At 42.0% G+C, this 288,358-nt stretch overlaps 5 protein-coding genes and 1 long non-coding RNA gene across 9 annotated transcripts; 2 read left to right on the top strand and 4 right to left on the bottom strand.

The window, feature by feature from the left end:
- Positions 1 to 26,357: 26,357 nt before the first annotated feature.
- On the top strand, positions 26,358 to 57,601 carry GNE (glucosamine (UDP-N-acetyl)-2-epimerase/N-acetylmannosamine kinase; the record flags this gene model as incomplete). The annotated part of the gene is made up of 12 exons (XM_082498063.1): positions 26,358 to 26,408; positions 39,523 to 39,731; positions 42,336 to 42,787; positions 43,915 to 44,067; positions 44,544 to 44,756; positions 45,441 to 45,528; positions 46,611 to 46,821; positions 50,320 to 50,449; positions 53,817 to 54,038; positions 55,019 to 55,201; positions 55,870 to 55,986; positions 56,662 to 57,601. The coding sequence occupies 12 exons, from the start codon at positions 26,358 to 26,360 to the stop codon at positions 56,895 to 56,897; spliced, it is 2,265 nt and encodes a 754-aa protein (XP_082354189.1). The 3' UTR covers positions 56,898 to 57,601.
- LOC309683046 lies at positions 36,121 to 52,140 on the bottom strand. The gene is made up of 3 exons (XR_014270184.1): positions 52,117 to 52,140; positions 42,007 to 42,139; positions 36,121 to 36,168 (listed from the first exon to the last, which is right to left on the bottom strand). It is a non-coding gene; the product is annotated as an uncharacterized lncRNA (long non-coding RNA).
- Positions 57,602 to 57,660: 59 nt separating the features above from the next.
- On the bottom strand, positions 57,661 to 82,278 carry CLTA (clathrin light chain A). 4 transcript variants are annotated; one of them, XM_082498066.1, is made up of 7 exons: positions 82,040 to 82,278; positions 74,819 to 74,856; positions 70,257 to 70,374; positions 69,166 to 69,277; positions 67,663 to 67,716; positions 66,363 to 66,398; positions 64,864 to 65,294 (listed from the first exon to the last, which is right to left on the bottom strand). In XM_082498066.1, exons 1-7 carry the CDS (start codon positions 82,230 to 82,232, stop codon positions 65,123 to 65,125), a joined length of 723 nt encoding a protein of 240 aa, XP_082354192.1. In that variant the 5' UTR covers positions 82,233 to 82,278; the 3' UTR covers positions 64,864 to 65,122. The 4 variants fall into 4 exon arrangements, with proteins under 4 accessions (XP_082354191.1, XP_082354192.1, XP_082354193.1 ...); XM_082498067.1 differs by lacking the exon at positions 67,663 to 67,716; XM_082498065.1 differs by lacking the exons at positions 64,864 to 65,294; positions 66,363 to 66,398; positions 67,663 to 67,716 and adding an exon at positions 57,661 to 57,893.
- Positions 82,279 to 93,544: 11,266 nt separating this feature from the next.
- Positions 93,545 to 103,183, top strand: NANS (N-acetylneuraminate synthase). Its single transcript, XM_082497502.1, has 6 exons — positions 93,545 to 93,715; positions 94,899 to 95,114; positions 98,437 to 98,536; positions 98,799 to 98,953; positions 100,012 to 100,278; positions 101,487 to 103,183. Exons 1-6 carry the CDS (start codon positions 93,584 to 93,586, stop codon positions 101,694 to 101,696), a joined length of 1,080 nt encoding a protein of 359 aa, XP_082353628.1. The 5' UTR covers positions 93,545 to 93,583; the 3' UTR covers positions 101,697 to 103,183.
- A 323-nt stretch (positions 103,184 to 103,506) lies between these two features.
- Positions 103,507 to 116,980, bottom strand: TRIM14 (tripartite motif containing 14; the record flags this gene model as incomplete). Its single annotated transcript, XM_082497219.1, has 6 exons — positions 103,507 to 104,747; positions 108,950 to 109,042; positions 110,278 to 110,440; positions 111,529 to 111,762; positions 112,667 to 112,762; positions 116,792 to 116,980. 6 exons carry the CDS (start codon positions 116,978 to 116,980, stop codon positions 104,212 to 104,214), a joined length of 1,311 nt encoding a protein of 436 aa, XP_082353345.1. The 3' UTR covers positions 103,507 to 104,211.
- A 15,260-nt stretch (positions 116,981 to 132,240) lies between these two features.
- On the bottom strand, positions 132,241 to 255,548 carry RNF38 (ring finger protein 38; the record flags this gene model as incomplete). The annotated part of the gene is made up of 12 exons (XM_082497622.1): positions 132,241 to 133,529; positions 143,345 to 143,444; positions 144,358 to 144,479; positions 145,922 to 146,006; positions 147,582 to 147,688; positions 150,673 to 150,834; positions 152,575 to 152,745; positions 156,600 to 156,767; positions 159,074 to 159,287; positions 163,068 to 163,261; positions 191,139 to 191,209; positions 255,059 to 255,548. 12 exons carry the CDS (start codon positions 255,546 to 255,548, stop codon positions 133,467 to 133,469), a joined length of 1,947 nt encoding a protein of 648 aa, XP_082353748.1. The 3' UTR covers positions 132,241 to 133,466.
- Between the last annotated feature and the right edge of the window lie 32,810 nt (positions 255,549 to 288,358).

Here is a 288,358-nt window from a genome sequence, read left to right as displayed (position 1 = left end):
CGAAGGTGGCTCACACTGGCATGCACAGTGGAAGGTTTTTTCCTGACACCAGTTTAGCTCCACATCTGTATTTATTTTATTTTTTTATATTATTATTTTTTATATTATTTATTTATTTATTATATTATTATCTTTATTTTTTGGAGGACAAAGGGCATGGGAGGTCTTCGCATCAGAGGTCACAACTGTACTAAATAAAAAAGCATAAGGAGGCAGAAGTACCCGAAATGTAAGACTGAAATTCACACATAGAGCCGAATTGTCACTCAACAAGAGCCAGCATAGCTTCACTTTCACTAGCTTGGGTCAGCTCAGCCTTTTACTCCAGCAGAGTTTTATTTATGTACAGCCTCTGACACTATCTGTTTGACTTCTCTGACTGGAGCAGCTAGCTAAAACCTAAGGCCTTGCCAAGTATTTCCGTTAGGAAAAGAAGGGACATGGGAAGGACAGTAACTTTGTGATTCCATTTCCAAGGGAGGTACAAAGTATACCTATCCTAGACCACAACAGGGAGTGGGACCATTAACCTAAATCCCTCACCTCAGCCAGCATTTGAACCATAATCTCTCAGTTTCTTCTTGCCTTTCCCCTCAAGCCCTCCCCTCTATGCACAGCTCTGCCTTTCCAGAAATTGCTTCCGGAGCTACAGGTGGGAATGTGTCCCTGTCTGGGGTGGATGTTGCTTTTGTTCCAGTTTTCTGACTGCATCAGCGAGTGTAAGGCTGACAGACAAAGGTGGTGATCAGAACTGTCCTGAGGCCCAGCCTAGCCATTACATGGTTTGCTAAGAGCCATATTCCAAGTAACATCCAAGCCGGGGCCCCTCCAGGATGATTGGTAGATGAAGATTTACTGTCCAGACTCTCTCTTTCCTCCACCTCTTCAACCACATCAGGCAGCCCAGAGAAGGAAGGGGCTCTCCACTGCACTGAGCTGTCTGGTTTCTGTACCTACTTTGGCTTGGTGCACTGTCTCATTGCACTTCCTCAGACTTAGCTCAACCTTCCTGCTCCTCTTGGCTACAGAAATGAGGATTACTTGTTTGCTCCTTGCTGCAAGCCAAATGAGCCATCCCCAGGCTCAGTGTGCCAAGGGAGGCTTCCAGCTGGCAGGAATACAGTGACTCTTATTTTTCCTTGGCTGTCATAAATGAACAACACCTATTACAGTGTCCCATTTACTGCTCTGTCCCATCCAGGAGTCTATTCTCTATGATTTACAAGCTCATCTCCAGACATTTCCCCTGGCTCCCTACCCTGTCTCTGTAATCCCCATGTTGTTCAATGTACTCAGACGGCTAACACTTGAAGGGACTAGAAACACCTTTCCCAAAAGCAGAACTAAGACACACAGGATTGCTTGGGCTGACCTGTGCTTTCTCATCTCTCTTGACAGGTCGTAGCTGTGATAGGAAGTTTTGAGCGCACTTGGCTCTTCTTCTGTTTTTCTGCTAAGGGAGGACTTCTCTATGCTGTAAAAAGGACTGCCGCTTTATCTCCCATAGGAACACTCCCTCCCAAAACAGGACATAACACTTTTTCTTTCTGTTTTCTCTCCTTTTTGCACTATGGCAGGTGCCTCCCGGAGACACACCGAGTAAACAAGACCCTGTTCTAGGCAGTGCTGAGTGGTGGGGCTCGGTAAGAGCTACAGGGAACATTTGGTTCCTGCAAGGCAAATGCCAAGCTATTGCATGTGCTCCATCCTCCCCTTGGCTCCGTGGTAACAGGAGGTGTATGCATCAGCCTGGCTGCACACAAACCAGACTAGCCACCTGCCCCTGGCGCGCAGGGTCCAGAAGTAGAAAAGGGTGCTGGGCTGTGGATCTGCAGAAATAAGAGGAGGTGGGTTGTGAAAGTCTTGTACTTATTGCATTTGCCAGACATGGCAGTTTCTAAGCAAAAATGTGATCCCATGGGGCTGGCAGCAAGGAAAGTCAACCAGAAAAGCAAAGTTCAGTCCTGAACTTAGCCTCTGCAAAAACGGCTTAAGTTCCCTCCTCTTTCTAGTAAAAAAAAAAAAGCCCTAGAAAAGCCTTTCAGTGCAAGTAAGTAGAGAGATTAGTCTGTGAGACTGTGGGACACACACTCATATCCTGCCTGGTCCTCTAACACAACAACCTTCAGCTCTCTGCAACTGGTATCACAAATAGGGAGAACTTTTAAGAAAATTCACGGTCCACCATAAGAAAACCAGAGCAGCATTCAGAAGCTTGTGTAGTTTCCCCATGCTTGCCAAACTGAAGTCTGTGAGATCCTGTCCTACCACCACACCACCATTGCCCTGCGCGTGTAGAGAAACATTTGTGCTGCTATGTGGGCAGTAATGGACATCCCTAGTGGTACCTCCAAGGCTAAAAAAGACTGACACTGGATTCATAGACTCTCACAGTAAGAAACTGTTTTGTGGGAAACACTGTTGTTTCCTCTCTGCTTGTGTTCGGACATTCAAATGGGATGCAGGCTTCCACATGTGGAATGGTTATTGTCTTATTTTGGCTGGATTAGGAGAGGGTTTATGGTACTAATAACATCTAAAACTTACATCAGGCTATCATAGACCAGCTGAGCCAGTTTAATTACAACGACAGCACAGTGCATGTTATTCGGCCATATGCTCTGCATACACCTGATGCTTTTATCTGTGTTGAGGCATGCATGAATTATTTGAGCCATTTTCTGCAATATTGAGCACAACTGCATGCCATCTCTGGCCTAAAAAAAACCCCCAGGTTTGAGTTACATTTATCACACAAGCCCATCATAGCAAACACAGTTGTCTGCTGACATAGTAAGAGAAATAAATTGCAGGAAGATATGAAGAAGGAAGAAAGTATCACTGAAAACAAGACAAATAAAGATAAAATAATTACCTAACTTTTAAAACATTATTCTTTTTAAAATGTGGGTTTTTTCATTACAGAATCCAGTTTGCAACAAACAGGTTTAGCACAACAACGAGATCAGATGTTTAGAAAGAATCCCACTACTCCACGTAGAAAGAGAAATGGGAGAAAAGCCAATGAAAATATAGATATCTAGCTCTCTTAAGACCCCTTGAAAGACCAAAGATAGTATACACTGAGTAGGCTGAAACTGATGAGTGACAAGATGTCAGGTGTCCATCAAAAGGCGAAACCAGTCTTGTTTGTTTTTCTCACATGTCCATCTCTATAAACACTGGTATCCTGCCTACAAAGGTTAGGTTTTCCTTGGCCCTGTTCCAGGTAACTAAACATTTCCCCTTGCAACTTCTGGTTTGATTAGACTTATGAGAAATATGGTGCTTTCCTTGGAAAAAGAGGAGAATAAACACTTTTTGCCCATGGAGGACCTGTTCAGTTTCTGTCTCAGAAAACTATTTACACATAAGAAGGTGTGGATTATCTGTGGCAATTCACTACTGTGCACCAGAGAATACTTAGAACAGGTTACTAATTATTCCCCCTTGCACAGCAGGATGTGTCCTTCCCATGCTGTGATGTTATTTCTGCTGAGTTGAATTTAATATTCCATCTTTGGACTCGCAGTCACTTGAAGAAGCCTGCAAGCTCTAGCTTCAAAGTACAGATGCCAAACACCAGAAACAGCTCTGCTAGGGTCCCATGTGAAACCAACACTCCAGGACTCGTGGTTGTCAAGATTGCCCTAGACAGATGACCCCAGTGTCACTTGAGAAATACTACCCAGGTTCTACCAGCGTGGCAGACCCAACATGTTTGCACCATTGCCATAACTGTCTAGTCTGTCTGCTTTCAGCAGAGCAAGGTAACCTACGATAGCTTCATTTTCTACCCGAGTAGTTAGCTGGAAATTTCACGCTGCATGCTATTGCACAATATTGTGAATGGATTTTGGCAAGGAAGGAAATATTCAATGCTATGGACACAGCATAGAAGGATGTGAAGAAAGGAACAGCAAGCCTTGCTTGAGTGTTTCTCTCCTTATTGAAAGGACTTTAGCCTTTCAGGGCTCAAAACTGAAATTTGCATTAAGTATTTCTTGCAACACACAACTTTTGTTGCAAACATGCTGTTGCTCTACTTCTAAGTGCTGTATGATGAAGTGTTTCACTGGACATTCATTCTTAAGAAGATAGGTGGATTTTCAGGGTACCCTGCTATACTGACTCAGACCAACAATGGGAAGAAAAGCTATGGGAAACACTTGACACTTCATATTCCATATATTCATCCCAACTTGATATGGAAAACATCATTTTGGAACACAATCTTTTATTTCATTTCTATGGATTCTAAACACTATCATACAAATGGACCTAGTCAAATAAAACTGATTCATATGGAAGGTCAAGGGGTTTAGGTTTTTATTTAAAAATCTAAATTTTTATTTAGATTTGGTTTTCTTAAACTAAATGTTGCTGAAACTATAGCATTTTAGTGGATCACTTTGACTCCTTCAAAATTTTATTTCTCAGAGTGTATTACTCTGATGGAAAATTTCTATCCAGCTCTGCTCAGCGGCCTATCAGTAGAAACAAAGCCACAAGCAAAGGTAGACTCTTCCTGCCTAGTCAATACACAGTGACATTCAGCTGGAAACCTAAGCAACCAAACATACTGATTTGATCCAGCAACATAACTGATTTCTTAAGGTGGAAGTGATTATAGTGGCTTCAAACACAGCCTTAACACAAATTCATGGTGTAGCCCTAGTTCAACAGAGAGGGTGATAGCTGAAGTCAAGAAATGCAGGACATGCTCCTGGTTCGACAACTAACTTTTTGGGTTAACTGTTTAATCTCTCTATGGCTTTACATCCCTCCTGCTTGTCCTCTTTTTTTTTTTTTTCTCTCTTTTGAAGCAAAGCATTTCATAAAAGGACTTGTTATGCATATTTAGAGCATCTAGTGCAACAATGACAGACTTCTGTTGTAGGCTTTCAGAAAAATATATTGTAGGACTGGAGATGTTCATAAGATCTCATAAATGATTTGCTGAACTTTTCAGACATCTCCCATTACCATAGAATCATAGAATGGTTTAGGTTGGAAGGCACCTTAAAGATCATCTAGTTCCAACCAACCTGCCATGGCCAGGGACACCTCCCACTAGACCAGGTTGCTGAAAGTCCCGTCCAGCCTTGAACACTTCCAGGGATGGGGCATCCACAGCTTCCCTGCGCAACCTGTAACAAGGGCATTGCCTGTTGTCTGACTGCAGAAAGACAGGAAGACAGGCAGTCTTTCAGCTGGATTGTGTTGCTTGTCAGGGAGGCCTTTGCTACACTTTTCCCTTACCAAAGAGAGCTGTCTAAGACAAGAGTCACCAAAAGATAGTCTGCCCACTCCAGCAGGGAGGTTCAACTCTGGCAGTACAGGTTCTTCCATCCACATTCCAGGTTCTGTGATAACCAGAGTCTTGGTCTTAAACTACACCAGAGAGATCGAAAATTTCCCACACACACAGTGGGGAACATTTTGGAGGGAATCTCTCATATCTTCCTGGGAAAAACCCTTTCCCACTCCTTCTAGACTGAAACATCAATGGGATTGTCAGTGAAGAATGTAGGAGAAATGGAGGACAAGAGCAAAAAGTCAATGAGTCTAGTCCTTCTTCAACACCCCCACTAGCCTCTGGCCACCATGCCTAGGCTATGTCTGAAACAATGTAGTACCAAGGGGATGACAACAGTGCAATTATAAGAATGAGGCTCAACTTAGAGGAGTGGATTCCTGTCTCAGCTGATGTGAAAATGCACAAGGGAATGCAGGCACTATTCTCCAGCTCCCCTACAGACTAACAGCAGGGTCACCTCAGCTTTCTGTTCAGTAAATGCTTGGAATGTGGCTGGGTTTGGTTGTTTTTTACCACAGTCAAACAGGGATTTCTGCCCTATACATAGAAAGGAATGCTTTGTGCAGAGTCACTTGATTTGTGGTTTACACAACCAACCTCTGAGGCACATTGCCCACTGAGCAGATAACTCAGGCCATTCCAGGAGCCTAATGTGAAGCCTCAGACACACAGTTGGTAGTTTGAAGACAGAAGATTCAACTAACTGTATTGGCAAGCACTGTGTTTTTGCCTAAAGTCCTAGCTCCTGAAGTCACATGATCTGACTTGCTCCTTATTAACCAAAAATTAAGGTTCTGACTTTCACAGTTGCAAAGAAAACCCTGATAAAAAAGGGCACCCAAAAAACTCAAAGACCCAAAGATGACAGTAAGAAGGCAAAATATATTGCTTTATGATTTTAAGTAAATATCAGTATTGTTTGACTGCAAAGGACTGAAAAAACTTTTCAAAGCAAAGCTCTTAAAATCACTTTGCAAAATAACTGAAGTTTTCTGAACTCTTGGGGATTAGAGGTGTCCAGTTTTGTCTAATTTCTTCGTAGTAGGAACTGAATACTAAGTTCCACCAGCAAACTATAAATTGACTTTCAATGTATAGATAATGGTTTCTAAGCCAAATTTAGTGATAACCTTTGAACATAACATGAGAATGAAGCATAGTTTACATGCCCTTTTCAGAGTGCTTGAAAAGTCTTTCCTTTCCTGAATGACAGACTAAACCCATTCACAAGCTTTGAGCAATACAATATTTTGTGGCACATGCTCTCCGGCTTAATTATTGGTAGTGAATATTCTTGGAGCGTCTGACATGCAAACCAATCCTAACACTAAAGAAGCATAAATTACACCAAAATTCCTGAGTTAAATTATTCCTTGTCCTGTCAGAAGGTAAAAAACTCTAAGATGGGCTTCCTACTGGACTTGGAGAAATGAGATCTTGGAGAACGGTGTTACTGACATAGTGCTTCAGATTACGACAGTGTGCTTCTTTGCCAGCACTTGCAGAACATTTGGTTTCTGAGACAGCAGCAAGTCTGCAAACCTCCTGCAAGATTTCCACTGCAGGAGCATGGAGCACTTCTTGAAGAATACCAGGGTGATTGCTGTACCTTTTCCCAGATCCAGCAATGACAGTGGAGCTTGTTACAGCTCCTACATGACCTTTGGCATTACCTCCCTTGCCATGTTACCTGCTCCTTTGATCCACCAGCAGAGCTACTACCCCAGGACCACTCCCTCACTGGAGCAATCACAAAGAGCCAAGTTAACCTGTTTCACTATTAAAGCTTTCCAGTACTTGGTGCAAAAAAGCACAATGTTTCACAACTCTTTTTTCCCTCAACAATCCCTGGTTGCTAGATGTGAAAGTGTAACCAGTGTTTAGCTACTATTTGACTATAGGAGGAGGAAGGAAAGACCCGTGGGGGTACCCTGGCAGTGTGCTACCAAGCCTCTATCATCAGGATTTATCAGTCTCTGTCCTCCCACCGCCTCATTCTGTAGCTTCATCTCCTGGACAGCAAAACCTATGAGATAACTGCATAGGTTTTGTTAATTACGCATGGTTCTTTCCACTGCTGAAAGGGAGTTTTTTACATGACATCACCTTCCCTGAACTTACAGAGACGAGAATACAGCTCAACAAGCCAGATTTGCCATGCAAGGCAGAATTTTAGCAGCTGTTCCCAGGAGGAGCTCATGAATGTTTTCTTAAGCACCAACTGAGAAGTGGAGTGCAACTTTTCCTGAGAAAGGAAAAGATTTCAGTGAAACAATTCATTCTTTTCCTGAGAAAGGAAAATATTTCAGTGAAACAATTCATTTGCTCAAATGCAAATCTATCTGGTAAGCAAGAAAGAAATGTTTTGGTTTTCTCCCCAAATGTCAGATATGTATGGTTCAAAAAAAAAAAAAAAAGTTTCCACTTTCAATCTGCAACAAGAATTCAACACTTTAGTTCAGCTAAACCTTAGACAAACAAAACTGAGATACGTGTTTTGCTTTTGACTGAAACTCCTTGTCCCCAAACTAAACTTGGAGTGGTCAGCAGGACAGAAATTTTTGTTTGCATGGCGATCTTTCAGTAAACCTAAAAGGAAAAAATTTTCAGCTTGGCTGGCATATCAAAATAAAATTCTCTGTTAATTTGCAAGGATGAGTAGTCATTTTGTTATGAAATACTCAGTTTCTAGTAACGTTCACCAATCCCAGCTCCACTATGGTTGGTCGATGCAAGTCTGCAAGCTAAAAACAAATTATTTGCTCAGGAATTAGGACTCCATTCTGCTAACTCCCAGAAATATTATGGGGATCTCAAAGGGGCTGGGGTGACTACAGTGAGGATGCAAGTGTGAACTGAAGACAGTCCAAATAAAAAAATCTCACCAAATGTCAAACCAGCCATATAGCAATAGATGAAAAAGATGAAAAGGTAAAATACCTGCCTTGGAAGTTTAATGACATAGCCTCAGCCACCCCTGAATACCCCGTCAAGATGTGATCCAGCCAACATGGGAAACAAGCATCATGCAACATTTCTGTCTTTAGTTGGGTCATGCCAACCTGGGTGTTTCCTACTGTGCAGTACTTGCAGTTGGAGTTATAATAAAACCTTGGACTGGCAGATAAAAGGAGCAACATTAGAAAAATGCATGAGTTAGTTGAGTCAGTATGCAAGCTCCATAGCAAGCTGCACCTCTCAGCATACTAGGCTCTGAGCCTCACCATTCTGCTAATGAACAGAGCTGCTGTCCATCTGGACTGCATGATGTTTCTCCAATATCAGAAGAATATATGACAGAGGTCCAAAGGTCCAGCGTGTGCATTCTTATTTTATCTTGAAGGTTAACATTTGCTTCATTCAGGCCTGGAACTTACGGGTAGGAAATGAGGATCAGTCACCCAGGGACACAAACGGGATAGGATCACAGAAATGCCAATCCCCATCAGATTTTTTAATTTTTTTTTTAATTATTATTGAGTCCTTTTAGGTCTCACCTTTCCCCATACCTTCAGAGATCATTTCTCATACCCCAGTCCCAAGAGCTACAAATTCATTTTGGTGCTTCTTTAAAGTCCAGATTAAGACATCAAGTACCATGAGACTGGCAGTTAGACTGCTAAGACTTGCAACACTTCTTGGTGCTTGTTCTTCTTGGTGACTATCCTTGGAAGCAGCCCCTCATCAAACCTAACACAAACTTCCCCAATGTGAAAGACACAGCTTGATTTAAGTGAACCTGCCTACACCTTCCCTTGATACCCGGCCTTCCTGTCCATAAACTGTTCTTTGATCTTCTGGCGAGGCAATGTTTACCTTGATGTGTCATGATACCCACGTTGGCTTCAAATGCTGTACCCATAGCAGTGAGACAAAGAGCTGTGCTGAACTCTCCCATGAAGACCCTATTAGCCTACACTGAGCTGTGTTCAGCCACATCAAGAAAGAGGTAACAGTGCCAGAGCCAGCCAACTTAAAGGGGACTTAGCTTCCTCTACTTAAAATCACTTCTTCCTGGTCCCTTAATTGCTGCTGAAGATGAATTCTGGACACTTGTCTACAGTTGTTCTTGGTCCTTGCACACCTCAGCTCCGCTTTGACTTCTTACATGCTAGCACAGTCTATTTGGTAAGACCTGAATAAAACACACCATGAAGCTTCACAGAGACAACCCAGCTGACCCATGTGAGTACCTCCCGTGCTCCTTTGCACCAGTTTTACTCCATTAAACCAGTAGTAGTTACTACTTATAGAGCATTTTGTATTCATAGGGAAGTCCCCACCTTATCCTATCACACAGCATTTCTCAGAAGCAATCTTTCCCTGCAAAAGGCCATGGTAAGATGTTCATGGCTTTCCTAAATGTCCCTAAGCTTAGTCATAGAACACCTTCAGGGAGGAGTCCATTACGGCATCACTGAATGACTCCCTTGTTCTTGCAACTGTAGGTATGCAGACTTTCATGATACAGCACAGGTTTTCTCTGATAGTCTCCTTAGATCATAGGGTCCTTGCAGTCTCAGAAAATGTATTTGGTTTTCCTCCCAAAAAGAAACTGGGCTCAAATAAACTGAAAGAGTGCAAGGGAAAGTGGTTAGAATCCCAGATACTTTATTTTTATTCGTTTATTCCCCCAAAAGGTAATGGAGGATTTTGACACTATGTATTTTAGATTTACTTAATTTCTAGAGAGAAAATCCCTCCTGATCTCTGTTAGAGCATGTAATACTCTCCTGACCCCTTCTGAAAGATGTACTGAAAGAGACACAGGTTAAAGAACAAACACAACACACCTTGATTAAGGCAATGGTTGACTAACAACAAACATTCAGATACAGATCAGCTTGGTCTCTGCTGAAAAGGAAAAGTGAGTCATTTTCTGTTGACATCTGTCGGGCAAATAAAAATTAAGTCCCTGGAGACTAGGTAAATAAGATATAAATATGAATTTCTAGTGTCAGTGGATCTAGGAGGTGGAAGGGAATAAAATCACTCCTTTTCACCTGTCTTGAAGAAGCAGCATTCATTTCTCTCCAACAAAAAGCTAGTATACCTTGCTCATATGGTCATGATTAATTACCTAACCAAATTTGTTTTCAGGACTGAATTATTTTTGCATTTGAAATGGAAAGGGACTATCAGGACTTGGGGGGGGTGGGGGGGGTGGGGGGCGCCAGGGAGGAGCACACCATCTCCTGTAGAAGTACGGGAAACAGTTCCTTGTGTTGAGTCCTCTGGGATCTTTATTCAACAGATCTTCCATTGCTTTCAACAACTGAGAATCTTGGACTTGGGTATTAAATGTTCTATGTTTATAAAAGTGTCTATAGGTATAAAATACTGCTATTAATTCTGACATGAATTATATCATCTGCCAATACCTTCTTCCCTGTGAACACCCTGATAAAATTACATGAATAAGGGAATGTTATGCGCATACCTTCTTGTCTGTAGGTTTCGAAAGCCACATCTTACAGTCATCAAATTGCCTTAGGAGTAGAACCCCTAAGGACAGAGAAAGACATGCAGAATTAAAGTTGTAAGGTGTTCCCACACTGTAGCTTTACAGAGCTCTCTCAAAGAGAAGCCCAACAGTACAACTGGACTGAAGATGAGTGGGCAACAACAGTCAACAACAAAGCAAGGTGTGGGTTTACTTAATACTGATTTCTATAGGGAATAAGCATATGCTCAAATTCAAGTAGTGAAATTCAAAAGACTTTTACTCATTCAGTCTGACGAGCACAACTTGCACGTGCAAATGCATACAGATGGGTGTCACAGTGATCTAGGGTTAGCTTAATATGTGTTTAAACTGTGTTTGCCAAGGAATAGTAACATATATAGGGGTGGTGGACTTCCCAAGTCTGACGGAGAAGTGGCTGGAAGTTACCTGATCACCAGCAGCCAGACCGTACAGATGTACTATCTGACCATAGCCCTGCCCTTTGACCTGATCACTCCTGAATGTTTGAGGCAGGTTCTGTGAGCTATTTTTGACTTGTTCTCATCTGTATTTTTCAAGGAGGGAAAAACTTGTCTGTATCAGGTATTATATGCTACATATATATACTGGCAATCTTGAGTTGTTTAGGGTTAGGCATGCCATTCTCACACAAATATTACAGCTGTCTGTCCCTGACTGCAGATATTTGCCATACAGCTTTGCTGCTCCTTCATTGAGACAACTGTGTGCCCTTGAGTTTTGCAGCTTAAACAGAGCCCTAAAAAAAGCCAGTCATATGCAAGGACTAAAAGTACACCCACCACCTTTTTTCTCTACTTCATTAGACTGGCTGCAGAACATATAGCAGCAGTTTGCTAAGCAGTTTACAGTGCTGCTGCAGGACTACATAAATAAGAGGGTGGAGTTGAGATTTGGTGTGAGAATTGTACCTATTTGTTAAAGCAACTACGTGACCTAAAGGGAAGAAGGAAGAAAAAAGTGCTGCTTACTATGCTCTGCCTCCTGCTGCAGCATCACATGCCAGCCCTGAAGGTCCTCTGACACACAGGAAGAGGCAACAGCCCACACAGGTGGTGCCAAGTCTCAGAGACCTGCTAGCCCTCCTGCAGGACTGCACTCTCAGTTTCTTAACAGCCTCAGATCTCTCTGCTACAGGACAAAGCTGGGCTTCTCAATATACACTGCAGTCCCTACGGATGGAGGATAGTCTTGGCTTAGTTAGATCCCAACTGGCTAGGTACTAGAGGGGAGGGAAGTTCTGAATCTCAATAGTTTCCAATGCATATTCAAAAATCCTAGTGGTGTCTTTCTACATTGTAAGTGCTAAAGTAGATTTAAAAAGTTGCCCTCCCTCAACTAAAATTCAGCAAGACCTACCCGTTAAAAATGCCGTTCAAAACTAGGCTAAGAAGAATTCAGCTAGGCCTACTATGTGTTTCAGCACCTCTGATTTTCTTCATTGTGCATAACTTGGTCAAACAAAATCTTTTTTAGTCTGAAATGTTCTAGACTTCTCTCTCAAAGGTCATTTATTTTCCTCTTTTATGAAGTATTTCTGTTCAGCTACTTTGGGCTAATTGAAAAACAAAGAATAAAACATTTTCAAAAACCAGAAAGTCCATACATGAGTAATTGCAAAATATATGAAGCACTAAAAATTTTCAATAGGCTTAATGCTAGGAATGCGTGAAACTTGTGCACTCTACGTATGCTTTCTTACCCTTTCGAGAAGTATGCATGACATTTATGAAGATGGACACCCTGAGGCACTAGGAAGAGAATCTCTTTTGAAGGCTTAGAGTGGAATTTATCTCAGGACTCTCTGTGCTTGGGTCTGTACAGTAGTGAATGTCAGAGAAGCTTGGTGAAATCAATGAGGTAGGCTTTCACTACAGAATTTGTGAAGAGGTCACTTATACCCTACATCTCTGCTTCCTATACCCTCCCTCTACACTAGGCTGCTAGCCTCACCTAAAGAAAGGAGTCTCCTAAGGTCCTCACTTGGACTGAAAACCCAGTGAGGACAGAACATGAAACAGAATGTCCTCCAGAGCTTTCCCATCTCTCTGTGGCACAGACATCTGTCTGTGATCTCCCTCAGCTGAGCAGCACATAGCCACGGAGCAGCTCAGCTGCAGAGCTAGGGTTTCTTTAATTCTGCCTCAGGAACAGCTTCAGAAGAGGGGAATGAAAATGCCAGAGTGAACTGTTGCAATCAGGAGCCGTACTGTCATTTCCTGACTTAGGCCTGCACAGGAAGGACCCAGAAGGAAGCTTCAGACCAGCAGCTCTGTCAACACAGCTCTCAGGGGCAGGAGTGTGCCCTTTATGTAATATTAACAAAGCAGTGCTCACAAATGCCACAGAAGAGTTCAACTGTCTCACAGGCCTGAGATTTATTGGGATACCACATCTTGATCTTGGAGCAAAAGTCATACAAGTGTATAACATGTTTATTCACAGAAATGCACTGTTGCCAAAGCACTTTGCTAGTACAGCATCCTGCAATTTTGGATGAGCACAGTGCTAAAGTAATTAGGGACCTCACTTGTTCTTGAGGTGAACTCCAAAAAACTAGCCTCAATACGTATGTAGGCTTTGTCTTTTCTTTGTAGAAGAGTATCAGCCACACAGCTCATTGCAAATACCTTTGCCCAAAATAGAAAGACCTGCTCTGTCCCCTGTTCAGCTCAAAGATTCAGTATGATCTGACCTGCAGGGCTGCTCTCACACAGTATAACGAGTGTTGCTCTCCTTGCATTTAATGCAAAAACAGTGACTTGCAAGAAGATGGCTCCGTCTTTCTGCCTTTAAAAGAAAACTTGCTTGATAAATAGTCCTTTGAGTTTGGCTCTATTATAGGCACGATGCCCACACATATATGCCTACACTATCCATTATATACAGGAAATTTGCACCATCTAGGGCTTGTTTTCCCACCTGTGGATTTTCAAAGATCTGTTGGAGGTGTAGATTCAGTACATTTCAGACACAACACATTTCAGAACCTCAGTTAAATTCCTATGACAGAATTAGGCCTTCTGTTTTGGGGACTTATCCAACAGTAGAAAATGGTCATGAAAATAAGGGTCACAGAATCACAGAATGGTCAGGGTTGGAAGGGACCTCTGGAGATCATCTAGTCCAACCCACCTGCTAGAGCAGGGTCACCTACAGCAGGTTGCACAGGACGGCATCCAAGCAGGTTTTGAATGTCTCCAGAGTGGGAGACTCCACGACCTCTCAGGGCAGCCTGTTCGAGTGCTCTGCCACCCTCAAAGTAAAGAAGTTCCTCCACACGTTAAGATGGAACTTCCTATGCTCAAGTTTGTGCCCATTACCTCTTGTCCTATCACTGGGCATCACTGAAAAAAGACTGTTCCCATCCACCTGGCACTCTCCCTTTAAGTATTTATGAGTATTGATAAGATCCCCCCTCAATCTTCTTTTCTCTAGACTAAAAAGACTCAAGTCCCTCAGTCTTTCCTCATAGGAGAAATGTTCTAATCCCCTAATCATCTTTGTAGCCCTTTGCTGGACTCTCTCCAGCAGATCCCTGTCTTTCTTGAACTGGCGAGACCAGAACTGGACACAATACTCCAGATGTGGACTCATCAGGGCAGAGTAGAGGGGAAGGATGACCTCCCTCCACCTGCTGGCCACGCTCTTCTTGATGCACTCCAGGATGCTATTGGCCTTCTTGGCCACCAGGGTACATTGCTAGCTCATGGTCATCCTGTTGTCCTCCTAGGTCCCTTTCCGAAGAGCTGGTCTCAAGGAGTTCAGCCCCCAACCTGTACTGACGCATGGGGTTATTCCTCCCCAGGTGCAGTACCCTACACTTGCCCTTGTTAAATTTCATTAGATTCTTCTCTGCCCAACTCTCTAGCCTGTCCAGGTCACACTGGAAGGCAGCACAGCCTTCAGGCGTGTCAGCCACTCCTCTCAGTTTCATGTCATCAGCAAAGTTGCTGATGGTACACTCTACTCCTTCATCCAGATCATTGATGAATGTATTGAACAGGACTGGACCCAGTACTGACCCCTGAGGGACACCACTCATTACTGACCTCCAACCGGACTCTGCACCACTAACCACAACCCTCTGAGCTCTATCTGTCAGCCAGGTCTCAATCCACCCCACTGTCCATTTATCTAACCCACACTTCCTAAGCTTGCCTATGAGGATGATGTGGGAGACAGTGTCGAAAGCCTTGCTGAAGTCAAGGCAGACAACATCCACTGCCCTCCCCTCATGCACCCATCCAGTCACCCCATCATAGAAGGCTATCAGATTAATCAGACATGACTTCCCCTTGGTGAATCCGTGTTGACTGCTTCTAATAACCTTCTCTTCTTCCAGGTGCTTTGAACACCCAGAACAAGCTGTTCCATCATCTTTCCAGGGATGAAGGTGAGGCTGACTGGCCTGTAGTTACCCAGGTCATCCTTCTTGCCCTTTTTGAGGACTGGAGTGACATTGGCTTTCCTCTAGTCCTCAGGCACCTCACCTGTTCTCCAGGACCTTTCAAAGATGACGGAGAGCAGCCCAGCAATGACTTCCCCAAGCTCCCTCAGCACTCGAGGGTGCATCCCATCGGGCCCCATGGACTTGTGGATATCCAGTTTATCTAACTGATCTCTAACTTGTTCCTCATCAACAAAGGGAAAGTCTTGCTTCCTCCAGACTTTCTCTGTTACCCGCAAACTCTGGGTCTCCCGATGACTGGCCCGAGGAGTGAAGACAGAAGCAAAGAAGGCATTCAGCAACTCTGCCTTCTCTGCATCATCTGTCACCAAGCATCTGTCTCGTTCAACAGCGGGCCCACATTTTCCCTAGTTTTCCTTTTGTGTCCTATATACTTAAAGAAACCCTTCCTATTGGCCTCGACATCCCTCACCAGGTTCAATTCCAAGGCTGCCTTGGCTTTCCTTGTTTCCTCCCTGAATACCCTGACAGCATTCTTACACTGTCAAGGATAGTTTGCAACAGGAAAAAGCCCAAATCAAACAATGAGCTATATTTCTCCACAGACAATAATGCAGAACAATGGTATCTGATCCAGTAGCTTTCTGTTTTAGCCTAGCTTATAGTCAGAAAAAGGCAAAAACAGGCTGTGTGGATGAACAAGGAGCTCCTGGACAATCTCAAACAGCAAAAGGAAGCCTACAGAGGGTGGAAGCAAGGACAGGTAGCCTGGGAGGAATACAGAAAATGAATACAGAAATTGTCCAAGAAGCCAGGGATCAGACTGGGAAAGTTAAAGCCCAGATAGAGTTAAGTCTGTCCAAAGGCGTCAGGGGCAACAAGGAAGCCTTCTATAGGTGTATCGGTGACAAAAGGAAGACTAGGGAAAACACGGGCCCACTCAGAAAGAAAACAGGAGACCTGGTCACCCGGGTCATGGAGAAGGCTGAGGAACTTTTTTTTGACTTTTTTACTCAGTGACTTTTTTGCCTCAGTCTTCACTGGTAAGGGCTCATGGCCCAAGCCACAGAAGGCAAAGGCAGAGACGGGGCGAATGAGGTACCACCCACTGTAGAACACCAGGTTCGAGACCAGCTGAGGAACCCAAAAGTGCACAACTCATGGGACCTGATGAGATTCATCCATGGATCCTAAGGGAACTGGCAGGTGAAGTTGCCTAGCCACTGTCCACCATATTTGAGAAGTCATGGCAGTCTGGTGAAGTTCCCACTGACTGGAAAAGGGAAAACGTAATGCTCATTTTGAAAAAGGGGAAAAAAAAAGACCCAGAGAACTACAGGCTGGTCACTCTTACCTCTGTGCCCAGCGAGATGATGGAGCAGATCCTCCTGGAAACTCTGCTAAGACATGTGGAAAATTAGAAGGTGATTGGTGACAGCCAACACGGCTTCACTAAGGACAAATCATGCCTGACAAATTTGGTGGCCTTATATGATGGCAATACAGCATTGGTGGACAAGGGGAGAGCAACACATATCATCTACCTGGACTCATGACACTGACCTGCATGACATTCTTACCTCCAAATTGGAGATACAGGGTTTTGACCGATGGACCGCCTGGTGGATAAGTAATTGGCTGGAGGTCACATTTGAAGAGTTGCAGTCAACAGCTCCATGTCCAAGTGGTGATCAGTGACAAGTGCTGTGCCTCAGGGGTTGGTACTAGGACTGTTTAACATCTTTGCCAGTGACATCGCCAGGGGGATTGAGTGCTGCTTCAGCAAGTTTGCAAAAGACACCAAGCTGTTTGGGGCAGTTGACACACTGGAGAAAAGGGATGTCATGCAGAGGGACCTGGACAGGCTTGAGAGGTAGGCCCATGCCAACCTCATGAAGTTCAACGAGGCCAAGTGTAACATGGGCTGGGGCAATCCCATGCACAAATACAGGCTGGGTGGAAAATGGTTTGAGAGCTGCCCTGAAGAGAAGGACTTGGGAGTGTTGGTTGACAAGGAGCTCGACATGACCCAGCAGTGCGCACTTGCAGCCCAGAAAGCCAACTGTATCCTGGGCTGCACCAAAAGAAGCGTGCTCCGCAGTCCACGGGAAGTGACTCTCCCCCTCTACTCCGCTCTTGTGAGACCCCACCTGGCGTACTGCATCCAGCTCTGGAGCCCCCACCATAAGAAGGACATGGACCTGTCAGATTGAGTCCAGATGAGGGCCACAAAGATGATCTGAGGGCTGGAGCACCTCTCCTATGAGGACAGACTGAGACAGCTGGGGTTGTTCAGCCTGGAGAAGAAAAGGCTCCAGGGAGACCTTATGGCAGCTTTCCAGTATCTGAAGGGGGCCTACAAGAAAGCTGAAGAGGGACTTTTTACAAGGACATGTAGTGATAAGACGAGGGGTAATGGTTTTAAACTCAAAGAGGGTAGATTTAGAATAGATATTAGGAAGAACTTTTTCACTATGAGGGTGGTGAGGCACTGGAACAGATTGCCCAGGGACGGTGTGGATGCCCCATCCCTGGAGGTGTTTAAGCCCTGGTTGGATGGGGCTTTGAGTAACCTGGTCTATCAGAAAGTGTCCCTGCCCTTGGCAGGGGGTTGGAACTAGATGATCTTTAATGTCCCTTCTAACCCAAACCATTCTATGATTCTTTGATAGGAAGTGACGGCAGGTGATCTAGGATGGAAAGATTGTGTGCCTGTAGGCAAATGAAGTGCAATGTTGAAAATTTTCTCTCATCAATAAAGCGTTTTTTTTCTCTGCTATTCAGCACACCCAAATTCCAAATGTACCCCAAGCCTAGCCCCTCAGCTTAAAGACACCAGTGCTTAACCCTGATTTCAACTCTTCTATCAAGGTCTTCTGGCTCAGACCTACTCTTCAAAAACACCAAGTCCTGGGCACTTGGCTCAGAGCCACCTTGAATATAATCTCCACCTTTGAAGTATCAAGCAGCGAGGCCCAGATTTATCAAGGTATTTAGGCTCCCAGACCTTTTCTACCTTGATACTTGAGGCCACGTGTTTTTGAAATTGTCCCTTCCCACCATAAAACCTAAACACATACCTGGTCCTACAAGGATCCAAAGCACCAAACAACAAAATCAAAACCTGACCATGAGGAAAAAAAAAAAAAAGAAAGAAAGAAAAAAACACTGTAAAAAGTTCATGCTTGGGAAAAAATTGCAGGAATTTCTGTAATGTGCCATTTGACACACCAAATAAGCCAACACCTGTAAGTCAAATATCTTCTTCCTTTTCAACAGGATCCACATCCTACCCTGCCCTTCCACAGATACAACACTGAATGAACAGGTTTGCTCTGCGGAGAGGTTACTGCCAAGACATACTCAAGGAATAACTCGGGCTTTTAAACATACATGTCTGACATCATTTTAGAGACATTTAAGCATCCCTCATGGCTTTCACCTGCCAGTACATGACCTGTCTTCAATACTTTACAATGTCTATCACAGAATCATAGAATGGGTGAGGCTGGAAGCAATCTCAGGAGGTCATCTGGTCCAAACCCCCTGCTCAAGCAGGGCCACCTAAAGCTGGTTGCCAGGACTATGTCCAGGCAGCTTTCGAAAACCTCCAAGGAGGGAGACTCCATCACCTTTCTGGACAACCTGTGCTCAGTCACTCTTACAGTAAAAAAGTGTTTCGTGATGTTCAGAGGGATCCTCCCATGTTTCAGTTTCTGCCCATTGCTTGTCACTGTGCACCACTGAAAAGAACCTGGCTTCCTCTTCAGATACTGGTACACATTGATGAGGTTATCCCCTGAGCCTTTTCTGAGTACCAGCTGTCTCACCTTTTCTTCATATGAAAGATGCTCCATGCCCTTAATCACCTTTGGGGCCCTTCACTGGACTCTCTACAGTAGCTCCATATCTCTCTTGTACTGGGGAGCCCAGAACTCGACACAGTACTCCAGGTGTGATCTTACCAGTGCTGAATAGAGGGGAAAGATCACTCTCTCAGTTTGCTGGCAATATTCGTCCTGATGTAGCTCAGGATACCATTTGCCTGCTTTGCCACAAGGGCACATTGTTAGTTCATGTTCAACTTGGTGTCCACCAGGACTCCGGGTCCTTTTCTGCAAAGTTGCTTTCCAGTCAGTTAGTCTCCAGCATATACTGGCGCATGGGGTTATTCTTCCCCTGGCCCAGGGCTTTGCACTTCCCTTTGTTGAACTGTATGACGTCAAGGTCTCACTAACCAGCAGCACAACCCTCTGGTGTATCAACAATTCCTCCCAGTTTGGTGTCATCAGCAAACTTGCTGATGTTGCACTCTGTCCCATCATACAGATCATTAAAGAAGATGTTGAAACAGTATTGGACCCAGTACTGACCCCTGGAGTGCATCACTACTTGCTGGCCTCAAACGTCAAGCCACTGGCCACTACCATCTGGGCCCTGCTGTTCAGTCAGTTTTTAATCCACCTTACTGTCTGCTCATCAATCCCATACATCATCAGCTTCTCTGAGGATCTTATGGGACACAGCATCAAAAGCCTTACTGAAGTCAAGGTAGGCAATACCTACTGCTCTCCTCTCATCTACCAAGCCAGTCATTTCACCATAGAAGGCTATCGGCTTCATTAAGCAGGACTTCCTCTTTGTAAATCTACGCTGAATAATCCAAATCACCTTCTTTCCAGGAACTAATAGTTTCCAGGATCTGTTGTTTCACCACCTTCTCAGGAAACAAGACGAGGCTGACTGGCCTGTAGTTCCCTGGTTACTCCTTCTTGCCCTCTTTGAATAGGGGAGTGACATTTGCTTTCCTCCAGTCCTCAAGAACCTCTCTTAATCACCACAACCATTCAAAGACAATCAAGTGGCCTCACAATGACATCTGCCAGCTCTCTCAGCACTCATGGATGCATCTCATCAGGGCCCATGGCCTTAGGTATGTGCAATTTACTTGAGTATCCCCTAACCTGAACCTCTTCCAACAAGAAGAGAATCAAGTCCTCCTTGCTTCAGACTTTCCCCCAGTCTCCCAGATTTTAAAAAAATTCATTCTTATTGTGCTTGATAAGCAAACAGCCAAACTGAGGCCTAATCGTTCCTTGCAGTCATGAGGCATGAGGCAGTCATTGTTTACTGACCACAGATCAGGAAAGTGAAGCTGTAGGCCTGCTTTCTGAGCGTTGGTAATGCATGAAAGGCATTTTCAATTGCCTGTGTCCAACTTTGGGCTCCTTAGTCTGTTATCTGGGACCAAAGTAAAAGTGTTTTTATTGTTCCCAAGGGCTGGGAACTGCACAAATCCACTGGCATCAATAACTCAGACCTTTCTGTGAATGCACATAGAAGTAAGGACTTCATCTTAAAAAGCAAGATTAGGATAATAGGGAGGGCTGTTTCCTGTCTGCGCCTCTTTACTCAGGATGACTCTTTTCAGACAGGGCTGGGAGGAAGGTCATTGCGAACTGTGGAGTGACCATCATTCCTCAGAGAAAAGACCAACGTAAATCTGGACCACTCTTGTTTTCTGACAGGAGCATGTTGTTTCTCTTGTCTATCTTCTATTAACCAAAGAACTGCACACCTCTATCCTTAGCTGTCTTCTGCTGATCAGGTATTTTCAGCTATGGAAGAAAACCTCACGTTTTCCCTGCTCTGACGAAGGACAGGGAGTAAGCAGTTGTCAGAGTCATACCAGAGCAGCTGGCTAAATCTTCCCAGGGCAACTTTCAAGCCTAGATATAATGTTGCCACAGCAGTGAGCCACCTTCAGAGCAGGCACCTCTTTGAGACTTAGGACAGGAGCACTCAGTGCCTCTCACTGTTCTGTCAGGGAAGGCATGACACGGAGCTCTGAGACCACCAGCCAGAGCTCTCTCATGGTCAGATACCTGGCCATGGTACTCCCTTCATAAGCGGCCAACCTTGTGAAGGTTTACTGCAAAGTGCTTGATCTTGTCTGGTCTCTCTGCTATAGCCCATCACAACAGCGAGGTAGGAGGCAAGTTTGGTTAAGGGCAGAGGTTGTCTGAGGACCATCCTCTAACAGTGGCATTCCCTCCATAACAAACTAGTGGTCTTTTCTGCATGCTTTTTCTCACTAAAAATCATGTGTGAGCTGGCCTAACAGCCACATGGATCAGTTTCCTGAAAGAGTATTAGACCACATGACTCCTGCATATGGTCAGAGGCCTCCTCAGAGAGCTATGAAATCCACATGTCTTTCCTTGAGCTAATCACTCAACTCCCACAAAATATTTGTTGTTGTCATTTGCCTTTTCTAGCACCAAGGCAAGTGTCAACCTGAGTCACCAAGGTATGTGGGGATCTACAAACTTCCTAGGTAAAACCCTCTAAGCAAAATGTGATCATTTTTTTAATACAGGACACCAGATGGGCCCTTCTTGTTTTCTAGGTAAACATCCCATGCCATCTCAAATGAATTCTACCTCCAGCCTGCTTCCACACCTATTTAGCTATATAAACGTAGTGTTCCCAGACTCCTGCTTCACGAGAATGTAGCAGGGATTGTAGTTCAATGCTGCCTGAATAGTCAGAAGATAACCACCATTACAAATACTTCCTTGAACTCCATCTGTGCAGGATCCTGCAGGTCTGTCAGAGCTTGAAGCTTCTGAAATTAGAGAAGTGGGAGTAAACATGCTTTCCTCTAGCACAGCATAGCTTGTGTACTAACCCATTACTCTGAGAACCTTATTACATACAGCCACATTATTGGGATTACAACAGAGGATGTTGTAACTGACTCAGGAGTAACATCTGATTTCACTGAGTGTTGGAACAGGCTGTGTACATGTAAATAAATGTGCTGGTTTGCTCCTGGTAGCTGAGAGATGCTATTATATTTCAGATGCTATTGATTTTTCTTTCAATGAGTTGTGGCTAACTAAATGTATTAGCCATTCACCACATTGTATGCCACTAGCTAGAGAATCTCAACTGCCTTCAGTAAAGGCAATTAACACTCTTGGACATTTGGATGGAGCTTTGACCTTTTTTGGAATATGAGTGAGCTAATATTCATCATCCATTTGAATCTAAACAAGCTACTGGGTCTTATTAAGCCTGCAAGCCTAGGGATTTTCCACACAGGGCTTTCCCACTCACCTCCTCCCAAACTAGAGTCCTCACTGTTGTGGGCCCAGGATCTCCCTTCCACTCCTGTCAGATAGTCTGGCCAGACTCGTACGTAGGGTATGAAAAGGACCAGAGGAAGGCCCCAGCTGGCCTGAGGAGTCCACAGCCCCTCACTGCAGTGGTTGGTAGAAACCACCTCTTTTTCTGTCATTCTGGAATTTCAGACCCTTCCTTTCTCCTTCGGTAACTTTACTGTCCTAATTGTTATACTGAATTCCTGCAGTGTTTGTAGCGACATTTTTGTAACTGAGCGCGCATGAACCACATAAGAGTGTCTGCTCTTTTCTGAGCATATTTTATTCACATGCCATTTTCACAGGAACAGCCCAGACACAAATAAAAGGATAAAGAGGAGCATAGAACAAGAAAAGCTAGTATAGCAAAATTAATTGTTTAATCAGAGATTGCTTGGAAAGTGCCTTCTGTCCCTCCTTGCCCCAAAGCACAGAGACATAAGTATATCCTAGAAAAGGCCAGAGGAGTTAACATTTACTCTCAACTTCCTGCAACACCAGCTCACGGTTGTAAAGTCCCACACAGGAGCAGACAAAATGTTCTGCAAAACTTCCAGGTCCACATTTCAGTTTTTTCCATCTCCAATGCTGCCTTATGCGGGCAGGGCAGAGGACTCCAGACTGTATAAACTGAAAAATGGAGATCAAGTGAACTTGTAACATGTTGTTGAAAGTCCAGGCAAAATTAGCAGGGAAATGGTGGTGCTACCTGCCTTCCACTAGGAAAGGCCAGTGGAAAGGCACAGAGAACAGGCACGGATGTTTGAGGAAATCATTGTATATCCTATATATCGCTATACTATCCTTCACTTTAATATCCCATACAACTGTACAAAGGCAAAGCCTTTTCTTCTCCCCTCTCATTACCAAACAGCCAGGCTGCCGTCAGCTGTGTGCCAACTGCCCAATCTGGCCAGCAATGAAAGCAACACAGTCACCATGCAGCTTGTTCCTCAGAAGAACACCCCTGTCCCCAAGCCACTGGTCTGATCAAATGGAGGGAAGAGTGGACAGTGAGCAACAAAACTTTACCAAGACTTGTTCCCTAAAGGAGAGGCCAAAAGACAAGGCAAGATATGGAATCTGAAGATCAGGTTTTGTGTGAGAAGGTAGGCACTCAGTTAGGCCCAAATAACTTGTATATTCTCAGGTGACTCACAAGCCCAGTCAAGATTAGGGAGAATACAACCCTCTCCTATGTTTGTTATTTGCGTGGAGGAGTGGTGGACACATTACAGAAATTACCTATTGCTACTCTAAGCCAAGGGACAGTGAAGGAAAACATTTTCAAAGGTTCACTTTACGCATTCCCCAGCCATCCCTCCCACATAAAGCCTTACACTTATGTGTTACCATGCCTATACAGGTACGTCTGTAGAGCCTGCCTGAGAGTAACAGTGACCTTTCAGCTAGGGAAGCCAAGACAAAGGCACACAACACTGAGCTGTTCAAACTACTTTGGTGCAGAACCTCAGCCACCTTGGGACTACTTTACTGCACCTCCAAACCCTGTGGTCATGTTTTCCTGCACACCAGCGGAAGCACCAGTACAATTCATATGGCACAAGGAACTAGGACATGAACACTTGTCTGTCCCTACAAGCACTCAAGTGAGCTCATTTGTCTGAAGGCATTTGGTTAGTTTTCAGAGTGGACTCAAGAATGTCTCAGGCCAATATCCCGTGCCCTGGGGCTCCCGCTTTTGCCAAGTTTCAGGAAAAGCAAAAGGCAGAGACCTTATGCTGGGAGGTAAAGTTAACATCAAGTGGTCCAGCAGACACAGCTCCTGGCAGACTTAAATTTTCCATAGTGCTACATAATACAGTACCAAAGGAACAATTGAGTTTGATTGATACTTACATTAGTATCAATCCAAAACAAAGGCCAATTGTTCTGGAAGTATATTAATCATCAGGAGAGTAAGAAGTAAAGGTCCCATGCCAAACAAATGATCAGTGAGATTTGGAGAAGCAGGATGACAAATGTCTGCTAAAGTTCAAAAGTACAGTAAGAAGGGAATTGGACTTGGGGAAGCCCAAGGGAATTTGGGCTTTTCTTTCTATGTAGTGTTGTCCCAGGGGAAAAAAACGAGCCTCAAGCTCCAAATCTAACATCCTTTTTTGTCAACAATGGAGATATTTTAGAAGCCAAGTATCTGATACAGGGAAATTTGAATACAGATTTTTTTCTGAAATCTCCCACACCGAGAAAGCATGTTTAAAAAACACACCTGCATATATATTTATGTGTATGCATACACATACACACATGCATAATGCAGCCCTGGGAGAATAAAATCTGTTAAGTGAATGTTTCAATGCTGGGAAGCAGTAAGAACTGCAAACACGTGTGTGGAGGATGTGACTTCAGTAGAACAGAGTGTAACACTGGTGGGTTTCAGATTAGATTGCAGACAGAAAAATAAGGTATTTTTCCAAGACAAAGAAAGCAGAGAACTTAACAGCAAAAGAACTCACAGTTTTTTCACTCTCAGTTAAAATGCATTGTGAAAGGAGAATCACGCAGATACAGAAGTGTGTGGAAAAGGGGAAAGAATTGCAACATACAGTTCATAGTAAACTAACAACGTACCTCCTTGTTGTCTGATTCTACAACTGCCCACTCTTTTGAAGTCTTTTGTTGCTGCTTTATTGTTCTTCCTTTTCTTCCGATGCTTTATTTAGCAGCCTGCCTTGAAGATATATAACAGGATAAAATGAGCAGCTAGAAATCCAACAGAATGCAAAAAATTATAAACTGCCATGGCTATACAGGGATGAACTGAAACAGATACAAGCATAACACATTGATCCCAAGTTAAAAAAATCTCACCAATAGTCCACTACTGTCAAATTGTTTGTGAATGGGCATAAATCTGGCCACAGAGGAAGAGTCAATCAGTAAAATTTACAGGTGCTGTACACTGACCTGCTTAGTGAAGTGCTTCTTCTATAAAATTACGTGTTAGGTTGAACATGTGTGTTAAACGAAAAATAAGCAGGAAAGAATGGCTGGAGACAAGTAATTTCTCTGCAAACACTAAGGCACACATATTGGAAACCAGAAGACAGTTAGGAAAGAACTGCAAGTGCCCCAAGATGACCCTGAAAGTCAGGGGTCACATGAGTGCCCACAGCAGCTCGGGCCCCTGTGTGAGAAGGGCAACTGCAGGGCTCCTTTGGGACAGGGCAAATATGTCTTTCCCAGGACTCCCCAGGACTTGAAAGGGATCAGTGGTACAGCTGCAAAGAAGCCACAGCAAGACGCAGCCTTGAAATGGTGGGTGTGTGAAGGCAAGAAGCTGGAATCAGACTTCTAAATCTCCTGCTGTCTTCCAGACCTGTACTTGGAAGACTTGCTTGTTTGATGCAGGTGTGACACATGCTTCCCAAGCTCCTTGCCTTGAGACAGCTGCAGGTTCCTGTTGTTCTGAACAATCTGGGTAGTCTTGGCAATGTTAAAAACACAAGGTGTCATTGATTCTAGCTGGTAATATATACAGAGTAGTCTTAGCAGCAGTAAGGCTGCCCTAATCTCCTAACTGCTCTGCAGGTGGTATTCAGCAGGGAAATGGCTTCCCAAGACACGGGGGCACACTAGGAGGCCATACCTCGAAACAGGCAGGGCACCGTGAACACGACCCCCGTTTCCCACGTTGCCCTGCAAGGATACCGGCACGGCCTTTGCAAATGCAGTGCTAAAGCCCCAGCACGCCTGGCGACCCCCGCCGCGGCTCGGCGGGGGCTCATCCCAGAACAGCGGGGAAGTCTCTGCAGATGCCTGGCATCCCTCGTCCCTCCGCCGACTTCCACCGCCGAGCGCGGCCCCCGCCCGGCGGCGGGCAGAGGCGGTGCCTGCGGCGCGGGGCGGTCCCGGTGCGGCCCTGGCCCCGGGTGCCGCTCCCGCGGCGGCCCGGGCCTGGCAGAGGCAGAGCAGCCCGGGAAGCGGCTCGGCGTCGGGGACCCACTGGCCGCCATGGGAACCAACGCGCCGCCGGGCCGGGAACCGCTCGCCCGCGGCCCCCACGTAAGTCAGCGGTTTCGCTCGCCACCGGCGGGAGTCCCGAGGGGTAAGGGCCCGGCGGAGCGGGCGGGGGACCGCCTGCGGGCCTGCCCGCCGAGCAGGGGCTGCCGGAGCCGCCTTTTGTCAGCGTCTGTCCCCTAGGTGAGGAGCGAGCCGGGGGCGGCGGGCAGCGGCCAGGTCTCCTGCTCCCTCCCCGGGGGAGGCAGGGTTCCGCCGAGCCCATGCCTGCAGGCGGCCCGGACGAAGGCAGCCCTGCCGGGGGAGGGCGAGCCTGCACCCGGCGTGTGGCGAACCGCGGGAGGGACCTCCCCTGCCCGCTCGGCGGGGATGTCACGGCAGGTGCCGTCTTCCAGGGCAAACACAGGACTGGTCTCTGTACCGCCGTTTCTCCACCTGCCATGTGGGATTTGCTAACGTGCTGGGTTCTCCGGAGAACGGTGCTAAATGGTTGCCCATTGGTGCCCATTCTCTCAGGATTTTCTTTCCATTATTCAGTCTGTAGCAAGCTGTGGGGAGCTGGCGACCTTCGCAAAGCTTCGACTCTATTCTTTGTCACCATGACTTCTCTGTCTATTATTTGGGAGATTAGAGATTAGGTTTGAACTCACCGATGTTGGGGTACTACCTGGAGGGTGGTCTTGGCAGGGTTTTAGGATTATTAATCAGTTTTATTTTGCTGATGTACTGCTGGCAATGAGAAATGGCCCCACCATGCCAGGTGCTGTACAGGCACAGTGGGAAGAAAAGCATGGACTCACATCCAAGAATTCATATCCAAGCAGGATATGGACAGGCGTTGGGAGAACAGACATGAATGCGGGCAGGGGAGCTTGAGGTCTGTGGGGTAATTTTTTGGGTAGGTTTTCTCTGAAGGCATTCAGCTAAGAAGTGAAGCGAATGCAATATTGAGGGAAAGGCAGGGGAGAGGCATACAGCAGGGATACGGACAGCAACTCAAGAAAGGTTGGGAAGGTGGCACTGGAGAGAGGACCAAAGGGCCAGCCAAGCACCCCAGGGGTGGTCCTGATTCCTTGCCCCTTGGCCAGCACTCCCACTGCAGGAAGTAGTTCCTGTTGCCCCAAGCTGTTCACTTTGCCACCTATAGAGCAGGTTTTGCAGCTGCCTGTCAACTGTTTTAAGCTACCAGGGGATATGGCTCTCTGCATGCAGGAAGGGTGTCGAAAAGGCATGGGAGGTCATGTGTGTCAAAATAAAAAACAAAAGGTGTGTACCTGTTATACAAAGAAGGCCTGTTCCATTTGAATCTGAATGTCTTACCATGTCAGCTGGAAATGCCTCTTTCTCTGAAGTGTTTCTTTATGTATCCTCCCTTTCCTCTTGTCTCCCAGCCAGCTTTGACTTCAGATTTGGCTCCAGGTCTCCCTGAGATCTGGAGGTGTTGAGAAATATTATCACCTTGGATATTGTCCAATGAAGGCATCCATCTAGGACTCAGATTTCTTTAAAGCAATGGATTTCTAACAAGCACTGAAAATATGTCTGTTGTCCTTATTATTTTTAAGTACGGAATTAACTGACAACATTTTTTGCCCTCTTGTAGCAGTGTTTCCCTATGGTGCTCTAAGTCCAAATGTGACACCATTGTGTAAGTACATCAGATGCTAAAGAATAAATCAACTTAGGGACAGAAGTGAAAATCAGCAAAGTTCTCTGTTCATATTAAGGAAATCAAGGATGCTGATGGAAATTATAGAATGTTTGCATGTCCTCCAAGGCTTTAAATTAGAATGTTAGACCACAAAAACTAAATGGGCTTTTTGATTTGGGAGCACCCTTCTACCAGAAGATTTCTCACGTCTGCTCTATTGCTCTTTTAGCATATTATACTTAACTGGAGAACTTTAGCTAGTAACTTTAGCTGCCCACACTAGGGGGAAGAATTAAGGAGATTCCCATCAACATTGTGCTGCTTAGGGAAAGGAGATTTTAATGGGTTATGTAAAATTGAGACTAGAGCAGAGTCAAGGATCCCGGTAATCTTTTCCATAAACCAGCATGATTTTATGTGGTAGAAGTCAATCATAGCTATTTTCCCACTAAATACTTATCTTTGAAAATACAAAATGTCCTTTTGAAAATCTGGTTCAAATAGGATGCTTTGTCTTACAATTTCATTGTAAAAGATTGAGATGGATCATAGAACTTTGTATGAGAAAATACAGGCATGACATCATGCTACATAATGTTAGTATTTCATAACTGCCTTTCAGAGGCACACAAGGAAGTTTCAGGAAGCACAGGAACAGCAAGAGAGAGAGCCTCTTGCAACATGGAGTCTCACCAGCCAAATGGCAGGGACATTTGAGTTTCTAATAAATACTGCTTCAGCAGCCAGGCCAGTCAGAAAATTATCTGTAACCACATGATTTTGAGTAACCTCCTACATCCTGGCACATTGAGGCTCTTGGGAAAATAGACTGCTAGTGTCTCAATGGTGTATGGTCTTTCCTGGAGGGACTCGGCATAGCCTATGGACATGTGTGTTGAAGTTAGAACATCTATTAGGAGAGTTGTGCTATCTGCAAAATCAGGGAATATTTCAGCAGTTGCTTTTATTTCTTTGTAATTCCAGACCATTTAATTCCATTAAAACATCCAGTCCTAAATCAAAGCTTTAATAAAAGAACATAGATAGCAAATCTAGCAGAGAAAATTAGGCTATCTTGAAAGTTAAGTAGAAATAACAGCTGACTGACACACTCTTCACATGACTTTTTTTTCCAGATAAGTATCAAAAAGAAAGAAGGAAATAAGTAAATGGCCACTTAACATATGAGGGTTTTTTTCTTTCCTAAATGTCATCCTGAACTCCAAAGATTTGTTCTTCATCGTTTACAAGGCTTCCTGTCTAAGTAAAGCATATTTACAGAAGGTTTGTTGGTTGAAGGCTTTCTATGAACTTTTTAGAGATAGTACCTCTTTTAAAATTGTGTGCTTATTTTTACTTTTCCTTGACTTTTGTTTCTTGTTCGGAAAAACAAAACTCTTTCTGGAGATTACTGGTAATGAAAATAAGGGCTATAGATACTCCAAGCAGAAAATGAGGATTATATTTTTGACCTAATATTAAAAACAAAGATATACTTTTGTGTAATGCCTGATAACAGAAAACACTGTGCTCTTGAAAGGCATTTGAGACTTCCATACCTGTCTGCAAGCTTCTTCAAATGAAAAATCTGAAATGGTTTCAGGAAATTGTAATAGCCATGTAATAGTTTAGGATTTAAGATGGATCTAAAAGTCACATGATTAAAGAAGATATTTGAATAACTCAGCTAATGATATCTAGTGTGTTACAAGCTTCCAAAACAGGAGGATTTTCCCATTGCTTAGTGAACAGCTACAGCTACACTTCTTTGCCTATTTTATATTATTTGTCACTCAAAATTTCCTCATCTGTCTTTGAAACTGTAAACTGACTATATGCTTTGTACTGCAGCCATCTTTACAATCACATTTTCTTCTTTTGTTACATTTTTTGTCTTAGTGCATTTAATAGCCAAAGTAAAAGTCCACAAACTACATACAAAACAAATTCTTTGAATATGGAAAAAAGGTGGAAATACATGTTTACTATTATTTATTCTTTAGTCCTGACATTAGATCTCTGCTTAACAGATTTTTTTATGTAGTAGCATTATTACCCCTTAAAATTAGAAATTAGGAATTAACAGTGAAGACATAATATTTCAACAGCCAACAGCCACATTGAAAACACAGCTGCATGCAAGTAGGATGCTGTAGAGCCTCAGAAGGGATAAGAAAGATGTAAAAATGAGATACTAGTTGGACAAGAATAGCAATTAGGAACCTCTAGACCTGTTTGCAACACAGGAGGTATTTATTAATAGTGACAAGTGTCTAGACTTTGATGCAGTATTCTTCCTTACTGCCAGCCATTTAACTGTCTTTTCAACATGGTATGTCAATTTTAATTGGAAAAATTAGGCAGTCATCATTAGATGATCATTTTTGGCTCCTCCCCTCCTTTTCTTGACCAGAACTGAGAAAGCTTAACAGAACCTGCTTTCTGGTCTTTCACATATTAGAGCCATTTGCATCCAGATAACTTGGCTGTTCTGCATGGTTTCCTTGACCAAGTATGTATAACAAATAACCTTCCTACCTGTACCTGAAGAGGAAACTGGGATCTGGTATTTGCTAAACACCCACTTTTCTTACCTAGTGATAACAACTTCCAATCAAGTTGATTCCTTGCTGGCTTTTGTCCAAATACTCTTGAGTATGTATGACAGCTCTATTCATTCCTGTTTGAACGTACCGTAAGTTGTTTTAAGTAAACCATGTTGTCTACTGATCATGGGGTTTAGATGCATAGCACAGGCATCAGCACAGTAAGAGGAAGAATTCCACCACAAGAATCACCTCAACGTAAGCTGCCATCATTGTTCAAGACCAACTGATTTGAAGACAGCTTGGCTATGTTGAACTGTGTCATATTCCCCAGCGGATGGTTGATGTGTGTCAACAATCAGCAATAGCAATCATATTTATTCCAGCAGGATTGAACAGGAGTGAAGCTTCAGAAGAAACAAACAAACCATAACCTTAAGAGCTTTTAATCCAAGTAAAGAAAACAGAACCTTTTGAAGGATTAAACAGAACACACAAGCAAAGTGAATCACATGATGACAGCAAAAAGTGGGTCAGTTCCACTATTTTATTTTTAGAGAGAGGAAGCAGGAAAGAAAAGTTTTGTGTTTTTTTTTTCAGCTGAAATTAAGATAAAGGCTCAAGTTGGCAGAGATTGAACAAACTAAAAAAAATCCTATTGAGGTTGCCAGCACTCTTTCCAGTGGTTTGCATGGGATTCAGGTGGATACAATTTCACTCTCATCCCTGACCAAGAAGTCCCCTAGAACGGAGGTTGCTTTTCATACTGTGCCTCTATCATATCTCACAACTCTAGCTAGTTACGGGAAACTTGACTCAAATTTTATAGGATATAGGCAAATGCAATTATATCATAATACACCAGACATGAGCATATGCCATCTTTCCAATAAGAAGAGGCTGTTAATCTGTTATAGAACACTGGCAGCTCTAAAGAAAATCCTGTGATATTTTTTAGCTAATTCCTAGTTATTTCAATGAGATTCACAACTCTGCTTATTACCTGGGGGGCTGGTGCTCCTGATTTTAACACAGAATCGTAGAATCATTTAGGTTGGAAAAGACCCTTAAGATCATTGAGTCCAATTGTTAACCTAACACTGCCAAGTAAGTAGCGTGACCGCTCTAGAAAGAAATAAGATCTTCATCTCCAGCATTTCCCAACACCTTGCGTATTAATGTCCATGCAGGGCTGTTACCATTTCTGATTATTTTTTATGAAGAGAGGGCCAATGAATTAATGTGAACACTGAGACCCTACTCCTCTAACAAACCCCAGTACTTGCCTCAGGCCTTGGCAAGAACAGGAGGCCATCTTCACAGTGTCATCAGAGGTTTTGAGTAGCAAAGGGTATGGCTGACTGGAGCAGTGAGATTATGGGGTGAGGCTTCTCCTCCCATCTCATCTTTCTGGATAGCATTTTGTCTCTCTGCTGGAGAGCCTTGGGGCAGGGCTCACTCAGTAACACAAGACAAATTTCATCCTATTTATGTAATATGTGAGGTCTGTGGGGGAAAAATAACCAAAAGGAACATAAACTTTCCCCCTTCTACAGTTTGTGCTGCAAGATGCCGAAACACCATTAGAACATTTATGGAAAAAACACATCAAGAGAGGCACTGATGCTGTTGTAAGAATAATTAACTACGCAGTTGCTTCTAGCTGCATAAGACTAGTATGATTCAGAATTTGTAAATGTATACATACTTTCATACACTCATGCTCAAATATGGTTCAGATTCTTCCCCAGCATTTTGTTTCTGTGAAACCAGCTGCAGATATACTCTTGAGCTTATCATAACCCAAAAGCATTTACAGGAGACAATTCAAACGTACATATAATGACACTTCCAGAATGCACATAGGTTTTTAGGCAATGTGCAATATGCATAAAGAAAACCTACTGATGCAGAGAACAATGTAAACAACTTAAGTGGGATATGAATTGAACCTGAGGTGCCTTCCAATTGCTATTACTACCTATGGTCAGTATTTCAAGTTAAGATTCCCAGTAATTTGAGAAGCGGGTGTGCTGCAACATTCTCAAAACACTGAAGCTTTGAGGAGCTATGACTCATTGGACCACAGCTGCTTGAGGACCTTCTGAACTTCACCATAAGATGTTCTTTCTCTCTCGCTTTGGAAACAGTCAGTTCATAATTTTAAATTCCCAAAGGCAAGTCTTAAAAGCTTTTTACTTTTTAAATTACATTGCCGTAATTCCTATTTAAGATCTCTTTTTTTTTGTTTGTTTTTAGTGGAAGACTTCAGTATTTGTTCCTCAAAGCCGTTCTAAACAAGTATTTGTGACTGCTAGAAAAGTCAGCTTTTTCTCCCTTCAAAGGACAGGAATACAACCATTCCCATTCCTTGCATCTATTTTCTTTTAGGCGTGTCAGACACAGGAATCACTATTAAGGTTAATTGTTCTGAGAAGTAGGGGGCAAAAGCAGAAGGATTTGAGACACCTCAGATATTATATGGATGAACAAAGATACAGTTTGGACTGAAAAAGTACGTGACATGGGCACAGGTTAGAACACAGGAAGTTCTGTTCAAATACACGGAAAAACTTCTTTACGGTGAGGGTGACAGAGCACTGGAACAGGCTGCCCAGGGAGGTTGTGGAGTCCCCTTCTCTGGAGATTTTCAAGACCCACCTGGATGCAGTCCTGAGTAATGTGCTCTAGGCAATCCTGCTTTAGCAGGGGAGTTGGACTAGATGATCTCTACAGGTCCCTTCCAACTCTGAAAATTCTGTGATTCTGTGACAATGCAGGTACCAAACAGCTGATCTGATGGATGGCCTTACCACATTAGACTGTCAGGTTTCAGCCACACAAATATGAGATCTACCAGAGGGAGAAAAATGGGTGAAGAATTCTCATTTTACTAGGTTTGTGTGACACCAGCTACCAAAATGTTTTATTTAGGTGCTTCTATACCAAAATATAGTGGGTAAAGGTTGCTGTTGTTACACGATGCTGAGATTACTGAACCAGGATCCACGTTGCAGTACTCTCACTAATGAGAGACCACTTTGAATCCAAAACACATCCAGTGTGAGAAAAAAAGACATATCTCTTTTACAATCAATTGAAACACACAGATGATCAGCCATACTTGACAGCTGGTTTAACAGCTTTCTTGATTGTTATCACATACCAATGAAGTCAACAGGATTTAAGGAAATGCAGGCATTCTTGGCTGAATTAACACCAAAGTCATAGAATTCTGTAGCACACCCAGAAACTCTTCATGAGCCACACAGGTCAGGCAACCTCCTTACTCTTCCATGCATTGCTATGGGCTGTGTCTGTCCTCGCTTTGCATCTCCTACAGGCAACCACAGTTCGTGGTTCAGACAGCCCTCATTTTGAAAGCTCTTAACATGATGGTAACCCCCACTGAAGCTGTAAGATCACTCAGTAGTTTTAACTGGATTGTTCTGATGCACATTGTATCAGGTTATTCCATACATAAACCAACAGCAAGAGGGTGTTCTGATACAAGGGTACAGTTCCTGGCTGTGAAGGCAAACCAGCATAAGACCCTACCAACACGGACAGCCTGCATGCTCAGCCCTTCGTCTGGGAGATGTCCAGCTCAACGCTTCTCACTGCTCCTGCCCCGTCGCTCCGCAGACGCCCGCGGCAAGAGGTGCGCGGTGCCAGGGTAGGAAAGAAGAAAGGCCCCGGCCCCGGCCCCGCGGGTGGCCCCTCGCTGCAGAGCGCGGAGACGGTGCGGCGGTTGGCAGCCCGGTGGAAGCCCTCTCCTCGGCCGCGCCCGGCCTCCCTCCCCTAGCCCCCTTCTTCCAGCCCTCCGCGGAGGCGGGCGGGGCAGGACCGCCCTGCTGGGGGCGGGGCCATCCTGCCGGCTCGGCCTTTGATGCGCTCGGCTCCAGCGCTGCCGCTGCGGCTTCGGCGTGGGGCGAGGTAACCGGGGAGCGAGGTGACCGCGGAGCGGGGCTGCGCCGCGCCGGCTTGGTCCAGCCTACGCGGGGGGTCTGGGCGCCCAGAGGGACTGGTGCCGCTCAGGCCGGGCGGCGCTCGTGGCGGGGGGGGAGGGGAGGAGCTCTGCAGAGCCGCCGGTGGCCGCGCCGGTGCGTCATCGGGCGGGAAGAGCTGCGTCGGCTGCGCGGCCAGCGTAGGGCTGGAGGTGGGCGCGCATGCGTCTATGGCGCAGCTGGGAGGGTGGGTGCTGGGCGAGGAAGGCCGGGCCTTGTGAGACCGGCGGGCCTGGGCGGGGGGTGGGTGCGCAGGTCTGCCGTGGGGTCAGCGGGACGGGCCTCACCAAGGCGTGTGTGCACGAATGTGTCTCGGGGAGGTACAGGGAGGGTTCTGACTCCCTGCGAGGGGAAAGGTGGGCGTGAGTCGTTTCCCAGGGGATAGAGAGAATGGCCGTAGGCGTCGGTGTTTACAGGTGTGCACGTCGGGAGAATGGAAGGGTTGTCCACAGGAGGGCACGTGTGCATTTTTGCATATAGGAGGTGTGTTGCGGGACTTGCCTTGCACACATGGCTATAACAGGCTTATAGAGGCAGCGACGCTGCACACGGATATGTGCACACGTGTATGTTGCATGGCAGAATGGTTTTCCATGCAGAGGAAATGTGTAGATACACAGCTAGTAGATATTGGGGGTGTACAGCAGGAATGGTACTTTGCACGTGTGTAAGAGAGGAGCTACAGAAGGAAAGACCCTGCACTTGGGTTATAAATATATCTATATGCTTGAGAGGTGCAGAGGGGATGATCCCACCTACACACAAGGAAGTGGGGCAGTGAAGGCAGTGAAAAGGTTGATCCCGTTCTGGGGGACATGGTGGGCAGGGTTTCTCACCTCATCACAGGGCAACAGGTGCACAGGGTGATAGGAGAAATAAATATGCAGGGTGACACTGAGAGCGCCTTCTCCACTCGCACAGACATGTTCAAGGAGATTGTTGAAAGACTCGGTTTTGTATATGGTCATCTGCATAGGGCTGCAGGAACAGCACGTGTATGTGTACAGATGATACAGAAGCAATGGCTCCATGGATAAAGAAGGGCGGCATGAATACACATGCTAGTACATGGTGTGGGAAGAGTTTTGGGCAGAATAACCTATAGGCGTACCAGACAGTGAAGCAAGTGGGAAGACTGAATGACTCCACAAGCACACAGGCATATGCAGTTTGTAGAGACTGTAAAGAGGAGTACTCCAGGCTTTTTGATTTTGAAAGTCATCGCTTTAGAAATGTGAATGTAGAATATATAGGTGGTATCATTTTTTTGTGAAACACTATTAAAGGCATGTCCCATGCACTTGAGACTGCTAACAGAAATAGTAGCTACTTGGTTGCTGTAAAATCTATCCCAGAATTCCCCAATCTTTAAATGTCCTTGAACCTCTAATAGTCTAAAAGCCTTAAGATGGGATATGGAAGCGCAATAGACCAAAACAAGTAGAGATATATAGTCCTTCATGGAGCACTGTTTTATTTCTTCTTTCTGCTGAAGATTACTAGTCCCACCAATGTGCTAGAAGTAGAACTTGGAAAAGGAAGATCCCAGACTAGAGAAGGCTGTGTAGATCCAACTCAGTAGATCATCAAACACCTAGAAACTTAAAGGCAACTGTTAGTGATGAATTACTTAAAAGAATTTCAGTGGACAGTTCTGAAAATAGATGATTAACCTGCAAAACCTGTTTAAAAAAATCTAAAATCACAGTGGTAACAAACAAAATTAAGTAGCAACAACATTACAGCTCTGCTTGAAGGAATATACTGTTAGTGGCTGAAGGGACTTTGCCATTATTTGTTGACATTAAATGCTATCTGACAATACAGAATTATTTTTGCATTTACAGGCTCAGAATAAGTCAGAGTCAAGATAGAATTCTGTTTTTAAACTGTGATGTAGCAATACATCACATGTTTCTGCAGAAGTCATCATCCAGCTTAACTGACAGCAATATAAAAACTGCATCAGCACCAAGGCCTGTGTGTGGCTTACTTGCAGCTTTTTGAAGCTATTGTGTTACAGAGGTTTAAGGCAGTACTAAAAATAATTCTGCTTTGGGTCTTACTGAAACCTAGTGTTAACAATGAAATGTACAAATAGCATTAATTCCTTTTGATTCTGGTCAGTTTACATGCCTTTGAAGTATCTCCACATGTACCTCTGAAATTATTTCAAGGTGCCGTTACGGCAGCCAATAGGAACTATAATTAAATGTGGTCTGCGTGGCCAGACAGGTGTGTGATCTAGCGATTCAATTCTGGTAGATCTGTAGTTTCAGTGAACCATGAGATTTTTTTTTTTTTTACAACTTAAAGACTTAATATTTTAGGAGATGGTATTTTCTGGATTTGGATTGAAGGGTTCTAGAATTTTGGACACTGCTTGAAGATCAAGGAAGACAGAAAACTATTCTGCTTCTTAAAAGCCTACTTTGCGTAAATGAAAAGATAACTGCTTTGTCAGAGGGGAAGTGATGGTTCTAGCTCAGGCAGGTAACTTGGAGTAAGCAGACTTTGGGTAACCTCACTTTGTCACTTCTTTATTCTGTGCCCTTTTAACTTCGCTTCTCAGTTTATATAGTACAGAAGATTTATGCAGCAGTGGCTGACTTGAAGAGTCTTGTGAGAGGTTTGCTTCTAATTATACTAACATTATTCATGCAGTTTAAAAGACAAGCGTATAGGGATGTCAGAAATAGCCTTCATATCTTGAGCATGGTTTTATTTGAATTAGTGGCTGTTTTTACATACGCAGTGACAGGATGTCCTGCTCAGAACCACCTCCAAAAAGAGGTTGTTTTTGAAATAAGAAAGCAGTAGTTCTGTTATATGTGAGTCTAGCTAACATGGTTTCAGGTTTCACTCAGTGATACAGGATAACTCTGCTCTCTGACCTACCTTTGTGCATTATCTAAAATCCTGCAAAATACTCACTTTTTCTACATTTTCAACATGAGGTACTGAATTTCTTACATACATTTAAAATATTTCAAAATGTTGTTGGACAAAAAGAAAGACAAGATTAAATTAAAACAGCCATCATATACACACATAACTGCAGATGTTTTCAGCATGAGGAAATAATCAATTTACCTGAAGGATTATCATCTGACCTTTTGAATGTGTAAAACAGTAATTAATTAACATTCTACTTTTGAAGTAAGGTTCAAATGTAAATTCAAATGAAGGGGCTCAATGTAAACCAAATAATATCTACTACTTTACAGCTGAATCCATAGAACTTTGCTTAATTTGTCATGATAGTAATCAAATGCTGAAATTCCAGGCTGTATCTATTCTACTGAAGTTGGTTAGCATAGCCATAGCTGCTTTGCTGGCCTAAATGAGAAATGCCATTTCTTATGACCTTTGTCATGGCAGCCGTCCTTGCTTTTTGCAAGGGTTGTTGGAGTTAAACTAGAAGAAACATCACTGCCAGTCATAGTTTTGCAGAACCATAATGGATTGCAAGTGGAGACTGGAAATGTCTCTTACCTTTGACAACCTGGGATAGATTCGTGATCACCATAACATACTATTATACCAAAACATTGTTTTGTTATGTGTGATGAAATCTAAACTAATTTGTGTTAAAAATAAGGAAATAATTGAAAAGTTGTTGAATTTTGTACATTTTATGAGTGGGATGTCACAATAGCCTTTTTTTTTTTAATTTACTGGAAAAAATTAATATAAAAGGAGCATGAAATTGGATGTCAGTATTGTCATGCCTGCATAGCAGCTGCTGAGAAAGAGCTTCCCTAGCTGTCAAAATGAGTAGAGATTGATACTGCTCTATCTGAGTCAGAGATGAGCAATCCTTGTGCGTTAATCTGGAAAAAGTTTACTTGCCATTAAACTGGAGTAGAAATCTGACTTAATGTTAGATTTCATACCAAAAGGATGGTACTTACTTAAAATACAGTTATTTTTGGACTGAGAACAACAAAAAACTCATAAATAGGTGGTGTGATACCCTTTGCTACCAACTTTGTAGTTTCTGTTTGGGGGGAGAGGAAATTTGGATTATTTGGGGGGAGTTACTGCTATATCCTTCTTTTAATAGGCTTTTCCTTTTCTCTAAAATGTTTTTTTTTTTCCAATTGCTAAATGAAAAAAACCCAAACAACCAAACCCCACAATAAAAACAGCAAAGCAAAATGATAAACAGAGGATAGGTAAACATTAAAAATTATTACATAGTTTAATCAGCTACTAAACAAGCTGGATTGGATTAAAGAAAAGGTCCTGTTGCAGTAACTGTTTATGTTACTTGTAAAAATACTGAGTTTCTGTGGCATTTCAATTGTCAACCCCCTTTTTTTTTAATAGCCTCCAAATTGCCTGATGAGAATCATCATCCTTTGTCTACTTGTCTTCAAAAGTCCTTCTCTTATTCTAACCTGATATTGTATTGTTGAATATCTTGATGTAGTCAATGTTTAACTCACTTTACCTCACCACAGTGTGTTTAGCAGATAATGTAAACTGACTCAGGCAAAAACTTTCTCTTTTTGTTCACATAGTCTGTCAGTGGATATATTTTTTAGCAGTTTGTTCCATTCTGTGGTTTTGGAATATGAGATTTTTCTTCTTTCATTTACTAAGGCATTAATAATTTTTCCACTTTCCATCTGAACAGGAGAAAGTAATTTTACTGTTTAATTACAGTTGAACTTCATAATACTTAAATATTGTTTGTATAGAATTTTTAGATATTATTTTTAGAAATAGAGGTATTAAAATTAAGTGAGTTTTAATTAAAAAAGAAAAATCTGACCTTTTCTAAAATCTTCTAATGATAGGTACTGTAAGGTATGTTGTCAGTTATGAATGGATGAGTTGTATGTGTCCACAATTCTGGGCTGCACTTGTGTTTGCTGTTCATTAAGTGTACCATTTACTTGCTATAAAGATTATTATTAATTCTGCTTCCCTCCCCTCCGTTATTTCAGGAAGTGTATTTCAAGAATCTTTCAAAACGGAAACAAAAGGAAATCATGGAGAAGAATGGAAACAACCACAAACTTCGTGTTTGTGTTGCTACTTGCAACCGTGCTGATTATTCAAAATTAGCTCCCATTATGTTTGGTATTAAGGCAGAACCACAGTTCTTTGAGCTTGATGTCGTAGTGCTTGGTTCCCACCTGATTGATGATTATGGGTAAGGTGAATTTTTGTATCTCTGCCAATGTGTTTCTGGGGTGTTAGTGATAACACCATGAATGTTAAGTAACAAAATCCTTGTCATCATGAATGTGCACAACAAAATTTTGAATGTATTTTTTCAGATTTCATTTCATTTTGCAGCTCCTTCTGAGATTGCATATTTCTGTGTTTTTTTTCCAACCAATCTTGGAATTTTAGCAAGTTTTGTGTAAATGCTGTAATTGAGATCTTCAACAGGATCACAGACTTCATGAAGTGAGAAATTCAATTCATTCAGATTTCCCTAAGAATCTGGTGATTATTGAATGAAAATGTGCTAAAAGTTTTTAGTTTTCACAGAGGAAAAGGTAATCTTCAGTAATTTTAAGTTGCAGCTCTTCTGCTTTGCATAGTTATTGGAGAAAGTGCTTATATATTCCATATCCCTGGGGAATACTGTTCTTACTTCCAGGATTGTGGGGGAAGGAAGGGATGGTTTTCTCTTTCTGACAAAATGAATAATTGATAGATATATTAGGTATGGTTTGGCAGGAGAGATTAGGGTCCCCTATATCCTTACCCTATAAGTAAGCAGGCACATCACTTGCCTGGGAGGATGTAACATCTTGGTCCAAATCCCTTCCTTTGGAAGGACTTCCCACATCCCAGATGAATATTCTCCTATTTGCCAGGGAAAGGCAGAAACAGCAGCATGCATATTCTTGCTGGGGTTGTGGTGGTGGTTTGGTTGGCTTTGCTCAGGCTGTGTTTGCCAGATTGGGCCCAGTAAGTGAAATAGATAGGAAAACACTGACTTGCAAGTCAAAATCAGACTTTAGCATAAGGCTTGCAGCATTCACCTCAAACACTGTGTTCAGTTTTGGGCTCCTCACTACGAGAAAGACATTGAGGTGCTGGAGCGAGTCCAGAGGAGGGCAATTAAGCTGGTGAGGGGTCTACAGCACAAGTCTTATGAGGAGTGGCTGAGGGAACTGGGGTTGTTTAGCCTGGAGAAAAGCACGCTCAGGCGAGAACTTACCACTCTCTACAACTACCTGAAAGGAAGTTGTAGCAGGGTGGGGGTAATCTGTTCTCCCAAGCAAAAAGCAATAGGACAATAGGAAATGGCCTCAAGTTGTTAGTAGTAAGCATTCTTAAACTCTGGTACTGCTTGGGGTTTTATTTGGACCTAGCCCTGCAGCCCTTAATCTGGAAGACCCTAGAAAATTAGTGGGTCCTCAAAACGCATGTGTTCTAATGATTTGAGTAGGGTAATCAACAGTAGCAGAATATAAATTGTAGTGATCAGGGATCAGTTTCTTACTGAAACATTAGGAGGATAGTAAAAGAAACATAACACCAAAAATGCAGTCTTGTTTGTTCCCTAGGTTTTGAACTTTCAGAAGGGAAAGAATACAGAAGAGAGTAAATTTTTTTTTTTTTACATAAATGCACATAGTAGGGAAAAAGGCGGGTCTATGAAGGGTAATTGTAAATGGAGTTGGAAATGTAATGCAGTTTATGCTATAAAAATCTGAGCTGCTTCACTCGGTCACATAAAAAGGATTTGCCTTTAAAAAAAAAAAAAAAATTGCCTAGTAAGTTACTGGTAGGAATACATCTTGTGTGTTACAGTAGTGAGTAGAATTTAATAGATAGAGTTTGCTTTAGTTACACAGAATGGAGACTGCTTCTTTACTTGAGCTGGAGCACTTCATAGTTGTTGCTATCTTTGCTCAGCTTGCAGATAGTGAGATTTCCATTTGCAGAATGTGAGTAGCAGGGTGAATTTAATGAAAATTAAATCTCATTTAAATCAGTTTAAAAGTGTAATCCTTTGAATAAGACCGTGAACATGTCAGATGGGTTGAAGACAAAATTGGAAAACTTGTGGGTTTTTTTTGCTCTCATTCCAGCCAGAGTGTGCGGACTACTTGTGTCAGGTTTAGTGAATGTGAAAGACAGGTAATCTTATACAGATGTGTCATATTTCAAATACATAACTGTAAACAGTAACAATTATCAGCATTCAAGGAATGTTTTAACTTTCTCATGGAATGAAGCTGGTAGTATATGTGGAAAACTTTTTTTTCTTTAGTGTCCTTTGAACTTAAGGCCTCTTTGTGCACTGGTTTCTTAAGTCTGTAAGTCTTGATCAATCTCAAATACAGAATCTGAAAAATGGATTCTAGCAGCAGGATGTTTTCATTGAACAGACAGGTCTCAGCTTTGCCTGTTGTATTTATACATTTGTCTAGCAAAGTCAATATATTGGTGAGGAGTCAACATACCTTTTCTGAAACGAAATCATGCCATATCTGTTCTCTGAAAGGCTCCGCAACCACATGAAGAGTTTGATCTTTGAGGACTTCCAGAACACGTTCAGCAAAGCTCCTCATTAGAGGTGTCTAGAAAAACTTCATGCTTGGAATATGAGGGAAGATCTTCATATGGATGAGAACATTCTGTAAAAATCTTAAAAACTAGTTTCTTCAATGAAGGACATGATAAGCAGGCCTTTGTTCAAACCCAGTACAGCTATTCTAATATGCAGTTACTTTGTTAAGCTATGTTGCTGTAAAACCAAGTTGTATTTACTCTCTTTTCCTCTTACCTTCAGTAATACCTATCGTATGATTGAACAAGATGACTTCGATATTCATACAAGATTGCACACCATTGTGAGAGGGGAGGATGAGGCAGCTATGGTGGAGTCAGTGGGGCTTGCATTAGTCAAGTTACCAGATGTCCTGAACCGCCTGAAACCTGACATAATGATAGTTCATGGGGACAGATTTGATGCTTTGGCCCTGGCCACCTCTGCAGCCCTGATGAATATTCGCATTCTTCACATTGAAGGTGGGGAAGTCAGTGGGACCATTGATGACTCTATTAGACATGCTATAACCAAACTGGCCCATTACCACGTGTGCTGCACAAGGAGTGCAGAGCAGCATTTGATAGCCATGTGTGAAGATCATGACCGCATCCTTTTAGCGGGCTGTCCCTCATATGACAAGCTTCTCTCTGCCAAAAATAAGGACTACATGAGTATTATACGCATGTGGCTAGGTAAGCAGTCCACTTTTTATGTTTTTCATGTGATTTTAAACACTGGACAAACTTGGTAACTAGGTAATCAGTCTGTGGGGTCTGTTGAGTCCGAGAAAAGTACAGGAAAGAAAGACATGGACTTCTCACTAGTAAGTATAAATTTACTTAATGGGAGATGATTATCAAGCATCAACCTGCTTCTTTTAAAAAAATGAGTATATTTGGAAATGGTATCTAGTATTTCTCTCTTTCTACATTTTCTTTTTCTTTTGTTTTGTGTTCTGCCATGTATAGCTGGAAAGCTACAAATCTGTCCTAGTAAACACATCTGGTCCTTTTGCCAAATCAAAAATATAACTCTTTAAATGGGCAATTTCTCAGAGCTGAACAGTTTAAAAACAGAACAGTCTTATCTGAACAGTTATTTTTATGTAAATGATGTACTTAAACAGAATCAAAGCTGTTCAAGACTAATTAAATAAAAGCGAATTTATATTATGAACATTCTTTTGAGGAATGCACTGCAGCAGGGCAGCATGTGCCAAAAGATTTTGGTGTTTCATATTAAACTACTTACAAATAATTTCTGTAAACAATGGGGGTTTGTGTTTGGTTTTTCTGTTTGACAAAGCAATCTCCTATATGGCACATTAACCTGTGTAGCTGGAATTTTCTTAGATCGGTAGGTGAATATTTTGCAAATGAAGTTTTTTATCAAATGTACTAAAACAAGTATTATGGACTTTTTTAAAGCAACGGGAATGAAATCTTTGCTTGAGGATGGACAACTGACAAAAAACCTGAGTAGCTTGAAGGGTTTCACGTCACTCCAGATCTGCACTGGTGTGATGGCTCTTGATCCTGGTATAGTCTTGCAAAGCTTTAGATGTAGGCCTGTTAACAGTTTGTTGGGGTTTAGGTAGTGGTCTCTAAAGTTATAAGACTTGCTTAGAGAGGCAAATAACAAAATAGATCCTTCTGTTACTCCCTTCAGTTTTATTTGTAGCATTGAAGTTTATATTAGATATCCCATTCAGTGCCTTGACTGTTCAAGTTTTCACATCAGTAGTTTCAAAAGTATGTCCTCTCTTCCTTTTACTATTCTATGCCAATAAAAAAACTTTTCTTGGGCTCCATTTGGACAGGTGAAGATGTCATAACCAGAGATTATATAGTTGCTCTGCAACATCCTGTAACCACAGATATTAAACATTCCATAAAGATGTTTGAGCTGACACTAGATGCACTCATCTCCTTCAACAAGAGAACACTTGTTCTATTCCCTAATGTGGATGCAGGTGAGTAAAATACCTTCATGACAGAGGGACATATAACAGCTTGTCTTTAAAGCATACGTTGGTTCTTATGGAGTGCTTTTATCCCAGAACATCCAGCCAGATGGAAATAGCTGGATGGTCTGGATGATATCAGTATCAGGTGTGCATCCGCTGCAGCTCCATGTTCATACTGCTGGAGAACATTCTGGCTTTTAAGTGTGGGTAGGAAGATGAAGGGAAACCATATGACATGTAGAAGCAACATTAGTGCCTCTTAAATTAACTAAAAACTACAAAAAGATTTTTGCAGTGGATTTTGGGATCAAACTTGGGCTTACATGCCCAGCTTTGCAAAATATACTGTGAGGATAAAAAGAGAACAAAACCAGCTCAGAGCTAGCAACTGAATGAGCAGCTATTAGCTCCTTTGCTTGCTTGGACTTTCAGTGTTAACAATAGAACTTGAATCATTTAGTCTACCTCTTGTTTTTCTGTAGGAAGCAAAGAGATGGTTCGGGTGATGAGGAAGAAGGGCATTGAACATCATCCCAATTTTCGGGCAGTAAAGCATGTCCCATTTGAACAGTTCATTCAGCTAGTTGCTCATGCTGGTTGTATGATTGGTAACAGCAGCTGTGGTGTCAGAGAGGTGGGAGCATTTGGTACACCTGTCATCAACCTGGGGACACGTCAGACAGGAAGAGAAACAGGTACAAGTTTGCCTAACTGCTTTCATTTCCTCATAGTTCTGAGGTTTTTTTCTTCAACTGGATAAAGTCAAATGACTGTTTGACAGAGGCCATCTTGCAGCATTGGTGCAACGTAATTTTTGACCCGTTTTAAAGCTTTGCTGGCTATTCCTGTATCATGTTAGTGCTGCTGGTGTGTTTTAAGTAAGATAATGAGGCTTTTATCTATAGACAAGTTAAAACGCATCTCCATTTGCAGTGGATTCCATTTAGCAGAATAGGCAACTAATCATTTTCCTTTATAGCTAGTTTGATGTTTTACATGTATTAAAATTTCACTTTAAAAAATATGATCTTTTCACCACTTCAGGAAGTGTATTATGGTATTTCACAGATATGCAGATATGACACAAATAGCCATTTACCCCCTGTTTTCATTCGTGCATTTTTAATTTAATAATAGAATTCTGTTGAAGGCTAATATTCTACTCTGTTGCATTTCGCAATGGATGACAGCACATCATAGGAGTCACCACTGCTTTACTGAGAGCAAGGAGAGGCAAGAAGAGTGATGTTGATCTGGCAGGAGTCTTTCCTGCTCAGAGGAAACAAAAATAATTATTTCTTCATTTCTAAAGCAGTTCTTATCCTCTAATGTAATTTGAGGAGCTGACCTGTCCTATTATCTTAATTTTTGTCATCTAGGTGAAAATGTCCTTCATGTTCGTGATGCGGATACACAGGATAAGATTCTGCATGCTCTACAGTTGCAGTTTGGTAAACAGTATCCCTGGTAAGTATATTCACCTTGCTTCATTGGAGAGGATGTTAAAGCGGAAGAGTAAAAGACATTTATTCCTGAGGTAGTTAATGATATTTGATTGGAGTGCTTTTAATGCACTAATCTGAGCTTACAAATTATTTTTCATTTCACATACCTCATTCAGAATCATAATGCAGATTAGTATTTGTAGAGCAAAATGTTACTTGTAATGTTTTGTTATAACTAGTAATTTAACATCCAACAGAAAGTCAAGAGGGCATTCGTATGTTAGCTTAGTCTCACATGATTTAAGAGAGCTTGTTCCATAGGACCAGCACGGAGGAGAACATACTGTCTGCCTACCTCTGACTCATGCCTGAAGGACACATTACTTTATAGCTGGATTGACCTCAGGCATGATACATAGAGAGTCCTGAGTGCAAGCTTCCAGGGAAGCTGCAGGATTATAGCAAGACTGTTTTCATTATTCTTCAGCCATATAGTGTTGACCCTCAGTTCTTTAATGTATAAGTTTTTATAAACTTCAAGAGATAATAGTTGTCTAATTAAGGACAATAATCAAAAGTATATTTGTTAAGAAGCTAAGTAGAGTAATAAAACTGAATTCTGTAATACCAAATGTCTGACACTGTGTATGATGATATTTTAAAGCCCGACTTATATGTTGAAAACTGACACGAAAGTACAGTTTGTTATTACGTAGTCGTCATCTGTGTGATAAGTACATTTTGTCTGGACTTGTAGCACATACAAAAACTTTCCATAATTTTAGAGCTTTATTATGTCAGACTTTTCATTAAACTCTGATTATTTTTTTTTGCATCATTAGCTTTCCAGTTTTCTACATTCCACATTTCATATTCCAAAATGGAGCTAATGCCAAACTTGCACAATCTGTTGTGTGATCTTCAAACTACTGACACTATCTCCCATATCCCATTACAGACTTGAGTAGTGTGAGCTGCAGTATTGTTAGAGTAGCCATATCATAATTTTGTAATGACACAGTGTTACAGCTTTCTGTCATATAAAGAACTTTATAGATTGCTATGTTATTTCCAATTAATTTGATTTTTTTTTTCATATTATAGCTCAAAAATATATGGAGATGGTAATGCTGTTCCAAGGATTTTGAAGTTCCTTAAATCTATTGACCTTAAAGAGCCATTGCAAAAGAAATTCTGTTTTCCTCCTGTCAAAGATAATATCTCTCAAGATATTGACCATATTCTAGAGACACAGAGTGCTCTGGCTGTAGATCTAGGTGGAACAAATCTCCGAGTAGCAATTGTCAGTATGAAGGTAAATATTTTAGATATTCTTCAAACTCCATTGGGCTTTGTGGTTCTGTTTCTACAATGGGGATATGCGGTTATGATGCAAAAGAGCTCCAAAACAAAGCAGTCATCCTGGCTTTTGCTGTTGAGAGGTAAAGTAGGTTTTTCCTTATTTGTTGTATTTCTCATATAGTCTTGATACAACTTGTCTACGGGTTTGCTTTTCTAAGACTGCTGTTAAACTAGCAAAGCCCATTTGCTGGTGCATGGTACTAGCTGCTTTCTCTCTATGTGAGAAAGCATACAGACCTAGAAAAACAGGACAACTTTCAGGTGTGTTGGTTCCCCAGAAAAGGTGACTGCAACTTTTTATATGTCAAGAAAAAAGGGAAAGCCTCCAAGAGCAGTCTTTTTACTTCCCCACTGCCTTACCCAGCCATGTGATGGACACACAGAACCATTTTGAGCAACAGTCACCATCTAGCAAAGCAATTTACTGAGGGAGAGTGGTGGGTTCATGGTGGGTGGGTTCAGGATACAGAATTTTGCATCTCTTCTACCAAGAGAAGAGCAGCCAGTAATGAAAAATTCTCAGTATCTTCCTGCATAGAAGCATAATCAGTAAGACAGTACTGAGCCTCAGCTGGAACAGTTCCCTGTAATGCATCACGTCACAGAGATGTAGACCAATTGGAGAGACAATAAGGAGGAAAACCAACAATAACTGTTACAAACATGGAAAAGGGGGAAAAGTTGAAGAAACTAGAATTGTTTAGTCTAGAAAAGAGGAAACTGACTGGAAAAAAAGAAGTCTTCAGATACCTAGCAGTCTCTTCCATGAAGAGAAAAATCAGAGCCACTTGTGCATAAACAATTAGTAAAGTCTTAAAAGAGCAGAAGGGAAAATTACTTTAAAGTTTTTGTTATCCAGCTTAGCTATCAATGCAAGAGACATCTGGAATAGATAGTCTGGAAGAGTATGGTGTCTTCATTGCTGAAATAGTAGGAACCAGTTTAAAACAGTCTCTTAAAACCAGCTGAATTACAGTTTGTTGATTTTACATTGGAAAATGGTGGTGGATTTGAGTTGCATTATGATCTTCTAAAATTCCTATTAGGATTTTTAATTTTTTTTTATTGACTGTGTCCTCTGCTATATGAAAAGAGGTGCTTGATGGTTTAATACCATCATCAGAATATGTAGAATTTGAGATATACACTAGAATTCATAGACACTTTAAAGATTCAGTGAGTTTTGAGTCTGAAGTGCCTCTCTTCTTGTAAAAGGCTTGGAGTTACAGCTCTGTAAAGGCTGTATGGAGAGATGTTCAGGTTTAGGGATACTGTGTGATTTAATGGTCTCCACGCTTAGATTTTCCTCAACCCATTTCTCTGGCTCAGTAGAAAGCTTTCCTTTGCCTGTGTCATAGCTTATACTAGTAAGTAAGCATTACTTGCATAGCTCTGCCAGTCATAGGCAACATATTACAAATATTTGATAGCTAACTTAAAGAAAGTTCATGCTTGGCAAAAATAACAAAAACTGAATTCTTAAACAGCAAGTGAGGCTACCAAAATGTATCAGTCTGGTGCCAGATCACTTGCAAAGGCATCTTATAGTGAAGCAAGTGGACGAACAGCTGATTTTCCAGATAATGACAAAAACACAATATTTCTATTTAAACTTATGAGCTTCAAGCTTATGGTATAAAAATTACTTGGGGATGGTGTAAAAATATCTGAAATAATTCTTTTCCAGATTGTTAAATGAAGGGATAATTAGGACTGAAGAATTTTAACTCATTTAAATACCTGTCTTCCTGTTTGGGGGGGGTGAGGGGAACCATAAAAATCCTGAACTCTGCAGCACTTTAAAGATGTGAATAAAACTCATGTAGAGAAGCCTTTGGCTTTTATTCTCAACAGTATTGGACAATTACTCCTACTGTTACACTGCATACTTCCAGATAACTAAATCAGTTAGACACTTACCCAGAAAGAAAAGGAAGTTGCTTGCAGAAAGATGAAGGGCTATGTGAATTGGCCTGATATGGTCCAGAATTATTATTCATTTAAAAGAAGATATCTGGCAGATCTTTAAGATCTTAAATACAGCTTTTGATATTTTTTTTTAAGAAGTAAAATCAACACCACATTTTCTGCTAACTCAGCCTGGGAAAAAAACAAATTAAAAAAAAAATCCTGTCCATTTTGCAGATGGCATTTGTGAAAGTTTAAATGTTAGCAAATCTGAGTGAAAAGGATCAGACTTTCATCACAAAATTTACACAACAGATGTAAGCACTTAACATAAAATGGCAGAGTTGAGGGTGTAGTTTTATTTTCATTAAGAAAATAACTAAGTTTTCAAAAGCTTAAAAGATGTTGTGTCTTCTAATGTTTGCTGCAGCCTTGTTTTCCAAACTAATTTCCTCTCATTCCCCTCCCTCTCTAAATCAAAAGTGAAGAGGAAACTAAATGTAAAAATCCCCAAACCCTATTGCTTATGTGATGCTGAGATGGTGGGATCTAATACTGAAAACCATTGAGGTCTTGGAATTTTCTTTGTTATTGTGGCAACAATGATTCAGCCATGTTGCATATAGACTGTCTTTGTTACTCCTTTTTCCTTAGTCGTATTAATACAATGCTGTTTACTTACATATATTGTAGAGTATGGGGGATATAATAGGGAGAATAACATTGCTAAGCAGCATATCTTTTGCAGTTTCCTTGCCTAATCCTGCAATATTAACATTACATTAAGATTAATTCCTAAGTACCCACAGATTCAGACATGCATAATAAACATTTTCATTACCACTGCATGACTCCAAGGGTTGAAAATAATCCCTTCTGCCTGGACCCTCCCTCCCCTGTACATCACACTAGATGGTACTCCAGAAATATTTCAAGTGAATCAGAAGTGTAATTGCTTGGAAGAAAAGGTATTTCTGAAAGGATAGTAAATTTTGCTTTGAAATGTGTAGCATTTCTCTCTGGCTAACTCTTGCTGCTAAAATAGCAGTGCCTGTGACACCATGCAAAACTTTAATGTAGTCAAATTGGAAACATTTTTTGCTTAAAGCACTATGGGCTTTCTGTCCTTTTTAGCAATTGCTATTCTCTTACTACTTTTCTTTTTTTTTTAACACTTTAGTATCGAGCTTAAAAGCATTGCTATATCATGGTTTACTCCTAACAACAGTTCTATTAGCTCCTGGGATATTTTCTTACACAATTCATGTGTTCCTTAAAATACATATTTTATTTCAGACAGGGGAGGTTGATTACAGAAGCAAAATGTCATGCCTAATCTTGCAAACTTGTCCCCCGGAGTTGTCAAGAATCTTGCACAGAACAGCACATAGGACCAAGATCTAAGGCATGCATCTGTATTTTTTCTTTAAAAGATAGAAGTTATGACTCTCCATTTTCAGGATGACCTGTAGTTTAAACTGAAAAGAAATTTCATCATGAAGTATGTTTCTGTGGGGCATGTTTTGTTGTTTTTAATTTCTAGGGTGAAATAGTTAAGAAGTACACCCAACTCAACCCTAAAACTTATGAAGACAGACTAGAATTAATTCTGAAGATGTGTGTAGAGGCAGCATCAGAGGCAGTAAATGTGAACTGCAGAATCTTGGGAGTAGGTAAGTTAACAAATATTAACTTTGTCTTTTCACTTAAGTTTTTCAACATGAAATCTCTACTGATTAAAACACCTTATAAAATGGATCTTGTGTAATCTAAGTTCTTACATTACATTCTTAACACAAAAACTTTTTTAAACGTCTGTGAAAATGAGAAGCTGACTATAAAAACTGAAGTTGCCCCAGTTTGTAACAGCCATGAAAGCAATCTACTAAATTATATCAGATCTATATACTATGCATTTTAGATGTAGATTTTGTGGATTTTTGAAGCTCCCAGCAATCTCAGAATTGTGAGTCAGAGATGCTTAGTGTATATTGAAACAGCTCTTGAAACAACTGCAGCTGAGACAAATTTCCTCAACTGTCTGTAAGCTTTTCTTTATGGCCAGGATCAACTGTGCAGCAGAATTCTCGGTTATACTAGGGCAGACTAAAAAGGCTAAAACATTAGATTGAATTTGTGGCTAACAGAGACAAAAGCAGTGTTTTTGTTGATTTTCCATTTACTTACTTACACTGTAGTAACAGTTCCAAGTTAAACTGTGTTTTTATACCAGATAGGACTTCTTCAGTTTAGTAATGACTGGGAGCTTTGGTCTAACTACTAGTTAGTTATGAAGGTGTTAATTAGTATCATAGAATCATCTAGGTTGGAAGGGACCTTTAAGATCATCAGGTACAACAATCAACCTAACACTGTCAAAGACACCACTAAACCATGTCCCTAAGCACCACATCTACAAGTCTTTTGAATACCTCCAGGGATGGTGACTCAAGCACTTCCCCTGGGCAGCCTGTTCCAATGTTTGATAACCCTTTTGGTGAACAAATTTTTCCTAATATCCAGTCTAAACCTCCCCTGGCATAACTCAAGGCCATTTCTTCTTGTCCTATTGCTTGTTACTTGGGAGAAGAGACCAACCCCCACCTCACTACAAACTCCTTTCAGGTAGTTGTGGAGAGCAATAAGGTCTCCCCTCAGCTTTCTTTTCTCCAGACTAAACCCCATCTCCCTCAGCTGCTCCTCATAAGACTTGTTTTCTACACCCCACACCAGTTTCATTGCCCTTCTCTGGACTCACTCCAGAATCATAATGTCTGGCTTTTTAAAGAGGACATGAAAGCCTCATTTTAAGTGAAAAATGCTCCTAAATAAAAGTAGTTTGCTCCAGACCAAAACTTACTTGAATCACACAGCATGAAGAAAAGTTAATTGGAACTTCTTTTCAAAGTATTTTTTCAAAACAATGTTAAGTACACAAAGTCATAAGAAGAAATATGTCAGACCTTCAATTCAAATATTTCAGACTATCTGTTGGGTAATACACAATTTAACCACACACGTTATTGTGTTCAAATGCTAAATCTTGAAAGCCTTATGGTTCCTGTTTAAAAAAAAAAAAAAAAAAGTAAACTTTTCAGTAGTTGCTATTGCAAGTATCTAAGAACAACTTACAGTCAGCTATGTTTATTAGGATAATGAAACCATAAACTAGTTTACAGAGGTTTATATATAGGGAAAAAACTTCCCTTTGGTTTGTCAGTTTACAAGAATTACATTCTGATTTATTCTTCAGCCCACTTACTTCTATGACTGATTGCGTACTGTTCAATTACTCAGTAATGAGGGGAAAAGTTGTGCTACAGAATAAGAAATTTCTTACCTGGCTGTTTTTGTTAGCTGCTCTTTGCCTCATTCAGACTCATAGATTGAATCAGAATACTAGCTGAAATTGAAAGTTCTCTTTAGAGAATGACATATAATTCCTATGGGAATAATTGATGTGTTAGATTCTAGTAATTTCCTTAAGGCTAATAATGATAAGATGGAGAGTTCTTAAAACTTTGGAGAAATGTTTGCAAGACTGAGCAGAAAGGCTGGACTTAATCCTAGACTTTTTATCAGTAACTCTGGCCTTCTTCCAGTTATCGTAGATAAAAGTAAAAGTAACAACCAAGTGTTGTCCTCCTTTTAGACCTATATACTGCTGTCAGCACTCAAAATACTAGCTACATGAGCGTAACTTTGATTGAAGAACTCCCACTAATACAAAACAGGTTTTCGGAGTGATTAAAAAGTATGACTGGAAAAAAAAAATCATTTTCAACTTCTTCTTTTCTTGATGATCAAATAAGTCTAGATTGCAACAGCTCTGCAGTTAGTTTCAATTTTGTTGTTGTTGTTGTTTTTTTTTCACTCAAAACAAAGCATTTATATTAAAAATAGCTTTATGAAGGTGGGGGAAAAGTAAAGACTGTCAGGCCTAACGAATGCTAGCAGCTGTTATTGAATTTTCTTTTAGTTTTACAGAACACAAATTTTAAACCAAAGGAGACACAGATCTATACACAAATGTTGCATAAAGGTACTTGTGAGACCTATCTATTTATTGCTATTAAGCAGTATTTATCTTTCTGGAGCTGACAGTACAGAAAAGAGGATGAAGAGATATCTTCTGCTAATTCCCACAGTCATTTACATCAATTACAGAATTATGGCATTTAGAAAAAGTAGCCACGTTTTACTAAGCTATTGCTGAGTGAGCAACTAAGTATCAAGTAAGGTTTTGTTGTAATAAACATTTGGTTCTTAAAATGCCAGGAACACCTTCACAGATTGACATGGGGAATGCTGTTTCTATTACGTACTTGCTGACAGGTTCTCAGATGATTTTTTCTTTACAAAGTGAGATTTTTGGGGGTCTTACAGCTTTAATGTTCAATTCAGCTGCTTGTCTTACAGTTTTTGTGGCTGCTTTCTATTATAATGTTAACCCTGGGACTCTTTTTTCTGAACATCGTGAGATAAGTGACACAACTATATAATCTCTGTACAAGAATAATAGATAAAATGTTCAAATTTTGTTATCTAGAGCTAAATACCTCTGTAACTGAGTAGCCTACCTTTTAAAGGCCCTGACAGAGTCCATCAACTTTGGAAGCCTCTTCGGTTAGAGAAAAATGGTTTGGCTAATAGTGCCTATTATTAGCCATTATTCTGTTCAGTAGACAAATCTCTGAACACAGTCTTGATTTTTCTGGAAAACAGTGTTTTTTCAAGTAGAAATCACTACTCAAAGTCCCGTGATTATTTTAGTCATTCTAAATCTTGAGAGTTATGGCAAATTTCAGGACACTTCTACTGTGCATTGTTATTACAGCAATGGAGTTCTATGAATTATGTTTACATGTCAGAAATTGCACTGCCAGTAATACTTAGAAATTTTTACTTTCATGCTCTGCTTCAAAGCCTAGCATTAGAAATAAAAATACTTGTCATTGCAAAGAGAAAAATAAATCCTTTACTTAAAAGTATTACACAGGCTTTGTTTTGATTTTTCTTTCCTATATTTCTGGGATTTAGGTATTTCGACAGGTGGACGGGTAAATCCCCGAGAAGGAATTGTGCTTCACTCTACAAAACTCATTCAGGAGTGGAGCTCTGTGGATCTCAGAACTCCAATATCTGATGCCTTGCACCTGCCAGTGTGGGTGGACAATGATGGAAACTGTGCTGCTCTAGCAGAGAGGAAATTTGGCCATGGAAAAGGAATAGAAAATTTTGTAACACTCATTACTGGTACAGGTGGGTAGGTTATAGTTCAATGAAACCCAAAGTCAAAATACCAGCACCATCACTCAGAGGCTCAGCTGATCATAAAAGCATAAATAACACCAATATGCCTGGAAAGCCCTAATATATTAAGTTCTTAAACCAAAATTTCTTTGCCACTATATCTATTTGTTTCTTTCAGTGTACTTTTTTATTTATTCAGGCAAATTAAACCTTTTTCGTAGTCTAAGCTTCTTGATAAAAGAAGTTCTGCTGATACAGCTATGCAGGCAAACCATTTTTTCAAAATAAGGAAAATCTGAGCAATTTCAGCTGGAATAATTTTGCTTTTTTCAGCCTTATAGCTTAATTCTCTTCCAGCTGCAGAAATACAAGTCAGATAAGGATATGTATCTAGAAGATAAACAACTGAGTATGAGAGATGATGCTTATTATATCTCAAATGCAAATGTGGGGTAACTTTTCTCATTTATCAAGTATATAATCCTTTAGAATGGTGTCAGTAATAAATAGCTGATGAATCCCCACCCAGGATTTGGGAAGAGACGGCAGAGGATTGAATATTTAAGTGTCCTTGACTTTTTAGCACAAAGGTTTAGCTGTCTAAATACTGCATTAAAACACCTCCTCTGAAATGCAAAATTTTAAGGTCATTTGAAAGGTTAGTTTTGCCTATAAAGAGCGTGACTCAAGCTTAAAAGATCTGTCATAGTAGTTCAATATCGTTCATAAGCTTTTTAAGATAGAAGTGTTATATACCATTTTGATACATATATGAATAGGAGGGAGCTAGAAGCTTTATTAGGTGTGTCGAATGAGTTCGTCAGTAACCAGTAATTTTTGGTTTCCAGTATAGAAGACCACTGATGCACATATTTTCTCATCTGTATCAGAATAAGCAAATGTCCACGTCCTGCAGAATTTGGACCTTTAAAAACTGTCTTATCTTTTTTTCTTAATTTTTTTTAATTGTAGTTTTCTTATCTTTGCAGGAATTGGAGGTGGAATCGTTCATCAACATGAATTGATCCATGGCAGTTCTTTCTGTGCTGCTGAGCTTGGGCATATTGTTGTATCTTTAGATGGACCAGAGTGCCTGTGTGGTAGCCAAGGATGTATAGAAGCATATGCCTCTGGAATAGCATTACAGAGAGAAGCTAAGAAACTACATGATGGTATTTATGTACTTTATTTTTGAAAACATAATTACTAAATTGTAGTATAGGAAGACGTTTGCAAAGTTGATATTAAAAAAAATAGACCTGCCATCTTTTTCTAGGAGACAAGAATAGGTGTACAGGCAGACAGATAGGATTCCTGGGTAAGGCCAACCCAGGAGCTACCCCAACTCTGTAGTACAATACAATTCTATTTCAGTGATGGCAATACCCAGACAAGCCACATTTGGAACCACTGGCCTCAAAATTACCAGAAGCGTGTAGTAGAGTTTAGTCTCTCCTTTTTAAGCATGCTGTAAGGGAATCTGACAATCATTGTGTGAGGTTTGGTTTCAGTGTGGTTATCTTTCAGCAATAGCTTCTCAGTCTTAGATAAGTTTGAGAACACTTTTATTTTATTAACTTTTGAGGCTGACAAGACTCGTGAATTACCATACTCTTACCTGTTCGAGTTTGATGTCCTGCTTCTACAGGTAGTTCCCTGAATAATACGGATGTGATCATTTTGGAAAACCTCAGGGTTGGACAGATTGCTCAGTATTCAGGCTTCAGTATGCAAGTAAAAGAGATGTAAAGATCTTAACTGCCTGTTTGTCACTCTCCATTTCTTGACTTACTATATCACTATGCTTTTCTTACGGTTTTCTCTCCTCCTTTTCAAACAGAGGATCTGCTTTTAGTAGAAGGAATGTCAATGAAGAAGGAAGATATTGTTAGCGCTGCACATCTCATTCAAGCAGCTAAACTTGGGAACGCAAAAGCAGACAGCATTCTCAGAACAGGTGAGCACACAGCCGAAAGGGTGGAACCCTCCCATGATTATATTTTTGGGGATACAGGAATAGTAATGCACTGTAACACTACAAACACAACTCCACATTAAGGACCTCTATATATAAAAATTACTACTGGTAATGAAATGTTAAATATAAATGTTGGAGGAAATGTGAGCAGAAGTGTGTATTAAAAGTGTCTGTTTCAATAAATGAGAAGACGAAAAGTTTCTTCAAAGATTGGCTTAAAGAAAGTGAGGTCTCAACATTCTCATATTGGAAAATTTGGGGACATTTCACTGTAGGCAAGTGAATGGCTAGTCTGAGCAAGCAAAAACAATTTACATTACTTTACATGGGATATTTTACTCTCTTACTAACTTTAAACACACTCCTCTTCCTCTTACATAGCTGATAGCACTAAGATGGCAGAGCAATGCTTTCCTATTTTCTCTTAGCTTACAAGTGTGGTAATGCATTGCTTTGTCTTTCACATTGCCTTTCTTTTACTTTTGAAGAAGAATTAATGGCAAACTCATATTGTCTGATAACATATACTCAAAACAGTCTGCCATATGGATTAGAACACTTTCCTGACAGTGTCATTTACTGCTAACAGACCTATTAGAACTACTGCACTTCTTTGAGTATTCTACTTAATTTGTTTTTATTTTATCTTTTCAGCTGGGACAGCATTAGGCCTTGGAGTTGTGAACATTCTGCACACCGTGAACCCCTCTCTTGTGATCCTTTCTGGAGTTCTAGCTAGCCACTATGTTAATGCTGTCAAAGATGTGATAAATCGACAGGCTCTGTCCTCTGTTAAAACTGTGGATGTGGTGGTCTCAAATCTAGCAGATCCTGCTCTTCTTGGAGCTGCTAGCCTGGTACTGGATTATACTACACGTAGAATATACTAGGTACCTGGAAGAATTATAGAAATAGACTATTCAGATTCCTAATGGGTGGAGGGAATACTTTGCCCAAAATTTTTCTTTGATGAGAGCAGCTACTGAATCAGAGTAGTGTTCTGAATAATTAGTGACTACTTGAGCATTTCCTAATTGAAGTATTACCTTTTTGTATTTTTCCTAAATTTCATCTGACTTCCTAGGAACTAATGTGCAATTCTGTTGTTTTTAATCACCTCTGTTGGTAAGCCCCTATGTTGCTTTAAGTGTAGCTGAATTATTTATGAGCATATCTTGATGTACAGTGGGTAATATGTGTATGGTGTGTTCAATTATAGCTAACACTTGGGGATCCATATCTCATTTCCCACCTATGTGAAATTAGAAGTCTACAGCATGACCAGCTTTTCAGTTCCCAGGCTTCTACCCACAAACTAAATATGATAGCAGGTAGTGGGTGAAAACAAGGGAAATTGCCTCTACAATCAAAAGGGCTGCATCTAGAAATTGTGGTTCATGAAGAATTTGGTGGAGGCAGTTATTTATTACATCATCATTAGGGGGCAGAGTCCCATCTTAGAAGCTTTGCATATGAAGAAAAAATACCATCTTCTAGTGAATTTACAGCCTGCAGAACATGAACAGTCCAAAGAAACTGACAAGTGTAGCAGTGAACATCTTTGTCTTCTGACTATGGCCAACAGTAAATTATTTGAATTCTATTGTTTGGGGTTTTCTCAAGGGACTTAGTCTACTACTTTTTCTGCCGCATTAGTAGAGAGTTTATTCTTTGGTAGCCTGTTAGCCAAAATTCAGTTATGTGGTGCATCTGATCATAAAAAGTCTACCTTTCAAGAAACATCTTGTACTGCAGAGTGACATAGTGTATCTCCTCAGCAATTCTGGTGGCTGCAGGTACACTGTTCTTGTCCTGCATTCACCATCAGCTTGCAGGATGGAAAGTCAAATCTGATCCTTATCCTCATCTTCAACACATTCAGAAGCCTGGGAGCAAAGTATACAAATACCAATGAAAGCTTGCCTAGGTAAACCATGGTTTACGTTTCTTTAACTAGTCCTTCTTGATATATAGCTCTGTCTCTATCCAGCTGCTTTTAAGCATGCTTTCAAGATATTGTACAAACTGAAAAAAGGACCCTTCTAAGTGATCAGCTATCCCAGAAAGAAGATACCTGTGGAGGAACAGTCTCAAAGACCATCCTGTCCTGCATTTACAGAATCACAGAATCTCCTAGATTGGAAAAGACCTGTAAGATCATCTAGTCCAATCATTAACCTAACACTGACAAGCCCACCACTAAACCATGTCCCTGAGCACTGTATCTACACAACCCCTAAATGCTTCCAGGGATGGGGACTCCACCACTGCCCTGGGTAACACATTCCAATGCCTGATGATCCTTTCAGTAAAGAAATTCTTCCTAATATCCAATCAATCTAATGGCCTATTTTGATGTCTGACTGAGCCACTGATTATATTCTCAGAAGTCCAGTAATGTACTAGTACAGGGGAATAAAGGGGGCTATTTCAGCACTCAGGTATCTTCTCTGATGAAACTACCACAACTGCTGCCCGCTGCTGTACAATAATCTTGGACTGAATAGCTGTTAGTATAGTGAACCACTCTACTGGCTAATTCTGGGATATAATCTACACAAGTTGCCTTCACTTCATCCTCTGCTCCACAAGGAATGCTTACTGAGAACTCGCATCTTCATAGCAGATTTTAGAAACACCACCTGATCTCATTCTTGATGTCTCCAGGAATAATTGTGCAGCCTCTATACCATAGTTTTTCTCAGACTCAGCAAATATGGGCTCTTAGCCATTTGCAAAGTTGTAGTAGGCTTTATGCCATCAGGGATTCTTAGTTCCTTTTCCTGTGTGTCTTGGTTTACTTGGTGGTTCCCACTAACTTCAACACCAGAGCAAAAGCTCCATGAGTGGGCCAAGGAGAAATTTGGTTTGCTCTACAGTGATAGTAGTGTAGGTCAGGAGTAACAGTACTGAGGTTCTAGCAGAGGAGCCCTGTCATTTGATCTTTCTATCCTCTAGCATCACAAGGAATGCCTGACTAAAAGCGGGACCAGGCTTCTGCTTTCCAGACCTCCTGAACCTGTATATTTTTGATACCTCACACTCCAGATATGTTTTTTCACTAGCAGTTGAAGGGAGGGTGCAGGCACAGAGAAAACATTAATGACTAAAACACATCTGAGGAGTTCTACCCTAAACACCTTTAACATCTAGTCCTGTTAAGAAAATGGTTCTTCAAATGCTTTTGAAAATATTTTTTATTTCAACTCTACAAGAACCTGCTGCATATGTGCAAGTAGTGCAGAAATTATTGCAGTTTTCCTTGAGAAGGCTGTGGGTTCATAAAATCAGACAGAGTAAAAAACCATATTTTATAGCGTTATACTGATTTTATTTGTTTGTTTCTCCTTCTTCACCTGTTCAGAAACCTCACTCATACTTCAGGCACATTATGGTGGACCATAGGTTTTACAGACACTAGCTCCCACTTGTGTTCAGTCTCAGGGGGGGCAAACATCAGATGTTCACAGAACATCTGCAGTACTCTACTCTCTGATTACCTGATGCTGGCCCTATGTATTTTAAAGCAGCCCATACCGTGAAAGTCATAGGCTCCAGTGAGAGCAAACTAGTCTTTATATCTGTTACTGGAAAGGGAGCAAATGTACAAGACAACAGCTGAACTCTCCTTCCCAAGCTATTATCAGCATTTTAGAGCCTAAAGAAGCAGTGCATTCTGATTACCTGCAATGGCAGCATCTGCTAATACTGCCTGTTGGAGGAGGAGGAGGATTGGTTTTGCAGCATCCCTGTTAAGTGTATGTGGTATCCTAGCTGCGGAAGCCTTAGCAAGAATGCCACTGTCCAGACATCTTAAGCAGAATTGCATATGACACTCAAGAGCTTGGGCAGGAAGAGACCCTTCATGGATGTGCACATTTATAATCAGCATTGCATGAGCAACCACCAGCAGTACTTAAACAGCAGAGTGGCAAAAGGTTGGAAAGTGACTTAAAACTGCAGTTCTTAGTGCTGTAGTGTATAATTCCTGTAACCAAAGTAAGCCCTCTACCACATTGCTCCTCATCCTTGCATCTTGTGGAAGAAATCTGCTTCGTCCATGACTGCTCTGCCTAAACATAGATACCCAACCGCTGGGATTTGGGACCGTGAGGAGGCAAGCTGAGTTTTGCTAACTATCTTCTTACAGATCATTGCCAATGCTTTGCAAGCCACATAGCTAATCAGTACAGCATTAAGGTTTCATAGAATCATAGGGTTGGAAGGGACCTCTGGAGATCATCTAGTCCAACCGCCCTGCCAGAGCAGGGCCACCTTAGAGCAGGTTGCACACGAACGTGTCCAGGTGGGTTTTGAATGTCTCCAGAGATAGAGACTCCACCACCTCCCTGGGCAGCCTGTTCCAGTGCTTTGCCACCCTCAAGGTAAAGAAGTTCCTCCTCATGTTTAGGTGGAATTTCCTATATGCAAGTTTGTGTTTGTTACCTCTTGTCTAGTCACTGAGCACCACCGAAAAGAGCCTGGCCCCAACCTCCTGGCACCCACCCTTCAAGTATTTATAAGCATGGATCAGGTCCCCCCTCAACCGTCTTTTTTCCAGACTAAAGAGACCCAATTCCCTCAGTCTTTCTTCATAAGAGAGGTGTTCCCTAATCATCTTGGTAGCCCTGTAGTAGGTAGCTTGGAATTTCTTTTTTTTTTTTGCACAGCAAGTTTAGTTATTCAGTATTTTGACTACACAGAATTAACAAATGCCTCAGCCTTCTGGTGGTCTTGAAGCACAGCTTTTTCTCCATTTAAGTGTATCAAAATTGTCAGAAACTCAGGCATACTACACCTGGAGGCAATATCGCTTTTGTATCACAAAAACACATCACAGACAGTTTTTACTCTGATTTAATCTGCATCAGTGAAATCTGAGTACTCTGTTCCTGTCAAATGCTGTGGAGAGTTCACAAGCATTAGTAAGGGTAAAACACCTGGCCTGTACATTCCAGATAACTGTGTTTGGAAAATGCTTTAACAAAGGCACATTAGAAATAGTGCTTTGGCAGCTGAAGCGTTGGTGCTAAAGCCATGTATTTAGCACAGTTGTTTTACTCTGACACCAAGCTATGTTTGCTTCATAATCTGAAAGCAGATGCTTTGCACTGTGAGCACATGGTATGTTTTAGTAACAACTAAAAATGCTCATGAGACACAAAGTCAAGTTTTTCTTAGGTCTTGCTTAAGTTTGCACATACAGTTGTCATGCTTCTGGGTTGGTTCATTTGGCACATTCACACCAACCAAGATCAAACCATATTCCTTTCTGTGGTGCCCAAACCACTCACTGCTTGTACATTGCAGTTTGGTATAAAATCAGACAGATGACTGCGTTTTCAGATTGAGCAAGGCAATGGGAAGGCAGGTAATACATCAAGTTCTTTCTGCCGCTGTCATAGTTGAGGGAAAGTTTTGAGTTCACAACCCTCCTTCTGACCTCACACAGATACCAGTTTTATCCTTAACAAATCACAAACTACTGTTAAGCTGTTACTGCCAGCTGAAGAAAGTTTTGCATGCTTGAAAGCACACGTTTTTCTCCATTAGTCTAAAAAGAGATGAGACACCTTCACACCACTTTTGTCTTGCTTGTATTATTAGACCACCATTGCTGTAACTCTGTATCTGTAGGTGTTCTGAATACTAGGTCTTCCAGCTTATTTTGCATGAAGCATACTACACAGAAATTTTAAATGCAAATAAAGAGCCAAATTTGTACTTAATTAGAAAGTGTATGAAGACAATATTTAAGGTAATTTTTTTTAAGAAATATAATTTTTTTCCAAAGGTTCCTTTATTTTTAATTTCAATTTTACAACCCCATAATAAGTGTGGATATAGCATATTTTAAAAATGCTAGGAAGATGTTACCTCATGCATATCTCATACCTTGAGCTGGGTAAAATTTCTGCACATGGTAACCAACTGTGACCTGTGAACACCCACATGAAGCAAGAGATTAAATGTGTGCTTATAACTGTAGCCAAAAGCACTGGAACACTAATTGTATGTAATTGTCAGTGAAACTTGCATGACTGATGCAAGATCTAATGAAACCTTAGCCTATTGAACAGTGTTGTGTAGCCCACCTTCTCCTGGACTAGAACATACTAGAAGACTTAAATGGACCATCCCCTACAACGTCAGACCACAAAGGCCTGGGCTGTAAGTAACCTTGAAACGTCTCAGGATCCTGCAGATCTGGTGCAGCCCCAGGCACACTACCACCCAGTGCCACAGTGTGCTGCTGCAGCACAGCGGTTCTGCAGAGTAACAAGCTTGCCCATAGGACAGGTAGAATTCCTACTGGACAAATCCTCTTTCAGCAAAGACAACAGACACCCACCTCTTGTCTAGTCTAAAATACAAGCTAGTAAACTACACATTTCCCTCTTTACCAGCTGCACAGAAAAAAACATCAGCAAGAAACAGGAAAGCCATAGCATGTTAGTTTGTGGCTACTTAAAACTGTTAGGCATTTCACAAGCTCTAAATATCTAAAATAATTCTCAGACACAAAACGTCTGAGTATAGCGCTGGTGAGGCCAGATCTGGAGTGCTCGGTTCAGTTCTGGGCTTGCCAGTACAAGACATATGGACATACTGGATGGAGAGAGTCCAGCCACAAAGACTAAGCAACTAACACATCTCTCCTATGAGGAAAGACTGAGCAAGTTGGGACCATTCAGCCTGGAGAAGAAAAGGCTCAGGAGGGATCTCAAATATGTACAAACACCTGAAGGAAGAGTGCAAAGAGGACAGAACCAGATTCTTTTCAGCGGTGCCAGGACAAGAGGCAATGGGCACAAACAAGTGTGCACAAACACAGCAAGTTCCTCCTGAACATCAGGAAACACTTTTTCACTGTGAGGCTGACCGAGCATTGGCATGGGTTACCCAGAAACATTGTACAGTCTCCCTCCCTGGAGATACTCAAAAGCCATCTGGACAGGGCCCTGGGCTCTAGGTGGCCCTGCTTGAGCTGGGAAGTTGGACCAGATGACCTCCAGAGGTCCCTCCCAACCTCAGCCAGACTGTGATTCTGTGACAGCACTGATACAGGAGGTAGGACGGAGACTGAGCTAGTATACTTGAATATAAAATTAAGGCAAAAGAGAGCATCTACAAAATCTCAGTGCAAAAGCTAGAGGAGGTAACAAAAACCCACAGAGCTGCTTGTTAAGTGTTCCATCTAGATGTGTACACAAGAAAACTGCAGTCACATTTTTAGCCCCTGCAAACCCATCTTATAAAACACTTTTAACTTCTGTAATATTGCTCTGGCCTTGAATTTGAGCCTTTGCCCATTTTCTTGGATTGCAGCTCAATATGCAATGATTGCGTTAATGCTATGAGATAGGACAATGTGGTGATCAATCAGTTCCATAACTCAGTGTACAGGAACCCCTCTAATCTGCTGAACGTTCAAATTACAGTAAATTCAAATTAACATTTTAAACATTGTATATTTAATGCAATGGAGTTTGTTTTATTGAATTACCAATTCATTTTAGAAGACTTTGTTTGTAGAGGTTTGTGGTGAGTAGAAGAAAGGAAGTTTTCTGTCAAGGTGAATGCATAATTGGTCAGGGCTAACATTGAATATCAGTATTCTATGGACTTGCTCTGTGCTTCAGTCCTATTAAACTCACCTGTGCTTTCCCTGTGCAGTTCAGAAAATATTTTCTTGCTTTTATCTTCCATGGAATTAAGCTTCCAGACCTGTAGTCTATTGTCATTTTTGTCACCACTCATCAGTAGTGTGTGAATACACTTGCAAACATGAGAATAACTCCAGTCACTATAGGCAACAGTAATGTACAGCTTAACTATTGAAGCCCAACTGGCAACCATTTATTCAATATCTTCTTATCCACCGAAGGGACACAGCCACTAGTAAGATAGTTGCTGTGCAGCAACTCCCTGAACCTTACTAAGTTTTCATCTGCATCTGCAGCCCTCTTCAAACTGCCTAGACTAATCTTCCATCTTGTACACAAAAGGTATTACAGCAATTCTGCTACATACCAGTTAAGCTACTGTATCTTTGATAAAAATGGTAAAATAATGTGAGACTGAACAGACTATTCTTACAAGACAGACAGCTACGGTAAGTCTTACTGGAGCAAGGCTACAATACAGCCTCTGTGAATGCTAGATGAGATTAGAGAGCCAAGGAAGCAGCAGAACAGAAGCTTTCTGGATCAGTTTGTTTCAAATTCAACCACATTGGCAGACAGAGCTCCAACGGAGTAGCTGAGCAGCAGTAAGAGCATGTCTTCCCTTCTCTTGCTCTCCAAATCTCCAGGAGAAAAGTGTCTGCAAGAGTCAGTAAGGATGAGGACACAGTTCAACAACACCTGAACAGCCTCTGCACAGCAGAACTTTGCATATGAAGCCAGTAGTGAATACATGGCAGAATGGAATATGCAGCAGAACATCAAGGGCTTTAACTACTCAGTGCCCTTGTACTATATTTCTAGTCTAAGATCTGCATATGGAGCGACAGCCAAAAACTACACAGAACTGATTACTTGCAGAAGGCAGTGTCCTCAGTTCCACTAGCAGTAAGATAAGCTCCTTAACAAACCTGCTACTCCAGTTTCCTAGAGCTTCTGTCTTGTGTTATAAATTGTATAGGGAAGCAGTTTTTAAATTAAAGCTCTCAAGAGCTTTAAGATTAGATAAGGAGGACAGCCTCTTAGAGACTAGAAGCATTGCTGGCTGGTCAGTCACCAGCAAGGTGATATCACTAGCAATTAAGAGAAACATTTTCCTCAAACTCAATTCACTCCCTGTCAAAAGGGAACAGGAGAGCTTCTTAATTCATCCAAAGTCAACACGTTTTGCTGTTTAACAGACCTTTAATATCAGTAATGTGGGAAGTGACATCTCAGTGCACAACAGCACAGAGACTACAGTTTTGGAGGTTCTCCCATTTCAGACACAGAAGGAAACATGAGGAAGAACATGCAATCAAACAATGATCAGCTCTATCATGAGGTTTGGTCCAAAAAAACATTGAAACAATTAATCCAATTACTGCAAACACAGCTTCTCTGAGTAAGGTTAAGATATTGCATTTGTAGTGTTTCCATTGTGCTTTCCTTCAGCGAACCAGCGGAGCCTGCTTGAGTGAGATGAGGACTGAACGCATGCGGGACACATCTTTTGCCTGCTTACTAGACTTGGGATTAAAGTCACAGAGCTGAGCCACACGTTCCCACTCAGTGCCCGGAAAAATGTCTTCTGCATCATTCACAAAGGCTTCTTCAGCTGCCCTAAAAGCAATGCAATGCACGTTGTGTTAATGCCCAACATGGAAGGCACTCCTTCCCTCTTACAGGATGCAGTTTCTTTCAGCATGTTTCATAAAAAATGTGACCCGACAGCTGCTTGTGGACATCATGGCTACTTAAGCTCCCACTGCCCCAACCCTGGAGATGAAAGTAGGTTGCAGTAGTATGCTATGCACAAGCAGTGCAGAGGATTGCTGTGTAAAATGTTGGAATACAGGTGTTTGGTTTTAAGAATAGTTATCGAGTCTTTGCCTAAGGAGTCACCACACAAACTGCCAATAAGTAAGGTACTCCTATGTAGGCATTTGATTTATGGACAAATGCCCAAGCCTTAACTAGTTTAGTCTCTGCCACTTGATGGCTTATATTGAACACTTGCCAACCAGAAATTTACAATTCCCTGCAAGCATGTCTTAAAACAGATTCCATTTGAGGATTTAAATCAGCCCCAAGGCTTATAGGCCATCATAAAACTATCTGCTGATGATTCTTAATGCTGTAATGAAACAGCATGAATCAAAAGTAATTTAAGTCATGAATCTCATGCTTGTAGGTGGTATAGACTAAAGCATATCTTGGCAGAGGTCAGCTCACAGGACCTTGTTTGAGGTCAGCTCACAGGACAAGCACATTTCCCCTGCTCTCATCCTAAGGTGGCTTTGTACATTATGTAAAGGAGGCTTTGTACATTATGTACAGCTCAAGGCCAGTGGCTTCCCAGCAGCATCCTTTTGGCATTGCTATGCTGCCAACAACATTGCTTCAAAGCCACAATAACACATCTAGTTTACATGAACTAGTTTACATGAACTGTAAGGCCCCGGTAGCTGTCTGAGTGCAAGAGCAGTAAGCACCAAGAGATCAAACCAAATCCATCTACTCCAACAAACAGTACAGAAAAAGCAGTGAAGATGACTCTCCCATGAGGGTTCAGCACTGTTCACAGGGATGATAAGGTTACAGACACCACCGAAGACAAGGGTCACTACAACACTGCTACTTTACGTGACATGACACTTTTAAGGGGCAGTGAAGATTTTTTTACTTAACTGTTCTAGGCTGTAGCAAGGATGATTTATGTTTGTGCTTAAAGGTGAAGAGAAGAAAAGAAACAAGGAGAGAAAGTTTAAGTCAGATATAGAAAATGAGAATGAGTTTAATGTAGATGATCAGCTGGCTGAACATGCACTAGTAGCTTAGCCTACATTCAGCAAACAGGCTGTCAATTTTATTCTGCAGCACTTATACTGCATATTTGCATTGGATATACAAAAATAAGGGTTTTACTGGAAAAAAAAAAAAAAAAAAAAAAAAAAAAATCGATCAAAATAAACTCTAGGAGACTTCGGAAAAGTCAAACACCACCTGTAAATCCATCATTTCACAAGTCTTGGTTTACATCCACCTACAGTTAGGTAATGAATTCCACACTGGACCTTCAATATTAATGCACTGAAAGCCACACCATGGCTCACCAATACACCTTGTAAGGGTGTCACCTTAGAATCTGTGACATGGCCATCTTTCAATTCAAGTCTATAAATTAAGGGAAGAAATTAAAATACATAAACAAGCCAATGAACATTGCAATCCTTCCACCCCACAAAAACTAGCAAACTCATTGGGGCTTGAGAGTCACAGCTGTAGTTTCATTGATCTATTAGACTGGCAAAATGTCTACACAGAGCTCTCCTAAATGTTCTTCCATCAGCTAATGCTGATTTTCCAATATCACCTTCTTGTACTTTTTACCTGTTCTCTAATAGCATCCTATTTCTATATGCATGCATCTCTTCTACCCTAGTTTATGGCAGGTGATTTCCTTCTACCTTCCTTAGCTTGCACTTTTATGTGCAAGCATTTTTCTGATTATGTAGAGAAATGAGCACAGATCAGGAGCTCAATGCCTATTACAGAGAATGCACAACTAAACATTGTGCTTCTCTCTGGAAGTGACTAGGACTAAATACAGCACCCACGTGAGACTGGAGATGCATACCCAGCGTACCCATACCACATACCCAGCAAAGCATCTTGCTAAGCAGTGTTCATTGGCCTGGGAACAACTGTAAACCCCTACATCTAAAGACTACTGAAGTCATTACCAAAGTTCCAGTGGTATGTATACTACATGCCTTAACCTGAAAGTGCTGGATGTTGTGCAGTGTACAGGATCCTTACAGGAAAACTACACTTAATACTGCAGATCAAAGTCAGTCCAAAGAGTAAAGGCTGTTTACTTATACTGCACTGAAATATTCAGAAGTCATCTTCAGATTTTCAATGCTATTTCTGACCCTCCTTATTACCTAGTTGACTAGCAAACCAAATTAGTAGTTAAGCAACATACACATAACCAATCACGTCAGCGAAGGGTTGTTTGTAGAAAGCTTCATCTGCCACCCTAGGTAGCAAGTAGTCCAACAGGCAGGCAAGCAGGCAGGAGAAAAGAGATAAGGATGAGAAGTACAGAACACAGCTGAAGGTAGTTTTAACAAGCACATTAACATTGTATCACCTAGACTTACTGTAACAGGAAAGCAGCTACCACATGGAATGTATCGATTAAGCCATTGACTCAGAGGGCCACACAAAAGCTCTGCTACATCCTAGAAGTTGGGACCAGCTAGTTTAGAACTAGAGCCCAATGTTAGTATTAGGCTACTTCCAGTGGACAGAAACTACCATTTGGAGAGAAATCTCACCAGGCTGATGACAGAATGCCAAACACTCCTTTTGTGCAACACTTGCTAAATGGACTCTACTCCAGAATGCATACCCTGCATTCAAACACTGGCCACAATAAAGCTGTGGGAGTATCATGAGGTCTGGCCACCAACTAGAAGTGTGCCAATCACATTTCCCTTTCTTGACCCAAACAAAAGACTGTACCTCACTGAATGGAATTGTCAAATCCATAATTCCGGAGGAAGTGTAGGCCTCCCTTCTTCCTTTAGTAAGAAGTAGAGTCTACCTAGGACTTTACTTACTCAAGACAAACCTACTGGCCATTTAGATAAGAAAAAAGGTGTTTAAAAAAAAAAAACAAAAACAAAACAACAACAAAACCCACAACAGTTCATCTTGAAGTCTGTAGGTTCCCAAAGTATAAAGCAGCCCTGATTACCTGGACAGAATGACGCTGGCAACCCTGGGTCAGAAGTAGAGATCTAAGTGGTATTAAATCAGTACTATCACATTTACCTTTACATAGCTTGAAGCCAAAATTTCACAGGGAACCTCTAAGAAAGTGTAAGATCTTACTAGACTGGCAGTCAAGTCATTAGTTGCTGCCCTAGGGCCCATAATCAGACAATTCAAACACAACACAGACACAGTCAGCATTTAGTTCTTCACTAGCAGAACTGAGTCAGGTTATTCCTCAAACGCTTCCAAAAGCGGCAGTCAAAGCATTTAAGATATCTAATGAAATAACCTGTAGCAAAGACTAACTAGAAGACCACTCCCATGTGTTCTAAAGATAGAGACTAGCAATCTTACTTGCTAAGTATGTAATTACAGTCACTGAAGACCTGTGCAGCTGAGAGCATGCAACAAGTGGGTAGACTAAAGCTTTTTCTGGCCATGTTCAAACTTTGTGTCTTACAGAATCATCAGTAATTCCAGTTCATTATCTTAATGCTTTCTCTTGCTATTCTTGGACATTTAATCTAGATTCTAAGAAAATTTAAAATGACAGTCTACCACTGGAGACCCATTTCTTAGTAGGACAGGTTACTTTAAAGATCTGAAGGACTAGTGCCTTGGGACATACTAGAAGTATTCTAACCTCCCTGTCCCATTACTTTCATATCCAGTACCATAAGTCTTCAGATTGCTGGAGAAACCTTACCTGTTGCTGGCTTTTGTTTTCTGGAGCTTTTCGTCTTGCCTTGCATACCACTCCTCCAACTCCTTTATTGCTTTCTCTTTCCATTCTGCTTCCTGCTTTCGTGAATTTGCATCTGAAGATTTAAGAATTGGTTTGTCGGTCATGTTTGTTCCAGCTGAATATGGCTATCATTTCAGCTGATGGCTTAGGCTGCACTCTAGTGCAGACAGTTGCTTATCTACTCAGATAAAGGTTAGGAGATTTCCTGATTTAGGCCACAAGAACTCTAAATACCATGAACATTCAGAGGATTAGCTAAATAGAATGCCTGCACGGCATAACTGGGACAGTCCACTTCAGTTTAGGATAGGCATTTGTAGACTAATTCAGATTCAGTAAATCTGTTGGCCTGCAAACTGTTCAAAAACAGAAACAGCCACCTTGCTATGCTAGTGCTAGAACAAAGCTCAGTAAAGCCTCTGTGTTTAAACAAAGCGAGGGAGCCTGGCACTCAGCATGCTTTTACACATAGCCTACAGTTCAGGACAAGCTCATCTGCTGTAACTAGCTCATAAAATGAGCAACAGGCTCAGCTCTACCTAGAATCACACTGTACAGAAGGTTCTGTCGTAACAATTTCAAGCTAATGTAAATGGAAATCATACAAGTTTGTAGGTTCTTAGAAGCTATCCACAGGTAGGCATTACTGCATTTGATAGCTGTACTTAGTTTAGTTACTAGTTCATTACTTAAGAGACAATGGATGGCCTCAGCAACTACAGAATGAGCCATCTTTATCCTTTGAAAAAAATGCTGATAACTGCAGTATTTATTAACTCTTTTCTGCTAATAAAAGCTGTTCAGTTGATAAAACCTGTCATCTTATTTATAAGTAAAGGGCAGGACACATGAATACTCATAAGGTTCAAAGAGGCACTTGCTTGCTGACTCCAAAAGCAATCTGATTACTGGAAGACTCTTCCAGACTTGCTGCTCAAACTCAAGAAGCATGTTAGATTCCCAGAAGCCATGGTTGAGAATTCTGCTGCTTAAGAAGCTGCCACTAAGTTATTCACAACCAAGAACACCACTGCAACAAACACCCTCCTTACCAAGTTGCTCCAGGCGCTCCTTTTGCTCCTCTCTCCACTTACGAATACTTTCTGGTTCTGATTGCAGTCGATCTACTTGGGATATGGCAGCATAGGAGTTTGTTGGACCATTACTCTCCTTAAAGGGAAGGAATAGTAATGTCATTTATACATGACAACTGAACATTTCACATAACTGCCTGTAAGCTACATAGAATTAGACTCTATTTAAACTGAGCACATAACACATTCACCTGATGTTATACCCCATTCACACCACTAACATGAAAAACTTCTTGCCACAAATTACAGCAGGATTGAAGCAAATTAATACAGGACTGCCTCTTGCAATCAGGGATCAAACACAAATTCAAGTTGACTGCCAACTCAAACTGTGTCAGAGCTCTACACCTCTGAATGTCTTGAACTAAATGATGATGATAATGGGATTGAGTGTTTATGGGTAAGGATCAGGGGGAGGGCTAACAAGGCAGATATTGTAGTAGGAGTCTGTTATAGACCGCCCAACCAGGATGAGGAGGCAGATGAAATATTCTATAAACGGCTGGGAGAAGTCTCAAGATCGCGAGCTCTAGTCCTTGTGGGAGAATTCAATTTGCCAGACATCTGCTGGGAATACAATACAGCAGGGAGGGAACAGTCTAGAAAGTTCCTGGAAGGTACTGGGGATAACTTCTTAACACAACTAGTGAAAGAGCCAACTTGGGAAGGTGCCCTGCTGGATCTGTTGTTTGTAAACAGGGAAGGTCTTGTGGGGGATGTGATGGTCGGAGGCCGTCTTGGCAACAGTGACCACGAAATGATAGAGTTCTCAATTCTGGGAGAAGCAAGGAAGGGGGTCAGCAGAACTGCCACCTTGGACTTCCGGAAAGCGGACTTTGGGGTCTTCAGGAGCCTGGTTGACAAAGTCCCCTGGGAGGCAGTCCTCCAGGGCAAAGGAGCCCAGGAAGCCTGGATGTCTTTCAAGACGGAAGTCCTAAAGGCGCAGGAGCAGGCTGTCCCCCTGTGCCGGAAGACAAGCCATCGGGGAAAAAGACCGGCCTGGCTAAGCAGGGAGCTAGTGTTGCAGCTTAGGGAAAAAAAGAGGATATACAGCCTTTGGAAGGAAGGGCAGGCCGCTCAGGAGGACTACAAAGAGGTAGTGAAGCAATGTAGGGAAAAAATCAGGAGGGCCAAAGCTCAGCTAGAACTAAACCTGGCTTCTGTTGTCAAGGACAACAAAAAAAGTTTCTATAAATATATTAGCAATAAAAAGAGGACCAAGGATAATATCTGTCCTCTAGTAGATGGGGCCGGTAACGTAGTAACCAAGGATGAGGAAAAGGCTGAGGTACTTAATGCCGTCTTTGCCTCAGTCTTCAGCAGTAGGACCAGTTGTTCCTTGAGTTCCCCAACCCCTGAGCTAGAATACAGGGATGGGGAGCAGAGTGAAGCCCCTGTAATCCAAAGGGAAATGGTGAGGGACCTGCTTCAGTACCTGGAGGTGCACAAATCTATGGGGCCGGATGGGATCCATCCAAGGGTACTGAAGGAGCTGGCGGAAGTGCTCACCAGGCCACTCTGCATCATTTATGAACAGTCCTGGATAACCGGGGAGGTCCCAGCTGACTGGAGGTTGGCAAATGTGACACCCATCCACAAGAAGGGCCGGAAGGAGGATCCAGGGAACTACAGGCCGGTCAGTCTGACATCGGTGCCTGGGAAGGTCATGGAGCAGATCATCCTCAGTGCCATCACACGGCACATGCAAGAGAACAGGGTGATCAGGCCCAGTCAGCATGGGTTTGTGAAAGGCAGGTCATGCCTGTCAAACCTGATCTCCTTCTATGACAAGGTGACCCACTTAGTGGACGAGGGAAAAGCTGTGGATGTTATCTACCTGGATTTTTGCAAGGCTTTTGACACCGTTTCCCATAGCATTCTCCTGGAGAAACTGGCTGCTCATGGCCTGGACAGGTGTACTCTTCACTGGGTAAAAAACTGGCTGGATGGCCGTACCCAGAGAGGTGGTAAATGGAGTTAAATCCAGTTGGTGTCCAGTCACAAGTGGTGTCCCCCAGGGATCGGTGCTGGGGCCCATTCTCTTTAATATCTTTATCAATGATCTGGATGAGGGGATCGAATGCACCCTCAGTAAGTTCGCAGACGACACTAAACTAGGGGGGCGTGTTGATCTGCTTGAGGGTAGATTGGCTCTGCAGAGGGATCTGGACAGGCTGGACAGATGGGCTGAGGCCAATGGTATGAGGTTCAACAAGGCCAAGTGTCGGGTCCTGCACTTGGGTCACAACAACCCCATGCAGCGCTACAGACTGGGGGCGGAGTGGCTTGAAAGCTGCCTGGCAGAAAAGGACCTGGGGGTGTTGGTGGACAGCCGGCTGAGTATGAGCCAGCAGTGTGCCCAGGCAGCCAAGAAGGCCAACACCATCCTGGCCTGCATCAGGAATAATGTGGTGAGCCAGGGAAGTAATCATCCCCCTGTACTCGGCACTGGTGAGGCCTCACCTCGAGTACTGTGTTCAGTTTTGGGCCCTTCACTACAAGAAGGACATTGAGGTGTTGGAGCGTGTCCAGAGAAGGGCTACAAGCTGGTGAAGGGTCTGGAGGACAAACCTTATGAGGAACGACTGAGGGATCTGGGGTTGTTTAGCCTGGAGAAGAGGAGGCTGAGGGGAGACCTTATCACCCTCTACAACTACCTGAAAGGAGGTTTTAGAGAGATGGGAGCTGACCTCTTCTCCCTGGTGACAAGTGATAGGACAAGAGGAAACGGGTTCAAGTTATGTCAGGGCAGGTTTAGATTGGATGTTAGGAAGCATTTTTTCACTGAAAGGGTTATTAAACATTGGAATAGGCTGCCCAGAGAGGTGGTGGATTCACCATCCCTGGAGGTGTTTAAGAAAAGGGTAGATGAGGTGCTTAGGGACATGGTTTAGAAGTGGTGGTGTTTTTATCAGGGTAGGTTAATGGTTGGACTTGATGATCTTAAAGGTCCCTTCCAACCTCACTAATTCTATGATTCTATGATTCTACCTGAAGAAAGCAGAAGACAATGGCTAGCATCTCACTATGCAGCTGCAGGCCTAGAGATCCTCCAGTTCATTTCACCTTCAATAATTGCTGTGCAAGTAATTTTTAACAGTTTAGTGCATAGGAGTTTAAAACCTTCTCTGTAACTTATTTGTCTACTTCAGAGACATTTGCAAACTTAACTGATATTAAAAACCAATGTCCTTTAAAGACATTACAGAATTTGGGATTCCTGTATGCAGCTTAGAACACAAGAGGCATTTCAACATTTAAGCATCAAAACAGTGTGAGTACTAGCATACATTTTAGTATACAATAGCTCAAAAACTTGCAATGAATAGGGCTATCATTAATACAACAGATTTGCAAAGCTAATGAATATTGTGCTATTTGCCACAGAAGATACACCAAGTGCAACAACTTTCATAGGTCCACTCTACTCTTAAGAATCTTAAGAAATGCCACTCCTGCAGCTAATGACAGATTTGGCTGCATCTTGCCCCTCTTTGGACCTCCTGTAGCCCTCAATGAAGGAATAATGCAAAGAGAAGGAGCTAGAACAGCACCAGGCTTCACATATAATCCAAAACAAAATATATTGGCCAGTTACAGGGCCAAACTAAAAAGTTACATACAGCCCATTCAATTTGTTCTTCCTCATTAAAAGTAAGCTCTATCAACCAAAGCAGTTAGTCATTAGAACTGCAAACACAAAATCAAGATCTTATCTACTTGCTATTGTATAAGTAAGCACAAAGGGCCAGTAAGATACAGTTTTCCCATCAATCTCACAGCAATGGTGAGGATATAAAAACAGTTAATTTAAAACTCTATGGAGAAACAGTTCATACACTGTCCCCTTCCTAAGCATTCATTTAATCAGGGCTATCCAACCAGGTAGTGACGACGCCTTAGCCAAATTGGTGTGAAATTCAGTTACGAGACAGTGATTGCCTTAGCATGCTTCATTCCTCCCTGATGCTAATAAGGAAAGCAAGTATCTCCTTTTGTTATTACCATGGCTGACTAACATGCTTTCATACTATGATTGAGCTATTTAGCCAGCAGCTTAATTTCATGCAACTTTATGTCACTAAGAAGTGTATAATGGTCTTACAAGGAGCTGACTGAAAACAATCTTGATAAGACAATCAGGATGCCTTAATTATCCTTAAAGAACAAGCAATTCAGAAAATTCTGCTTTAAACTAAGTAATCAGAGCATGCTTTGAGCTTATTAGCCAGTGGCAAGTCAACATTCAGGCATACCACAGAGCCTGTCATTCTGCTTACAGTGGCCATGTCCTATTACGCCATAACTCAAAATGGACTACTGCCTTGTCTCTAAGTTCAGAGGAGGTGCATATTAAGACCATTCACAGCTTTATGAGATGACCTGTCATAACAGAAGTTCCTCTTCAGAGATGAGATAGAAGTACATTAGAGACAAAAAATGGGAAGTATTAGTCTAGATGAAGGCTAAGTTCTCAGAGTAGAACAGCACATTTTAAGTACACAATACTTCTATCTTACCTGATAGACATCTCCATTAACCACTCCATCAACAGCATCTGTAAAGAAGTGACTGTAGTTTAGTCATTTGATTACTGATTTCAGTAACTTTTACGGAAAACTTTACTAGAGTATCTAATATGGAAGTTCGGCAAATGAGCATTACTTTGTACTGTGCAGGGTCACTTCCTTATCTCTGCAATTTTCCCCGATAGGCACAAGAAACCAAGTAAGCAATTATTCTGCAGAAGGTCATTTGTTCATCATGAGATCATGCTTCAGACTACCTAAACAACAGAGCTGATACTGCTGAGAAGCTGCAACAGATAGTGTTCTAAGGTTACTCCCACTTTCTACTCCCTGTCTTAGAAGCTGACTATCAGACAACTGTTCAGAAGTTAAGAACCATGACTCTCACTGTTTTAGTCTCTACCTGGAAGATGAACAATCCTGCACCCAACAGTTCGTAATTCTTATCCTAGTTTGGTTACCTCCCATTTCCTAATCAGTCCAAAAGCTACAGCTAACATTCCTAGCAAAGTCAACTTTCTGCTACCTTCTGCAGTAACATGTTTGATAGTTTCCTATTTCAGCTGCACATTACTCCCTCTGAGTGACACTGGCAGTGAAGCCTCAGGAACAGGATCAGCTAGGAACCTTTGCCACAGGACCCTGAAATTTCACCTTACTAAAACATAGCCATAGGGAACATGTGTCAGTTGTGAGACAAGCATTTGAGTTTGTGAAACTATTTAAATCTCCAGACTATGCAAAACACACCAAGACTTTCAACAACTGCTAAATCTCAGCAAGGCATCTCTCTGGAACAATGCTATGTAACATCTGCCCACATGACATAACAAGTCATGTTACTACCTTTGTCTCACCCATAACTCTACCATGGATAAAGTTATCACACAGAAGTGTTTCCACTGTGTTAATACGCTCTTCAATGAAAGAAGAGGCTGTTCCAAAAATCATCCAACAGTACACAGAGAATCAAGTTATTTTGCACCACTTATGGCTAATTCACCTACAACTAAGAGCATTATCCTCAATTTCTTTGCGGCTATGTATGTCCCAGTTCCATGCTACTAGTGTTAACGGCACACAGGAAGTTCTTCATACTCCTTTATCAGGAAACTAGGCAATTATTAATAAGTCCTGAGCCCTGAATAGCAATCATTTACAGTCTCTACCTAATACAGTTAAGTCATCTGTTCAAATATGGCAGTTAAGTTGGAAGATACTATTCTCCAAGAACGTACTTACTAGCTCCAACAGGGGAAGGCTCAAGTTAACAAAAACTAGCTTTTCAGTTATGAGAACCTAGTATTTTATAACTAGACTCCTATATCTGAAAGACGGTAGCTATTTTGTTTGATGGCTACTCCTCTCCAAGTTACAGGAGCCAAAAAGAACTGGTTTGAGAGGCACATAAAGCTAACAGCATTTACCTGTTTCACAGCAGCTACCCTGCACATCATTTAACATCAATCTGGAAGCTCCCTCAAAGCAGATTTGTAGAGATCACTGCATGTCCACTGACTTGGGCAGTTACAGCTCCAATTAACAGTTCTCCTAAATAGGTTTATGAAGGCTAAAGACACAAAGCAAACATGCTTACACTTCACAGTCCTTCAATTTAAGCCCATCTGCACTACAGAGGCATGCTGCAGCTGTTCACCTTGTTTTGACAGGGCTGGAATTAAAGGTAAGCCAAGGTCTATAACTCGTCTTGATATTAGCACCTTGAATAAGCCAGCTGCCCACTCTGCCTACCTTGGAAGAGCAGAGAGCAATTCACACAATCAGACAATCAAACCGGAGACACAAGTTTATTGCTACAACACTCAAGAGAGACTAGCCCTTAAATATACGTAGTTCTCGTCTCCAGAAGGAAGGCACTCAACTCACCCACCCACTAGGTGAGATGGCCAATAAGTCTTGAAGAGTCTTTCAAGAACTGTGATAATATGATTAAGTTTTCTTGTTACTTCAAGAAATATTCATTAAGGTCTTCAGTACTCAGGCTGGTAGTCTGCTGAGGTAAAATGAACAACATCGTTGCTGAGCGCTGCAGCTGAGATAAAACAGAGGCATTTCTCTCAGGGCCACTTTTCTTCTGCACAGAAACAGCCACTAACTGGCACAGGGCTAAGTGTTTCCAGAGGGCACCCGGTCAGAAGCATTAAAAACATTAAAACAAACTTCCCATCTGTTTTGAGCTCCCTAACACTTGTGATTAAGATGCAGAGTCAGCATGCTGACTGAGCAAACTGCAAGCAGCAGAGGAAATGGCACTTTACTAGCATGCTCTCAATATGCCAATACAAGTATTCTAACTGGACTAAGACCAATAGTCAAACATTCTCTCATTGCAGCTCTCCAGTCCCTATGTTTGTATAATTCACTATGAAGTCTAGAAAAACTACCTGCTTGCCAGTCTTCACATCAGTAATCAATGCTAGTTGTGTATCAAATATTTGTCCACAGAAACACGTTGTTTCATACCCGAGTTCCCACAGAAAAAGCCTAAACACTTTTACTACTATCATCATGTCTTCATCAGCCATGAACAATGCAATCTCTCTCTTGGCTTCAGAGTCCATACAATTCTACCACAGTATTGCACCTGGAAGCTCCTGAAATTAACATTGCACATTTAGAACTATTTTAGTTAGTAATGATCCGTATTTCTTGGTGTTTGCTTCTGAAATTAAGATAAATAAAGTATCCTTTATTTCTAAGGATACTGTTGCAAAGAACACCTCCAAACATCTACAGTTCTGTAACACATGCTGACAATAGGGTAATAATGAACTTCCACACAGCAACACAGATACTTTTTAGAGCCTGGAAGGGTTTGGAGAGCATACGCCGTATCAGCTACCGTGCACTCACATGAGAAAAACAACAGCCAAGCTTGCCAGAAACAGACAGCTAGAATTGGTGCCCTCCACGTATACTACTGCTTACAAAAGAAAGTGCTGGGTAGCTTAGCTTGAAAATAAATACAAAAGTTTTGTCACTTCAGTCCTACAAATGAATGTATGGCTTCAGAGGCTTATGGCAATGATGACCAACTACTCCGAAGGCAACTACTTGCATCAATGCCAGAATCAGTACTACCTGGCATAAAAGGAAGTTTGCTTAGCCTTGTTCACTAGCCTCACTGAGTCTTACTCTAAATGCAAAAGACAACAGCTATAAGAAGAGTCAGAGGAGACACTTTGAAGGGGTAGATCTTCTAAGACAAGTCCAACCATTTCCTAACGCATGGATTAGCTCCTCCTGAGGTCTTCCTATCTAGCTAGGCTTTAGACAATATCCTCATGGAGGAGAAATGAACCATACACTACCATACACAAAAGTACTTTTTATGAGCTACTTTCAGCATCTCTTTTAAACATTAAGTACTTTACTTCTTCATTGCTACTTTGAGTGAAATAGTAGCTATAGATAAAGCAACAGAAGAACATAACCAAGTTTAATATATTCTGGCATAAGGTTAAGTAACTTCACCACTCAAGGCCTAGTTTCCCACTGTTTTTTTTTTTTTTTGGGGGGGGGGGGGGGCATAGCATCATGCCTCCCCTTTGCCTACCTCTCATCCATAAGAGGATGAAGAATCTTCTCCAAAGTTTTTGTTTAGATAGTTATGCAAGAAACTGAGGAAGAAATAGTTTTTCTAGCCATAACTCATTCTCATTCCTGTGTGCAAAATAAAGGCAAGCAAGTCAGGAAGACTGCTTCTTTCCTGTGTTTTAGTTTTAACCTGCTGTCACACCAAAATCCATTAGAGTTCCCTCATTTTCAATATAATCAATAGCCTAGTACTAGACCACACCTTCCTGCCTGCAATAATGCTTCTGTAATTTCCCAATATAGTATTCTCTTGTAAAAAGAAAAATAGGTTCTTCTGCCATAAGCTTCATAATAATGCAGTACCACCACAAGACAGCAAATGCAAGTTAAACAAATACCATCCCTTTACTATACATTTCTCAATACTACCTTATACAGCTCTGAAGCCTCAAGATACTGATTGCATAGCAAACCCCAGAACAATGGCTGTTGAAACAATTAAGAAAAAATACCAATAGTCACAAACAAAAAACTCTGTTTAAAATGTGTGTGGTGCTAACTAGAGAAGACAGGAGGAAACAATTATTCCCTAAATAATTTAAGCAAATTCATATTCAGTCCCTGAAAGGCTATTAAATGTGGTTTATGGACAAACCACCAAATGCAAATAAGTTTCTTAATTGCTAAAGAGACCCTCTTCAGAAGATGGAAAACATCATTCGTTCAAGTTCACTTAAAAATGACAGAGCTTGAAACTGTGAAGGCAATGTTTGAGACTAGACAGCCTACATTAACTTGTGTGTATTTCCATGACTGTTAACATGTAAAACTGCTTTTCTTTGAATGTAATTCTCCATAAGAAGCTACTTGACAAGCTGTCACAAGGTTTTTATATTGACATACAAGTTCTAGAAGCCAAACACTACGACCTGAACTCACTCTCTCCTGTTTAGAGGACATAGCAAGTTCTGCTATAACCTGAAAACCTAGTATTGTCAGACTGGAGAGAATTGAAGAATTTGACTGTAAATACAGGCATTGATTTATCGCCGAAAAGGAAATCTCATAAAAGACCCAAGTTACTAACAACTAGGCAACAGCACTGTATTACTTGATTTATACAGTACTTCCTGTTTTCTGAAGCAGTAATTATGCTTCATCTTTCAAGGGAAATAAGATTAGTTTTCACATGCCCAGGAAGCTTGAACAGGATAGCTATTTACATAATAAAAAGCCAACTGGTTCAAGCCAGTATTCCAACCCTGACCTTGTCAATATGAAGTGATTCTGAGTGAAACACATGAGCTTGGCATCATTCTGCTATCCCCCTCATACTCACTCAGAATCCACCATTAATACAATTAAGAGCAATATACACTAATATCAGTTTCCTGATATCGGTATTAACAGTCCATGGAATTCACTACTGCCCATGTATTTATGTAATCTTTTTTTAAGAGGCAGCAATTTAAAACTCTTTGTTGTATGAGACACCGTGTTTCTTACAAGTGTACTTCAAGAAGTTGGTGACTGTTTCTCACAATATTAGAAGTTAACGTCTTCAAACTTCAGTTGAGAGCTGCCCGAGTTATGACTTTTGGCCCAGCATTTAGAAAGAAAACTTATCCAACAGACCTGTAAATAACAAGTTCAAAAAGGTACAGTTAAAAAAAGTAAATCCACAAATCCCTGATCACGATGCTTAAGGATTTACATAAGAATCATTCATCACCATGCCTGAACCAGTACATTTCGCACTGCTGCAGTCCGTGCTTTTTAACAAGGAGGGAGTGAGCACAGGCTCCAACAGTTAACAAATAGTGTTCTGTTAAAAAATGGGACCACCACAAGTCCACAAGCATAAATGCAAACCCAATTCCTACAAGAAAGCAAGGTAACATACAGCTCACACCTAGACTTCCCAGATCTTTAGATCATATTATCATATTCATTATTTTATATCTTTATATCATATAGAGAAAGGTATCCAATAACAATTTTGCATTCCATGACAAGTGAATTTATGTGACTTGAGAAAATCTCTTGAAAAGCAGTTTAAGAACTACTTTTATACATCAAGCCAATCTAGAAGTATTTAACAAGTTGACTTTTTAACAAGGAATCACTCTGCAATAGCCACATTGCATGCATGTAGAGAAGGTATGGATCCAGTTGGTTCTTAGTACTTCGTAAGAAAGGCCAGTTATTCTCCAAATAAATTAGTCCTCAAACAGCTCTTTTAATGTTCCAGAGTCTGTTGAGAATGTAAAGACCATATAAGGCATAATGCATGTCTGAGGCTTCTGAAAGTAAGAGGGGAAGTGTCCACTGTGTTTCTGCACTATACAGAAGAATACAGAAGTTATGTCTGATATCAAAACAGGATAGTGTTCTGATAATGATTATGCTCATGTTCTAGTGCTTGAACAAGTTACTCCCTTGTAAATACCCTTTTTACAGGAAGTATGTAGTCCATCTGTTTTGAATTTAATGAATGAGCTAATTCTAAGGGCTGCACTACCACTAAATAAGCACTGGAAGCAGCAGGTCTCCATTACTCAGTTATCTAGTTGGGCTTTATTATAAGAGATACTATGCACCTGCACTCTCATACAAAAGATACACCAATAATCTCAGAAATCAGGTTGCATAATGAAGATTTAATTCTAAAGATGTTCCAACAGTGAGCTGGGGAGCAAAGTTACTCAACTTAGTCTGAAGAGTAGCATCTTCCTGAAGTGACAAAGGAATGTCACATGAGACAAATATGTTCCCATAGACCCAGTGACAAGTATAAGGTAAGTCCTCCAAGAGCATTGAAACATCAGTTAAGCACAGCATCATCCTACATTCACAACTCCTTTCCACTTAGGCTTCAGTTAAAAACCCTAAACCTTTTGTAATCAGAAGTGTTGATTCAGGGCTCCTTTAGCTAACTTCATTACTCTAACTGAAAACACGCTAACCTCTAGTTCCCAACACACATAGCCACCCCCCTTTGAATTAACAGTGTGTTCTGCAGGGTCAGTTTTCTCACATTCAGTACAAAGGTTACCAAGGAACAAAGGCTAGAGGCTTAGTAAAATTAAACATTAGCTCAGCTGCTAGCATATTGTAAGACTAAGATAATTGCCTTTGAAGACAGAAACACAAGTGGCAGAACACAACATATTGGCTTATCCTGCTTTCAGTGGATCTTCATTTCAGGCAGGCTCCTGGATTAGAGAGGATCGGAGTTACTCAGCAGTGTTCCCAGGAGGCTACACCTCGGCAAGCCTGGGCACCAAGGCGTCTTCAGGGGATATGAACACCGCCCCGTCTGAGGCAGTAGGGAGACAACTTAGACAAGGCATAGCACACCCAGGACGACAAACACGGCTTGCCTGCACGGCCCAGACCTAATCCCAGGACCATCCCCAGACAGCCCGGTCGCGCTCACCGGCAGCCACGTGCTTTCTTCCCACCGGGGAAGAAAGCCAAGGCGATGGCCCCGCCGGTATCGCCCCCTCCCCGACACGGGAACTCTGAGGGAGAAGAGAAGCTGCGAAGCCCCGCCAAGCCAGGACCCTTCCCCTCTCCTCCACGCCCCACCCGCCAGGCCCCCCGCCAGGGAGAGGGCCAGTGGAGCAGGCCCCGCCGTCCCTCCGCGCGTACCCAAGTCGAGGTCTTTCGGGACCTCGCCGTCCTCCAGGATGCCGTAGCCCTCGTCGTTCTCGATGCCTGCGATCTCGTTCTCTTGTTGCGCCAGGAAAGCGGCGGCAGGATCCTCGTCGGTGTCATCCAGCGCCCCATTATCGGCGGCGACCGCCGGCTGCTGCTGAGCACCGAAAAGCTCCAGGTCGGCCATGGGCGCGAGAAGCGGCAGAGGCACCGGAGAGTGACTACAGCTTCCACGCCTGCGCCAGAAATGAGCGCGGAAGGGGCGGGCGCCCCGCCTACGCCAATGAGAGTCGAGTACCGCCCAGCGGTAAAGCTAATCAACGAGCGGCGGCGGTGGGGCTAACGGAACTCTCCGCTTGACGCCTCGGGTTCGAGCCAATCAGACCCAATAGCGTCACTGGGAGGGGAGGGGGGCGGGGGGCGGGGCGGGGCGGGGCGTTGTGGCGCTGCGCGGCGAGCGGGAGGCAGGCAGGAACTGGAGGGTCTTACAGTGGCCCGCCCGACCTGGAGGCGGGCGGAGGAGGTGGGCGGTGCCGGGTGGTGCCGGGTCTCGCGCGCACGCGCGCGGGAAAGCGGCGCTGAGGGGCGCGGCCTGGGGCCTGGCCTCCTTCGCAGGAAGCGCCCACCGCGGCAGGCCCGGTGGGTCCTGACAGGCCTCTGCGCCCGCGTCAGGCAGCGACCAGCATTTGGTGTGTGCCAGGGACTGATTCTGTTGCGTTTGAGTCAGACCACCCCGTTAAGTGAGGCTGTGGTTATTTCCTGTGAAAGAACCATGACTCTCACTGTTTTAGTCTCTACCTGGAAGATGAACAATCCTGCACCCAACAGTTCGTAATTCTTATCCTAGTTTGGTTACCTCCCATTTCCTAATCAGTCCAAAAGCTACAGCTAACATTCCTAGCAAAGTCAACTTTCTGCTACCTTCTGCAGTAACATGTTTGATAGTTTCCTATTTCAGCTGCACATTACTCCCTCTGAGTGACACTGGCAGTGAAGCCTCAGGAACAGGATCAGCTAGGAACCTTTGCCACAGGACCCTGAAATTTCACCTTACTAAAACATAGCCATAGGGAACATGTGTCAGTTGTGAGACAAGCATTTGAGTTTGTGAAACTATTTAAATCTCCAGACTATGCAAAACACACCAAGACTTTCAACAACTGCTAAATCTCAGCAAGGCATCTCTCTGGAACAATGCTATGTAACATCTGCCCACATGACATAACAAGTCATGTTACTACCTTTGTCTCACCCATAACTCTACCACTTTACTAGCGTGCTCTCAATATGCTCTCAAGTATTGTATTGAGACAGTTGTGCTGAAGAAGGGAGAAAACATGCAGATGGCAAGCCTCTGGTTAAGTTCAATTTACCATTTTGGTAAATTTACCAAATTTGGATTTTATTCTTATGAATTACAGCCCGTCACCTGTGACTTTTTAGGAAAAAAGTTATGTTTAACATAATATGTTCTGTATCCTTCACTCTCTGACTCCTACTTTTTTCTCATGCAGACTCCTAATTCCTAGTCCCATTTGTCTCATATTACTCATCAGACTAGGAAAAGGCTCTTTTAGTTTCATTTCTTAGTCCCCTCAGCTGCTGTTTCCAGCAGCATTTCTCATTAAACCAGTCTCCTTCAAGTTCTCCAGTCCCACACCTTTCAGTCCAGCTTCTTGGGCTCCTCAGCTCTTGGGCTTCACCCCATTGTCCCCAGTTCACTGACCCAGTATCAACCAGTGCCACTCTTTATTCACTCACTATTCCATGTTTTTTCCTTATATCTTTCCCCGTCTGAATCCCTTCCAGCCTCTGTAACCCTTAATGGCTGCTTGTCAGTCACAGTTGTCTTGCTCACATCATCCCAGCCACCCTCTCGGAACACATTATCCAGACTCAGTCTCCCATTTCTTCCCCATGGAATTCATTTAAACAATTATACTCCACGAGGTCTGGTGACAGGATAAGTTCATCCATTACTGCAATTTACTGAATTGCTAGCACATTTAGACTCATTCAAAATACACAGGCTTGCTTTCAAACTTGCAAGAGAAAGTTGCACAGAGCAAAAGGGAAACATGCTGGTGATCTTGGCTAGTCAGAACTCAGCTGATATCTTATAAGTTCAGGTGCTGGGCTGAAAGAGAGAAAATCTACAGAAAACAAATTCTTGCTGTCAACACAATTCTTGCCTGGTACTGTTGTCTGGGTGTCCCACTAAAAATGATACTGTCATTGCTGATAAGAAATTTAATGCTAGCCTTGCAAGGCCACAGAACTTGTGGACTGTTAGGCTTGTTACCAGCTTGTGCAAATTTTCAGTGCAAAATGAAACTTGGTACCAGGTGGCTTTTGTTATGATATGGAGTTTAAGCGTGGGTTAATACAACAGACCTTGAAAATATATGCACAAGCTGAAAATGGAGGCCACTATACTGTAAACATCTCATTGGTGGGAAGCTTCTGGTTGTTGAAGAATTATAACCTTAAGAGCTGGGAACACTGCTTTAGACATAACACAGAGGACAAAAAAGCAGTCGAACAACAGGATAAGGCAAATATTGTTGCCAGGAGAAATTAACGCCCATAAGCATTGCACAGCATATAGTCCAAGGAAAGGAGACCAAAGTGTTCAAGTCCACAGAGTATAAATGGACTAGATCTTGATATTTGAAAGAAATTGCTGCTGGCAAATGGTCATCAGCACTGGACCACCATGGAATTCTCTTCCTACAAATTATGTCCAAAACTACAAGCACTTTACCTGCTTTAAGGACCATGAATTATCATGCCAGCCAAGCTCCAGGACAGTATGCAAGTCTGTGTCTGAGTGCGTAAACTACATGCATTTGTTGTCTCAAGCCCTGTAATTCCTGAATAAAGCATTACTGCATGTAAATTCAGTTTGGCTAGTATGATAACGGTGTGACAACAGTGTGACAACTATCATACTCTGATCAGCCCTGAAGTGGTCAGGCAATTGGACTAGGTTGTAGGTGCCTTCCAACTGGAACTGTTATTTTCTGTTGTATTGTATTGTATTGTATTGTACTGTATTCTATTCTATTCTATTCTATTCTATTCTATTCTATTCTATTTAGTTCTCTTGAACTAAATGATGGTGATAATGGGATTGAGTGTTTATGGGTAAGGATCAGAGGGAGGGCTAACAAGGCAGATATTGTAGTAGGAGTCTGTTATAGACCGCCCAACCAGGATGAGGAGGCAGATGAAATATTCTATAAACGGCTGGGAGAAGTCTCAAGATCGCGAGCTCTAGTCCTCGTGGGAGACTTCAATTTGCCGGACATCTGCTGGGAATACAATACAGCAGGAAGGGAACAGTCTAGAAGGTTCCTGGAAGGTACTGGGGATAACTTCTTGACACAACTAGTGAAAGAACCAACTAGGGAAGGTGCCCTGCTGGATCTGTTGTTTGTAAACAGGGAAGGTCTTGTGGGGGATGTGATGGTCGGAGGCCGTCTTGGCAACAGTGACCATGAAATGATAGAGTTCTCAATTCTGGGAGAAGCAAGGAAGGGGGTCAGCAGAACTGCCACCTTGGACTTCCGGAAAGCGGACTTTGGGCTCTTCAGGAGCCTGGTTGACAAAGTCCCCTGGGAGGCAGTCCTCCAGGGCAAAGGAGCCCAGGAAGCCTGGATGTCTTTCAAGACGGAAGTCCTAAAGGCGCAGGAGCAGGCTGTCCCCGTGTGCCGTAAGACAAGCCGTCGGGGAAAAAGACCGGCCTGGCTAAGCAGGGAGCTAGTGTTGCAGCTTAGGGAAAAAAAAAGGATATACGGCCTTTGGAAGGAAGGGCAGGCCACCCAGGAGGATTACAAAGAGGTAGTAAAGCGATGTAGGGAAAAAATCAGAAGGGCCAAAGCTCAGCTAGAGCTAAACCTGGCTTCTGTTGTCAAGGACAACAAAAAAAGTTTCTATAAATATATTAGCGATAAAAAGAGGACCAAGGATAATATCTGTCCTCTAGTAGATGGGGCTGGTAACATAGTAACCAAGGATGAGGAAAAGGCTGAGGTACTTAATGCCGTCTTTGCCTCAGTCTTCAGCAGTAGGACCAGTTGTTCCTTGAATTCTCCGACCCCTGAGCTAGAATACAGGGATGGGGAGCAGAGTGAAGCCCCTGTAGTCCAAAGGGAAATGGTGAGGGACCTGCTTCAGCACCTGGAGGTGCACAAATCTATGGGGCCGGATGGGATCCATCCAAGGGTGCTGAGAGAGCTGGCGGAAGTGCTCACCGGCCCACTGTGCATCATTTATGAACAGTCCTGGATAACTGGGGAGGTCCCAGCTGACTGGAGGTTGGCAAATGTGACGCCCATCCATAAGAAGGGCCGGAAGGAGGATCCAGGGAACTACAGGCCAGTCAGTCTGACATCGGTGCCTGGGAAGGTCATGGAGCAGATCATCCTCAGTGCCATCACACGGCACATGCAAGAGAACAGGGTGATCAGGCCCAGTCAGCATGGCTTTGTGAAAGGCAGGTCGTGCCTGTCAAACCTGATCTCCTTCTATGACAAGGTGACCCACTTGCTGGACAAGGGAAAAGCTGTGGATGTTGTCTACCTGGATTTTTGCAAGGCTTTTGACACCGTTTCCCATAGCATTCTCCTGGAGAAACTGGCTGCTCATGGCCTGGACAGGTATACTCTTCGTTGGGTAAAAAACTGGCTGGATGGCCGTGTCCAGAGAGTGGTGGTAAATGGAGTTAAATCCAGTTGGTGTCCAGTGACGAGTGGTGTCCCCCAGGGATCGGTGCTGGGGCCCGTTCTCTTTAATATCTTTATCAACGATCTGGATGAGGGGATCGAGTGCTCCCTCAGTAAGTTCGCAGACGACACTAAACTGGGGGGGCGTGTTGATCTGCTTGAGGGTAGATTGGCTCTGCAGAGGGATCTGGACAGGCTGGACAGATGGGCTGAGGCCAATGGTATGAGGTTCAACAAGGCCAAGTGTCGGGTCCTGCACTTGGGTCACAACAACCCCATGCAGCGCTACAGACTGGGGGCGGAGTGGCTCGAAAGCTGCCTGGCAGAAAAGGACCTGGGGGTGTTGGTAGACAACCGGCTGAGCATGAGCCAGCAGTGTGCCCAGGCAGCCAAGAAGGCCAACACCATCCTGGCCTGCATCAGGAATAGTGTGGTGAGCCGGACTAGGGAAGTAATCATCCCCCTGTACTCGGCACTGGTGAGGCCTCACCTCGAGTACTGTGTTCAGTTTTGGGCCCCTCACTACAAGAAGGACATTGAGGTGTTGGAGCGTGTCCAGAGAAGGGCTACAAAGCTGGTGAAGGGTCTGGAGGACAAACCTTATGAGGAACGACTGAGGGATCTGGGGTTGTTTAGCCTGGAGAAGAGGAGGCTGAGGGGAGACCTTATCACCCTCTACAACTACCTGAAAGGAGGTTTTAGAGAGATGGGAGCTGACCTCTTCTCCCTGGCGACAAGTGATAGGACAAGAGGAAATGGGTTCAAGTTATGTCAGGGCAGGTTTAGATTAGATGTTAGGAAGCATTTTTTCACTGAAAGGGTTATTAAACATTGGAATAAGCTGCCCAGAGAGGTGGTGGATTCACCATCCCTGGAGGTGTTTAAGAAAAGGGTAGATGAGGTGCTTAGGGACATGGTTTAGGAGTGGTGGTGTTTTTATCAGGGTAGGTTAATGGTTGGACTTGATGATCTTAAAGGTCCCTTCCAACCTCACTGATTCTATGATTCTATGATTCTATGATTCTATTCTATTCTATTCTATTCTATTCTATTCTATTCTATTCTATTCTATTCTATTCTATTCTATTCTATTCTATTCTAATTCTATTCCATAAGTAGACTTCTCATTATTGTGCACAAATATATCCATAAAATCCTCAGTGAGAGTTGGCCTTCCCACTGAAATAAAAGAAAAACACCCAACAGAACCAGGGGTTTAGACATCATAGAGTTTCACAGAATACAGTTTTGGAATAGGTGTGGCCACACCCTCGTCAGGAAGTAAGTGATAGGTAGTATGAAACTACCTGAGTTGGGATAGTTCTCTCACTGTTACACAGTTTCTGTACTTTTATTACTTGTTTCTTGCTTTCCTGCTTTGCATTAGAATTATGTACGTATAGTTGCGTATCCTCTTACCCCCAATTCTACTGCTTTAATGCAGGATAAAGAAAAGCACAGAAGCTCAACCATCTGTCATTTTAGACTATGACAGGCAAAATGGTATTCTGTCATTGTAAAATTATTCCAGAAGTTAATTATTTGTGTTCTGGAGGCATCTTTTTCCTGCTTCTTTACTGATGGTTGAACAAGGAATTTGCCCCAATAAAGAATGGTGTGTATGTTCTGTGGAGATGGTGAGAAGCATTTGTGTAGGAAGAACCTAGAGCACCTAATGAACTTTGAGGAACAAGATGGGGCTTTGGCCTGCAAGCCATATTTTTTAGTTGGAGAAATGTCTCATAGGTAAGTATAATATACTACAGCGTAAACTAAAATTCAGCGAGACATACCACATTAGACACTTGCTTCAAATATTACAATTAAGAAATACTTTCTTACTGAACTGCTTTTTCAATCAGCTAACTTTCAGGGGCAACTTCATTATAATTATTGACAGCATTTATATGCATTCTGTATTAAGGTTACACTCACAAATTGTTTTGCACAGCCAATAATGAGTGTGAGGTGTTTAAATAAATGGTTAGTTAATTTTTAGTCTTAAAAGTCAACAGACTATGGTATGGCTTTCAACCCTATATAATTCCTGAGATTATATTACTATGGCCCATTATGAGGTATATTACCTGCAACATACTTTTAACTTTTTATTCTCTCCCTAGAAACTGTTCATAAACATACAAAGTATGTATTACCCATTGCACAAAATGTAACCATTTTTGTAGGAACTGTATTTTACTCAGATCTCTTTCTCTAACTGTGGTTTGGCACCCCTAAATAAGCTATGCCTGCATTTGTATTCTCCTGTGACTGTGGTCAATGTAGTTGACCAGTAGAAGTGGCTAATATAGGTTCAGTTATCATGAAACTTTCCTGGCTATGAAATAGCCTCCAAATTGTCCTTTTTCTAGAGAACTAGTTGGGTTTGTATGGATACACACATTCCTGCTTTTTATATTGTCTCCAGTTACTTAAGCAGACAAAGCAAAAAATGTTTTTTATACAGTATCCTTTTCCCTCCATCACTTGCAGGTTTCAGTGTTTTATAAAAGAGTATCCATTCTGTATGTCACTTCAGCACTGAGGTATCGTGGTATACTGCATCTCAAGGTCATTTCTGATTTGAAATTGAGGCAATTCCTTAGGTAGTCTCTCACATAGTACTATACAGCTGAGAGTGTGGTGGTTGGGTTCAAGCAGTCACTGTTAACTGCAGTCTGTCAGAAGGATGCTGTTCTCGGTGAACAGCCAATACCAGCAAAAAGACTTAGAACTGCAGTTGTGCAAAGGACAGTATGTAATGCTAATATTGTGTGTAGATGAGGCCTTAAGACCAAATTCAGCTTCACCCCACAAAAAAGACGTGTACCACAAAATCATAATAAAAGCAATTACCGATTTTCAGTTCCATTAAAACCTCACAGACAGGCCCAGAATGTCAGAAGTATGTCTGCATGTCTGTCAGAGGATGATTTTGGAGTAAGATACTCTCAGAAGCAGCCTTTGTCAGAACACAGGCGTATGTGTAAACTATTTTTATTTCTCCAGCTGCTCCACATTGCCTAGTTGAGGCATTGATTCAGGAGTGCTGAGAAAAATGGGCTAAATCCCTGAGCATGCTGGTCTTTAAAGAGTACCAAAACACAAGGCGTTTTACACATAGTCAGGTCCCTGGAGATAGCAAACCTTATCCTTGCTTATTTGACCAACAGACTTAACTCTGCTAAATTAATATTCCTCTTCTTGCCCATAAAGGTATTTTTAAGGAGACAATTTTGTTCCTTTTTTTCCACCTCAATAACTTTTTTAACCCATTTGCTTACCATAGTGCTGAAGGCCCTCTCTTCCCTTGAATGTCTTGTGAGATTTCTGATATATTTTTGCATTTGTGTAGGATGGGTGCAAACAAATGTGTTAAATACTTCTCTAGTCTTATATATAATTTATATATAAAGGGAAATCTAGATTTTAAAAACCAAGGTATATGGCCCAGCAAAATGTTGCTGTTTAATTTCCTCTGGGATAGAAAGTTGTCTTACAAAATTAATACATTGCCATCACTTGGAATACAAGAGGAAGGCAAGCATGACCACCCTGAATGTAAAAATGCAGAGCACCATCAGGTCAGAAATATTCAGTTTTCAAAAATATGTAGCAAAAAAGATGCAAATTTCTCACCTTTCCCACTTTCTGAGAGTAGGTGTGGGGTTGGTGGGTTTTGTTTGTTATCTTTTTTTTCCCCACAATACTGGGACATTGCAGCAGCAGAAATGTCGAGAGAGGTGCAGTCCTATGTTTTATATCACCAGTATGTGGAGACCCTCCTGGCATACCCAGTGCCTCATTTCCCAGTTTAACCTTACTCTGATCACCAGAAATCCACTGGCGTGGTCTCCTTTCCATTCTAGGAGCCCAATACTTTCGATTTCTGTCTTTGATCACATCAGGGATTAATGGCTAGGGTCAACAGAAAGGACTGTAAGGACTCTCCTATCTTTCAGTGATTTTGCCTGCTTAAGTGAACTGGCATAACCAGTAGTTTGAGCTCCATATCTAACACAGGCAGCAGCTTCCAGTGGTGACAAATCCCTATCAAGTACACATCTCCATCACATCTGAAACATTAGTTCTTAACTTCTGGAGTTTTTTGATCAAGTCTATTCCACAAACACCTAGCTAGCCAGCTCTCCAGCAGCCCTGTGTCAGGTCGCCACTACCCACTTTCCCTGTCCTTTATTCACCTTTTAGTTATCAACAATGGGAACACCTCAGTGATCTCAACAGGGACTATTAATAACCTTTCAAATGGTCACTGGAAGGAGAGCTCCATGGTAAATGATGTTATGTAGCTGGTTCCATGAGATGTGGCTGTTTGATTATCTCCCATGGGTGCCAGTAATGCTAGTCTTGAGTCTTTACATATTATGTTTGGAGTTCAAGAGATTTTTCCAGTTTGTTTTTTTACAGTCGTGTGAATTTTTTAATCTTTTGAAGTATGGAAGAAATACTGGAGGAAGACAGAAAGTAAGGCATATGTGCCCTGGAGGGATGACAGGAATGACTAACCATATGAATACCTCTGAACACAGAACATTTCTTTCTTCAGAGCTGTTAACTCATCATTTTTCTCCAAAGATACACATTTTTATTACAGAAAAAACCCTGTGATTAAACAAGCAATTCAATGTTTTCCAGCCTTATCAGGTTCAGCCAAGAGAAAATAAGAGGAAGGGGAGAAATGGGGACAATTTATCACGTTTTTTGAGATCACACTGATCTCTCAGTGGACTCTGTCCAAGCAGCATAGCTTGGTTTGGTTTAATTCCTAACTGATAATATTATCTCAAAATACATAATTACTTTTTTTTTTCCGTTAAAATGTAGTTAATCAATGGTTACGCTCAATAAACCACTACATGCAACAAATGCGAACAGTCTGCTTATTAAGCTATTCTGTTAGTATAACCAACCTGCAGAACCTGCTTTCATTTACACAGAAACTTGCTCCTCAAGCTTAACAACCAACTTTTTATTACACACCTACAAATTTTCATTACAATGTTCTTTATCCTTAAAGCTCTGGAAGAAGTTAACTGCAATCTTGGGCAAAATGTCACAGCGAAGTTGCAGATGGTTCATGAGGCAAGCAAATGATTGAATGGAAAGAAAGGATATGTGTGTAGCGTTACTTAACATTGTTGTTACAATCTTTTTCTGTTATACAGTGGTGTTTAGGTGAAACCACAGCAACACATCCTATTTTGAGTCAATTTTGCTTCAAGGGAAAAGGAATTAAGAAATTTTTACCCACATACTCCATTTGATTGTTGTTAGAATTGCACATTTGTGTTTTACACTTTTTATTTTCGTCTTACAAATAGTTTTACTTTGCTTATTGATATATTTTAAGGTGAAATCAAAATGCAGTCAGCTAGAACATTCTGATCCATTCAAATAATTTGGTTTGAAAATTCTAAATATTTTTTCTGTGTATCTCCTTGAAAATGTGTAAAGCCTTGAAATTTTTCACTGAACAGAAATTCTGGTTTCCACAAGGTGCACTTCTGTGTGAGTAAAGAAACCAGTAAGTAGGTTAGATGAAGAACCTGTAATTAGTTTGGGGGTAAATATACTGAGAAGCCTCTGCTAGGGGCACTTCCATTCAATTATATCCAGCCCAGTAACCTACACAATTCCAGACCATGTTACATACCTCCTGTCAGGAAAATAACCTATTTTTTTTCGGCATATCCTAAAACAAGAAACTCACCTTGTTATAAAAAGCATGCAGCTGAAAGGGTATACTGAATAATTATCAGGAATTTTTGCAAACATGTGGCCAGGTGTAACGTCTAACTTGTTTCCACCAATCTCTTTGAAGCCATTAAATGAATGAAGCATCAGGAGTTTGGCACACAGTTTTATGTCAATGCTGAGCCGAGTGCCGCTTTGTCAAGACCAGGTAGATGCAATGTGTAAGCAGGCCATAAGGTATGCCACCCATGTCTTGGAAAATGCACTGCTGCACACTTTACAATTTCTTTGGGTGTATCATTAAAAGTTTTGTCTAAATCAAGTCCTTCTTGTAAATTCCCTCTGTATCAACGATTATTAAGGGTGTCTTAGGTACGGCAGCCAGAGTTGGTTTGTGTTTCCTGGGAAACTGTGTTCTGCCACCACAGAAAACGCTTCTTTGGCGAGGCTGCAGAAGTTCCTGCGGGCGCTTCGGGACCGACGAATCTCTCGCAGGCCCGGGTCAGCTATGCGGCCGAGCGCCTCCTAGGCTCCGGGACACGCTGCTGCGGTTCTCACTCCGCTGCCGCCACCGTGCGACGGCGAGGGGCGAAGCGCCGGCAGGGCCGGGGCGGCAGCAGCTGGCAGCTGTGTGTTCCCTGCGCCGCGCTGGAAACCTCCAGCACCTTCGAGCACAAGGACCCGCCGGCCGGGCCCGTGCCGGACTCGCTCTCGCCAGAAGACGGGCGCGGTGCCGGGGCCTCCGGGGCAGGCAGGCCGTGGACCTTAGACGGCGAATAAGCCCAGGGCGCTCCTCGCGTACCGCTGCCGGCCTGGCTCTGCCCGCCGCCACGGAACCGTCGGAGCCGGCCCGCCGCAACCCCCCTGCGTCGCAACCGCTCGCCCGGCGCCACCTGCCAGTCCCACGTGCTGGCCCTGCAGCCTGGAGCTCTGCAGCCCCAGCCGCCTGCCGGAAAGTGCCCAATGGGGAAGAGGCGGTACCCGGCCCCGCCCACCGCAGCGCGGATTGGCTGCCCGCCACAGGCCTGGGCTGCGGCGCCGCCGGGGCTGAGGGGAGTCGGCGCAGTCGTGCGGGGGTGGCAGTGAGGTGGCAACCATGTTGCGGGAATTCGAGCTATGCCCCGGGCGCCGCATTGGTGGCGAGCAGCCGTGCTTCATCATCGCGGAGATCGGGCAGAACCACCAGGGCGACCTGGCCATCGCCAAGCGCATGATCCGAATGGCCAAGGTGCGCGGGGGGTTGCTCTGCGCCCGGTGGGCGGGGAGGTGGGAGCGTGGCTGAGCCGGCGGGGTGCCGCGGAGGGTAGGGCCGCCCCGTCTCCCTTAGCGCTTCCGGGTGGGCAGCCCCGCTCGCTCGGCTGAGGCAGGCAGCGAGATACGGGTGAGGGAGGGCCCCAGGGCACCGGCGGGGGCCGGGAAGTCCGGGGGAAGAAGTGAAGCCTCACGCCTTCCCCACGGGCGACGCTCCGGTCGGGGAGCATCGCCTCCGGGCGGTGACACCGCGCGGGAGGAGTGATTTGCAAGGGGTTTTAAAGTTGCTGCAAGGAGACTGTCGCGGTGGGGGCCAACAAAGCAGGTGCTTACTTTGTAGTCTTTAGTCTGTACCCCACAGCCTACGATCGCATCGTGTTCGCTTTCAGGGAGCCCCTCTTTCACAGCGCACACGTGTGTGCATACACCACAGGCGGATTATTTAGTTTCCAAGGGGTTACAGCAGTCCTTCAGTTGTGTCATAAACTAATGTGAATACGGGAAGAATCAGGTAACTGCTGAACCACCTCTGATGAACCTTCAATTTGACTTGATTGCATTAGCGTTTTTTGAGGTAATGTTGTGTCATCCAGTAAGACAGAGAAGCTGTTTTAAAATTTGGTATTGTATACATTAGATACACGTATGTTGGAAAATGGCATATCATCACTGAAGGAAAACTTTATGAGGGCATAATGCATTCAGACCCGTGACTGTGGTGTAAGTGCAAAATAGTGTAGTGAGAATTTAACTTCACCATTTGTGTCACAAGACAAATTTCAGATTCATATTTCTTGTTTTACAGAATCCTGTCACTTGTTTTTATGTAAAATTATGTGACAGCCGAGCTTGGAAAACGCCGAAGAAATAAACTCTTCAAATAAGTGGCACACATAGCAAAAGGCAGTTCAGTTTTGTAGTTTTAGTATGATTTCTTTTTAGACTTCCTCTGAGTACATCGGTGTTTTGAAATAAAAGGGCTCATGTGTGTGCAGGTCCTATGTCATTCTGTGTTCGTACCATTCCTCTGATTGCTGTGATCATAATGTGAAAACTCCACTGCAAGTGAGTGCATCAGTTGCACAATCCTTGTGTGCAAACTTAGGATGAGTGCAGTTTCACTTGCACTTCCACTCAGTGTGCACCAGCTTGTTTTGCAGGATTGCGGAGCAGACTGTGCTAAATTCCAGAAGAGCGAACTGGAGTATAAATTCAACAAGAAAGCCTTAGAAAGGCCCTATACCTCTAAACACTCCTGGGGAAAGACCTATGGGGAGCACAAGCGTCACTTGGAGTTTAGTCATGACCAATATAGAGAGCTAAAGAAGTATGCAGAGGAGATTGGCATTTTCTTCACAGCTTCTGGCATGGATGAGGTATGTAAGCCATACTGGAATGAGCAGCAGAATCCAGATGTTATGTCTATTGGTTATTATTTAGGTGCGATAGTTCTTACATAAAAAGAATAATAAATATGTGTGGATGTTGAATTTCTAAATGAGGAAACTAGAGTAATTGCACTTCTCCCAGTTCACTTGTGTCTCTACAATGGTTGAGTAGATGGCTGAATATTTTGGAAGACCTGCCATGTATGCTGGGGTATTTATACATAGTAAATCATCTTAGAGACGAGGCCTCTGTTGAACCCCATAAACAGTCAAGGCTTTGAGAGCTTAGATCATGACTCCAATCTGACCACTATCTGGTGTTGTCTGGTATGTTGGCTCCAAGCATTTCAAACCTCCCTCTGTATTTAAACCAGATTCCTTTCTCAATCCCTATTATTTCCCTCTTTTTTTTTTTTCTTTTCTGCTGTTTACTAGACCCCAGTTGGTGTTTCTAGGAAGCAGAAATGCTTATATTCCTTTTTCTTTTACTAATCGCATGGAGGGGGTCTCCACCTTGCCCTGTTGCTCCTGAAGCAGTTACTGATTTTTGTCAGTGGGGTCTTGGAACAGTCAGTCACCAGCTTGTAAATGCCATGAAGCTCATCTGCTGCTGTTGCCCCTTAAGAGATGTATACTTCTTTAACTCTTGCACGTTGCCTACCTCAAAATCATGTTTAGTTACAGTATTAACAAATGCAATCTACAATTAAAATGTGTAAACTGAAAAGATCAGGTAACAGTTAAACCTTAATATAGATCAGAGATTACAGATTGTTTTACTTTTCTTTGTGGCCTAGAAAATACAGAGAACCAAACTGAAAGAGACCCTCCAGAAGTAAGATAGCCACTCTTGCATGAGGCAGGCACAGCCATTCCCCTGTCTTTCTGCAAGTAGCCTTACGCGGGATGGAACAAGGATAGGATTTATTTAATGTTTTAAGGTGATCTTTCAGTGCCTCACTCTCCTTACCGAAACAGTTCATACTTTTCTTGTAACTCCTCTCTATGTATATGAACACCATTATCACATGTCCTTTCTGTTTTGTATTCTCTGCACTAAGCAATTTCAATTCCTTCAATGTTTTAATGCTTTCTTTTCTAGTCCTCTGGCCATTCTTACTGCTTCTGTCAACTTACTGTCCTATAGACCAAAATCCTTGAATTGCTGTGCCCCAGCTGAGATGGTACGAGCACCAAATACTGTAAAAAATTATTTCAGATGTCTGACAGGCAAAAAGGTGTTTTGCATGTATTGCAATAGCCCAATGCCATGGATTCAGAAATAGATCTGTGAAAGAGAGTGTCGTGATGTTTCTCTTATTGTTATCTTCATGTCTAGGAGACCTGCTGAACAACACCTACTTCTTTAAGAAAAGAGTAATTAAATCCAGTGGTCTTGGACTTCTATGCCTGGGATCTTAAAGACCAATACGCTTTTGGCAGGGGGGAATCATACTCTTTCTTTGATGTTAAAACCTCCAGCTTCTAAAGGCAATGCAGAACACCTTTCACATGCAGCAGCTAAGATTACTTTCCACTTCTGGGATCCCTCCTTTTATCAAGATGCTGTGCTCCTTTGTGTGTGGCCTCATCAGCTAATTAACACTACTGATAAATGTTTGTGCCTTCTTTTTTTAACATTGCACAGCTCCTAAGATTTCTAGTGGCATTTCTGCAAGGCATGGGTTTGGAATTTATGGCAAACATTGCATAAATTGATATAATAAATCCTTGAGAATATATTAATTCCTGTAAATTCAGCATAATCTCTGGAACTCCAGCAATGTCAAAGAGGTTTAATTCTGTGTTTAACTATATGAGGAAATCAATGAAGTGATGTGTGAAGTAAATAAAAGAGTTACTCATAGCCTTTATATCTACTTTGTTCCAATATGTACTGGAGACAAAACAGGATCCCCTTGAACCACTCCCTTTAATGTCGGACCTATTATTTGAGATTACATCCTGTTCCTTGAATCTCTTACAGAAAAGCTGCTAATTTTCAAGCAATATTTACCTAATGAAGACTGGCCTTAGATATGAGGTCTATCTGTCATATTTCATTTTGTGCAATCTCCCCAGATTAGATCTGTGGCTTTTTAATACAGTGTATTCATTGTCTTCATGCACAATGCATCTTAGTGAATAAACTATTAAAGAGATGTTATGCATCCTAGGTAGAAGAAAATTACTCTTCATCATAATGATGATAGAAAAATTAGACTGAAGAAGATGTGATTCTCTTCTGGACGTTAGCACTCTTTCTCTGGCACTAAGTAAATTTGACTGCAACAAGGAATGAGCTGAAGAAATTAGAAGTGTTTGTGGGTAGCTGAAGGGGGATGGAGTTAGGTAACTATTTCATTGTTTCACCCAGATGTGAATGGAGGATTTCAGTATCTCTTGTCTGTGATAGGTTTGGGATTTTCTTCCTTATAAGTACTCATTTTTAAAAGGCAACTTACTGATGCAATACTGATTTTCATGGAGCCTCCAATAATTCCTGAATTGTCTTCAATATAGCACACACATTTTTAGAAGAAGGCAGAGTATAATTAACATTTGAATAAACTGGTTTATAGTCTTTTCTTTGGTGTACTTTATATTATCTAGTATCTCTCCTAGAAGCAAATCCATCTTGGATTTCCTTTTTTGTGCACTTTTTTTCAGGTGCTTATTTAATATACTCATACAGTTTTTCAGAGTGACAGATCTATTTAGGAAAACTACCTGTAGTTTTAAGCGCTGTTTGTGTTTTAGTATTTCTGACCTGCAAGAAGTATGTGGCAGGACGACTGCCTGCATGCCTGCAGTACATTTCTTCAACAGGCAAGCTCCCATCTGCAGGTAGTTGCTCTTTCTGTTAGGCCACAGCATTCTTGCCTTTTTTTTTTTTTTGCACTACAACCTCATTTTGAAGTTAAGAGGAGCAGTGGAGCTCAACCTGTACTAAGCAGCTGTACCTACAGCTGGCTTGACCAGCTGTGGCTGGGAGGCCAAAGAGACTGCCTTGGGACAGGGATCCCAGTTAAAAACCTGTGGGAAATCTGGTTTTGTAGCAGAAGTATAAAAGAAGGCACCTCAATAATACTTCACCTGGAGTGAACTCAGAAACTAATATCCTCAGAATAGTAAATGTTATTTCAGGAGCAGTGTATTTGGGGAAGATATATAGATACATATGAGACCTATTTAATTAAGCTTTGGTTTTGCTATTTTGAAGGGTTGTTTATGTCCCAGCATGATAGTTCTTTATCTTTGATCCATCTGAAGTGGTATGTTAAAATGCAGTGATTTCTTTTCCTTGTAGATGGCTGTGGAATTTCTACATGAACTGGATGTTCCATTTTTCAAAGTAGGATCAGGAGATACAAACAATTTTCCATATTTAGAAAAGACTGCAAAGAAAGGTAATAATTTTCCTTTAAGCCGTCTTGGTAAACATCACTGTGTCTCAGTAGATCAGTTATTAGGTCTTTCCTCCAATTGATTTTGGAAAAATATCTAAACTACCTTTAGAAGAAAATCACCCTTAGACTTGGGAAAAAGAAAGGTTCACCCAGCTTCCTTTTCTAGTTTAACTGAATTCATTTACTTCAAGAATTTAATTTAATCTTGTGTAGCTTTCTTAAAGACCTAGGACAAAACATATGCATGTTTTCTAATGGCTAGGTCGCCCAATGGTGATTTCCAGTGGGATGCAGTCGATGAACACAATGCATCAGGTTTATCAGATTGTGAAGCCCATCAATCCAAACTTCTGCTTCCTGCAATGCACCAGTGCATACCCACTTCAGCCAGAGGATGTCAATCTCCGTGTTATATCGGTCAGTGAATAACCCAGTGTGTGCCATGGGTAGGGTACCAGAGAAGGGCTATGCCCTTTAATTGAGATATATTTCCAGATCTTAGGCATGCTGGAATTTGCTTCTGAGAATTTAGATAATGTATCATGTTTCTCTGATTCACATAAGTGTTGAAGTAAAAGTATCCATTGGATCCTCTTTCAGCAGAACTCAGCTTTGAGGAATATGATAAAGGATATTACCAGAGTATTCACAATTAAACGGAGGAAAAATATGACATATGGTCAACAGGTTGACCCTGTGCTTTGTAGTGCAAAGAAAAACTATGTAGACTGTTACCATTAAGAAAGTGCATGGCATTGAGAATGTAATTTTAGATAGGGGGTTAGACCAGAAACTTCTTAAAAATGTTTCATGTGAATATCAGAGCAATGAAGAAAACGGATTAGGCCCTTGTTTAGTTTCTTTTGCTGAAAATATTATTTGGATACGCCTGCTAATGATACAAGAAAATTTTCCCAAATTGGCCAGTATTCTGTCACTTTCCTAGCTTTAGGCACATGTAGTATGTTATTTTTAGTAGAATGGGACATAGCTGCGTTTAATTGCCTTTAGGATTGGGTGACTGTCCCTTATGTATGGCTGAAAGGATTGCTTCAGATTTTAAATACAGGGTTGAAGAAATCTGCTTTGGATACAGGTTAAATTGAACCAGTCCACTCGGTTCTTGGATGAAAATAGAGCACTACTCTATTACTGTAACTTACAGTGATGTAGGTTTTGAAGATCTTGAAGAGTACAACTGAATTAAAAGGAAAAGCATAAGAGAAGCTGTAGAATAGAACATACCTCTTTTCTTTGTCGGTATTGATAATCCTAGTGGAATTCTTAAAACATGACAGTGAGTAATGCAGTGTGACTTGTTGAACATAAAAAAAAGTTAATTCTCAGTATAACCAACTGCTTGTTTTGTGGCACAGTAATTGTCCATTGTTTTTATTGCAGTTATCACTGTTAAATTTGCTTTGTCTTTGAAATTGCTACCTTGGTAATTCAGACAAACTCTGTCATGATTCAAGGCATATCAGTCGGCTTTTCCTGATATCCCCATTGGCTATTCGGGGCATGAAACTGGCATAGCCATTTCAGTGGCAGCTGTTGCTATGGGTGCTAAAGTAGTGGAACGCCATGTGACTCTCGACAAAACATGGAAAGGAAGTGACCACCAAGCATCCCTGGAGCCAAATGAACTGGCAGAATTAGTGAAAGCCATCCGTACTGTGGAAAAAGCAATGGGCTCACCAGTCAAACAACTCTTGCCCTGTGAAATGGCTTGCAATGAAAAGGTAACTTTTGCCTTTGATTACTGTATAGCTGAAACTTATTTAGACCTATAGCTAATAATTCTATATTCAGAAAAATAGCTTGCTAGTTGTTTATTTCCGTAGTGTTTCTCCCTCTGCACTCTAAACTTTCTGCTGCTAAGTAGCAGCATGCACAGTATTTATGCTTAGCCCACTGTAACTTTAGTATAGACCTGTCATTTTCTATAAACTGCTATTTATGGCAGTCGGTAACTATTTTTACCAAAGTATAATGTTGGCAATTTTGAGTATAATGGAGTTCTATATATATGATCCAGTGGTTAACTAAGCTGAGTAGAATCATAGAATCATTTAGGTTGGAAAAGACCCTTAAGATCATCAAGTCCAACCATTAACCTAACACTGTCACATCCACCACTAAACCACATTCTTAACTGTCATGTCCACACATCTTGTAAATTCCTCCAGGGATGGTGACTCAACCATTTCCTTGGGCGGCCTGTTCCAGTGTTTGATAACCCTTTTAATGAAGGAATTTTTCCTAATATTCAATCAAAAACTCCCCTGGCACAACCTCTGAGGTCTTTTCCTTTTGTCCTGTTGCTTGTTACTTGGGAGAAGAGACCACCACCTACCTCACTACAACCTCCTTTCAGGTAGTTGTAGAGCAATAAGGTCTTCCCTGAGCCTCCTTTTCTCCAGGCTAAACAACCCCAGTTCCCTCAGCTGCTCCTCAAAAGACTTGTTCTCTAGACACCTCACCAGCTTCGTTGCTCTTCTTTGGACTCACTACAGCACCCTAATGTCTTTCTTGTAGCAAGGGGCCCGAAACTGAACACAGTATTTAAGGTGTGGCCTCACCTGTGCCGAGTACAAAGTACTTGGTAGGAGTAATAGGTCTCTATGACTGTATACGAGCTGCTTTTACAGTGAGCTAGAATACTAGTCATTCTAATCCAATTCCCCACATTCTGAAAAATTCCAGTGAGACATTAGCCAATTTCAGAAAGGATCTGGATGGTCCTAGCAGCCTAGTTACAGTGAAGGTTACCATGCTAACTCATCCTTCATTTGGAGTAAGAACAGGGAGGGCAGTTCCATACAACCTGTTCCCAAGTAACTGCAGAATATTTTTTAGCCTTTTTTGGTATACTAATCCTAGGAATATGTTTGACTTAATCCTTTTTCTTTCTTTCTTTTTTTTTTTTTTTTTAATTTATCCTCTGTAGCTGGGAAAGTCTGTTGTGGCTAAAGTGACAATTCCTGAAGGTGCAGTACTGACACTTGACATGCTGACAGTGAAGGTGGGAGAGCCTAAGGGATTTCCCCCAGAAGCCATCTTTGATCTGGTGGGACAGAAAGTTAAAAAATGTATTGAAGAAGATGAAACCATCACTGAGCAAGCAGTGGAAAATCATGTCAAAAAAGTGAAGTGCTAAACCAAAGCACTTCATTCGATATTTCATGATGGAGTACTGCACAATATATTTAAGTATAGCAGCATGGTAGATTATAAGAAAGAGGTGTAATTAGGATCCAAGCAGGTTAGAATTTTCAAGTTCTCATTAGCAGGAAGTTTCTGAAGTGGATATAAATTGTAAAGAGTAATTTTATTAAGAAACCATATAGCATTGTGTCTAGAAAATACCATGCTTCCTCTTTCTCCATTACACTTAACTGAGACTAACTTGGAGTTTTGCCAAATCTAAGACCACAGTCTGCTGCTTTCCAGCTTCCCTTTTCTGGTATGAATACAGTACATCACAATAATTTTATCTACCCTTTGAATTGTTCTAACACCATATCTTCTGATGTTCCTCTCTCTTCTGCCATTTTCCTTACCCCTGTGGTAACAGGATGCTAGTTGCAGTTGAATGCAGATAAGTGAAATTTTACATACATTGATCTGAAAACTACACATGCAACCTGATGGATTTTTCTCAAGATGAAAGCCCTAAAAAGTCTCAAGCTAAAGCAGTGGGTTGCAGGAATCTGCACTCGGGGGAGAATGAGCTCCTTGAGAAAGCTATCTTCTCAAGAGACAGTACCAAGAATGGAAGCAAATTGGCTATGTAGAAAGGTCCCACATAACAGGCCAGGGAAGGAGACTTTTTGTACTTTTTGTGAACTGAAAGACAAAAGGGACAAGCTAGACAGAGTAAGGGGGAAGAATAAATCCAAGATGGCTCAATGGAGATAAACTTAGCTTATGCTTCAAAAAAAATGTCAAAAGCATCTATTGTGAGCTGAGTGAATTTCGCAGGTAGGAAGCCAAATGCTGGTGAAGATCGAGCAGCCTCCTTCCTCTATTAACAAGTAAATACATTGGGTTGAGTTTTTTCCACCCTGACACTAGCGTTCGAGGCAGCTGAGGCTGGCCATGTGACTAGGTCACATCACTATGCTTCAGCATGACAGCCAGTGCTCCTCTTGTGTGCTCTGCTCTTGCATCACAGCTTTGCCCTTTACAAGTAGGAAATGCAGTCCCACTCCTGTCAGCCTGCTGCTTTTCCCTGTGTCCAGAAACTAGCCACATGGCAACAGCTGCAAACCTGGCATCCCTCAGTTAGCTTGGTTAGTACTGAAGTGCTTTGGTATAATTAACCTGCATTTTTCTGTGGTGGAATCATTAGTGATGTTTATTTGGAACTTGCTACCTCTCATGGTCATGAGTTAAAGTATCTTGAATTTGGTGGTGGTGCTTCTGTATCTGTGAGCTGTTTACTTTGAAACTGCTTGCCTTTCTGCAATTCTGAGGAAACTATTCATATCTTTAAACCGGAAAGCAAAAGATTCTTTGAATCATGTGCTTGACCGTATGTGAGCTCTGATTGATGCAGTGTGCTTGCCTTACAGTAAACTACTCAATTGTTAAAAGATTTTTTTAAATTTCAAATTTGAAAAATAAATTTAGCTTATAAAACAAGCTATTGTTTCTGCATTTCACCCTATGGTCAGACCTTGCCTTTGCCAGCACTGATGATGATTCCAGGACCTTTAGTGTTTGAACACCATAAGATTACCTGACCTGCTTCAAGTAGCAGTGGGCTCCAAAAATTTCCAGGACTTTAACTAATGTATGAGGAAAAAAAAAAAAAAAATCCCTATACAGAAACTTGCAAGCTGTCTGTCTTAGTTTTATGTGAGCATACCTTTATCCAGCTGCAGTTAAAGAGCCTTTGCAAATAGGACACAAAAGAAATTAAGTACAAGTGCCCCACAGACTTAGTGTTTTTATTGCACCTGTATGTCCTCCAGGCATTTAATTGAGGGTGGTACACAACTGTTTCTCTTGCTTCCACTCTGTGTGGCAACAGGGCAACACAGAAGCCCAGTTCTTAGTCTCTGTCACAAGTAAGACCAGCTAATGGCTAGTAAATATAGCTACAGAAGCTCCTACTTCAGTTTTACTTGAAGGGACCTTTCCAACAGTCAGTGCCAGTCTCTGATTTTCCAAGATGATACTTCAGTTTGAACTGATTTACTTAGTACTATCAAAATCTGACCTTGTCAACCATAACAATATGCAATATATGAACCTGAAGCTTGAACCAAGCTAAACTTATTACTAAACACAACTGCAGCCTCTACAGGCAGATGAGGGGAAGGAGTTCATAAAAAAAAAGATGGCAATATACAAGTTCAAATCTGAGTTGTAATATTCTTTCAACCAGAGTTTTTCCATTTTGCAAGTTGAAAAAAGTACAAAACATATTACTTATGGTACTTTAGGGGGTACATTGACATCATTTATAAAAGCTAGATCACCTTGCCCCATTGAAAAAATGCATCTATATTAAAAATCACAGTTGGTTTTCTTTGACTTAACTGTTAACCTTCTAGAAGCAGCACAGTTACAACTTTCTTATGACAGAGATTAATTCACGTAGATAATTGCTGAAGTGGCTTTCATAGAAAAAGCATGAAATAGTAGGCTTTATTTTGCTTTGTTCCTTATGTTAGCTTGCATATTCCAATGGACCCTTCCCAGAGCCTCAAGGCTGGGTAAACTGGTTCTGTGAACTTGCAACGGAAGGTGTGCAAATGAGCCATGCCATCAGTAACGTTGTAGAATGAAAGGATTCCTGCTTCATAATCCAGAAAAATGCCAATGCGATCAGGATCATCTTCTACAAGGATGGGGATTCTCTCCCCCTTGTGAAATGCCCAGTACTCAAAATCAAACTTCTTAAGGCACCAAGATGCTCTATTCCAGCCCAGTCGACAGGTTTCAGTGTCTCCTTTCCTGCCAATGGAAGGGTAGGCTGCGCCAACCCACCACCCTACTCCAGCATGAAGCAGGTCAACTTCCCAGTAATGGCTCCCAGAGAGGAAAGCATCTCTGCTTAGCACCTGCCATAATTTATCGAATCTTTGGGGACCACAAGGGTAAAATAGCCTCCTCCAATTACAGCTTACTACAAGACGGTCATCAGACAATTTCAGCCTTGGGTGAAGGCTGTCATATTCCCACGTTGGTGATCTTGCATCTGCAGTCAAAACCATAAACATACTTACTACACTTATAATGACTCTTGAAAGAAGTCCAAGTTATAAAAAAACTGGCAAAGGAGCCCATAGCTGGCAGTGTCTTGGAACCTGCAGTTTTGCAAGGAAAACCTGATATTTTTAATAGAAAGCACTGCACTATTTGTGCACTGACATTGCATAGGCTTTAAAGAAGGTCAGTAAAATATTTAAGTCAGTATATGCATGGTTCACAAATGAGAAGATGAATACAGCTAGGTAGAAAACAAACACTGAGAGCTTCTGCTTTATGTGGAATAGCTGGAGACTTCTAGTGGGATTACAGCGTAAGGGTTTTAGAGAGCACTGGAGTGGAGTCTTGGGTCGTGAGATCCCATTCCACTGAAATCCCATTTGAAGATGTCTGTTTCTCATAAAGGCACCACAACTCTGAACAGCAGCATTGTGTGCATGGCAAAGGAACAACTTACCAGCTCCCACATGATTTACAGCAGTTCACCTAACCTGACAATCACACAGGACAGGCCAGAAAGCTACTGGATTTTTAAGATGAGATTTTTGTCTGAAGATACCGTCTTACAACTTCAATATTGAATTTCTGCATATCTCTCTAAAGTTTTCATAATATGCTCTGTCTCGATAATTTACTATGTTAGCGTGTGTTTTCTGATTTCATGTTCTAGAAATAACCAAGATACTCCCTTCGAAAACAGGATCTGGCATCCTTAAAAAAAATCCCCTTCACTCTTTCTGTCAAGCCTGATAAAACCAGTGTCAGAGTTGGGTACCTAAAAGAACATACATTATCATGAATTACAATACTTTCTAGAGTACTAGTGATAAGATGTAAATGTAACTGGTATCTTAAAACTATTCCAAACAATGAGCACATTTATTTTTCTTTATAAGTGAAGACAACAAAGTATAACAATACATCCAGACAAGAACTGAACAGCAATATACTTGTAATGAAAACTGGCTGAGTCATATTTCATTCAGTTCATAGCTCTTTTGACTGAATATCATTTTAATCTTAGTCTAGATAAACTCTGAATCTTAGATGTTTTAAATGCCAGATGACAAATACATTTAATATCCTGAAGGTGCTTTTCAGAGTGAGTAAATTCCTTTTTAAATGAAAGTTAGGAAGACAAGTGTTATAATATTTTAAAATCCAGGCTGCTTTGATTTCTCTGCAGTGTTGCATATCTGAACAATATGTTTGGACCTGCGATCTCACAGAGTACAGTCTTTCACTGCTTTACAGGCAGCATAGTACTAAATGAACACAAAACAGGGGGCAACAGAACCATTCAGACAAGAACTTCTGTTATTTTCCTTGCTTTTTGGTGTTGAACTTAGAAATGAAAGGTAATTATACAGCACGTTTCTGTATGAGAGAAATCTGTCTTTGCAGCTGAATTAATTTGTTGCTTATTTGACTTTGTTGCTATTTCCTCTCCTATGTTCTCACACAGAACCCTCTCCCATAAATTAAATATGTCTAACCTGGGCTAGCTGGCATATTGCATAGTCTAAAACACAGAAGCTGTTTTCATTCAGGTTGGAATCCTCCCCTCTGCCATCAGAGCAATGCATAAACCACTCCACTCCATTCTTTATTGGTCCTCTTTTACTCTCCCCACAGGTTCCTGCCACGAGCAGGAAAGGCTAAGTAAGGTCTCCCACAATTCACTGTGAAAGGGCACCAGTACTGTCACCTATTACATTGCTCACAAGAGAACGGACATCTCACATTGAGGGTCCATTCACTGCACAGTTAATTGCAATGAAGACTTACGCTCTATACTTGTCCGTAGTGTTTCGGAAAAGAAAGTAGTACACATGCATTATGACTATAAGATACAGCTGGACCCCATGTCTTCTCCCTGCCTTGCTGTGGCCCCTAACATCAGCTATGTTTAAAACACAGGAACCAGTGATGCACCATTATTGATTGTTTTATACAGAGTCTAACTTACAGGTCATCTTCATCTGGACAGGATCACTGTACACACCTGGGTACCAGAAATTAAGCAGTTGCTTTGTTTGAGGCAAAGACATGTGGAGAGAGTTGCTGATGTGTGAAATGCATGTCATGGTTGCATGACATGCAGCCACGAAATGCAAGTCATGCAGAGCCCACTGCTGATATTCCGCCCCCTGCAACCTGTACCTGTATACTGCAATAAAATGGAGAAGCAAATAGCATGCAGTGTTAACCGAAGCTTCACCATTTTCTAAAGCCTTTATGATTTTAATTTTGGTATGTCTGTAAAGCAATGTTAGAACTTCCAAAAGGGTACCACTACAGGGGCTCATCTCACACATGCAACATCTTAATTTTTGTAATCTCCACTACACTTTAGTCAGAAAAGCCAGTATTGGTGTTCATGTGGTCTGAATAAGTCCTAAGTCACATCTGTGCACGTAGTTGGTGACAAGACAGGAAACAGAAATTATTCATGCAGTTAAAATGGCACGCTACAGGATTCTATCTTCTGAATGACTGTTATGAGACTTTGTTCCAAGTTACTTCCAGCAGGTAGACAATGGGGATGCGAAGTTTGTACAGAACACAGGTGACACCAAGACCAAAAGACAAAGTAAGGAGGATTTAAAAGGCTTGGCTTCAATATCTGCTTTTTCCAGTTAGCACTTGAAAAGCTGTGCAAATAAGCAGTGGTGTCTGTCAGTCAAATTTACCTGAAAACCTAGACTTTTTTAAAATGTGTAACTACTAAATCTCAAGCAAATGAAAATACCTCCATTGCTTTAAAAAAAAAGGACAAAACCCCAAAGACTAAACTGCATCCAGGTGCTAATGTTTGGAAGCATAAATGTGAATTTGACTAGGAAAATAATGCAAAATAGCTAGAGTTGTTTGGATTATTGGAGGACTGCAAAGGACAACTTTTCATAAGTGATGAATATTTTAAGTGACATCAAGTCCAAATATGTATGACCAACGTTTGGCAATTTCATTGGCCTATAAGAAGCTGCACATCTTTCTTAATTAGCTGGTTTGTCGTATTTAGCTTTAACAAAGTCGAGAAACTCTCTTTTCAGCCCTAAGTGCTCACATATGAAGCAAATACAGTGCTTTCTCCTTGAATCCATCAAGAGGCAGCTGGAAGCAGATACAGATCAGGATCCATGAAACTCAGAAGCCTAGTTCACTGCCAGCCAAATGCTGCTGCAGTGGTCTCTTAGTAGCAAGTGGGCAGAGACATGGAATGGCTGTCCTAGCACCCCTTAACAGGTTCCAGTTACAAAGTGACTGACTTAGTCTGGATCCTGCAGTACAGAACTGATGCAAGTGGGAATCCAAGAAGACATAGATTTTACTCATTGCATTCCTCATTTCTTAACACCTCCTGCATTTACAAGTGCAACACCTGTTTTCTCATCTCCAGTTGAGATAAACTGCTTGGAATGAAAAAGTAGCAGTGTTTGGACTTAGGAGATCACTCAGAAACAAGACAAAGTAACAACACTGAAAAATATCCCTCTCAGAACACACCAACCTGTGTGGGTTGCATCTAACCCACTCTACCAGCACAGTACTGTCCCTTGCCCTCCCTACTGAATAATAGCCAGAAGTCAAGCATCCAACAGTTATGGCCTCCACTGGGCTGGGATTCAGGCTGGAAAACAGACCTTCTCTTACAACAGGCCTTTGTCACCAGGTACCACCATAACAGGGAAAGTTGCAGCTTTGAAATTAAAAACAGCTACAGCCCTCATCTGCTGCAGGCCACAGGAAATGTCCATTAGCTTCCCATCAGAGAGATAAAACAATTCACTGTACATGGTTCCTACCAACACCAGAGGAAATTATTGCCTGTAGATTGACCCTTATTACATGATGGACATATAATTAAAGATAGACTGCAATGATTTGGAAAATAAAAAAGTCTTCAAAAAACTAAATTAGCTACTAGCTGATTCACACACTGACAGTTCTGAATAAAAACACAGCAAGATTTCACAGACAGAAAGTAAAATTTCTTTCTCAATGTGAGGTACAGAAAAGGGTCATGACTTTCAGGCACCACCAAGTACTTGCTCCTCACAAACACTGTAAATGTCAGAACCCTTTTAAAATACCATTTTAAGATGGTTGCAGCACACGTTCATTGACTGTTTCAGTGATTGAGCCATAAGTGTTCAATGTTTCTAACTTTTGTTCAACCATACTTACGTTTTAAAAAAAGCAACCGATCAACAGGAGACATGGTTTTCAACACTGTTCCAGGCTCCTTCTTTGCAGTGGCATTAAGGCTACTGAAAATATCTAGGCAGAGATGAAAAGAGACAGTTTAGGGAGACTGCCAGTGGAAGAACATGGCTGTACTCTCAAGAAGATTTGAAAAATAAAACACCTTGGGCAATTTTGCTGGACAGGGTATTTGGGTTTTGCCTCTTTGGGGTGAATTCCACCCATGTCCTCGGGAAGGTCACTTTCCAACTTCATGGGACAAATTGTGTTACTTTTGCTGGGGAAGGGCTAGTCACTCTGTATGCTTTCAATCTTATGCTTTTTGGATAGCATGGAGATGCTGTTATCCCAGTGTTGCCAAGGAACTACAGAATCGAGCACAACCCCAAGTAAGTACCTCCCATTCCTCAAAAAGCACTCCTCTATCACATGAGAACAGAGTCAGGAAGCTGAAGACAACTGCAGATGCTAGCTACAGAGCACCTGCACAGTACTGTAGCAATTCACACATCCTGCAGTGGCGTTTCAGATCTGGTCTGACCATTTTCCCCAGAACCCTGCTGTAGTCTTCTTGGTGGCAACTCTCAGAAAAGGGATTATTAAAAGGTAGCTGGGTGAAATGTGATGGCTGGTGTTGCCCTGCTCACCTGTAACTCAAAAAGTGGCAGGGTTTCCCCACGGTTATTTGGCTTTGTGGCTCTGTGTCCTATTAGAAAACTCCTTGCCTTAATCATGCCAAAGGTCACTTAAGGATGAAATACCAGCTCGAAGACAAGAGGCCCTCTAAGCAGAATATGTTAACCCACCTTTAACATACCAAAAGCCAGAGAATTTTTCAGACTGCCTGAGACAGAAAGATCATCAGGTACATCAACTAGAAAAATCTTTCAAATTTTACAAGTACCTGCCAAATGCCAGCCAAATGTCCTGCCAGAACAGTTTCATCCAACAGTGACTGAAAGGAGAGAACAACTATATTGTGTAGATGGGGTGGTCTAGGGATATAAGCAAGATAAGCTCTGCAGGAAGAAATAAGCTGTACTGAAATAACTGACAGAGCTGGAAAAAAACATCAGACAAACTTTAAGGCACAAAAGGCCATCTTCAGAGTTGAAAGAGAAACCTCTTATGTTCAAACATCACCACTGCTATAGCAACATTACACCAGTGCTGTCAGAGAACTACCCATGCCTGAAAAGCTACTGTTTTCTCCAGCTGATTTGGTAAAAAGTCCTGCTCTTACTTACAGACCACACTTCATTTAAAAGGACAGCACGAGAAAGCAAAATTCACAGCACTCTCCCAGGTACCTTCTTTAAGACGGGCTTCTAGTGGTTTCTGTAGAATGGACTGAAGAACTCTCACAAAGTGCTTATAATGGTTAAGTATATGCTCAAATGAGACAGGTGTCGGATGCCACTGTTCTAACAGGTGCCTGGGCTCCTGCATTTCTTTTTCGATTTCTGTATACTTCTGAGGGAAGAAATTCTACAATTAGTAGAGACAGTAACACAAATGGACTCTTCCCTCCCAGCTCCCACAGACCAGGGCAAAGACAGCTCCATCACTAGGTAAACATATGGGCTGTAACAGGCAAGCCTTGCTGTGTTCAGCTTGCCTATAGCTCATTAGCCTGCCCATTAGCTCCTCCCACCAGCAGAGCCAGAGGCTACCCCAGATATGGAGAACTTAGCAGTCATGGTTAAAAGAGGGCTCTCCAGGACACTCCAAGATGGGAATGAATTTAACCTGGCTAGGACCTTTTGTGGGAAATCCCAACAATGGGAAAATTAAACCACTAAATTTTAAAAGCAAACTAAAGAATAGAATCCAACCTCCCCCACAAAAAAAACCTCTCCAAAACCATGAAGAGCAGCTTCCCACGTGGAGGTAAGTTGCTAGCACACACAGCAGAATGCCAGGTCCGTATCACTCACAACAATGCAAACGCTCAAGTCTGCTAAGTTGCAAGGATGTAAAAATGCACCACAGGCGTTCCCATGAAGACTGGCATCCTTTGGCTTGTGTCAGGGCATAAGCACATGACAACACACCCTTCCCAAGGAAGGTGAAGATCACTAGGAAAGAGAGGTTGACATTTATCCATAGGCAAAAAAAAAAAAACATTGCCCCCTCCAGTAAAATGATGGCTGTTGCTCAGGGTGATTAGGATCTCTTGCGATTAAAGCAATGAGGCAATTTAGCCTTCTTCCTAAGGTTCCCAAGAGGGCTGCCTTTCCTCAGACCTTCATATTACACTGCACAAGGAAAGACCTGATACAGCATTTGTCTTCAAGATTAAGAGACATGTATAACTCTGTTCCATATATGCTTAAAATTATTGTGACTTTCATACAGACTTTAATCAATGCCATAGCAGGAAGACCTAACAGCTCAAAAATCAGGAACCAAACTGGTTCACCAAAATACCAACAAAAAGAAGATTAAAAAGCAGTGAGAAAAATGCTGCTTTCATACAGAAGGATCTACAGAGGAGATTACTAGGGCAGTTTACGAGGGACTATGAGGATAAGAGGTAGAAAGAGACCATACAATACCACCTCCAGCAACTGAATAGGATCACAGTGCTGTTGTATTTGTCTGATTCGACATGAGAAGGTCTCCAGGGCTGCAAGGTTTTCTTGACAGGACTCCAACTTCTGATCATGTGCTTCCAGGGCTTGCTGAGTCTTTTCATCAATGAAGTTTTTTGCCAGACTCTCCTCTTCCCGAAGCAGTAACTGGAGTTCAGTCACTTTGTCTGACAGCTGCCTTTTGCTCATGATGGCATGTGCCTATAGATGAAGCAGAAGAGTATCCCCCCCACACTCAACAGACCATAAACATTTCAGGCATTTCTCTCCCAGGCTTTCAATGTTACATTTCGGCTGAATTTTACTGATGTGTTGCATCTCTTGAGAAACAGGTGTTTACCCTTTACGGGAGCGCAGCCAGGATTTACCTGCTGGTGTCCTGGATGGAAAAGCTTGAGGGCAGATTCCAAGATGCTTATTTATGCAGAAAATTCTGTTTTCAGCTGGAATGTAACAGGGCCAGGTACTAACTGCTACAAGCAGCAGACCTGGTGCTTCGGTATCAACACTTTGCCCCCTTTTAAAGCAAACTAAGGACAGGGAGCTGCTAGGAAGAGAAAGCCTCCAGAATGAAATGACATCAAACTGCAGTGTCCCAAACCTCCCTCCAGCTCCCTCCAGCTCCTACTGACATTTCTGTAGCAGAGATGCTGAGGGATGCTCCTTAGAGCAAAAGCTATTTCATGCTCTATAAATGAGGTGGAGCTTAGCATACATTCCTGTTCTTAAGACAGAATTAATAGAGCTGTTCTTGTGTTTACTTAGTTCTGAAGTCAGACTATTCAATAATGCAGCTCAGTGCAATGCAACATATATCAATGAAGCCAAAATAACATATATGGATGGGGCTATTTACTATTCCTCTGCACAAAAATTTCAACATTGTTCTTCCAGAGATGTTCAGCTGATCAGGGTGTGAGGGTCAGGCCTTTGGAGACTCTTTCCCTCTTCTCTCCATTTGATCGTAATATGTTGTGATGGATACAGGGAATACACTCTTTTCCTAAGAAGCAGTAGCTGCCTGGGTCTTTGAACAGCTACAGAGAAAGCAAAATGTCTCTCCTTGGAATATGACCATCCAGTGGAGAAGCAAACCACGCTTTACCTTGAGATCATTAGCAGCCTGCTCTATGCTCCTTCTGTTACCAGCTTCTTGCTCTTTTCTCTCTTCTAGATCCTTCAAACACAATGCCATTAGTTCCTATACAGCAAGAAAACAAAGTAAAACACTGTTTCACAACAACATCTGTAAAAACCAGAAATCACAATCCAGCTTCCTTTCCATATAGGGGAGTATGTCACTGAAACACTCAGTTTGTGAGGCTTATTAAGGCCAATAGTGATGAAACAAGTATTTCACCTGCTCTAGGTGGTTATACTGGTAAGATTCAGAGACCTGTGCAAATTAGTACCACCTTCATGAGCAACAGGGAAAAGCTATGGTGGAAAAAACATTTCATTTTTAAATCTCTGGCACTGTGCATTTCAAGACTACATGCTCATTCATTTAGCATCTGAAGGGCAGCTAACCAAGTATGTTTATTCAGAGGATCACTGGGAGGCTCTGTCTAGAGTCAAAATCCAGTGAATGTTCAGAATGCTTCCCAGTACACAAAAGACCAATCAGAAACACCCATTATCACTACAGTGATGCTACAGTCTGAATGACTGCAACAACAAATATTATCAGCTTGGCTGGTGATCACAGTATCTGTGATACTTGTGGTGTGCCCTGAGATGCACTGAAGCAGCTCAGCATAGTTAAAGTTCTGCTATGTCTAGCCCCACAGTTTCTCACCCGCAGCCCTCTGAAATTGGCTGTCCTCTGTCCAGCACGCTGAACAGTCTTGGTGCACTTGGTGATGCATTTTTGTTGTTAATATCATGAAAGATTCAGGCAACGCTGCCCTGTGCTCTCAGTGCCCTACTGTAATATAAAAGAGCCTCTCAGTAAACAACAAATAAAACAACAGATAAATTAGGTCCAGAGCTGTAGCTGTTATCAGTGTCCCGTTCTGCAGTTGGGACCCAGTCAAGAGCATCTGCATGCACATGTACCAGCTCACTGCAAAATCCCCAGGTCAGCATGGCATTTAAACTCTGCAGGGTTGACAAACTGAGTATAAGTGTTGCTTCATGGGCAACAGGTTGCATTTCTGACACCTTTGAAAACACATACAATTTTTCATTTGATTATGAGTCAGAAGAAAATGGGCTCCCAGCCAAAGCCAGAGACTCCGCATCTAGAAGTCCCTTGGCACAGGTACATCCATGCAAGTAGATTAAAGTTATTGCATGGAGCAAGACACTCATATTATACCATCCATTCCACCCACAGGTTTCCAGTCCTGTCCCTGAAGGACCAGAAGGGTTCTGCACCACTTGAAGACCCAGGAGTTCTATTAGGTATCAGCCTTCCTCAATTTATTTAGCAGTCTAGACCTCATTCCCTTCCTCAAAGGTTGACAAAAGCCACAGAGCAAAACCCAGTCTTTCTTCTTGGTGTGCAAAACACCTCCCTCACAACACTGATCATATGCAAATACTTATGCCAACCCCAAGCATTTCTGGTTAAGCATTACTTTCTTTACAGTGGCAAATGCAAGAGCTGCTTCCTAGCAGCAGAGAGACTGTCTGCAACACTGGCAGGCAAACCATGTAATTCACCCTGAGGAACCAATGCCAAAAGCATTCCTTTAGGGATTGCCTGGATGCCCCAACTCACTCAAGTGAAAACACTGTAAAAGCAAGGATTTCTGAGAGATGGGACTCCTAGTTCCAGTCATGCTCACAGGACACATAACAAGTGCAAAGCATGCTGATCCCATGTCCTGCATTCAGGAGCACAGGGAGTATCCTTCCAGATGACTTTATAAAACCTTAGATTCAGGGATGATCACACAACAGTTCTCTTCTCTTCTTAGCATCCACACCTAGGATTTGCTAAAAGCACAAAGGAAGAACATGCTGCCTGGTTGATGTCACATCACAAGGACTGCACAGAATAACTGCTCCCAGCAAATAAAATCACTAGTCAAAATGTAATCTCTTAGGCTTCAACTGCTTTTGATAGTTTGTGCCTGAAATCTGTGCAAGCTCGAAGCCAGCAGATGTCAGCAGAGACTTCCTAGGGACAGACTGTCACACTGGGATGCAAGTTTATACCCTGCTTACTTCCTGTTTTGGCACAGAGACAAATAAGGAGTTATCAACAGCATCTTCCCCCCTGTGTCCAACAGACCCCCAGGAACCCAGCATAACTTGTTGCTTTGTGCACTTTACCCTGGCTCAAATCAAGTTGCCACAGTACAATACCTGCATCCACACATTGCCCTGGTGTCATGAAGGGAATGCAAACACTGTAGTGACTTCCCAGGTGCAAGAGGAATACTTTGGATGAACGCACATCAGCAGGCAGGAACAGTGCTTTGAGTTGCTCTAACACTTTCAGTGGTCTTTCCCCTGTGCTGTTTGCTTATGGCCTAGTGTACTGCCCTCTGCCCTTGTATTGCTCTCTAATATGAAGTGTAATAAAATTCCAGAGGAATTTAGCCTGGCCTGTGTATCTGCTCACAACCTGTGGGAACTAAGAACTTCCTAGTAACATTGCTCCAAAATACAAGGGAAAGAGTGGGAAGGAGTGGGAAGGAGTTCTCTGAAATTGTAAAGAAAAAGAAAAAGAGCTTCTGAATATCAAACTTCTGTGTTACTACTTCTTAAGCCCCCCAAGCTTACCACCACAGCATGCAGGCCTCAGCAGGCTCTCCTGAGTAAAACCAAGCACTAGCAAGAAGTATTGGGCAAGCTTGCAAAGCCTCCTGGGGCTGCTCAATGGACAGCTAAGCTGGAATAAACAAACAAAGCTCAGGGAAGAACTCCTATGCTGGTTGCGGCAGGGATGGAGTTAGTTTTCCTCATAGCAGCTCATATGCTGCTGTGTTTTAGATATGACTATACTGTGAGTGCACAAGAGGTTGGGAGGGCACACAAGCAAGCAGATGACCCAAACTAACCAAAGATATTCCATGCCTTATAACATCATGCTCAGCAACAAAATGGAGCGGTTAGCGTTTAGATGAGTTAGCCATCTTTTGTTCAGGAACTGGCTGGGCACTGGTCTACCTGCGGAAGACGGTGAGTGACTACCTTTGTACACTTGTTTTGTTTCGTTCTCTTTCTCCCTTCTTCCTCTTCTATTTTGCTTATTAAACCATTTTTACTTCAACCAACGAGTTTTCTTGGTTTTAGTCTTCCTTTCCTCTTCCCCTGGCAAGGGGAGAAGTAGTGAGAGGTAGGAGAGGCACTGGGCAAGGCAGAGGTAGTGAGCAGACAGCTTAGCTGCCTACCAGGGTTAACCCACAACAACCCCTGCTCCCCATCCCCAGGGTGCTGTCAGAGAACAGGCTCTGTGCATGGGGATTCACTGTGGTCTAGCAAGCTACAGCAATGGGGGAAGGGGACAAACAGAAATAGTCTTTCCCAGTCTCCTGTGGCATCCATGTTTCTGTCTAAGGTACTTCCAGTCCGGTAATGAAAATAAGTCCCCCAGGGCAACCAAGCTGATTCCCCACACAAGGTCTGCTGCTGCTTATGACCTGACAGTCAACGTCACCTCCCCACTGGTCACTTGATTTACACTCCTGTTATGTGTGGACTTGGGGTGTGACTGGATAACTCCCTCCCTCTCGTGCACAAACCATGTCCTTCTGCTGAGACAGCACGCTGACCTCTGTCCACATGGGATTTACAATGCACTTGTCAAAGTATAGAAACTTTGTTTTGCTAGCCAGTACAGCCTACAGAGTTGATATGACAACAAAACCAGAGCTCCACAAGCTTTTTATAAGGCAAGCAAAGCAAGGTCCAAGGCTGAAAGTACTTGGCCTACTGTGTCCACTGTCCCAGTACACACAGCTGCCACCATCTCATCCTGGCAAAAGAAAACCCAGTTGCACAAATCCCAGAAACAATAAAAAAAAAAACGTCAAGACACACAAGGAAATAAGGAAGCTCTCTGCTCCAGCTCCGTGCCCCGTGGCGTCCCCAGCTCCCGGTTATACCCCAGTGCTGTCCCTCTGCCCCCCTGAAGCTGGTTTCACAGAGAAAGTCCCCGCCGCGGCAAACCCGCCGCGACGCTCGGCTACCCCGGACACGCAGGGCTCTGCGGGAGGCACAGGCCGGCCCTGGCATGCGCCGGGGACATCGCCCGGTGCCGGCCCGCGGCGCTCACCTGCTTGTGGCGGACGGCGTGGGGCAGGAGGCAGGCGCGGTGTCCGCGATGCGGGCCCAGGGCCGGGCAGAGGGCGCAGACGCAGCGCCCGCAGTCCTCGCAGAATAGCTCCAGCGGCCGTCCCGCGTGCACGCCGCACACCCGCGCCGCCGAGGCCACAGCCGAGGCCCAATGCTGCCCCTGCGCCATGGCGGCCGCGGCGCCGGATGCAAGGCAGGCGGGCGGGCGGGGCGCCGGCGTGCGGGCGGTGCCGTCAGCGCGGCCGGCGAAGATGCCGCGCTGCGGCCGGCAAGCGGTGGCCGCGCGTGGGGCGGCGGGAGGCGCATCATCCGCAGGCGCACAGGCGAGCTGCTGCCCGCGCCCGGAGCCTCGCTCTGCCGGTGGCCCTTCGGAAAGGGAGGGCGGCGGAGCGGGGACCGAGCACCGTCAGGCCCCGACGGAGCTGCGCCCCACGGCGGCAGCGGCGGGCTGAGCCCTGATTCAGCGGCTGGTGCCGAGCAGTGCAAGTTGGCAAGACCTGCGGCTGGCTCCCGGTGCGTGTGGGGAGCGGCAGTGCCGTGGGAGCTGCACGGACGGACGGCTGCCTTCGCCTGGTACCCGAGTTGGAAAATTGACTATTTCGTGGAATTTCAGCTGCGTCCATGAGGAATGCCTTTAGTTTTATAGCTGGGCGAAACACCTGAGCTAATCCAAAAATGGAACAATTACTCTTCAGCGTATGGTGGTTTTTTTTTTTTCTTTCTGCTTTTCAGTGAGATTTTTGTCCTCTGTAATGGCTCGTTTATAGAAATTGAAATAAAATGCTCACACCCTTAAGTTTGCATACTTACTTTCTTTCGTTTGCCAAAGCTCTTAGCTACATTCGTAAGGGTACTTTCATGTGCTTGTTTCTTTTTGTAGAATGAAAGCGATCCAGAATACTGACACCACCACCCCACCCCACCCCCACCCCCCCACCCCCCCAAAAAAAAAAGGAAATGTGAAAAAATAGGAAGATATTTAAAAACGAGCATTTTGTTGGAAAGTTTGAGAGTCGGTATATCTATTAATACAGGAAGTTGTGGAACATCAAGGAGCAAGGGCAGTCCAATTGAAAGCAGGCACAGTCTCGTGCCTGCCAAACAGCTGCTGAAATAATCAGGTGTTTAGAGGGACTTTCTCCCAAAATGCCTTGTATGGATCCCATGCTAGAGTGATGGAATTTATAAGGATCATTAAGGATATCTGGAGATCATTCACTCTCACCACTCCCTCCCCCCCCAAAAAAAAAAAAAAAAAAAAAAAAGTGCTAGTGCCTGCTTTAAAATGAGTAAAGATGAGGAGTTCACGAGCTCCTTGGGACCCTGTTCTGGTGTTTGACCATCCTCACAGTGAAAACTTCCCAGTGTCAAATTAGCATTTTCCTCATTACAACTTGTGCCATGTTGTTTCACTGTGCCTTTCCAAGGAGACTTGTGGCCTCATCTTGTCTATCTGCTTCCATAAGGGAGCTGTGGACAGTCCTGAGTTCTCTGCTGGAGGCTGTTCCTTCCATGTCTCTTTGGACATGCTGTGCTTCAGCTCCATTACTGTCTTGGTGGCTTCTGCAGGAGTGTTTGCTTAATGGAGCCAATGTGTGTCTTGTCCAGGGAAGTGTGTGGCTGGTCTTCATCACCACAAGGCCAAAATGTTGGAAGACACTCAGCCCAGGACCTGGGTTCCTTTTCTGGCAAAGTTGTTCCCCAGCCTGTTGGTGCCCAGCCTTAATTGCTGCGGAGTTAATTCATGATTTCGATAAACCCAGAGGCCTGTCTTGATCTTTGTGAGGTTCATGCTGGTGCATTTCTCCAGCACGTCACAGTCACTCAGAAGAGTGACCTTGCCTGCCACTCTATCATTCCTCATCACCTGCTCCACCCCCTCCTGGTTTGTAATCACAGCAAACTTGCCGAGGGCATATTCCATCCTATCGCCCTGGTTGTTGATAAGAATACTGAAGACCATTGGGCTCAGCATCGATCCCTGAGGAATGGAACTAGTACCCAGCTACCACCTGGACTTTGTACATCAGTGACAGCACTTAGTGCCTAGCAGTCCAGGCAGTTTTCCATCCACTTTCTAGTCTGCCTATCCAAACAACATCATCAGTTTGTCTGTAAGGACATTATTGAGACTCATGACTTGCATGTCAGAATTTGGAGGTTATTAGTACCTAGGGCATTATTTGTCATTTCACATGTGACTTTGCAAATGAACTTACTGAGCTAGACTCTCTGGGCCTTTTAGTGTTTTTAATGGCTTACTTGAGAGAGTTACAATAAGCCTGAAATGTTTGTGCAGACACTAGTGGATAGTCAGGTGCTGATATGCACTAAAATCAGACGTACTTTCACCCTGGTAGTTTATGGTCTAACACCACAGGAAAATGCTGCTGCACTGTGGTTAAGAGAGGTCAGAAGAGCAGGAGAGACCCTGCTTTTTGCATGCAGCTCCCACATTCAACTTTCTGAAGGGATGCCCGTTACACTTGCAAAACAGGGTTTAAATGCCTCAGAGTGTGCCTCAGGCTGTTCTTGCCCAAGAAGAATTATTCTTCAGCACAGGCAGTGGAGAGAAGTAGTGTTAAATCAAGAAGAAAAGGAAGTCATAATGTTTTCCTGCTTCAGCACCATATCCTGAAAGCCTGTTGGGGAAGAAGGGTGAGGTCAGAATAAGGCTGAGTCTTCACCTGTTAGTTTTGAGGCTAAATGATACTTTCCTTCTCTTGACTTTGGATCTCATAAGCCTTCTGCAAGCTAGGGGTGCGTTGCTGCAAAGTTTGTGTGTGGAGCTGGCAGCATGCAACACACAGAGACCTGGCTTTTGTTTAGCTATAGCATTCTCTGTTTCTTTGTATAGAAAATTACTAATACAAATCCTAACTCCATATTCATACTTGACTGTAGGGGTGAAAGGGAAGAGCAAAGTCTGGTTTTGTGTAAAATTTACAGGTTTTGGTGAGGATCTGAACTTTTTTTGCAGCCATCTACAAAAAGCCTGAATCACCACTTTAGCAAAAACACTGTAATTTGAAATGGCAGTTACACAACATCTGCAGACATTAAACAGCTTTGAATCCCTGCCACACAAGGGTGAACTTAAATAAGACTGAATTCAGTAATCCTGTATCAAACTGGGGTGCTTTCAATAGAAGCCACCCTTCCCTCTGGATTGAGAAGAGAAATAATTTTTAATGCAGAAGTTGGAGTGTGTTACAGTTTTGCTCAGGGTTAACCATTTGCAGAGGGATCATGCATGGAAACCCTATTTTATTCTGGGTCAAGTGAACCTTCTGGAATCTCTTGCATGTGTCTGTATATTTTAAATAATCTAACTTTACAATAGGCTAGAAAGTGTCTTAATGGTGCTACATCAGTTCAATTTTCATGTTCAAGTCTTATTTTCCTGAAAAACAAATAGAACTTTGAAGTTCCCAATTTTACTGGTACTGGATGTTCTTTGTGTTTTAACATTTTCATTAAGAAAGTAAATAAAAGCAGGAATTCTTTTGTGGCTTAATTGCTCACTATTTAACTTAAAAATATGGAAAATATTCTAGGCAAAAAAAAATATTGATGTATACATTTCTTGCTAATTTTTAGCAAAATGTACTCTCAAACATACACTTTTCAAAATATACTTTCTGCAGCATTGTTGGAAAATAGTATGCATTAAAGAAGTGTCAGAATTATTTCAAACTGCCATGAAAACTTTTTTTTTTAACTTTCCTTATAGTGTTATTGAGTTGGATGTGTACTGGCAAACCCTTTTAACACACACATTTCAAAACACCGAAAAGTAAAGTATCCCTGACACAGGGATGAAGAAAAAGTAAAGGCATTCCATGCTTTTTATGCCTTGGTCTTTAATACTGATTATAGACCTTGGGCTACCCAGTCCTCTGAATTGGAAGACCACAACTATAGTAACAGTGACTTTCTATTTGTAGATGCTGAAATTGTAAGGGAGCAGTTTTATCAGTTGAATGTCCGTAAGTCCATGGGGCCAGATGGGATTCACCCCAGAGTACTGAAGGAGCTACAGGATGCTACAGCAGGACCCCTCTCAATCATCTACCAAATGTATTGGGAGTCTGGTGAGGTCCCTACTGACAGAACAGTAGTCAGAGTTATTCCAGTTGACAAGAAGGGCATGAGGGAAGACCCAGGAAACTACAGACCTGTTAGTGTAACCTCAGTACTTGGGAAAATTATGGAGAAGATCATACTGGGTGCTGTTGAAAGGCATTTCAAAGACAGTGCAATCATCAGGCACAGCCAACATGGGTTTACAAAGGGAAAGTCTTTAATTAATTTGGCATCCTGCTATGATAATGTCACCCACCTAGGGGATGAAGGGAAGGTGGTAGATGTAGTTTTTTTAATTTTAGTAAGGCTTTTGATACTGTCCCTCACAGCATCCTTCTGGACAAGCTGTTAAGCTGTGAGATGAGCAGATACATGGTGTGCTGGGTGAAGAACTGGCTGAACAGCAGGGCTCAAACGCTGCAGTGAATGAGGCTACACCTGGCTGGTGACCAGTCATCAGTGGTGTTCCTCAGGGCCCAGTTCTAGGGCCAGCCCTGTTCAATATTTTTATTAATGATCTGGTGGCAGGAGTTGAATACACCATTAGTTTTGCTGATGATACTAAACTGGGAGGTGCTGTTGACTCTCTTGAACAATAAGAGGCCTTGCAGAGGGATCTAGATAGATTGGAGCATTGGACAATGATTAATGGGATGAAATTTAACAAGTCCAAATGCTTGATTCTGCACCAGGGACAGAGGAATGCCAGACACAAGTATAAATTGGGAGAGGAGTGGCTGGACACAAGACCCGCAGAAAGGGACCTGGGGGTCCTGGCCGACAGCAGGCTCAATATGAGTCAGCAGCGTGCCCTGGTAGCCAAGAGGGCAAACCGCATCCTGGGATGCATCAAACACAGCATAACCAGCTGGTCAGAAGAAGTGATTATCCCTCTGTATTTAGCATTGCTGTGGCTCACCTTGAGTACTGTGTGCAGTTCTGGGCCCCATTTAAGAAGGATGTTAAGGAACTTAAATGTGTCGAGAGGAAGACAACAAACCTGGTGAAAGGGCTGGATCGCATTCCTGTGAAAAGCAGCAAAGGACTCTGGGCTTGTCTAGTTTGGAGAAAAGGAGGCTGAGGGGCTACCTCATTGCTTTCTACAGCTTCCTGAGGAGAGGAAATGAAGAGGGAGGTGATGAACTCTCTCCCTGCTATCCAGTGACAGGATACGTGGGAATGGTTCAAAGCTGCACCAGGGGAGGTTTAGACAACATTAAGAAACATTTCTTTATGTAGAGGATGGTCAAACACTGGAACAGGCTTCCTAGAGAAGTGGTTAATGCCCCAAGCCTGCCAGTGTTCAAGAGGCATTTGGTCAATGCCATTAATAACATGCTTTAACTTTTGATCAGCCCGGAGGCAATCAGGCAGTTGGACTAGACGATTGTTGTAGGTCCCTTCTAACTGGAATTATTCTATTCTATTCTATTCTATTCTATTCTATTCTATTCTATTCTATTCTATTCTATTCTATTCTACTAATTATATTCTATTCTAGTCTGGTCTGGTCTGGTCTGTTCTATTCTGTTCTGTTCTAAGGAAAGACACACACTTCTGCCTGAGTACTTTACTTTAGATGGAACTGGATTAACTGTTGTGCTGCAGCAGTTCAGTGAAATCAAGATCACTTCAGGGTTTGAAATACAGACAGGTGTCCCTAGAATTTAACTTGTTTTCAGCTTTATAGTGTTAGTCTTTATTTTTTATGTTAAAGAAAGAACTGCAGAAACTGACACATCAGAAGTTCAGGTCATGTTTCCCTTGCTTGAGCTGAAAAGGAGGTAGCAAGGTGAAGGATATACAGAAAAGGGGAAAAAATTATTTAATATAGGGAAATGCAACAATTATTACACATTATCAGAGATACCACATTAGAGTAAGCAAAGAAACTAATATATATTGATAGACACGAATAAACCAACAGCTGACTATCAGCCACAAACCACTCAATTACCAAAAAAGAAAAGGAAAGTTATTTTCAAATTTCTGTTTCTTGCCAGCAGATTTATTTCAGTTTTTAAGACAGAGACACAAAGTCATCTGAACAGGTATCCCATGTTATCACTCTGTCATGTGGGACTCTGCAGAGGAGTCACAGGGAGCTATCAGACCCCCACAGCTGACCTGGCACCATCAGCTGAGATCCTCCACACACTCCAGCTTGCACACTGACAAATCCGCCCCAGGAAGCATCCCAGGCACCAGCCCAGGTCAGAGGGAGCCTGCATCCAGTTCTTACAAGCCCAAGCTGGACACGTCTGGCATTCACTACCTCTTTCTTTTACAGTGCTCTGCCCGGGGCCCTGCAGCCTTTGTATCCAGCAACAACCCCTGCTCTTGCCAGGGACATCCTTTAATTGAAGGCTGTGGGCTGTAGCCTTGAGATATACCTTTGGATGATGCTGGTCTTAGCCTACAGAACAGAGTGTATAAATGCCAGTGACACACCAGGGCTTGGGGAAAAGAGCAGATATTGGTGTCAGTTTTGGCTTCCCTTGCCAAAGAGCTCTCAAGACTGGCCATCTCAGCCTCAGAGACCAAAACCCACCAAAGACTGTGGCCATCACAGCCAACAATGCAGCAACAGCCTCATGGTATTCTATACCTATAGCTTGAGTAGTATGTTTGATCAATGCTTGGATTTAGCTGTTACTGCTACATAAATAATCCTGTTTTTTAAAACATGTACAGTTGCCCTTTTCACAAGACTAGCCACAGCATCACATTTGCACAGTATCCTTAGAAGAACAATCTCTTATATGGTTCAACTAAAGACAGTTACTTTCAAATCAAGGAGGAGATTTTTGTAGTTCACTCTGCAAAAACAGAGGACTGTACCTATATAGAGAAAGAAAATGCCCTGTTACCTTTGGTCATGGTTAGAATAGTCCACTGCTGTGTCTCTTTCCAGGTAAGAAAGGTTACAAAGACTGTGAGTTTGCAAAAGCCACAGTCCCTCCTAAACAGAAAAAGCAAAATCCATGAGAAGATGCTTACACAAGGCAGGTCTATCACCAAAGCAATCTGTGTGCTTTTGCTCCTCCAGTGTCAACAAGATAAAAAGCAACAGCTCCATTTTTTTACAGGGAGGAAAAAAGCTGGACTTTGAAGCAAACATGAAGAAACATATTAGGTACTACAGCATTCAAGGTGAAAACACATTCTCCCATGGCTGCTATCTCATGACACTGAGCAGCGCAACAGTCCACACAGCCTTGCAATGGCTCAGGGGATACTCCTTTCACAGGGAGGAGAAGGATCCTCTTGTGTGTCATGTTCTAAGTCCCAGACAGGATCTAGGCTGCATATCCAGCACCGAGATGCTCAGATCAAGCAGGACTGATTTCATTTAGTTTGACTGGGAGAAGACAGCTAGGAAGGGACAGCAAGTTTCAATGTAAGCACGTAGTCTGGATATGCAGCTGGGAGAGGGATTATGACTGAGGGCTAGGAAATGTAGAATTTCTGTTTGGCATTGTTATCTATGCATTTCACATGTCCACTCTCCCTATCTTGTACTGACTTTGTTTTGTTCTTCTCTTCCTTTTCTCTTACTGGGCTTCAGCCACTGATTTTTTTCTGTGACATGTTCTGTTTGCTTCAGACAACCCTGTAACTAGCAGTAAGGGGAAGATCATTCTTTTTTCTGGATTGTCTTTTCCCATCTACCTCTATTTATGACAACATTCTGATTTCACTTTCTATTTATCTACTTTGCTTGTCTACCAGGTGATGCATCTGTTGCATCAACAACACTGTCCTAGGACAGCCCAGCAAAAATAGCACTGAAATCCAGCTGCGTTTGCTGGGAACTGAGATTTTCTGAAGAACAGGTGTTATCTACATCCTCTGTCCTTTGATTACCCAAGATATTCTGCTGTTTATCAGTTCTTTGTATACTTGCTCAACACTGCCAATTGCAAAGCAGGCACTAGCCTGAGTAACAGATGGTTGTTTTTCAGGGGCCAAAGAACAGCAGCTGGAGTTGCTACACAAAAGGCACATAATTCATCTCCCCAGAAAATTTCCAGGGCAATGGAAATTGGAAACCTACAGAGCAGCTTTTGGGAAGAAGATTCCAGAAATATTAGCAGGTAGGTACGTACCATTTACCTACCATCTGAGGTGTAAGATGTTGTGAAGTACCATGTAATAATGGCAGCCACAGCTGCATATACTTAGGTCAACCACATAGGGGAACAGTTCCCTGTCTCACCACATAAGGTCAGGATGTAAATTCCTGCCTTGCTTTTATTCAAACACAAACCATTAGATCTACACCTTAATCTGCCATAATTTAGATGCCCTGTAAGAGAAATAAATAAGTTTACATGGAAACTGCTCTTTCAAATGAAATACCCTCCTACACATGACTTTCCTTCTCACAGAGTCTGGCTTTCATGGATAATAGTACCTATGAGGCAGAAAGAATGATGCCAAGCAAGACACTCTCCCTGTTTGAGCAGTGTGCCTTACACAGTCCATCTGCAGTCAACATTTGCAGTCCATTTTTGCCACAGTGGCACTATTCCTCTGCACAGCCCCATCTGAGGAGAAAAACACTCATAGTCTCCCTCACCTAATAGCAATGCCAGGGCCAGTAATATCTCTGGGGTGGAAAGATATTACCTAATGTCATGGCTGTGCCACAGAGCTTCAGCAGTACTGTAAAAGATTCAACACTTTCTGCAACATTAATAGCATCCATGAAAGTTATGTAGGTCTTTAAGAAACACATAGAGATGGCAATCCCACCAAGTTTCCTCGAGTATACTAGCAGTACTATATGGCAGCAAGGTAGAGCTGTCTGCATGGCTGTAGAATCACAAGGAGAGGAATTTGATAGCAATATTGGCCTTAGCTGTGGCTGCACTGTGCTCTCATTGCCACAACCAGCAGGAGATTCGTTCAGCTTGGCAATAACCCATGACCCCTGCTGCTACTGAGGGGGCAGCATACCATGTTGGGAGCGGGGAAGACAACAGGGAGGAGGAGGAATGGGAGTATGTAGAACTCACTTTGCTGTTGAAACTGTATGAAACTGTTATAAAACTGTAGTTCAGAGACACAGCCAGATGCACAGTGTGGTGGAGGTAATGCCCACTCCATCTCCCTAGAAAGCATTAGCTGTTGAATTGCTACTATTTGTCCAGCTAGTGCAGCTCTTAGGAATGCTAGAAGCCTTTGACTGGTTGAGGTATTTTGTCTCATCCAATGGTCACAGCAGAGGCTTGGTGTGCCTGTGTACAGTTTTCTCAGCCATCTTTTGGCTCATTTTTTTCTCCAGGTCCTAAAACAAGATCAAAATTGAAGTGTATCTTTCCATTTCCCCTCTCCTACAGAGCTGTCTACCTAATAGTCCGTGAACTGAGGGCAAAAATTCCAGCAACCAAGCTGCCATGTATCAGCAACAGACCCAGCTGTGTTTCTGAAGCTTAGGGACACTGTGATCTAAGACACTTGATGCTGACATTCCCCCTGGCATCAGTTCCTGCAAAATCCATCAGAAGCAAAATTACAGACTCACTTTGGTGAGATCAACTGCTAAATCCCACGTCTGAGCCGATCCCCAGGAAGGCAGGCAGGCCAGGGGTGTTTGGTACACATGGATTTCCAAGGAATATGTTTCTTAATCAGCATGAGCAAATTTTGTCTGTGATCCAAATTTCTGATACCCTGAGGAAGATTTACCAAAGCAGATGATCAGTTCCTTTCTTAATGGATTAAGGCAGATTATACCTTTCACTTCAGGCATGGAGTTCTTGCAAAACAGCACTTCTACCTGCTACTTCAGGATGAATTCAGCAGTTAACCTTTTCACAGTGACCTTTGGTTAACCTGAAGGCTTGTGTTTCTGGGTCTTCCCCCTGCCCCAGTGCCTTGGGGTAAATTCACATCACACAACAATTCTCTATTTGTTTTGCTCTTCTTCTATTAATAAATTGATGAAACTTGACTTGTTGAGGACATTACACAAAAATGAGGGTATGCAGGATTGGACAACCTATAAATACATTACTGTAATAAGTATTTGTGTTGCATTGTCTGTCTTCCTCAGCATATGGTATTGATACTGGTCAGTAAATATCAAACCCTAGAAAAGTTGTATGATTCCCTGTTCTTTTGTATACAGTTAATGACTGTGCATTGCAGAAGCTCACTAAATGTTATGCTAACACCATTCATTTGTTGAACCAGACACCCCATTAATAACCCAGACAGATGGTCTGGTGACAGAATTATTTTTGTGTGTGAGTGAGGAATCATCCAAGACCAAAGCTGACATCTTTATTTCTTGATGCTGTATCATTTGTAGTTCTCAACTGCACTTACTCCCCTTGCTGCTAACTCATCATTCTCCATGTTGAAGTCTTGAAAACGAAGAGCAATCATTTCCTCTCATGGTCTGCAACCTTCTTTCCCTGCTCTGTTTCCTTAAATGTGCTGAAGCTGCATCAAGCTGCCATAGTGTACAGAGGAAGATGATGGGCAGTTTGCAGTATTTTTTTTTTTTTCTCTTTGGAAGGAAAACGACACAGCAAAATGTCTTAAGGCCAGGCAAACTGGTTCACATCATGAAATCATACAAGCCCAAAGTGCTCCTGGGTCTCCATGTTGGACTAGATTTAGGTAGATGAGAAGCATGGGTTGCAAAAGAGTAATAACCCTCTGTACACAGAAGGGGTATGGCCTATGATCAACAGCAGACCTGTAAATCGCAGAGCAAGAGCAAATTGTAAGAGAACTAATACTTCAGATACTGCAAAACCACATGTTCTAGCAGTACAAGTATGCATAACTACCTCTTTCAATTAACATGATTATTATATGAATTTTAAAGAAATACTTTCTAATTACTATGCAAAACTACCACAGCTAACTGTTAAGGGCCTTTTTTTTTTAAGATGGTAAGCTATACAAACATTATGCTGTGTATCTCATTTCATTACTGGTCAGTTGCATGAAAAAGGATTTCGATTCCTTGTTTTGAGTGCAGTTCTCGTTTCAATTGTTGGCTTCAGCTCTTGAACTGAGCAGTTCCTCTTCAGTGGATGGCCCAGGCTCTGGGTACTCAAATAAGCTACAGCTTGCTCATGGGGGACAGTGGAGGGGGAGGTGCTGATCTCCTCTCTGGTGACCAGCTGTACGACACAAGAAAACGGAATGAAGCTGCATCAAGGGAAGTTCAGATTGGACATTGCGAAAAGGTTCTTCACTGTGAGTCAGTCACTGGAACAGGCTCTGCAGGGAAGAGGTCATGGCCCCAAGCCTCTCAGAGTTCATGGAGTGTCTGGACAATGCTCTTAGTCACGTGGTTTAGTTTTAGGTAGTCCTGTGAGGAGCAGGGAGTTGGACTCGATGTTCTTATGGGTCCCTTCCAACTTGAGATATTCTATGATCTTTACCAGGAAGCCCTGCTCTACTCTGAAGGACAGGCTCTACGCCAGTCACAAGTGCTTCAAAGTTCCACTATCGTCACTGTAGCCGGGCAGCCCAGTACCTTAGCTTTTGAAGTGCTACTTGCAGCACTGTCCAATTTGAACAGTGTAATTAATAATGAATATCTGCTGTATGAAAGAGCGCAAACTAGTTGTTATCCAGGACTATAAATCCAAAAGACATGTATATGAATCTTTGTATAAAATTTTCAAAGCACTGATGGATTTTCAAGTATGTTTGAGTACCAAGAACACTTGCTATTGATGAAGCTATTAAACACTGTGTAAATGAGAACCTTTTAAATTATTACATCTGGCAACTTAGTTTACATAATCTCATTAAAATCAAACCCAAACAACTCTTTTCTGTTGTTGTTGGTAGTGGTTGTTGTTTGTTTCACCACCAGCTTCTTGTGTGACACTGGCTAATCAAACTCCTTATAATTCAGTTTCATCCTCAAGTCAGAATGCATTTTTTACCACTGTTAGGGCACTGCAACATGTTAACATATTTTCAGCTGACACACAGTGCAAACAGTATGTCTAAGGATCACCTCCATCCCCACAAATTTTGACTAAGTAATGGAGAGATATTAGTTGTTTAGCTTAAATAAGTAAGTTTTAGTTAGAATAAATTACTTACGGTTATAATATGGTGTGATTTGCTTAGTTTTACTTAGTATAAGTAGCTAAATTTGCTGAAGCCTTTAGGCTGCAATAGAGTTAATTTTCTTAGTAATTTTCCCAGCAGCTGGTACAGTGCTGTGTTTAGTCTTTTAGTATAGGAAAAACGTTGATAACACACTGAGGCTTTGGTAATGTTTTCCCTAAGCCTGGGACTTTTCAGTTCCCCATGTTCTGCCAGCAAGCGCAGGTGCATAAGAAGTGTAAACCAGAAGATAAGGAGGCTCCAGCTGCCAGCAGACACTGCAAATCAACAAGGTAAGAGCAGTTGACAGCCTGCCTGCCTGCACACAGAAGAACAATCCAGTAAGGTGTCGGAAGACCAAAAATCACCACTGGACTAAGAGACATGTGAACAGTACGTGAGGGGTGGATGTATACACTGCAAGGATATAATTGCCCAGGCATTTTTTTGTTCAAGGTCCTGCCCTTTTCAGAGGCACCCAGCCCAGGTTGACCCCAATGCTGTACCTTTCAATTAAATTACTCATTTTTATAAAATCTGATGCCTGAGACTCTGCTGCAGAAAACCTAGAGTCAAGCCTGAAAAGAGAGGGAGCATGCCCAAGAGTAAGTGTGTGTGTTAGCAGTCAAAAGGGGCACCCATCAGCCCAGTGGGGTCACCTGCTGTGAAGGGACCCTGGTCCTAGCAGTTAAAGACTCAGGTGGTGTGTGTGCAACTCCTTGAATGGTGTGTGAATGCTCTGGCAGCGGCTTCTCCTTTAACAGTAACATTTTCAGAAAGCTGATCTTTTAGGCAAGGCTTTGAGTTCTGTGAATTATAGTACTTCACACTTTCAAAAACATGACACAATATTTCATATAGGTTTCTTATGATCTCTCAAAGTAGATTTAAAAAAGTCTGTCATGCACTACAATTAAGATGGCAAAACTTCCCCCTACAACACAAGTATCTGTTGCCAATATCTGGAGTTGCATGATCATGCACAGAAATATGCAGTGTAATGAAGGGAAACAACGCACCTCTTTCTAAGAGAAAGAACAGGACAAAATTGTGTAAGTGTACATCATACATTTATTACTGAACAACTCTCTCAACTCCAAAATTGGGCACGGGGATTAAAAATAAAAATTCATTGCACTACCTAGTAAAGCGTTACTAGTAACTCTCATAAAAAATGTACAAATTTTGTTAAAAATTTATCAAGCCTTCAAATCATTTGGTTACAGATATTTATAATACATTTAAAACTACAAGTTAAATGATACAATAGGATATGATTTAAAGAAAACACTTGACAAAATATGATTCCAACAAACCCCCTAAGCTTTCATAATCATTCACAAATCTGAAACACAAGTAGCAAAATGAGGTAACAATGTACCAAAGAAAAAAAACACAACTTTTACAAAGGCCCAAAGATAACTCAGTCAAAAATGTGTTTTCTACAATTAAAATTAAAAATGTTGGTAAACCTCAGCCCAAGTATTCTACAATGTATTAACAGCTGTGAAATCACATTCAAGAGCCTGTACAAAATGGCATACAACAAAAGGCTTTAATTTTTTTTGTAAAGAAAGCCACAAAATGAGACATTGGAATTATCTGTAGGCCTTGGTATCCACTAAAATGTCAAATTAAATTGACAGTTTATGCAAAATCACAGTAGTGCCAATACGATAAAGCAAAAATATTACAGGTTGGTTTTGTGGTTTGGTTTTTTTTTGAGAAGAAGGAGCCAGGTGATGGCAGAAAGGCAGTGAACATAAAAGAAGTCTAACTGAATTCAGGTGCTGCCAGGCACCATGGCAGCCTGTGGAATTACACACAAATGTGCGTAACAGATGGCAGTTAACAGCTGAACATGAATCCTCCTCCCTTGACAGCCACAACAGAGGACTTGGTTGTAGCTTGCCTGAGCTGATTCAGAACATATGCACGTGTGCTGTTTATACACACTAAACACAGGAAACAAGTCCACATACATCTGCAAGTCCCATGCAAATGAAAGAACCATTCCAGAAGAGATGAGCCATAAGAGTGCAACAGTTAATTTCGGGATTTTATCAACTTATACCCTCCATGTCGTAGATCTCCCACTGCCTCACAGAGTTTTACTGGGGAAAAAGGGACATTACACATCACTATTTCTCCAATTACAGAAAGAGGACTTCTTTCCCTTGGCTTCAGAAGAATGTGTCTTGTTCATTTGTATGCAGCTTAGAAAAAGTACCATCTTTCCATGCTTCAAACTGAATACTAAGCACAGTACTGTTATTTATGTTTAAATCTGTACACACAGAATTTTTTCTTTTGCAGTTATATAAAAGAGCCTAAGTTTTTTTAAGACGTATGTGACATGCTTTTTAAACAACATGATTTTATTTGTTAAAAAAATAAATTTTATTACAGGTAATTTAACCTGCTAGGTGTTATTCTGAAAAGCCCATTCTTAACTCCACTGGAAGAGAGAAGAAATTCTAATATTTTGAAGTTGATGTGATAGCATTTTTATTTATTTAGTGTTCTTAAGTATGGAAAGACTCACTGTTTTTGAGAACTACTTGCATAACTAAACACAGGGAAGAACATCTGAAATAGGGCAAAATTGTGCTTTTATTCTACCTGCACCAAGAGCTGCAACTGGTCTGTAGAATATTCAAAGTGGGAAATCAGCATGGAGAACATCTAACACTGTTTGAAATTATAACTGATACTACAGCACAGGAGCATGCAGAAGCATCAGAAATTATAAAGAATAAACTTAAAGCTGAGAATGGCAGCAAGCAGCAATATTGCTAATTGTGCCACTTGTGCTGCTGCAACCAAAGTAATGACACTGAATTTAGGAGAATTTTGTGGCAAAAAGTGCATCCTTTAAATAACTATGGTATGCAGACCTAAATATTTTGCTAGAACATATCGAAGATGTTAACAGTCTGAGTGTTACAAATGAAGCTAAACCGTTTTTCAGTAGCTCAAATACACCATTATTCAGAGCACCTGAATAGAGGTTATCACCTCCTGTTTCACAGCACTGTTCTGGAAGGTGTTCCAATTTTCTCCTACAGTGGAACGCTCTGGAAACTTGACTGCAAAAACCAAGGGAGTTCTTTCTTCATATTACACTCCTCACAAAATAAGGAGGGGCAAGAAGCAGCATTGGGGCAACTGAATTCTGCAGTTAGTGACCAAAACCCACCTTCTCTTGTGATACAATGAAGAAAATCAGAAGTTCTACTTCTCTGAGAAAATGCTAAAAATTTTATTTTATTCATGAAGTTGAAGGAATAAAATTGTAACCTTTTACAAGTTATTTTAGTTGTATACAAACTCCCTTGTAAGTGACAAAGAGTGTATGTGATTAGAGCCAATATTTAAAAGCTAAAAGATTATGTCCTTAGCAAGTACAATGGCCAAAAGTAAGGATCTGTTGCACAAAACCCCAAGTGTCCCTTCTTCTTTTCATGGAAGAAGCACATAACTGGCAAATCCAGGTAGAAAAAATTAAAAGGGAAAATTAAAAAGAAAAATTAAAAGAAAAGCATCAGTATTCGTATTAGCAATTGAAAATTTTAATATTGCTAAATGATTTGTGTGATATTGCAACTTTATATTGATAAAATAACTTGTAAATTAGCCATTTAAAAATCCAGACTTTGTAACATATGTTAAAAACCCCAAATTTACTCATGTATGAACCATCAATGCACTCTTTAGTGGTAAACATTTAAAGCCTCCAATGAAGGGGAAGCATAACAGCTGTTTGAATAGTAGGTAGAATGGTCTTCATACTTGTAAGTACATTGGGGAGGAAATACTAAATGTCTGTAATTGCTGCACCCATTGCATTCAGTGTGCAACTGCAAACACAAGGAAAGGAACCAGTGTACAGTACTAGTACTGTTTAAATAACACACAAGATTATACATTGCAGCATAGTTATTACTACATACACACATACGTTCTCAGTACATGCTGGTATATAGGTTCTCAAACACACATGCACACTCAGTCACTTCATGCATCCTCTTACAAGCAAACACACATTCACACCATTCATTTCTGCTCACAGTATCTGAAGGCTCTATATAAGGTAGATTGCTATATTGTTTGGAGCTACCACTTTTTTTTTTTCCTTTTCCTTTTATATAAAAGCACATGCTAAAAGATCACGTCCACAGTAATCTCGCAGCAACACTCGGAATGATCACACAAAAACCAGGGAATGTTAGTGCACACACAAAATTAAGCTAAAAAAAATATCTTTGGAGTTCCAATCACACTGTTAGTATAACAATCCTGTTACTGTGAAGACTAGTTATAAGCTTTATAATTGATTAAGTCACACAGTGCAAAGTAAGGTCCATTGACCCTTTTGTGTAAAGGGTAGGCTGGAAGCCACATGGGTAAGTTCAATAGATAGTTCATATATACATGTGACCAGAAACACCCAAACCAGATTTGTGCTCTTAGATTGGTCATTCTGAATCACGATGCACTTCCGAAGCATCAGCTCTACAAATTGGGCAGGTACGATTTGCCTGCAAAACCAGAAACAAAAGAGGGTTTACTGCACTGACAATTACATTGTTAAGGTAAAGTTTATATGACGCTGACATCTGTGAGTACGGAAAAGCAATTCAAGAGTACTTAAAACAAGAGAAGGCAAAGTGAGCTTATGCCTTTTTTTAGAGTTTTTTTTTTTTTGTTATGTTAGAGCGGTGTGATAAGTTTAGCAATTCAAAATTATGTTTACAAAAAAATTGTGCCTTTTATCTTTAAAGATAAAGCAAAACAGTAAACTAGGCTTTATCTAAGTGCTGGTGGTTTTATTAATGCAGATTCATAGTTATAGTATATTGCAATCAGATGGATGCAACTAAAAAGCTGTATTGCGTGCTGCAGAGAAACCCACCAAAACCAGACTAGCAACTTTGGACTGCAAATAAACATCCTATATGAGGATGTCATTTTGTCACAAGCTCTACTGATCAGGGATCACATCTCTTCATACTCTGTTTATTCAGTTATTCTCACAGAAATCTATCATACAGACTTGGTCAATGCTGAAAGCAGACCAGGGGAAAAGTGGGGAGAGAGGGGGGGAAGGCAAAGGGGAAGGAGAGCGGGGTGGTGGTGGTGGTAGTGGACAAACAGCAGGGAGAGGAGGGGGGAGACAGGGAGAGAAGAGGGGAGGGAAGAGACAGCGGAAGAGATGGGGAAGAGAAGGGGAGAAAAAGGGAGGGAGAAGATGACCTGATGAAACAGGTATTCAAATAACACACACGAGCATGTCTAAATTTAGCCCTTCAGTAAAGCACTCACTGAAAATGTCCAGTGACTCTTACTTTTATAGCTTCCTTAAAAAGATAAGACACATGAAAAGTAACATTCCTTAAGCTACTGGGAAAGTACTTCTGCCTTCTCATCCCCTTTTTTGTAATAAAGGCTAATTTCATTTTAGCAAAGGATGAGCAAACGCCCAAAACAAATATGTAATAACTATGAAAGGGCAGAGTGAAGAGAACTCTTCCCTGCCCCAAAATTGCAGGACAAACCACTGTCAACTTCAAGGTTTTTTTCTAAGGTAGCCAAATGTTTCAATGAAAATACACATGCAAATCATAGAATTACAGAATGATAGGGATCAGAAGGGACCTCTGGAGATCATCTAGTCCAACCCCCCAGCCAGAGCAGGGTCACCTACAGCAGGTTGTACAGGAAGGCGTCCAGAAGGGTTTTGAATGTCTTCAGAGTGGGAGACTCCACGACCTCTCAGGGCAGGCTGTTCTAGTGCTCTGCCACCCTCAAAGTAAAGAAGTTCCTCCTCATGTTAAGATGGAACTTCCTATGTTCAAGTTCATGCTCATTATCCCTTGTCCTATCACTGGGCACCATTATCCTCCTAGCACCGTCTATTTAAGTATTTGTAAGCATCAATAAGATCCCCCCTCAGACTTCTTTTCTCTAGACTGAAAAGACCCAAGTCCGTCAGCCTTTCCTCATATAAAAGATGTTCTAATCCCCTAATCATCTTCGTAGCCCTTTTCCAGCAGTTCCCTGTCCTTTTTGAACTGGTGAGACCAGAACTGGACACAGTACTCCAGATATGGCCTCACCAGGGCAGAGTAGAGGGGAAAGATGACCTCCCTCCACCTGCTGGCCACACTCTTCTTGATGCATCCCGTGATACCATTGGCCTTCTTGACAACATGGGCACATTGCTGGCTCATGGTCATCCTGTTGTCCACCAGGACTCCCAGGTCCCTTTCCACAGAGCTACTCTCCAGCAGGTCAACCCCCAACCTGTACTGATGCATGGGGTTATTCCTCCCCTGGTGCAGTACCCTACACTTGCCTTTGTTGAATTTCACAAGGTTTCTCTCTGCCCAACTCTCCAGCCTGTCCAGGTCACACTGAATGGCAGCACAGCCTTCCGGTGTGTCAGCCACCCCTCTCAGTTTTGTATCATCACCAAACTTGCTGATGGTACACTCTATCCCTTCATCCAGGTCATTGATTAATATATTGAACAGGACTGGACCCAGTACTGATCCCTGGGGAACACCACTTGTTACAGACCTCCACCTGTCAGCCAGTTTTCAATCTACCCCATTTCCATTCATCTAACCTACACTTCCTAAGCTTGCCCATGAGGATGATGAGGGAGACGAGGGTGTTGAAAGCCTTGCTGAAGTCAAATTAGACAACATCCACCACCCTCCCCTCATGCACCCATCCAGTCATGCCATTGTAAAAGGCTATCAGATCAGTCAGACATGATGTCCCCTTGGTGAATCCACGTTGACTCTTTCTGATAACCTTTTCCTCCAGATGCTTTGAGATGATGCCCAGAATGAGCTGTTCTATCATCTTTCCAGAGATGGAGGTGAGGCTGACCAGACTGTAGTTTCCTAGGTCATCCTTCTTGCCCTTTTTGAAGGCTGGAGTGACACTGGCTTTCCTCCAGTCCTCATGCACCTTGCCTGTTCTCCAGGACCTTTCAATGATGATGGAGAGAGGCCCAGCAATGACTTCCCCCAGCTCCCTCAGCACTCACGGGTGCATCCCATCAGGAACCCCAGACTCGTGGATATCCAATTTACTTAATTGACCTCTGACTTGATCCTCTTCAACCAAGGGAAAGTCTGCCTTCCTCCAGACTTTCTCTGTTACCTGCAAAGTCTAGGACTCCTGAGGGCTGACCTGAGTAGTAAAGACTGAAGCAAATAAGGCATTCAGTAACTGCGCCTTCTCTCCATCATCTGTCACCATGGCACCTGTTTTGTTCAACAGCAGGCCCACATTTTGCCTACTTTTCCTTTTGCCTCCGATGTACTTGAATAAACCCTTCCTGTTGACCTTGACATCCTTTGCCAGATTTAATTCCAAGGAGGCCTTGGCTTTCCTCGTTTTATCCCTGTAATCTTGCCAAGTGGTCAGTCCCTTCTTCCACATACTGTAAACTTTCTTCCACTTCAGCTTTTTCAGAAGCTCCTTGCTCAACCATGCAGGTCTCCTGCTTCCCTTGCCTGATTTCTTGTTCTTGGGGATGCACCAATCCTGAGCTTGGACAAAGTGATACTTAAATGTCAACCAGCTCTCTTCAGCCCCCCTACCCTCTAGGGCCCTAACCCATGGGATTTCTCCAAGCAGTTTCTTGAAGAGATCAAAGTTAGTCCTCATGAAGTCCAAGACGCAATCCTACTTGTCATTTTATGCATACTACACTTAATCCTGAACTCTGTTTTCTCATGATCACTACAGGCTGCCCCCAACCTTAATGTCCTCCACCAGTCCCTTTTTGTTTGTCAGTACTAGGTCCAGTAGTACACCTCTCCTTGTTGGCTCCTCCACCACCTAAGTCAAAAAGTTATCAAAGTCAATACACTGGAAGAACCTCCTGGACTGTACATGCCCAGCTGTGTAGTCTTCCCAGCAGATATCAGGGTGACTGAAGTCCCCCCTGAGAACCAGGGACTGTGATTTTGAGGTGATTCTCAGCTGTCTGTAGAAGGCCTCATCAACTTCCCCATCCTGATCAGGTTGCCAGTAATAAACACCCACAACAGTGTCTTTCATATTAGCCTGCCCCTTGATCCTTACTCACTCTTCATCCGCCCCCAGGGAAAGCTCAATACATTCTAGTTGCTCTCTCACATAAAGGGCAACTCCACCACCTCACCTTGCTGGCCTATCTTTCCTAAACACATCACAGCCATGCATGACAGCGTTCTGGTCATGTGAGCTATCCCACCAGGTCTCAGTAATTGCAATGAGATCATGGCCTTGTGACTGCACACAGATCTCAAATTCTCCTTGTTTGTTCCCCAAGCGGAGTGCATTAGTGTATAAGCATTCCAGAGAGGCAGTTAGATCAGTTTCAACCCCTCTGCCGTGGGCAGGGACACCTTCCACTACATCAGGCTGCACAAAACCCCATCCAGCCTGGCCTTGAACATCTCCAAGGATGGGGCATCCACAACTTCTCTGGACAACCTGATCCAGTGTCTCACCACACTCACAGTAAAGAATTTCTTACTAAAATCTAATCTAAATTTACCCTCTTTCAGTTTAAAACTGTTACTCCTTGTCCAACCACTACACTCCCTGACAAAGAGTCCTTCCCCATCTTTCCTGTAGGCCCCCTTCAGATACTGGAAGGCTGCTATAAGGTCTCCCCAGAGCCTTCTTTTCTCCAGGCTGAACAACCACAATTCTCTCAGCTTTTCCTCATAGCAGAGGTGCTCTAGCCCCCTGATCATCTTTGTGGCCCTCCTCTGGACTTGCTGCAACAGGTCCATATCCTTCTTATGTTGGGGGTTCCAAGAGTTGGATGCAGTATTCCAGGTGGGGTCTCATGAGAACGGAGTAGAGGTGCAGAATCACCTCCCTTGACCTGCTAGCCACACTTCTTTTGATGCATCCCAGGATGCAGTTGGCTTTCTGGGCTGCAAGTGCACGTTGGTAGCTCATTTTGAATTTCTTGTCAATCAACACTCCCAAGTCCTTCTCCTCAGGGCTGCCCTCAATCCATTCTCCACCCAGCCTGTATTTGTGCTTGGGATTGCCCCAACCCAGGTGCAAGACCTTGCACTAGGCCTTGTTGAACTTCATGAGGTTGGCACAGGCCCACCTCTCAAGCCTGTCCAGGTGCCTCTGCATGGCATCCCTTCCCTCCAGGGCATCAACTGCCCCACACAGCTTGGCATCATAGGCAGACTAGCTGAGGGTGCACTGAATCCCACTTTCTGTGTCACCAACAAATACATTAGGCAGCATCGGTCCCAGTACCAACCCCTGAGGAATGCCGCTCAGCACTGACCTCCATTTGGACACTGAGCCATTGACCGCAACTCTGAGTGCAGCCATCTAGCCAATTTCTTACCACAGAGTGATCCATCCATCAAATCCATGTCTCTAAAATTTAGAGATAAGAATGTCATGAGGGTCAGTGTCAAATGCTTTGCACAAGTCCAGGTAGATGACGTCTGTTGCTCTCCCCTTATCCACCAATGCTGTATTGCCATTGTATAAGGCCTCCAAATTTGTCGGGCACAACATGCTCTTAGCAAAGCCATACTGGCTGTCACCAATCACCTCATTATTTTCCATGTGCCCTAGCAGAGTCTCCAGAAGAATCTGCTCCATGATCTTGCCAGGCACAGAGATGAGACTGACTGGCCTGTAGTTGCCCAGGTCTTCTTTTTTGCCCTTTCTAAAAATGAGGTTTACCCTTCCCTTTTTCCAGTCAGTGTGAACTTCACTGGACTGCAACGACTTCTCAAATATGATGGATAGTGGCTTGGCAACTTCATCCACAAGTTCCCTCAGGACCCGTGGATGAGCCTCATTGGGTCCCATGGATTTGTGCACCTTAGGGTTCCTTAGATGGTGTCGAACCCGATCTTCTCCTACAGATTGTGGTCCCTCATTCTCCCAGTCTCTGACTTTGCCTTCTGCAACTTATGGTGTGGCTTTAGCACTTGCCAGGGAGGACTGAGGCAAAAAAGTCATTGAGTACCACAGCATTCTCCATATCCCAGGTGACCAGGTCTCCCGTTTCCTTCTGGAAAGGGTTCACATTTTCCCTAATCTTCCCTTTTTTAACTGACATACCTACAGAAGCTTTTCCTGTTGCCATTGATCTCCCTGGTGAGATTTAACTCTATCTGGGCTTCAGCTTTCCTAACCTGATCCCTGGATGCTCAGACAATTTCTCTGTATTCCTCCCAGGCTACCTGTCCTTGCTTCTACCCTCTGTAGGCTTCCTTTTTCTGTTTGAGTTTCTCCAGGAACTCCTTGTTTATCCATGCAGGCCTCCTGGCATTTTTGCCCAACCTCCCCTTTGTTGGGATGCATTGCTCCTGAGCTTAGAGGAGGTGATCATTGAATATTAACCAGCTTTTTTGGGCCCCTCTTCCCTCCAGGGCTTTATCCCATGGTACTCTGCCAGGCAGATTCCTTAAGAGGCCAAAGTCTGCTCTCCTGAAGTACAGGGTAGTAAGTTTGCTGTATGCCCTCCACGCTTAGATAAATAATGAAGTATCTACCATTCGTAGCATTAAACAGAGCATTCAGTGGGAGTAATTTCTTGATAGGAAATGCAGAAATAAACCCGCTGTGCTAGGATGAAATGAATACTTATGGACACCATATCACTGCTTTTTAAGTAATTTTTCTAGATCGTACATAAACATCATGTTTTCAATTTAGTTGCGTTCTTGTGCCTTTCATGAAATTCATTCCCCCTTCCTGGCATTTAACACAACTCTTTGGTGCAAAAAGAGGAATAAGGTGTACATAATATTTTAATATTGACCTACTATCTAGCCGCTCTTCCAGGCAAACTTACTTCTTGTACTGTAAGGAGAGAGCTGCACAATGAACCAACTGATTTATTTTATTATATTTTATAGAAATTTACAGCTAAAGTCAACTGCATTTAGAATAATGGATCTGTAGGGCTACTAGAGTCCTCTAAAAAGCATTGCACGACTTTGGCGTTCATTGATCAGAACCAAGTTAAACTATAGTTAGTTTGTCTTTTCTTAGATATAAAACAGCATTCCCTATCAGAACATTAAAGATAAAGTAATTTATCTGGTTCTAAGCCCCCAGGGTGAAAACAGATCATGGTTTCAAGCTGTCCTTTGGAATGATAACTAACTTGTACTTTACAAAATAACAGATTTCTCATGTATTTGTATTTGACTAAAGGATTTAAGATATTAAGAAACAACCAAATACTGTGAAATATGAGAGTTAACAATATTATGAAAAGGAAAAGAATAACCTCCCTCTTGTTAATTCTGTTTTATCCACTGTATTACATCTTCTCTCAAAAGTCTTTAACCTTGCTTAACTAGGGAAGTATAATCTAAAGTGAGCAACCGAATGCACTCTAAAAGAACATTTACATTTCCTCTCACATGCTCACACTACCTAAAAAGGTAGTACTGCACACTGCATTATACCAGCAGGGCAGATCAAACCTTTCACGCACAGACAAGCCACAAAACTTTCTTAGATACCTTTATTTTTGCAGCATCATCACCACTGTAATGAGGATTTTTATTTTTTAAATAATTAGACTGGGTCACCAACCTCTTATTCAAATCTTTTGCTAACAACACGGTGAAACTTAAAAGAATCAACTTGACTCCACAGTTCTAGAAACATTCCTAGATAGCAAATACTTTCTTCAAAGAAACAAGATTAAATCAGTAAAACATAAGGACAAACTGCTAACTTTTTTCTTTTTTTACCTTGTAGAAAATAATTACAGGTACTGAAAGCTATGATTTTTACCTTCTCTTGCAGAATTTATCAACATGATCTTGGCTGGATGATGTGAATTAAGTGGATGTGGACAAAATTATACTAACAACATATAAAACAGCTTGTCAAATACATAAAGGAATGGACTGAAGAAAAACTATAGCACAAAATATCTTCCAGTTATTCTCACTTCCAGATGTTGGCTGCTTAACTGTAACCATGTTTGGCCATAACTAAAATAGGCTTGTGTTACAGGTAATTTGTTATAGTTTGAAAAGCAAAATAATTTTTATTTTCTTACAACATCTTCACGCCAGTGTAATTAAACCCACATGGTATAAATATATTGCCTTAGCAATTCTATGCTAAGATGCTTTAACCTTGTCTAGCTTATTTTGCATGTAGCTCTGGAATACATGAAGGCAATATAAGCAATTTTAGGCAGGTATAACTGCACCTCCTTTGGGTTTAGATTGTGTGTTTTACACCTCATTCCCCCAGCTAGCTGACACTCTTATGCTCAGAATTTTTCTGTGATAAGACAATCTTTAGAAAATACCACGCTTGATGATCTGTTTGAAAATACATCGTTTCTAGGCTGGGACGGCAACATCAGAAAAAATCTGTTTTGCCATTACTACAGTACATCTGTGATTCTGAAAATTAAGACTGAACTAAATCTGCTTTTTTCACTTTGCTCTTCTGAATTCGATAGTGAGTTCATTACCAATTTAAAGTACTAAATCTAACTGTAGAACTGCCAGACCACAGTCCCAAAAAAGCTTAATTCGACATACTTGTCTGACTCTTGAAATCAACGTCAGGTAAGAAAGAGCATAAGAACAGGACAAGCATGCATGATACTTCCCTGACATGTTCTTCTAACTTCCAGCAATCTGCAGATCAGGGGCTCTATGAATCAGAGGTATATTTTTTTGCATTAATAGCCTGGAAAAAGCTGTCTTTTTTAAAATCTATATAACCGATTTAACCTATATAGACCTATAGCATCCGTTATCTCACAGGCTGTGTCAAATGATCTTGGTTCTTTTTTTATAAAATGGAGTGAATACTATCTCTGGATACTCTGTCCACACCACAAATGATTTACAAAGTTTCATGCAATGAAAAAACTTGATAAATCTAATGTGAACACTCCTTGAGAGGAGTAGGGAGACCCTGGAGAATACCACACGAATATATATAATCTACACTTAATTTGCAGTTACTGAATAAAACAGCATAAGTCTAGCACGGATATATTGATAACATTATGTGTGGGGGTTGTGTGTGTTGGATATGGCTTTTTATCTGACAATAAAACAACTAGTTTTTTACATTCCTCTTGCTCATTCTCAACTATGTACACGGATTCAGATACTGAAGGACACTAGTTCTACTGAAAGGTATGAGCATCGTTGTAGAAGCATTTACACTGGCCTTAGATTTTGCAGAAGCCTTAGACTACCATGGGTACCGTAGCTCAAGACCCATTTCATATCCCAGTTTTTTAAATCCTTCTCATTATTTTTGTTATCTTGTTAGCCAAAAGAACGCTGTCAGTATTAACTTGATTTTTTTCATTCTCTGCACGGAATCTTTTAGTGTATGCCTAAGAAATGCATTTTCTTGCTTTTATGAAGCCATAAAGGCAAGGGGTTTTAGTTCCTTTTTCTAACAACAGACACCGTCTGCAATTCTCAAAGGCCTGCATCCTGTATTAATATAGGATCACTGCAGCTTGAAATGTTCTACACAACAGACTACACACAGATTTAAACTAAAGCTGAATAGAATAAAATACCGAAAAAAGGCAAGGCAAGATGGAGATCAATACCTCACTAGATCTGGCTAATGCACCTTGTAGAGATGTTTGTGTATCACCACCTACTTATTTGTATTTCCTGTTCTTCAAACCTTCTGTACTGCTGCTATTTTCTCTGTCCTTTTACTGGGCTGCCCTAATTCTAGATCCTTTCTTTTCTGCTCAAATTCTCTTGGAAGGGTATATCATAATTTTGTAAAACTATAATTTGTTTGCATATATCATATTTCTCCATATGCATACACATATATGTACACACATAACACATTTTATTTGCCCCAGAACCTAACGTTAATAGCAAAGTGGGGGAGGAAGGTACTAGTACTCATTCTTGCTATGCAGGATATGTAAACAGTTAAAGCCACCATCATCACAGAAACTCTAACTCATACTTCCTATATTATTATGTAATTCTTTGGTTTTCAAGTCTTCTTTAATTTCACATATTACTCAAATTCACAGTCATTGTTTTGTGCAAATGGAAAACACAGTAGTTCTGTTAGTGAAAATAGTTTTCTTCATATTACTTTTTCCTTGTGCCAAAGATTATAACAAAAAACCCTTCATCAATTGTTACAAAAACCATCCTAAGCAGGCAGTGCTTCCACTCTGTTAGCATTTCTAGCCTAAGTATTGAAAATGTGAAACAAGATGAAATGAAGTGAAACAGCAAAATACCCCCACCCCCTCCCCCCAAACTACATAATGAATTCCCTATAAGTTAGGATTTTTTTTTTTTTTTTTTTTTACCTTCAGCCATTTATCAACACACTTAGCATGGAACTCGTGGTTACAGGGTAAGACTCTAAGTAGCTGCCTTGACTCAAAATCACACATGCACACCACACACCTAAAAAAGACAAAGTTCAAATGTATCTGCTATGTAAGATCAACAAATGCATATTCCATACAAAACTTTATAGGTACGACTGCAACATGGTAGCTCTTTTACTCCTTGGGAAGCTACAGTTATCTGTATCTGTGGTTGAAGATGTGAAGCACGACAACGTAAACTGAGAACTGCTTTTGTGGTTTTTTTGGTTTTTTTTCTGTGCTTTCAAATCACAAAGCAAGCGCTCCTGCTCACAGGAGTTCACGGATCCAACCAATAGAACAGATGTTTAATTGAAATTCAAAATGGCAAAGGTAGTGATCTATAAATTCACTTCCTACTGATACTAGTAAGTCACACTGAGGGTCACTGAAAATGGAGTATCAGAGAAAAATCCTTACACTGAAGTTCAAACATTAGACAGCATTTGGTACTAAGTCACTTTAACTACCTTCATATCTATACTGCCCTTTCCACTTGGTTGTGCAGATCTTTCAGACACAGTAAGTTTATGGGTTTTACAAATAAGAAGATGCACTCTTAAACCACTGACCAAGCTCTCTCAGGAGCACTTGAAACTTCAGCACTTGAAACTGTTTTAACGAAGGCTAAATTCCAAGTTGACAAAGTCACTTTAATGTCTAGTATGCTGAAAAAAACCTAGAACACCTTACTTTCATCTTAATATTTTAAATACCCAAGAACTAAACTTAAACATAGCTAAATGGTGTGAAACTAGAGAGAAGTTTTAAAGTAAGGATAAAAAGCGTTTGATCCAGAAAGCAATCCAAGGAAAAAAAAATAGAAAATTAAACTCTTTACTGACAAGACTTCTTTTAAAGCCCTTCTGGCCTGGCTAAGGTTGCAAGTTAAAGAAATGAAAATATAGCCACCTAAATTATGGACCTTTGAAAAAGACCAATGTACTCACAACGTCTGTTCTGACTGGTGGTTGTTTGGATTGAATCTGTAGGATGGAAGCTGTTCAATGTCTGCCTTTGTCAATCCTCGTGGTTTAGCTTCTCCCAGACGTTCTGCCAAATTCAGCAGTGCCTGCAAAACATGGAAACTGGACATTTAAAAATTCACTGCTCAAACAGGCTCTGGTTCCACTAGAGGTGGGCCTGCCATTACTGCACTACCCCAGCTGGTAGCACAGAACACCCTTCTATCAAGAAATGTTTAGAACCTTAGTTCTCCCCGATGACAGAAAAGTCTTTCTAGTAATGTAAGATGTTTTCTTTGGCATTTCAAAACCTCCAGGACCCAATTTCCAATTAGTCCTGTGGCTGCATGCACAGCTTCATAAGTATTTTGCTTCTGAAGGATTCTCTCACCCCGCTATGTAATTATAGTGCTGGTAACGAGAAAAAATAGTGAACAAATTTGCTTCCTAAGAATATGTGAGTCTGGTCTTGTAAGAGAAACCAAGAATTTAATGGGACAGGTTCTGATTCCCATTCCATGTCTGGGGCTAGCTGAACTGAAATAAGGAGATTTTATCCTGAATCTGGAAAACAATACGTATCATCAAACTTTAAGCACTTTTTTTGCTCAATTTTATGTTCATTTTCTACAAGCCAAGCACTGCAACTAAAAGCCTCTCATGTAAATAATTTTCCCTCTTGTCATGTATTTAACTTGCATTCCTTCACAAGGAACAATAGGAAAAATATCACTATAAATGTGATGGAGAATCTAGGCACAGAAAAGTTAAAAGACTTGGTGAAAGCTGTGAACAGTACTGATCACAAAGAGATTTCTAATACTGTCAAACCTAGGGCCCAAATTCTCATAAATAAGATGCTGCTGCTTCTGAAATAGCACAGAAGTTATCACAGAAGTGCTCATTGTTAAACTGAAAACGTGCAACTACACAGAGCTCTTAAGGGGACCACAGGCAAAGAGATGCAAAAGTAAGCATTGATGACAACTGTTTGAAATGGAACCCAATAGTCTCAGAGCCCGCAAAGACACAATAGCTGGGACCACCCCATAGTTATCTAGGATATTAAAGAGGGTACCTTCCTGAGGGCCATGAAATAAGGCAGTAAGGCAGTTTTATAAACATACTTAGATTAATTAATCCTATGACATTAATGCTATTCTATATTAACACTATCTGCAAAGTTACGCACATAAAACCAGTAACAACTTAACTTTTGAAAGTGCTTCACTGCTGTTTGATATTTACAATCAATTAAAATGCAAAAGGAGAAGAGTACCATGTAGAACACATAAACTGAACAATTTAACAACTACTAGACTGGAAGGGTGGATTCTGAGAAACAGCAATAGACAAAAAGTAAAGCTAAGCAGTTCTAATATCCAATACTGCAAAAAGATCTGAAAGGATGGTTTCTGGATTCTGTCTTCACAGTCATAACATTTATTTGAAAGGCAAAAGCAGGATTAAAAGCAAAATACAATAAAATCTTATGTATTGCTTGAGCTAACAACTGTTCTTTAAAGGTAGCTGTAGTTTGCACACCAACCTCATAGTTTTCTACCTCGCCATCTTCCACATCCAACTCAAAGCTGAAAGCTGGTCCAACTGCAGGTGGCACTGGGAGCATTGATCTACCATGAGAGCAAACAATGATAAGGTTCAGCATCTTGCTGAAGGAAAGCACAGAAACATCTGGCAGAGGTAAAGCTACCTTATTGATCCCTCTCAAATAAACAAGTTCTCAGAACTGGTAAAAATGTTAAGTTTGAAGTCAGGAATAGAATTATGAAGTGAAAGAGTCACAGGAAAATGCTAATTCTGTCACTTTTTGATACTGGGAGTGCTGCCTTTTTAATTGCATGCATGTTTCAACTTATATTTCCAGCCAGGCTCAGCATTATTACAGAAACTAATCTCTTGATTATCACAGATTATGGAGAGGTAAAACTGACAATGAATTGACACTGTGGTTTTAAATATGTTTTATTTCTTTAAGTGGATAAAATAACAACAAAGAAAAGGAACTTTGCTCTCCAACAGAAAACTCTTGGAACTTGAAGCCTAAAACACACAATGAAGATAAACAGGATATACTACTGGACCAACTTCCATATTGAAGGCAAGCACAAACTCACATTCTCACATACTGTGATGTTGGTTAAAGCCCAATCTCTTCAGATAGAGAGGCGAGAGAGATGTTTTTCTGTTTTTATATTCAACAAGTGGTTTTACCCCCCAAGATAGTACTATGAGTCAAAACTTAATGCACAGACATAGAAATCACAAATTCACCGCACTAAAATATACTAAAACCCCACTGAAGTCATCACGAATTACTGTGGTGCCACATCATGTCCTCAACAGCAAGATAGCAAGAAGCTATGACATCACTCTCAGACTGTAAGACGCAAAGTTGAACAACTTCACTGGATCAGACTTCTGGTGCCATTTTCATGCCACGTCTGAAAGCGCACAGAGAGAAACTACAGATCTGGTGCCCCTGTTTGATTATTTTCTTGTCAATGTCACCTTTGCCACCAGAAAACATTCTCTGTTTTCCAAACATTTCATACTTATTTCCAAAACAGAACAACAAGAGTAATAAATCTCAGGTCACATACCCATAATCCCCCCCAGAAAGTCTACCATAACAAACAAAAGATAATTCCTAAATGTTAACTGTCCCACATCTTTTCTAGAAACAGCTAATCAGAGGCAGAACAGAAATTCAACAGCTGTAGCAGATTAGCAGTTCAGCCAACAAAGAGTAACACATCACAGAAAGCTCCCACCCTCGTGTTTCATAATTAAGAACCAAATCAAATGAATTCATTCTGTAAGTGAAGACTCCTAGGACTTTATCCTACAGTGTAACCATGCCTCTGTAAGAGTATCCAAGAACCAAGTTTTAAAATTTGTTGAAGATTTTATGGAAGAGTTCAGAAACAAGAGGCTACTATCCCTCAAAAAACCTACTAAACTACATTGGACAAAACTGTTCACTTTTATTTTTCCTTGCTTAAGGGTGTATGTCATTCAAAATATGCTGAAAATTTTACACAGAAATGGAAGACTTCCTCCTCTCTAGGACAGCTGAACTATGCCTGTTCTCTGGCAGAGTCAAACCATAAAAGTGCCGAGACTCTTGTTGAAAGTCACGAGACTTCTTAATAGCCTACATGGAAGCAATTGTACTTTGAACTTACAGCACATAGGGTAATAGGCTGGGGTGGTAAGGGTGTGGTGGCATTGGCTGCTGTGATCGGTATCTGCTGCGCCCTGTGAGTCTTCGAGGCATAAAAGGTGGGTAAGGCTGCAAGAAAGAAGAAAATAATCTTCAACTGGAACTTGTGGGACTGGAGCTTGTGTCCAGTTCTGGGCTCCCCAGCACAAGACAGACATGGACAAACTGAAGAGAGTCCAAAGGGCCACTAAGATGGGACTAGAACATCTCACATATGAGGAACAGCCGAGAGAGATGGGACTGTTCAGCCTGGAGAAGAGAAGGCTCAGGGGGATCTTATCAATGTATATAAATACCTGAAGGGAGGGTGCAAAGAAGACGGAGCCAGGCTCTTTCCAGTGGTGCCCAGTGACAGGACGAGAGGCAATGGGCACAAACTGAAACACAGGAGGCTCCGTCCGAACATCAGGAAACACTTCTTTACCGTGAGGGTGACTGAGCACTGGCACAGGTTGCCCAGAGAGGTGGTGGAGTCTCCCTCCTTGGAGATATTCAAAAGCTGACTGCACATGGTCCTGGGCAACCGGCTTTAAGTGGCCCTGCTTGAGCAAGGGGGTTGGACCACATGACCTCCCTTCCAACCTCATCCAGTCTGTGAGTCTGTGATTCAACACTTTGTTTGCTTAATCGTGAAATAAAATGAAATCTGAATATTGTAATCCATTTTCAATAAAGCATTATTTTTAAAATCCCAGCCTCTACTCAAATCCAAAAGAAACTCAGCCTCAATTCAAAACGATTCCCATTGCTAACACACAATCATACCATTCCACGTGAAAAAATAGTAAAACACAACAGAAATCCTTGTAAGGTCTTGTGTGCTTAGTCTACATGCAGGCCGGTTTGGGAAACAGGACTTGAACTGCTGACTCTTTTGTTAATATAAAAGCCCAGGCTTTAGGCCTGGTGCTGTCATGCGGGCTCGCACACAAGTGGTTTAATAAAGAAGCCTTAAAAAAAATTTCTTAAAACCAAGGTTTTTTTTAAAAAAAACTTTTAAGCTGTAGTGTACATTTACATTTATGTTAAAGAAAGCTTGAAGCTTTTCAAGTGTATGTAGAGAGTTTAATCAGCACAATCTCTGCAGCAGGACAATGCCTAAAGAGACAATCAAGCCTAAAGCTTTAATGTATTCTTTCCGTGGATAAATCAGGGCTTTTTTTGTGATACTGTTTTTCATTTGTATGCTAAGCTCTTTACTTGTATATCTTAAGTTTTCATTATAATTGTTCAAAATTCCTTGCATTACTTACTACAATGGGGACATACATGGTAAAATTTTCAGCTTAAATGCAAACTATATTTTTCCAGAAATATTCAAAGTACTAATATTTTTTTAGTAATTTTTAAAATTGAATTTCATGTACCATTACTGAATTCATATTTGAAGGCCTTGAGACTTTTTTTCTTAAACAAAGAACACTCAAAGTCTTTACTAACATGTTTTTCTTCCTTCATGTTTGAAATTTAAGAAAATGCAAAAGTCCAACACCACCAATGACTAACCTAAAACCCCCTAACTTTACAATGGAAACATTATTAATAGGTATCCATGGTCATACATAAAATTTACATATATATATTTACATATATAAACACAATGCAAAAGAGCCAGGGTCTTTTTCTTTAAAGTAAGATCTCAAACTAGACATAGCAAATATCAATTTTACTGCTTTGTGAATTCTGTAATCCAAAAATATCATTAGAAACCATTGTGCTCACTGAATGAAAGAGAATCGGAAATGCAACCATTCCATTACAATTTTAATGTAAATAAAATTTTAGAAAAATTTAGGATTGCTTTATAAAAAAAATATGATTCCAGTTCTACTCCTCAGTGATATACAACCCAGAACTCAAGCATGAGACAGGACAAATTATATATATATATATATATATAATCTGCAAGAAATGCTATTTTGTTCAAGACTGAACTTGGAAATCAATAAAGCCTTACCCCAACCAAAACATTCGTGATTACACTGGAATTCACCTAACAGGCATATTGAATAAAATACAAGCAGTTTATGAAAGTTTTTGTGTCTTTGTCTCCAGAGTGACTCATTGTGACTGAAAACTTCATTGCAAATCTGTACACTTTTAGTTTAAAAATGTACATGTAAATGGCAGAGACTTATTGGAACCTTTATAAAAACTGCAGCAAGCATTTAACTTGGTTGCGTGCTTTCAAGGAGTCTAATTAAAGAGAAATCTGTATATTCTGTAGTCACAGGGCCTAAAATTTCATTCTCATTTAAAATTTTAAATAAGAATATGCCTCTCAAACCTTCTGTCAACTTGATGAACAGGTCAAACATTAAAAAAGTTCAGAGCCTATACTTGACAAGAGAGGTTTTTAAAAATACCCAACCCCTACAAAACAACAACAACAAAATCTGAGGACTAACATAATTGCAGATTGAAGTGCATCACAAAAATCCTAGAGGTAGCACAGATACTGGACACATCCCAGAAGCACAAAATTCAACACAGACTTTATTCTGCACCAGGTTTACTTTTTTTGTGCTGCTGCAGTTGAACTGCCGTAGATCCCCAGAAAGTTGGCTTAAAGCAAGCTTGGCTGTCTTTATAACATGGTGCAGTCTAAATGATGGAAGCAGTCCATACAACTGCTTTGCCTGCAAACTGCAAACACCCTGGAGAAGAACTGTTTTTAAAGCATTCTAGCTTTCCTGATTTGTGGAAACTCAACATATGATGAAGAATTAGCTAAAAGTGACAGTAGCTTTTCTAAACTGTGCTAGCTAGTTTCTTCAGTAGAAGTCCTGGACTGTGTGGCAAGATGAAATGTTTTCTAAGCAACTGCTACAACAGTCTGCAGATAATGTTACCGGAAATCATTTGCTGGTGTCATTAAGTTACCCGCAACTTGATTAAAGCAAGCTTAAAGAAAATACCATGGTATGCAGCTACAGCTAGTAATGGAATACAACCACAAGAAGGGCCACTTTTCAACAAAACATACTAAAGAATAAAGATCAAGAATTTTTAAGCAGCATGAACAAGAATGTAGCACAGAAAACAACACTTACTACACCAAATGACACCTCCTGGTGTAAAGGATCATGCGTTAAGAATTGGAGAGGAGCTGAGGGAGGCAGTGTTGGTGGATGGGCTGAGGGAGGGTATGTAAAACCTCCTACAGGAAGATGTTCTCCAAGCAGTTCTACTTCATTTTCTATCCTTTGAAGTGGCTAAAAAGAAAAAAAAAAAAAAAAAAAAAGATAGGCTTTGTTGCAGTAATAGAGATGCAATTTTTCCCCAAAAAGAACTGCAATCCCAGCTGTATATTCTGAGCTGCTGTGGTCAATTTTATAGGGTAGAAAAAAAAAAATTACACATATAATTGTACTCAGTTTCACATAGTAATGCTGTGAACAATTCCTGTGTCATTAACACTACCAAAAATCAAAGACAACACTACACATTTGATATAAATTCACCTTTTCCAGCTAGCCATGCTTATAGACAGGAATTTATGCGATCTAGCAAATATAGGAGTGGCTGTAATTTCCTGTGTCTTGCATTTTTCAGGACAAATATTTGCTCTCCTTCTTGCCAGGCTGCTCTCACTGTACAACTATGCGAGAGAAAAAAATAAACAACCATAGACAAGAACTGAAATTGCGCCAAAAACCTGAAAAGTGGAGAGGAAACACGGTGAATCCAGTGGATTAAACTGCTAATGATGCTTGGCGATGAAGCAGGTACTTTTCTAGGAGGGTCATGCAAGCAGTCCTACAAAAGCACGCAGTCCAGAGGTTTCAGAAGCATGAGATTCCAGTGCAGTATTGTAATCTAGTCAACTGTAGTACATCAGTCAGGCCCCAAAATGCCACCATTTCAAGAAATTCAGCTAAGAAAGCCACCTTGTGGAACCAAAGGAATATTCTGTTTCCCTGTTACGTGGAGCAAACTTTAAACACAAGGTATTCTTATACAAGCTTTTTGCCAGCGCTGTAAGTTGACAGGCAAGCCTAGGCAATAACCTACATAAGCAAAGCAAGCTAAAATCCAAGCCTGTACACTTTCTATAGGAAAGTCTTATAAAGATTACCCCTGAAAACCGTATTTTCCCAGCTGTTCTCCCATCATCATAACAAAGTGATTGCAACCCTATCCACACCTGAGACATAGCATGGAGAAATCTCAGCAGTTTTTGTGAGGAACAAAGAAGGTGTTATATTTCTGCATTAGTGAAATATCGGCATCTTCTAGTGAGAGGGACAAACAAATGGACACAAGTATACAGATAATCCCACAGTAATAGCTGTAAGACAGAACTGAGAATCTAATTTCCCCCTAAATCAAAAATAGGGTCACATCTTCCCATGTTTGCACAGTCTCTATCATTAAGCCAAATATGCTTAAGCAGAAGGCATTGATAAATTTCATAAGTCAAAAACAAAAAAAAAAAAGGAGAAAGGGAGACTACAGGCTCCTGAATACGTATAGATGACCTAAGGTCATTATGTTCTAGGAAAAGCACTGGTCATTTAAAAATCAACTGAGAAGTATACAAAAGAAGCATGTAATGAAAGTAGCATTCTGTGCTTTCTTCTCTCTCTCTGCTAAGCTTTTCTCTGAGACCACTGCTGCACTACACAACGTCCTCTATATTCTCTTCTGCTTCCTGGGAAAGAAATAGGTGAAGGAATAGTTGGTGAAGCAAATATACCTCTTTTTGACAGAAGTAAAGGCCTACGGAGAAACAGCACAGACAATAGCTGATGAAATCTGAAGAGAAACATGGTGAACTTTAATATTGTGTTTTCATCTTCACATTAAGTGGTTACAGACTTGGTAAGGAAGCATAAGTGTAAAAGCCTATTACTTTCAACAAGATCCTTCGGTGTCTTCAATCAGGTGTCAGCACTATTTGCCCATCCAGCCCCATCAATTCTATGGAGAGGGGAGTAAGAAGCAGTACTTACCGACCGTGACTGCTGTGCTTGGAAAGGAACGAATTGTCCTGGAGGAGGTAAGTGAGGAGGGTGATGAGGAGAGATATGAGGAGGATGCAAAAGGAATGGGTCACTAGAAATGAGGGGTGGAAATGCTGCATATGGTACTGGTAGGTGCTGGACTGAGCACGCCTGAAGCATCTGAAATAAAATGGAAACAACATATTTTTGTCTTTAGCACAAACGCTCCCTATAAAACATTCTATATTTATTATGGAAAGATATCATTAAAGCAAAGCAGTTCTCTTGCCTTCTTGGAAAAGCCTTCAAAATACACATAAATAGTAACTCATTCAAATACACAAGGAACAGTCATTAGTACAGAACAGGCTCTAGAAGCACCGAAGTGTGACATCTGCTAGGTGCAAAGTAGCTCTCACTTCTCATGAGGTCAGTGGGAGTTAAGGTTTTCAACAGTCCAGCATTAGACAGACTCCTAAGTGATGAGCAGATACATTTATACTAGTCAATTTTATTTTCCCCATATATTATCTTCAAAACAACATGCCAAAGCAATGGCCTTGCAACCATTTTAAGCTCTAGATGGAGCCGAGGAATTCCCAGCTCTCAGACTGTGCCTTAAAACTTCCCTTGCCTCATATATTAAGAATAATTCATAAGCTCTGCTCAGTTCTGCACTTTGAAGGGAGCAACATGCTCTGAGGGTGGCTCCCTAAGTAACAGCTAATGTGGGAAATAGCCCTTTATCTCTCCTCTTTGAAACTCCTCGTACAAAAACAACATCACACACTAAAGTTTGAACAGCAAAGCGAAGAAGGCACTGCAGGAGAGCAAGAATGTGCTTTGTGGAAGTGTTCAGTTTTAACTGTAACTCTAGATATGGAGAAGCAAGAAAACCTGCACTCTCTTTGATCCATCATCAGAATGTCAGGCATTTCTGTCACATTTTGGACAATTAAAAGAGCAATTAATAATATACTTGTTATCAAATCTTACAAAGCAAGAGGATTCAGTTTTGACACCTCACTTTTTTTTTCTATTTAGTCATGTCACAGAACATATATTGTGCATACTGACTATAATAAGATAAAATGGTAGAAATCTAATTTAAAATAAGATTACAGTAGTGGAGGTGGAACTACCTCCTCAATTTACTGTGATCATGACCAAACACAAATCATTACATGCACTGTAGCAGATTAATTTGATCTGACTACTGTTTTTTCTTAAATGCTTTCTTTACCCTCACCTACTACATCATTTTTCTAAAAAAGAAATACAACAGGTGAGTGTTTCTATTGTTAAAATACATTTTTAATTGTATTTTACTAAATTGAAAACTGTTCTCTGAAATAGCTGAAGATAAATTTGCAGGCAGAGCATCACATACTGTCCTTTAAAACAGGAGGTACTTTGGGGAACATATTACAAAAGGTTTCATCCCAAGATTCTGTATAGTGAAGACTACTATAGCTCCAATATATGTTTGGAACCATCTGTGCTATGTCTATGGCACTTTTCAAGTTAAAGATGAGGCTGCATTACTTTTCAAGTGGAAAGAAATGAAAACTACCTGTGTATTCATTCAAGCTTTTTGAAAACAACTGCTGTTTGAACATATGCTTCCAAAAAGTTTTAAAACTGGTAAAGGTATTTCATAAATAACATTTGTTTATTTTATAGTTACATATGCAGTGAGAGAGACAAATATTGTGAAAGTAACTAACTGGGAGGTTCACAGATGAAGCCAGAGAGCAAGCTGACATGTTGGAGAGCAGGGCTACCTTTCAGATGTACTTCTACAGGCTGGAGAAATTGGCTGACAGGAACCATGTGAAGCTCAGCACTGGCAAATGTGAAGTCTGGCACTGGGAGAGAGTAACTCCATGGAGCAGGACATTGTGAGACTGACTGGCTGGTGAGCAGATTTGCAGAAAAAAAAAGTTGGGTTCTGGTGGACATGTCAAATAGGAGTACACAAGAGCCACAGTGTACACCTGCAGTCAAAAAGGCATACTGCACACTTGGCCGCATTGCTAAGAATGTAACTAGTGAATTGATTCCACCCCTCTGTTTGGAAGTTGTGAAACTATCTCAAGTCCTGTGTCCAGTTTTGTCCTGCCCAGTGCCAAAGAAAGATACTGACATACTGAAATGAGTCCACTGGAAGACAACATGATGACCAGGAGCCTGGAGCACACTGCATAAAAGAGGCTGTATAATTTGATTTGTTCTGCCTTAAAAAGAGAAAACTAAGCAAAGACTTTACCACTGTTTTCAGCTACTTCATGAGAGTGGATAGGTAGAACCTGCCTCTTCCATGAGGGGCAAAGTGAAAGGACAAGGACCAATGGGACCAAGATGCAGCAAAGAAAATTCAATCAGATGCACAGAAAAAATTTTTCACCACAAGGATAATCAAACACTGGTGCAGAGGCTTAGAGGGGTTGTGAAATCTTGGTAACTGCTCTTAGGAGGTGACCACCAGATGACCTTCAGAGCCCCCTCCTAACTTACATTATTACTCAATTCTGTGACATAATAGAAGAAAGCATAGAGTCTACCTGCTGATGTTAGATAAATTCAACCTTAATTCTTCACTTGTACTGCATCCATTCCCTCAACAGACTTGATTAACTGTTGTACATCTAGTCCAAACAATCTGGTTAGAGCCTTACTCCTGTCTATATTTAAAGGACATCTGCATCGTTGTATTATAAAATATTTTATGAATTGCACTGATAATATTCCTGGTCAGAGCAGAGGGTAAGATTATTAGTATCTGTTGTTTGGATTTCCTTAAGCCCCAATACAGTTTTAGCTTTTTCTTTGTTGTAGTTTCTTAGGGCATGTTTCTTTCTTGCCTTGCTGAATTTACTATGCAAGTATTGTTCCAACCTCTGGGTTTGAGATTGCTTTGCTGAGTCGGAGACTGCTTTGCTCCACTAACACCACCACTAAATAGAAGAAAAAAAGTTGTCTGTCATCCTGCCTCAGGTATACACACTGACTCATGTAACAGATTTTCACCAATTTGAAAGGTAAGGGGAAATATTGCCCACAAATATTCCAGACTGGCCTGTTCAACAAGCAGCTTAAATAAATAGGTGGTCACATCAATGGGTTTGTTTCGGTGTCATAGGCTTGTTCACGCCTACAGGCCACAACATGTGCAATAGGAAAAGCTGTTACACACTGCTGGCAAATGCACAGCTGCCAGATACCAATATTTATACCAACATTATAAACAATTACTGGACACTATAAATAGTATTTATGTATGATATTACAGATTCATACTAGAAAAAGGAGGGGAAAAAAAGCTGTGACTCTTCCAGCAGGTTCTGCAAGCTTCATTTGTACAGCTGAAACTTCCTGTGGTAGACTTCTTCAGCTCTGGTGCCTTAATGATGAAATCTGAACAGAATGGTAGCATCAGAATGCTATAACTTGGAAAGTGGTATCTCCAAGCTGATACATAATTTCTGAGAAACTAGTTCAAATTCTTTCAAATTTAAAGGCAGCAAATTAGCCAGTTAAGGCGTTTTATTTTACTCTCAGAAAGGCACAGAAAGACATCATTATAAAAGAATATTTTGATTCATTTTATGAGAGCATTTTTCGGCAGAAGAACCCTTCTCAGCTTTTAGTGATCTTTCAGGATCTTATTACTTCTTAGAAGAAAACTGACTTTGGAATAGCAGAACTTTTAGTATATAACCAATCCCTTAACAAGGTCTCTACTAAGTAAGTCGAGCTGCCTAATAAAAAGCCTGAGCAAAATAGCTGCTGATAAGAAGTCAGTTCATAAACTACCATTTAGTTTGAACTAAAAACCATCAGGACTCCATACTATGAACAGCCATACTCTATTATGTAAGTACCATATGCTTAGCAGCTTTATGCCTGCAATTTAACACAGGGAAAAAAAAAGACTATTTCCAACACAACTGAAGCCACAGAGACACTGAAGCTCCAAGATGCCATTCCTATGTCTAAGATTGAAGCTGATGTAATTACAGAGACCCACTCACTGGTGGAGGCACACTGCAAACTGGAAGGTGCTGCCCACTGAAAACCACTGAGCACCCTGGGACCTGCTGCGTGTTGCAGGCTGGGATGTGCTGGCCTGTGCAGAGTGGTATCCCATGCGGAGCCACTGTTGTCACTGTGTATGAGACAGGAACTGTGCCCTGATGGATCTGCAGCAAAAGGAAAAAAAAAAATTAATAACTTACTGTGAACTCTTACCAGTGTTGTACAGCACAATAACTAAGATTTTACTACATACCAGAAAAAAAATATATTCACAGTGAAGGTGTAGAAGGAGGCATATGCTTGTAATTTCTGTTCATTAAAATATTCTTCTCAATGGGACATTACTTATTGATCAGCAGTTTCTGGGAAAGGCCAAGAGGGATCTCTCAGCGTAAAATTTTAAAACTTCAAAGGCACCTTAGAGTCACTCAGAAGCACCTTGGACTCTGTTAAGCCTGCCCCTCCACATACTAAGGTTAGTCCTGGCAAAATAAGGCAGTAACTCCTACATAAAAGCTAATCTACAAGTAGCTAAAGAATCATTTCAACTCTTGAAGGGACTGATTCAATAATAATTCACACACTTGTACCTTTAAAAAACAATAAAATTGTGTCCATTTTCTTTCTTCCGAGAGACAAATCTTTTGATTCACTCTTAGACCAACACTCAAGCTAAGTCTCATAACCTAAATGTAACAGAACAGCTAACCTGAAAGCTGTAAAGAAAACATAACTATGGGATAGCAGATCCTAAGTACCCACATTTATATTAGGAAATAGACCCACGTAACCCCATTTTCCAGCTAGTGACAGGCCCTAGAATTTAAGATCCAAAGGTCTTCTGGACTTACAAACTACTTGGGTTTTTTTTGTCTTTGGTTTTAAAAAACACTAAATAAGAAATCTCTGATGCTCTAATAAAACTGCTCCCATGTCAGGGAGCACAGATTAATAAAAATTAATTATTTCAAGGAAGCTCCCTTTTCCTTCATAATCTGCTAAGATGGAACCTGCTTCCTTAAAATCAAACAAGTAAGATCAGCTCATTAGGAAGCTGAGAATGAATAGACAGCTAACCTACTGAACTGGTAGTGTGCAGTCAGACACAGAGGCCAAAACAGAACACAGATCACAAACAGAACTCAAAATCTCAACCTGTATATCACCAATGACAGAAACCAGTCTCAGGAAAGACACTGAATTTGACGCAGTTCTGCCTTATGTACAAAAGTTGGGTATACAGTGCAATGCTGGGTGTGATTTTGAAATGTTTACTGCTCAGAGTAATAAAAAACAACTTCTCAAAATGGTCATGTTCCTGAAGTATAAAAACATCACCATGGAAGACCTCAGTTTGTATGGGAACACTAACATCTGATCACAGACAGTGCTTGGAAGTTAGAGGCAGTGGGATGGAACAACTGTTTATCCAGACTTATCATGGTGTAATCTTGCAATATAAAGCAAGAGCACGATTTGAATTTTTGAGATGCTGCAGCAGTAAATTGTTCATCAAAATGTAAGGTTGTGAGATGGCTACAATGGCGTTAGCTTCCAGCCTTGCACTTGGTCCCAAATGGAAATACTTCCTTATTGAAAACTCTGCACACATAATACAACACACCAGTGGTATGCAGCTGCACTGAATGCAAACCAGTTTTTAAGCAGGGATGTTAGAGTTGCATTTCTATGCATGTGCAGTTTTAGAAGTGGACATCCGGAAAACCAGTTCTATTTCCCAGTTCATGACTATGTAGCAACTAATGTACTTGTGTTGCAGCCTGCTGATGTAACAAACAACAACAAACGACATAGGACAACTTCTTTTACAGGTCCTCAGTTCATGAATTCTATACCAATTGCTGTTACAGAGAGTAATTATTAACTTTCTGGACTGACCACACATCTCATTTTTTCATGTTATTTAAGGAGGCGCTGATTATGCTTGGATGGCTAATTTGGTTATGTGACAATACTATCATGAGTTCTGCTGTCATGTAGGCACCAAATATAGGCATTGTGAATTCTACTTCTAAGTAATGTATTTTAACTATTTAAAGACTTCTAAGCTAAGGAGAGGTACTGCATATGAAACAATACATTCTTAAATATCATATCACATATTTATCCCATTAAATTAACTTCAGAAGCAAAACAACTTCATTTCAAAGGTTTGAGCCAGAGGCTTACAGAATTGTGGCAATACATGCATTGACAAATGGTTAAATAAAAAAGTCTGGGCTTTATTTTTGTTTTTTTTTCACTGCCTACTGCAGCATTCCATACACCAATAATGTTCAACATATTCAAATGCTCTGTAAAAAGGCAAATAGAATTTAGTGTTATGTGACTTTCATTGCCAACTAATTTGGGGAGGAGAGGGATCTTGAAGATTTGGGGGAAAAAAAAAGCAACAATCCCCCTCACACACATCTTCAACACCTTTCTGTTTGTACTCTAAAACTCCTACCTGATCATGAATGTCAACCATCACTGCATTCTGCTGTGGTGGGTGAGCAGCTGGGTGCAACATACGAGGAGATACATTTGGTGGGTGAAAGGCTCGGGGCTCTTCTATTGCTTGCTGCTGTCCATAGGAGAGATGGTGATAGTTTTCATCCTGGCTAACGGAATTATGTCTAGACAAACGATCTCTCCTTGCTCTCTGACGTCGAACAGGAGGACTGGAAATGTATTAAAAAAATTAGAGATTATATAAACGACACATATCCTTAATAACTAAAACCACAAGAGAACTGTGTATCAATAAAACTTGTACACTGGAAAATTTTACTAGAACAGCTTTATTAGATTGGGATAAAACTTCTTACTGACAAAACTGCTAAAAGCATTAGAGATGACACTTTCTTCAGCATAAATGTGCTTAATGGAGCATAGCTTAACGCTGTAAAGGAAATCAGGGAAAGAAATCTTACATAAATATTAACCAGTTAAAAAAAGGCACTTGGACTGCCAAAACAAGTGCTCAAGAGTCAAAATAGCAAACTTAAAGAGATTCCCATGTATTTATTCTAGGTAAAAATCCTTCATTGCACGATCACAGATTTCCCCAGGGTCCTTGCTCCAACCATGCCACAGAATGGTTGCTCACTTAGTGATGACAGACAAAGCAGCAGACTCCTCTGAAGAAACAAATGATTTTTTCAGCTCTCACATGTTCCATACATAACTGAGTGCCTCACAAAAGTCTCTCCAGAAGATTCCAGGAAATAGTGCTTGTGGTAATCTTTCTTTTCAGAGTTGTGTAGATTGATCTAGACCAGAGCACTCACTTTTTTGGAGCTACTGATCTACAAGCATAGGATTTGATTATGTCTTCTTATGTAACTGTGTGTATGTTCTAAGCAGAGCTGCTACTATCTTGAGCCAAGACTTCTGTAAATAAGACCAGTGGTTCAGGTTTAACACTCAGAAAATGCTGCACACACAAATAACAAACTCACTATTAGAAGTTTTGATCAAGTCACTTCTCATTTATTTGGAAGGAGAAAGAACTGAAAACACAAAACCATCCTCCAGTACTTTCAATACATGCCTTTCAATCTCCACAACACATAAATCACAGGCCCTAGAGGCAAGAGCAAATTAAAGCTACATGAGGCGAAATGGGTTTCCTACTTATGGAACAGGCTGAAGGAACCAAACTGCAGAAAAGAGGTAAGAAGGGTCTGTGACCATTAGAACATGCCCTCTCCAACAGTGTGTGGAAGAGAACTTAAAGATTCTTCGCTCTCACTATTCCTATTGCTATTAACAAATAAATATCAAATAAACCTGAAACCTGTTGGCAAATCCCAGACATTTCTCAAGAGTCCAACTTTTGTGCTGCATGAAACAGATGTACTCTGGGGAATCAGGAATGTACTAGCAGCTATTCAGATGCTACTGTGACTGTATGATACAATGTCTCAAGCCCTACTTCTCAGGGATGTTATGCCATTATTGCCTTTCTTAGAACCCAAATAAATGCTAATTCACAACAGGTCAGAGGGAAGGCATTGTGCCAAATTGTAACACATCATTCTTAAAACAAACAAAAAAAACCCAACCAAACAAAAAAATGCACAGCCTTCTTTATCTTTACAAATTACTGTGTCAGAACATACAAGGTGTGTTTTCTTCTAAGCACTAAGAACCTAAATTTACAGTCTCACTAATGTATTTGTCTTAATTCCAGTCTCCTTTCCTAGCATTTTTGTTACATTCTCCATCTCTGTACTACTAGTATGATACATCTGTCACATTCTCATTAGATAAAACTGGTATATATGATTTCTAACCAGAGAGCTATTAATGCAAAAGATGTTCTGTTTTTTGGAGTACTAAGATTGCTTTAAAGTTGCTATTTCCTGCTATGTAACAAATGCTCTAAATACTTTAACATAAAATGTCTATGCAAGGAATTTTGCTGCAGGACAACAAAGGAACAAAGCTGCAGGAACAAAGTAAAGTTGCAAAGACAGCTCCAATGCTTTGGAAGAAGAAGAACAGAAATTCTCTGTCTGCCACGAGCATTTAGACAAGGCAGCTTCTCATAAAACTACTCTTACCCCTCCCTGTCTTTGTTACAAGGTCTGTTAGGCTTTACTTTTCTATAAACCAATAATTAGGAGAAAGCATAGCCAGAAAAAGGTGGCAAAACTTTTAGAGTATTTTTTAAATGGATGGAGTATCATTCTCTGGAAAAAGGAAAACTGGACTTTTCATATGCACAGTTGTAAAGAAAATATACTTTTCATTCAGCAAAACTCGGAGCATCCGGATACATAGATCTACATGCTTCCTGAATTATTGGAAATTACTTCAGAAGAATTGTCAAGACATGGGTCTAAACTACTAGTTAACATCAGTAATGAACTTGTGCTTGAAGTCTTACAAAAAATATCCACAAAAACCTCCTCTGCTTCCACTTGCACAGTATAAACATGGTAATGCCCAGTTAAAAGAAAGAGACAACAAAGTGGTGAAAAAAATGCAGGAATTCCTACCCTCATGTAGGAACAGCCATCAAACGGTATCCATAACTGCAGTGTTAATACTTGCAGCTCTTACTATCTTCTAACAAGGGTGATTTTTTTTCAGTAACACATTCTTAAATCTCGTTACTTTAGAATTACATTCAAGACAAGGAGGAAACGAAGCACAGATGAAAGGTGAGGCACATCCCATTCATACCCTTCATCCCACAGTATATCTAAACTGTCTAGATTCAGCTCTCTGGCATTTAGATTGTTAAGCACTCTACTTACTCTCCACAACATGTTAATAACATTATAAACAAACCTGTGTAGGCCGGCTGGACACCAAACAAAAATGGCCAAATGCAGAACATTCTAGGCATCTCAGCTCAAACCATTTTAAGGTTAAAAAAAAACCTGTTGACCAAATGCCCCTGTAGAGCATCCTTGTACCAGACTGTACAAAACGCCTAGTCTTCTGTCTTTTCAGTAACTCTTCAAGTTCACAATTCACCCCCTTTCTTAAGTTTGACAAGCTGTTTTGAGAGCTGTGTATTTTGAATGCCACTGACTGAAAGCTTTCAGATTCATGGACTTGAAGTAAAGACACAAAACTAGCACGTTTTAAAGTCTCTTGCCTCAAAACTACCCCTGACTGATCACGGTTGACAAATTCTGTTGTGGGGTCAACACCAGTTACATATTTCTTAAGTCTAATATTTTATATTCATGAAAAAGCACAGACAAATTTTAGTACAAACCAAGGCACAATATTTCTCAGAAGGAAAGAGAGGGACAGTGTGTTTTAACTTGCATTAGATGACTCAGCATTTCTGAGGTAGAATGTGACGAAATTAAAGTTTGTGGTTTGGGTAATTAGTTTAACTAGAATAGTAAAAAATAAAACCACTAGTCTGTGGTTTTATGCTTTCCTATACTAACATCTTTCCAGGCCCCAGTTCAACCTGGCCATCCAAATATCTACTCCTCCATAAGCAATGGAACTTCTTCCAAAATCTCTACTATGTGAATCACCCACCTCAGCAACCATTTGACACTATGCTAACCCTCACCTTTATTTAGACTATTTTTATGTACGAAAATAATTGTGACTGCAGTGAAAATTATGGTACTAAATCAATAACTCTCAATATCGTTATAAGTACCATGATGAGAAAGATTTTTCCTTGCATTTTTCTAAATGCTTATTACTCCAGTGCAGAGTGAAAGAGAATCAGGCTCATAATTCAAAATGTTAATGAGCACTCCTTTCCCCAAGTTGACTGTTCACACAAATTACAGGATGATGCACCAACCTGAATTACTTCCAGTAACTTTTGTTACAACTGTAATAACTTATAGCTCAAAGAAAATGTTAACACGTTTACCATATATTACCTAGTCAGTGCTCCCTAAAATACATCTGCCTTGAGCTGAAGTCAGGAAGAATAAGAAATTGTTTCCCGATCTACAAAGTTTGCTTACCTCCTCCTGTTTCGTGCGGGTGTGTTACATCGTTCCCCTGAGAAGTGGTGTGGGTTAGTCCGAGCCAAAGAAGGCTGCCTATTTGATGTCATCTCCCATGGTCGCATTGGTGGTGATGCGGCTGGTGATGCTGCTGTGTAGTCAAAAACTGAATGGGAAAGGCGTTGTCGCTTTGGACTAGGACTGTCTTCACTCTATGCCGGTGAAAACAAAACAAAACAAAACAAAACCCACTTCCAGATGAGTGAATTACAATCCATACTTCAGTATTGCTGTGCAGCTAGCATTAGGAATGACTTACTGAAGACCGCACTAAAACACCATTAAATTAAACACCTGCAAGTAGTTACCTATTTATTATCTTTGTAACAGATTTGTGATGGCTCTCTAAGCTCTGAAAGAATTACTACTAAATTATATTTTAGCAGCATTAAAAGATAAAAATTCTAACATCCATGTAGAACCAAAGCTATACCAGAAAAGAGAACAACATGAAGAAAATGTTTCCCTCCTGCCCTAGAATTTATAGGCTACAGAATCATAAAAAGATGTATAAGCACAGTCTTCAAAACAATAGAATCCACACTTGTCACTAAGCAGATGTCATACATAGCTTGCAGTCTGCATTGCATCCCTTTCCTATCAGGTCTATACTTACATAGCTAATCAGACATTTGCTGTGTACTGCAGCCTATTTTAATTCTGCTAGCTCAGCACAGAGGTGCTTCTCCTTCTACTTATTAGTATAATAATTGTCATTCAAAAGTACTTACACATAAACTGAAAAAAAAAACCCTGATCACCAATCTCGGGTTAAGTCTGCGTACTTAACTAAAATTCTGCAGGGACTACATAATGCCTAAAGTTTTCAGTGCTAATGATATGAAGGCCATTCACTTCCAAGTAATGTTCTGCCCGTTGGTTCCAAACACAAGTGACTACCTCTCCTTTTCACTATATGTCCATGTTATTGACTCATTAAATGGAGATGTTATTCTTCTCAAAAGTTCCCACAGATGTCTCTGAATCCAGCAGCAAACACAGTAAACATCCCTCCCCTTCACCCTACTATTCTGTCAAAATTGTAACACATCATGCTGTTAACAAGCATAACAACTGAAAATATAGAAAAATATAACTGAATACACAAAACCTAAAAGCAACACATGAACTACCATAGCGGATCCATCCTTCAGTCTGAACATCACATAGACTTCTCTGACAGAACACTCCTGGTGCAAGCCAAATCATAGTGTTTTGCTGCTCTCCAGCTTGCTCACTCACTCCACCACTTCCATTTCAGTCTACCACAGCATTATTTCAATTAACTAAAAATGACCCCAAATTCGCATTTAATTGTAGATGGCTGGCACAGAGAAAACTGAACTTGTCTGCAATGGCTTTGTATTCCTAAACTGCCCCTCTCAGAGCCTGGTAATCCACAGATTGTTAGAGGTCTTATTTTAGATTTACTTGTAGACTAGATTATGGACCTCTTCTGGTTCTTAGATTTACAAAGGCCTTTCACATTCTGAACACTATCCGTGCTTCTTGGTGGGTTAGTATTGACATACAGCATGTGCTCCAGTGTTTTTTCCAGTGCAAGCACTGGAAAAAATTTTAACACTTAAAAATTTTAACACTTAAAATTTTGTCCAGGTGTTTAAGAGAAAAAACGTATTTTTCCTCTCTTTTGACTTGTGGCCATTTTTACTAAATTTCATTTCTTTTCAGCCCTGTGCTTTCAAATACTTTAACATAAATTGCAGTTTTCCCCTACTATACCTCACCTCAGGCAGTCACTAGTAATGATTAAGGAACAGAAAAAGGTCACAAACAACAACAAAAGAAACCACCAAAAAACTACCAGAAGCATAAATATGAAGTAAATGGGGGTGTCTGTTTTCAATTCTACATCTGATGGTTTCCTTAGGGAAACAGGACAATGATTCATGTATCTGTTTGTTGCTCAATCTCTTTTGAACTCCTTAACCAACTCCACTTGAATTTTATAGAGGAAAATAAGTCAAAAGACAGGTATGCACCTGAAGGTTCATGAAAGCAGATGTTCAAGCAAAGCATGACTCTTCCAGAAGGTTGCCTGCCCTTAGGAGCTCAACACCAAAAAAATTGGAAGAAATACCTGAGAAATGCCTTGAGAGCAAAGCTTCTGTGAAAACATGTATTTTGTTAGATTTCAGAGAACCTTGCCAAAGGACAAATCATAAAGAAACAATGCTACATTTGTTCTACCATTCAGAGTTGCTTATTTAATCTGTTTTTCTGTTGTGATAGAACGAATCAGAGAAGGATGATTTGTGGGCCAAGTTGGAGCTTTCAGGATGGGAGAATTTTATACATCATGATGACTGAAGTTTATTCAAAGAGAAACACAAGTAATAAAAATGCAGGTAAATAACGTATGCTGGGGTCTTGCGAGTGCAAAAGGAAAAGTCAAATGAAGGAAGGAAACACTGGGTTTAGTGAAGCTGGCAGAAAAGGTGACACTAAAATAACAAAGTAACCGCTGCTGTCCTGCCAAATTCTATACCTGCTTTTAGCTGGGGATCTCCCACTGCTACTGCCCTAAGTTAAGCAGGCACCATTCTCAAGCATTAACACTAATACACCCTGCCCTGTAGTAAGCAGTCTACTTTGGGAAAACAGTTCAGATTATTTTTCCTTTTCTGTGTGGAGTGCACCACTTCAAAGACAGTGGAGAAGCAAACTTCTAAGTAGTCAGCCTTCATCATCACTCCAAATCACTAACTCATGCAGCTATTTCAAACTTCATAATAAGTTTTAATTGCTCTCTGCACTAACCAACAGTATTTTCACTCAATAGGGTAGGGTTACCTACCAGTCCAGGCAACTGGTACCAGGCAACTGGTAGTCGCCATCACAGAAACATGGTGGGATGACTTGCATGACTGCAGTGCTTGTAATGGATGGCTACAAACTCTTGAGAAAGGATAGGCAAGGAAGGAGAGGCAGTGGGGTGGCCCGTATGTCAGGGAGTGTTATAAATATCTAGAACTCAATGATGGTGACAATAGGGTTGAGTGTTTATGGGTAAGAATTAGCACGAGGGCCAACAAGGCAGATATCACAGTGGGAGTCTGTTACAGACCATCCAACCAGGATGAAGAGGCAGACAAAATACTCTATAAGCAGCTGGGAGAAGTCTCACAATCGCTAGCCCTTGTCCTCATAGGGGACTTCAACTTACCAGATATCTGCTGGGAACACAATACAACAGAGAGGGAACAGTCTAGGAGTGTGGAGTGGAGTCTGGAGTGTGTTGAGGATAATTTCTTGACACAGCTGGTGAGGGAGCTGACTAGGGAAGGTGTCCTGCTGGATCTGTTATTTGTAAACAGAGAAGGACTTGCGGTTGGAGGCTGTCTTGGGCATAGTGATCATGAAATTATAGTTTTCGATTCCTGGAGAAGCAAGAAGGGTGGTCAGCACAACTGCCACTTTGGACTTCTGAAGGGCAGACCAGTCTTTTTAGGAGCCTGATTGACAAAGTCCCCTGGGAGGCAGTCCTGAAGGGCAAAGGAGTGCAGGAAGGCTGGATGTTTTTCAAGAAGGAAGTCTCAAATTTGCAGGAGCAGGCAGTCCTCGTATGCAGTAAAACAAGCTATCGGGGAAAAAGACCAGCCTGGCTGAACAGAGAGCCATAGTTGCAACTCAGGGGAAAAAGGAAAATTTATGGCCTTTGGAAGAAGGAGCCAGCCACCCATGAGGACTATGTAGGGAGAAAATTAGAAGGGCCAAAGCCCAACTAGAACTTAATCTGGCTTCTGATGTTCAGGACAATAAAAAATGTTTCTATAAATACATTAACAATAAAAGGAGGACTAAGGATAATGTCTATCCTTTAGCAGATGGGGGCAGAAACATAGCGACAAAGGATGAGGAAAAGGCTGAAGTACTTAATTCGTGCTTTGCCTTAGTCTTCACTAGTAGGTCCAGTTGTTCCCTCACTGTTGCAGTAAAATTGACATTAACTAGGAAAATCAAATGTAAAATGCAATTGAAGCAGCGAAGGAAACCTGCTCAAGTCCTCTATACTGCCCCAACCCTATTGAATTATTTACCTAATTAAAATAGAGAAATAGTAGCTAGACATGGTTTATCTATGATTCAGTTAAGGAACTAACCACCAGACAATGTAGCATTGTTGATAGGCAGGGTATTCCTGTCAAGAGTGATGAACCGTAGGCCTGGTCAGCAAACCGAGAAAACCACTCGGAACTACCAAGATCAGAGGAGAAGTAGGTAAAAGGTAATTTAGGCAGGGGGAGATGGCAACCACTGACTCATTGACCACCTACCCACATGATACCACTTACTCAAAAGAGAACAATCGAAGAAGACAGAGCCTGTGCACTAAGTTACATAGGAAGCAAAGAAATCTCTACCAATCATTAAAGAGGACAATGAATAAGTATTGTTTGAATATGTAATAATCAATGTATAAAAATGGAGATTTTTGAAACTAAGGTGTGCTCCTGTTTTGGGACGAGCATCCTATTTCCATGCATTAATGGAATAAACTTGGAAATACCTCTGCTCTCTGTGTTGCTTGCACACTGAGTAAAGTACCCAGATTTGGCACAAATCAGTGCCCAGCCCCCCGAGCCAGTAGACGAAGGTGGGAGCAGAATGAAGCCCCCATAATCCAAGGGGAAATGGTGAGTGACCTGCTACAGCACTCAGACACACACAAGTCTATGGGGTCGGGTAGAATCTACCCAAGGGTACTGAGGGAGCTGGCAGAAGTGCTTATGAAGACACCTTCCATCATTTATCAGCAGTCCTGGATAACTCAGGAGGTCCCAGCTGACTGAAGGTTAGCAAACATGACACCCATCCACAAGAAGGGCCAGAAAGAGGACCTGGGGAAATAGAGGCCTGTCAGTCTGACCTCAGTGCTGAGGAAGGTTGTGGAGGAGATCATCCTGAGTGCAATTACATGGCACATGCAGGACAACCACGTGATCAGGCCCAGTCAGCATAGGTTCATGAAAGGAAAGTCTTGCTTGACAAACCTGATCTCCTACAACAAGGTGACCCGCTTAGTGGATGAGCGAAAGGCTGCACATGTTGTTTACCTGGACTTTAGAAAAGTGTTTGACACTGTTTCCCACTGCATGCTCCTGGAGAAACTGGCTGGTCATGGCTTGGATGGGTGTACTCTTTGCTCAGTAAAAAACTGTCTGGTTGGCCAGACCCCAAAAGTGGTGGTAAATGTAGTCAAATCGAGTTGGCGGCCAGTCACAAGTGGTGTTCCCCAGGACTCGGTATTGGGGCCTGTTCTGTTTAATATCTTTATCAACAACCTGGACGAGGGGATTGAGTGCACCCTCAGTGTTTGCAGACGGCACAAAGTTAGATGGGAGCGCTGATCTGCTTGAGGATAAAGTGGCCGTGCAGAGGGATTTGGACAGGCTGGATCAATGGGCCGAGGTTCAACAAGGCCAAGTACTGGATCCTTCGCTTGGATCATAACAACCCTGTGCAGTGCTACAGGCTTGGGGAAGTGTGGCTGCAAAGATGCCCAGCAGAAAAGGACCTGGTGGTGTTGGTCAACAACTGGCTGAATATGAGCCAGCAGTGCGTCCAGGTGGCCAAAAAGGCCAATAGTATCCTGGCTTGTATCGGAAATAGTGTGGCCAGCAGGACTGGGGAAGTGATTGCGTCCCTGTACTCGGCACTGGTGAGGCCCCACCTCAAATACTGTGTTCAGTTTTGGGCCCCTCACTACAAAAAAGACATTGAGGTGCTGGAGCGTGTCTAGAGAAGGGCAAGAAAGCTGGTGAGGGCTCTACAGAACAAGTTATACAAGGAGCGGCTGAAGGAACTGGGGTTGTTTAGTCTGGAGAAAAGTAGGCTGAGGGGAGACCCTATCACTTTCTACAACTACCTAAAAGGAGGTTGTAGCGAGGTGAGAGTAGGTCTCTTCTCCCAAGTAACAAGCAACAAGACAAGAGGAAGCGGCCTCAAGTTACACCAGGGGAGGTTTACATTGGATATTAGGAAAAATTTCTTCACTGAAAGGCTTATCAAACATTAGAACAGGCTGCCCAGCGAAGCGCTTGAATCACCATCCCTGGAGGTATTTAAAAGATGTGTAGACAAGATACTTAGGAACATGGCTTAGTGGTGGTTTTGGCAGTGCTAGGTTGATGGTTGGACTCAATGGTCTTAAAGGTCCCTTCCAACCTAGATGATTCTATGACTGTAAACTAGCAGCTGCATGTTTCCTTTTCATGAATGCATACTGAGAAGGTAATGATTTTTCCCGTTATATGAACTGGTGAACATAAAAATTTATACGCATTTTTGAAATTTCACTATAGACATCTAATGGGCTAACAAACTGAGTGTTTTGCATATCCTACCTGCAAAAGACTTATACAGTCCAACAACAGTGATCTGAGTTACAACCCAAAGTTTCTAATACTCTGATCATACCTACATTAATAGTAAATTCTTGGGCTGAACAGACAGTTGTGACTTATTCATAGTCCACGACCAAGCTCATTTAAAGTATATTATATAGCTCAGTTCTAGTAAGCTCTGGACGAACTGTGCCCCATTACCCTAGAACCATGACAAAGAAAGTCACTTATGTGACTGGATGGAGTCATCAAGGTCCAAATGGTCTTCTGACCATTACTGTCTTCTTCCATCTCACCCCCAGAAAGCAGCAGAGGCGGAAGTTTAACTTAGGTGTGGCATTACAAGGTAAAGTGTACAAGCCAGTTCAGTGCAGAGCTGTATTTAACGAGTGCAAGTGTGAGGTCCTGCACCTGGGGAGGAAGAATGCAAAGCACCAGTATAGGTTAGGGGCAGACCTGCTGGGAAGTAGCTCGGAGGAGAAGGATCTGGGGGTTGTGGTAGACAGTAAATTATCCATAAGCCAGCAATGTGCCCTTGTTGCCAAAAAGGCCAATGGAATCCTGGGCTGCATAGGGAAGAGTGTGGCCAGTAGGTCGAAGGAAGTCATTCTCCCCCTCTACTCTGCACTGGTGAGGCCACAACTGGAATACTGTGTTTAGTTTTGGGCTCCCCAGTTCAAGAGGGACAGGGAACTGCTAGAGCGAGTCCAGCGAAGGGCAACTAAGATGATTAAGGGCTTGGAGCATCTGCCTTATGAGGAAAGGCTGAGAGAGCTGGGACTCTTTAGCCTGGAGAAGAGAAGGCTGAGGGGAGACCTTATTATGGCATACAAGTATCTGAAGGGTGGGATGAAGGAGGATGGAGCCAGGCTCTTTTCAATGGTTCCAAGTGACAGGACGAGGGGTAATGGGCACAAGTTAGAACATGGGATGTTCCGTTCAAATACACGGAAAACCTTCTTTATGATGAGGGTGACAGAGCACTGGAACAGGCTGCCCAGGGAGGTTGTGGAGTCCCCTTCTCTGGAGATTTTCAAGACCCCCCTGGATGCAGTCCTGAGTAATGTGCTCTAGGCAATCCTGCTTTAGCAGGGGAGTTGGACTAGATGATCTCTAGAGGTCCCTTCCAACTCTGAAAACTCTGTGATTCCATGAAATTGTTCCTCTTGAAAGTGCACTGTGTAATGTAGTTGAGATTGTCACCAGGTGCACCACATAATGTCCTGCATAATATGTTTTTTTCCAGTGTCTTAACCATTCACCTAATCTGTCAATACCTTCAACAATGAAGAAATATGAAAGACGTCACCTCTTCAACAATCTGTCCCTTGCAAAAAATTATGAGCCCATCAACTAGCCCTAATGGAAACTAGCCAATGTCTAAAAAAAAATAATCTATTGCCATACCTTTTATGACAAAAAGTTAATGTCTGGTAAAGGGTGAAGACAGAAGTGGTTATTCCCACTGAGGAAAAGGTAAGTAAAATTCAACTGTTACATACTGTAATAAACACATGCTTACTGACCAATGACAAAAGTGTACACGCAATTATAAACTAATCCACGATAGGTATTAGACAGAGGTCTGGTCTTTACTGTAGTCTGTGTATCAGAGAAGTGGGAACACAAATCAAGCTGCAAAGAACACCGGAGTCTTGTTTCCAAATATGTTTTATTTCTGCTGCAAGAACAGCAGTGTAATTCCACAGAATCATTATACATTAATTCTCCTGTTAAAAGTCCTCTGCATAAAACTTAACTCACAGACTAAGAGGATTTTCTGTATTTGTCTAGGATTTGCAAGAATCTTTTAAGCTACCAAAAACCAAAACACGCTGATTGGTTTTTTACCTCTTTTATAGAGCAATAATAAAATGAATAGATAAAGTAAATGCAACTAATATTCCACATCTACATTTCAGTAAACAAGTAATACTCTGTTCTTCTCAAAATCTTACCTAAAACATCACTCAGAAGCAGTTCACACATAACTTTTTTTGTGGACTGTTAGCTCAGTAATATGCCATAACCAATGGGATATACTATAAGAATTGTGTCTGACACGCCAGAAGGCTGTGCTGCTTTACAGCGTGACCTGGACAGGCTGGAGAGTTGGGCAGAGAGAAACCTAATGAAATTCAACAAGGGTAAATGTAGGGTACTGCATCTGGGGAGGAATAACCCCACGCATCAGTACAGGTTGGGGGCTGACCTCCTGGAGAGCAGCTCTGTGGAAAGGGACCTGGGAGTCCTGGTGGACAACAGGATGACCATGAGCCAGCAATGTGCCCTGGCGGCCAAGAGAGCCAATGGCATCCTGGGGTACATCAAAAAGAGTGTGGCCGGCAGGCGGAGGGAGGTCATCCTCCCCCTCTACTCTGCCCTGGTGAGGCTACATCTGGAGTACTGCGTCCAGTTCTGGGCTCCCCAGTTCAAGAAAGACAGGGATCTGCTGGAGACGGTCCAGCAAAGGGCTACGAAGATGATTAGGGGATTAGAACATCTGTCATATAAGGAAAAGCTGAGGAACTTGGGTCTCTTCAGTCTAGAGAAAAGAAGAATGAGGGGGGATCTTATTAATGCTTTCAAATACTTAAAGGGAGGATGCCAGAGGGATGGGAGGAGTCTTTTTTCAGTGGTGCCCATTGATAGGATGAGGGGTAATGGGCACAAGCTTGAACATAGAAAGTTCCATCTTAACATGAGGAGGAACTTCTTCACTTTGAGGGTAGTGGAGTACTGGAACAGCCTGCCCAGAGAGGCTGTGGAGTCCCCCACTCTGCAGACATTCAAAACCCTTCTGGATGCTGTCCTGTGCAACCTGTTATAGGTGACCCTGCTCTGGCAGGGGGGTTGGACTAGATGATCTCCAGAGGTCCCTTCCAACCCTGACTATTCTGTGATTCTGTGACTACCTACTCAGATATTTTGACAGCCACAACCACCACAGTAACTGATTTCCTCAAACTTCCAGCTTTCACTACTTCAAGTCTTGAAACACGGCACAGGCTATATAGGTACACATAGAGTGATGTAATGGACTGTTTTTATCAATTACCTATATGAACCCTCAGAAAAGTAAGTGTACAATGATGCCCACAGATGTTTCCACATTAAAAAGTTGTGAATAATAAAGGTGGATTTTTTTTGAGGAAGCAAGCTTCATAATAAAACCATTTATTTAGAAGATGCAAAGGAACAGATGTATAAAAACAACCTGAGACAGACATGCACCACCTCATGAAAAAACATCTTTGAAAAATCAATGCTAGCACACTGGTACTACACCTTGGCAGTATTAAACAAGAATTGTAATTTTCAAAGGCTTTGCTTTAGAAATCTACAAAGTTTTCCTGCATTCTGAATCAAAGCCCATAAGAGAAGCAGAAAACTGTATAAAAATATTCTCTACATTTCAATTTCTACATTAATGATAAAAAGTAACTAATATGTATTATTATGAACAAGGAAATACCATTTTATCTGTCAGCTTCTGTGTGCGTGACTGGGGTACTTATTAGAAGACTGCTTTTACCCACCTACAATTGCATTTCACCCACCCTTAATGTGTGAAAAAGTTAGGTTCAATCTGATAGCAAATGAAGGACAACATATGCCACAAAAGCTGAAGCATTAATTACACCATCTTTCTCTATGTACTGCCAGGCACCAAAGACAAAGTAGATTCCTTTAAAAGAGAAATTAATCTCAGGTCTGCTTTCCCCAGTCCTTGCCCACAGTCTGCCAACCATTTACAAAAAGCCAGCTATCTACATCTGCAAGTAAATTTTGGTTAAACACTAAAACACTATCACAGAAACACTGCCTATTATGTCATTTCCAGAGTTAAGCCATCAGCTTAAAATTATCAGTCCCCTCAAATGCACTTTTAAAAAGCACTGTTTCCTCTGCCCACTCCAAAAATAATATTTCCTTCCCACATTTGGTCCACATATGTATTAATTCGGTAAGAAATAAGGAAGTACAATGGAGAAAGAAACTTGTAGTTAAAAATGAGTAACAAACAAGAGTAGTTATTTGTATTACTTGCTGTACCAGTGTATTGACAAGTCATCACTGCTAACACATCTCATGATTTTTCACCACGGTGACAGAGTTTTTGATCTCCTGCATATTGAAAACTGTGAATATAAACATCAGATGCCAAAGCAATAAAAGAAGCAAATCTCCTCTTTGAACAGCAAGGAAAAGAAACTTAAGGGATGTTATGTGAGAAGTAAGCACCTCCTCTTGGCCCAGGAATTCCACCTGCCCAGTCCGGTGTGCCCAGGGAGCAGGGTGGTGGTGGTGTTTCCATCCCAGGCTGAGGATCACGGCTTCTGCCTTCCTGTTTAGAGACCCAATCAGCAGTAACCAGTTTTCAGATTCAATGAGTAGTAAAACTGAGCATCTATCCCAGAGACAAAGAACACACAGGGGATTGACAGGCCTGGTGACGCACGCTGCCACAGACAAGGCACAGCCCTCAACAGCACCCACATACAGGACACACGCAAGCACAAGGACAGACAGCCAAGTCCCCTCCTTCTTGTGGTCCAACAGACAGGAGGTCACTAGTGTTGCATATACATGACACTCTCCAGGTTCACAAGCACACACCCATTTATGGATATCTCAAGTACCACCACGGCCTCTTTGCTCACGCAGCACCCCTGCCCCAATCCTGGACCCCCTTACCCAACCCAGAGGTCCCCGACTCACTGGCTGGTCCAGCTTGGTGCTCACTGCAGACACACAGAACTCAACACACTCATCCCACAGGCATGCCACACGTACAGGTTCCCCAAAATCCCAGCATGGACCCTCAGTCTGCTGACACCCCAGTCTGGTCCCAACATCCCCCTGCTTGCCCCCCCTACTCCCAACTCCAGCTTGAAGATGGCCAGCAGATACAAACACACACATACACACTCTGCCCCATGCACAACACGTCTGGGGAAGAAACAGACACTCATTCCCCACCAGCAGCTGGCACCAGGCACACGGGCTGTGACCTGCTGTTCCACTCCTGCCACTGACACTAAGACCCTCAATCAGTCCGGTCCCCCTAGTAGTTGGCTTTAGGGACACACACCCTTCCTGCTCCAGGGGCTGGTAGCAGAGACACTCACTCACCCCAGTAGCTGGTACTTAGAACCCACTTGCTCCAGTAACTGACATACACCAGGGTTCCCACATCCCTGGTCTGATTCCAGTAGCTGGTATCCAGTCCACTCACACCCGTCCACCCCCAGTATCTGGCACTATAGATACAGAATCTGCAGGAAACCAACAAGATAAACCAGAGAGCTACAGCCCTCCAAACCCTTACATCAAGGCTTCTACTCACTTCCATTGCTGGCACCTCAGACCTGGTGATGCCTACACCTCCAGTGAGACTCCAGTTGCTGGCCTAGTCTCCACTTAAGCTGGTCTCACTTAGTCCCTGCAGCACTCAGACACATGGGATAGAGAGGGAGATTATGCAGAGAGGTAGTTAATAAGAGATCTAATAAAATAGGACAGACTGCAGCAATCAGGCACAGGGCTCAGCCAGTCAAGTGTAAAGATGGGCCACAGTTTACACATGATTGGCCCTTTTTCTGTCTGGCCCCATTTTGTCTCTCCCCAACTCCCTTCCCCTGCACACTGCCTCCTCGGCTGGCATAGTCCCACTGAATCCCTCCAACATCCTGGACCCTCAGGTTTGCATCCTTATCAGTCACAAAGTCCTTGTTTGCATGCAGTTTCTCGATAGCCCATGGGTTAGCGTGACTGACCATGTTTGTTTCTTGTCTTTGTTTCCATTAAGTTTGTCTGGCAGGTTTGTGCATCTGTATGTTTTGTTTATGGCTTCCCCCTTTTCCTTACAATCCCATTTGATAAGGTCTTTGATTAAATAATCTCACTGAAATAAACACTCCCACATTCCACATCACCTCATCAACTAGTGACAGACCAGTTTTGGTCCTTGTTACTGCCTCCCTTACTTTTTTTCCCAGCCAGGTTTGTGTATCAGAATGTTCCTGTTTATCCCCCCTTTTCATATTATCCCCTTTTGGCACTGAAAAGGTTCTTGACCAGACACACTTAAACTTATGATCTCTCCTTCCACATACCATTACAGAAATCACACAACTCTTCCACTAATGATACACAGAAAAATTATAAGGATACTGACAGACACTACAGTCCATGAAAAGTGAGATGAAGACTACCTCCGAAAACACTAAAAACTAAGGAGAATATGGAAAAAATCAACAGCCCCTTACCCCTTGCCCTAAACAAGAATATTTAACAAAAATTAAAAGGGTGGTGTAGGGCATGAGAAGACTTTGTTATGGTAAACCAGGATAGTTTACCTCCCCCATCCGAGTATGTAGAGTCCCAAGCACATCTTATCTTGATGTTACAGTAACCCAGGATAGTTTGCTTCCCCCTACATCTGCACCTACTTCTGCACTGGTGCTAACAAGAGTGGCCAGCTGCAGATCTCAGAATTTGGAAAACAGTATTTGCATTACATCAGTGAGTGCACTAATGAGCAATACAGGACATTGCATATATATGACGTTAATCAACACAAGTTGTATTATCCACCCCTACAGTGCTTTCCCTTGAGCTTCACTCCTGAGCAGGGCTCCACTGTGTCGGGTCCCTGTTTGATTAGCACTGGTGTCCCGGGGCTCCCACTGTGGCAATGCTAGGCTTTTGTTAAAGCCAAAGCTTTCACTTGCCAAGTGTTGTGCCTTGCCCCTGAGGGATCTGCACTTTTTTGCGTAACAGTGGGGAAAAAAGAAACAGGAAGAAAAAAGTTTGTTCATATTAAATTGTAAGCCAACAGATTAAAAGCTCTTGGGGTTTATACATAAAGCTTGATATTTCCTTTAAATATAGTTTTAAAAATTCTAGCTCTAAATAAATATAGAAAGGAGCTACTAAAAGGAAGTAAATATGTGCAAATACTTTAAGAACCCTGTGCCACAAGTGGCAAAAAAAGTTACAAATTTTATTTAAAGATGGACTATTTCCAAGCCTAACTGCTGTACTTTTTGCAAGACAAAATAAACAAAGATTATCCAGTTGGACCCAGGGCTGCACCAAAGGACTTGTCTAGATATAAAGATTTGCCAGCAGAATCATACTGCAAAGACAGACAGTTTTTACTGGCAAAACCACTTTAGAGGCACTTTAGCTGACAGAATAAACATCAGCAATAAGAATCTTTTGCCAGTATAACTGGGTTTGCCCAAAGAATTTTGCTGGCTTGGTCGCATTGGTTAATGTAGTCATCTTTTTCATCCTGCCGTGTGCGAGTTCAGCTAGAGCACAAAACACTGCTTGCTCAACTTCTGCAGTGTTAAACAGGATTTGAAACATCTGCTTCAGCCCACCACCATTCACATCACCATTTTACCTTTTCTCACGAATTAGAGAATGTCTGGAACAGACACCATGACTTCCCTGGTAAGAACTGGAAAATTTTATGGCTGTTGATAATAAGCACAATCCGGTACAATGAAGTGGTAAAGTGGACATAAAGTGGGTACATGGTGAGAAAAATAAAAATTCTAATATTGCTGTCCACACCCTGCATCCTCCAGGCACCGAATATAAACCCTAGAATGTAACCACTCAAGACAACTGCTTTAAACAATGCATCAGATCTTTTTTAAGTCACATTCAGATTTTACTTAAAAATATCAGAAAAACATTAATATTCAGAGCCCTTTCTTGCTAGACAAGCTTTGATTTCAGAGTTGTGATCAAGAGACAACTTGTAAATATGGCTGGCTGGGCACATACAAGACAAATTCCTGATGAAGGAACAACAAGGTAATCTGAACTTGGTCTAATGAAAAATTGGCAAAGAAATCTGAAAGCTGGCTCAAACAAATCAGGTGGTGGAAAGGAAGACTGAAATGAGCCAATTCTTGGGGTAGGTCCAAAAGTCCTACAAGATAGCATCTGAAGTACTGCGTCCAGTTCTGGGCTCCCCAGAACGAGAGAGAGACAGGGACATACTGGAAAAAGTCCAACAACAGGCAAGAATTATTAGGCACCTCTCCTATGCGGAAAGGTGAAGAAACATGGACTGTTTAGCCTGAGAAGGCTGAGGGGGGAACTCATCAATGCATACAGATACCTGAAGGGAGGCTGCAAAGAGGACGGAGCCAGACCCTTTTCAGTGATGCCCAGTGACAGGACGAGAGGCAATGGGCACAAACTGAAACACAGGAGGCTCTGTGTGAAAATGAGGAAACACTTCTTTACTCTGTGAGGGTGACTGAGCACTGGCACAGGTTGCCTAGAGAGGTGGTGGAGTGTCCCTCCTTGGAGAAATTCAAAACTGTCTGGATACAGTCCTGGGCACCTGGCTCTAGGTGGCCCTGCTTGAGCAGGAGGGCTGGACCGGATGACCTCCAAGAGATCCCTTCCAAACTCGGCCAGACTGTGATTCTGCAACAGCACAAAGGAAAGCAGTACCTGATTTTCACTCCATGCTAAACACTAGGCTTATAGAAGTGTTCTCCTGTGAAAGAAGCAAAGTGTAATTCAAACAGAACTTTTGGGGTAGAGCTCCAAGAGCTACCCTTGAGACATAAAGGAGCCTTGTAAGCATATAAGCTTCCCCTCTGAACACCAGACACATCTGAATATTTAAAATGCATTTCTCTCTGCAGTTCAGAACTGACTGTCAAGGATTAAGAAAATCAATATGGAACTAGTACTTGGAATAAAAATTCCACAAATAGAGATCAAGAAACGCTAAGCATAACACTAACTGTTCCTATGGCTATAGCAAAATGTACAGAAACAAAGTAGTTCAGAAGAAACCTCTCTTAGCATCCTCTCTCTGGGATGAGGGAGAAAATATTCTGTATTTCAATTCCAAGAGACAGAAGAGTCCTTAGCAAGGCACATCATTCTGAAAGGAAGCTTAAAATGTTTTCTCCAACTTGCTTTGGAATTACCACCATGTGCTAAGAAAAAAACCCACCTACTAACTCCTTCTTAAAATGGAAACCAATCTACAACAACGTCAGGTTACCAGTATATAATTTGCAGTACCAGGTTTACCAATATCAGGTTTCTTAATAATTTCAGTGAATTAAAGAGCCCTTCGGATAGTGAAACAGCAAAAAATCAGAGTATTCAGTAAAAGGAACACAATTTGTAACAGAAGAGCAACACTATCAAACATGGTCTAAAGAGGATGTAATTCCATCTAATTTTTTTGTGTTTCAAAGTGATGATGGTATATATCAATTAGACTGTTTCTGTATTTAACATCTGTATCAAAAACACTCATCAGTAATCCTTCTGGGCCATCCATGATTGACTCACAGGCAATAGGATTAATTCATTATTTACTGACAGTGAGCACAATGGCCAACATTGTTCTTCAGCAACCAGAACTGACAACGAATGTGAGTGTTTCTGCAAAAGATCCGAGGCATGCAATAGCAAATCACATACCAGTAGCATAGTATATATTCCACCAAACGCACCTCTTAATTTTACTTATGATCAAAACATATTAATAACCTGAATATTTAATTTGTTGTTTATTTGATATCAGGCTGACAGTAATTTCCAGGGTTTTCTCTGTATTAGTTCCTTCTCTGAAATGCAATTCTCATTTAATCGGATGTTTATGATATGTAAGAAACAACTTTAAGAGAAAGCTAAGCCTAAACTGCCTAAGTTTCACACAACAAATATTTTAAACAGTCTTAAGAATTTGATTCTTAGGTGTCTATTTCTCATACCCAATGCTGGAATAGCTCTTTGCTGCATGTGAATTTAAAACACACAAAACCATCAAAAAAGTAAAAATCTTAGCATCCTATTTGGCACACTGCAGCACTCTCAATAGCAACAGCCACCAAATTGTGTTTAATAGGACTACACATTTCTTATTCTCAAGTTCTACTGCTCATACAAAAGGGACTGTGCAACCCATACATCACATCTGAAGCATCTCCTTTTCTAATACTGAAGCAGGTTTAAGAATCAGGGAAACACACAGCCATCTCAAAGTTCTTCAAATTGAATTTTATTAGTATTGCTTGCAGTACCCGCTGCATGCAAACAAGAATCCTTTGAAATATGAAAAAAATTTGCAATTATTTTTCAGATAAATGAATTAAAGCAATTTCAATGCTGCTAGACTCACAAAAAAAGACAGTAAGTATTTTTGTATCACATCAAGGTGTTTTTTCCAAATACAAATCATTACCTCTCATAATCCAAAACACCAGTCAAACTTCCATAACAGAAAAAAACCTCAGCTATACATCCTTCTCTATTAAAGAAAAACGTTGCTGGAAAAATACTAATTTTACCTTAAAATCCCAATTTATGGTCTCAGTTTTGAACTCAATTTTGTCAGTGGTGTGGGTGATAACAAGTGGAAAACAATTTGTGCTGTTTCTGCAGATGTTTCCTGCAGTTAACATGCACTATAATAGTAAGCAAAACCTGTTACATGTATTTAGTACCTCACTGAATATTTGTAAGCTTTCTTTCTTAAAACTGGAAAGTTTTAAAATTAAGCAACAAATAGTACTAGTATCTCCTAAGATTTTTATTTTTAGTTTGTAATTTCCCAGCAGTTCATCTCCAAATTGCCTACAAAGATCTGAGTTAACCTGTCCATGTTTTGACATCACCATCACCTAAAACAATAAAGTGCCATTTCAGGAGACAGCCCTAACAGCAACTTCTTAGCACATACAGAGTCCTAAATTCCTATTGTAGTATGTAAACAAAATGGAAAATAAATTTTTAATTAAAATCACAAATGTGTAGCTACAGAAAGAGGGCTGATTTCCCTATACACAAGGCTGAAACATTAAACTTTGGATGTGTACCATTGTTCATTGCTATAAAAAAATTAATTCAAAAGTCAAAATATACTGAAAATGATGTCAGGGCAAGACAAAAGTGGTGAAATCTAGACAAGGTGTTCAGATACAGTCACATTTCAAAAAGATCAAGTTTTCAATTTTAAAAATAATCCTGCTCTTCTAGCTGATGGAACAAGGAGCTTAAAGAGAAGTCTGGTTCAAAGCTGTCTTCATACCAAAGCCTTCTCTATATATAGTTTGAATGTACAGTATGTATTCACTGTTGACTTTTTCATTCAGGCACATGCAACTAACACAACTGAAAGTTTGGCTTCCTTGGGTAAAAAAAAAAAAAATGGCTGGATGGCTGAGCCCAAAGACTGGCAGTGAATGCAGTTAAATCCAATTGGCAGCTGGTCACAAGTGGTGTTCCCCAGGACTCGGTATTGGGGCCTGTTCTGTTTAATTCGAGTTCACTTCCAGTACACCCTGAGTAAGCTTGCAGATGACAGCAAGTTGGGTGGGACTGTTGAACTCTTGAGGGCTTGAAGGCTCTACTGAGGGATCTAGACAGACTGGATCAATGGGCCGAGGTCAATGGTATGAAGTTCAACAAGGTCAAGTGCTGGGTCCTGCACTTGGGTCACAACAACCCTGTGCAGTGCTACAGGCTTGGGGAAGTGTGGCTGCAAAGATGCCCAGCAGAAAAGGACCTGGTGGTGTTGGTCAACAACTGGCTGAATATGAGCCAGCAGTGCATCCAGGTGGCCAAAAAGGCCAATAGTATCCTGGCTTGTATCGGAAATAGTGTGGCCAGCAGGACTGGGGAAGTGATTGTGTCCCTGTACTCGGCACTGGTGAGGCCCCACCTCAAATACTGTGTTGAGTTTTGGGCCCCTTGCTACAAGAAAGACATTGAGGTGCTGGAGCGTGTCCAGAGAAGAGCAATGAAGCTGGTGAAGTGTCTAGAGCATAAGTCTTATGAGGAGCAGCTGAGGGAACTGGGGTTGTTTAGCCTGGTGAAAATGAGGCTACCTTATTGCTCTCTACCACTACCTGAAAGGAGGTTGTAGCGAGGTGGGAGTAGGTCTCTTCTCCCACGTAGCAAGTTGTAGGACAAGAGGAAATGGCCTCAACCTGAACTAGGGGATGTCTAAATTGGGTATTAGGCTGCACCGGGAAGTGGTTGAGTCATGGCCCCTAGAGGTATTTAAAAGATGTGTAGATGTGGTGCTTAGAGATATGGCTTAGTGGTGGACTGGGCAGTGTTCGGCTAACAGTTGGACTCATGATCTTAAGGGTCTTCTCCAACCTAAATGATTCCATGATTCTTTTTAAAGGTCATTGTATTTAGACTATGCGCTACGTATCACAGAGTACTTGTTTTAAACCTACACGGGCCATTTCATTCTTACTAAGGGCTTGTGTAAGTTTGTAAGTTAATAGAGTTGTTTTAAAAAGCTTAGGGAAAAAAAAAAGTTGCTCTTCTCCATTAGCTGGGATTTGAACACACCTTTCGCCCTCATAGCTTGTAGAACTTCATTTTTTGCATGCGTCAGACTTACCACAGGCCCTGTGAACATATTAACTGCTGCAACAGCGGCTGGTTCCTCTGCCCCTACAAAATACACATATTGGGAGTCTGTCATCTAACAGAGGTCATCTAGACATGTACATAAACCTTATAATGAGATGTAATGGGTAGAGAACTCAGTCCTCTTAATGTAAGTGACAAATTATGGGAGACAGTAAAAACAAGAAAGAATTGATATGTTCTGCTAAGTTAACCTAAAGAAAGAATGTAAGAAAACACTGCAGGTCCTCAGCTTCAAGAAACAGCTTATACTTGTGTTTAGCTTTTCGTTTGCTTTAGAAAATAAGATTATTCTTTTGCAAAGACCAAGTAACCTTTGTTAAAAAAAAAAAACAAAACAACAAACCACATGATACATATCAGATGATATGTGAAGGAAAAATGGCCTCACACCCCTAAATGCAATCAAAATAAGCATGGTTTGGTGACTTTGGTGACACACTTCATCCCACATTTTTACTAAGGAGAAAAGACACAGTATGCAAAAAATTCAGTGAGATGTATAGTTGTTTGGGGTTTTTGTTTGTTTGTTTGTTTTGGGTTTGGTTGGTTGGTTTGTTTGTTTTTTCAACACAGCCTCAAGCTCTTCCCTACACTGAACAAAGTCACCATCACAGCTATGAACTATTAAGTCACATTTCAACTACAGATATATGTAAACATCCACATATTGAAAGCACAGCCAGAGAATACAAACATTATCCTGGGTCTCTCTATTTGATTTTGAGGAAGAGTTCTCTGACTGTTCTCTGATACAGTAAGAAAACTGAGACTGAAGAGGAAGAAGCTTCACATGTGACCTCTAACCTATGCTCAGTAGAAATTCACATACAAAATGACCATATGCATACTGGTCTTGCCAAGCTCTTTGTGTTCACATCCGAGTATTTTTCTCAAGTCCATACTCATCCACTTAGAACTTTGCTATTCGCCTTCACAAGTTCCTTCCACAATATTATTTAAAATTAATACCTGTTCCTACTCTTTTATGTCTCCAATCTCTTCATCTCCCCTCTTGTTTTATACTGAGTTCCAATGTTTTCCCAAAAGACTTACACACAGAGGACACCAAATCAAAAATGCCCTCCCTTGGTACTTGCCAACAAAATAGTTTTAATTGTCTGCAAGAGATTGATTTCTAAGAATCAGATTTTGAAAATGCAGCTCATTGAAAATATTCAGCACATCACAGCTTTTCTTAAAGAACCATCCCAAAGAGGATCTTCTAAAAAAATAACCCGAATAAGGAAGAAAAGTTCTTAATTTTTGTCTAGAGAGAAGGATGTCTCCTACAACTTTCATGAAGACTACTACCAGACAGAGAATCTGCTTAGCAGCACTGTAAATTGTGCCATGAATGCCCTCATACCTGCTCACGCAATGATTTACTCTTACTGCAATGTGAAAGAAAAATTTGGCCAGCTCTGCCAACTGGCAAAGACAGACTACAAGGCTAAGATAAGGGGTCTAGAAAGAGGATAGGGTTGAGTTCATGCAATTACTGAGTTTGTATAGGACAGAGGTGTTCACAGAATTTGGTGATAGGCACAAACCTGCAAGACTGACAAGATAATGGCTACTTAAACAGAAAGACAGCAAAATACAGCATATGCAGTGGTGCTCACAGGAAGCACCACACTTTTTTATAGTAGCTAAGGTTGTGTGGGAAATACAAAAAGCAATGTTATTGGCAAGCGAACCAGTAGGTAAAGAGTTCTAGGACAGCATATCTGAAACGTGCTCACTGAGAACCACGGACTGTGGACATTAAAGAGAGAAAGTCCCTATTTTTCCGAGAGGGTAAGAGTAAAGGCACCAGTCTTTTTATAGCTGGAATGCCTACAAAAAACATTGAGGCAGATTTGTGATGCTCAACTATTTTTCTCCCAGGTGAGGAACAGTTCCACTGCAATCCAAACTGGCTGGACAGCAATCAGCAAAATACTTAAGGTGCAAAAGGGCTTCCTTTCTTTCTTTTCCCCTCCCACTGTTTTTAAAGAGCTGCTGCTATTGGCATTTTAATGCTGTTAAGACAAAAAAGCCCTGGCTTTCAATGTTCTGACAAACAGAAATCAGTAGAGGGCACCAAAAAGCAAAGGAAGTTTCCTTGATCTTTCAAGAGCTTAGTAAAAGAGGAACCTACCCATTTCCAAGTGAAGCTAAAGAGTAAAAATCATTAAACCCATCCCGTTAAATCAGACACCTAGACAAGCTTTCCCACAACAGAATTTAAATATGCCTAAATAAATAATAATAAATATAAGATTATTTAACTTGATATAGATGCTTACACAGAAAAGGAAGCTACAAGCTGTATTTCTGCATGAACTGGTTAAGTCAAACCTGTACCTTTCCAGAAGTTTCAAGAATCAGTCCTCCACAGTCAAAACAACTGTCTGACTAAAAATAGGCAAAAAAGAAACTTCACATGCTACCTGTACTCCTATTCCTACCTTTCAGATCCCTCTGGGGCAGGGGGTGGGGGTGGTAGAGCTACCAACAAAAATTAAGTAAGAAAACCTTTAGAAGTCTAAGACTTGCTCTGTACATATTCTCATTAGATTCACTAGCACTAGCCCATATAGTTTCCATGGAGAAACATGTGCAATAGCTTTGAAAAGCAACAAGAACACAATTTAAGTTTCAATTCAATAGTAGCCCAGAAGAAGTAACTTGCCTTCCTAATTGCACCGTTTATATAAGCTAATAAGAACTTGCATAGAAACCATTTAATTCTTAAAGACTTCCTTAGTCAAGAGTTGGAAAAGTAACTTGACTTCAACAATATCACTTTAAAGCATATAAATTACCTTTTTTTGCATCAATAAACGATACTGAAAAAATGTATTTAGATAAGCTGATCTATAAGCTTCACAAATCACAATAGCATTGATACCACTGATGTCAGCTTCCAAGCCAAAACCATATCTTTCAGAAAAAGAAAAGACAATTCTATACTGTGACTCCCACACCACTGCAGGTGCAAAGCAAGGACTGATCAACTTGCAACTTCAATTTAGTATTTACTATACTTTTATCAAAAAAAAAAAAAAATCAAAGTGAACCAGACATATAACAGGTTAAACTTCATTTAATTTACAAGTCAGGGAAATGTTAAAATAAGTTTCACATGGGAGAATCTTGAGATCCCTAATTTATAAGCCCCTTTTATTTATACACCACTTCTCACAATTACCACTCTTAACATGTATCATCTCCTAGTAACAATTCCCTGGAGACCTTCTTCACATTGTTATTCTACGTACACGTGTTTGTTTTTTTCTTAGAGATGCGATGATTAAGGAAGATCAACATTATCAACTTTCACTAGCTATTAAATCTGCCATGCCACCTATTTTAACTCCTGTCTCATACTTAATCCTCTTAAGGACTGCGCCCTTCTTTCTCTTACTGCACACATAAGTATCCAAATGGAGGGTTTTTTCCTCTTTCTCAGAGACGTGAGTCTCTAATACCACACCTGCAATACCACACCTAAGGGAAAAAGGGCTGTATTTTTTGTTCTTGTAGTGCTGTGAAGCAGTTAAGGAGTCTGTTAGACCAGCAAATAGCAAGATCCACGGGATGTGGACAAATACCATAAACTTGGCAACTGAAACCAAAGTCATCGCCTCAGTGAATGGCACTCAAGAACAAGCACATCAGCAGCAACACCTAATCAAATAATAACCAACACCTGAATACAGCAGACTATTAGCAATTGTATCCATCTTACCATTCCAGTTGCCTCACTATACATTTGAAGACCTTATCAGAACATAAGCATTTGCTCCAAATACTATCAAAAATCTGTTTTGAAATGCAAATGTTATACATTCATAAACACAGACTTACAGTTCAACTGTGTAAGTAATAATTAAATTACTTGCTATAAACAATTACAACTTAAAACAGATGTCTCCAGAACACATCTCAATGCATAATCAGTTTTAAAATACACTTCTTCAGGAAACAAGAAGCACCTTTCTCGCTTAAGTATATATAAAAGAAATCCCCTTTCTATTACACAAGAATAAGAATTAACTTATACATACTGAAAAACACTAACAGGATGCCCTATAACGTACGCTTGCTAACATCAATGTCTCTTTGAACAGTTTTTTCTCAACTAACTCGAAAGGATCAGAGACATCTAGAAGCTTCATTTTACTATAAAATTAGGAGGACAATCAGCAGTTTCGTTCTTCAGAAATACTTGCACGCAGCACATCAAACCTGCTTGTCTTCTTGAAAACAGGAGACAGCAATTCAGTACTGCAAAGTTAGCTGATTTTTAGGTTCCAGTTCTACCACTGACCAAAGCAGATAAAAGAATTTAACAGGATCAAATGCTTACATCCCTTAAATTGATCTCGCCGAGCTCTCGTTCACCTTGCAGACAGCCCCATGTGAAGGAACACGAGCTCGGGCTTCCCGGCGGCGACCTCACGCCCAGGCCGCGCGGTCTCCTTCGCCCTCTACGTTTACGAATAGCGGCACAACAGAGCCCGGTCCACCGCGAAGCCGCTCCGGCGCGACCGCTGCACTACTCCTGGGAGATCGCCCCTTCCTCCCGCCTCGGCTATCGGGCTCAACGTTGACGAGTCGGGACTCTGCCAGTGACACCCCGCCCTGAGCAAGCCCACTGCCCGCCTTCACCCCTACCTGCGGCCGCAGGGCACAGGGAGGCCGCGCCCCCGCGCGAGCAGCAGTCACTCTCAAGGCTCCCGCGCCGCCTTCTGTCGCTTCGGCCGGGGATCCCACTCCTGTCGCCCGGCCCGGGACTACACCACCTGCGCGCGCGATCTCTTCCGGGAGCTTCGGCCCGGCGTCCTCCGCCCATCACAAGACAAGCCCCCCGCGCGCCCCTCGCCCGTCCTGCGTCCGCGCAGCTGTTACTTGCTCCCGCGGCCCGCGACCACCGCCCGCCATGTTGCGCTCCTCCGCGGCGCTTGCGGCCCCGCGCGCACCCCACCGCCTCCGGAGGCCGGTGACGTCACTCTTCAGCCGGCCCAGCCCCGCGAAGGGCGGGGCAGAAGAAACTAGCCCCGCCCCAAGACAGCCACGCGGGGCGTCCTTTGTTTTGCACCTAGTGGCGGCAGGGAGGCCAGCCCCCGCACGTCACCTCCACGGCCGTGAGCGAAGGCGATGCACCCAGCCCACGCGGTGGCGTGCCGAAAACCTCAAGCGCTTGCGCAATGAGGTGAAAGCAGCTCTCCCCTCCCCTTCGTCAGTAGCCAGGGGGCGGGGCCCGCACGCAGGCGCACGAAGCACGGCCCTTCCCCTTCCCCCCCCTCCTTAAATTTCGGTTCGTCGCTCCGGGCCCACTGCCAGCGGAGCTGGGAGGCAGGTAGCGCGGTGCAGCTCCGTGCTCTCCCCCTGCCCCAGCAGCGGGGGAAGCGCCTGCGCCCGAGCCTGCAGGACTGCCGCTCTGACAGCGTCTCCCCGCTGCTCCGTCGCCTTAGTTTAAAACGAAACCGAGCAAATGGTCGCAGGCAGCTGGCATGCAAAGGTGTGGGCGCGCGCGCGGCCGCACGAGACTTTCCCTCCGGATAGGAAACGCCGCTGAGAGGCGAGAGGGCGGGAACCAGGTCGGGGTGGCTGTGCCGCAGGAGTACGTTCTTCCTGCCGTCGGAACGCGGTACGCACCAGAACGCGGGGCACTAGAGACTCGCTAGAACTCAAAAAAGAAACGCTACAAAAGCCAACGAGCCTCTCAACTGCGTCCGGCAGCCATTTGTGCAGCTCATACTTACGCGGTCTGCATTTTCATCTGCTTTCCGGATATGCAGGAGCGCGTGAGACTGACTAGAAAAAGTCAGTAAAACCCACTGGAACAACGCCACCTGCTGGTAAGTTGGTAGGGGACATGATCAGTGCTACCAGTCCCGCAGGGAGACTACCTCTTGATGCAGAACTGGTCTGCAAAGCAAACAAATGACATATTTGAGAGCTGATTTACTCAAGCTATACCCTTTAAGTAACATACATCACCCCATTTTCACCTTTTAAACCTACCTCCATTCAGTCCTCCTCAGTATAATTAGTTCCCTCAAATCTGATGAAGGAAAACAAACTGTCTGCTGTAGATATAAAGAACTAATGCTCTACAGTAGACCATTCACCAGGCATGAAAGTGGTTTACAATCAGTAAATTACATCCTTGCAGCTGCCAGATGGGAAATGAAAATGGCATGAAGCTACTCAGAAAGAGTAGACAGAATTAACTGAAACTAAGTTGGGGGCGGGGGGTGTGGCAGATGACACACACCAAAAGCAATGAATAAGTGTTGGACAGGAAGAATTTCTTCCAATTTTGAAATTGGAGGGGGGCAAAAGAAACTCCTTATAATGTCTCGATTTTTCTATGTATTGTCCCACACACATTCCCCACAAGAGATGCATATAGTCTTTATTTCATAGATCACATAAATAAATGTGATGGACCTTAAAATATCTGAATTCCTGAATCATTTTGAGTTCAGCTATGGATGAGTGTTAGGTTTATCTTACCTAACTCTGCACTACCCAGAGAAGAAATCAAAGAAGTGGTTTTGGTTTTTGTTTTTGTTTTTTTCCCCCTCAGGAGAAGAACTTGTAAAATACTTCCCCTCTTGTGAAAAATATCTCTTTTGAGTTGACAGCCCTCTGGATTACAGACTGAGGACTGGCTGCTCATCAAGACAGGCAAATGGGAGTACGTTCAGGAACAAGAAATTACTGAAGAAATGCAAGAGGTACTAACTATAACTGAGAAATTCAAAGGTTAGAAATAGTGAATCAAATCATGTAGTTATGTATTTGGGTCATAAGTACCAAGCAAAAAGAAATTCCTTACATACTATAAGGAAAGCAAATCTAATAGGAATAATACTATGAAAGTAAAATAAATGGGAGTAAGTTAAAAAGGAGCAAAGCAAGGTAATATTTGGAAATATTTGAAAATAATAATAATTTCCAACCCCTCAGCGGTAGTGAAAAAATTCCACTGGATTGCTGCCATGGTGCTTTATTTTTTTTTTCCATTACTACTGGGTGGTCAATTTGGGTTTTAACTGCCTGAGAACTAAGGAATAGATAACTTGCTGCGATCTCTGAAAAGACATGTCCCAAGAGTAGTTAAGAGTTGCACCTTTGGAGTTTCTTTTCAAATTAAGCAAGCATCCTCTATTGGAAGTACACAACTGGTGAAACAACCACCCAAAGGACAAAAAAATATTTTTAAAGATAAGTAAACTGAATATGATTGAAAGCCTCTGCAGGATAATACACTTGCATCTATCTCTCTATTTAACCCTAGTACGAAACCACTGCTTGGGCATTAAAGCAAAGTAATATTCCAAGAAATGATAGTTCCTTATGACAAATACCTTTCCTTAAATGCTGTGCTCTGTAAAGAAATGTATTCAGTTCTGTTATTTAATATTTTAAGAATGACATGTAAAATGGGAAATGTACTCTGTATCTATGCTATACTGGATCTTTTTATAAGAAAAGAGGCAAAGTACTGGTTTTGGTGCTATGAAATTAAACAGGTTCTTAGTACTACCAATAATGAGCTCAACAATGACACGTCCTTCTTAAGGCAGTGAGGCCACACATAAAAGAAATCTTAGACTTTGGTTTCCTGGTGATGTCGCTGAACACGAATTCAAGATTCTCATGTGCCAAGTCAACAAAATCAAATAATTGGGGTGGAAGCCTGGGAATTGTTTTCATTAAGATTGCAACATTCCTTTAGTGTGTGTGGTGTAGAACTTCTCTCATGCTGTTTCCAGGAAATGAAGACTGGGCTTGTGGAGAACCTACTGTAAAAGGTCCAATACTATTCTTTACATTTCTCCTGTAATGCATGTATGACATGCTGTATATGTTAAATACTTATGATTTTTAAATGAATGAAATACTTAAAGCTGGAACTGTTAAGTTGGTGGGTTCTAATAGCTCTGAAAGGAAATTTTCCCCATCTGCTCCTCACCCAAGAATCTTCCAGGAACAGAGTGCATGAGGACCAAAACACAAAGCAGTAAATACTACTGAAAACGGTTAACCAGTGAATCAACTGGAAACTTAAAATAATTTTGCCATGGTCTGGATAGCATGTTTGGCCAATATCTATGTTAAACCAGGCCCCAAATCTAGGATGGTACCTAAAAATAAAATTAAATAAAAACAAAAAAGAGGAGGAAGAAAAAGAGTGAGAGGGGAAAAAACAAAGCAAGGCAGTAGAGCAGTAAAAGGAACTTGCACTGAAAATAAACTAGCCCTAGGATAAGATGGTACAACTATAAAATTAACTTACTCCATAATTTCAAAACACAAAGATTTGTGCACTTATCAAGGCACTGCCGAGCAGGTTGCATTCCATTTCCCAAGAAAGATCACTTAAAATCTGACTAATTCATGCCCTTTTCCAAGCATGTCAAGCCGAAAAGTTATTTTACTTTAAAAATGTCATACTTGCAAACAATGCAATACATGTTACACGTTGAACTAATGTTAATCAATTTGCATTATTTACAGATAGTAAAGCTTAAGGTAAACCCATCAACAATAACAGGAAAGTGAAAGCAAGTCTCACAAGCAGTTCAATGTCAAATCTTTTCCCTTCTCTATGCCATGCTTAAACTACTGATCCAAGTATCATTGAACGTGTAACATCCTCAACTCTGCTGACTCAAAGCAAGCTAATCTGAGAACGCATCAAAAAAAGGTTAGGAAAACACTTGTGCACTACTAGACAGGTTGGTATTTTAAGGCTGCAGCACTGAAAAGAAGCTTCTCATCTGTAAAATCTTAAGTTCCCAACTGCAGAACAGGAAAATACAGCTACTGCAAAAAGGCTTTGAACACTTAGCTAGGTTCTAACCTCTGAAGTCAGAAGGAACAAGACATCCTACGTTACCTAAAAATTAGCAAAAACATTGCTGTTCTTTATTAACTGAGGGTGTCAGTATGGCAAATCACAAATGTTTAGAATCGCAAAGGAATACCAGCAAGAAGAAAAATATAGTACTAAAGACAAATTTCTCCTTAACCAACTAAGATTGTCTTGAGTAAAATACATTTCTTAATGTGATAGAGACAGATCAGAGTAACTCTGAAAATTGACTGCTATACCTGCAAACCAAACAATCTTTGTATAGTAAAAGCAATACATAAAAACCCCCAAGGCATAGGCACCTTGTGAAGGAAACATTCATGTAAGCCTCACCTTGTCACTGTCATCATTACAAATGTGATCTTGATGGATTGAGTGGTATTGAAAGGATGTGCCAATGCTACCTACAAAAGAATGGGGGGAAAGAGGAAAAAAAAAAAAAATCATTAAAATGATTGGCCAATTCCTGTGAACACTAAAAATAAAGACAAAATTAGCAAACATTCTTTTTCCTCCACACAGAAGAGAGATTTAGTTGCCAAACAGCTATGTATGACAAGTCATACATTTAATTCTGATAACTGAATAAGCATCAGAGAGACATTTTGCACAGTGTGGCAACAATGTCTTCACATAGTTTTTTTAAACATTTAAACAGAATAAAATTAGAACTAGTTCATCAATCCAAACCAAACATATGCAGTGAAGTACATACAGACACATAAATGAGGAGAAGCTACACACTTCATGTTTAGGTAGTGTAGTCCTGTCCCATATCCTTTACTACAGAAAATTTTCAGCAACCTGGGTAGCCACAAAACAACAGTCTCTTTCTAGTGATATGTTAAGAACAACAGTGAGTGGAAATATACAAGGTCAAAGCAGAAAAGTTTTAATGATACCCATTTTGTTTGTAGTGGAATTTCTGCCTGCTTAAGTTCTTTCCACAGGTTTCTTTATGTCTAGGAAAAAAGGGACAGCAGACCTCTACAAAGGCTTACCCCAGTCCTGAGACTTCTGTCCAAGGAGGGAGACAAACTAAAGTTTGATTGTGTCCATACAGATTCTCAGACAGATTTATGGAAGTCTTACTCACACTGTAAAGTTTCACTTAATGTGCTGTTTCCTTGCTCAGAAAGTAGAGGAGTGGGACAATTGCTATTGTTGAATTTGGTTCCCTAAGAAGACTCCTTCCTGCAAATACTGAGCAAAACAATTTTTAAAAAGCAAGTAGAAAAAAAAGAATGTCCTATGTAAAGCTATACCATTTCATGATTTTCCTTACAGAAGATCTACCTAGAACTTTTCTTCACAAGTTTCTTGTGGTTCTTGTGTTGTAATAGTCCTATTCTGTAACATTTACAACATATTCCACATAAAAAGTTTGTCATAAAGCTCTGCAGTCCCTGTGTTGTTTTGGACCTGGACAGAACCGATCAAAGAAGATAATAATTTAATTAGGGAGTCAGCCATAGGCTGTTGTTGTTTCCACTTTTTTTTGTTTGTTTACACTTTTGCTGCATCACCATGCAGCAAAACTCTGGCTTCTGTGAGCATCCACCTACACTTCTACACGACTCTGCATTTCTGGTAAGGCGGAGTTACCTTACAGCCACCAAGAAAGCTTAAGAAATAATGCACTGAGAAGAGAAAGAAGCAATAAACTGAATCCTGGAGAAGAAAAATCAACAAAAGCTGTCCTGAGGGCCTTTTCTGATTGTAACACAACTAACAAGACACAGGAAAACATGAAACTGATTTAGTTCTTTTCGTAGTTCTTAGGCAAACCTGAAAATTGATTTACTTCTTTTCATTGAAGGTGGAGAAAAATATATTAAAAGAAAATCACTTAACCTCAAACAGATAATTTCAGACAAAATGCTACTTTCACCCCATAAATTTATCAGTATATAGTCCAAGACACAATCAGGACTTTTGTCATCAAATTACATAAGGAATGGCAGTTAGGTTCACTGGTGAAACTTTTACCAATGCAGGTCTAAAGACTGACTAAGATATGGTGAAGACATGCGTTCTTGAGATCCTAGTGAGTTAGCTGGCTAGCTGGCCTCTTCAGACAGAACTGGTAATTTGGCCAACAACAACAACAACAAAAACCCCAAACAAACAAAAAAGCAAGCTGATTTTTGGACAATTATTCTTTGGGAAAAAAAAAAAAATTTGCTTCCAAACACAGAGCTTCATAAGATTAGTTTCTTCTGACTTACCACTTCAGAAAAAAGTTATTTTGCCATAGGAGTCATTGACTCTGGCTGTACTGGCTTGAACAGCAGCACAGCATGCTCATATTGTATATTTTTGTAGGAAGGGAGAGCAAGGAAGAAATTGCTATACAGTTGAAGTTTCAATGTGGGAAGGGAAAAAAAGGACCAGTTTTAAACTGTTCAAAAGGTGCCAAGTTCCCTTCCCATTTGATTTAGGACTTTTGCATAACACAAGTGTTTTCACTAGGAACACTCTGTATGCTTTCTTGAAATTTGAAATCGATTCAAGCTCAAAGGCAAGCTAAAAAACCCAAACAGAGCACAGGGTTAAGGATAAGTCTTGACAGCTTTCTGTCCATTACCCCAGAGGCAGAACTAAAGTAAAATATGACCTCTTGATCATATGACCACTTAGTCGAAGATAAAAAAAGACAGGCAGCAAGTAACAAAAATAGTTCGGTTCTGCCAAATTACAAAAAATACATATAAACTTGTTTTGGGCATCTATGCATTTGGATAATGAAAGAAACTTCCAGAGATGGTGCAGAGCCTATATCTAACCTCAACATCACGTAAAACATTCTCTACTGAATTAAACTCCTAAAGGTAGACATTGCAATCCAGGCTACATTATAGGCTTTACAGATATGTTTTTCAAGAACAGTGATCACATACACAATCACAATAAGTTGGCTTTGTTCTAGCTGTAATGGATACCCGCAGCAGCAACACAACAGCAACAGTACAGCTTTCATTTAGTAAGTACAACATAGGACACCTGGGTAGCTCACAAGGTTTCCCGTTGCCATAGCCTCAATTCTAACAATATCCACATTACCAAGAAAAAAGCTAGCTTGGGTTTTATCTACATGTTTCAATCACACTCAACTGCTATAAACAGAGGCCACAGACAACCAAGTGCAGTTAGCAGAGGATATGCCAATGCCCTTTTTTTTTTTTTTTTTTTTTAAAAAAAACAGTGTCTCCCATGGTCTTCATACCATATTTGTTTCATTTCTGGTCAACTGCTTACTAATACCCTACAGTACAATAGCAATATATAAGACACCAACCCTTAACTGTCAAAAGTAAAGATTTTTACAGACATGCTGGCTGCTTTGCACCAGTTAGCTGGGTGATCTCACCACCAGCAGCCTTGGAAAAGGATTTCTTTCAAAGACAGCACTGATAATGCAGTCCCTTGAATGAGGCCAGCAGAGGTAACAGATCCAGGGACACAGAGGATTACCAGCTAAAGGCTCTGCTCCACAACAATGCAATATTGAGTTATACAGCCAGGAAATCCTATAGGATTTGCATTGTTTGTTGTTTTTTTTTTTTTTTTTTACTACTTCTTTTTTTAAAATGGGCAGTTTTTAATAAGAGTTACCATGTTTTCAAAGCATTTTCTTTCAACAGAGACAAACCCGAAGAAATGTTAATCACCTTTCATCCACCTGCAAGGAAAATCAACAGAGTCAGAATCCCAAAGATGACCTCAGCAGCTTTCTAGTGTGCATCACTTTTTTAAAACAACTGTTTAAAATGCTAGAGCACTGAAAGGAATTATAAGCCAATTTACATTGCCCTGACTGCAGGGAGTAGATAGAAACTTTGTTAAGCTACCTTCATATCCCCAAATTTACACAATTTCAGACCAACCCAAGACTAATTGCACCTTAGAGCTAGCAGATCCAAAGGCTATCGCAAACAAGACTCTATTTCTGACTGAAGCACTATCTCTGCTGCAAAGCTGACAGAGTGGGGAAAAAAGCCAGTAAGATACATATGTAAGTGATAGAATATGGCACATGGGTCACTGCCCACAGCACCTTCCCAAATGCTTTTCCTTGCTGCAGTGTTCAGGAGATGAAATTGTGAGGTTTAATGCCCATCATCTTCTCAAGCAAGATCCAAAGCAGTCTCCCTGCTGTGCGAATACCACGGCACTTTGAAACCGTCAGCTTGTTTACTCAGACTCACAGCTTCTAATACCGAGGTGACAAAACTGTAGCCTCAGTTTACTCTGAGACACCTCCAAGAGACAATAGGCATCCATGAAACATCAGATCAGACACCTCTTCAGCATTACCAGTATCAGAACAGGATATAGAGTAATGTCTTTCAGGTGATGCACACATAACATGCACTTGCATGTTTACGTGTGTGTACAAGTAATACACAAAGTTGCAAAGATTTAAGGAGAAACTTCAGCTTGCCTTTTACCTCTTTAAATGCAGTTAAATTCTTTTTCACTCCCTTTTTCAAATCAAAGTGAGATACCCAGCTTAACTTTGTGTCTTGAACACAGGGAAAAACTTCAGTTCTTTTGTCATAAGCAAGCAAGCAAGCAAGCAAGCAAGAGTGCTGTGCACTCCAGCTACCACAGAAAAGGAATTGTTTTTCTTCTAACCCCCCACATTAAATCAAACAGCAAAAGGAATCTTCAGAATGTCATGGTTTCTGCCTAACTTCTCCATTGTAATAAAAAGAGACTCAACATCAGGCTTGCTTCGTGCCTGACAATACTAAACAGTCCAAACTCACACAATGCTAGTCCAAGGGAAAAAGAGGTGGAAGTTCAATCCTTTTAATTCAGTCCTTTCAGAGCTACTAAAGCTAGCTGCGTATAATGCATATTAGAATTGCCATTGTTCCCTCTTTTCCTCTACTCTTCTTTTTATAAATGCCAACAAACTGAAATTCCACAGGTTTCCCAGAGGTTTGCAATCACTTCAACTTCTTTTGTGGAAGGAATTTATTACATGCTGGGAAGTGCTAATATTTTTCAGTTGTGTGGTACAGCACACCATTGACAAGTTTTAAGCAACTCATGAGCACAGTATACATATCTAAGAGGCTGTGATAAAACTCTAGATGACATGCTAGCCAGGAAGCAGCCTAAAGTTACTAGAGAAGAAAAAAAAAGTAAAATGCCTCTTGAACTTCTCTCCTTCCCTTTCATATGCTTCCTGTACTTGCCAAGATGTTCTTGTTCATGCTCTTGTTCAACTGCAGACAGTGTAGGTCTGCTGGTGTTTTCTGACTTCTGGTCTCCCCTTACACCCCCTGGCCCCAGTCAGCCTCACTGGTAATCCTGCCATTCAGCCCCTTTTCTCCACCACAATGCATAGATGACGGAAGCTGTCCTCAATTCCATATACCCAGTGAAAACTTGTATTTTGAAAGCATCAGAAAGCATGGTAATAGTCTGCAAGAAAAGCTCCCTCAGCTTTTCTTTTTCCTGCAGCTATCAGGGAAACACACTGAATGTGTGATAATCAGCAGGAAACGGAATGAAAATGACACAACTCTAAGCTCACAATTAAATCTGGGTCTCTGTTTATTTCATGTAAGTTAAGTCACACTTCTGACTCTCAGGTATTTGAGGAGAAAAGGAGAGGAACCTAAAGGAAAGACTGTGTATTTCAGGTTGTGAAGTCTGATATATTTTAACAATGCCAGAGCTTAAAAAGGATCAAAGGAAGGTACTTCAATACAGCAAAAGGCCTGAATGCTGGGGCAGGCCTCTAAGCTTCATAAGCAGAGCTCATCTATAAATCAGTACTGAAGAAAGACCTTTTTACCTGAGGTTTCTGGTCTGTCTCTACTTCAAACAAAGAACATCTTATTTAAATGTAATAATTTAAATTTACAAATACAAACTGGACTGCTTGCTCCAGGAACTGTCCACAAAATGGCCCTCAAAGTAGCAGTCTGAATTTAATCCCATCTACGTACTCTTTTCCTGTGCTTGCAAACAAGCTTATAATAATGGCCCCCTCACCTCATAGAAGACACCACTGTGGCCTAGATGTTGCCTTTTTCCACCTGTATTAACTTTAGCAGCTCCATCTTTCCTAGTCAAGAGAACAACTACACTTCAGATGGACAGGGTCAACCACGCTGTTTCATCCCCTTCGTAGCAGTCTCGCACAAGGAGAGGCCACTGCTTTAGCAGCCATCCAGTTTCACCCTGCAAGGTCTAAATTCTGAAAGGATTTGCATAATTTTAAATTAAGCATATATCTGTGTGGAAATCTGAGTCACTTCCACACTGAAGTGTCTGAGGGATCCAACCCATCAGGAACATGTTTCTGCACGTACCCTAGATTTGCAGCTAAAGTCAGATATCAAGCACAACATCAGAAAATTTTTCTTCAACAATGCAGTATTACTGGATGAGCAAAGGCTTTCAATAAGCATATAAAGTTTTATAGCCAAATTATTAAAATAATTTCCATAACAGATTTAAATGCATAAACTATGCTAACCAACATGCCTACGACACATAATCTGATTCAGTCAGGCTTCAAATAAAACGAACATCCCTTCCAACATTTGAAGAATTCTTGAAATCAAAGGTGTTACTTTTATCATGTTTACTTTTATAAATTCATGTTTACTTTTATAAATTCTGCCTGTATGCCCTGTAAAAATCCCTACAAAAATGAAATTATTGTACATGAGAAACAGACTTTTGGAACATTCTTTGACATTCAACTTTGTTATTTAAAAAAAAAATATTAAAACACATCGGAATTAGTCCTTACTGTTAGCTTTTTTTCATCTCAAACATTACTCAAATTCTATTTTGGATTTCATGCAAGTACAAAATTAGTATTTAAAGTTTATGTTTTCATGTATGTGCACATACAAAAGCAATGAATGTTTTCCATAAGGTTATGGGCAGACAGCTGTGTGCTTTGCTCTGGGGATCAGTTTTTCCTGCTTATTCAAGGAGCAGTTCAGCAAGAAGTCATCCAGGGAAAAAAATTTACAGCCCCAACAAACCTTCAGGAAATAAGGTTAATGCAGAAATACTATTACACCCATAAACACAGTACCACTCTTTTACTGGTACTTTTAGTACTCAACATGCAAGAGATGGAAGTGTAACTGATGAGACTACACAGCAAGCGTAAACAAAATCTGTTAGCAGGTTAAGTCTGGTTCATAATAGTAAGACACCATCAGAGAAAAACCAACTACAAAAAGCATTAAGGTAAAAGCACTATTTGTGTCAAATAAGCTATTTAATCATAGGGCCAAAAGTAGGATGTCACTTTCTATTCTGAGGATAATCTCTATGATCTGAGACTAAGTGATCTTCCTGAAATGATACCATATAGGAAGTTCTAATCTGTTATTATAAGGCTATTCTAAAAAAAACGCTGGCACAATTTTGCATGTATTAACAGGTACACACTGCCCCCCTGCAAATGGCATTTTAGATTTCAATCAAGGCCTACTTTAAAATAGAAATTCAAAAGCCGTTTCTTCAATTTGGACACACTATGACACTGTTTATAGTATCATTCCCACTTGCTTTGCCAATCCAGAGTAAAACTTCCATTATAAGTATTTAATATACTCTGTTTATGAATAGAAGCTGATCAAAGATAGGTTTGATTACAGAACAGAGTTAGACCATTCCCTCTCTGTTATCTCTGTTATCCTCCTGGCTCCAATGAACTGAGTTCATAAAAATCACAGTTTCTGGCTATCTCATGCAAGTGTCAAACATGGAAGATTGCCAGTAAACTGAGACTAGGAGACGATTTAAAAATTTTGCAACCACAAGCCCTGCATCAAATGACTGCCTAAGTAGTCCTCAGGGAAGTTCACTGTGGTTTACATTCAATAGGGCAAAAGCTAATGTCAAAGAATCATAAAATGGTTTGGGTCTGAAGGGAGCTTTAAAAGATCACCTAGTCCACCCTCCCTGCCATAGGCAGGGACACCTTTCATTACATCAGGTTGCTCAAAGCACTGTCCAACTTTGAACGCTACCAATGATGGGAACATCTACAACTTCTCCACAACATCCACAACAAGGCAACCTGTTCCAGTGTTTCTCCACCCTTACTGTAAAAACTTTCTTTATATCCTCCTTATATCTTCCTTATATTCCTAAATCTACCATGGTTTAAAACCATTGCCCCTTGTTCTGTCATTACAGGTCCTAGTAAATAGTCTCTCCCCATCCTTCTTATAAGCCCCCTTATATATTGAAAGGCCACAATAAGGTCTCCCCAGAGATTCTTCCAGGCTTAACAAACCCAACACTCAGCCTTTCATCATAAGAGAGGTCTTCCAGCCCTCTGATCATTTTTGTGGCCCTTCTCTGGATCCACTCTAACAGGTCTATGCCTCTCTTGTACTGGGAACCCCAGAGCTGGATGCAGTACTCCAGCTGGGGTCTCATGAGAGGGAAGAATCACCTCCCTCAACCTGCTGGCCACACTTCCTTTTATGCAGTTCAGGATATGGTTGGCTTTCTGAGCTGTAAGTACATACTGCTGGCTCCTTCGATTTTTCATCCACCAGTATCCCCCAAGTCTTTCTCTGCAGGGCTGTTTTCAATCAATTTATCCCACAGTCTGTATTGATAATGGGGATTGCCCCTACCCAGGTGCAGGACCTTGCACGCGGCACTTCATGAGGCTCACACAGGCCCACTCCTCAAGCCTGTCAAGGTCCCCCTAGATGGTGTCCCTTCCATCAAGTGTATCAACTGCACCACTCAGCTTGGTATCATCCACAAACTTGCTGAGGTTCCACTCAAATCCTAGTATGTCATTGACAAAGACACTAAATATTATTGGCCCTAGTACAGACCCTTGAGGGACGCCACTCATTACTAGTTTCCACATGGGCATTGAGCCATTGACTTTTTGGACACGGCCACCCAGCCAATTCCTTTTCCATCTAACAGGCTACCCATCAAATCTATATCTCTCCAATTTAGAGTCAAGAATGTTGTGGGGCACTGTGCCAAAGGCTCTACAAAAGTCCAGGTAAATGACATCTGTAGCTCTTCCCTTGTCCACTGATGCAGTCACTCCATCATAGAAGGCTACCAGATGAGTCAGGCACAATTTTCCCTTGGTGAAGCCATGCTGGCTGTCTCTAAACCACCTCCCTGTCTTCCATATGTTTTGACATAGCTTTCAGGAGGATCTGTTCCGTGATCTTACCAGGCACGGAGGTGAGGCTGACTTGTCGGTAATTCCCAGGGTCCTCCTTTTTACACTATTTAAAGGGTATATGCAAAAGAATGCCAAGAAATAGAAGTAACTGTGGGATTACTGACAAAAGCTAGAGGAATCTCAGCCATCTTAACTGCTCCGTGGACATACAGAAACACCACCTGACAAATATGCCAGCCTTTGTGTGCAGGAGGGAACAATTTTCAAGAACCTTGCTTATTCCCACAACCAGTTCATGTTTCGTAAGGGGTGATCTACCTCTATATACTGCAGACAATTTCCATGCAGCTGGGGACAAGGTCTACAGATTCAGAAGAGGTTATGCCTTGGCAGTGAGGTACTTGAACTAAATGAACAACACAAGAATCAGTTCCTTCTGTCTGAGCAGTCATTCTCCTTATCTCATAACAAAATCATTCTGTTATTTTCTGTTATTCTGTTATTTTATGTCAACTTAAATTGCAGCTTGAAACATACTTCCTCTGCTGCCAGAGCACAAAAACGTATTTCCTCCTAACTGCTCTTACGAGACTTACCTACACAGAAATTGATACTTGAGAGACAAAGACTGATGCTTTAAGACACAGGGATTAAAGACAAGCAATGTTTTCTTTTTCTTTCTCCTCTCCTCTGCTGCACAGCTCCTACACTGGAATTCACAGCTCCTACACTGGAATTACCTCTCATATATATCAAAAGGAATTAATAATTTATTAACAAACTAAAAGAAACATACATTAAAACTCTGTGAGAGACTGACACTATTACCAGCACGCTCTGAACAGCATCTCCAGTTCATGGTGTCTGGCCCCTGTGGCAGCTTTGCTTGGAGGTTAGTTACACAGTCCCCCTGGTGGCTATTTCATCAGGTGTGCTCCTGCACAAGTACAGTCAAGTAGAGGATGCCCTTACCCCCTGCATATGCACATTTGATGCCATTCCAGACTGAAGCATATCATTCATTTATACAGGTATATAGTGGGGTGAGATCCACCACAGCAAATACCATCCAGGAGCCAAAACACAGCAGTGCCTTTTCAGATAAAGCTCTCCTCCAGGAAGTTCAGTATCTACTAGAAAGAAGGAAACTGTCTTCCTGTTCTTGACATCTTACAAAAGGAGGCTAACAGCAGTACTATAAGCCCAAAAGTATTTCAATAACTCAATGGTGACTTGTGCTGAATGTAAATCAATTCTAGAACAAAAAATAAAACTGGCAATCCACAAAGCTTGTTTTTTAAAAAAGAAACAAAAACAAACAAACAAAAAAAATCTTTTAATCTTGTAATGGAATTCAGTTTTTATCATCAGCTGTGTGGGAGCTGAGGCAAGAGATGCAGTCAAATACCCAGCACAACTACATTAAAAGCCAGATATGAGCACATAAGAGCACATGGATACCCTTAACACTGCTCTATTCTCATCCTTATAGGACTTTATATTAGTGGTTTTCAAGATTCATCTGTCTTGAGTTTCTGAGCCAACTGAATGCAAGTAATTTTTCAAAAGATACTTGAAATTTCAATTTGTTTTTCTTTATTTGCAACTAGACTATTAAACTGATTTTCTTGAAATTCATCTCTTGAGAATCTCATTAAGACTCTGAAAAATCAAAGACTGCTTCTGCAAACTGGTTAGTAACTTTTTGGAGGCAGTGAATAAAGTGCTTTCTTTGGCCTAAATTTGTCACCATTGAAACATAAAGCTGTCATCATTACAACAAAAACAAGCACAGAAGCACAACTTTACACCTAAAACTCTAAACCTTAGTTGCCTACCTCCTGTTTCTTTATGGGACAACCCCTCTGAATACATGCTAGAAAAACAACCATCTTCCCTAGGATAGAGGTGAAAAGCTTCTAGGATTAAATAGACTTTTTCAGTGTCACTGCCCTACTGAATAGCAATAAGGCAAATTTTCAGTATGGTTACATCAGTCACTATTTTTGCATGCTGTTGCCTTTCCTCTTTTAAAGATAGAGAAATTCTTTGGCCTATCTGTCCTGCTTCCATAAGCTACTAAGTCTTAGCAAGCTTATTACATGTTAACAGAGGCACTCTTTTGATACATATCCAACACCCAAATTAGAAACCTGTCAGCCATAGAATGGGCTAATTTCATAAACTGGAGCAAATGGAGAAACTAAACAAAAATGTGATGATTTATTTTGCCTTTGCTATACATAAGTAACTCTAGTAAGGGCACTCTGGAAGCTTGCTACCTGAGAACAAATACATAAGCTTAGATGGATGACTTGTCTAAAACCCAGTCTTTTCCCAACCCAGTCTTTTCCCAGGGCTGGGGACAGAAAGAAACAAATCTTTCTGGAGTGAGCACAGAAGAGAGTACTTAATTTCTTCTTCTTTTGGCACAGCCTATCAGCTCACAACAGTTCCCAGTAGTTCTGGGATCCTTGATCTGCAGGTTGCATGTGGATGGTGTTGATTAACGAACAGTGATGGATCCATCACTCATGAATTTGTCCAACCATTCTGGGTCTCCTGCTTTTCATAACAAATTTGAAATTCATTTAAATCTTCCCTTCTGATAATCCTTGCATCTTCCAAAACTCACCTAAGGTTCTTAACAAAGGTTCTTAAGGTTCTCAGCAGAATATAATTTTTCTTTTTTTTTTTTTTTTTGGAAAGAGCACATTAAAAAATTAGCTCTCACTAACACGCTTTTCTCCATTCTTAAACGTGCTATCAATTTAAGCAGCTAAAGACATGCAGAACTCAAAACCTGACCTGTGATAAAGAAACACAGTTACAAAGAATCTTAAGTTTTCGTTTGCTTCTTAGTTATTCAGAATTAAGTGGTTTAGGTGACTCTGAAATCACTGCAGTTAATATCTATCAGAAAGTTAATTTACCTTTCTGCCAAGGATCTATTCAAGCAATACAAGCTGGGCTGCACCCATCCATCTATGCTGAAAATCTGGAATCAAATGGCCTAATATTACTGAGATCAAAATCAGTAGGGTGGATAATACCAAGGCAAAGGTTAGGTCCCTTTTACTTCTGTAAAGTATGCAGCATACAGGTAGATTCTTGTTAATTCACAGCATGCAGAAAGATTCTTCCATCTGAAGGTCTCGAGACTCAAATAGCCCCACAGCCCCACTTTTTGGACTGGATATTCAACTTCCCAGTATTTTAAAAGATAAGATTACTCAGGAGTTCTCAAGAGAGATCTCCATTCCAAACCCTTTCGTAATAAAGGAAAAAAATGCAGAACAATTAAATTCTATAATAATACACTGCCCAAGAAAAATCAAGACGGACCAAAATAAAGACTGTACACACAACCTTGATTCCAATCCCTGATCCAAGGAAGAGTCTTTGACCATCACAAACTCACAGGTAAAAAGACATAAATTTAAATTAAGACACTGAATTTAAACGTAATCAAAGCTACTTTAAAATATACTTGAAATTGAACACTGAGTTGTCTAGAATGAAAAAGAAATAATAATTGAATATTTCAAAGGGTATGTATGTTAGTCCTGAAGTTTTAGGACCAGTTAAGCCTCTGGAGGAAGTTCTTGGCTAACCAAAGTCAGAATTCTTTATTCTGTTCTTTCAAAAGCTGAAGCCTTTTTCTTTCAGTTGAAAAGAGAGTAATTTCTCTCAGTTTAATAGCTTACTAATTCAAAATTAGGAAATTTATTACAAATTGTAGGAAAACACAGTCTAATTTTTGTAGATTGGAAAAAGGCAAAGTGCAAGTGAATACTAAATCACTAGTTCTACAAATACTACATGTCAAGAAAAAACTGTTAAATTCAGAAACCCCCCCAAATAATCTTCTTTTCATTTTCCTCATTTTTCTAAGTTGTTTTATTCTCAGTGCACTGACATGTAAACATATGCCTGCCTTTTAAGACAGTTTTAAGAAGCTCGTTGTCTTGTTCCTATTCAACAAGAGCCCAGCATCAATTAAGAAATAAAACCTAATCTGATCAAGGGAAAAAAAACATGCAGTTTTCCAAAAGACTAAGACACATAAGAAGCTAATAAAATCCTTAGGCATAAATTGCCTAAGTGTGGCTGTAATTTACCTCCTTTCCTCACAAGATTTAGCAAATGCAGTACAAAAGCTATGTTAAATTGGAGATATCATAGTTATTAACTACTAAGATTCAGGTTTTCTTTAGATGAATGCTCCCGATTTAAACTGAAAAATGTAATTCAAATGGGTATACGACTTGGTAATTTGAATTAATTAAACCCAATCTAATCTAGTTTTTATGTGAAGACGTTTTTGTGTGGTGGTCTAAGGGTTTTGTTTGAGGCTTTTTTCCCCACTTTAAAGGAGGACTGAAAGTGTGCACAAACTGGTATATGTTGTCAGAGGTACACAAGGAGTCTAATTTCATTCCCCTGTTTTTTATGCTTCAATTATTTATCAGTGCTAATGTGTTTCTCTATTAGTTTATATATTTTGATATGCTGTTCTCTGTTCTGTAGATAGGTTGGTCATTTAGAAATGATATCAGAAGTCTTCATTTCAACCAACGGAATAAAATTCCTCAGTTACACCATGTAAAAAAACCATTCGTTAATGGAGCAAGCTCAGTTCTTCGTTTCCTCTGTACCCGGACACGTCCTCACAGCCATGCATGACTGTTGTGTTTTACCTTCAGTCAAGGGCTCCCGTGTCCTGGCCTGACCCACGGGGCTGCTGCAGCCCCTAGTCCAGCTGTCCCACATGCACGGACCTGGCCACCCTTGTCCACAGGGGGACTGTCTGCGCAGCAAGCCTCATCTCAGCTGCTGAAGCACCCAGCCCACTGCTCTTACTTGTTTGTGTGGGATGTGTTTGTCTCTCTGCAGCCTACCTGTTCCCTCTACCTCAGTTTAACCAACTTCACCATTATCGCACTCACAATCTCTCTGAATTCAAAAGAAGCAAGCCGCAATGCACGCCGGCACAAACATACGCTAAGTAAAAACAACAAAGTAAGGAACATTGTATTTTGTCTTATGACAGCATTTATTTATAAGGTATGAAGCTGCAAAACCTAACTGGATTGTTTCTCTGAAATGTAAAGCAAATTGCTAATTTGTTACTGGGTGGGGTGAGCACTGGAAGCATAACCAGATAACAAAGGATCTTTGAATGGAGCAATTATGAGACCACAATATAACTACTTTTAAGTGGCTACTGCTTGATTATTAAAAATGTTCCTGTTAAAATATTTAAATGATTAAATGGGTCAACTGTTTAATCTGTTGATGCCTGATACTTGAGAAGTTTTCCAGTTATCAGCCTCTGCTCAGATACACTCATGCCTATGCTCCAGTGCATACATACAAGTCCAGGCACCAGACACTTGCTGAGCCTTTCTTTTCTGCCTCGTACCTCCTCTTACAGCCATCAGCACAAACAACCTGGGATGCATAAAATGAGAACAGTGATCTGTGGTCAAGGATTTGCACAGAAAGTCCCAGACCTTGCTGCTACCTTCCTTCATCAGCCTCCAACAGACCTACTTGGTGACTCCCCACGCTACAGCACAAATATTGCTCTCCATAGTCTTCCCACACATCAACTTCTTGCTCAGCAGTTGCCAACTGACCATGAAAAGCTGACTTAACGCTACCAAGCTCAACTGTAAACGAGACTGTCTCAACTGGAGCAACTGAAGTTGCCACAGTCCAACCCTGGTATGGGCAAAAGAACATTTGTTTCCCCCCTCTTTACCAACCTACTATACAGAGAGGTATCATGAGAAGATTAACTTAAACTGTTGTTTATTTTTTAAGCATCAAAAGTATGTTTAGTATTAGGACAGAGATAAAAATCTTCCTTAAGACTACATCCACTTTGATTTTAAGTCTATAACCTAGAGGAATTGACTAATATAGGTTTCCCAATGCAGAGTTGTCCCTTGATCTAATTAAAACAGACTTGTCACTTCGTTATTCTTAGAAAAAATAAAGGGACCAAAAAAAAAATAAAAACTAAGTCAAGCAGCTGCAAATCCTTCATTCACAAAACATGCATAGCACAGAGTTTGCCTGTTTCCCAGTGCTGTTCTACTTGGCACTACAAGGAAACTAAAATGCACAGTAAAACTATGGTTTGTACTGGATGGGTTTATCTGATATTAGGCACAAAACAAAGTGCCTTCAGCTACCAAACAAATGAACTAAAACCCTAAATGGAGTACAGTGAGCTCACTTTTTTCTTTCTTTCTTTAAATGTGTGTGTGTAACTATACCTGCCTGTTTGATAGTTTGTAAAACTTGTGGAAGCTGCCTGAAGTCAGTTCACAGTGTGACGCAAATTCTAACTTTATTATGCCATCAGCTTTATACATGTTGCATTGTCCTTTTAAATGCAAATGTATTTTTTTTTAAATCATATACAATACTTTGTTTCAAGAGCAAACCTAGGTTAATGATAATTTATACTTGTGAGACTAAGACAGTTTTTACTGGCAGGATATACTTTTGCCAATATAAACTGCCTTACTGCTGGGGACTCGGTTCCCTAATCATACCAGGAAACTGATACTAGCTAAACCCTGTCATACAACACCCCTACGACTCCCTACAAAACAAAGTCTTGTTGATAGTTCTAGTCCAGCTACTTCTCCACAACCTTGACTGTAAACCCCAGTTACAGTACATAAGGTTCACCTGCACTTCTCCAAAACTGTAGAAGCTAGCAAGCAAAACCAGAACTAGATATAGAGCTGCCTACAACTGTATATTAAATATTTGCTGAATAGGCTTCTCTCAAAAATACCCTCTTGCAAAGTAATTCACAAATGTCCTTTTAATCACCTGCCTGAACCACTGGGATCATTGCACATTGCCTTCAGCAAAAGCTGAACAGAAGGAAAAATTACCAGAAATGTGCACATGCTGACATGGCTGGAGACCCAGCCCAGGAAGGCTAAGCTATGCTAATAATCTCACTGGAATCAGTTGAGAGCACACACAGGCAAACTGAAGTTGCCAAAGTCACAGCTCCTTTTTTTCCAGCTATGACAAACTATGTGTGCGTGCACAGTCTGTCTCTGTGTTTGCGTGTTTACAGGGAAGCATTAAAAGGTATTCAAAATGGTATAAAATAAATCGCCTCTTGACATAAGTTTTACTGTTAGTCAACAGTAAACATTCAAGTAAAAGTTTAACACTATGTACATATAATTTAAACAAATTAGATCACATTATTGAATTAATAACCCAGTAATTATCATACAAACAAAACATAGCTGTAAGAACCACAAACACCAGCCAAAACCACAAGGCCTCTACTGCTTCGGCTCTTTCAAATAAAAATGAAAACATGTTTTTAAATTAAAAAAGAAACACAGAAACCAAACAGTAGTATTTCCTTGGGCTCTGGCCAGGAATGCCAAGTTCTACTGCCTGCAGTATGTTTTCACCACAAAGTAATAAATTCTTCCATGGATGAGGTTATAGTGGCAGCAGCATTTTTTAACTACAGTACCAGTAATGGAAACAGCTTTTAACAGATTTAATGAAACCATTAATTGTATTTTAAGATTTGAGTTTAGTAACAAAACATTTTTCCTTTCCTCCTTTTCTTTACCAGTCTTAAAAAAAAAAACACAAATACCAAAACCAACAAACAAACCCAAAAAACCAAACCAGCACAGCAAGATTTCGGCAAGGGAGGTATAGGTGGATGCAAAGGGCAGAATGCAGCCAGCATGAAAAATGCAGGATATTATGATCTCCACTAACTTACCTGTACAGCAACATCAGTGAAGGCAATATTTTTTTTTTTCAGTTACATAGCTTTTTAACTCACATCACCTCCAATTGGAAAGGCAGATTTTGTCCTACAGTTAAGTGAAGAATTGGGGGGCAGCAGTAGGAAGTAAAGGGCTCAGAGTGACAGGAACAAGCAGCACTTCAGGAGCAACGTTACAGGCTGAAGGGGCACCTGTCTGAAGCATACATGTACAAACACATGCAACTGACAGGAGGAACAAGACCTCTGCATCCAGTCACAAAACAACATGATTGGAATAACTAAGACATGGCAGGAATGACCAAGTTGTGATGCACAGACAGATGCTCTTCAGGAAATGCAGACAGGGAATGTGAAGGTGACAGGGTATCTTTATGCAAAAGAGCAGTTTGGATACATGGAGCTCTTTTGGGGAACAACAGCTGAATGAGAGCTTGTGGGTACACATCAGAGAAGAGGCCAGTAAACATGGCACTGCAGCAGAAATGGCTTTCTTACAGACCTCCCAAGTGGATGAAGCAGCCTAAACAACTTGAAGATTGCTCTTGATCACAACCATGGTTCTTATGAATGATTTTAATCTTCTTGACATCTGCTGGAAAGGCAACAGAGCAGGTGGGGACACAAACTGGCAAGGAGATTTCTGAAAAGAATACTTCCTTGATATACAGACTGGATGGGCTAACCTGGGATGGTGCATAGCTAAGCACATCTGCTATTCACTACCAGGGAAATACTGATTAAGGACATACAAAAATCACTGGCAGCCTTGGTGGTAGCAACCATGATATAGGGGAGTTCAAGATCCTGACGGCAGAGGAAGGCAAGTAGTAGAGTATAGACCATGGACTTTAGAAAAGCAGACTTGGGCAGTGGTAGGTGTGATCCCATTGAAAGCTGCAATGAAGTGTAAAGGATCAGAAGATAACTGGCAGGTCTTAAGGACATTCTCCAAGCACAGGAACAGTCCAGACCAATACTGAGGAAATCAAGCAGACGTATCAGGAGACCAGTCCAGCCAAGGAAGGAAATCATGGTGGAACTCAACTGCAAAAAGTCAGCATACAGGAGGTGAAAGCAAGATTAGGACACAGAGGAGGAATTTAGAAACATTACCTGGGCATGCAGGAATGGTATCAGGAAAGGCAAAGCTCAGCTGCATGTAAGACCTGCAAGCATCATAAGGATAATAAGAAGAGCTTCTCCTCCTACATTAACAGTAAAAGACTGAACAATGAAAATCTGGGACAGTTACTGAATGGAGTAGGTGATTTAGTGACAACAGAAACAGATAAGGCATATATACCCAATGTCTTCTTGGCCTTTGTTTTTTCCCCAGCAAGTTCTTCCAGCGTTCTTGCAGACAGGGTTCAAGGAGGGAAAGGATGGCCATCAGCCGATGATGACTTAAGTCAGAAATTGCTTAACAGAATTTGATCCTTACTATATCTTCATCAATGACATATACAAGGGGATCAACTGCACCCTCAGCACATTTGCAGACGACACCAAGCTGAGTGGTACAGTTGACATGCCTGAGGGACAGGATGCCATTCAGAGGGACCTGGACACGCTTCAGAAGTGGGCCTGTGTGAACCTGACGAGGTTCAGCAAGGCCAAGTGCAGGGTACTGCACCTGGGTCTAGGCAATCCCTGGTATCAATACAGGCTGGGGGGTGAAAGAAAGAAAGGAATGACATGGACCTGTTGGAGCAGGTCCAGAGAAGTGCCATGAAGATGATCAGAGGGCTGGAGCTCCTCTCCTATCAGGACAGGCTGCAAGAGTTGGGGTTGTTCAACCTGGAGAAGAGAAGGCTCCAGGGAGACCTTATTGCAGCCTTCCAGTACCTAAAGGGGGCCTACAGGAGAGCTGAGGAAGGATTTTTTACTAGGGCATGTAGTGATAGGACGAGGGGGAATGGCGTAAAATCGGAAGAAGGTAGACTTAGATTAGACATTAGGAAGAAACTTTTTGCTTTGAGGGTAGTAAGGCACTGGAACAGGTTGCCCAGAGAAGTTGTGGAAGCTCCGTCCCTGGAGGCATTTAAGGCCAGGCTGGATGGGGCTTTGAGCAACCTGGTCTAGTGGGAGGTGTCTCTGCCTACGGCAGGGGGGTTGGAACTCAATGATCTTCAAGGTCCTTTCCAACCTAAACCATTCTATGATTCTAAGGCGGCTGGTGAGGGGTCTAGAGAGAAAGTCTTATGAGGAGCAGCTGAGGGAGCTGGGGTTGTTTAGTCTAGAGAAAAGGAGGCTCAGGAGACCCTATCACTCTCTACAACTACCTGAGAGGAAGCTGTAGCGAGGTGTGGGTAGATCTCTTCTCCCAAGTAACAAGCAATAGGACAAGAGGAAATGGCCTCAAGTTACGCCAGGGGAGGTTTAGATTGGACATTAGGAAAAAATTCTTCACAGAAAGGGTTGTCAAACACTGGAACAGGCTGCCCAGGGAAGCGGTGGAATCACCATCCCCGGAGATATTTAAAAGACAGGTAGACATGGTGCCTAGGTACATGGTTTAGTGATGTCTTTGACAGTGTTAGGTTGACTGTTGGACCTGATGATCTTAAAGGTCCCTTCCAACCTAGATGACTCTGTGATTCTATCCAAAGGTTGAACATAAATGGGGGGGGGGGGGGGGGGACACGACACACGACAGGGAAGACAACAAAAGACCAGAAGAAGTGTGGAGGATATGTAGCAAAAATAAAGTTTGGTATTCTGTCTCTCTCACACAGTCCGCATGGGACAATGAAGCTCACAAAGACGTTTTTTCTAGTAACCGTGACATGTAAACATAACTGGTGTACTCAAGAAACCTAGCAAGAAAACCCTGTTACCCCATCTAGGGCATGAGAAGACTTTGTTACTGTAACCCAGGACAGTTTGCCCCCCCTATCCCATATATGTAGAGTCCTAAGCACATCTCATCTGTTATGGTAACCTGGGACAGTTTGCTTCTTCCCATCCTATTTGAGTACGTAGAGTCCCAAGCACATCTTAGCTCATTGTCACAGTAACCCAGGATAGTTTGCCCCTCCCATCCGCACCTACTTTTGCACAGGCACCAACAATGGCAGCCAGCTGTGGATCTTGGAATTTAGACCACAGCACCTGCACTACATCAGTGAGGTTGCTAATGAGCAATGCAAGACACTGCATATGTATGATATGTTAATTGGCACACGTTTTATTATGCACCCCTGCAGTACTTTCCCTTGAACTTTACTCCTGAGCAGGGCTCCACTGTGTTGGGTCCCCGTTTGATTAGCATTGGTGTCCCAGGGCTCCCACTGTGGCAATGCTAGGCTTTCATTAAAGCCAAAGCTTTCACTTGCCAAGTGTTGTGCCTCACCCCTGAGGGATCCGCACCTGCTTTCCATGCATAACACCCTACTATCAGCAAAATTACACAAAGCTGGTATCTTTATCAGGCTGATTAACTTTCTTAGTTTTTATACCTTATCCTCTTCAACCAAGTGAAAATAATTCTTTCATCATTATAAAGGGAAAAAAGGAGGCCTGAGATGGGAGACTTTTCCCTTATGTTATCATACATAGCACCAGAGAAAAAACCTAGTAGTAGTAGTAGCATAGTAGCAGATCCAGTCACAGGTGTATTAACCAAAGCATCAGAATCTGGATGTCAAAAAACACAAAACAAAATCTCTGGGTATTCCAGCTGCAGTAGGCTAGGTATTAGGAACCATTCTTACCATCCTGGCTTACTCAGAAAAGCTCAGTGAAAACCAGCTTACATTCAAATCTTAAAATGACACCACTCCCCCACACCCCGAATGCTAAACCAAATAGAAAAGGAAGGAAAGAATTATATACTGGTAAAAATAAAGGTCTTCCCCAGCAATGTACAGAGCTTCTCTTAAGCCATGACTACTACAGTGTACAAATCATGTCTTCAGTGAGTAACTGTATATCCAGTAAATCACACTAAAAAAAAAAAAAAAAAAAAAGGTGGGGAGGGGGAATGCTAATTAAACACGGACGTTTTACTGGGATTCATAAAGAAGGGAAAGGTAACAATTAACCCAACTTTTAGTTAATAAAAGCCAGCCTAAAAGGAAGCTGAACCGCATTTCCAAAGGAAATTCATTATTTGTGAAGGCAGAGAATCACTTAAAAAAAATAGCTAACATGGCATCTGAAACCAGTATCTCCAACACTCAAGAACACCACTTTGGACAGGCCTTAGCTGTTCAGTTTTTAGATAAGGTAATGGGTTTAGCCAGAAATTTCACAACCTGAATGCCACCAACAGACTTATTTTTCAGGGTTTTCACTTTTCCGAGGTTTTGTTTAGCCAAAGACAATCCAAAACAGTTTCACTTAATAGCTTACTAGTATTTTTTCCAGCAGCAGAGAGCAAGACTGAAAGCTATAAAAACACATATGATGCAGTCCAGCTTCCAAGTGAATGAGGAAGCATGAAGATGTAGCTACAAAACACGGACAGAAACATAACTGAACGCAGTCTACACACAAAGAAAGGACAGTTAAAAGCTCATGTCAAGAAGTAGAAACCCACTGAAAAAGCTAAACCTGCACCTTGAAGCAGGTTTCTGTCTCCCTTGACTAGTCTAAAAAAGCATCTACTATGTAACAGGAGCCTCAAGGAACATTTGTTTTTATGCAACAATGAGTTCATTACCAGGTTTATTCCTAAAATGTTCTCTAGAGGATGCAGATCTGGAAATTCCTTCCCATATTAATACATGAAATAGATAACACAAAGTAAGTGAACACAGCATCTCTACTAGATCACACCTCAACTCCTGCTGCAACCAGAACAAAAGTCATGCTTCCTTCTCTCGTTACATTGGAGCTAACCTAAATCAAACCAGTCCCTCCCTTTTCTCATCCCAACAGCCTTAAATAAGCATATCCATGCCCTCCATTTGGAATTTTATACCACATCTTTATTTAATTTTCTTGAGGGAGAAATATCCTCTTGCAATTGCCACTGAAGGGGCTGAGTTCACAACCCTCACAATGCTTCATGCTGTGTGTACAAGCAGCAGCCTCTATATTGGTAGGCACCTTAAACTATCCCATTGACAACATCAGTAAAACTGTCCTGCAGTAACACACCCATACTGACACACAACCCAGGCAGCAAGCACACTGTAGTTCCTTTTAATTCCTGTTTCAAACCCAGAAAATGCCAGTAAATCAGATCTACACATCAAGGTCACACTTCCTTTTATTTAAGCATAAAGCTACCCATTTCATTACCTCTGTAGATAAGGAACAGCAAGGAAGTTTAAGTCCCTGTCTTTTCCACAGTTAAAAGCATTTCAGCTATTAAGACTCACTGATCACACCTTAAGACATGACCATTCACGTCATTTTAAGAAATTACACCCAATTTTCTACCTAATTAGAGAAGAATGAGTGAAAAGCATTACTAGGCGTTGGTCCCCTCTTCTAGTCTGTCTAGATTGCTCTGGATGACAGCCCTTGCCTCAAGTGTATAAACTGCAAACCCAGACTGGAGTCATTCATGGACTTGATGAGGTGCATTATGAATAGTCTGGACAAAGAGGTATAAAGACATTAAAACAGATTCCAGGATAGACCCCTGTGATATTATTACCTGCAGGCCAGTAGTATTACCCACTAACCACTACTTTCTGAGCTCAAACATCTAGCCAGACCTTACCATCCCAACTTGGATGTAAGGATGCCATGGGAGACCACAGCAATAGCCTATCTAAGAGTCAAGGCAGATGACAGCCTCTATTCTCCCATTGTTCACAGATTTAGTAGTTTCATCAGAGAAGACAAACAGGTTGGTGAAGCTTGATATATCCTTTTCTTCCTTCACGTACCCAGAAATGGCTTCCAAGAGGATTTATTCCACTCAGACCAATGTAGTCTAGTTCTTTCAAAAATAAGGACTCTCTTTCCATGGTTCATGAAAGATCCAGCTCACAGGGAAAGAAGCTATTCATTCTCCAGCCAAGGTGAGGGGGGTGCTATAAGTGTTTCATGAGACTTGCACAATCACAGAAGAAAGTTTGTAATGTATAAATAATTTTATATTTTTTTTTTGCTAAGGAGACTCCTTAATACTGCATTATAACTTCTAAGTCAGTGCCTCCCACAATTTCACAGAATCTGTATTTGTTGGTATTGCAAATTTGGTATATTTTCTTGGTGTATCAGGCAGAGCTTTAAGGTGACCTTGCTGTGCTTTAGTTTTCAATCTCCATTTAGAGGAGTAAATGCCTACTTTTGGCCAGCAGACGTTGAGAGTGAAGGCATTCACTCACAGATTTAACTAACTCTGGACAACAGGTGTCACCCATTCAATCTTCTCCTGCACTGTACACATCCAGAGTATACACCTGAAATAGTAGAAGTTGCTTTACTGGCACTCTGAAAGTATTTACAACCTTCTAATAGGAAGTACTGGAGCTTACCACCAGGTCTACAACCATCCCAGTAGCCACTGGGGAGGCTGCTCACTTAACTGCTCTGTAATGAGGGAGAACTCCCTGTACAAGCAAAGGTTGCTACAGTAAACACAAACTTAACTGCTCCTAGTTTTTAGTTTGCATGGTCTCCAAAGAAAAATCAACGGTATTTTGAACTACACAACTACTACTGTCAAGCATATTTACTTTTAGACAATTTTGAAAAAGACTTCTGATATAGCTCAGCTTATTCAAATCTCCATGAATTTTTCTTTTAAATATGTTTTTCCCCACAGAGCAACCTGTTAATAAAAAGCAAGACTTCTACTTAATGAGAACAATACATACTGCTGTGCCACCCCAGTACCCAACCTAACATATAAACCAATAGGAAGGTTACCAGCCTCAGGAGAGTCCACTCAGCTAAGATTTTAGTGACAAAAGTATTTTTCCTTGTTTTCTGCTAGATAGAAAACACTAAGCTTAAAAAAAAATAAAAAAGGAGGACTTCAACAAAAATTGGAAAGGCTTTAACAGTTGCAAAATACTGCAGCTGACACAGAAAGAAAGCCCCCATACATTAGCAGAGGGACACTGGAAGTCAGTTACTGAGGCCAGCCATTTAGGCAGAGAGAAAGCAGAAGAGCATTAAAGACAAGGAAACACAAAGCATGATTTGAGGGTCAGAGGTAGAGCAGATTAGGAAAAATTCTCATTCAGTATTATTTAAATTGGAATCTGCCAGTTAGTCAAAATTGTTTGGTTTTCAGAATGCTTCTGTGAGTTCCCTTGGTCTCCCACCACTGCAATCCCCTGCACCTTGGGGGACTGCCAGCCAGGTTCTCCAGAAGCCTGGACCACAATACTCCCAAGCCGTCCCTCTGGGGCCACCTGCAGGACTGCCATGAGGCTCCAAGTTATTCACAATCTCCTCAGTAATCAAATCCTTAATAAAACCCCAACCTCCCCCTTCCAGAGCCCTGATCAGGGAGCAAACAGACGCAGTAACTACCACCTAAGTGTGCCCCTAGTGTCATCCCTGCCTCTGCATGCCCCTGAACTAAGGGTAAAAAGTAAGGTAATGGGGGAAAAAAATCACATACATAAAATTCCAAAGTGTGGCAATACAAACACATAAAGCAAAAGGGAAACTCTGATGAGACATCTGTTCAGAACACTATCTGATCAGTTAGAGGGTGAAGATGTCTAGGGACAGGAACTTAGGTCAAAGGAAAAGAAAATTTTCTGATTGATTTTGATTTGAAGTTGTTTTTGTAACAGGAGGGGGAATTTTTTTAATGGATGGTAATGCACTTTTAACTCCTACCCTTAGCTACTTTATCCCCTTAAGAAAACTTTCTACCTTGCATAGGATATTTTCACAGAAACATTCCAACAGCAGAATTACATTTTACCTCTGGGGAAACATTGAGGAATTCTGTGCTTGCACCCTAAAGCTAGACTGGCAGCCCCCTAGGTTGTTTGGGCAGAGTCCCTTTTACTCCAGCAAAGATTTAGAGCATTAGAAAAGGCTTTTCCCTGACACAGAACAGAACCAGAAATCCCTCTTAATTAACATGATCCAGACCCGTGTTTTTCACAGTCACTAGCACTTCCTGAGGGTTCAGGTATTAGAGTAACATGTTCCAATACAAGGCAATACAACTGGAAATAGTGGAGGCTGTATTGGTAAGGAGCAATAAAAGCTGCACAAAAATTTGATCCGCCTTTAACTCCTTTTAAATATAATAGGACATACAGAGCACTCATCTGCAGCACTGTCTTTTTAAAGCTGCTATGCTATCGCATTAGTGCGTCACTGCACAGCAGGTGCAGCACACAAGCCTGCAGTAGGCTGCTGGAAATTCCACAGCTTGATAAACCTGTTAGTGGATCTACCATGCAAAGGAGGGCATTGGCCATTACAAACATTAATTGCTACATGCAAACTAAATAACCATGTACGTGACATGCTGGTGTGCAGCAAAACCTCAGGGAGGAGCCTTTGAGAGAGCTCAGTCAAGCTTCTGGCACTGAACTCCTGGTCAGCTGGAGCTCCGATTTGGCCAAAAGGCAATTAATATTGCTGAACTGTTGGGGCAGAATTTTGGTAGCATGTTGTTAGAGTGAGAACTCAATGAAAATAGTGGTACAACAGGATTATAAACCGACGACCATTTCAGTTTGCCTGACTTCAAAATCACAGCACAGATTCTACTATAGTACATGAGCAGTTTGATATAATCAAAGCTGCTACAAAACATGCACATTTGGTTTCTAAAAAGAATAAAATGCTTTAGATTACTTCTGACAGAAACTCTACCCTCACCAACTTTCCCAACACTTGGTTACATAAACTAAACAATATAAAGAAGTTAGAAGTATACCACAAAGAAGTTAAAGTCCAACAGACACACACAACCCCACCGCCCACCCCCCCTTCGTGTTTTCCTTATGTCATCTGAACAACTTTCAGTCAGGGTAGCTGCAATAGCCAGTTACCAAACACAGAGCCTCCAGCACATACTTTTGTTGGCAGCAATGAACAAAACAGCCAGGCCTGAAGTGACCAGTGGATTTCTACAGTGGATTTCCACAGTGCATGAAAGATGTTCACCTTATTTAGTTGCACCACCTTCACTGACGAAGGTGATTTGGTATAATCTCTGTGACTGAAGACCTTGTAGCTGTTGCAAGGTCTGATGCGGTTAATTTTTCTGAAGAACTCTTCTGCCAGGGTCCCAGGCTAGCTCTCCAAGAATGTGCAGAGTTCATTTCCTTATGAAAGCTCTGGTGAACAGGCTGCCCATGCCATCCCCGATAGCAAAGTGCTTCACACACACCCAGCCCCCATCCCACCCCTCCAATCATTTTTGCTGCTAAAACCTAAAAATCTTATGTATGATATTTCACAAAAGCTATGTGAAGAAGTGACAGTAATTAAAATCTGGCCCAACAGATCTTTATGTCTTCTACATTTCTATGGAATGGCATGGACTTCTTTTTCTAGCAGTTCTTCATACTGAAGGGACAAAGTTCTTCCAAGGTAAAGTGCTATCTTAGCATTGAATTAAGGAATAAATGAACCGATTTTCCTCAATGATCAGCAATTTACACTGCTGACACACCTGAATGTTTGCCTTGGTTAGACCACCTCATCTGTTTGCCACTCCAGAGGCATTTTGACTTTATAGATTCATCAGAAATACCTAATTTTTCAAAGAACTTGCTTCTTTTTTTTTCTACTTTCCTAAAAGCTACTTTTTTCCACCCATAAAACCTCATAATCTCAACCTTGCAAAACTTCAGACCCAGATGCCACCTAGTTCTTGACAACACAGAATGGGAAAGCAAGCATATCAACCTTGCCTTCAAAAAGACTGTCATAACAAAACATGATACTACTGCAATAAAGACAGATGTGTTTTGAGCCAGCTAAAAGCTTAGAAGGTTCCTGTTGTCCCCAAAGGAGTAGTAGTCCCTCTCACTGTAAGAAATTTTGCATCACTCCCTTTCTTTCCATGGAGAGGGAGTTTTTCCAGAGCGTTAAAAGTTAGGCTACGCTGGCCTAGTGACAAAGCTTTAGAGCGATTATGCTTTTCAGAAAAAAAAAAAAAAAGTTATTAACTGGATGACAAACCCAGCCATTCAAATGAAAGCATACTTCTCACCTTCCTTTATAAAATTAATCTGTTACAAGAAACAGTCAGAAACCAGTATTTCTGGTCAGTGAAAAGCTGTCAATTTTTATTTAAATTCCAAATTAGAACAGCAGTTGACATTATGGAAAAAAGTTTAAATTCATAAACAAATATATTACCGAGGTACAAATGCTTTCACATAAATGTGTATTTGCTTCAGTATTCCCACTCCTTCAGAGAGCTTATCATGGGAAGATGCCTTCCATGTGTGCCATTACAATCAAGCATATAGTTAGAGGGAGCAGCAGGTGTTCTTCTGCAAGAGGGCTGCCAATTACAAAGCAGAAGTTGGGATGCTTTACCTAAACTTATCTTCATCTACAGCCTTCAGCTGAAACTTAACAATATTTGATTTTCACTTTGTGAAGTTAGTTTAAATCAATTTCTGGTCAAGTGTTTTTCTTTGAAATGCCTTAAAAATCACCTCAAAGTATTAGAAGATAAAGCATTCCTGGAAGAAAGAAAATTGTTGGAGGTACCAACTTCCCATTTCATGCTTCAGAGCAAAATGTTGACAGTCCTTTTAATGTGGAAGAAATGATCATAGCTGATTACTATGGAAACAAGTCTTTGCTGTAAAAAAGACTAAAGAATCACAGAATAGTTGAGATTGGAAGGGGAAAGGTTCTCTGGGGGTCATCTTGCCCAACCCATCTGCTCAAGCAGGACCACCTAGAGCAGGTTGCCTAGGACAATGTCCAGATGGCTTGTGAGTCTCTCTAAGATGGGAAAATCCTGTGTTTCAGTTTGTGCTCATTGCCTCTCATCCTCTATCCCCCAACCAGGGTTGTCTCAACTGATGGCAATACAATTTCATTTTCCTCCAAATTTCAGCTGTTCAAGACAGCTGTTCAGCTTCTCAAGACAGTATGTAACCCAGAAATAAGGATGCAAAACCATAATATACTGTCCACTTGCTTTAGGGTGAGAATATATTGAGGCAGCAGAAAATGAAACTTCCAAAACCACAGTGCTGTCTGCCTATCTGGAGAATAAGGAAGAAATCCAGCAGTTCTTTCTTTCAATATGCATTTGCAACATTCTCAGTATACAGGCACATCAAAATGTAACCCAGCATTTTCATCTTCAGTAGCAGGTAAGTATACCAGAGGAAAAGAAACATACAGTCAAAGAACAGTTCTGCAACTACACATTCAGACAATCAAAAGCTGTGAATTTACAAAACAAGTTTCTAATTTCTGCTCAATTTAACCTTAGCAAAGTTCAATGCAAGAACTAGTAAAAACTATGCCTTAATTATTTTTGCCTTCTAAAAAAAAGCATAATTTCAAAGAAAGTTGCTGACCTTACTGGGTTGTAGTATATGTCTTGACTCCACAATTTTAAGCATGCAGAATCTATTAATTTTGGCATGCATGCAACAGAAATAGGAGGCAATATAAGACTGAAGAACAATTATTCATTAGAACTTGGAAACCTTATAAAAGCCTTCCACAAAATGTTCCCTTTTTCCCAGCCTGCTGACTTAAGTTTTAAGAGCACCACAGTTACCAAGTGAAAGACCCTACAAAACTAACTGCAAAACAAACAGATATAACGCCAAAGACAGCATTAATATAAAGAAGGAATTTACATATCTAAATGCTCTTCCTGCAGAGATAAAACCTGTGGCACAATTTATTTGTAATGAAGGAAATTCACTACTGCTCATTATCTATGTTCTTGTCTGAAAAAGGTATAATTCAATATAGTGATGCAATATAAGTTAGTTAATAACTAACAACTACTGGAAACAAGCAAATTTAAGTTTTCTGGATTTAAAATGGTTCTCTTCCAAAAAATACTTATACATATTTGTAGGCATCAAAGACTGTTTCTCATGAGCTTCAAAGTCCTATTAATTCCACCAGAAAACCTGAAGATACCACAGTGTAAGAGAAATAAAAAGTAAGTGTGAACACTGGTCAGAGAAAGGGAGTCAAGTGCTATTTCTTGCACATACTGTTCGCTACTTCAGGCTGACAAAACTTTGTTGTGAGGTCACACAGAAGTGACAGAGACCTCAATCTGGCCTTCATTATTTATTACTAGGCAAAATGAAGAAAGAATTCAAAGATATTTTGAGTTCAGGGTGAATTTTGCTTGCAGTCAAGGAAGCCTCTGTACCCTCCAAATGACGATGTTTGATAAGGAAATGAAGAAACACAGAGAACCCAATTGTACGACTTTTCCAGAATTAGTATGCTTTCTGAATCACTCCCTACAAAAAATTGTACAATGAATGAAGTTAATTATCAAGGTATAGGGATAAGCACCTGTATATATAACAGGATATCTGCCTGGTTTTCAGTGCAGTATACCCATGATAGACATCAAGCTACATGAAGTCTACTACCTGAGGCTAGGTTAGCTGAGGGTAACATAGCTTACCACATTCACCAGGAGGCTTTAACAGCTCATTGTCAAAGAGGATGCCAGAGCTAGGCTTGAAAGGTTAGAAGAGAGTAAGTTGGTAACAGCAACACACCCATGACACACTCGTTACACATGAATATACTGTCCTTCACCAGCCTTCAGGGAATGAGGTGTGAAGATTACAAGACAGCTGAATTTGTCAAGGAGGCAGATGCAGAGCAGCAAGAGTCAAAGGCATAAACCAGGTTATGACTCAAACCTGGCAGACTGTGCAGAGACTTGCAGCAAGAATGATCAGGACATGAAGAGATCATAAAAAAAAAAAACAGTACATGGCTGCTTAGAGAAGAGGTAACTAAGGGACACTACACTTAAGCCTAAAAACATTTGTGTGATGAAAATAAGTGGAAAACAATTATCCACTACACCTCTAAGGACAACTATCAGCATTGTGAAGTTCTACAGTTGAGTCATAATTTTCCTATGCAATGCCTCCCAGCTGTGCAACTTTTTGCCATAGGATGCCCCAGACAGCTGTGGACCGGAAGTCATTATAGACTGACTATAAGATCACCATCCATTACCAATTGCCAAAAGCTGGAAGTACAGACCAGAAAAGGATCCTTCACTGCTTCTTTTGCTCCTAAGCTTCTCCTGAAACATTCACCAGTCGCTACTCATTTAAATGAAAGATTAAGGAAGAGAGATCTGGCCCACAGTCTTTTGCTCCCACACAAATAGAGATAACATATAATCTCAGTCTCCTACAGACACAGTCAGCACATGCCAAATGAAAAGCAACAACTTCTCAAATTCTGCTTTAAATGCTACAGAGTCAAAGTCAATCCTAAAGTTGAACTACTTATCTTCCTATGATGGTTTGGCAACTTCAGCACTCTTGAGAAAATGCACGACACTTAGAGCGAGGATGATCAGTTTCTGCATACAATACCCATCAGAGTCAACAGTGAACTTTTTACCTGAACACTCATGAAAGCAAGGATTGTTATCAAGGAAGAAGGAACAAGACCTTCAAATGATGTTCCAGGCCAGCTGGACCACCCTCTGCAATCCACTTAATACAGCATTATTATTAAAAATTACTAGTATAGTAGAGGAGATGGTGTTACTTAGAGGTGCTACAGAGAAATGAGACAGCTTACAGCCCATTTGTGAAAATGCAGAACCTGCTGTTCTTGGGTCCTAACAGGTGAAATAATGACATAGATCAGACTAAGAAAACTGAGAATATACCCACTGCATTTTAGTAAGTAAGGCCTGCAGAAAGTCCCCTGCCAAACTTACAAGATGCTGTAAGGCAATTTATTTTTTCATTATCTGTGATGACCAACAGAAGAGATCATAAAATACTTTTAAAAAGGCATGGGAGGAATTAGACCAGGCATTACAAAGATGTGTTCCTGGCCTGGAGACAGCCTTCCAATGGAACAGCAAATTAAATCTCCTTGTGCACAAACCCTCAGCTTTCATAGAGTGGGGACTGTAGCCTGCACTTTTCTCCAACCATTGCCTCACTTGGTTTACTCAAAATATTAACTCTACACAGTGCTAACCCCCAAACAGTTCTGTTACCACTGGAAATCCTAAATCATTCACAAGTTAATTCCCCATTTTTATTTATCTCTGTTTGCCAGTATGAAGACTGAGAAATGAGATCAGTTGCATCAGGTTTTCTCTGTTCCTGCTTGTTTGTTAAAGTAGAAATATTCAGATGCTTAGTCATTAAATCAGCTTTAAGCAGAAGGCTGAAGTATTTGGATTGCCTTGTTTCAGCACAAAGACAGACAGAATTACATACTTTTTTTTTTTTCTTTTTTAAAAGATCATTCTAAAGATGTTTCTGTGCATGGTAAAGCCAGGTGCTCTGTCTGGATTCCAGTCAACAAAGCAGACTGTCAGGTACGTTACTTCTATAGTAGTTCTGCTTTGTACCTGTGACAAACCATTTGCAACTGGACAGCCTACATTCCTCTACACTCTGCACATTTAATAGGCACTTTTAAGGCACATGGGAAATTCTGTGTTTTCCAAACATTTTTCACACCTGCTGATTGAAAAGCTGATCAGCTGCCAAGTAAGTTGAGGCCAAATGATAAACCTGTGTGCCATGGGGAATGGCTTTAAACTAGAAGAGGGCAGGTTCAGATTGAACGTTAGGAAGAAGTTTTTCACTTTAAGGGTGGTAAGGCACTGGAACAGGTTGCCCAGAGAGGTTGTTGAGGCCCCATCCCTGGAGGTGTTCAAGGTGAGGCTGGACATGGCCTTGGGCAACCTGGTCTAGTGGGAGGTGTCCCTGCCTATGGCAGGGGGGTTGGAACTCGATGATCTTCAAGGTCCTTTCCAACCTAAATCATTCTATGATTCTATGATTTTTTCCTCTCTGGGGGTAGTGGGGAGAAGTGAGTAAGTGCATGTGTGTCCAAGCATAAGTGTGTGCATAGGAGACTAACACATCAACCTCTATATTTTCTAGCAAAGTTCTTAGAGATTTTCTGGTTTGTCTGTTCCTATTCCCAAGGGGGTGCAATGTTAGATGAGTGACTTTTTGAAAAACAAATCAGAAAGCTTGTAGTGCTTAAGTTCATTCAGAAGTCACCTTCACACATACACAGTCCCAGCTTATGAGGTCTGCCAGTGAGGGAGGGACAGAAAATAGATAAAACAGAAGGAAAGTAAGGATCCTGTTTAAACTGATACTAACATTGTCACTAAACACAACCAATCTTTCAGAACAGAACTCCTGATTTGATAAAAACAAAATAGGGGGAGGGCATGGTGTTCATCTGGACACAGTAAGAAAAATCAAATATGAACAATTTTATGTCCAACTAAAGTCAGCAATACCCTTTAAACAATTGTCTAAAGTATTAGCTCACTGTTTTCACCTTTTACAGAAGGGGAAAAAAAGCGCTATCTCAGCTGAGAGTAAGCAGAAACTTTTGAAAATACTGTAAATGTTTTGAAATTCCAGCTGAATCTTTTAAATGGCTCTAAAGCAGAATCACATTAAACCTGGGAAGTGAACTGCAGGAAATGGTTGAATTACTATAGCTTGCACAACATTAATTTCAACCTCTCTGCATATTATGACAGTGTGAAAACAGTCACATTTTCTCCTGCATTCCTATATCAGTTACATAGGACACAGCATAGAGAAGGATCATCCACCATTTTATTTTTGCCTCATGTTTCAAAGCACAAGTTGATACTGTGCTTCCCAACTTTGACAGTACTGTTTTCATTGACCTCAACTGCAGTTAGCAATTGAACATCCAGAAGCAGCTGGGATCTGTGATGACCAGCTAACAGAACTGAAAGATAAAAAAGAGTAAAACCTTTGTACCTGCTAGGCAGTTAGTTGTGTTCCTAAACTCAACTTTGGAAATAGATTCTTACATAATGGCTACTGGAAGGTCTTGTCCTTCTGCCAAAACCTATACATCTTAGTGACCATAACTATCTGCCAGACCAGGTGATATGAACAAAAGAGCTCCTTCAACACAGAAAATAAAAAAAATAATGCTGTTTCACTACTTTTTATGCAGTCAAACTTACAAGCTATACAGACCGTGTGCTCTGTGGACCGCAGGCAAGTCAGCAGCACAGAAATCTGTATACAAACATGCGAGCACACTCATAACCTCATCAAACTTTCACTTGGAAGGTAAAAATTCTCATACTAACCCTCCAACCCACTACCACTTTCAGCAGGTGAGAGGCTACAGATGCTTAATGAAATAGTTGTAATAACAAGGAAGGAAAGGCAGTGCAGGATGTTTTTCTTATGAGGTCCACACAATATGCCTGTGGAGTCTGAAAGTTTTCAAAATAATCAGGAGATGACCCTCTACTTTCAAAGTCTGTAAGTTACTCTCTCATAAGATCTGTCAAAATATCAGCATAGAGATTGTGGGGAAAAGATTATGTACCATAGAAGAATGAAATACAAACAGTCCACTGTTTTGTATGAAAGACCAGAAATGAAGCTTTTGGCAATCTAAAAATGTTTTGCAGCTATCGGAATATTCCTGCCACCCCAGAAGTTAAAAAACTGCTCTGATAAATTAAAAAACTCTGAACTAAAACTGTACACACAATAAAATGGGCAAGGCACAGGAAAAAAGCTGCAATATTATAGTCAAATTTGACATAAATCTTTAAAAAAACTACAGTCTATATGCAGAGGATCCAGTATATAACATTGTAGTCATGAGCTCTGTATGTCAAGAACCCAGATATTTTGCATTTTGGTATCCTGAAGCACTTCAAAGGTTAGGCACCATCATGTGTTACAGCCTCTGCTTTAGCTGACAACTGTTTTATGACTTCAAGGGAAAAGTCACAAGAATAGCTCCCCAAAACATTATGTTCAAGAAATACTGACTACCCATACAGTTACAGTTGGTGTAGTATTCCTTCAATGTAAATAAATTATAATTTTTAAATTAATTAAATAATTAAAAGGTAAATAAATTCTTAAGCAATATTCACAGAGGACAGAAAACAGGCATACAAGAAAGACCTACTGGTATGCGCAACTTAGAAAAAAAAATAATAGTAGTTTAAGGAAAAGCATAATTAACAAAGCATTTGGCTACTTCTTTAAGTGGTAATTATGAATTCTAAAATAAAACTACACTAGGTACTTCCAGTTCATTTTCCACGAATGTGTAACAGCAGTTTAACTACGTCCCTAAAATTGACTAACAATGCTTAACTGAGAAGTAAGAAACATGTTGAAATGAAAAGTTTCAGGTGGACCCTTTTACTATTCTTCTTTCAACTTATCTTTGAACTTCTGTTTTTCTGCTCTTACAGTCTCTTTCTGAATTCTCCACCAAAAAGCTGTTCCTGAATTCCTTAGACTTTCTTCAGCGGTGGCAGTCAAAAGAACAAATGCTTTTATCATGACAGCACCTTCTGCAAAGCTGCATCTCATTATATGGCAACTTCTGGCCCTGTTGTCCAAACTCAAGTAACACATTTCAATACATAACATTTAGAACAATGTGTTTGAAACTGCAAAGTTCTTCAGGGAATGACGTCTCACTAAAAATCACAGTTTGAGTTCTCATAGAAGGGAAAGAGAATGCAAAACGCCACACTGTTTTGTGAGGGCTCACAATGTGTTTCATACTTAGGCTCTCGAGCTTTCAAGACAAACACAATACCTAGTTTAGAGAAAGCACAGGGCACAACCGACCAAAACCATCATACAGTCTGACTGCTATAGCATTGGCTTCATGGCGCTATGTTTTCAGTGAAGTAGTCCAAGAGTTGTCATTAAAGTTGGACACTTTAAAGGCAACAAAATCTATAAAACTGTACAACAATCAACAAAGCCAGAAGAAAGCGTCAAGGCACTTCATGTACTGAGGACTAGTTCCACTTTTACAATACAGAGTGCCAGCTGTACTGGTGGTACCACATCACTTACCACCCCTTAACTGTCATCCTTATAATCACTGTCATGCAGGCTCTGCAATCATGACAGTGATACTTAGAATCATAGAACTGTTATGGCTGGAAAAGAACTTTAAGATCATCAAGTCCAACCGTTACCTAACTCTACCAGACCCACTTCTAAACCATGTCCCTGAGCACCATATCTAGACAGCTTTTAAATCCATTCAGGGATGGCAATTCAACCACTTCCCTGGGCAGCCTGTTCCAGTCTTTGATAACCCTTTCAGTGTAGAAGTTTTTCCTACTGTGTAACCTAAACCTCCCCTGGCGTAAGTTGACACCATTTCATCTTGTTCTATTGGTTGTAACTTGTAAAAAGAAATCAACACCCACCTCTCTACAACCTCCTTTCAGGTAGTTGCAGAGAGCAATAAGGTACCCCTAAGCATCCTTTTCTTCAGAATAAACAACTCCAAGTCCCTCAGCCGCTCCTCATAAGACTGATTCTCAACACCAGCACTTCTCTGGACCCTCTCCAGCACCCAATGTCCTTCTCATACTGCGATGCCCAAAACTGAACACAGTACTCAAGGTACAGCCTCATCAGTGCTGAGTACAGTGGGACAATCACTTCTCTAGCCCTGTTGGCTACAGTATTTCTGATGCAGGCCAGGATGCCACTGGCCTTCTTGGCCACCTGCACACACTGCTGGTTCATATTCAGCCGGCTGTCAATCAACATCCCCAGGTCCTTTTCTGCCAGGCAGCTTTCCAGCCACTCTTCCACAAGCCTGTAGCATTGCATGGGTTGTTGTGACCTAAATGCAGGACTCGGCACTTGGCCCTGTTGAAGCTCATACTATTGGCCTCAGCCCATCAATCCAGCCTGTCCCAGAGCCCTCCTACCCTCAAGCAGATCAACACTCCCACTTAACTTGGTGTCATCTGCAAACTTACTGAGGGTGATCTCAATCTCCTCATCAAGATCATTAATAAAGATATTAAACAGGAGTGGCCCCAACACTGAGCACTGTGGAACACCACTTGTAATCGGCCACCAACTGGATTTCACGCCATTCACCACCACTCTCTGGGCCCAGCCATCCAGACAGTGTTTGATCCAGCAGAGTGTACACCTGTCCAAGACTTGGGAAGCCATTTTTTTCATGAGAATGCTGTGGGGAATAGTATCAAAGGCTTTACTGAAGTCCAGATAAATAACATCCACAGCCTCTCCCTCATCCTCCAAGCGGGTCACCTTGTCATAGAAGGAGATCAGGTTTGCTAAGCAGGACCTGCCCTTCATGAACCCGTGTTGAATGGGCCTGATCGTGTGGTTGACCTGTAAGTAGTATGTAATGGCACTCAAGATAATCTGCTCCATAACCTTCCTAGGCACCGAGGTCAGACTAACAGGTCTGTAGTTCCCTGGATCCTCCTTCCAGCCCTTCTTGTAGATGGGTGGTCACATCTGCTAATCTCCAGTCCACTGGGACCTCCCTGGTTAGCCAGGACTGCTGATAAATTATGAAAAGCAGCCTGGTGAGCACATCTGCCAACTCCTTCAGCACTCTTGGGTGTAACCCATCCGGCCCCATAGACTTGTGTATGTCTAGGTGGTCCAGCAGGTCACGGACCATTTCCTCGTGGATTATGGAGGCCTCATTCTGGTCCCCATCCCTGTCTTTCAGCTTAAGGGGCTGGGTGCCCAGCAAACAACTAGTCCTGCTATTAAAGTCTGAGGCAAAGAAGGCGTTAAGCACCTCAGCCTGTTTCTCATCCTTAGTCACTGTGTTTCCCCCTGCATCCAATAAAGGAGGAAGATTCTCCCTAGTCCTCCTTCTGTTGTTAATGTATTTATAGAAGCATTTTTTATTGTCTTTTACAGCAATAGCCAGATTGAGTTCCAGTTGGGCTTTGGCCCTTCTAATTTTCTCCCTGCATAGCTTCACTGCATCATTGTAGTCCTCCTGAGTGGCCTGCTCCGTTTTCCAAAAGCCATAAACTCTTCTTTTGTTCCTGAGTTTCAGCCAAAGCTCTCTGTTCAGCCAGGTCAGTCTTCCACCCCACTGGCCCATCTTTCAAGACGTGGGGATGGCCTGATGCTGTGCCTTTAAGACTTCCTTCTTGAGGAGTGCCCAACCTTCCTGGACTCCTTTGCCCTTCAGGATGGCCTCTCAAGGGACTCTGCCAACCAGTTTCCTGACCAGGCCAAAGTCTGCCCTACAGAAGTCCAAGGTGGCAGTTCTGCTAACCCCCCTCCTTACTTCACTGAGAATCAAAAACTCTATTATTTCATGATCGCTATGCCCAAGACAGCCTCCAACCATTGTATCTCCTACAAGTCTTTCTCAGTTAACAAGTAGCAAGTCCAGGAGGGCACGCTCTCTAGTTGGCTCCTTCACCAGCTGTGTCAGGATGTTATCTTCCACACACTCCAAGAACCTCCAGGACTGCTCCCTCTCTGCTGTACTGTATTCCCAGCACACATCTGAAAACTTGAAGTCCCCCACGAGAAAAATAGGCAGCGATTGTGAAACCTCTTCCATCTGCTTATAGAAACATCTCCCATAAGCCTCATCTTCCTGACTGAGTGGTCTGTAACAAACTCCCACTGCAATATCTGCCTTGTTGGCCTTCCCCTTGATTCTCACCCATAGACACTCGACCTTATTTATCACCATCATTAAGTATTAGACATTCATCTCTCTCCCTGACATAGAGGGCCACTCCGCCATCTCTTCTCCCTTGCTTGTCCCTTCTGAAAATCTGGTAGCCATCAATTGCAGCACTCCAGTCACACGAGTCGTCCCACCATATTTCCATGATGGCAACTATATCACAGCTTTCTCACTGCGCAACGGCCTTCAGTTCCTCCTGCTTGTTGCCCATGCTGCGTGCATTGGTGTAGATGCACTTCAGCTGCGCTAATGATGCTGCCACCTTCTAGGAAGGAGAAGCCCTAATTTCCACCAGACCAGTCTCAGATGCTTCCATAGTTACCAGCCTATCAACTTTTGTGTCTTTGCTGCTGCATGGATCACCATTCCCCACCTCCACTGAGACAGCCGACTGTAAGACCTTACTACCACACTGTCCCACAGGTACTGGCATGCTGCCATCCCCATCCTCCCCCCCTTTCAGTCCAGTTTAAAGACCTTTCAATGAGCCCAGCTAGCTCATTAGCTCACTTAGCCAGCCACAGCCTACCTTCTGACAGACAAGCAACCAAGCACAGTTTTTCTGTCTCATCCCTCTCCTGTGCAAGGATGGATTAATCAACCTGCGCTTCCCCAAAGTATCTGGGAAGGCATGGGGAAGCGCTGCCAATCTAACCAGCCTACCTCCACACTTACTCCTCCCAGGTTTCCCTGTGCTGTCACATTTCTACTTGTACTCCATATAAGACAACCTTGCAGGCAAGTTTTTAATACTGAGCACCTTGTAATAGTCTTAATCTCCAATAGTGAAACAAGAATACACACATACAAGAGCTGCCATTATGAAAGTATTGCATTAAAACTGAAACTAAGACAGCAGTTAAAGCTTTTCTGTTTTTTAACATGGTTTTGAATAGCATTAACACAACAGACAGCACAAATAACCTAATTGCACAGAAGATTTTGTAGTATGTACAAATACTAACAACGGTGACTTGACTTGTACCATATGTGGCACCCTGTATGTCCTTGGACAGAAGGAATAGATGAGTTGCAAAGAGAAAAAATCTGAACTCGGAAGTCAGGACAGAGTTCAGTTAACTAAAAGGCACAGACATAAATCAAACTAGTCTGCTGCAGAAATTTATGATAAAAACATGTTACAGAGTAGTAAGTTTAGATAACAGTACGAAAGTCAGAGATTAGACAGCAAAGAATGTCTCTGAAAACTACAGGAAAGACAAATCAGTAGAAAAGGCAAAAGGTCAAGGGGCATAATGTAAGTTAAGGAGGGCAACTTTGCAAAAGTTCTAAAAGAAATTATCCAGAAGGAGCTTTGATACAGGAGGAACCAGAAAAAGTACAAAGTGTATCTGGCATGAGATGAAGGTTATAACAATTATATTGTTAAATAATAATAATATATAACAAAGATTGTAATAAATTATAACAATTTCTGGGATAAACACACATCACTATTTCAGCTGCAGTTTCCTAAGTTAAACAAGATGTTTTAAGAGTTAAGACTTTACAAGGACAAGAAGCTGCTGAGGTTGCTCACAGGAGAAAACCAGAATTGGGGAAAAAAAAGGTCAGGTAACTGCCTTAACACTGAGAAGCTGAACTGTGTTCATTAAACGGTCTTTACTTACCCAGAACTGAGAAATAGAAAAGCTATCCTATGTTTGTATGGCTATAGCAAAAACTAAAACACAGCACAAAAGTTTCTTGAACATTCTTAGCATCTCACCCTTTTAGCATGCAGTGGTTCAGTACCACACATATTTACTTATCTGTTCAATCTTCTTTCTCTCTTAACCCCAAATGTGCCAGAATTCTTTGCTACAACTAGATCCGCTATCCCATCCAATACAGTAGGAAAGTGTCCGTTTCTCTCACTGCAGTGCTTTTTTAAAAATTATTACTTATTTATTTCACTCAACCTAGGTGTTACTGACTACCTGAGGCGTATTGCCAAATAATACAAAATTGATAACATTAAGTTAAACATCCAGCCAGTAACCTAGGCTAACAAGCATGCTAACAGTAATCTACACCTCACTGAAGACTTCTTTTTACTAGAGGGTATTAATGCTATCCAGACAAGGTACTTCAGCTTCCCCACTAGCAGAAGACTCAAATATTCACTCATTTCTTAAGTTGGACAGCAAGCAGGTGTCATGTATCAGAAAGCTCAAAAAAAACTCCAGTGAATGCTTATTTGGGAAACATGAAGGACATGGCTGCCACATTGGTTAGGTACAGCAGCTCCCCAGGGTGAATCCTTTTTCATTTTCTCTTCCCAGTAGCTCAACTGCCGATGCAAGATATGAATTCTGTCTCCAGCATTTCCACTACTGCAAAAGCCCACAAGGGCTCAGCCCATCATCCTTCTTTTGTGACACTGCCTCAATGAGAAGTCAACATATTCACAAGAACATTGTTGGAACATAGTTTGCCTCTGAAAAACAACGTTCTTGGAGCAGGGAGACTGCCCACCATGTGCCACTACCACATTCAGTTACATGCAGGAGATTTTTCCTCAACAGCATTGTTTCAACCTTTTTCAAGAAATTTACACAGCTCTCAGGATAAGTACCACATAGAAAGGATTCTTTTGTTCTCCGTTTAAAGCAGACTTGAGACATACTTTTTGGTATTGCTAATGTAAAGGAAGCAGGAAGTTGATTTACTAGAGGGCAGAACCCAAGCAGGTGCAAAAACACAACCTAAAATCGGAATACAGCAAACAGCTGAAAGCACTCCTCATAGCAAACAACTAGATTTGTGCAGGCATTTTAAGGACTTCCAATGTCCATCCAACTCTAGTGAAATTACAGCTTTGTACACTCTGACTTTACAGCAAGATTATCTACTAGGATCTCTCTAAGAATGATCTGGAGAAGAGGCAATTCCATCAGTGGAATGTGGAGTGGACACATTCCCAGAAAGCAGGGGAAGGAGAGATCAGTAGATTCATTAATGATCTTGAAGAAGCAGTGTTGGGTTACTATAAAGGCTTCCTAATTATTCATAGTAATTAAAATCAAGGCTGTTGACCAGAAATCCAGTTTCTTACTAAAGAGAAAAATTGGTTTAAGAGAAAAAATGGTTTAAGTAATTTCATAAGTAGAAGTAGGGAGAGAGACAAAAAATACCTTCAAGGAGATAAAAAGGAGAGCAAGAAGACAGAATCATGAGTGAAGTCAGAGGGAGCTACCTTTGCTGCAAACCTGTGTTCCCTTTACCACCTGTGGGAAAGTAATGGAAGACTGGCAAGGAGGATTGTAAAGACGCTGAAGTGACTTGCACCTGGGGTGCTGGACAATCCATATATCACACTAACTGTTGTTCAGCCTTTTATGCTTGCAAGTAGAACATCCGCACTTAGATAACATAAGTCTGTGATGGACTCAGGGACATCTTATCTAGCATACATGAGATTACTACCTTGTTATTGAAGAAGACCAAAGCACAGTGGAAAACTATGCCAGCTTGAACCCTTGAAAGGCAGGCGAGAACAGCAAGTCAGAGCTCACGCACTCCTGCTAACAAGGACTTTCTCCCACTCCGCAGTGCCTGAATCTCCTGCAGGTTCCTCTGTGCAGGTGTTGCTTCAGAGATTCCCCAATTCACGAGGTACTGAGATTAAAATTTGTTCTTTGTCTTTCATCTGTGGTTTTGTGGTTGTCCCTGAGTCCTGCCCTAGTTGGCTCACACACCAGGGCACTGCCTCCACATTTCCAGAACTTCCTCACAACATGCTCTGTTCAGGAGCAGGCAAAGTAGCACACTGCCAGTGAAGCAAACACGGGAGACATGACCCAGCCAGTTCCACACAGACTTGCACACATGCTGGATGAAGTGTGGGCAGAACTGTTCAACTAAGAAATGCTTATCCTCATCTGTCTAGCACGATTCTGCAATACTAGACAAGGCCTTAAAAGTTTCAAAGCAATCCTCACTTTCTAGTCTATTAAAATCAGTAACAGGCATGACCTGGGGTCAAGCAGAAAATAAACCAAACATAATTATGACAGGATTTAACCACAGCAAGTGAGGGGCAAATAAAGTGACAAGATAAAATTCAGTGCCAATAACTACAAAAGAACCCACACAAGTAGAAAAATAACTCCAGCTACATTTGTGGGCCAAAAGCTTCCTTTTGCTTCCTCCCCTTAAATGGAAATGGTCTCTTTGCAAAGCTTCTGATAGAATTAACAGATGAACATTCAGAATTAGCAGAAAAGGACTACCAATCAAGACTGAAAATGCCATATGCTTAGGGCCTGAAACTGCATTCTTAAGAGCCTGTAGTTGGAGTCACAGAACAGTGATAAAGTAGAGTGGAGGGGGGAAGACAACAAGTAGACTGGACTCTTCAGCTTAGAAATTAGATAACTGAGTGAATATCCTGAGTGCCACAGAAAAGGTGGACAAAGAAAAGTTACTCACTGTGCCTCGTAAAAAGTCCACGCCATTGAACACAATGTGCCTGATACAACTTCCAGGTCATAAAGTCCCTGACCAGGAGTTCCTGAAGCTTGGGCAATATGATGGGAAGAACTACTTAGCTTGTGCCTCACTCTAACTCCATTTTTATGCATCTACTCAGGGTCACAAGTAGCAAGCAGGTACAATCTAGACTGACCTAAGACTAGCCTGCATCTGACAATATAAGATCCATTTGTTCCAAAACCACTCTTCACCTTCCACAAATATCCCTCCAGACTTTTAAGTCCAGTTGTAGATAATTTCCAGGTTTTGGAAAGCACTTCAGTACTTCTGCGTGGCCTCAGTAAAGCTGCAAGACAGAACAGACATCACCAGCAGGACCGACAGCAGTCCCTCTCAGTGTAGGAAACACATTAACAGACATCGTGTGGCTTACTGGGCACAAGCAGTTTTCCACAGCCCTAGAACTCCTATCACAGACTGGTAAGTGCCTTTTTCTTTTTGCACTATCCAATTGCAGCACTTTGCAAAATACAGCCTCTCCAAACACAACAGCAATGTAAATAAAAAGATTCTGCCCCATAAAGCAATAAAGCATGGCACGTTATTTCCTGGTTCAGAAGCCAGATACGAAGCCTATGATTTTCCTGGAACACGACCAAGGGTCAGATGTTGATTCCTAGCAGGACACAAGGACTGAGGAAAGTCTGAATTTTCTTTAGATTGCTTAACACTTGGCGTATGGCAGACTGTTCTGTGCTCAGGTACCTGGAAACTGAAACTAGAGGAAAGAACAGCAGATTAGGTTAGGGCTAGAGAAGAGAGAAGAAAGCAGTAAACAAAACATTACATACATCCTCTAGAAATTATGTCTTTGTTTCTCTTCCTCCTTAATACACCCACAGTTGATGGAATATAAAATGAGTTGGAATGTAGAGGAACATTATTAGGAGTTAGGATCTGAGTACCAAGGAAATAAACTACAGTATGTGCAGACAAGATTAAACATTAGGAAAAAAAGGAACTTGAGGGAACACCTCCCAGACATAGGCTCAACCTGGGGATGCCCACTTCAGCCAATAGTGGGATGTTACAATCAGTTCAAAGCATCCTTTAACAAGAACACAACTTAGAGCAGCAACTAAAGTAAGTGCTGTCAATACAGGCAGTCTCTCAGAAGCTATGGGAAAGACTGGAAGACCCTGCTTAATGCTCCTAATAGTCCCATGTCTAGATCCCCTTTCAAGAGCTATTTTGAGAGACAAAAGCACAATCCAGATTTTGTAACTCAAGTACTACCAGCAGCCTGCTTCAATAAGCCATTTAATGTTAGTTCTCATAGAGTCAAATGACTAAGCTATGCTCTGGATTTCTAGACACAGATCCTCACTTGTCTAACTGCCAATGTTTTCTACATTATTTTCATAACAGAAGCAGCATCTTATGATGGGAAACTCTCCCAGTTTTTACACAAAATTTTTCTCTTCAATACTGTTAACCATACTACAAAGCTTATGAGAATGAACTTTAAGTTGAAAATAACTGCCATGTTAAAATGTTTCTAATGAACAGTTCAGCCGGAAAAGAAAAAGTGTAGTCAGATAAGAATGAAAAGCTAATATTCATCATATGCATCAAACAGTTTACATCATGTTTGCCCATGCACATCAAATGTGAGGCAAAAAGCACCAAACATGTACTGTAAGCACAGGAGGAAAGTACAGGGGCTAAATGAGCAAACCATACAGCAGAGCCTGGTAAATTACACTCAGCAGCTGAGGTTGGTGTCTACAAGCCTGTAAGCTTCTGCTTTGCAATATTATTGGGGGATAGGCAGGAAGGATCGGCACCCTCAACATGAAAAGGCTCTAGCTTCAGTCTCCTGAATAATAAGAATTACTCAAAACTGCAGGTACAGAGTGGAAAATAAGCTATTCTTTTTGATTCAAGAACAAACTGAATCACATAAATGAAGGTAAAGTTCAAAGAAATATCTGCACATTGAGGCCATTGCATCTGTGAAACTTTTCATTCACTTTGCATTACTGTAGATCTGCATGCAACAGAAAATAAAACCTTTTCTTCCTGAAAGGTTATTCTGTTTTTCTCCCCTCTCAAGTTCCTAAGTATATGTTCCTTCATCATTGATGCTACCTCTATCATTATATCCACATGGGGATTTTTTTTTAACAGCCAAAAAAAAAATAAAAATCAATGCCATCACTATTTATTTACTTTTACAAAACACTTAATTACTGTGCAAATTACTGTGCACTTAACTACTGTCCAAAATTTAATCTCTATATTCTAATAGCCCCCTAAAGACTACCAAAATAGATTACTACTTACAGCAAATAATCCTTCAGATTATTAAAAAAAAATAAAAGATCTCTATATTCAACATTGTAGTATGCTAGCAACCCTCCTTATTACTCAGTGCTCCTAGCACTGTCCCCAACAGGTACAATGGTTGAAAAGAGGTGGAAACAAACATCAACTAGAAGTTACTAAGCAGACTGAAAAATAAGTGGTTGCGTCCTCTTTGCTTTCATTTCTTAATCCTATGTTAGGGCAGCACTGCCACTGAGGGAAACACTTACAGCCCTTCCATGTACTGTAGGTATGCATCTGTAAGAACACCCAGTGAACCTGGACAAGGGAAGGTTAACACCTAATGCTAGTATTAAATTGCAGCAGTTCATTCATCCAGATTAGAAGCAAGGTGGTGAGAAGCCAGGTGATAACAAGCAGTTTTTTCTGCTACTCCAGCTGCAGCTTAAGTGTGCATGAAGTTATAACCTTAGAAACAGAGTTAGTTTTTAAGACATTCCTTATACTGTTTCTAGGTAGCTAATAAAGGGGTGGATGCCTGATTCAGAGCCCCATGACATAAACTAGAGAAAACACATACACCCCCCCAAAATGCTTTATGAACTCTGAAAAGACCAAAGCTGTCCTTATCTGCCTTTATGCAACCAATGCCAGTCAAATACTCAAACAAAAAAAACAACCCACAAACCAAAACAGCTATTGCAGCATGTCCTGATTTCACCTTGCCACTAAGGTCCCACAGCCTCACACTCAACACAAAGAAAAACTGCCCAACATTAAAACACTCCTAGCAATGGATGCAGATGGTGTTCCTTACTCTGAAGAGACTGTGCGTCATTGTGGTAAAAGCTTCCTGGAGGGACCACCTACCTAACAGTTCACAAAGAAGTCCCACACCTACTCATTCCAGTGAAAAATTGATCCCTTCAAACATATTTCATAAAATTTTCTTCAAACAATACTGATGTCTTTGATAAGCCATAGCACTTTGGAAAGGCTCAAAATGGGCCAATTTTCACTGTAGTATACAAGATGGGCCACCTAGAGCAACACCAACTGGTGCTTACAAATACAAGAGTTCTTAATAATTTCTTCCTGGCATACAACCCAAATGCTACTGAGAAAGGAGCACTTCCTTATAAGCACAAGGACAGAAGCCATTTCCCTTTCCTCTTTACTCATAAGCCTCATTCTAGAGACATGGTTTCACCGATGAGCAAAGTTTATTATTCCCTACTCCTGCCAACAACCTTGGTGACCTCGTCCTTACATAGAAATATCTAACACAGCTTCCTCTGTCCTTGTGATGGATATAAATGCTTTCTCAAGTTTATTCTGAACATTACAGCCATCGACATTTGACCACAAGACAGGTATTAGATGTAATCCACTTAGATTCTTGCAAAAATGCACACAAAAATCTAGGTACTGCATTTACAAAAAAATAGACAAAGTACAGCAATTTTACTAAATGAGGGAGCAGCAGGTCACTCATAAGTAGATTTTACTGCAAACCACAGATCAGTCCAAATGCTACTGTTTACATTACATTTACACAGCTGGATTATTTCTGCATCTTTTTTAGTCTTGCAGTTGCTTTCTCTCTGCTGTATGAAAAAACCCACACCACCACAAAAACCCCCACAACTTTCTGGAAGCCTTCTGGGTAAAGTTAAAAGTCTGACACACACACACTCCAAACTAAGCAAAAGACATGATATATCAATCTCTCTCTACATCAAAAGGTTTTAGCTTAGCATTTCATTTTGTACTTAATTTTATTTTCTTTACAATCCACACTTTCCCCCCCGCCATGGTAAACTTAGAGGTATATACAGTATCCTAAGATTCATGACTAGTGAGTAATCTAAAGAATATCAGTAGGATTCATAGCCTTTATGTAGATCCTTCTGTTTATACAAATTTCTTTATTCAAAACAATGGCTGCTGTGGAGCCTATTTTCAATTTTAGATGCAAGCTGTAGGATAAGAAACCCAGAAAAACCTGCCTTTGGGGTCAACTACATTACCCTTTTCAGCTGTAGAACTTTTCTAGACAGCAAAGCGCTTAACTCATAAGTAATACCACAAAAACAATATAAGGTGCCGAGTTCACCCTGCTCCCCTGCATTAGCTTTTTCACCCAGCTCTTCTTACACTTTATCTTGCCCTAGGACACATTATGGAAAGTAGTTGTGTTTCCTTCTTCAAGAATCTGTCTTGGAGTTGTGACAAAATTACAAGCTCAAATTCCTTGTGCAGTCAAAGGAGAGATAAGCACATAAAGATAGGCAATGTTTGTCTGCACTGGTTTTCTATGTTCCAGATCTCATTATTCCAGACCAACTTGTATAGGGCTTACATGGCATGGTTTTAGTAGCTCAAGGCTACAGGGGTGGCTTCTGTGAGAAGATGCCAAAAGCTACCCCTGTCCGACAGAGCCAGTGCCAGCCAGCTCCAAGACAGACCTGTCGCTGGCCAAGGCCAAGCCAGAGATGGTTGTAGCGCCTCTTATGATAACATATTTGAGAAGGGGTAAAAAGTGCTGTGCAACAGCAACCAAGAGAGAAGAGTAAGGCAAACAACTCTGCAGACAGAGCAAGGAAGGAGGGGGACGAGATGCTTCAGGCACTGGAGCAGAGATTCCCCTTGCAGACCATGATGCAGACCACGGTGAAGCAGATTGTCCCCCTGCAGCCCATGGAGGTTAATGGTGGAGCAGATACTCACCTTGCAGCCTGCGGAGGAACGCCCACCAAATCAGGTGGATGTGCCCAGAGGAGGCGGTGGCTCTGTGGAGAGCCTGCACTGGAGCAGGTTCCTGGCAGGGCCTGTGGACCCATGAAGAGAGGCCCACACTGGTACAGGTCTTCTGGCAGGACCTGTGGCCCCACGGGGGACCCACACTGGAGCAGCCCATTCCTGAAGGACTGCACCGCATGGAAAGAACTCATGCTGGAGCAGTTCATGAAGAACTGCAGTCTGTGGGAAGGACTCAAGTTGGAGAAGTTCATGGAGAACTGTCTCCTTTGCTGTTCTTCCTAAGCTGCAGCAGGGGAAGAACGTGAGGTCAAAGGACTTGCAGAGACCATTTGTGATGATCTGACTGCAACGCCCGTTCTCTGTTCCCCTGTGCCACTCAGGGGGAGGAGGTAGAGAAGTACAGAGTGAAGTTGAGCCTAGGAAGAATGGAGGGGTGAGGGGAAGGGGTTTTAAGATTTGTTGCTATTTCTTATTATCCTACTCTGACTTTTGATTGGCAATGAATAAAATTCATTTCCCCAAGTTGAGTCTGTTTTGCCTGTGACTATACATACTGAGTGATCTCCCTTGTCCTTATCTCAACCCACAAGCCTTCTGTCATATTTTCTCTCCTCTGTCCAGTTGAGGAGGGAAGTGATAAAGCAGCTTGGTGGGCACCTGGTGTCCTGCCAAAGGTAACTCACCACAACATAACCTTCTTTCTCCCACAGGATTTCATTTTAGCTTCCAAAGTTTCTAATTTTTCATGTTCTGCACAAAAGAACTGCACTCTACAATTTTCTTCCTGTCTCCTAATTCAGTAACAGGCTACAGAAGTAGTCAGCTCACTTTGCTTTCTAATGGATTTCTGTAGTTGCCAATTCTTGTCTGTGGATATTTTTTTCTTTTAACTTAGCAAGGTATCTCCTTCCCTGGTGCTCTTGCCTGGCAAGTTATCACCCAGTCGTACTCTGCTCCATCAGGGGTTCCCACAATCCCATCTCTTACCTTTCTCAAGTAAACAAGACCCAGCTCTCCCAAACACTCCTATTACCATAGCTCCTCCTGCTCCAACTGATACTCATGGTAACGTCTGAAAGCAAAAGTAGCAATACGGATGCACATCAGCCAGTACCCATGACATACCCACATAGCTCTGCAGTTTTCAGTTGTTCATCTAGTAGTGTAACTGCAAAAATACTCATCTGAGTTCAAACTCTATTAGATAAATGAAAACTTTGAGAAAGAGGACAAGTTACTGCAACTATACCCAGTCTATATGGTCATTTTAAATGACTAATTCCTTCTGATGGGGACTGCTATTACCATTGTCTTTATATGACTGAACATGCTACCACTCTTGCTTTCAGTGAAGGCATAGCTCTATCCAATCCAGAACAGAGGGCTCTCAGATTTATGCACAATGTATATACACAAATTTTAAAACATATATATAGTCTAGTATACTTTTAGGCATATTTCAGTTTAAGCCAAGATCTCATGAAGTAGCATGTAGAACTGGAAAAGGAGTATTTAAGTAGCCATGTCAGCCAGCCCCAATAATAAGTCATTAGCTAGCGGAGTTATGCATTGTAGACAAGTTTCATGAGAGAACCCTGTGAAGTTTACAGTGCATTCAACACACAAATCTAGGATGCCGTTGAGCCAGTTTCCGCCTCAGCAATACCTCTTTTTATACCTTAAATAATTCACCAAGGCAATTAGCAGTCAAGGAATGTGACCAGTGCTAAACTGTAGATCTTTTTAAGAGATAGAGAGGTGACTGGTTTACATATTGAAGTATGTAAGTTCGTGTGCCAGCCTGTGAGCGTTCCCACGTGCATGGGGTGTTTGTCTCTAGCAGCAAATGAACAATGGAAAATATGCAAGGCAAAAGAGAGTTAGAACCTAAGACTTTATTTATCACCAGTTATGCACGTTTTGAACTCTCAACCCTTCTTTAAGAGCATCAGTATGCTCATGCAAGTGGGAAAATAGAGAATGTCCAACAGAAAAGTACATGTGTATTTAAAGGGGACTTTGAATGAACAATGACCTTGTGAATTGTGAGATATCCATATTTGTTTCAGCACACTACCCTCTTCTCAAGGCTTCTACAGTCTCCGAGTCATCTCCAAAACCAAAAGGAAGCCTTTGAGTAGCTTCCTGATAGTAATGAAGATCAGCCACTGGCCTTTTGGAAGTCTACAGGAATAATGTCTCTTGCCTTCCCCTTTCCAAATACAGACCTCACAGTACAAGAACACATATGCCTCCTTTAACATAGGCATGATCAGTGAAATCAACAAACACAGATCAATATATCTGTCCTGGTTCCGGCAGGTATGGGGTTACTTTTCCCAAGGAGCCGGCAGGGGAGGCAGGTATTCCATCCCATGGGACCCATGCCCAGGTTGGAGGGGGGAGCTGGCCGGGAGAGGGGAAGGAAGTCTTGGCTTGGAGTGGGCTGCGGCAGTCCGGGTCTGGTCGGTGAGCAGCAGCACTGTCATTGCGTTCATATATTCCCTTACCGGTGTTACTGTTACTGTTTTCTCTTTCCTTTGCTGTTCTGTTAAACTGCCTTTATATCAACCCACAAGTTTTGCCTTTTTCTTCTGATCTTGCCCACGGCTGTGGGAGTTGACCGAGCAGCCGCATGGTTCTTTGTTGCCGGCTGAGGCTAAACCATGACAATATCACAGAGGTTTGTTTTCATAATAGTTGATTTGCCAAGTTAAAGCATGAGTGTTTATGGTTGATGATGAGAATTATATCCACTCTTCTGGAGACAAGAGCAAATCTGCTCCTGAAAACCTGCCTGCATCTGCTCTGTTTAACAATGTTTTCTGGAAAGTAACATCTGCATTGCCTGCATGAGTAAACTTAAATTCTAAGTTCTCACCACCCAAGTGTTTCCAACACAAAATATTCCGTATCCAGAGCAAAACTCTAGGATTTCAGACATAACCAGAAATCAGATTGCTATATTTCTTTTTTTATATATACACCAACCAAGATCTACTTCCTCTTATTTTGTGAGTTATAAACTCATAACAATAACAGTTTGCTTCATGTGCAAAAGCATTCCTTGTTAACAACATAAAACCAAAGGCCTAAGCCCAGTTTTGCCAGTGTTCATACAAAATCCTCATAGGGAACCAAGCAGTTGGAGCAAGAGAGCATTTTCTTTACCAGAGCTCAGAATCATTTTCATATCCTGGAAACATGTCTCCCAGAGGTGTTTCTTCAACCTCAGCCTCCTAACTGTGTTTTCCATCGAGACCTCTGGACAGCCCTGGAGAGCAGATTTCCACATGTCCTGGTTTCCCTTCTCCTAAGGCTATATGATAGCTCTTCCATTTTGATGCCACTACTCCTATGATAACATAAACAGCTCCTGCGGCCTCAAGAATGCCTAACATCATAATCTGCAAGAGGTGCAATTCAGCCCACCAAAGTATTTTTCTTACACTTTGAATTTTTTTCCTTCAGCAATTGCCTTGAAAAGCACAAGCTTAATTGCATTGGAAGTTAGCAAAAGCAGGAAAAAAGCCTGGAAAGCCCTGAAATCAATCCAGGAAGCTCCTGGAATTGAGAGGAGCACAAAATTTTTGAACACAAGGAGCAACAAAACCAAGACAGCAAAAAGTTAGGCAAAGCAAGATAAAGACATAAAACATGAATGTTTTGTAGGAAAGCACCTCTTAATTTAATCACGTGGACTGCCAGGACAAGGAGGCTGAAGCACTCCAAAAAGGTACCACAAGGGCCCGCAACATGGCTGGAAATTTCTTTTCAATAGCAAACATAACTGTTAGGAACTTTGAATTTCAAGCATCTGTGAGCTGGTGGTCTACACAAGAGAACAGTCAAGTGTATTGGTAAGCAGCAATTCTCCAGATGCACTGTGTCTATAACCCAAGGGTTATCAGGCCAAAATGTTCTCATCGATGACTTACCATGTTTCTCAGAACAGAACAAACTCTCCCAGAATGAGCAATTCAAAGTCACTTTCATGTCTGTGAAGACCACCTTTGCCACTTTAGCTATTCGGATTAAGTTAGAATAGCATAACTTTCTAGCACAGGCAAATCCTAAGCAATAACACCAAAGATGCTGGATAATAAATATCAAAGCGTGTCAGTACACAGAGATTCAACAACAGTCATCCCAACTGTACTAGACGGTATTTTATTTTAGGCCCTTTCTCTGCAGAGATGCAATAAACCATAGCCAGCATTTCTTCTCCAAATTGTATAAATTCAAGACCTTTAGAAGACCAAAATTAAAAATAGTTCAGTAGGCAATCACTGCAGTATCTCTTTGCCAGACAATCCACCTTAATTTGAAAATCCCTAGAGACATAAAAGGCTTCCAAAACTAGTCATGGTGCCTTGAAAAGAAAGCTCTCCTGTGGCCTTGTGCAATGATAGAGTGATTTCCTATGCCTTGCCTTCTGATGCAGAGTATTGGACTTTTTTGCTACTCCTCTTTTTGTCACTATTAAACTTGGGGGATAAAAAAAACCTAAAGGGTAAAACAGCAGAAAAGAGAGAAATACAAACGTAAGGAAGAATTAAGCTACTAGAAACTTTTGTCTCTTTGGGACATCAGTCCCAAACAGAAAGTGCAGCACCCCAAGAAAACTGATAGGAAACACTTGACCTAACACAGAAACATAATGTTAAAGAATAATAAATTAAACAAATGACACAAGTCGTTGCTTTAAAATGCTTTAAGGTCACTTTTACCCCAATCTAACTGGAGACTCAGGAACTCCAGAAAATTATGGTATCCTCTTTAGGCCTTGCCACACAGCCTCCATGCAGCTGATTAACAAGAGATACAGATGACAGTTCAGTAAATTCACATTAAACAAGTCCATAACCATATGGGGCAACTCGTTTACTTTGAAAATTCTCTTTTATAACACAGATGTTTTAAGAGTAGTCCTCAAAAGAAATCAGTAGTTACATGAGCAGCATAATTAATGAAAACTGGTTTTCATGGATTTTTTGTTCTGTATTTTTACATTCCCTTCCTGCAATAACCCAGTTCCCTTCCAAATCCTTACAATTCCTATTGCCCGCAATTCCTGGTTTCCCTAGTGCTTGACACCTTCCATTCTTTCCTGTGTTCCTGTAAGAGAAACTACATAATGCAGCTGATTGGAAGCAAATCACAGGCTAATTGCCCAGCAACTACCTATGTCCATGGGTCATTAACCCAAACAGACAACAGCAGCAGATCCCTTCATAGTGTTTTCTTCAGGGGGCAGACTAATTTATCTGCTACTTAACCACTGATTTCTTAGAATTCTTTTTAAGAAATGAAAGAGCCTTCCTCAAGTCAGAAGCTATTTACACAGAAACAGGACTAAAAGAACAAGCATGAGAGTTTTACATAGAATGCCAACTTCACATTAACATGGAAGGCAACACCACAGTTTTTCACTCTTTGCCTACTTTCTGCTATGTTCATATTTTATGTTACTGACTGAATTCTTGTTTGTATCATTTTTCCTTAAAAATACTATAGAAGATTTATGCTGTAGTAGTATTTTACTCATATACCCTACAAGCTTGGAAAAAACCCTCTTGCTACTGAACAACACATTAATTTACCTGGCACCTTCTGAGAAAGCGTACCAAGCATGACAGTAAAGACAAGACCCTACACCTCTAAGCCTGAAATAAAAAAAAAAAAAAAACTGAAGTGTGCCCTTTTGTCTGAAAGCAGACTGCTTGTACATAAACCAGCAAGCAAATAAAAAGGCTTAAGCAGCAGAAACATTGCTCTGCTTTCACCATTCCTTTAAATACAAACAGCTATTTATGCTTTACCCAAAAGTATTTATATACAAAATATCCATAGAAAAGGTATTTTTGTATGTGTGTGGAGGAAGCATGTTAAGACAATCATGGTGAAAACAATCAAGGTTGAAAAAAAATAAATCTCACAAGACAGAGGTGACACTTGTATGCCTAAGCAAATTGAGTTCTCGCCATCACTTCTGTCCATGTGCAACTAAACCCATCCCAAATTGCTATTACTTCTCTATTTACAGTGCCTAAAGCAGGCATCCCCAAGGATATGACTAGAGCGTCATACAGAGTTATTTAGGTTCACAGCAACCGCTGGAGGTCACTTAATCCAATCCCTCTGTTCAATGCAGGCCAATTTAGAGCAGGCTATCCAGTGCCTTGTCTGGCTAAGGTTTTAATATCTCCAAAGTTGTAAATTTGATAATGTATCCGGTTGTCTACTCCGATGCTTGACCACCTCCAGGGTGAAAAAAATTCTTCCTAATATCTGACCAGAAATTAACATGTTCCAGCCTGAGTCCTATTCCCAGCCTTTTGCCCTACCAGCACACAAGTCTGGCTCTAGCTTTTCTGCATCCTCCCAGGACAGAAGGGTAGAGAGCATTGAGATGTCCCCTGAGTCACTTCTTCACCAGGCTGTGCAACCCTAGCTCTCTCCAGCCCTCTTCACAGGTCACATGCTCCAGCCCCTACACCATCTTGATGTCCTCAAGTGAGCTCACTCCACTAAGTCAGCATCTACCTTTTCAGCAGAGCTGCTACCCACCCATTCAGCCCCTAGCCTGACCTTTTGCACACAGTTCTTCTGCCACAGTGCAAGACTACATTTTCCTTTGTTGAATGTCATGAGGTCCCCAATTCTCCAGGCTGTCAAGGTCTGTACAAATAGCCCACCTGCCCCCATCATACTGACTGGTCCCCACAGTATGGTGTAATCTGTGAACTACCTGGAGGACCACTATTCCACCCGAAAGGTATGTTGTTCAGTAATAGGAGGGTTTTTTCCAAGTTTGTAAATTGACACCATCCCAGTTGCTGTTGTCATATAATTTTTACCACCTTTGTAGCTCTTCCCTAATCCCTCATGTTCACTATGCCTTTTTTAAAAAAGCAGCCAAAATGCAACAAAGCCTTTGTTATTTTTCCTCAATGTTCAAATTCTTCATTATTAGTACTTTTTGTATCTCACTGCATAAAAGAAGGATCAATAAGACTTATGTCCTGTCCCCTTCCCTCCCACTGCCCCCCCCCAAAAAATTTTTAAAAATCCATTTTTCCAGAGTAGGAGCTAACCAGCATATTATGAATTTACAGACTGGCTAAACTTTTCTCCTGACAACTCCAGTGTGGGTTTCAGAATGTAACTGACTCAGCCACCAAACTCAGGGTCACTGAGTCACCCTTTGACTAATTTAAAATTAGGAAGACAAAAAAAATCAATTTAACATTTCATTAATCCAAAACTGTTGCAGATTATCAGTTTAAATAAGGATTTACATACACACTTCTATAGCTTAGCATCATGGATAACCAACCAAAACATTACACAGTCAGGAAGTGAAAGACCACAAAAGACTTCCAATGTTTTAAAAATTAAATTAAGTTTTAATGAAGAAAGGAATGTTTTTCTGGGTGTCTCCCCCTCACTTTTTCAGTCCAACTTAACAGACACCTATGAGAGCAACGTCAAATAATCTTGACTCCCACTTTCTTGAAATATGCCACTGCAGCACATACCACAGCTTGCTGCTTTACTTCTAAGCACAGTCACAGATTTCTTAAGTTTGAACACACTTCTCACACCAGTGGCTGAAAGCCTTCACTCCCAAGACTCCAAAAATCATTAGGAATTTCTGAAACTGCTCAGAAGTCTAACCTGTATCCAACCTCCAAAATCATCTGCAAAAGCAATATATTCAGATATTATAAATACTTTATGTAATCTTGCTCAAAAACACACACAAACCACAGGGATCACAGACTCCTGGGGTTTCTAAGTCAAAAGGCTCAATAACCTACTACTAAATATGCACAAAAATTCTTTCCAAAAGCTACTGCTTACTCCTGCTTGGCTTGCTGCCTTATCAATTTACAAACAGGAAAAAACTGATGCCATGCAGAAGATCTACACAGAAAGCCTGCAAACACTAAAAATAGGCAGATACACACATTTTTAAGTGGAATTAAAAAAAAAAAAAAAAAATCACTTAAAAATGTCAACCTGTAGGCGGGGAAAGAAAAACCCACCACCATTCAGATCCTACAAACACTTGCCCATGCTTTTAATAAAAGCAGAAGTATCCATGTGCCCAAAAAATAAACCTTCACAGAGCAAGAACCCAAGCAGATAAAAAATGTAAATCTCTTAATGTTTTCACTTTGGAACCTGAACCTAATCCAGGTGCAAAGCAGCAAAAGATAAAGAGGACACAGTTTTCAGCTGTGCTGAAAAAACACGCAGCAAATGTTTTCTAACCGTATGTTGCAGTCCCTTGGTGCAGTTCCATGTATTCTCCAACAGACGCAACTGTTCTAAATACAGTTAATGTTACTACCCATACTCTGGTTTAATTTGCCACTCCATAGGCTCTCACACAAATAGAAGTCATGGGAACAAATACTGTGTATAGCTTTTAGCAATTTTTAAACTATTGAAGGGTAGTCTTCCTAACAGGCAATTTTCCAGGTATGCAGACTATGAAGTATTCTAATAAGATTCACAGAATTCATACTTTACTCTTCAATATACAGAATGGCAGAAAATATATCATGTAACTAAAAACCTTCCTCCCGCCCCCCTTCCAAAAAAATGTGCCCTGCAGTACAAATCAGTAGTATGACAGCAAAAAGTGCAATTCCCTAAAGGATATTGAAAACAATCATAAACACCCTTATCAGTGTAAATAATGTCCTTTTTGATACTGGATGCATACCCTTGTGCTACAGTTGTATACATTACACAAAAGAAAAAAAAAATCAATGAAAGATTTAAGTAAGCTTTTCTGATTTTTTTTTTTTTTTTGCAATTGAAAGTGATGGAATACATCTCCTGATGTACTCTATGATCTCCTCTTAAGGTTATCATTTCCCATTTGGGATTGTCCCAGAAGCTGGTGACAAAGCCCAAATGCTTAGAGTTCTGAGCTCTGAAATACCACAATGTTTCATTGAAGGCTGGTTGTTATGACAGCTCATGTCCAAGAAAACCACAACAGCTTCTGGAAAATGCAGCAAGCAACATAGATTATCTGTGTGGCTGCAGAACCCCAGTCATTACAAGAAAAATTAGAGAAACATCTTGACACACTTTACCACCAACTGACTGACCACAGATGTTACTTTTCCGTACATCACGGCTGCAAAGGGCTTGCATGAGAGGGAGGATGCAGAGGCTCTACCTAAACGTGATGCCATAGATAATGGGAAAAGCAACCCAGGAGTTTAAAGATGGGATGCCAGGCTCTCAACTGAGAAAGACCTAGGAAAGAGGGTTTTCAGAATGAACATTTGGAGCATGTGTGCGTATTTGAGAAGCTCAGAAAACAAAATCACTGTACATTGTGCTTGCTTAAAATATTAATGAAAATACATATGACTTACTATTTCAGAAGCTACTTTCTGCATTTTTCCCTAAAGCAAAGTATGCATTTTTACAACTTCCAGAAGGAAGCTTTATTTTGAATCATCAGAGCACAAGAACAACAGTATTTTTCCCCCTCAAGAATGAAGAATCTTTTCCTCCTTCAGGGAATTCTATCAGCCAAGCATTTACTGTACGTCACATACACGAAGAAAAAAATAGTTTAGAACAAGCATAGAAGAATGCAAACAGAATGTGTTAAAAAAAAAAAAAAAAACAGCACCAAAAAAAACAACAAAACAGATAAACAAAGGTGGAGGAAAACAGCACCATCATATTAGAACATTCATGCAAAGAGAGCTCCCACTGAAAACTTCTGAGATGCTCTCCGACATTTTAGTAGTCTACCTTCTTGGTATCCCACCCACATCTTGCATCACATTAATGCTGTCTACTCTTATGTTTAGATGACACATCTCCATCTGAACATCTGATATGAAGCAGATGCCATATGAGAGACCATCTGAAATACCTGAGGTGCAAGAACTAAGAAAAACAGCTGCAATGCTACTGCTTGAAAAAGATTTAAAGCCTATCTTTCTCAGGGGAAAAAAAAAAGGGGTCAAAGAGATTCTATGCACATGTGGCTTTCATTTTGCCATTATAACTTGTGTGGGAAAAAAAAGGCTGTATAAGTAGCAAAACTAAATAGAAAACATCAAGAAAGGAGAAAAAAAACCCTTATTTTTTAATTGAGCATAGCTTTTCCAAGAATTCACAATGTTCACAATCATGTTTATTAAAATTCTTTAAAGCAATTTCTCATTTTAATCTTTTTGTGACAAGGCAAACATACTTCTCAAACTATGTTGAGAAAAGAGTGTTGACTTTTCAGTCTCTACACCCATCTGAAAGCATGGGTGAAGCAGCGAGGGTATAAAATCCACTCTGCGGCCTAACTTTTTTTCTGTAGGAAAGAAATAGCTCAAGGCTCAAATAGCAACACACGTAATGTGCCTAGGATGCCGATTTCAGATGGATTTGAAAATGCAAATGTTGTAGTATTGTCATTAAATACAAAAAGATCATGCAAGTGTAAGAAGGAACTGTTAGGACATGAATAAAGCTAATATACACATATACGTATATATTAAATTTTCATTACATTCCTTTTCTTTGACTTGAGACTGTACTGCACCTTGAATCATCGATTATCTGTTATAAGTTACTTTAACTGAGTTTCAAAGCCAGACAAACTCTAACCAAAAACTGTTAAGATGCCAGACCTAAACTGCTTTTCAGCTGCAAATCCACAATACCTTCACTAAAGCCTGTGGAGCTACTCCAGCAGAAAAATCAACACACACTCATATCTAACACTTTCCCTCTTAATGAAAATTAGTCTCTCACCCATTTTCTAGGCATTTAACAACTTTTAGCCAAGGCAGTAGCTAACAAAAGACAGGTGAGTTTACAAACCAAATCAATTGCCAGCTACACTGCAGCTCTGTATTGTGTTTTTCTGTGTAGCTCCCCAAACTCACAGTCCTTCTGACAGCTGAAGGATCAGTTCCAGTAGGTCATTCAGTTTGACTCAACAGATACTGACAATAATCAGTATCTTGATGGATTAGACCAAAAGGATAGATTATTTCATAAGCAGATGTTGCAAAGCAGAGCATGCATTTCAAAATTAAATGCTTATCTCTTTTCCCTACTATTAAACTGAAATTTGTACTATAGAGACAATTTGGAATTTTTCATTCCTGTACTCCTGAATATTTTACATTTGAAATGCACCCATATCAGCAAGGATAAAGTTGTTCATGCTGCAAGAACTGCAATTCAATCTGCATATGAATTTTATTAATTTTCCTTAAAATACATTTATCTCAGTCTCACACTATCTTTAAATACTTATGTTGGGGGGGGGGGGAATACCAACATTTGCTAGCATTCAGTGGAGCTGGTTGGTGCTGGCACCTAAAAAGCATACCTCCAAAATATCTTCATACAGTACATTTACAACATAGCACAATTTCAGGCCATAAAATTACCATTTCCAGTTCATATAAGCACTACATACTAATTTACCAAAGTCAAAGTGAAATAAAAAAATAAAGTCATTGAGTAGTCACAGAATCTCCCAGATTGGAAAAGACCTGTAAGATCATCTAGTCCAATCATTAACCTAACACTGACAAGCCCACCACTAAATCATGTCCCTGAGCATTATAGCTACATGACCCTTGAATACCCCCAGGGATGGGGACTCCACCACTGCCCTGGGTAATGCGTTTCAATGCCTGATGACCCTTTCAGTAAAGAAATTCTTCCTAATATCCAACCTAAACTTCCCTTGGCACAACTTGAAGCCATTTCCTCCTGTTCTATCACCTGTTACTTGACAGAACAGGTTGGCTCCCACCTCTGCAAGCTCCTTTCAGACAGTTGTAGAGATTGTTTTTGGTTGGTTGGTTTGGGTTTTTTTTTTTTGCACCCTGGGCCCCCAACAAGCACCCACACACCTCAGGGAGCAGGTCAGGCCCTGCACGCTGCAGGGGAGACTCTGCTCCGCCTCCCCTCGCTGCAGACATGTTGTTGGCACGCAGCTGGCTCTGAGACCTCCACTGGCAAATTTTGCCCCTCAGTGGCTGCCAGGGCACCGAGCCTCCTCTGCAGCTGCAGGGCTGCAGGAGAAGGAGCTGCCTTTCACAAGGGCCAAGCCTCCCCCATTTCGGAACGCTCCGTACCAAGCACGGCCGTGTGCCTTCCTGCGCCGTGAGGGGGATTCAAGCACTGTCCCCCTCAAGTGCAGGGAACACTTGATCCTGTCAGTCTCTATCCCACCACTGTCTTACCATTCCTGAGGCTTCCCCTGCTCCCATCACCCTGCACCACTCCCTGCAATCCTGTCACCACTGCCTCACCCAACTGCAGCCTGTAACCTCCCTCACACAGCTCCTAGTTTCAAGCTCTCCTCAGCAGGCTGGCAGCCAGCTAGCAAAGGTGTCCTTGCCCCCTCCTTTTCCAAGTGGATGATTTAAATAAAGTCAAGAGAATGACGTAAAATAAATGTACATTATCTGAAAATAATTGTTAAAGAAGTACATTTGCATTTATTTCCCAAATTAATCCCATAAATATGCAACTAATTTCTGTTATAACTTCTTGAAATAAAGTTTCAATGTATGTCTGCTAACATTAATTCCACAATTACTAGAATCTATTCAGACTACAAGTACTTTATGTAAAAAACAAAGCCCTCTATCTTCCTTTGTAATTCAAAGCTAGCAAAACCAGCACACCAACATTATAATAATTCTGAGATACTAAAGGTCATTACAATCTAGTGTCCAAGACAGATTAGTTCTACCCAACAAACATGCACAGTAACAGGTTTACAATATTGTGGTAATTCTAACCAAGAAGTACCACCAAGTCACTTCTTTACTTACAAACATCGCACTTGAACCAAATGCAAATGAAGCTGGTGCAATACTAGTTTCCAGTTTGTCTGGGTTGAGTTTTTTTATTTGTTTTTAATCCACCAAAATCAATTGGAACTCTTGAAAACGATCCACATACTGAATGTGCTTCACTTGTTCTTAGTAAGAACTTATCTTTTCATCTTCTTTCATTTTACATGGTTATGAAGCTTTGAAGGCATCACCGTGACATACATCAAAAAACTCACATCTATCTCCAGGCATGCCAGAACTAAGCATGACACTCACTGTAAAGCCACAGTAACTACTTTCCAGTTTGAGAACAAAACCACACATACCACACATATATGGTATAACTATGTACTACTGCTAAAGGCACAAAAACTTACATGGGCTGATATGAACATGTAAGGAGTTTTAGTACTTATATTACAACTGCTTAGCATATACAGCATTAGGCAGAATCATTAGGAATTCAAACATATTTCTGCTGCACTTAATTAACATATTCATACTAATCTTTACAAGCAAGTCCATCCCCTCACATTCCACAGTTATGCATATGTTTGAAACCTGGCACTGATCCTTTCATAAACAGTTTCAGCTTCTCCAAACTGAAAGACTTAGCAGATGCCTAGTTATCTGCCTAAATAAGCCCCTCCCATTATCCACTTAACAGTATATTCTGATAGGACTTAGCCTCACGTGCATCTTACACAATAATTTCAGTTTTAAAGTTATTCTAACCAAAGACTTCGCAACATAAGGAGGGCAAGCAATATTAATTAAATACAGCAAAGTTTACCAGACCACATCCAAAAAGATGATATGCATAATGAAGACATTTAAGAGAAAAGCTGCTTTCACCAACTGTAGATGTCACACCAATACCTCAAGTTCACCGCAACTTTCAAAAGTCATCTTTCTTTTCCAAATGCTGTAAAACCTGAGAATGTTAATACAGACCTTACAGAAAAAAGTGAAGCTGAAAAGGTCTAAGAATTTCCACTATGGACACGCTTTTCCTAGTTGACAACCTTGCCTCTAGGTGGGTTTCTTCTTTTCACTGAGGAGCTGCACATACTCCTAGCAGAAGCAAAATACCTTATGGAAGGTGAAGTGCCTCATAAGATCAGGATCAATTTCCTGAATGAAACAAAGAATCAGCTCTTCAGTGCAGCATCTTCTAGTCCAATATTCTTTCACTAATTTGACAGCCCTGAATAGAGACTTTCCCTTCTGTTGACACACACTGGGAGAACAATACAAAAGAAACAACAACCAAAAAGAAGAACCAGCCAACAAACATTTTTCTGCTGGGGGAAAAGAAATAGTAAACATTCTCTCAACCTTGTTTGCAAACTACAGTAATTTCACTAACCCCTAATGTTTGAAGATCAGACCACAATACAGTTTTTTTTAATCAAAAGTTAGTATATTAGGACCACCAACAGGAGACTCCTGCCTTCAAAAACATGTCTAAGAGGATGCTCAGCAAAACAATCGAAGTTCTCCCCTGATGACAGAGTTTGGTGTATCCTTTTTTCCTCTGGTGGCAAATATTTAAATGAAACAGGTAGACTCTCATGAAGTCAGAATAACAGTCTTTTCCTTTGGAGTAAAAAAAATTGGGGAGGAAAAAAATTAGATTTCTCATCCCCAATTTAGAAATGTCCTGGATTTGTCTGTAAATTATGTTATCTCAAAATTAGAAGATGAATCAGAGATCATACTACATGAAAACATTTTATGTATTTTTTGAGATCATGACTAACAACAAACATTCACCTGCTACTGTGACTTCAGTGTATTGTAAAACTTAATCATTTAACTTGGGCTCTGGAAGAGCTCTTTTGAGCAAACTAGTTCTGACTATCCTAGTTAGCATCAAGCATAGAACTTTTAAGCCCAGAATCTGTTCTAGTGAATACCAAAACTTCAGGACAAACCCCAAAAGCTCCCTCCCTTTTCAAACGAGAAAACACTCAGCATTCCCTAATCCAACAGTAAGGTCTTTGTACACTAGGCCTGTGATGAATTACATAAGGGTTATAGTTCTTTTCTCCACCAAGGTTTTCCAAATCATAGGAAATACAAATGCTTTTATTTCCCAATAGTAACATATTAGGTCAATTTGTCTATCGGATTATTAAGAGCATGGGAAGGTTAGGAGAGGTTTTGAGATCAGGCTTTAAAATAAGGTTATAATCTACACCAAAAATGTATAAGCAATTTAAAACAAAAAAGTTGAAATACAGTTTCATCAGGTAAAACCTCCATTTCCAGATCACCTATATTGCAAGAATATTTTTCTCCTATATATTTTCTCCTATATAATATTTTATTTGGAAGGCCCAAATAGCTAGACAGAAGAGACTGATCTTCGCCGTGTGTTGCATGGTCTCAGCACATAGGAAAAGCTATTTTTGAGCTATGTAATACAATCCAAAGGTAAAAATTCAAGTTGTTCCTCCACTTTCAGCATTGTAATCCTTTAATACGCCATCAACCACAAATTTCAAGAGGAACTTATCTATAAAACTGTGGGAAAGTAATGGAAGACTGTCAAGGAGGATTGTAAACACACTCAAGTGACTAGCACCTGGGGTGCTAGACAACACTTATTACCACACTAATTGTTGTTCAGCCTTTTACGCTCACAAGTAGACTACCTGCACTTAGATAAGATAAGTCTGTGATGGACTCAGGGACAGCTTATCTAGATTACTGCCTTGTTGTTGAAGAAGATCAAAGCACAGTTAAAAACTATGTCTGCTTGAACCCTTGAAATACAGGCAAGAACAGCAAGTCTGAGCTCTTACTCTGTCACTCTCTAGCTGATAACGACTTGCTAATAAGGACCCTCACTCCGCAGTGCCTGTGGCCCCCGCTTTCATGCCTTTGCCCAGGTGCTGCTTCAGAGATCCCCCAGGCCATGAGGTATCGAGATTAAATTTGTTCTTTGCCTTTCATCTGTGGTTTTGTGGTTGTTCCTGCATCCTGGCCACATCGGCTCACACAAAAACCTACTTCATCTCAGAGCAAGATTTCCATCAGTATAAACACCCATACTGCAGACTCCTGTAAATCATCCAAGTAAGTCCCCAAGACATGAGCACCACTAAAAATACATTCTAAGAAAAACTACTTAGATAGGTAATTTCTTCACCCTCCAGGCCCAAAGAACATCTTGTTTTCTGTTCCATACCACTTCCTAATTACTAACTTCGTATATAACAGTTTCATTCTTGCTGCCATTCACAGATTAGGAAAACATATAAGGCCTCAGTCCTGAAGCCACATAGACACTCGTTTAAATTTAGGCATGTGGGAAACTCCAGTGCAGTCTCAGAAACAGCTCTGGTGTTTGACAATAAGCACATCAACCCAGATGTCGGGACCTCCGTCCTGAAAACATCATAGCTCCAGGATAAGTGAACCACATGCCCTTCACATGCCTTAGCAAGTGAAACACTTGCTCAGAGAGACCCTGCTGCGAGCTGTTTCTAACAAGAAACTCAGTAACATGTTTAAGGGACAGCTGTTGAGGCCCCCGACAACACTCAACCGAGGTTCGCACAGAGGCAGCCCGATTTCAAAGCACTGCGGAGCTACACCCGCAGCCCGCTGTGAGGGGCAGTGCCCGATTCCGGGACACGGACACGCACATGCACCCCGCCTCCCCCTCTTTCCCCCCTTCCCCCAAACCTTTCCGGAGCGCGGCACAGCGGGCGCCCCGCAGAGCCCGAGGGCAGGCTGCGGGGCCGGCAGCCGCTGCAGGGAGGAAGGAGGGAGGGCAGGCCGAGGGCACACCAAAGCCTCGCATGAGTCGCGGCCACCGCCTACACCGACACACAGTGCAGCAGCGCAATCCCTCTGGCTGCACCAGCGGCCGACAGACGGGGGTGCAAGGCGGGGACGCGCTGGCAGCGGTACGACGACATCCCCAGCCCCAGCACCGCGGGCCGGCCGCGCTTCACAACGCCGCATCCCAACCGGCGGGGAAAAAAACATCGCCGCGCCGGCCACCGACACACACGGGGCCCCGGATACCCCCAGCAGCCCCCGGGCACCCCACGGGTTGCCGGGCGACACACGGTCTGTGGGCAGCTGCCGCGACTTCCCTCGCTCTGCTGCGACCGGCGGGAGTTTCTCCTCTGTGCCGCTCCCCACCCCCACCCGGGGACAAATCCCCCGGGGCGGCTGCGACTCCAGGCGCTGCGGAGGACAACTTCGAGGCCCTCTGGGCCGGCTCCAGTCTCGGGAAGGCGTGGGACGCGCAGAGCTACTTCCCCTCGCCCGGGGCCCCTTTCCCGCTCACCTGGTGGCGGGCCTCTGGCGCCCAGGGCAGCGCGGGGTGCGCCGTGGCCGGCTGGGCTACCCCGGCCCTGGCTGCGCGCTCCCGACTCCGGCAGGCTCGGCCCGTGGAGGGGCGGCGGTAAGCGAGCGGCACCGCCGCTCATGGCGAGTCCGAGGAAGCCGGAGCGGGAGCGAGCGCGGGTCCGACGGGGTGCCGGGAGGAGGCAGGCAGCAGAGGGGGAGGTGGAGGCGGCGGCAGCGGGGGAGGAGGCAGCGAAGGAGGCGGGGGGCGGCAGAGGGGAGGAGGAGAAGGAAGGCAGGAAGGGGGCGGCGGAAGAAGCCACCCATCTACCGTGCCGGCCCGCCTCGCCGGCGTGGCAGAGGGGCTGGGACCGCTGGCCGCCGCTCTCTTCGCCGCGCAAAGCGGCTCCGCGGTCTCGCCGGTGGGCGGCGGCGAGGAAGCAGGCGTAGGACTGCACCCCGCGGGGCGCTGAGCGGGCGGCGACCTGCATCACTCTCCGCTCCGGCCAGCCGGCGGCGCCCGCCTTCTCGAGAGCAGCGCCGCCGTGGGGACGGAGGAACAGTCAGCGCCAGCGGGGACACGTGGGAGGCATCGGCAACGTGGGAGCTTCCAACCGGGGCGCGCTTCCAACCTCAGCCAGGCAGCGGAGACCGATGGCCAGCCGGGCTGGCTGCTTCGGAGAAGCTACCGCTGCTGCCTGGCTCGCTGCCGAGGAGGAGAAGAAAGTCTCCCCGCCTTCTTGCTTGCTCCCGCCGCCCCGGCCCGCCGCCGCCCCAAGGCTGACGACCCGCGGAAAGCACACAGGCACGGCGGCCAGCCACCTTTTTTTTGTGGCGGTGCCGCTGCTGCCCCTTTGGCCGGGCGTGAGAGAGGAGCGGGGCCCGGTCCACGATCGGCCGGGCCCACCGGGGCCCAGCCGGCCTCAGCCCGCCCCCAGCAGACCCTGCGCGCAGAGCCCTGAATCGTCCTCGCCCTGTCTCGCCTTCCGTTTCTGCGGGGCACGGAAGCCGCCGCGAGCCCTTCGCCTTTGTGGTGTGCAGGGGGCTTCGTCGCACCCGCGGCGGGGGGGCCGCCCGCCCTCTGCTCCTCGCACAGCGAAGCGGCACGATGCTCCGTGAGAGGCGACCGCTCGGGGCGAGGGGGCAAAGGCCGCGATCGATTGGACGGCTGGCCGACTGAAGGGGCTGCGCTCGACCCCGGTGGCGCGTGGACGCCGCGCAGCGGCGGCCCTGGAGAGGGCGGCCTCGGGCGGGGCGGGGAGGGGACTGCGGCGGGAACGGAGAGCGGCGCCTTATCCGCCGGGTAAGGTACCGGGAGGGGTACCTCGGCGGAGCCGGTCCTTACAGGCACGTGTGGAGGCAGAGGTCACGCCGTCCTGCTGTCGGCTTGGAAGGTGTCAGGGGGGCATAGTTGATACAGGCCGCTCATGCTGCAGGGGCAAACTGCGGCTGCCGGTTTATGCAAAAAATCGGAGATGTCGGTAAACTCCTTAATTTGTCACGGGAATGATGGTTTGTTTTGTTTTTTGGTTTGGGGTTTGTTGTTTTGTTTTTTTTTTTGCTTTGTTGTCGGATAAGCATTATTCAAGCTAACCCATTTGCAGGACAATATAACAAGAATGCAACTAAGGGTTTCTCTTAAAGTAGTGAAAATGTGTCTGTATGTGTGTCCATGCATCTCTGTGTTGAGGTAAACAGCTGGGTTTACTAGGCCAATCCAGCTGGGTTTGGTTTTCAGGAAAAGTAAAATAAGGGGAAAATTGGTAGATACATAATCAAAGAAAAAACACTACTCAGCGAAATTTATTACCTAGAGGGATGCACTGTTGTTTCATTGCTGTTGTCAGTGGAAGAAGTCTGTGAGATCTAAACGTTCAGACGGGGAACTCATTTTGATTTTGCACATAATGGCAGTGCCATGTTCTCCTATGCAATTCTGTGAGCGGGAAAGGTTTCTGCAAGTTATCCCTTTGCCAGCATTACCCTGCTGTGCCGCCCTTTTCCCTCACTCCTTCATGTCATTTGATTGAGGTTTTCACCTAGTGTAAGAAAAGTGATTCCCCAGAGAACTAGCATCTCTGGGACTTGCAGCCTACTGCTGATGTGATTCATGTGTCCCAGCAATTACATAAAGCCATTGAAAGCCTTTCTCAATTTGCTTAAACTCCACAGAGCTAACCCCTCATGTCTCTAGCCTTGAATCAGGGAACAACTTCAATAGCTCCTATCTTGTCATCCCATGGAACACAAGGGTCTGTAGTACTTTTCCGTCACATATTCTGCTTCACCTTTCCAAGATGTCTGAACCTCTCTCAGATTGCTGATAAAGGGCAAGGACATACAGCCTGCATGAAGCTCCTGGCAATACAGAGATGGTAGAAAGAGATCAACAGAGCCACCATTGCTTTATGATGATTATTTTTTCACTCCTTGAGGGAAGCTGCTTTAAAACTACTCCCATACTGAAGACTGCATTGTGGTGCAGACTTCCTTTTTTTTTTTTTTGTGAGCCCTCCAAAACTTTGCAGATTTGAGTACTGGAGGATCTTATTCCACAGGAAAAGGTGTGAAAATAGCATCAGTCCTTCAGCTAGCACAATCTTTCTAACTTTTTTTCACCTAGGTTGTCTTCCAGAAATAAGCAAAGAAAAGATATTTCTGCAGTATGAAGCTACTTCAACTATTAATCTAACGTGCATTCCAGACTACAGGCTGTCTGGAAGTTCAGGAAGGCTGTTTCTGTGCAGTATGGGTCAGCAGTCTTGCAGACACATAACCTAACAGTTTTGGTGTATGGCACTTCATTTGCTTCTGGAGCTGTGGAGTTCCATTTTCCTATTGGTTCTAAATTTAAATCAAGCCTTTTCAAGATAATATTACACAAGCTAGATCCAGATTCAGCTAGCTAGATCTAGTGTCAGTATTGGAGACTTTTCATTTCAGATGAATTCAGACCTCACTGGTTTGAGTCAGAACAATCACTACAGGAACATCTGACACTGATGGAAGCTCTTTTGCAGGGTAGGAATGCTTGTTTCTTCCAACCTCATAACTAATTCTGCCTACAAAACGACACAAAATTTGAGTCTAGATTTCCATATCTCCAAATGGTTTGCCAGAAGCAGTCAAACAGTATGATTCTCAGGGTTCTTCCTGTAGTCCAGTGTTGAAAACAGTGGTATTAGGTATATTGTTTCATTAAAAATTGAACAAGTTAAACCTCTACTGTGCCCAAGGCATCTCTTAGAAGCTGATAACAGCTGAAGTGGCATCTAAGGCTTTGTGTAAGCTAGACTTTGCAATGGGATGATTCTTAAACTGAATCCTTCGTTATCTCTGTTTTGACCCCTCAGTGCTGCTGAAGTGCCTGATTATGAGAGGGACATACAGAAAAGATCTACTGCAAGTAAGACCGACAAGATGGTAGGTAGTTAAAAAACTAATTCAGCAGGGAGTTGTGTCAGATTTTTTAAAAAGCTGCCAGTCTCAACAGAAAGCTGATAGGCATATTTTAAGAGTGTTTTCTTTACTCCACAGACAAATAAACTTGTTCACCTGCAAGTTTCTTGTAGAGAAAAATGCATATCCAGCTTCCTGCAGGCATTAATTTGTCTTTGAAGTAGTTGGGAAAGACATATGAAGTCAGCAGGAGAGTACTGTGCAACAGTACGGGTGGCTTACAAGATATTTTCACTGGTGCTGACTTCATGACTGCTGCATTTTCCATGTCTGCAGCTGTCTGCTGCTTACTGCAGGGTTAGCCTAAGTTGCCATTTATGAGTTGGAGGCCAGTCCTGCCAGATGCTGTTTCTCCTGTAAGAGTCACTGGACACAGGACTCCTGCAGGCATCATTGGCTTAGCATCTGGCTAAGGACTGGATCTGCAGGGACTACAGTGAGTCTGTCCCAGCTGCCACTGGGACATTGCTAACCTCATTGAAGAATGAGAAATGCAAAAGGCACATGGGACACATCTCTCAGGAAACAAACTTTAGCATTTGTAATACATGAAAATATATTCAGGTCCTCTATTCCTGCAATAAAATAACGTTTTCCTAAGACTACACACAGAAATCTTAGGGCTTTAAGATGGGGCCTCTGATTTCCTTCTTCAAACTTCATCCCAGCATTTACTTGCTTTGAAGTTGCACTGTTGGTGGGGGTCTCAGTTCTCGAATAGTCACTTTTGTACTCTGCTGTAGCTTCCATTTGAGTTGCAAACATCTCGCCCTAGGCAAAGCTGAGCAAGCACAGGAGAAAAATCATGAAGCTGACCACACATCATAGCTGAGGAGTATGAACAGTTACTTGCTTATTTGTAGACAAACAGGAGAAAGGAGTGTATGTGAAATGAGAAGGGCTTTCCCTGTGCATGACAAGAACTGTCTGTATTGTTGACAGTTCTTGCACAACATACTTGTTCCCTCCTATCTTCTCACTACTGGCGTGTCACCTTTAATGGACTTTACCAATATCTGAACACAGAGAGAGCAGAAACACTTTAGCGTTCAGAGTGACTTTGATGGTGCAAATGAAATGGTGCAATAGGGAAATACCCTAAATGGTAGACCTCAGAGATAAAGGAATGTTAAATGCTGTGTGTTCTCTTGCTTTGCATTTGCAGTGCCACAGCGCAGAGAAAATTCAGTCAACTGCAAGACCCCATTGTGTTAGGTGCTCTACAACCGCGTCCATAGCCCTGAAAAGCTTGCAATCTGAATATGAAGAAGAAAGATGAAGAAGAAAAGCAAAGGCATGGAAGAGTGCAATGATTTGCCTGTAGACATGTGGCATCTTGGTGGCGGAACTCATATCCTGTGTCACAAGCTTGACCACACACCATCTCCCTCTGGTTAAACTTCACCTTAGGACAGAGAATGAGCTTGGAATGCTGCACTCCCTGACAGCACCTAGGAACAGCAGAAGCACTGAACTAATAACCATTGATCAATAACCATGAAGTGATAAAGCAGATTGCCATACATAAGGCAAAATGGCTGAGATGGCTGTGACAGTCTGCGACTATTCCCTGATATGTATTCAAAGTCAAAACTCTTTTGAGAAAATTTTACAGCTCTTCCCATTTCATCACTGTCTATGCTTCAGATAAAAGGATCTTACAGGGGTGAACCATCCTTCCTATCAGACTTCACATTCCTGAAGGAACTATACTGATAAGAAGAGGAAACGCAGTGACCGGTGTGATCTAAGCTAAGGGCTGAAGTGGATTCACTGTGTTGGAGTAATACTGACACCCACACCCTGGTGCAGCAGAGTACACACCCTGCAGCCACTCTCATTTGACCTACGGGGCCCAAAACAGGAGTCAGTTGCCTGCAGGGCAACTTAAACCAACAAAAAGACAATGATGAAGTCAGGAGCCAAAGCTCTTTGAATTAGTGGCCTCAAAGCACAGTAAGAGTGGTTTCTACCTCACAATGGGCAATGGAGAGGCTGCCTCCCACAAGCTGTCTTTACCAGTAGGGTCATAGGATCATGGAATGGTTTAGGTAGGAAGGGACCTTAAAGATCATCTAGTTCCAACCCTCCTGCCGTGGGCAGGGACACTTCCACTAGACCAGGTTGCTCAAAGCCCCATTCAGCCTGGCCTTAAACACTTCCAGGGGTGGGGCATCCACAACTTCTCTGGACAACCTGTTCCAGTGTCTCACCATTCTCGCAGTACAGAACTTCTTACTAATATAATCTAAATCTACCTTCTTTCAGTTTAAAACCATTCCTCCTCGTCCTATCACTACACTCCCTGATAAAGAGTCCCTCCCCATCCTTCCTGTAGGCCCACTTTAGGTACTGGAAGGCTGCTATAAGGTCTCTCCTGGAGCCCTCTCTTTTCCAGGCTGAACAACTCCAATTCTCTCCGCCTGTCTTCACAGGAGAGGTGCTGCAGCGCTCTGATCATCTTTGTGGCCCTCCTCTGGAGCTGGTCCAACAGGTCTGTGTCTTTGTTATGTTGGGGGCTCCAGAGCTGGTTGCAATACTCCAGGTAGTGTCTCACGAGAGTGGAGTAGAAGGGCAGAATCACCTCCCTTGACCTCCTAGCCACACTTCTTTTGATGCATCCCAGGATGCAGTTGGCTTTCTCGGCTCTGTGCGCACATTGCCAGATCACGTTGAGCTTCTCTTCCACCAAGTCCTTCTCAGGGCTGCTCTCAATCCATTCTCCTCCCAGCCTGTATTTGTGCTTGGGATTGCCCCAACCCAGGTGCAAGACCTTGTACTTGCCCATGTTGAACTTCATGAGGTTGGCACAGGCCCACCCCTCAAGACTGTCCAGGTCCCTCTGCATGGCATCCCTTCCCTCCAGGGTGTCAACTGCCCCACACTGCTTGGTGTCATTGTCAAACTTGCTGAGGGTGCACTGAATCCCACTGTCCATGTCACCTGCAAATATGTTAGGCAGCATCGGTCCCAGTACCGACCCCTGAGGAACACTGCTTGTCACTGATCTCCACTTGGACATTGAGCCATTAACTGCAAGTACAGACATGGTACTGGTCTGTCAGTGAACCTTGTTAGGCAGGTAGAGCCAGATGCATGCAGGAAATGAAGTAGGAGCATGAGTTCCTTTGGTTGTAACAACAATACAAGGCAAAATGAAACAGAGTATTCTGAATATTCTGAAATATTCTAAGTAGTTTTAAATAAATTATCTGTATATTTATGCCTCCAGAATTATTTAAAAAAGAATTCCAGTGAAAACCCTGACTTTTAGAAGTACTCAGAAAAAAAAAAAACCCAAACCAGGAAATAAGAATATCTGATAAAAAACCCAAATAATCCGGGAATGTAATAATTCCTACTAGAAATCCATATAAATGCATCCACTCAGTCATTCTTGCATTAAAAACATTTATCTCTAGGTTAGAACATACCATATTATTTCAACTACCCAATCAAAACTGTCCAGAGGACATTGAATGTCAAATGGGGTCCCTTTCAGCCAGTGTAGAGGATAAATTCTCACCATTGCTCTCTGGGTGACAGGAAATATGACGTGAGCAGTTGCATGGAATTTCTCAGCAATTTTTCAACAATAACACATACAATAAGGCAATTAGTCAAACAAATTCTTCTTCAGACTTCACATCCATGTCCCAGTTCTGCAAAATGCATAATAATTGTTTAAATCCAGAGCCCACATACTAAGACTCAGCTTTAATCTGTGCAAAAGCCATACTGGAAAAGACAGATCAAAAGCTATGCTGAAGCTGTTCTGAGTAGAAGTGGGTGCTGTCAGTGGTGGTGGTTCTATTTTCAGTCTTTGTTCCTACCACCTCTCTTAATACCCTAACTATGTGTATGGTTCATAGTCTGTGAGGTTCAGAGGATAGCTCTTTTTGAAAACACCAAAGACATTCAGATGCTATTGCTAAAGGACTTGTGAAAATACTATTCATGCACGTAATCAGCCTTGTGCTTCCTGAAGCCTTCTCTCATAGCTGTCCTCTGGAGGAGCAGAGGGCCATGTAAATGAAGGTGATTGGTAGAACTGTTGAGTCAGTTACAATAACATGACTAATTTTACCTGGAAGTTAATTTCTTTCCTAGCTTTCATACATTTAATAGAATACTACCATTTAGCTTCCAGTGGTTTTGGGAATATTTTCTTCTCAATGTTGTAATATTATTCTGAATCTCATCCAGATGAATACAAATCTTTTCTTTTCTTAGTAAAGATACAGGTGCATGCATTTGCACCTAGACTGCCTGTTTTACAGCCAATTATACTGGCTGCATAATATGACATAGGAAAGAAAAAGAAAATGAAATAATCTAGATCAGAGATTTTATGCTGAAATCCAGCATTGACATAACTTACTTTTCATCAGACATAGTGGACCAGACTCAGCTAGTGTCCAGAAATAAAAAAGCACCTGTATGCTTTCCCTGTCCTATCCAAGGCGTTGTTGCATTGCATTTTATGTCATTAAAACCAAAAAATAGTCACTTCTTAATTCAAGTTGAAATGACTGCCGTACTCCTCATTCCCAGTTGGAAAAGTACTGATGACTCACTGAAAAGTTTTTCAACAATAGCAGTGTCTTGGGAGAAACAAAGTGGTAAATTGCAAACCTGGGACTACAGAGTATCGCTGAACACAAGTGTGGTTGTCGCAAAGACCTAGATCTGTTCACTGTCATCCAGCTAGGTAATTTCTATATTTTCTCAAGATGCTATGTTTCAAATTGTAGGGGTGTCTGAATGCTATACAAGGGTAACAAATTTTATCATTCTTTGCAGAGCTGTGAGGGCATGGTGGAGGCTGCGTATACTTTTTATAGCAGTTGCCTCAAGTTTCGTTGATTCTTATGATACATCATTACTCATACTTTATAGTTTGCACTCCTTAAGTTATAAACCCCAAAGATAGCTGATGAAATGTAGTGCTGGGATGTTTCCTCATTTGTATTAATTAAAAGTTTCATGATCCTTTTCTGAACCACTCTTACTGAGGATGCGATCTGAGCGGAAATGTTGGTGAACCCAGATATAACTGGAGCTGACATCTGCACCTCATGGAGTTGAATTTTAGTTTGCGTTTGTACAATTATGACCCAGAACCTTGGGAAAAAAATAGAGTTTGTGTCATATTTTAGCCCCAGATGGCAACAAAGAACCACGTGGCCCCTCACTCACTCCTCTCCCCTGCTTTCCCCAGTGGGATGGGGAGGAGAATCAGAAGAAAAAGGCCAAAACTCAGAGACTAGGATAAAGACAGTTTAACAGAACAACACAGAAAAGAGGAGAACAACAACAACAACAATACTGATAAAAGAATATACAAAGCGAGTAATACACAGTGCAATTTTTCTCACCACTGGATGCCTGCTCCCAAGCAGTGATTCCTGCCCTGACCAGCTCCCTCAGCTATATAGTGAGCATGACGGCACATCGTATCAAATACCACCTTGGCCAGCTTGGGTTAGCCCAGCTTCTCATGAAAATTAACCCTATCCGAGCTCAAACCAGCACCTTATTCTATACCATCTATGTCATGCCCAGATCTTATACTTTGTAATTAATCACCACCACTTCCATCCCTCTAAAATGTCCATTGAGTTAATTTAATCCATGACTTTGGGCTCCATCTGTCATAACGGTCTCTCAGGGTGGGTGAGATGGTGTGTGATGTTGGATACTGTATACAGAGCTCATGGCTGGTATATCTGGTGCAGCCCATGCCCATTGGTCTGTGGATTGAAGATGTTGATTTGCTGGGCACCAGTTGCTGAAGCCAGTTCTAGTTCTATCACCATTGCACTGTTCTTGGTTTAATCAAAATTAATCCTTCATTAGTTTGGGTGATTGTAGTACCATTGATATAGCATATAGCAATTGTAGCAGTGATGACATACAATGCAGGGTTATTTAGCAATACACATCGTATAATTTGATTTATTGGCTATTCTGACTCAAAATCAAATCCCAGTGAAGTACATATTTGACCTCTCCATCTTCTTCATCACCCACTAAGTCCACCCAGGTCCTTGAGCGAAAGCAGTCCCACGGATGTGTTTGCTGTTGCCTGAGGCAGGACTAACCCAGACTGTCTTCCCTGACATATTCTTCATGTGCACTATGGGGACTTTGTCCCCTTCTACAGCACATGGAAGTTTTGACTGGGCAGGGCCAGCTTGATTGGTAAATCCCCTGGTGTTACTAACCAGGTAGCTTTTGCTAAATGTGTATACCAGTGTTTTAAGGTCCCACCACCCCTGGCTCTCAGTGTAATTTTTAACAGTCCATCATTCAATTTTCTGGGAGGCTGATGCGTGGTAGGGGATGTGATATACCCACTCAATGCCATGCTCTTTGGCCCAGGTGTCTATGAGGTTGATTTGGAAATTAGTCCCATTGCCTGACTCAATTCTTTCTGGGGTGCCATGTTGCCATAAAATGTGCTTTTCAAGGCTCAGGATAGTGTTCTGGGCAGTGGCATGGGGCACAGAGTATGTTTCCAGCCACCCAGTGGTTGCTTCCACCATTGTGAGCACATGGTGCTTGCTTTGATGGGTTTGTGGAAGTGTGATATAATCAGTCTGCCAGGCCTCCCCATATTTATATTTCAGTCATTGTCCTCCATACCAAAAAGGCTTTAACTGCTTGGCTTGCTTGACTGCAGCACACGTTTCACATTCGTGGATAACCTGTGCAATAGTGTCCATGGTCAAGTCCACCCCTCTGTTATGAGCCCATCTATATGTTTCATCTCTTCCTTGATGGCCTTGAGGTGTCACGGACCAACCAAGCCCTTATGTTTTCAGTCCAGATCCACCTGAGCCACTTCAATCTTAGCAGCCTGATCTACCTGCTGGTTGTTTTGCTGTTCTTCAGTGGCCTGACTCTTGGATAAGTGAGGATCTACGTGACATGCTTTCACAACCACATTCTGTATCCAGGCAGCAATACCTTGCCACAGTTCAGCAGCCCAGATGGGTTTGCCTCTGTGCTACCAGTTGTTCTGCTTCCGCTGCTGTAACCACCCCCACGGAGCATTTCCCACCATCCATGAATCAGTATAGAGACAAAGTGCTGCCCGTTTTTCTCATTCAGCATTGTCTAAAGCCAGCTGGATAGCTTTCACTTCTGCAAACTGGCTCAACTCACCTTGTCCTTCAGCGGCTCCTGCAACTTGTCATGTAGGACTTCACGCAGCAGCCTTCCACTTCCAATGCTTTCTCACAGCCCAGCAGGACCCATCAGTGAACAGGGCATGTTTCTTCTCATTTTCTGGTAGTTTATTATACCGTGAGGCCTCTTATGCATGTGTCACCACCTCTGGTGATATTCTGAAATCTTTGCCTTCTGGCCAGTCCGTGATCACTTCCAGAATTCCTGGGCAACTGGATTTTCCCATTCAAGCTCACTGTGTGATCAATGTGATCCACTTACTCCATGTAGCATCAGTTGCGTGATGTCTGGTGGGGACCCTTTCTTTGAACATCCAGCCCAGCACAAGCAGTCGAGGTGCAAAGAGGAGCTGTGCTTCAGTACCGACCACTTCCAAAGCAGCTCAAACCCCTTCATATGCTGCCATTATCTCTTTTTCAGTTGGAGGATAGCATGTTTAAAATACCCTGTATCCCCAACTCTAAAACCCTAGGGGCTGACCTTGAGTCTCTCCTGGTGCTTTCTGCCAGAGGCTCCAGTGTGCTCAACACTGCAGCCATTCTCCCTGGCTGCAGTATAGAGCACATTTTTAACATCTTGTCCTGCTCAGACTGGCCCCAGAGCTACTGCATGAGCTATTTCTTGTTTGTTCAAAGGCTTGTCTTTGCTCAGGGCCCCATTCAAAATCATTCTTCTTCCTGGTCACTTGATCTGGGATATGCATTCTCCAAAACCCCACAATGTCCAAGAAAGCTTGTGTTTTCTTTTTACCAGTCAGTGGAGACATGGCTGCTATTTTGTTGATCACATCCATTGGGATCTAACAGTGTTCATCTTGCCGTTTTATTCCTAAAAACTGGATCTTCTGTGCAGGTCCCTTGACCTTACTTTGTTTTATGGCAAAACTGGCTTTCGGAAGGATTTGAACTATTTTCTTCCCTTTCTCAAAAACTTCTGCTGTGTTGCCCCATACGATAATACCATAAATGTATTGCAGGTGTTCCAGAGCTTCACTCTGTTCCAGTGCAGTCTGGATCAGTCCACAGCAAATGGTAAGGCTGTGTTTCCACCCCTGGGGCAGTGGATACCAAGTGTACTGGACGTCCCTCCAAGTGAAAGCAAACTGTGGCCTGCACTCTGCTGCCAAAGGGGTTGAGAAGAATGCATTGGCGATATCAATTGTTGCATACCACTTGGCTGCCTTTGACTCCAGCTTGTATTGAAGTTCTACCGTGTCTGGCATGGCAGCACTCAGCAGCGGTTTGGCTTTATTGAGGCCACAATAGTCAACTGTTAGTCTCCACTCTCCATTAGATTTTTGCACTGGCCATATGGGACTATTAAAGGGTGAATGAGTCTTGCTGATCACTCCTTAGGTCTCTAGTTGACAAATCAGCTTTTGGATGGGAATCAGAGAGTCTCTGTTAGTGCAATATTGCTGCCAATATACCATTGTGGTAGCGATCAAACCTGGTTTTCTTCAACCCTCAACAACCCCACAAAAGAAGGGTCCTCCGAGAGATGAGGCAAAGTAGAGAGCTGTTTAATTTCCCCCTTCTCCAAGGCAGCTATGCCAAAAGCCCACCGGTACTCTTTTGGGTCATTGAAATACCCTCTCCTGAGGTAGTCTGTACCAAGGATGCACGAAGTCTCTGGGGCAGTCTCAATGGGATGCTTTTGCCACTCATTTCTAGTTAGGCTCACTTCTGCCTCCAGTACAGTCAACTGTTGGGATCCCCCGGTCACTCCAGAAATACAAATGGGGTTTGCCTCTCTCTAGCTTGGTGGTACTAGGGTACACTGCACACCGGTGTCCACTAGAGCCTTATATTCCTGTGGGTCTGATGTGCCAGACCATTGAATCCACACAGTCCAATAAACCTGATTGTCCCTTTCCCTCTCCTGGCTGGAGGCAGGGCCCCTCTAATCCTGGTCATAGTATCTGTTACTCGCTTCTCGCAGAAATGACTTGGAATTCCCTTCGAGAGAGTCAGAGGTAACATGAGGCCTTCTACTCTGTCTGGGGAGCTGCATGCTGGAAACTGGAGCAGCATTTTTCCTGGAGGGATACCCTTTTGTGATTGTTCTTCCTTGCAACTCATATACCCATCCCTGTAGGATTGGGGTGGGTTGTCCACCCCAATTCCTCATGTCCATCCCGATTCCTCATCCCATTTCATCCATGGTCACACAGGTAAAACCACAGGGTGCCTCGTGGTGTGTCCCCTTTATATCTTCTCTCTTGAGTAGAGAAACGCCTCCTACTAATAGCTGAGATACTGGCCTGTACAGGTGAGGAGTAGGACATACTCTCTTTGAGTTGCTGGACCTTGTGGGACAGTTTCTTCACAGCCAAGACAAGGGAGGAAGAGAGACCTTTTTCGTATGGCCTGCCACCTCACCCACCATTGGTCTGTCTTCACCTTTCCTTTCCATCATTGCCAATGAGCTGGCATACGACGATGGTGCACTCCGTACAAACTTCCAGCACATGAGCTGTGTGTATTGGACTTCATCAGGATCTGTGGGTAACTGTGCATTGTCCAGGTCATAATAAACCATCTCCCACATGGCTAATTTCCTCAGGTACTGGATACCTCTCTCTATGGTGGTCCACTTTCTTTGATGACATACAACACCTTCACTGAAGGGGTGCCTTTCTCTCACACCTGACAGGAGTCGCCTCTAGAAGCTGAGGGCTTGTGTCTTTACCCAATCGCCTTGTCAATGCCCCATTCCCTAGACAGGGATCCCAGCTGCTTGGCTTCCCTGCCTTCTAATTCCAAGCTACTGGCCCTGTTATCCCAGCATTGGAGCAGACAGGTGAAAATGTTCTTGCCCCAGATGTTAGCAGAAATCTTTTGGCATATCTCACAGTGCACTCAGGGATAGCAATCAGGTGATTATCTCTGGTTCTCTGTCTTCCTCCTGTTCTTGTGATGGTCCTTGTTCATTGTCATCTCTTACTAAGCGAACTGATTTCCTTGTGTATTTCTTTCTCGGTCTCGGGGCAACTGATACTGGCAAAGGTTGGTTGTCTGGTTCAGCTGCAGTGCCTGCCGTTGGGGTTTGAATAGCTGCATTGACTGTCACAGGGGCTGGAGTAGTTGTAGTGCTTGTCACAGGGGTTGGGGTAGCCACAGTATCTGTTGCAGGGGTTGGAATAGACATAGTGCTTGTCGCAGGAGTTGGAGTAGCTGTGGTACCTGTTGGTCTAGTTTCCCCCTCTTTCCCCCGAGGGTGCTGCATAATATCAAGCAGTTTTTGGTAGGTACTGGCCAGGGCCCAGCACCTTACAGTAAGTTGTACCTCTGTGGAACAGCCACAGCATTTTCCCTTAAATATTCTATCATTTTACCAGGGTCCTGTAGTTGTTCAGGGGGTGAAGTCCCAAACCATTGGAGGTGAGAAGTTCGCTAGATGTCCATCTTCTCCCACATGCCATGCCACCCCTGACTATCCAGCCTCCGGGCAGGTATCTGGGTGGTAGTCTTAAACAGTTAACTGTAAACAAGACCTGAAACACATTCAGGAGACATAGCAACAGGACCATGCTGGTTTTGACATCCCAAGGATATTCAGAATTCTGAAAAGCTGTTGCACCTGGCCCAAAAGAGAAAAGGGAGATGAAAGAGTTGTTTTCCCCATAGATTGGGTGTGATTATTAATAAATGGTGCCTGAGGTACAGGCAGGACAGCAATGCCACATAATCATACCAACATAACAGCCTGAAGAGTGATGTTATCATATCATAAGTTGATATTACACAGGACAGCAAAATGGTAATCCCGATTCCTCTCCCATAGGTGATAAACAGCATTGTGGGGAGTTCATATGGCATATAAGAACATAAGCCATAACACAGCCATGTGAACAAACAAAGCAGCATTGTGACAAGCGACTATTTGACTAACATAATAAATGTGTATAACAAATTTGTTTTAACATGCTCTGGTCAGATCTGTCGTTATCTCAGCCCTTCGTGTTCCATGTTGGGTGCCAAAAAGGACTGTTGTGATTTAGTCCCAGCTGGCAACAAAGAACCATGCAGTGTTTTTGCTCACTACCCCCCACCCCCAGTGGTGGGATAGGGGGAGAATTGGAAGAAAAAGGCAAAAGTGGGTTGAGATAAAGGCAGTTTAACAGAGCAGTAAAGGAAACAGTAAAACAACAACAGTAATACTGTTAGAGGAATATACAAAACACGATAAATGTACCTCCGCTTACCAATCAGAACCCAAACGCTGGCCTGCTCCCAAGTGGCAACTTCTGTCCCCTCCCCCAGTCAGCTCCCTGGCTATATACTGAGCATGGCATCACACTGAATCAAATACCTGTTTGGCTAGTTTGGGTCAGCCATTCCTGGCTGTGTTCCATCCCAGATCCTTGTGAAAATTAACTCTATCCTCACCAGAACCAGGACAGCTTTCCTTGTTTTGTCAAATCTGGAAATTGAGCAAAGCTCTTAATGTGGTTTCACATTAATTTCACATGTCAATTCATGTAAGTGTTTCAACAAAACCTGATGGAAGTCTATGCTACAGTTCAGGTGAGAGACAGATTCAAGATATCCCTTGTATAAATTAAGAAGAACTGAGGGCTGAACTAAGGCAATTAAAGGTGATTCTTCAGCAGCAGCCAGAGGTCTCTTCCACTGATAAAAGAGTGCAAAGGTGAACAGATTCATATGCAACATGATCTCCATTTCTGTTCCACGTGAAGATACGCTTTTGTTCAGTCTAAACCTCAAGAAAAAGTGTTCCCCCAAAGAAAGCAAGTAACAGTGGAGGTTAGCCACCTCTAAACGGATCCTCACATACAACTTTGCATATACATCTATCAGTCAAGAGAAAACTGACTTGCTTGGGCAACAGTGTTGTGATGTTCAGAAAAGTTCAGGTATGTAATTAAGCTGAAGGAAATATTTTTGGAAACTATCCACAGGTTATGAGATTGATGTCATCAATTGCTTCCTGTTAAAGTACATAACAACTTCATGAAAGCCAATCTGATGAGCACACGTGCTGCCACTCACTTGCACCTCTGCAGAGAGGGTATGGAAACATCACCATTTAGAGGCATTGATATTCAAACCCTGGGATGCGAATGGATCACTGAATGACAGGCAATGAAAAATTGGGCTCTCCAGCTATTTGAAATTATGAAAATGAGCTCGTGCTGAGAGATATGTTGAGTTACTAACACTTCACCTCAGCAAGGACACCAAAATACTAATTTTGTTCTGAACAGCCTCTCCCCTAAAGTTAGAACAATGTTTTGTGCTGAACACAATTGTACCATTCCTTGCAAATTTGCAAGCAAAGGGAAGACTTTGTTAATATCTGATGCATCATGCATCTATAGGAGGAAGGGAGAGGGATAAGAAAAAATCTTCTGATGGATTTGCTGTCAACATTATATAGACCACAGTTTAAGGCTAAAGAAAAAGTGAATGAATTCCTTGTCTTGCTTTGCTTGCATGGGTAGCTTTCTCTTTACCTATGAAACTGCCTTTATCACAACTCACAAGTTTTCTCACTTTTACCCTTCTGATTCTCTTCCCTATCGTGCTGGGGAGGAGTAAGTGAGTGACTGTGTGGGGCTCAGCTGTCGGCTGCATTTAAACCATGACATAGGTGAAACATCTCTGGGAAAAAGCTGTGGCTTTGGGTCCTTTATTTCATAAGAGTGTCCTTGCTGGAGTATGGCCTTATGCATTGTCCACAGTCCTTTTCAGTGGTGTACCTGCTGCGGTGTGGGCTTGTCCATGGCCAGAGATGCATCAGAAAACATCGTTCTGTGTCCTATTGCTGCTGCCCCTCCTTTCCCTGATGAAGGAAAAAGTTGGTGGGAATATTTCTTCTTAAAGCCAAATCTGTCATCAGTCAATTGTGACCAAAGCACACCTTCGTAACAGTCAGGATTCTATTCTTACTATTATGAAATCTCCACTTCAAAATGCATTTGAGCAGGTATGTAGTAGCTTCAGTTCTGGAAGCCAGAGCTCTGCAGTACATAATTAGGGTACAAAAAGTTGCAGGCACTTGCATAATTTTTTGCCACATAAATGTGAAATTTGTCGCATTTTTGTTACATATCTTCTCAGATAATACCTTAAATGTGTATATCTAGATGTATGTGTGTGTATATATATATAAAAACCAAGAAACACAGAAATACAGCTCTTTTGACTATGGCATGGTGTCTTCTTTCAAAAGGCATACAAACTTTCAAATTAACAATGTAGGAAACTAGAAGGAAAATCAGATGATCAAAATCAGTGCTTAGATGATTAGGCATGAGCATTGTTTGGTAGGTGGATGGACAAAATGGCAGAATTTTAGCTGTTTTGCCACCTGCTAAATCACAATTCCTACTGACGATGAGCCTCAATGTTCTCTCCCATGCAAAATACAACTGTCTTCACAAGGAATTCACAATTTTTCAATGTGCCATGGAGATAAGGCACTTTACCAGGAGACGATGGTCCTCAGCAGAGTTCTGGTCTCATAAGATGCCAATACTGAAACTTCAGTCTGTCAGTGAGCCAGTGTGTCTAATGATGTAGTTGCAGCACCTTCTGTAGATATTGTTAACATAGAGGAAAAGGCTTGAAGGAGGCAGTCCAAGAATGTCCTCCTTAATTTCTAAAAGTTCCGGTTCTCCAAATTTTAGAAGTCGGCTGTAAAGTTCCACATCTGTATGGGGAAACAATCACTGGGGGCTCATATCAGGGATGTAACTGAGAGACTACAAGCCTCATGCAGTCCTTAGACTGTTATCTGCTGCTGCTGTCCAACATAGGCACCAGTGATGCAGCTGGGAGCAGCCTGAAGACTATCAAGAAAGATTATAAAGCCCTGGGAGCAGCAGACAGGGACTCTGGAACACAGGCAGTCTTTTCATCAGTCCTCGTGGTCAAAGGGAAGGGGGTTGATAGGGCCAGACGAATTTGGCAAATAAATAGCTGGCTACAGGACTGGTGCTGCAGCCAGGGGTTTGGCTTCTTAGATCATGAGATTCACTTTGAGAAACCTGGTCTACTGGGGCCTGATAGGGTCCACCTGTCAGAAAAGGGGAAGAACATCTTTGGTCAGAGCCTTGCCAACCTTGTGAAGAGGGCTTTAAACTAGAGTTGTCAGGGGAGGGGTACTGGAATCCATACCACTCCTACCAATACAATGCTGAGTATTAGAGGTCAACAGGAGAGCACCTGGAGGGCAGCTTAAAGGAAAAATAGCCACTCAAGCTAGGGAGCTAGATCAATAGGGGGCCCAACTTAAATGCCTCTATGCAAATGCATGTAGCAAGGGGAAGAAACAGGCGGAGTTAAAGACGTGCACACGCCTGCAAGACTATGATCTTACTGGCATCATGGAGACATGGTGGGATGGCTCCTATGACTGGAGTATTGGAATGGAAGGATACAGGCTCTTCAGACTGGCAGAGGAGATGAGGCACGGGTGTCGCCTTCTGTGTCAATGACCAGCTGGAGTGCATAGAGCTCCGCCTGGGGATGGATGAGGAGCTGACGGAGAGCTTATGGGTCAGGATCAAAGAGAGGGCAGGGACAGGTGATGTTACAGTGGAGGTCTGCTACAGGCCACCTGATCAGGAAGACCAAGCAGATGAGGCCCTCTATAGACAGATAGGAGCAGCCTCACATTCACAAGCCCTGGTCCTCATGGGGGACTTCAGTCACCCCGATACCTGTTGGAGGGACAATACAGGAGAGTATAAGCAATCCAGGAGGTTCCTGGAATGCATCGACCATAACTTCCTTCTCCAAGCAATAGAAGAACCAATGAGGAGAGGTGCCATGCTGGGCCTTGTGCTCACCAACAAGGAAGGGCTGGTGGGGAATGAGAAGCTCAAGGTCAGCCTTGGCTGCAGTGACCATGAGATGGTGGAGTTCAAGATTCTTAGGGATGCGAGGAGGGTGCACAGTCAGCTTGTTACCCTGGACTTCAGGAGAGAAGACTTTGGCCTCTTCAGGGACCTGCTTGGCAGAGTATCATTGGATAAAGCCCTGGAGGGATGAGGGACCCAAGAAAGCTGGTTAGTATTCAAGGACCACCTCCTTCAAGCTCAGGAGCAATGCATCCCAACAAAGAGTAGGTTGGGCAAAAATGCCAGGACGCCTGCATGGATGAACAAGGAGCTGCTGGAGAAACTCAAACAGAAAAAAGGAAGCCTACAGAGGGTAGAAGCAAGGACAGGTAGCCTGGGAGGAATACAGAGACATTGTCCAAGAAGCCAGGGATCAGGTTAGGAAAGCTAAAGCTCTGATAGAATTAAATCTCACCAGGGACATCAAGGGCAATGAGGAAAGCTTCTACAGGTATGTTGGTGATAAAAGGAAGTCTAGGGAAAATGTGGGCCCACTCAGGAAGAAAACAGGAGACCTGGTCACCCAGGACATGGAGAAGGCTGAGATACTCAGTGACTTTTTGCCTCATTCTTCCCTGGCCAGCGCTCTAGCCACGCTACCCAAGTTGCAGAAGGCAAAGGCAGAGACTGGGAGAATAAGAACCTGCCCACTGTGGGAGAACACCAGATTCAAGACTGTCTAAGGAACCGTAAGGTGCAGAAGTCCATGGACCTGATGAGATTCATCCGCGGGTCCTGAGGGAACTGGTGGATGAAGTTGCCAAGCCATTGCATTTGAGAAGTCGTTGCAGTCTGGTGAAGTTCACGCTGACTGAAAAAGGAGGAAGGTAAACCTCAGTTTTAGGAAGGGCAAAAAGGAAGACCTGGGGAACTACAGGCTGGTCAGTCTCACTTCTGTGCCCGGTAAGATCATGGAGTGGATCCTGCTGGAAACTCTGGTAAGGCACATGGAAAAAAGGAGGCAATCAGTGGCAGCCAATATGGCTTCACTAAGGGCAAATCATGCCTGAAAAATTTGGTGGTCTTCTATGACAGTGTTACATCATTGGTGGATAAGCGGAGAGCAACAGACATCGTCTACCTGGACTTGTGCAAAGCATTGGACACTGTCCTGCATGATATCCTGGTCTCTAAAGTGGAGAGACATGCATTTGACTGATGGACCACTCAGTGGATAAGGAATTGGCTGGATAGCCGCAGTCAAAGAATTGCGGTCAATGGCTTGGTGTCCAAGTGGAGACCAGTGATGAGTGATGTTCCTCAGGGATCGATACTGGGGCCAGTGAGGGAGCTGATTCTGCCCCTCTACTCCACTCTCTTGAGACCCCACCTTGTCTATTGCGTCCAGCTCTGGAGTCCCCAGTGTAAGAAGGACATGGACCTATTGGAGTGAGTCCAGAGGAGGGCCACAAAGAAGATCAGAGGGCTGAAGCACCTCTCTGATGAGGACAGGCTGAGAGAGTTGTGGTTGTTCAGCCTGGAAAAGAGAGGGCTCCGGGGGAGACCTTATAGCGGCCTTCCAGTACTGAAAGTGGGCCTACTAGAAGGACAGGGAGGGACTCTTTATCAGGGCATGTAGTGATAGGATGAAGCGTAATGGTTTTAAACTGAAAGAGGGTAGATTTAGAATAGATATTATGATACAATTTTTCACTATGAGGGTGGTGAGGCACTGGAACAGATTGCCTGGGTGTCTTGTACAGGCCCCATCCCTGGAGGTGTTCAAGGCCAGGTTGGATGGGGCTTTGAGCAACTGAGTCCAGTGGAAGGTGTCCCTGGCCATGGCAGGGGGGTTGAACCTAGATGATCTTTGAGGTCCCTTCCTACCGAAACCATTCTATGATTCCGTGAAGTTTGTATGCAGTCAGTTTAAGCACCAAATATTTGGAATTAATGTAAAGAAACAAAGATGATTATATGTATTCTATTTACATGGCAAGGTTTTGATAGCAGGGAGGGCTACAGGGCTGCCTTCTGTAAGAAGATGCCAGTAGCTTCCCCCATGTCAGCTGGAGCCAGCTCCAAGACACAACTGCCACTGGCTAAGGCTGAGCCAGTCAGTGACAGTGGTAGCGCCTCTGTGATAAACATATTTAAGAAGGAGGAAAATCTGCTCGTCAACAGCAGCCGAGAGAGAGGAGTGAGAGAAACTCTAGAGGCGCCAAGGTTGGTTAAGAAGGAGGGGGAGGAGAGATTCCCCTGTAGCTCATGGTGAAGGCCATGGTGAAGCATTTTGTCTCCCTGCAGCCCATGGACGAGTCTGTTCCTGAAGAACAGCACCCCATGGGAAGAACCCATGCTGGAGCAGTTTGTGAAGATCTGCAGCCCTTGGGAAGGACCCACATTGGTGGATTTCATGGAGGACTGTCTCCCATGGGTGGGACCCCATGTGGGGCAGGGAAAGAACATGAGGAGGAAGGAGCGGCAGAAACTATGTGTGATGAACTGATCGCAACCCCTCATTCCCTGTGTCCCTGTGCCACTGGGTAGGAGGAGGTAGAGAAAATTTGGAGTGAAGTGGAGCCTGGGAAGAAGGGAGGTGAGGGGAAGTTGTTTTACAATTGTCCTTACTTGCCATTATCCTACTCTGATTTAGATTGGCAATAAATTAAATTAATTTTATTGAGTCGAGTCTATTTTGCCCATGACGGTAATTGCTGAGTGATTTCCCTGAGCTTATCTTGACCCACGAGCCTTTTGTCATATTTTCTCCCCCTGTCCAGTTGAAGAGGGGGAGTGATAGAGCAGCTTGGTGTGCACCTGGCGGGTAGCCAAGGTCAACACATCACATCATATCAGTAACTGGAAATATATCTTATAACATAAATTCCCAAACAAAAATCAGGATGAAGTGAATTGTTTGTGTGCAAACTGAATACCACAAAAAATGCCCACAGATTTGAAGAACAGGGGAAGAGAAAGAAAAGCTTGCTCCAAATTATGTCTTTGCCACTGTTGTACCTTGTTTACTATACTTCTTACTTTTCATGCGCAGGCCTGGAGAATTCCTAACTAATCCATGCAGGTGTTACTACACATACTTCAAAGTTTGGTTCATTCTGTGCTGCACAGGCAGGAGAAGAGCTTCTCCCATATATTTATGCTTGATGTGTTTCCTATGGAAATGCTTCATAGCAAATTAATCTTCTCAAAGTTGTAGGTGTCAGGGCCCACTCCCACCTTCCCTTGTGTCCTGGTTTCAGCTGGAAAAGAGTTAATTCTCTTTCTAGTGTTTGTTGTGAAAGGAATGTCAATAATACCTATTGGTTTTAGTTGTTGCTAAGTTGCCATTCAAGGACTTTCTTCAGCTTCACATAGAAGAATAGACAGAACCATTGACTGGTCAATGAAATATTGCATACCATAGATGTCATGTTCAGCATATGGGAGTTGGCCAGGGTGTGTGAGGGGGGCAAAATCTGCAATCACTGCTCTGGATGGTGCCAATTCACCAGGCGGTAAGAGTGACCTGTATCATTATTATTATAGTTATTATTATTTTCCCTTTTCTGGTCTTGTTTCTACTAAACTGTCTTTATCTCAACCCATGAGTCTTTGTTCTCCCTTTCACCTCCTTTTTTTTTTTCCCTCTTCTCCCCAGCCCCTTCTTGGGGGGGTGGGGTGGGCGAAGGGGAGAGGTAAGCAAGCGGCTGTGTGGTTCCAGTTGCCAGCTGGGACTAAAACACACCTTATCACGTGTTCCCAGTTCCCACTCCTCTCTTGGTCTGCTGGTGCAAGGGGAACCAATTATGACAACTCTCCTTGCTGAGAACTCACCAGCAAAACAGTGATGAGTTTTGTCATTGAATTGCCTTCCTGAGGCAGCACAATCCCAGTAAAAGTGCCCTGTACAGGAAGGGTCAGCTCAGGCAAATGAGGTATGAGGAAGCACAGGGTCACACCATCTATAGGTCTGATTGTCCAATTCTACCACGGAGCCATCATCTCCTGCATTAAAAACTGCAATAGCAGGATGGACCATTTGGCAACAAGACTTTTGGGGGTGCAATCAACTAATGGAAAAGTGGACTGTGTATAGCAGATACACACCTGAACACCTGAGGAAGAAAAAAAAATGCTGACTTTGTGTTTTATTTGGATGCTGGGTTTATCTAAGTTAAATTAAGGACAAGAGGATAAAATCTTAACTCCTGCCAAAAGGTAGATATCGTCCAGTCTTCAGCCATTGTAAACTGACTTTCATAGGAATACAATAGTTCGTATCATAAAAAGTTTTTATCTTATGTGTACTACTTCCTGCTTTAAATATTAAAATGTTTCTTTGCTTACATTACATGCAGATTATTTATAGTCATAGAACTGCTGTTAGAAATTCCAGATTAATTTTAGCACACTATTCTTTCAGAATTTCACAGGCATATATATTAAGATACCTAACCTGCTAACCTGTCACAGAATTTCATGGATTTTTTCTTCAGCTTGACTTAATAAGCTATATCAAGGGTTGTAGGAAGACATAATCAGGGTAGGATCCTGATCACTGGAAAAAGGTAAGGCTCACACCTTCAAGAAGGCAAGGAGTGTGGTCTGGGGAACTACAGGCCAGGTAGTCTCATTTCAGTCTCCAGGAAGCTTATTGTCGTGGTTTAGGCCAAATCCACCACTGGGGACCCGAGGGACCCCAGACGGGACCAACAGATGCTCCCCTCTACCCCTCTACAAAGAGAGAGGCAGAGGAGGAAAAAGAGACTTACGAGTTTAGAAGAAACTAAACTACTTTAATGAAATATTAATAATAAAATAAAAAGAAATAATGAAAAATACATACAAAACCGTATCAAGCTCCCGAGATGACAATCACGTCACCGGCTGGCACTGGGGCAGTCCCAGGCTGGACTCAGTGACGGACGGGAACTGGATTCCGGATCTGGAGTCAGGATTGGAATCACAGGCAGACAAACAGAGTCCTCCTCAGACGTCGGCCATTGAAGGAAGAGCCCGTGACCCTCTGATCCCTCAGCTTTTATACTGAGCATGAGGCGGATGGGATGGAATACCCTGTTGGTCAGTTTTGGGTCACCTGTCCTGTCCGCTCCTCCCTCCAGGTGGGACCCCACTATGCTTTTCCGCTTCCGACCCTCCAACGTGGCAAATAACAAAGTTGGTTGGCCTTGGCTGTTATAGCAATAAGTATAAGCAGGAGCCTCTCTGCATACCATGCCTGGGCATCAGCTATAAACATTGGTCTTATCACTCTGAGAGAGTGAACATTTTCTGCACAATATGCAGTTAATTTCAGTTGTTAGAAGAGGCCCAGCTAAGAAGCGAAGTTACTGAACAAAATTGGTTGTTTTACCTCAAACCAGGACATTCCACCCCTTATTCCATACCATTTGCATCTTGCTCAGATTACTATTACTTTTATACATCAAATTTACACACACACAGTTATATATGATATGGATATATGCAGGTCACTCATCTACGGTTTATGTTTATATACAAATTTTTAAGTCCATTTAGTTCATGATTGCAGGATCTCATCTCAGGGCAGGAAAGATGGTACAAAATTCATTCTGGTTCATGCCCATGGGTAGCATGTTCATCTTGAAGAGCTTGCTGGACACCACTTGATGAAGTTAGCTCAGGTTTCATCACCACTGTGTTATTCTGAAAAACACTTATTGAACACTGTTAGTACTATGTAGTGATCAGCATCATACAGCTCAGGATTGAGTATTCTGACCAAGGGTTAAATTCCCTTGAGGTACACATTGAACTTCTCCATCCTTCAGCATCACCCACCAAGTACATCCAGGTCCTTGGGCAAAAACAGTCCCATGAATGGGTTTGCTTTTGCCTGAAGCAGGGAAAACCCAAACAGTTTTCCCTAACAAATTCCTTTCATGCACCACAGGGACTTTATCCCCTTCTACAGTATGTAAAAGATCTGATTGAGCAGGACCAGCTCGGTTGATGGATCCCCTGGTGTTAACTAACCAGGTAGCTTGTTGTAAATGCTTGTCCCAATTTTTAAAGGTTCCACCTCCTATAGCTTTTAGGGTGGTTTTGAACAGTCCATTGTATCGCTCAATCTTCCCAGAAGCTGGTGCGTGATAGGGGATATGATATATCCACTCAATACCATGTTCTTTTGCCCAATTACTTATAAGATTGTTTTTAAAATGAGTCCCATTGTCTGACTCAATTCTTTCTGGCGTGCCATGTCGCCACAAGACATGCCTTTCAAGGCCCAGGATGTTATTCCGGGCAGTGGCATGAGGTACGGCATAGGTTTCCAACCATTCGGTGCTTGCTTCCACCATTGTAAGCACATAGCGCTTACCCTGGCGAGTTTGAGGGAGTGTGATGTAATCAACTTGCCAAGCTTCCCCCTATTTATATTTCAGCCATCGTTCCCCATACCACAAAGGTTTTAACCGTTTAGCTTGCTTGATTTCGGCGCATGTTTCACAGTCATGGATAACCTGCGCAATAGCGTCCGTGGTTAAATCCACCCCTCGGTCACGGGCCCATTTATATGTTGCATCCCTTCCTTGATGACCTGAAGTGTCATGGGCCCACCGAGCTAAGAAAAGTTCACCTTTATGTTCCCAGTCCAAGTCTGTCTGGAAAATTTTAGCAGCCTGATCCGCTTGCTGATTGTTTTGATGTTCCTCAGTGGCCCGACTCATGGGTACATGGGCATCTACGTGACGTACCTTTACGACTAGGTTTGCTAGCCGGTCGGCAATGTCTTGCCACAGCTCAGCAGCCCAGATGGGTTTACCTCTGCGCTGCCAGTTGCTCTGCTTCCACTGCTTTAGCCACCCCCACAGAGCATTTGCCACCATCCATGAGTCAGTATAGAGATAGAGTATTGGCCACTTTTCTCGTTCAGCAACGTCCAATGCCAGCTGGATGGCTTTTACCTCTGCAAATTGACTCGATTCACCTTGTCCTTCAGCAGCTTCCGCGACTCATCGTGTAGGACTCCATACAGCAGCTTTCCACCTTCGATGTTTTCCTACAATACGACAAGACCCATCAGTAAATAAGGCATACTGTTTCTCATTATCGGAGAGTTCATTATATGGTGGAGCTTCCTCAGCACGTGTCACCACCTCCTCTGGTGGCATCCCAAAGTCTTTGCCTTTGGGCCAATTTGTGATCACTTCTACGATTCCTGGGCGATTTGGGTTTCCTATTCGAGCTCGCTGCGTGATTAAGGCAACCCACTTACTCCAGGTAGTATCGGTGGCATGATGAGTAGAAGGAACTTTACCCTTGAACATCCATCCCAGTACTGGTAATCGGGGCGCCAGGAGGAGCTGTGCCTCAGTACCAATTACTTCTGAAGCAGCTCTAACTCCTTCGTATGCTGCCAAGATTTCTTTCTCAGTTGGAGTATAGTTGGCCTCGGAGCCTTTATATCCCCGACTCCAGAATCCTAGGGGTCGACCTCGAGTCTCCCCTGGTGCTTTCTGCCAAAGGCTCCAGGTAGGGCCATTGTCCCCGGCTGCGGTGTAGAGCACATTTTTAATGTTCCGTCCAGTTCGGACTGGTCCAAGGGCTACTGCATGCACAATCTCTTGTTTAATTTGCTCAAAGGCTTGTCGTTGCTCAGGGCCCCACATAAACTCATTTTTCTTTCGAGTCACTTCATAGAGAGGTTTCACAATCTGGCTATAACCTGGAATATGCATTCTCCAGAAACCCACAACACCTAAAAAGCCTTGTGTTTCCTTTTTGTTAGTAGGTGGGGACATAGATGTTATTCGGTTAATTATATCCATTGGGATCTGGCGACGGCCATCTTGCCACTTGATTCCCAAAAACTGGATTTCTCGTGCAGGTCCCTTGACCTTACCTCTTTTAATGGCAAAACCTGCTTTCAGAAGAATCTTAATTATTTTCCTACCTTTGTGGAAAACTTCTTCTGCTGAATTACCCCACACAATGATGTCATCGATGTATTGTAGGTGTTCTGGAGCTCCACCCTTCTCCAGTGCAGTCTGGATCGGTCTATGGCAAACAGTAGGGCTGTGTTTCCACCCCTGGGGCAGTCGATTCCAGGTGTACTGGACACCCCTCCAGGTGAAAGCAAACTGTGGCCTGCACTCTGCTGCTAAAGGAATAGAGAAAAAGGCATTAGCAATGTCAATTGTAGCATACCATTGGGCTGCCTTTGACTCCAGTTCATACTGAAGTTGTAGCATATCTGGCACAGCAGCACTCAGTGGTGGTGTAACTTCATTCAGGCCACGATAGTCTACTGTTAATCTCCAGTCCCCATCAGACTTTCGCACTGGCCATATAGGGCTGTTAAAGGGTGAGCGAGTTTTGCTGATCACTCCTTGGCTCTCTAGCCGGCGAATCAGGTTATGGATGGGAATCAGGGAGTCTCGGTTGGTGCGATACTGTCGTGGATGCACCGTGGCAGTAGCAATTGGTACCTGCTGATCTTCAACCCTCAGCAGTCCCACAACAGAAGGGTCATCTGAAAGACCGGGTAAGGTAGACAGCTGTGTAACATCCTCAGTCTCTACAGCTGCTATACCAAAAGCCCACCGATACCCTTTTGGGTCTTTAAAATACCCTCTCTTGAGATAGTCTATGCCAAGGATGCACGGAGCATCTGGACCAGTAACAATGGGGTGTTTCTCCCATTTATTCCCAGTTAGGCTCACTTCAGCTTCTAATACAGTCATTTCTTGAGATCTGCCTGTCACTTCCAGAAATGGTGACAGTTTCTGCCCCTTTATGATTCGATGGCAATAGGGTACACTGTGTACCAGTGTCCACTAGGGCTTTATACTTTTGTGGCTCTAATGTGCCAGGCCATCGAATCCACACAGTCCAATAAACTCGGTTGTCCCTCTCCTCCTCCTGGCTGGAGGCAGGGCACCTCTAATGTTGACCGTAGTACCTACGATTATCAGATCGGTTCCTACCTGGTCCGTAGGATCGCCTACCGTAGGTTGGAGCAGCCTTCTTCCTGTAAGAATCCTTTCTCCTATCTGCTTCATTTTGCAGCTCAAGCACCCGTGCCTGTAGGGCTGGGGTAGGTTCTCCATCCCACTTCTTCATGTCTTCTCCATATTCACAGAGGCAAAACCACAGGATATCTCGCATCGGGTTTGATTTGTCTTGAGTCGGAGGGTGTTTTTTTTCTTGAGTAGGAGGGCGTTTCCTCTTAGCAGCTGCAACATGAGTCTGTACAGGTAAAGAATGGAGTTTTTCCTCCACCTTGGTTAGTTTATCAAACAGTTTATCTGTTTGATCAACTAATTTCTGAGTCATTTGCTCTATTTTCTCAGTCAGTTTCTCAGTCATTTTCTTGGTGGTCACAGTCAGCTTTTCTATGGCTGCCACAGAAAAGGGACGAGAGAGACTGTCTTCATACTGTCGTACCTTATTAACCACTTCATTTACAGTTGGTGTGTCAGTATCAGATCCTCCCCAGACCATTGTTGACAATGTGTGGGAATATGTTGATGGTGCACTTTGTACAAACTTTTTTAGCATAGATCGTTTGCATGGCATTTCATCAGGGTCTACAATCACTTGCCCATCACTATAAATCACCTCTCGTACAGCCAATTCTCTCAGGTACTTAATACCTTTTTCCATGGTGGTCCATTTACTTGGACGGCATTCGATATCGTCCTTAAAGGGATACCTGCGCTTTATGGCTGACACCAGTCGCCTCCAGAGATTGAGAGTGCTTGTCTTTCTCCCAATCTCTTTATCAATACCTCCATCCTTGGCCAGGTTTCCCAATTGCCTAGCTTCTCTGCCATCTAAATCTAGGGTATCTGCCCCACTATCCCAGCATTGGAGCAACCAGGAGACAAGTGTTTCACCTTCATGACGACTAAAGTCCTTCCTGATATTTCTCAGATCTTTCATAGAGAAGGATTTAACAACTACCTCTACATCTGAGTCCTCCTGTGGTGAGGCTGCCCTAGAAGGGGCCTCTCCAGCATCTGCTCTAGAAGGACTCTCGCCTTTGTCTGTTTTCAAAGGTCTCTTTCCCTTATCTGGTCTTGAAGGACCCTCCCCTGGATCTTCTTCAGAACTCTCCCCCAAGCTATCTGACTTGAGGTGGTCTTTGTCGTAAGGGGCAGGGTAAGGAGTTGACCTCTTCTTCTTCCTCCTGGTTACCGGGGCAGCTTGTACCGATTTTGATGGAGTTTGAGTAGTTTTGGTACTGGTTGTAGTGGCTGCAGTAGCTTGTGCCGGGACAGGCGGCAGCGTGGCTTGTGCCGCTGCAGGAGGGGGCACGGCTTGTGCCGGGACGGGCGGCGGAGGGGCGGGTGTTGTTGCAGCGGGGGGGGCGGCTGCCGGCGGTGCCGGTGCTGGTGCAGGCGGCGGCGGAGGCGCCTGTGCCGTTGCGGTGGGGGGGGCGGCTGCCGGTGGTGCCGGTGCCGGTGCAGGCGGCGGTGGAGGCGCCTGTGCCGGGGCGGCTGGCGGGGCGGCTGCCGGTGGTGCCGGTGCAGGCGGCGGTGGCGGCGGAGGCGCCTGTGCCGTTGCGGTGGGGGGCGGCTGCCGGTGGTGCCGGTGCAGGCGGCGGTGGAGGCGGTGCCGGTGCCGTTGCAGGCGGCGGCGGCAGAGGAGGAGCCTGTGCCGTTGCGGTGGGAGGGGCGGCTGCCGGTGGTGCCGTTGCTCTGGGGGGGGCAGCTGCGGCCGGGCCGGGCGGGGCCGCGGTTCGCGCCTCTGCAGATCGCCGAGCGGCTGCGCGGGTCTGAGTGGCGGCAGCGCACGGAACCCTACAGCTACCCCTGCACAGATGTTTCACATTAAACCACCCCTGCACCACATTCAGAAGCACCGACAACAAAATCACGATCTTAAGAAGGTAACAATCCTTATCCTCAGAGCCCAGAAGGTTTCCATGCCCCAGCTCTGATGGTGTCACATTAGCATAAGTATCAAAGGGCGAAGTAAACATTCCCCAGGTAGAACCGAAAGTATAATTAATAACAGAATCCATCACCTGATGCCCGAGATATACAGGTAGAGCCGTTACCCAACTCATAGTGTTATACATCTGAATTGCGAACCACACCAAAACAGCACCTTTAAACCTTCTCATAAAAAGACAAAGAATAAATGAAATTTGCAACACATTTAGCAGGTTAGACCAAGTTGACTGCATTAAGGTCCAACAAAGCTGTTTAAAGGCATGATACATGATTTCGTCTAAGAACGACATGATGCAAGCTGTCTGTTCTAATCTCTGAGCAAGTTGGAATTCAAACTATTTGGACAATTTATCACAGCTCTGGTGGAGCACTGTTCGTGCCCCACGTTGGGCGCCAATTAACCTGTCGTGGTTTAGACCAAATCCACCACTGGGGACCCGAGGGACCCCAGACGGGACCAACAGATGCTCCCCTCTACCCCTCTACAAAGAGAGAGGCAGAGGAGGAAAAAGAGACTTACGAGTTTAGAAGAAACTAAACTACTTTAATGAAATATTAATAATAAAATAAAAAGAAATAATGAAAAATATATACAAAACCGTATCAAGCTCCCAAGATGACAATCACGTCACCGGCTGGCACTGGGGCAGTCCCAGGCTGGACTCAGTGACGGACGGGAACTGGATTCCGGATCTGGAGTCAGGATTGGGATCACAGGCAGACAAACAGAGTCCTCCTCAGATGTCGGCCATTGAAGGAAGAGCCCGTGACCCTCTGATCTCTCAGCTTTTATACTGAGCATGAGGCGGATGGGATGGAATACCCTGTTGGTCAGTTTTGGGTCACCTGTCCTGTCCGCTCCTCCCTCCAGGTGGGACCCCACTATGCTTTTCCGCTTCCGACCCTCCAACGTGGCAAATAACAAAGTTGGTTGGCCTTGGCTGTTATGGCAATAAGTGTAAGCAGGAGCCTCTCTGCATACCATGCCTGGGCATCAGCTATAAACATTGGTCTTATCACTCTGAGAGAGTGAACATTTTCTGCACAATATGCAGTTAATTTCAGTTGTTAGAAGAGGCCCAGCTAAGAAGCGAAGTTACTGAACAAAATTGGTTCTGGTTTACCTCAAACCAGGACACTTATGCAGGAAGTCTTCCTTGGAAACCACTCTATGATGAAATGATTGGCTGACTGGACAGGGGGAGAGCAGTGGATGTTGCACACTTTGGCAAGGCCTTTGACATTGCCTCCCATAGTATTCTTCTAGCCTAATGAGTAAGGCAGGAATTGGCAAGTGACCTGTAAGGTAAATAGCAAACTAGTTGGACCACTGGGTGCAAAATGCTGTGATGTGTGGTACAAAGTCCAGCTGGCAGCTGGGTATGAATGGCATGCTTTTAAGGACTGATAATTAGGCCAACACCTTTTAATGCCTTTATTAACAACCAGGGTGATGGACACGGTGCCCTTGCAGCAAATTCACAGAATGTACAAAACTCAGGGTGAGGGAGTAGTAAGCATGGAGGGCAGAGCTGCTATTCAAGAGGGACATCGAGAGGCTGGAGGAATGGGACAGGCATGAACAAAGGGAGATGTGAAGTCATGCACACACAATGGATTGATGCCCTGTACCAGTATAGAATTGGCACTGAATGGACAGAAAGTAGCTTTGCAGAAAAGAACCAAGGAGTTATGTGGGACACACAATTGTACATAAGACAGCAATGCACACTTGGCAGCAATGAAGGGCAACTGCACCCTGGGATCTCTTAGCAAGAGCATAGCCAGCAGACTCATTCCAGAATAAATTTCCAGAATTAAGTGATTTTTCCTCTCTACTCAGCCCTTGTGACACCGTATGCAAACATTGCACCCATGAGGCTGACTGATTGTTCCTCATTAGCTCACTTCCCAGGTTATCCTACTTGCAAATGGGGAGTGGGTTAATACAGTTAACTTGCCAACAAGCTTCACCAAATTTCCACGTATTCTTTCAGGTGTAGGCAACAGGTCAGCCTCTGCCAGGCTTCCTCTACTACAGCACATACTTCACAGTCCCGAATGACTACCTGGGTAGTCATTGCTAGTAGGCTCATTCTCTGGCCTGGTGCAGGTATTATCTTGGTCTCTGTGGCCTGCCATCTCACAGGCCCACTGGGCCATGACTGATTCTCCTTTGTATTTCCAGTCTAGGTTCATTGTTACAACCAGGGCTGTGATGTCCCCCTTTGTACATTGGTTGGCTTTAGTGTTTTGGCACTCTTCTGTTGTTTGGGATGTGTGCACTCACATGATGTATGAATACTCATCTTTGCTGCAGGCAATTTGTTACCACACCTTGGTGGCCCAAATAGGTTTAACTCAACCTTCCCATCCTTGCTTTTTCCCGTGGTTCTATCCATCCCTACTCACCATTAGCTATTAACAAAGAGTCAGTGTAAACATACACTGTGGGACACTTTTCCTGTTAGGTATTTCTAGGGATAACTGCTTCTGAAAACTGACTGGATTATCCTGTTCCACTCCATATAGCCACATAACGGGTAAGGTTTCTCTGTACTATTGCTTTCTGTGCAGGGTGTTCTTTATTTCCTAAATGTGCTTACTGGGTCAACAGGGCAGTCTACTTGTTCCAAGCACAGGCAGCAGCGTGATGGATGAGTGCCACCCCTTCTTTGAATATCCACTGTAGTACAGGCAATTGGAGCACTTAAGTAAGAGGTTGTTCCATTCCTGGTATTTCAGATGCTGTTTGGACTCTTTCATAGGTGGAAAGGGTCTTATTCTCTTGAGGTGTGTAATTAGTGTCTGACCCCTGGTAGCTGCAGTTCCAAAATCTCAGTGGTCAGGCTTCGATTCGTGGGGGATCCTTTGCCACACATTCCAGGAGATTACAATATCTCCTGAGGTGATATATAGGATATCTTGCACTTATCACCAGTTTGAATAAGGCCCAGGGCTATTTCCTGTGCCACTTCCAGTTTCACTTGTAGGAAGGCTTGCTGTTGCTTGGGTCCTTATATAAACCAATCTTGCTTACACCACCATTTATAGTGGTTTTACTAGTTGACAGTATCCAGGAACGCACATTTGTCAGAATCCTACCATTCCAAGGGAATGCTTGAACTTCCTTTCTGTTGGCAGCTTTGGGAAACATACTAATCTTTTCTACCACTTCACTGGATATGTCATCTTCCATCCATTCATTTTACCCCTAGTAATTGTATTTCTGTATTAGTTTTCAGACTTCTGATGGCACAGCTTGCCTTTAGCAAGATTTTAATGACAGCTTAACCTTTTTTCAAATATTTCATCTTTTGTTTGTCCCCACAGCATGATGTCATAAGCGTACTGCCGGTGTTCAATGGCACTGCCCATCTCTAAGGTTTCTTGAATCAGTCCATGGCAAATTGTGAGGCTCTGCTTTCACCCCTAGAGTATTCGATTCCAGGTGCACTGAATTCCTTCCCAGGTGAAAGCAAATTGAAGTCTATGCCTTTCCGTTATGGGAATAGAAAATAACATGTTGGCTGTGTCAGTGCTGGCATACCATTTTAGTACTTCTGCCTCCAACTCTTACTGCAGCTGGAGCATATTTATTAAACTAAACCCTGAAATGGGTCTTCTATTCTTGTCTACTTCCTTGTAAATAAAGTTTAGCCAAGCCCAATACAAGTCAACTGCCACACTGGCCAAAAAAACAAAGCTTGTTTTCAAACCTGCGTTGTGGCTGGGTCTGTGTAGTGTTCCATGTGCCCCCCAATGCTAAATGCACTGCCGTGCTCGAAGCCCACTTTGACAGGCTGCTGCCTGCTGCCACTTCAGTAGTGATGAAGATGGGAAAGGTGCTGGTGGCACAAGAGGCCTAAGCAAACTCCCACCCTCCATC

This window comes from Vanellus vanellus (assembly GCF_965231255.1).
Source record: "Vanellus vanellus genome assembly, chromosome: Z".
NCBI lineage: Eukaryota > Metazoa > Chordata > Aves > Charadriiformes > Charadriidae > Vanellus > Vanellus vanellus.
Note: the sequence above shows the minus strand (reverse complement) of the source record. Positions and strands in the feature narration are given on the sequence as shown.

Bases quoted from the DNA above. Each gene is read 5' to 3' on its own strand.
- CLTA (XM_082498066.1), bottom strand. From the start codon at position 82,232: ATGGCCGACCTGGAGCTTTTCGGTGCTCAGCAGCAGCCGGCGGTCGCC. The intron at 67,717-69,165 runs GTAAGGTTTCTC...CTTGCTACCTAG, and splicing joins AAAACAAAAGCCAGCAACAG to GGTGGCAGATGAAGCTTTCT. The intron at 65,295-66,362 runs GTTAAGTAAAAA...CATTGCTTTTAG, and splicing joins CCTTGCTACAGCCTAGAACA to GGCAGCTGAAGAAGCCTTTG.
- NANS (XM_082497502.1), top strand. From the start codon at position 93,584: ATGTTGCGGGAATTCGAGCTATGCCCCGGGCGCCGCATTGGTGGCGAG. The intron at 98,537-98,798 runs GTAATAATTTTC...TCTAATGGCTAG, and splicing joins AGAAAAGACTGCAAAGAAAG to GTCGCCCAATGGTGATTTCC. The intron at 98,954-100,011 runs GTCAGTGAATAA...TCATGATTCAAG, and splicing joins TCAATCTCCGTGTTATATCG to GCATATCAGTCGGCTTTTCC.